This window comes from Triturus cristatus, chromosome 1_2 (assembly GCF_964204655.1).
Source record: "Triturus cristatus chromosome 1_2, aTriCri1.1, whole genome shotgun sequence".
NCBI classification, from domain to species: Eukaryota; Metazoa; Chordata; class Amphibia; order Caudata; family Salamandridae; genus Triturus; species Triturus cristatus.
Genome location: NC_140580.1, coordinates 851,219,467 through 851,507,824, shown reverse-complemented (window position 1 = coordinate 851,507,824; position 288,358 = coordinate 851,219,467). Strand labels below are relative to the sequence as shown.

Sequence of the window (288,358 nt, the reverse complement as noted above, 5' to 3'; positions counted from 1 at the left end):
GCTTTTATGTCTTTGTTTACTTAGGTTATCAGTCAGGGGTCATTAGGACTGCTGTAGAACACATTCTAAAGTGTTTTTCTTACATTAGCTGTTTAAAGTATTTACTGATAAGGGGAAAAACATGAGGCCAGAACAGAAAATGCTAGTGATTGCAGGTGATTTCACAATGTTGCCATTAAAGGATCTGATGTAAACCTAGAGTTCCTATTTCCCTTGAGCATGCTTTGAATAACTTTGAATAATGTGCAAGGCCAAAGTTAAATCCAAAAAGGACTATTGATGGACAGAATACAGAACAATGTCATACATTCACCCCAGTACAGAGATCTGGGCCTAAAGCCATTGTTTTTTTGCTCACCATGCCATTCCAGTTTGGACCCAGCCATATGCAAATCAGTCTTGACCCTGTGCCCAATGGGAACAGTCCAACCCAAACTGCCAGGCCAGGTCCTCCCTGGACTGGAAACATGCATCCTAGGACCGGTTTCAGGGTTTCACCTCTCTTCAGCCAGGATAGCTTGATTCCAGTGACATGGAGAGCACGGGACTCACGTCTGAGCATACCCGTCCCACTCGGGGTGACAAATGCAAAAAGAACTATTGATGGACAGAATGCAGAACAATGTCATACATTCACCCCAGTACAGAGATCTGGGCCTAAATCCATGCTTGGTTCCGGTCCAGGGAAGACATGGCTTGACAGTTCGGGCTGGACTGTTCCCATGAGGCACAGGGTCAGACTGATTTGCATATGGCCTGGTCTGAACTGGAGTGGTGGAGTGAGATAAAGAATGATGATGGATTAAACCCAGATCCGTTGACTGGGAGTGAGTGTTTGATTTGCTCAAACGCTCCGTCCATCATCCCCTTTGGTATCGCTTTGTTCCCCCTAAGTTGGCAGGGTAAGCTCAGACGTGGGTCCCTTGCTCACTTTGCCACTGGATTCATGATAGCCTGGCTGATGAGGGTTGTGAACCCGAAACCGGTCCCAGGATGCTTGTTTCCGGTCCAGGGAAGACATGGCTTGGCAGTTCGGGCTGGAGTGTTCCCATGAGGTACAGGGTCAGACTGATTTGCATATGGCCATGTCTGAACTGGGGTGGTGGAGTGAGCTAAAGAATGATGATGGATTAAACCCAGATCCATTGACTGGGGGTGAGTGTTTGATTTGCTCAAACGCTCCGTCCATCATCCCCTTTGGTATCGCTTTGTTCGCCCTAAGTTGGCAGAGTATGCCCAGACGTGGGTCCCTTGCTCACTTTGCCACTGGATTCAAGATAGCCTGGCTGATGAGGGTTATGAACCCGAAACCGGTCCCAGGATGCTTGTTTCCGGTCCAGGGAAGACATGGCTTGGCAGTTCTGGATGAACTGTTCCCATGAGGCACAGGGTCAGACTGATTTGCATATGGCCATGTCGGAACTGGGGTGGTGGAGTGAGCTAAAGAATGATGATGAATTAAACCCAGATCCGTTGACTGGGGTGAGTGTTTGATTTGCTCAAACGCTCCACCCGTCATCCCCTTTGGTATCGCTTTGTTCGCCCTAAGTTGGCAGGGTATGCCCAGATGTGGGTCCCTTGCTCACTTTGCCACTGGATTCAAGATAGCCTGGCTGATGAGGTTATGAGTCCGAAACCGGTCCCAGAATGCTTTATTCTGGTCCAGGGAAGACATGGCTTGGCAGTTCAGGCTGGACTGTTCCCATGAGGCACAGGGTCAGACTGATTTCCATATGACCATGTATGAACTGGGGTGGTAGAGTGAGCTAAAGAATGATGATGGATTAAACCCAGATCCGTTGACTGGGGGTGAGTGTTTGATTTGCTCAAACGCTCCGTGTTGGACTTGGCCCTTCTGGCAGGTTCACCCCCGAGACTTTTTGCTTTTCATTGATGACTTGGTTTAGTGATTTTTGGGTTTCTGCGCACTTTACCGCTGTGTCCCAGGGTAAAGTGCGTGCGTGTTGTGAGGTTGGCCTGCCCTCCCATAGGAATGCATGGGGGAATGTATGTGTCCTGGTAGTTCCTGATGCGTGGGGTGTGCAGGCCCGTGTTTGGTATGTGCAGACTCGTGTGAGTGAATGCTGCGCGATGATGTGTGCGGCGTGCATGTACCTAGTGTGGAAGTGCCACTTCTAGAAGTGGGCACTTCAGTGTGCAGTATGAAATGTGTGGCTTGTCTGGCGATTGGCTGGTGGAGGTCATGTGACGGACTAGGGAAATCCCCAGAGTCAGGAGGAGTCAAACAGTAGTGAATGGGGAGTTAGCATGCTGATGGCTGGGGAGGAGTATACCTGGGTCCTGAATAGGACAGGGCTTTCCCCACACAATGCTGGCGCCGGCCCCTGTGGTGCGTCTAATGACCCTAGCCCTGCCAGTGAATAGGGAGAGGGGCTGAGCAAAACAAAGTGCTCAGGAACCTGTTGGAACTGGTTCGCCCCTTCCCTGCACCTTAGACAAAGCCTTGTACTGTATAAAAAGGGGCTGTGTCCCCTTACAAGGTGTTCTCTTCCAGGATCCACTTGAGGGGGGGCCTGCTGCTGCTGGGCGCCAGGAGAGACCACCACTGGGGACTGCCTCCCTGCTGGAGGGCCCTGTGAGCTGGCTCTGGGCCCAGCCTTTGCCCCCCTGCTCTTTGAAGGAACTTTTGGTTGCTGGACGTTGCTTATAGCGCCTGGGAGCGCTTTCTGGACTTTATAGCGCTGGGCGCGCTGGTTGGGCTTTTATAGCGCTGTGAGCGCTTTATTTCAAGAAGCCGGTGCCCACCCGGCGTTTGCCCTGCCCTTGCCGTTGGCGGGTGCCACCCCGCTTATTTGTGGTATATCGCGGCGGGTGCCCACCCCGCCGTTTAGCTCCTATGACGAGGGAGCCTACCCCTCTTATTGCTGAAGTTTTATATCACCGCTGCAGCCCGGTCCGGGGAAGCCCGGAAGTCAGGCAGCCTTCGTTAGGACGGGGGCGGGACTTTGAAGCAGGAAGCAGACGGGAGCCTACCCCGCGCTCCTGGGATCCTGACCGCGAGAGAGAAGGGAGCCGCGTTGCGATCCAGGGAAGCGGACGGGAGCCTACCCCGTGCTTCCCCGAAGAGGAGAGAAGGACGAGAAGTGCCCGGGTGAAGTCCGCGAGGGACGAGCCCCGCAGACCGAGTCCGGACTTCGCCACCTCTCCCCCAGCCGGTGAGTGCCAAAAGGGAGTCCGGGTGGGGAGAGGCAGAAGCAGAGCGGCCCCGCTTTACAGAGGCTGCTCCAACGGGTCAGCAGTGTTAGTCAAGAGCGCGAGGTCGCTCTCACGAAGGGGGCAGTGTTCTTGAGCCCCCAAGAGGCTCCAACGGTTTTTGGGCGCATTACTGTCGAGCCTAGAGGGCTCCATCGTACGGGGGCATTCTGTACTAATTAGAGCGGCCCCGGGAGGCAGCGGGCCGCTCCAACGTCGAGCGCATTGCCGCTCCCAAGGGGGCACATTGCTTCAGAGCCCAGGGAGGCTCTAGGGGGCATTTCTGGTGGTCTTGAGCCCGCGTGGCTCCTACGTTGCTTTGGGGGCATTAGTCCTGCCCAGAGTCGGTGAGGCTCCAACGTGGGCCCCAGTAACATTGTCTTACAGCTGCCCAGCACTTAGTGGGCAGCTGCAACGTTTAGGTGGGGATAATTTACATTCTGGCTGGCGCAGCTGGCGCGGCTTGACTGAACGCAGGGCGTCCTAGCCCCTTCCAGGCCAGTTGGCCCAGGGACTGCCACAGGTGGTGGCTCATGTGGAGTTTTGCGCTGTTGTCCCTACCTGCACCTCTGAATGTGTGTTGATGCATCATGTGCCTTGTTCTTACACCGCTGAATGTTTTTATGCATCATGTGTTTTCCTTCCCTACACCTCTGAATGTGATGCATCATGTGTAACGTCCTATTACCCCTACAGGTATTGTGATACGTAGGTGGTTGTTTGCTTTCTCCTAGTACAGGTGGTGCTAGTGAGGTTCTAGTTCCCTGCGCAGTATTCTCCTAAAGTGGTTAGGGTTGCGTAGGTGATACTTTCTTGTTACCAGTAAGTACTGGTTGAGTGCTATACATATTATTTTTGTGCTACAGAGATCTTATATATTTTTGTGTTACGTTCCAAAAAGTGCTAATTCCTGACAGTGGTCCAGGTGGCCCTGTCTTGTACATATCCCTTGTAAATTCTGCCCGTGCCTGTTGGCACATTGTAAAGTGTGTGTTTTTATCTAATGTGTTGTGTATAATACAAAGGCTATTTTTATAGAATACCTTGTGTGGAGTTTCCTTTGTGGTGGGCCTTGGGTGTTGTTGCTGGGTGCGCGCGCAAACGCTTTACACATCGCCTCAGAGATAAGCCTGACTGCTCGTGCCAAGCTACCAAGGGGGTGAGCAGGGGTTATCTTTGGCGTGTAACTTCCTTGCCCTGACTAGAGTGGTGGTTTCTGCCTGACTTTGGCGCAAGCCTTAGCCAACCAGAAATCCCCATTTCTAACATTGGTGATCAGTGGTGGGATTTGGACTTGCGTTTGCGCTGTACTGCAGCAGCGACTGGCTACACCACAAAACTCTGCATTAGATAAATCACATTTTAGGGATTATTGTTTTGAAGTTCCTTTATTTCTTCTCCTGAAGGTATCATTGTGTAATTGTGTCCAGTACATTTGTCCCCCGCCCTGCGCCCAGAGTTGGTACCTGTGTCACGTGGTGGTCAGGTTGAGGGATCAGGGGTGGTAGAAACTGCCTTACCAGTCCGAGGGGAGGGTTGTGTGGGGATGGTGTGTGTGGCACTAGACAGTGAGTGTGAGTTCTCCAGGATAGAGAGCTCACTGAAACCTTTTGTGAATCATGTACTCCTGTGCTAGCTCAGACACTCAGGTTCCTTGTGTTAACCTCTTCTCAGGAACGTCCGCCAAAATGGAGCCTGCTTTTAATTTCTGTGGTCTGTTTAGATACAGTAGGTTGGAGTTGGTAAGGTTCTGTGAAGAGAGGGACATAGAGGTGGGTGAGTCAGATACCCAGTCCAAACTGAGGGACAACCTGATCACTTGGCAAAAGGTTGAGTGGGAGCGAGAGCGCAGCGAGGAAGACAGGGCCCGGGCCGCACGCCGAGAGGGTGGTGGGTCTGAGGGGAGCCCTGAGGAATCTGAGGAGGAGGAAGGTTACCTGACAGGGACGCCAGTAGAGAGTGAAGACCCCATAGATAGGGAGTCCCTTGCTGGGTCCAGTGTCAGGAGCAGCACCCCATCCCTTTCCCTGTCCCCAGAGGAGTGGGTAGATAGGAGGGAAGAGAGGGAGCATCAGCTGGCCATGGAGAAGCTCAGGTTAGAGCATGCCCGGGGGATGGCGCAGCTGACTATAGAAGAGAAAAAGCTGGAGACCGAGAGGGTCTTAGCGCAGGAGAGGATGGCGGAGGCTGAGAGGGCCTTCGCCAGGGAGAGATTAGCGCTGGAGAGTAGACTATCCCCTGCGCACAGTCTTAGTTTTCTGGGCTCCCCAGGGAGGGTTGAGTCCAGTGGTGGCAGCAATAGAGAGACCAGTGCAGAGAGTCCCATTCCCAGTTCCCCCAGTATGGTACCTAGTTCCCGAGAGGAGGAATGTAGGTTGAAATTCAGGGGCAGGAAGAAGCTGCCTCACCAGTCTTGGGAGAAGTTTGTGGAGGAATGCGATGATGCACTGTTTGATTGGGTAATGGTTAGCACGAAAGAGGATTATTACGAGCTGTATGATCTGGTTATAAAAGAGCAGCTATCCAGTAGTTTTTATCCCGAGTTGTGCCAACACCTGTTAGCATGGGGGTGCACTGATCCATGGAAACTTGCAAAGGAAGCAGACCGATGGGAAGGGGCCCCCAGTTATGATGAGGAATGGGATAGTTCTTCCCACACTAGTGACTCAAGTAGCTCCCAGTCCAGCGTGGTGGAAGAGGCTCCGTGTAGCCCAGCTAGGTCCCAGGATAGCGAGGAGGGTGTAGGGCCTTACGGCCTGGCTCAGTGGAGCGGGAGTAAGTGGGTGACCGAGGGTCCCCAGACGTACGAAACCCTGCCTCAGGACTTGGATGGTTTCATGAGGGAACACCAAGTTGGGGACCTAGGCTGTCCTGTTAGCCCATTTGAGGAGGATCACCTAGTGAGTAGAGGACCTGGGGCGCCTGTAAGCAGGGCTCCTGTGGTTCTAGAGTCTGGCAGTACCGCTCCGGTAGGGAGGGTACAGGAGTCCAGCGTGAGGAGTGGTTGGGGGATGAGTTTCCCAGTGGATACACCAGTGGACCAGGGACTAGCCAGTTGGGCTAGATCTTCTTGGGGGGACCCGGGTGGCGCCACTTCTGTTCTGGGGGATCTTCGCGCACTGTCAGGTGGACAGGGGACGGGAGATCTGCGCCAGACAGACAGTCACACGACACATGGGTCATGTGTCAGCCTCAGGGGGATGGTGTGTAAATCCCCAGAAGTTATGGAGCGCCAGGCAAGTATTCCACCGAAGGTTTTAGACCAGAGGTTGGAAGGCCAGGTTCAGGAGCAGCCTGACCTGAAGGGTAGGACTACTGTAACAAGTGTCCTGACCGGTTCTTCTTCCAGAGGTACCGCCCCAGTTGGTAGGGAGCAGGACTCTGGAAGGGGGTGCAGAGGGTGGGAGAGCCCACCTCTGACCCCGGTGCAACCTGAGGGGTTAAACCCTAGGTTGGGAGACCAGTTCTCAGGGAAGGGTCCTGAGCTGGTTGGTGAGTTATGTTACGGGGTCGCCTCTCAGAGGACGAGAGGGCGGAACCCTAGGAGAAGAGGTAGGGGGAGGAGAGCCTCACCCGTGACGTTTGGTCAGCTTGAGGGTACAGACCCTAGGCTGGAAGATCAGTGGCAGTTTAGAACTGCCCTGATGAGGGGTAGAGTGGAGAATGGCTGCTATGTGCCAGGGGTTACTACCCCCCACTCTGTGGTTAGGCAAGGACCAGTGGCGCCTAGGTGGTCTAGGGCCTGGTCCTGGCCACGGACAGCTGAGGAGTACCCGGGGGGTAGCCCAGTTGGTCCGCCGAGTTTTTTCAGAGGAAACCGTGTGAGTTCAGAGTGGCATAAAACCGGAGAGTGTCCCTGCCGTTGCGGGCCTGCGTCCGTGTTTTATCGCCCCAAGCAGGGAAGACCATCACTGTGGTGATTGGTCTACCCTGCGTTTTGGCTGGAAGGGGGTTGTGTTGGACTTGGCCCTTCTGGCAGGTTCACCCCGAGACTTTTTGCTTTTCATTGATGACTTGGTTTAGTGATTTTTGGGTTTCTGCGCACTTTACCGCTGTGTCCCAGGGTAAAGTGCGTGCGTGTTGTGAGGTTGGCCTGCCCTCCCATAGGAATGCATGGGGGAATGTATGTGTCCTGGTAGTTCCTGATGCGTGGGGTGTGCAGGCCCGTGTTTGGTATGTGCAGACTCGTGTGAGTGAATGCTGCGCGATGATGTGTGCGGCGTGCATGTACCTAGTGTGGAAGTGCCACTTCTAGAAGTGGGCACTTCAGTGTGCAGTATGAAATGTGTGGCTTGTCTGGCGATTGGCTGGTGGAGGTCATGTGACGGACTAGGGAAATCCCCAGAGTCAGGAGGAGTCACCCAGTGGTGAATGGGGAGTTAGCATGCTGATGGCTGGGGAGGAGTATACCTGGGTCCTGAATAGGACAGGGCTTTCCCCACACAATGCTGGCGCCGGCCCCTGTGGTGCGTCTAATGACCCTAGCCCTGCCAGTGAATAGGGAGAGGGGCTGAGCAAAACAAAGTGCTCAGGAACCTGTTGGAACTGGTTCGCCCCTTCCCTGCACCTTAGACAAAGCCTTGTACTGTATAAAAAGGGGCTGTGTCCCCTTACAAGGTGTTCTCTTCCAGGATCCACTTGAGGGGGGGCCTGCTGCTGCTGGGCGCCAGGAGAGACCGCCACTGGGGACTGCCTCCCTGCTGGAGGGCCCTGTGAGCTGGCTCTGGGCCCAGCCTTTGCCCCCCTGCTCTTTGAAGGAACTTTTGGTTGCTGGACGTTGCTTATAGCGCCTGGGAGCGCTTTCTGGACTTTATAGCGCTGGGCGCGCTGGTTGGGCTTTTATAGCGCTGTGAGCGCTTTATTTCAAGAAGCGGTGCCCACCCGGCATTTGCCCTGTCCTTGCCGTTGGCGGGTGCCACCCCGCTTATTTGTGGTATATCGCGGCGGGTGCCCACCCCGCCGTTTAGCTCCTATGACGAGGGAGCCTACCCCTCTTATTGCTGAAGTTTTATATCACCGCTGCAGCCCGGTCCGGGGAAGCCCGGAAGTCAGGCAGCCTTCGTTAGGACGGGGGCGGGACTTTGAAGCAGGAAGCAGACGGGAGCCTACCCCGCGCTCCTGGGATCCTGACCGCGAGAGAGAAGGGAGCCGCGTTGCGATCCAGGGAAGCGGACGGGAGCCTACCCCGTGCTTCCCCGAAGAGGAGAGAAGGACGAGAAGTGCCCGGGTGAAGTCCGCGAGGGACGAGCCCCACAGACCGAGTCCGGACTTCGCCACCTCTCCCCCAGCCGGTGAGTGCCAAAAGGGAGTCCGGGTGGGGAGAGGCAGAAGCAGAGCGGCCCCGCTTTACAGAGGCCGCTCCAACGGGTCAGCAGTGTTAGTCAAGAGCGCGAGGTCGCTCTCACGAAGGGGGCAGTGTTCTTGAGCCCCCAAGAGGCTCCAACGGTTTTTGGGCGCATTACTGTCGAGCCTAGAGGGCTCCATGGTACGGGGGCATTCTGTACTAATTAGAGCGGCCCCGGGAGGCAGCGGGCCGCTCCAACGTCGAGCGCATTGCCGGTCCCAAGGGGGCACATTGCTTCAGAGCCCAGGGAGGCTCTAGGGGGCATTTCTGGTGGTCTTGAGCCCGCGTGGCTCCTACGTTGCTTTGGGGGCATTAGTCCTGCCCAGAGTCGGTGAGGCTCCAACGTGGGCCCCAGTAACATTGTCTTACAGCTGCCCAGCACTTAGTGGGCAGCTGCAACGTTTAGGTGGGGATAATTTACATTCTGGCTGGCGCAGCTGGCGCGGCTTGACTGAACGCAGGGCGTCCTAGCCCCTTCCAGGCCAGTTGGCCCAGGGACTGCCACAGGTGGTGGCTCATGTGGAGTTTTGCGCTGTTGTCCCTACCTGCACCTCTGAATGTGTGTTGATGCATCATGTGCCTTGTTCTTACACCGCTGAATGTTTTTATGCATCATGTGTTTTCCTTCCCTACACCTCTGAATGTGATGCATCATGTGTAACGTCCTATTACCCCTACAGGTATTGTGATACGTAGGTGGTTGTTTGCTTTCTCCTAGTACAGGTGGTGCTAGTGAGGTTCTAGTTCCCTGCGCAGTATTCTCCTAAAGTGGTTAGGGTTGCGTAGGTGATACTTTCTTGTTACCAGTAAGTACTGGTTGTGTGCTATACATATTATTTTTGTGCTACAGTGATCTTATATATTTTTGTGTTACGTTCCAAAAAGTGCTAATTCCTGACAGTGGTCCAGGTGGCCCTGTCTTGTACATATCCCTTGTAAATTCTGCCCGTGCCTGTTGGCACATTGTAAAGTGTGTGTTTTTATCTAATGTGTTGTGTATAATACAAAGGCTATTTTTATAGAATACCTTGTGTGGAGTTTCCTTTGTGGTGGGCCTTGGGTGTTGTTGCTGGGTGCGCGCGCAAACGCTTTACACATCGCCTCAGAGATAAGCCTGACTGCTCGTGCCAAGCTACCAAGGGGGTGAGCAGGGGTTATCTTTGGCGTGTAACTTCCTTGCCCTGACTAGAGTGGTGGTTTCTGCCTGACTTTGGCGCAAGCCTTAGCCAACCAGAAATCGCCAGGTCTAACACTCCGTCCATCATCCCCCTTGGTATCGCTTGTTCGCCCTGAATTGGCAGATTATGCCCAGATGTGGGTCCCTTGCTCACTTTGCCACTGGATTCAAGATAGCCTGGCTGATGAGGGTTATGAACCCGAAACAGGTCCCAGGATGCTTGTTTCCTGTACAGGGAAGACATGGCTTGGCAGTTCGGGCTGGACTGTTCCCATGAGGCACAGGGTCAGACTGATTTGCATATGGCCATGTCTGAACTGGAGTGGTGGAGTGAGCTAAAGAATGATGATGGATTAAACCCAGATCCGTTGACTGAGGGTGAGTGTTTGATTTGGTCAAACGCTCCGTCCATCATCCCCTTTGGTATCGCTTAGGCCAATGTTAAAAGCAATATGCTCTACATATAGTTTAAAAATAATATACAAGAATATGCCAATAAAAGCACAGCAATTGAAAAACGAAAGTGACCAGCTTTACTGAAATATTTACAGGTGCATCATATATTATGGTTAATTTAACTAAAGTAAAGCCTCTGTGTTATCTTTAAAAAATCTGTGAATTCAACATTTAAATAAACACATTAAGTTGCAAGATCCTAAAGCAGAGATCGCATCCTTTCTCTTGGTTTTTTAAACCTGGTTCTTGTTATTTTGCTTTTCTCATTACATACAGGACTACACGTACCAGAATGCAATGCATTACCTATTAAAAGCTGACATTGAAAAATGCAAGGTCAACATATATGGTATAATTGATTTTTCTTGTACACATATGGAGCATGGCAGCCTTTTCTTCATTATTTCCACAAATTATGTTTGTGTTTTCATACTTATAGCTCCCACAGCAGGAATGCAAAGCAACTTTGGTTATTTTAGTTTGCAAAATAAAAAAAATCCTTGTGTATAACAAGGTAGTCAGTGACACAAAGGAAGTGTCTAAGGGGCTGAGAGAAAGGGAACCAAGCACATAATGTTATTGGGCAGGTGATCCTAGTGGCAGGTGGTCATAAGGAAATTATTGATGAAAAGGGGAGTCATTGTATTGTGAGAGGTCCAAATGATGTCAGTTTGTATTCCTAGGGAAAATTCCTGACATAATAATGGTAAGTTACCCCCAAAGGGTCCTTGAACGTGCATCAGGGGAAATTCCTGCTATGTGTGCTTAAAAATTATCTGCTTGGTGCAAAGACAAAGGGTTTGCTAAGGTGTCAGTCAGAGTGTCACACGTGAGGCCTGAAAATGGCACACAGTAGCTGCTGTATATAATGAAATGTCCCACATAAGCTGACTTAAACTTGGTAGCCCTGTTCGACATAGTTAAATGTAGGCATGGTGTCCCCTGCATATGCATTAAACTAAGGGGAAGTTCTGTAGGGACATGTGATTCATTTTAATCCAATGAGATGCATTGAAAAAGTGAGTGCATCTCTTACAGTGAATGGGAACCCCCTCAACAAGTATTTTTTTTTTTTACCAGGGCCATTAGGATTATGCAGCATGGAAGGACCAAATAATGAGGCAGGGTTGATTACATTATGTGGCAAGACAAAGGCAAAATATGTGACATTAGGTGTCAAATTTTGTGATAGTATTACTTCATAATGTTTCCATTTTTTAACAAGTTAAACTGCCTGGGCAACAGGTTGACATAATATGTACCAGTTTAACATGCAAATATAGTCAAAAGTAACAGAAATGTGGCGGGTCAACTTTTGCATAGGGCTTTCTACTGCACGGCAACACGTCACTTCAATCCTGGTAACTTTTGATCCTTTTGAATTAGAAAAACTTTTTGCTTTGCTCAAATCTGTAGCTTATGCAGCAAATGATGAGTTATGAAGCAAATGCATAATAATGTTGAAAACGACGTAGCCGCAGAATCGCATAACTCCAGTGTCTCTGCCTATTACCCAAAACAGCAATTACCCATATTACCCATGCTTGCGTGGCCATTACATACATCTGCATTATGTTCTCTAGGTGCTTTATTATATGTAATGTTTAAAATATCACTAGCCAGACTATCATTGGTGTCCCTAGAACTAAACTTCAGTGGGCACACATTAAGTCACAGAAAAACTGGTGCTACACCTGGGCACACAGAATAAGGCATTAAATGCAAAGGGGAACTGTCATTCTCATAGAATGGGAGCTTTGCAAATGTATTGTAGATTAACTTGCTCTGCCAAAATAGATATATGCTTTACTTAATCTTCACCGTTTGGTAACTAGATTTAATTTGCATCTGCACATCCCTCACAAACCTACTCCCCTATTTAGGCGTCAGTGAGGAGAACATTCACTCAGCCCCCAAAGTTATATCTTGTTAATAAAAATATTATTAATAGCATTAGAATGAAAAGTATGAACCCGGCTCTATTTTTAGTGTGAATGTATGTAGCACATGCTCAACCCACAAGGATAACTTTTTTCTCTTTGACACTAAACGCATCATGGAAACTCCTGCTGATGTCATGTGGATACAGGCAGCAAAGGTGAAGCATTTCTACAGGGTGGTTGCCGACTGGGAGGGATACGCACTGTTGCGGGGCCTCCTCACCATTCCCTGCAGGGTGGGGGCCCTAAAGTTTTGTTACGCCACTGGTGTAATTATGTTGTTATTGTAATTTGATATTGTGTTTTTGTGATGGTGTTATGCTGTAGAATCATCGTTGTACCCTTACTGCAGTCTATCTGCGTCAATATGCACAATCCTTCTCGCCCTACACAAATCCACTCTCGTGATAATATGGTGCAAGGTGTTTGCACTAAACACTGCACTGATTGCCTGCCATTATGGTCAAGTAATGGCTCCCACCAAAAGTGTTTTGTGATAAGGTGAGAGGAACAGGACTGGACTGAGAACCAAAACCGACCCTGGGAAAGTGCTCGGCAGCCCCCCCCCCCTCCCCCCAGGGGCGTTGGGGGTGCGGCCGAACTGTTTGCCAGGGCCGGTTTCGGATGATTTTGTTACAGGGCCGATATTGCAGCTCTCTGTCGGTGTCTGTCACAAAAGCGGCTCCCCAGGGGCCCAAAACCAGCCCCCACCCTGGGGTGCCACCGGGGAAACGCCCCGTGCCCGCTATGACCTGCTGAGGAAGCTAAGACAGCATTGGATAACAAGGGCAATCAAAAGTATGCTAGTCCCTGGTACCAAACACTGATATTGCTGGGTAAGTGGTGGTGGGGAGGCTTAGCTATCAATAATGCAGCAGGTGCAGTGGCACCCGGGCTTAGGGCTATCAGATCTTAAAACTCTTCTCTTCCAAAGTTACGTCTATGATTAATTCACCTCATTCCAGGTCATGACCCTGATTGCCACTTAATACTCAGAAAAACTCAATTCTGAAAATATGTATTCTGTACTTGTATTACCCTAATTGCGTCATCTTTTCGTATTTTATCATCTTGAATGTATTGTTGATATGTAACTTTCACCACAAGTACCTTTAAGTACTTTTACCTACTTCCGTGTTAGTCTCATTCCTTCTATAATTTACTTCACTCTATTGTAAAGCGCTCCGACACCTCTGGGTAAAGTTTGCGCTATATAAAAATGCATGGATACATAAATAAATGAGGTTCCCACTGCACTCCAACTGCGGCTTTGTTTGGTACAAAACCAGTTGCAGTGACGCCCATTTCCCAGCTAGCACTGGGACGGATGGCGACCTCCTTACTCCGACGGTCACTAACCAGGACTCCTATCCAGCCTCCTTGCCTGGGAAAAGCCTGGAGCTGTGTGTGGATTCTGGCTTTGGACAGCTAGGGCCCAGCTGAGTACTGTGATAGCTCTGGTTTCAAAAACACATGCTGCCTTGTCCAGGCTAAAACGTATTTTGCAGAGATTTAAAGATTTCTCATCACTCTCTGTCACAATTAAAAACAAATCATAGTCAAATGGACGTAACGAAGCGTGAGAAATATGCACATGCTTTCCACACCAGTGCTCCCTTTTAGATAACACTAGGGGGCATATCAACAAGGGCTTTATCTCTGCTTTTTTGGCTTTAAAAGCCAAAAAAGCAGAGATAAAACTAGCACCCTATCAACAACAGGGTGCTAACATGCAAATTTGCATGTTAGCATCCTTTTACTCTTCGCTTCCCCTTGCATCTCTAATGAGATGCAAATGGGGCGTTCCAGAGTAAAATAATAGGAGAAATGTCGCTAAGCGACATTTCTCCTATTATCAAGAATATCGCTAACCCTGTTAGAGACAAAAAAAGCAGCACTAACCGCGGTTAACGCTGCTTTTTTACGTCTGGTATTTTTCTGACTTAGCCATGATATCCTATGGTAGTAGGATATCATGGCTAAGTTTGTCTGTCCCTATCAACAAGCTAACGTGAGATTATCGCTGGGTTTCCAGCAATAATCTCACGTTAGCCACTTAGCGTGAGGATTTTTATCGCTATTGAGATAAGCGTTGCTAATAGCACGCTATCTCAGCGATAAAAATCAACGCTAGCCGGCGATAATTATCCTGGCGCTAAGTGCGCTTAGCGATAATTATCGCCGGTTGTTGTTGATATGCCCCTTAATGTCGCCAAGTAGGCCCAGAAATCGACGTTGCGACAAGTCACGTCTGACAGTAGATTTCTATTGCAACAGCAGAGAGGTGCCCTTGCTCGAGGTATCCTGTGCGCGTTCCAGCGGCCCTCTGGTCGCTCCCTTCCCCTGGGATAAACATCTGGAGAAGGGATGGAGGAGGTAGATCGTGTGAGAAAGCTCAGAGTGGAGAGCCACGCTCAAATCGATTGCTCACGCCTGGCAGCGCGCCCGGAGCTCTGCCCACTCGGGGCACCCACTGACAGCCGAGCCTACGCTGCATTGGCGTGATACAGATTTATATGGGCCTGGGGCCCAGACTGCCTGAACCCAGGCCTGTGCGGCTGGGACGTGTGGAACCGTGACCAGCGCAGGCCAGCGGTGGAATATAGAGAAATGTGTAATTCCAGACGGGCCTACCTCTGAGGTGCCAGGGCAACGTTGGCGTTATTATTTCAGTTTCTAAAAACACTCTTCACGTTTGCAAAAAAAATGGACCGGAGCACATGAAGATGAATAATTCGCCCAGGACCACACTGACTGTGAAGTGGTGAAGTCGGGATTAGAACTCGAGTCTCCTAGTTCCCCAGTCAACTATTATCAACAAGACCACATCTCCTGTCAGGATCCCCCCCTTTCCTAATAGGCCAGTCCGCCTTTGGAACAATCCCAAGCCAGGGAGCGGGCATCCATCAGCAGCAGCTGCACCATCGGGGGCTGAAGGAGGGGGGGGTGGGGCCGCTGCCCATCGCTCATCCCCCGCGGCCTTTAGAGACTGTCACGGCTCCACCTGTCTTGGCATCTTCCAATGCTGGGCCAGTGATGCCAAGTCGGGAGACCCAGAGGGAACGGTAGAGCAAGCCCAGCTCAGGAGGAAGCCACACTGACAGCTGAATGAACATAGGCTCTGTTAAAGGAGTTTGGAAGTCACCCCAAGCAGATGTAAAGGCCCTGGTACCTGCTTTGAATTATTTTTAATAAGCAGCATGGGGAGTATTATTGTGACCAATAAAAGAGATGTGAGAGCTTTGTGAGGCAGTGAAATGTAATATAAATCAGTTATGTTGGTGGTATTTATATAGCACAACCCTGCTAGCACCACGGCTTCTTGGCGCTCAATGTTGTCGATCTTATGTGTAAGTCTGCTGAGTGTATTATACACATATCTGCGTGCGTGTTTCTCTCTCTTTCGTCCAAGCACCATTTTCATTGAATACATAAAAATGTCCCATTCTCAGTGGATGTGTCTTCCTGTGGCCATGACTCTCTCCTATATTTTTTTCTGTTTCAGTTTCTGTGCTCATCTATGGCTGTCAGTGTAGGTGTTTCCCTATCTAAAATGCACAGGGGTGTAGCTTTAGGGGCGGAATTTGGGGTGTGACACCCCCAATTAAATGCATTCTTGCAGTTGGGTCTGGGGGCCTGAGTCTGGTCTGCTGTGTCTGTGTTGTTTTTTTTGTCGTTCTCATTTCACTAAGATGTTTTAACTTGTTCATTTTTTGGATCAGGAGCTTAAATGAATATAGCGACTGGTTTACCAAAAAAAGCAGTAAATCTACACCCATAGAACTACTCCTTGAATACATGCAAAATTCCTACATTTTGGAATTCACAAACAAAGGGAGTAGCAGACATACTATTGGTAATCGAACGCCCAAAAGGTGATGGGATGAATGCTTGCAAATAGTCTAACGACTGGGGCGATCGTTTGGGGCAGCTTTCCAACCCGATATTATTCACCCACTGGGCCATTCTATGCAGTGTTCCAGTAGCGGCTCCTGCAGGGAGTGCTGTGGGGCGGTGGGGTGGGGCGGGGAGGGGCCGGGTTGGGGGGTAGTAAGCTATGGCATAGAGCCTAACGGAGGTAAGTAAACAAATAAATAAATAAAACAAATTTAGTTGCGCGCGCTGCATCACATTGAACGATGCAGCGCGCGCAATGAAATACGTTTAATATATTTATTTGTTTGCTTACCTCCGTTCGGCTGTATGCCGTAGTTTACTACCCCCCACCCTGCTCCTCCCTCACCCCGCCCCACCACCCTGCAGCACTGCAGTGGTCCACCTAATGCAAATCAGTTCTGATCATCTTCCTCATGTAAACTGTTCATCCTGAACCTTAGTCCTCTCACCCCTCCACCCTCCAGTGCCTGCTTTTATGGATGGGCGATTTAAGATCCATGCCACCCCTAAGCTCACTGATGAAGCTACGCTCCTGAAAATGAATGTCTCTCCCGTCACTCCTTCTCGGAGTGCTGTTATGCGATGCCATACTATGTAATGCGTTTGTAGCACTATGTAATGCTACAAAGGAAGAAACAGCCCTTGGAGTGAATGGACTTCAGTTCATCTCCGATCCCACGTGTGAATCCATTCAGAAGAAGAAGTGCATTACACACAATGCAAACACTATACCATATCACACTAGGGCTTCATGCACTCCACTGGCTACCTATGCCATATGCTCTTCTGCATCCTTAACAGGTCTGCTCAAGGGAAAGGCAAGCCCCTTACCACCTACATTTCAATGATTCTACCAAGACAGAACACTCGGCTCAAGACTAGCACCTCCTCCGACCACGCACTCCTATAAAACGACCACTGACGGAATGTTGTTCTCAATATAGGTGGCAAAACTTTTGAACTATTTCAAAACAGATATAGGAACAACGCCTGTTCCAAAGAAAAGGCACAGAAACTGCTTGGCACTGTACTGAAATAGTGCAGTACTAAGAGTGTCTGAAAACAGTGCAGGCCGTGTATTGGACTCATACTTCTCTGCATTCATCTAGGCTCCCTGCAAAAAGAGCAAGGTGGGGGTTGCATCTAGGCAAAATGTAAATTACACCACTAAAATCTGTTTAGATCTGGTAATTTCATCTTATGCTTGTTACACAAAATTCCCCAAATCACACCATTACACCACTTTGTGTAATTATGCACCATTCATGGTAAAACTTACCACAAACATAACGTTCGCCGTAAAAATGTACAGTGAATACACAGGAACAAAATAATACGAGCGGCTGTTGTTCGTGGTTCTTTTATATTTTAGTGCAAGATGCATCTTCCCTTCAAAAATTGAGGCTAGCATGCATTTCATACTAAAATATACTGTAAAAATGACAGATAAGCCTTTTCTGATACTATGCGTAATTTTGTGCCATTTTTTCAAAAATTTCACATAATTACGCAAAAGCAAATAAAAAAATGTCGTACACCCCTAGTTGCTTCTCAGCTCCAACTGGACCCATAGAACATGCATATTATGGCAACCCACAACAGGTAAGCCACTGGACACAAATTCCAGAAGCACTATCCGCCATCCTAAAACAGTCCCAGTCATAACTAAGAGGACACGGAAAAGTACACTGAGATCTGCCTTGTGTCGATACAACTGGACACTGTAAACCACAACATAGTTTTACTATATACAATATTGGCTTATGCCTAGATTTACACTATTGTAGTCCATCTCTGCATAATCCACTCCTGTCCTCCATAGGCCTCATGACTGAACCTGCTAAAACATTATAAACTCTCTCATTCCAATAACAGTTGGCATCAGGGTTGGCTTTTAAGAAACCCATCCCTACAGGTCTCACTCCACTCCATCAACAGTGCCTCCAAGACTATAAAGAGCTGGTTGTGGTATGTATTCACATTTAATAGTGTATGCAAGATGCTTATTTACAAGATGTTTATTTCTTTTCCAGTCCGGTTGGAATTCAGAATGCTCTTACTTTAGAATGGTGGTTTGTGCTGTGTTGCTTGGAGTTGGGCAGTCGCCTACTGTCCTCCGCTCTGGCTGCACACACTATTGCCTTGGGTCCTTATTTAGCCATTAAACTTGCTGTTTACTCCTGGAAGTTGTCAACCCGGTGACTCGGTCATCCTTCATAATGGAACCTATTTACTCACCTCTACACTGGTTTGGTTGTTACTCTACAATTCCATTAGGGCCCTGCAGACCAAGTTGTAGTATCCAACTAATGTAAACCGCACGTGTTCGGTCTCTCACTATTCTTTCTGTGATCTCAGTGTTAAGCACAGCAAGTCAAAAACGGATAAGAGCAACTTTGTGGTCAGTCATGACACCACAACACTGTCAATGCAAGGCTAACTGCAAAACAGTACGCTTTGAACCAGGCACTACCCCATGGTGCGCCATGACGCTAGTCTGATAATGTGCTTTGGTGCCTTGTCAAGGGTATGAAGTACTATCCAAATGCAATTACAATTGGCAGATGCAACATTTATTGAATTGTATACTTATCCCCTAACCACAATAAGGTGCTCATGTTCTTAGGTTTGTTGCTAAATTGGCAAATGTGATCTGATAGCAGTTGCCTCTTTATGTATGCATGCTATCAGGGAGATATCTGTAATTAGTTCAGGAGGTCCACTTGCATCAGGTCCCAAAAACGTGAGGGGCCCACTACACCACAACTATGTATGCTCTTACTAACCTGCCTTTTACTACCCAAGTGGATAGGTAGGCAGTTCCAGTTTTGTTTCTTGCAATAGATCATGGCACTGATGCCACGTTGCTGCCCACTCTACTTATTAAATATCGTTAACTTAGATTCTGTGATGACTGTTCCGTGTAAATGTGTCTTGTTAGCTTATGCTCATCTGCTACCACCTTGCTGAACCTAACATTTGGGCCAAAAGTGGGGGCAGCACAGACCACAGACTAGCTTATTGGTGTAAAAAAGGCCACTTTATTGGAAACAGGTGCATCTTACATACCAATCCCTTGGCCTGTGCCGTACAAAACTAAGCCTCACTAAATATTGTCTTCCTACCTTACCCCCACCCCCTCCCCTAACATGTCCCCCCCCCTGCAACAATTATAAACACAACTTGCCATTCCTAACTTCTCTACACCTACCTAACTAGGTAAACTTCATATGTTCTTTCATAACTGTAACCATACATCATTATATCATGAATGACCTAGGAAAACGCCACTCGAAGGGCGTCCCTGACAGCCTTCGATCCCCCCCCCCCCTTAGGCATCCTGACGTTTCGGGTACCTGTGCACCCCTATTGCCCTGTCCAAAGCCTCCTTCAGCTGCACTATGTACAATTCCATGCTATATTGGGGCAAATGAACCCCATCCTCTCTAAAGAAATATACTGCAGCATAACGCAGCTCCGGGTGTTCCATCCTCCCGAACCCCTCCTTGTCGCAAAAAATCCTCATGTCCCTATTGATCTTCCTACGCGCCCTATCTATGGCCGCCGGCCGCTCAGCCTCCCTCCAAATTCTCCTAGGTGTAAATTCCAACCATACTATTTGGCAACCTGACCACTGCTGCCGAATCGCCAGCAAATCCTGCTTCATTTGTTTCAACAATGCCAAGCCCTTGCATTGCACCAGATCATTCTCTCCTAAATGAATGACTAAGATATCCGGACAAATACCCCCCCCCGACCACCTGATTCAATGCCGGAAATAGCTCATGCCACCTCATGCCCCCCTTTCCCTGCCAATGACAACGGAAAAGCCTAGGATCCAATTCTAAATTAAGATTCCTGTTCTTATCCCACTCGGAATGCTCCACTCGCTTCACAAAAGAATGTCCTAGGATGAGGATGGACAATCCTGCTGCGTCCGGCCCCGCCACTGCACCTGAAAAGACACACATGTAAGACAAGGGGACAGCAAATTATGCCTCCTCCTCCATCCCACAACCCCTCAACCTGATGTATATCTTGTAACAGTCCGATTTCCACCGCCCCAAGTGCATTAGTTCCTCCCTCCCCCACCCCCTCCGTGCTGCATCCCTCACCGCACCTATGCGAAAAGAGTGCGGCCCAAAAAGTCTGGGGTCTTCACCCATGACGTGCAGGGCGTGCCGAAGAACCCAAAGCAGCTGAGCCGCTGTCACCCTTCCTCCGTCGGCCCGGTGAAAAACCTCCCCCGCCACCGCCACCGCCCTCGCCCCATACGCCAACCTCTCCCCCCACACCGCGGGGCACACCTCTCGATCTACCACCGGTCCCATGACCACCCACTTCCCCACACCCCGTTGGTCGGTCTTCGAGCGCCGTAACAGAACCGCCACCTCCTGGGACTGCAATTCCACCTCCCCCCACCGTAGCCCCTGCTTACCCCTTGGCCCTACTAGTTCCGACACCCGAAAGCCCCCAAAATACATCCACGACATGAGTGTGGAAAACAAAGTGGCCTCCTCCCGGTTGCGGCAGGTATTCGCCATGAGCCGTATCAAGCCGCCAAGAATACCCACCGTGATGGGACGGCACTGAGGTGCCTTGGCGCCCCTCTCTCGCACCTATCCTTCTAATATGCGTTCACCCAATTCACCCGCTGACGGTGCATAGCCCCACCACATCTTGCCCATAAATGCTATGGCCGGCAATTTGCCTGCAATCGTCACTTTTGACATCCCCCTGTCCATCATTGCCAAAATAAACTGCACTACCTGTTCGCCCCTCACCCAGTGACTGTCATGTCTTGCTGCCCCACTGTCCAAAAATTCCCGCCATGCCTGCTCTTATGCCTTCCATGTGGATGCGGCCACTGACCGTCTTATCAGTTGAACGACCCTTTCTCTCCTACCGACCACAGCCCCGCTGGCACCGGTGTCTTTCATTTGTCCGCCTCCGTGGCTAGCCCATGGAACCTCTGCCACTGTGAATGAGACAAAGCATCCGCAATGTAATTGTCCACCCCCGGCACATGTCGGGCTTGAAACAAAATGTCATGTTCCAAACATTGCAGTACAAACACCCTCAACAACTTGGGCACCTGTGGATCCCTGGCCGACTGCCGATTAACGACATGTACCACAGACATGTTATCCACCTTGAAAATCACCTTTTTGTGCGCTAGCTCCCGTGCTCACACCGTCACTGCCACCACCAGGGGGAACAGTTCCAAGAATGCGATGCTCCTCCCCCCGTTCTGCCAATGTGGCGGCCAGATCTCCGCGCACCACCTCCCCTGCCAATACAGACCAAAACCGCCTACCCCCGCCCCTCGCCCATCTTCCCCTTCCCCCCCGACACTCTTGGGCAACCCCACCACCCCCTTCCCACTTGGCCCCTCCACCTCTCCGGGTGACCCGGACTGTACCCCCCTCCCCTGCCATCCCCCCTTGAAACCTCGAATGCCCCATGCCCCCTCCCCCTCCCCTTCCCCCTCCTCTGCACTCTCAATAATAAAGGGGACAAACCCACGCTGGTCCCTAGGGCGGGCGCGTCCCCCCGCTGCTCTGCCCCTGCCCTTGGGCTACTGCACCTCTCTTATTTCCCTGCTTCTGTTTGGGATTTCCACCCCCACTTGCCCGTGTCCCCCCCGTGTCCCCTGCACCTCCCCGGGCCATACCGACCCCCCGCCCACTCCTTGAATGCCAACATAGGCCTCTTAGCCGTGCCCCACTTCCCCGCTCGCGAGCGTTTGACCGGTGTGGTCACGTGTCCCACTCGACCGCGCCCCCCTGTCTCTGCTGGAACGCGCTTCTGCACCTGCAGGGGAACGCGGGCGAGCACCGCTGCTGCGACGCCACTCGCGACGCGCCTAGTGGGCCTCACCTTCACGTCAGGCCGCAATATGTCAATGCGGCTTGCATCTTCAAGCAAGCGGATGTCCTCCACGACTCGGGGATCATCTAAATGCGCCATCTCTGTCCCGCGAAGGGTCCCGCGCAGGTAAACGCCGCTGTTGCCCAAAAGCTCCCGCTGCCACGAAATCCGCGATGCCCAACAAACAATGGCACAACCGCCAACCACGCGAAGGCCCCAACCAAAACCAAAAATCCCAGAGACCTCCCTTAACCGGCTGTCGTGTCGCGACCACCAAAATGGTGGCTCGCGACACGAAATGGCCGGCTATAAAGCCCCCCAAGCCCAAAACCAGCCCAACCCCAGCCCAACCAGCCCAAGACAGCCCAAAAGAGCCCAACCAGCCCCCCGGGGTCCGGCTGCCCCCCCCCGGCCCAAAAACCCCCGGGGGAGGCAGGCCTCCCGCTGGTCGGCCGCCCCCCCCAAAGCCCTAGTCTATCTTGAAATAGTTCTCTGTCCCCACCTCACTTCCTTTACATCATATACTGCAGGAAATGGTGTCTTAACGTTCATACTGAAGAACTGTGAGGAACCTCGGGGGATATTTACTAGGGCATTGCGCCACAGGAACGTCACTTTTAATGATGTTCTGTGGCGCAATACCCTGCTCCATATTTACAAAGTGGCCTTAAGCCACTTTTTGTGGCTTAACGCCGCTTTGTAAATAAGGGACCTTTTCACGCAGGTATCTGTGTGAAAGAAGCGTGCATTGGGTGTTGCTGTGGGTGTTCCCTATTGCTTTCTTATGCTGCCCCAGATTTACAAGGATATGTAAACTGAGGCAGCACCAAAAACGAACGCCTTGCAGCAGCAAGCGTTAGAATGGCGAAACCAGGAGAAATACTTTTATTTCTCCTCGTTTTTGCTCTTTCTATGTGTGTTGCATTCTGCAGCACACATACAAAAGAGAAAAACGCCATGAATGATTGTTCATGTGCAGGAAGGTGTCCCATCTTGCACATAAACCATCATTAAATGATGGTGATTTGTTACTTCTATGTGTGCTACATTCTGCAGCACACATAGAAGTAGCAAATTGCCATTTTTGATAGTGTATGTGCAGGAAGCGACACTTTCCTGCACATACACAATCATTCCCTGCAACGCTGGCACCCTTGCACTATTGCACAAGGGTGCTTGCATTGGCACTAGACAGCTAATTTTAGCGCCAGCGCTAGGGAAAACATAGGGGTGTGCCGTATTGTTGCAAATACAGCGCATCCCTGCATTTTGGAAATGTTGGAGCGCAGCGCTGCCAAATTTGGCGCAGCTCCGCGCTGTGACATTTCCTTTTACATATGCCCCCTATGCTTCGGGGTCTTAGAGTCCAACTACCTACCACATGAAGAGGAACAACACCCCACTATTGCTTACAGAGAACTTTGTTCACTTGTCTTTGAACACAAAGGTAGCTGAATGTCCGCATCCACTGGAGGAGACGCGAGGTTTAGGTTGTCACCTTCACTCTGAGCCACTTTTTTGAGTCCGGAAGTGACTTAAGCCCATTAGAGATTTGTGCAATAGTTTACTGAATTTCTGAGATGGCCATAGGCAATTCCGTAAATGCGTATTTTACTTGAAGTAGATGCTTTAATTGTCTCTTCCCTTGTAGCCAGCCTGGCTCTCGCGTATGTCTGATGTACTTGGTGACTGCAGCACTACTCATAAAATTAGCCCTGCCTGAGTGTTTTTCATTATTCTGTGTCCATTCTTCTTCATTCTGAGTTTTCACAGACCGAGGTGAGTCCACCTCCCACACAGCTCTCATCAGAATCCTAACTCCTCCATTGATAAAACTAAAACCATCCTATACTGCCCAGTAGTCATACATCACCGGTTCTTACACAGACCACATCCTGTTCTGTCCCCAGACTTTCCTGGCGGACTGATTCACAAAATCACTGGGCACGCAGGAGGAAAGGGAAGTCTCACACGAGGAAGAATTGTGTCCTGCGTGTACTTTGAATGCGTGTATCCTCCTACGTATTAAATAGTTATCCATGTATACAGATAGGACCTCTTGTATAGTGTAACCCCTCACCATTGAGTTACTGTGGTACCCCATCTTTCATGTTCTTCCCTAATATTGGTCTTGTCTGTTGCCCCCCCCCCCCCCCCCCGCTTCTCTGCATTTGGTTGGTCCCAGTGGAATGTTATCATATTTCCTGGCTGTCAGGTATTTGACAGTTGGGCTTCTAATTAGGTTTCTTTACTCTTGTATGAGTAAACTTACCTCAGCTTCTTTACTTCACTGGGACGTCAATTTATTAAATGGTCTCCCATTAATGAACTTACCGGTAAGTAATTAAAACATGACCGGTTGCTCTAAACCAGCTGATTTTGGAGGACCGCCTGAAATTAGAGTATGCCTGAGCGATTCTTTGGTTGTTATATGCAAAGTCTACATTGGAGGATTTGGGTTTGCCCGAACGGTTTAATACTCCTACCACCTGTTTGGCAATAAGTAAGGAGAGCTTGAAGGAGGTATTTTTAGCTAAAGCTGCTCTTAAAAGAATGGACGCTAATAACCAGATATATGCGGTTACTTACTATAATGCTCTTCCCTGTTGCCCCGGTTTGCAATCTTATTTGATGTTAATTTCGAACTTGCAGAATCGTTTCATACGTACTAGGAGGCATATTATCAAGGACGGCGTTAAAAATTATCGCCGGTTTAGCGGCAGAACACAGCGACGATAATGGGCTTGATAATATGCCCTGGAGAATCCCAATAGAAGTCCAGGTTCTGGTGTGAACATGGGCTTATATTGGAATTCTCCAGGGCATATTATCAAGCCCATTATCCCCGCTTTAGAGGCAGTTTTCAGCCGCTAAACCGGCAATAATTTTAACCCCGTCCTTGATAATATGCCCCTAGATTCCATATGAATAATCTCCTGTTAATGCTGGGCTTCCCTGTAACTTGTTATTCACTTAGGGAGCTCGCTTTGTGTGCATGCGACAGTGTGCCAACTCATTCCACCCTGCACTGTAAGCACTTTTGTGCTCTTTATCATTCCCCGAGGAAGAAATGTATTGTTCCGCTTATGCGTAGGTAGAATTTTAGGCTGCATACACCAGCCCTGTATTTTATTCAAAAGCTGGACGGTGCACTGGTGCACTTTAGCTTTGGCAATGTCTGAAAGTTAGACTTCATCTGACATAATGAAAGGATGAATTGAATGGTTTTATTAGTATTAAATGTTTTAAAGAACCTTATGTTTTTGGATATATACTGGTTGCCTAGGCTTTTAAAGAATTGCTTCTCAAAAAGTTGTAATATCTATGAATTGTTTTTATTCATTATTGTTTTAAATGCCCATTTATGAATGCTTTTATATGTGTTCTTTTATGCTTCGGAAACAAAACAAATAAAGATATTTGACTGACGGTTTGACCTTATTGTCCACTTCCTTATTCCGTTTTTCAGAAACCAAGGAATACCCTACCTGATTAATAGTTGAACCGGCCTGAACGCAACTTCATACAATCAGACAGAAACTGAACTATTGCCTTTCTGTACTTTATTCATTATTATAAGTACTAATAGAAACAAAAAAGCTTACCTCTCAATTTTGTGCCACAGATAGTACCTTAATAGCATCATCTAGATTCTCCGCTCCATCACGCTTAATATGGTAATACCGATTAAAGGTGCAAGGAACTGCCGAAGGAGCAGCTGTACAAAATTCAATCAAAAAAAGTTCCCTGAGCTTACCAATATGAAGCCATACCAATCGTAGAACGACTAAATGAGTGTGAGAAGTTGGCCTGGCATATGCTGTCCACTAGTTATAGGGGACACCTTGCACCAGTCCAATTCGACTCTTAAGGTGATAGGTTAAAAGACAACCTTTAAAGAAAGCTATCCTAGTGGTAGCTGTGGAGAGCAGCCTTCAGGCTAAGTCTTGAAAGAGTGTTAAGCTTATTGTTTTACCAAGGATAACCTCTTTAATGACCAAATGAAAGAGTAGTCCACACAGGTATATATTCAAAATAGATGTATTTATTCTAAGAATAAATCCCACTAGTCTCTTGTGAGGCTGGAGGTAAAGATGCAATTCAAATAAAGCATTTATAACAACAATAAATAGCACTGGAATCACAGGGCCCGGGGGGGACCAAACCATATATTAAAAAAGTGGTATAAGAACCACGACAGTTCTGCAGACAGTGCCTAGGGCACTTAGGATCGCTGGCCCCTTACAAAACCACCCACGGTAGTGAGAAAGGGGACCCACGGGAAGCGTGTGCAGTGTTCAAACTACAGTCGGGATCCCTATTAAACCCTATGGGAAATGTCGCGGTTGGAAATTGCAAGAATCTGGACACTTCTAGCTGGAGTTCAAGTTCAGGAGTTTAGAGTTAAGCTCTTGGAGGGCCCACACCCACGATAGTACCGAGGTACCACTGTTACCTGCCCCAGGGAAGCCGGGTGCATAGGTCGTTTTCGGTGTCGGGTCGATGTCTCGTTTTCAATGGAAAAAGGTGAAGAACTGCTGCTGGCGTGAAGTGTCGTCGATGTCGTGCACATTGAAGATGTAGATCTTGAAGGTAAGGACCTGAAAGCAGAGGGGACAGAGTCTGGGTCACTAGCCAGTGACCAGGGTCCTTTAGAAAAAGAGCCCTTCAATGTTGGGTGTTTTCAGGTTGAAGATGGGTAGCTTGGATCAGCAGCCATGGGGTTCAGGAGGCTTCAAGGAAGGCCAGCTTCTGGAGGGCAACTGTCCCGCAAAGGATAAGGCCGCTGCGGTGTTAGTGTCCAGATTGGATCCACTAAGCCTTGGCAACCGCAACCCACGCAAGAATCAGAAAACAGCTACGGTGCAGACCCACGAGGTCTGAGCGAGGTCTCCAGAAAGGAGATTGTAGAGCAGGCCTGGAGCAACCAGGGGAGCCCTTTAAAGAAAAGATTGATCTCCGCTAGGGCCCACCAGTCAAGAGACAAGGGACCGCGTGAGGCAGAAATTTGGAGTGCATAAAGATGAGCCCACGGGTTGCCGGAGCGGGCTGGAGCATCGTCCTTTGGCACAAGTGATGCTGAGAGGTTGGCTCAATGATGGGCCAAAGCACAACTTCCCCACTGGTCGGGTTTGTGTGCTGTGCAAGAGGTGGCTGGTGTCCTGGGGTATTGGGTATCTCGGCATCCACGGGGTCCACGGTGCTGAGCTTTGCTGTGCACACTCACTGGCCTCTGGGATGCTTGGGAATCCACCTCTGGGTAGGCAGGAGTCTTCGTTGTCCGTAGGAGCAGCGGAGTTCCAACTGGGTTACTTGCAGTGTTTCAGGTGCCTGCCAAGCAGGGGAGTAACTCCTTTAACCCAAGGGAGATTTCTTCATTCAGCTGAGTGGTAGCTCATCGAAGGTTCAAGTCTTTGAAGCAAAGGTCTCGTCCAAGATTAATCTGAGGCTCTGGGGACCCTGCACCCACCTTTATCCAGGGATTAGGGGAGTGTCTAAATCAGAGCCACCAGGCGGGAAAGGGTGGCTACACCCTCTCCCCTTTGTGTGTTTTCCACCTGGGCAGGGGACAGGATGCCCCTGAACCGGTTTAAGGCGAGTACTTATAATGCAGGTAAGAGTATATGGTATGGCTGCACTACAAACAACCCAGCGATAGTTTTAACGAAGGTTGCAGAGGGGCCCTACTCAGGTAGGGGTCCCCCCTCACACATATCTCAGCACCCTGCCTTGTAGGATTAGCAAGACCTGCCTTAGGGGTGACCTATGAGGATATATGTGTTGTATTAAAGTGGGATACAGGATACCTATATCCCTGTAAGGGGGGCAAGCACCACCTTACCCAGACTACAGTAGTGGTCTGGTGGTGTCAGTTTGTATGGCTGTCCCAGGGGTGGCACAATAAGTGCTGCAGCCCCTGGTAGGCCTCTGAGGGACCCATGCCCTGGGTACCTAGGGTACCATCTACAAGGGCTCACAGGGGGTCCTCAGTATCCAATTGGTATGTACCTAAAGTACTCACATCAGTTTAGAGAGGAAGCAGATAGGCTGGGGTCCTGGATAGCAGGGCCACAGCCTGGCTAGAGTCCGAAAACAGTCAAAACATCAGCAAAAAGTTGGGGGCAACTATGCAGTCGATGCCACTCTCCTACAATGAGAGAACACACTCAGTGACTCAAAGTGGTGATGGAAGGTTGAAGACCCTGCCTAGCCTGGCCAAAATCCACAAAGAGAAAATCAGATTTGTGAGAAGAGGTTACGCGTGGCAAAATATAACAAAACTGCTTGCAACACATCTAAAGTATGAAGATCTTCAAGTGAATAAGGCTCTGGAATGAATTCTAATAGCACAATCTCTTTTTCAAAATGGAACTGAGATGCAACTTTGGTAGGAAAAGTAGCACCTAACCTCAATGCAATTGTATTTGAAAACTCCTAAGGAAGGGAGACTGACAGGATAAAGACCTCAGTTCACCTTTCCTTCTAGGAGAGATGATGGGCGCTAAGAGCAACACTCGTAGGGCCTGAGTTCCAGAGTGCCTATAAATTGAAAACACCTGTATGTCAGAAATTGCAAATAAATTGGTGCTATGTTTAGCACACCTGGTAATTAGGGGATGTGATCAACTTTGCGTCCTATGGTGGATTTCGGTCTGTCAAATCTGCCAGAATTTAAGTGGTGAAAGGCCCAGTAATTACCAGTTCATGCAGGCTTAAACTCAGTAAGCTCTATAATGTACATGTTATTCACCATCACCAAGTTAAAACTCTGAACAGTGTAGTATTTATCCTACTGATTAATTCAGAACGCAGGATATTGTATTTTATATCACTAGACACACAATTGATGGACGGAATGCAGAACAAATCAAAACATTCACCCCCAGTCAAGAGATCTGGCTTAAATCTATCTGTGCTACTGGAATCAAGCTATCCTGGCTGAAGAGGGGTGAAACACCGAAACCGGTCCTAGGATGCTTGTTTTCGGTCCAGGGAGGACCTGGCTTGACAGTTCCGGCTGGACTGTTCCCATGAGGCACGGAGTCAAGACTGATTTGCATATGGCCAGGTCTAAACTAGGGTGGCATGGTGAGCAAAAGAATGATGGATTTAACCCAGATCTCTTGACTGGGGTGAATGTTTTGATTTGTTCTGCATTCCGTCTATCAATTGTGTGTCTTTTGCTTTCTCGCCCTAAAGTGTGACAGGTATGCCCAGACATGGGTCCTGGGCTCACTGTGCCACTGGAATCAAGCTATCCTAGCTGAAGAGGGGTGAAACCCCGAAACCGGTCCTAGGATGCTTGTTTCCGGTCCAGGGAGGACTTGGCTTGACAGTTCGGGCTGGACTGTTCCCATGAGGCACAAGGTCAAGACTGATTTGCATACGGCCAGGTCTAAACTGGAGTGGCAGGGTGAGCAAAAGAATGATGGATTTAACCCAGATCTCTTGACTGGGGGTGAATGTTTTGATTTGTTCTGCATTCCGTCCATCAATTGTGTGTCTATTGTATTTTATAGAGCACATTAAATACAGACTACCCCTACGGGCCAGTCATAACCTGACTTTAAATTTCAGGATCATAAGATCCACAGAACCTAAAAGATCATATAGGGATGATTGAAGTGGATTCATCAAACATCTTCTACAGGCACAGACAAATGAGAAAGCCTTCAGGAGTCTAAGAGCAGAATTTTCACAATTCTCAAAATTCCTCCCAAATACCAGACACCCAACTCCCTTTCAAGAAATACAACCCAGGAGGAGGAGCCTAGCGCGCAACCAAGATGGCCGCATAGGCTTACGGCTCTCGAGGGCCTCCGCAACCTCCCACATCTATCCTGACTAAATCCTTCTAAATTTGACGGGCTTTTGCTGATGCATTCGCGCTGAGGTGCCACCCGTTTTCCAAATTCTGATCGGACGCCGGGAACCCGAATGGATGCCCTCCGAAGTTTGCGGCCTGCTATTGCCTAGGTCCCGGTCTCGAGTTGGTGAGGTGCCCGGGTACGAAGTGAACAACAGCGGCATGCTGGGCTTGACTTGCCCCGTGCCCCGCACTTTCACTTTCGTTTTCAAGTCTGTTTTTTGAGATCGGCTGAGGGAACCTGGTGTTTCAGAGGAGCGCGGACAGCGGAGTGTCTGGCCTGATCTTCGGACTATACACGGACTTCCTGTCTGCGATCGCAGTGTCTGCTTAAATTAGCCAACTGGTCCCTGTCCCTGGCGCTGGCGGGTGCCAACCTTGGTGGCCTCCGGACGATGGCGGCGAGACTCGAAGGGGACAAGTCGAAATCCAAGTCAACCCGGAGGGGATCCTATGCTCAGGCCAACAACATGGACCGCTATGCGCAGCTAAAGGGATCCCCCACTGGCCTGCATAAATCGCCTGAGTGGTCTAAAGAGCTTGCGGGCCCAGCGTCAGAATTTACCCTGCAGGACGTTATGGGCGCCATTGAGGAGATGAAGGCTGCAGTGGGTCAGCGACTTGATACCCTGGCACATAAGTTGGACGCGGTACTGATCGATGTGAATTTGGTCAGGGCAGACCTGTCCAAAACCAACGAGCGGGTCGACTCCTTGTCACAAGCGGCGTCGAGCCTAACTGTGGACGTGGCCGCCCTGCAGACGGAGGTCCGTAGGTTGCGGCTTGCCAGTGACCAGACTGATCGTCGACTTGAGGATTCGGAAAGCAGGGCTAGACGGAACAATGTCCGTATCATCGGAGTGCCGGAAAGATCGGAGGAATCTGCTGCTGATCTTTTTGTGGAGGATCTGGTGATCAATCGTCTCGCGCCCAAGGGATTGAGCAAGTTCTTTGCGGTGGAGCGGGCCCACAGGATTCCGGGTGGTGCGCCCAAAGTGGGTGCTCCCCCGCGGCCTATAATCGCCCGACTTTTTAACTTTCGGGATAGGGATGCTATCCTTCAGGCGTCGAGGGTGGCTGGGCCGCTGAAGTTTGAGAACTCCAATGTTAGCTTTTATCCGGACTTCACGCAAGCGGTCCAGAAACAGCGGCTGAGATTTTTGGGTGTCAAACGGCGCCTGAGGGACATGGAGCTGAAATACGCGATGTTATTCCCGGCGAGGTTGCGGGTTGAGTTCCAGGGTCGTTCCCACTTTTTTGACCGACCGGAGGCGGTTGGAGACTGGTTGGATGCCCTACCGCGGGGACAGGATCGAGACGGTCGGACGGAGGAGAGCGGACGGGATGTGGTGGAGCAGGACTAGAACTTGGTTCCTGGCGATGGACTAGACTGACTATTTTTTGCACCTTGGCTCAATTGCACTCTAATCCGGCACATCATGCCCTTCAAATGTCTGGGGGTTGTGGGGAGCTTATTGGGGTCCTTTCCTCCTTCTGGGGTTCTTTTGTGGTATATGTTAGGGCGACAGGCACACTGCAAGTTGGGGGGGCTGTTCGGGCTCAAGCAGGGGTGCAGGGAGGGGGGAGTTGTGGTTTTGGGTCTGTGGGGGAGGGGGGTTGATGGGGATGGTTGTTTTTTCGTTTTGCAGGGCAATGTGAAGTTTTTTGCTGATTTCTCCGGGTTGTGCTCTCCGGGATGTGGGTATCATGTGCGGGAGTGGGATGGGGGATAGGGGATTGCGAATCCTTTCGTGGAATGTGAATGGTCTGGGGGACAGGATCAAGCGCGGGGTAGTGTTACAGTTCTTGAAGCGGATCTCGCCCGACATCGTTTTCCTGCAGGAGACACATTTGGTTGGGAACTCCTTCCAGGCCCTAAATAGGAGGGGCTATCGCCTTGCCGCTCACTCTGGTTTCACTTCTGGCTCTAGGGGAGTGGGCATCTTGGTTAGGACCTCCCTCCCATTGGCAGTGGACGAGGTGCTTCACGATGATAGGGGGCGATATGTGGCGCTGGTGGGGAGATGGGAGGGCAGAACCATTTCACTGGTGGCTGTGTATGTGCCCCCGGGGTTGCAGACGACTACATTTGCTGACTTGGGGCGTTTGGTCCTGGGGCTCCCTGGGGGGGTTTTGGTGTTGGGTGGAGACTTTAATGCCGTGGTCTCTGGATTGGAGGACCGTCACCCCCCCAGGGATCTCCCTAGGGCTCAGGCCTGGTTGGGGTTTTTTTTCGACACTTTGGGACTGGTAGATTGCTGGAGAATGATGCACCCGGGACAAGCGCAATATACCTTTCACTCGGGGGCCCATGGGAGTCTCTCGAGACTCGACTATATGCTCCTGCCGGCGACCCAAGCGGGGATGATTGGGGAGGTGCGTCATGTAGCCCGAGGTATTTCTGACCATTCCCCTATATGGTTGCAATTGAGGGTTGACCCTGGGACAGAGGGAAGAGTGGCACCCATTAGCCCCTGGTATCTTCGTAACCCTAAGATCCGCGCGGAGTTGGTCAAGTCCACTGATCACTACTTCACTGATAATGTGGGGTCGGTGTCGTCGGCCGTCTCCCTATGGGAGGCTTATAAAGTGGTGGTCAGGGGGCAGGCCTTGTCCCTTATCTCTCATACTAAGAGGTGCGAGAGAGCTGAGGTGGTTCGCCTGGAGGCTGAAATAGCTGAAATGGAGGAGGACTTGGAGCGTGGAGTTACTGATGAGAAATTGCATGTTCTCAGCCTCAAACAGTTAGATTATAGAGCGCTAGTCACGGAAGCTGCTAAAGGGATGTATAGAGAGCAGCAAGGGCGACTGTATGATGTGGGGGATAAGGCCGGAAAGTTGATTGCTTGGTTGGATAAGAAGGAGAGAGCGAGCAGGGTGGTGCCCGTTGTGGAGAGAATGGATGGAGTGCGTGTGACTGACCCTGTGGAGATTGTTGACTGCTTCGCGGATCACTTCCGCGGGGTATACTCTCCGGTTTCCGTGCGTTCGGAGGAGGATTCTCATCTGTTGCTTAGAGACATCGCACTGCCAACCTTATCGGAGGCGGATGCAATATTGATGGAGGCGAAGTTGTCGTCAGATGAGATCGCTTTGGCCATTCGCTCGATCGCGTCTGGTAAGGCGGTGGGTCCTAATGGTCTTCCCATTGAACTATATAAGTTGCGTCCTGATAAGATAGCGCCGTATCTTCGAGACATGTTTTCGGCGGCGCGTGCGGCGGGCTTCTTTCCCCCTGACCAACGCCTCGCCACCATAGTGGTGATACACAAAGAAGGGAAGCCGCGAGACCGCTGCACCTCCTATAGGCCCATTTCGCTGTTGAACGCAGAACCCAAAATTCTGGCTAAGGTTTTGGCTAACCGACTGGTTCGGGTCGCGGGCGACTTGATACATCAGGATCAGTCCGGTTTTATACCCCATCGGAATACCGCCCTAAATTTGAGGCGGTTGCACGGTGTGCTGGCCAGAGCCGAGTTTATACGGGAGCCGGTCATCTTGGCATCTTTAGATGCTACTATGGCGTTCGACACTTTGGAGTGGCCATATATTTGGGCCGTTTTGGCGAAATTTGGGTTCAGCCCTGAGATTATTGGTTGGGTAAAATTGCTATACGCTGACCCATTGGCTCAGGTGGTGGTGAATGGTAGGGTGTCGGCTCCCTTCGCACTGGGGAGGGGTACGCGACAGCGATGTCCGCTATCACCCCTTCTCTTTGCGCTTTCTTTGGAGCCTCTCGCCGCCTGGTTGCGTTGGGAGCCGTCGTTGCGAGGCATTAGATGGACGCCGGAGTTCGAAGACCGTGTCTCCCTTTACGCGGACGACATCCTTCTGTATCTCACTTCCCCCCGACAGTCACTAATGGAATTGGTGGACGTGTTGAATTCCTTTGGCCGCAACTCCGGCCTGGTCATCAACTGGGCCAAATCGTGCGTCTACGTCCTCTCGGGGGACGTCCCCCTCCTGCCGCAAGACTGCCCTGTTCAGATTGCTACCCTGGGGTTCAAATATTTGGGAATCTTTATCTCACTGGATCCCGCGGTCCGCTATGAGCGAAACCTTCTCCCTCCCCTCCAGCGACTGAAGGCCGACGTTGCAAGATGACGACGACTTCCGCTTTCACCGCTTGGACGGGCGGCATTGTTTAAAATGATGTCGCTGCCTCGCTTTTTGTACGCTTTGCAAAATACTCTGGATGTCGTGCCGGCCCGCTATTTCCGGGAGGTTGAGGGTCTTCAGCGCCAACTGTTTTGGGACGGGCGGCCGCGGATTGCTCTCGCCAAGTTGACGCTCCCTTGGTACGATGGGGGGGTCGCACTCCCCGATATCAAACGATACTATTGGGCGTCTCAGTTGGCGGCGGTGAACCACGGGATATATGGTCCTGCCTTAAACCCGGCGTTCGAGATGGATAAATTCCTGCTCTCGGGTGGGGATTATAATAGGGCGCTGTACTCGGTGACCCCGGACACGCGGCTGACGGGACCCACGCGGGTGGCGGTGCGTGTGTGGCACGCGCCGAATGCTGCGATGGGGTGGAGGGATCGCTTGACTCGGGCGACGCCGCTGTATGCCTCTGGGCAGTTGGGCTGTTTGTGGAGATCGAAAGGCTTTGAGAAATGGGACATGATTGGTATATGTAAGGTGGGTGATCTTTGGGTGAAGGGAGCTTTCAAAACGTTTGAAATGCTTAAAATGGAATATAAATTGAACGATAGAGAGTACTTCCGGTATGCTCAAGTCCACCATGCGCTGTGTTCGGTTTTTCCGGACGCTGCTGCCATCCCCGAGTATTCCCCACTGGAGGATAGAGTGTTGGATGGCTACGTGCCCGACAGCACTATTTCTCTGATTTACAAGAAACTCATCAACGATCGTGCGGACTTGCTGCTCCGTCTGAGGGAGGCATAGACGGGCGATGGCTTAGAGCTGGATGATGAGGACTGGGTGTCGGCGGTGGCCTCCCCGAAGGAGGTGGCGATCCCGGCCCGCTTACGGTTTGTTCAGCTGAAGATCCTTCATAGAGTTTATGTCACGGGGCCCGGTTTGCTGCGTATGGGTTATTCGATGGATGGACGGTGTAAGCGTGGATGTGGCCTACCGGGCACCTTTCTTCATATCTTGTGGGAATGTTCGGAGGTTGTGCGATTTTGGAACGATGTCCACACCGTTATGGAGGAGGTCACACGCGTGGCCCTGTTGCCAGAGGCTAGGATGTGTTTGTTGAATGTTTGGGAACCGAATGATTGTACTGCGGCGCAGACGCAGTGGGTGACCTTGGGGTACATGGTGGCTAAGCGTAACATTGCGCAGTTATGGGGCTCCCCGAGGCCGCCCACGATTGAGGTATGGAAGGAGAATATAGACTGGTGTATGTTTAGGGAAAAGACGGTGTATGTGGCGAGAGGTAAGCCAGGGAAATGGAGTAGGGTATGGGGTCCGTGGAATTTATATCGAGGCCGTATCTGCGCCCCGCCTTTGCCATTAGAGGTCGATATTGCTTTGACCCCCTAGCCGCGCATTCTGCGGGAGGGTGTGAGGTGTGTTCCATGCTTTGTTTTCCCATTGCCCCCCTTCACTGCTTCTGGACCAGAATCGCTTTGGACACTTTATGTTATTCCTCGTCCTGGGAAGAGCACGCTGCTATCTCGGACTCGCATTGCCTTGAGTGTGTTTTATGTTTAATAAAAAATGAAACTGTTGTCTTAAACTGCTCCTGGCCTATGGCCATGGCCTGTTATAGGTGCTTACGGACTGCCGGGTGCTTTGCCGCTGGTTCATTTGAATGTATGGCGTTACACTGCGGGCCCTCGGGCTCTATAGCGGCCGGCCCTGGTGGTTGTAGGCCCTTGTATGTCTTTTACTGTGTGCTAACGGTTTCTAATAAAATAAAAAAAATTTAAAAAAAGAAAGACAACCCACACTTAAAACCGCCTTGCAGAAAAGAACAAACAAACCCTTCCCATTCAAATGAACGGCCCTCTTAGAAAGACACCACTTCCAAAAGGACACCCAGTGTCATGAATAGGACCATAAGGTGTTTGGATAAAATATCGAGGTAAAAATATTGTGTGGACACAATATTGTGTCAAGAATATCGAGGATAAAAATATTGTGAAGGTAAGTTTCGATGGGAAAGCAAAGTTTTACTATACTTAACTTCACATCTACGTACCTTGAATTCATACATACCTTCAAGGTACGTAGATGTGGAGTTAAGAAGACTAGTAAATCTATGCTTACCTACTTGCACTTATCTTGTCAATATTTTGGTCCTCGATATTTTTGACACAATATTCTATCCACAAGAAATTTTTGCAATCAATATTCTATCAGACATCCGGACCATAAGCCCGAATTTCTACAAGATGCCTAAACGGCAATGGCTAAATCTCTAGATAAGCCCTTCCGAAGACCAACCTGTCCAACCTCCAGGTCAGTATGTGGAAGTGAGTCAGAGCCTCTGAGGTTAGAACTGGAAAATATTAGATTTGAGGCCTGGAAGTAACCATTCTGGAGCTACCATCATCAAACTTAACAGACAAAACCAAGATGTGCAGGAACAAGCTGGCAAAATAATGATCACAGAAGCATCCTCCCTCTTTATCCAAGAAAATCTTTTGCAACTGGCAGGAAAAGGGAAAAGGCATAGAGAAGGCAGTGCCTTTGGCAATTGGCATCAAAGTGCATTGGTCCCCCGTGCTCCTTCCATCTCTGTTCTCGAACACCGAAGAGGAGCCCGAGACACCTTCATGACTTCAAAGAGATCTATTAGGGGAACACCCCACTAAGAATTAGGGCCAGGTATGGGTGCATAAGGGGCATCTCGCCACAATCTGCCTAAGCAGAACATTATTTTGGTTAACGCCACTGACTCCCAGAGCAATGTCTGCAATCCACCCCTTGGCTGTGCATTGTGACATTAGGAAGTTTCAAGTTCCCAAAATTAATTAAAACCATTGCAATACACCAACATCTATTAAAAAAATTAAAACAACTATAACATACCCCGCTTTCACACCTTAGAACATAACCAAATAAATGTTAGGTGCCATATAGTGGATGATAATGTTTATGATAGTTATTGCTCAGAATTAAATTGAAATTAAATGCCATAACATCAATCTCCTTGCAATTCAAGTGCCTATCTAAAAACTTAAAAACGGACTTCAAGAACTTAACGATCCCAGAGATTAGTCACATGTCAAGACAGTTAGGGCAAACTGAGATGACCTCGGTACAGCTTCTAGAGCCGACGGCTGGAACCCGGCCCCTCATTTTCAAAGTCGGCAGCTCTGGTCGTAATGTCGCACCCCCTCTTTTTTGGCCATTCCCCTTTTAGAGAACCCCAAACCCAGTTTTTTCATTCGACTTAAAGCCCTGTATAGGCCTTTGCAGCAACTATGGAACAGACGCGACCCCGTCCTGTCCAGGCCTTTGTGTACGTATGTCAAGTGGACGAACAAACGGGAGCCCCTCTTCAAATCTGACAGGTTCGCCATCGTTTTACAGGACTTCACTCCCAGGGACATTTTTGCGGCCCTGGGCCAAAAGTATTTTTGGCGGGCACTGTGCGGAACAGCTTTGAATTTATGATCCACTTTCAGCTCTTTCATGCCTCTTTGGCCAGGTCACCAACAATGCACAGGCACACTGGTCCAAATTCTAAATGTGTTTACATCTAATATTTAGGAATAGTGAGGTGTGTTTTCATTTTTATAACACAGCAACATCTCACTGAAATTACTGGGAATTATCTCTGTGACATATAAATATGTGAGGTCCTGCTATTATCTGAAACAAACTTTTTTATGGATGTTGCATGTAACATAAACGCAACATTTCTCTGAAAAATGTCTGCAATAGACTCTCATCACCCACATTAAAAATACATTTAAGGAAAACGCTATTTAAACAATCTGTTTGAGATTATTAAAGATCACCAGGGCAAACTCTCTGTAGAACATTGCTGGCTCTTTCAGGGGCCCCCCTGAAAGGTTGGGGCCTTTTGCCAGAGCCCACTTTGCCAATGCCTTAAAACGTCTCCCACTAGCAACGTGAAGGCGGGAGCATTCGGACTTTTTTCACTGACAGAGGCGCCGGACTAACTTCGCATCACCCTTGCAGGTTATTGCCTTTTGACCTCGTGCGCAGTTCGCCTGTGGCCTTGCAATGAATAGCGTCTCCATTCTGCTGCCGATTGCGTTTTAAGTCCCCTGGCCTGCAGAGGAGATATGGTGTGTAGCTGTTCTCTCTACTCCCCGCCCCACCCTCTCTTGCCCACACTCCAACATGTTTTGATTCTCTGGTGTTTTGCTGAGCGGTCACAAGATGCTGCGTTTGATTCAATCAATTGACCTTTATTTGCCAGGCCTGGGTCTCATGTTCCCGCGCAACTGGCTCGAGTTCGGTCCCTTTCCTCCTGAGACAAAACCGCCCTGTCAGTGCTGAAGGACAGCGCGGGAGCCGGTTCTGGGCGCTTCCCGTGGCTTCCAAAGTTGCTTCACCTCACATTACGAGTCAACTTCACACGTGGCAACATGTGCCGCGCGCGTAGGGCGGTTTCCCACCAGGCCAAGGGCCTAGGCCTCTGAAGTGGTTCCCCATGAGTGCCTTCAGAGGGTCTACAACAGAAGCTCTCAGAGAGTATAACCCAAAGACTGGCAAGAACATAGAACTGTAGTTGACCCCTTACAGCACTGGCGAACAGTTGCACAAGGCACTATTATGAGTGCAATATTCGAAACCTTGGTTTAACAAAGAACCACTCAACCCAAGAAATACCAGTAATTTGAAATGAAAGCCCTCCTGCTTCAGAGGTACTTTAGCTAAGGTCTCCCTTCCCAGTTTGCTATCTCTGGTCAGTCTCCACTCTGATCGGTGCCTTGAGATGTATCGCACTACCTCAACTCTACTGGAGGTACCAAAGGACTCAATCATGCATCTGACGCCAGTCCACATCCTAACACGCTCATTTTATGATAGTTGCATTATATCCCAGACTCACCGCTCTTGGCTTTTAAATTTAACTACATCTTTGGATAATGTAATTTGCGCCTTTGTAACAATTGGATTACGGAAACCTGTACCTTATGTAACAATCAAAGTCAATTGTAAAGCTTTCTAGCACCTTTGGGTAATGTCCGTGCTTTATAAAAATGCACAAATAAATAAATACTGGCCACAGACCGCAGACTGGTAGAGCGTTGCACAGAGGAGACTCATCAAAGACTTGCTGCATAATGGCCATTTGGTTGCTGGTGTAGTGTAAAGTTCCCTTACAACCCTCTGTCTTTCCTCGGTTCACAAAGAAGCAATCCGCGTTACAGAAACTTAAATTGGAGTTGAATGTCCACGTGTGGATGTGTTACCTTAGGTAGCTGAACTAGCACACATACCAGCAGCGGCTGCTCTGCTATGGCAGGGGAGCGTCGCCCCAAGTGCCGGCAGCCGAAAAAATGAAAAAGAAAATGATAATAAACTCTTGTTTATTATTGATTTTTTCTTTCTCTCGGAGCCGAGGCTTGGGAGCAGGGCCAGGGTGGTGACAGGCTGGAGGGGGAGGGTTGGGCACTGCCTTCACTGCACATGTGGGTTTGGCTGCGCATCTCAAGACGGCCAAGCCCACATGCGCAGTGAAGCTCTCGCCAACCCCAGCTGCATTGCTGGGGTTGCAGGCACAGGCTCCCAGTCTGTATGGGAGCGCGAATCATCGGCGCTCAGGCCAATCCTGATGCTGTTTTCAGCAGCATGAAAGCGGTGTCAGGATTGGCCACAGTGCACTCTGGAAGCCTGTGCCTGGAGAAGCGAGGAGCGCAATGTGGCGAGCAGATAAGTGTTTTTTTTTATTTGTCTCCCAACCCGTCCATGTTCCCCACCCCTCCCCCACCTTCACAGCACCTCTGCGATGGTCACTACCAAGCTGGGTCTACAAATGCACATACACGCACCTGGCTACAAGCCACAATTGGTCTGTCCCACAAATGGAAGTAGTTGCTGCTCAAAAGGTTACAGACTCCCAAGTTAAAAAAGACTCCTGTATCCACTATTGAAGGCAAGCACAAGGCTTTTAGACAGACAACCACAACAACGAAGGTCACTCAAAAAAAAGGACTGACCACAAAACAAAGTTGCAAAAAATACAAGCAAAAAGAACTAATGGGTCAAACAATAAATTATGAGCCAAAACAACAAACAAGAAGAGCAAACAAAATAAGTAGCCAAGCTAAAGAGCAAAGGAGACAATTGAAAAATGTAGGACTCCAAAAAATTCCAACAAAGCAACTAAATAAAATCAAAGTGTCCAGCACATAATGAGGCATGGTAAATAAAAGTTGTCTCATGGTCAAACAAAAACAATGGTTCAAAACAAAACATATGCAAACAATACATTCTAATTAAGTGACAAAAATCACTCAGAGACTAAACAACACATCAAATAGAACATACAAGATAAGAAAATTCCCAAGTTTTATGTAGCTTACATTTACTCTCCATTTTAGCTTTTTTTTTTAACTTAGCATCATTTCCTAATGGTGATTTGCAGGTTTGCCCTAGTCCGAGGATGTGCCATGCACGCATTTCTGATAGACATTGTTGCCCTGCAGACTGCACATTTAGTTCCATAGTCACACAACTGAGACAGCAATGCCTCGTTTTATTTTGTTTTATTTTTGCTCATAGGAGATGACTATTTCTATCCTATACTAATTACACTCGTTGTTCTGCACCTTTGGCACAGTGTGATAAGCTTGCCGTTTTATTATTCAAACACCGTCCATGCTGAAGTCAGTGAGAGGTTCACTTATCGCCGGAGGCATCATGGAATGCTGCTGTAAGGTGTGACTGAGATGCAGTTCAGCTGAGCCCGACCTTTAAACGAAGAAGGAAGATAGCTGTGTGTGAAAAGGTGTGAAGGCTTCCACAGTGAATACGTGGTGCATTCGTTTATGCACTAAGGCTGGCTTCCTGACATACAGTATCAAGATTTGGGGTTAGGTAATTTGTGATGGTGCACTGAAGCCTGCTAACCAGTGCCCGTGCTCACTCCCTAAAACATATATGTGTGAATTGGTACCTCAAATAGGCAAGGAATTTAACCCCCTTATAAGTCCCTAACATGGGCATGGGTGTTAAAGGGTTCGCAGGGGCCTGAAGCACTGTTTTTGCCACCTGGAGTGGCCACAAGTAAACTACTGACAGCAGGCCTGCCATTGCAGACTGGAGGAGCTTTGCCAACTGCTTGAACTCAACTTTGCCCTCACCATGTGGGGCAAAGTAAGTGCCATATTTTTAATACATGCCAGCCACCTCTAAGGAAGGCTTCCTAAGCCCAGGAGGCAGGGTGCATTATATTAAAGATGGGGATATGTAAGTGTAAGGTCAGTCAGTCAGTCAAAAAGCTTTATTATCGGTTAAAAACCATAAAAGCGAAGAATACATAATTACATAAGGCAACCAATTGATCACCAATGAGCACCAATACAAAGTGTACATGATTAAACAATACACCTAGAACAATAAATAGTATTTAAAATAATAAAAACAGATAAAAACAGGACACTCAAAGTGGTATTAAAATTCCCTAGTAAATGCAGAAGGGTGCTGACAGTTAAACAGTTAGTGCAGCTTTCGCCTTAAGTTTGGCTCCTCTAGAGCACCACATAGAGAACAAGAATCTGGAGGTCGCAAACACAGTCAACGGGGTAGAGTCATATTTCAGCAATCTAAACACAACCTTGTAATCCCTGAAGCCCCTGGACTTGCATAACTGTAAGATCCATTTGGCTCTAGCCGTGGAGTATGAGGGGCAGAAGAGCACAACGTGCAGATCTGTCTCTTCGGCGTATTCACACCCCGGACATAGGCTAGACGCATAATGAGCCATTGGCCACTTGTTTGTTACTGCCCTCACTGGGAGAGATCCATGTCTAAATTGGACATACAATTTCTTCGCCAGTGGGGGCTGAATGTCGTCCAAGAGTTTCTCAAATTGGTACCTATCCTTGACTTCGAGAAAGCTACTGGACAACCTACCCAACAATGGTCTTAGTGCCATCTGTTCCAATCGGAAATAGTTGCGTGCCTTGACCAGCGCCCTCTTGGGAGTCGTAACAGATGAGAGTGCCCTTCCCCAGGGCCAGGCATAGATCTTTAACATGCTTTAACCAAGGGATTTTTCCCACACCCCTTAGCGTCAATAGATGACTAAGTTCCTCTTGATAACTTAAGAGCTCAGATGTGGACCAGAGTCTCCTCCAGTCCAACAGAGGACAGTTAGGGATAACTTCATGTATGGGGACCAGACCTAAGTCAAGGCGTAGCGGGATCAGCGGTGTGCTCTGTGGCAGTCTCAGCAGACGCCTTATGAAACTATTCTCAGAGATAGAGAGCGAGGAGGCATTTGCGTGGCCCCATAGCTCTACACCGTAGAGCGCCCCACCTCTTGCTTGTGATTTATAGATTTCTACAGGAGGTCCCACAATTTTGGATGTGCACTCATTATGTACCTTTAGAATACCTCCCGCTGCTTGGGCCAGCTTCATATTTGCCTTGGCTATACGGGTCCCCCATTCCATCTTGTCATTCAGTGTTACCCCTAAATATTCAAAAGTAGAGACTCTTTCAAGGACCGTGCCATCCATGTGGGGAAGGGGACAGTTGGGCAATGTAGAGTTAAAAACCATAAATTTGGTTTTGGACAGGTTGATCTCCAGGTTTCTTAGTCTGCAAAAGGAGCAGAAAGCCTCCAATGTTCGCTGGATACCCGTTGAAGATTTTGATAACAAAAGGGTATAGTCAGCAAACATCAGGGCTGGTATCTTTCGGGCTGCCAAGCTGGGAGAATCTAAATCCCGCCCGTCCCAAAGATGTTTGATCAACCCATTAAGAAAAAGCGAGAAGAGCGTGGGGGCCAACACGCACCCCTGCCTCACTCCCTTTTCCACCGGAAAGGCGGCCGAAAGCTCCCCATTCCTCCTGTACTTCACTCTTGCAAAAGTGCCCTGATGTAGACGTTTAAATAATTGCCACAAATAGGCTGGAATACCCATCTCCAACAAAATGGCCCATAGCTTCTCCCTCTGGACCAGGTCAAATGCAGATCGAAGATCTACAAAGATCAAATACAAACTGCTAGCCCCCAAAGTCACCATCTTCCAGTATACCATCTGTAATCTAAACAGTTGGTCGATGGTGGAAACTTTGGCACGAAAACCTGCTTGTAGGGAGGTCAGGATGTGATGATCGTCCATCCAACACTGCAACCTTAATAGAAGAATGCGGGCCATTAATTTCTGGAAGACGTCAATAAGACTGATGGGGTGGTAGTTGACCGGGTCCAGGGGGGATGCCTTTTTATGGATGGGAATAATCTCCGCGCCCAGCCAAGTTAGAGGAATTTCCATACCCAGGAGTATGGCGTTAAAATATAGTCACATGTAAGGGACCCAAACCTTCTGCTCACTCAGAAACAGGTCTCCCGGTATGCGGTCCAGTCCGGGGGCTTTCCCTGTGGCCAGACTTTTAAGGGCTCCCTGAGTTTCCTGCAGGGTTACTGGATATTAGTCCGGGTCAGTAGTGACCTTTGTGTCTGGAGCAGGTGTGACTGAGTCTGTTGGGGTCACAGTATTAGTATGCGCGAAGAGGGGTTTAAAGTGCGCTATCCACACATCTTCACTCAAATTAGGTGTAATAGCACTCGACCCCTCGGACGAACCTGATCTAACCAGGTTCCAAAATGCCCTGTAATCACGTCCATCTAGGGCATCTTTTATGTTATCCCATCTACGGGCCTCCCATTCTGATTTGGACTCCGCTGTAATGCTTTTGTAAGCGAGTCTAGCCCCTCTTATACTCTCAACTGTGCCAGTTTTAACCTCTCTAACAAGGGCGCGTTTTGCCTCCCTACAGGATTTGTTAAACCACTGCTCCTGGATTGTTGGGCGGACCCTCCCATGAGCTGGGATATAGAAATAATCAGCTAGGGAGGTGAATAAATTATAGTGGATGAGCTCAAACGCCCGAAAGTAGGAGCAACCATAAGTAACCGGCAAAAAGGAAGCCTCTGCAAAGGACGAGGCAACTAGTTGGTAGAGTTCAGATACTTTATCCGATGCCAATGCAAACTTAGCCCATTAAATACGTCTGCCTCCTGCCACAGTGATTAAATTGGGGTTTGGGTAAGGATCGTACTCCCTCACTCTAATTTTACTGCCCAATGCTGAATGAAATTCTAGAGACAGGAGATTGTGGTCACTATCCACTCTCTCAATTACAGTGAAGGTCTTAATTTGGGACCACAATTCAAGATTGACCATAATGTAGTCAATGGTCGTAGTTTTCCCCGCTCTATTGTAAGTGGGCTTCCCTGGGGAGTCGGCAGGAAGTCTGCCATTGCAAGCTCTAAGGGAATGGGAGACTAAAAGCTTAGTTATCTGCAGCGCCAATGGTGTCAGCCGCTTATCTGGATACAATAAGCACTCCTGAATATGCCAGATAGAATCCTCCTCTGCAGTTACAGACGGGATCCCCACCAATGGTTCAAAATGACAATTAAAATCACCACCCAATATTCTATGTATAGGAGTGGGGTACAGTGCAAGGAGTTCGTCAATAGCCTCAATCAGGGGAGACCCCCTGGAGTGGGGAGTGGGGCGCAGGTAGATGTTGAATATCACTACTGACGTGCCATCCAGATATTTAAGGGCAATGCACAAAAGATCCGGGGAGTGTGTATCGATCACTGTCACTGAGCACCCCAGATGAGTAGCTACCCATGTGCACAAGCCCCCCGATGGTCTACCCCTCAATCCCTGTGCAGCTGGAATGTGGTAGCATGCATAGCCCACCCTGAGGAGGACGTCTGTCATCCAGGTCTCTTGGAACAGACACACGTCATATTGATCCACCAACTCCCCCAATCTGGGTTCGATAACTTAGAGCCTAACCCTGCTACATTCCAAGACCCTATAAATGAGCTACGTAGCTGGGGCCTTGTGGAATTGGCTATGGCGGGCAGTGGCAAACAAATACAAGGGATTCCTTCTTGAATGGTTGTCCCGCTTCCATCTCCTTGGCCGCGAGCTTTAAGATTTACAATTAGTAGAGGCGGCAGTGGATCCACTAGTACTGACCCCCCCTGTGGTCTGAGGGAGCTCCTCCCCTAGCCTCTCACCCGCCTTCACCTCCTGGCACTCGGCTGGAATACGATCTATATCATTGTGCCAAGGGGAGGAGTAGTCAATCCACATTATTCAAAACACTAAATCTATTTTCCACAGGTATATTATATTTAGACCTCTCACTGTCCTTATGATAGTAGGAGGCTCCAAAACCACCAGGGAACCTTTCCTGTGGGTAAAAATACCCTAAGTGAAGGGGGGTAATCGGACCTTGATGACAGGGTCCGCCCCATTCTAGTATATGATTAACCACGCCAGGATCTCTAAAATTAATGATCACACAATCCCCACCAATATCTTTAGTATTATTCCCTATCCAGCTAACTCTTCTGGCAAATAATATTTCCCCTTGACCTGAATTCGTTAGTGGCCTGCATTTGTTCAACCAGAATATGATTTTATTCTTTAGCTCGGTGAACGTTTCGCCCCGCTCTATTGCCAATGGCGGAACTCCAGATAGTACCACCACGTAGGATGAGGCCTCTGGAGGTAGCTGGATGGAGGGTAGTAATTGTTTGGGGGTATTGGCTGGCAGTTTAGGTGTAGACTTATGTGGTACCATTCCTCGAATTGGCAGCTGTTTATTCATCCCCGTTGAGGTTGATGTCGGGATACTGGTGCAAAGACCCGCTATACTTGAGTGTCCGCTAGAGAGAATGGCGGGGCAGAAATTGGTAGGTCCAGTAGGACAATTGGTCATAGACGATGGACCTGGCCCTTGTTCCCATTTATCTGGTCGAGGTCCTACACCTTGACTTTGGTCTTGGATTGTCTGTTTAGCATTGCCTACGTCCAGAGTCGGGAAAATATTCCTAGTCGGAGATGTTAGCTGGGGGCCTACGCCACTTTTTGAATTTTTCATGGACACAACTTTATCAATTCTACTCATCAGGGTTTTAAACTGAGATTTGATAAGTTGTTCCATATGAGCTTGCAAATCAATTATTAAGTGGGTAGCCCACAGAGGAGGAGCTAGAGTGGAAAAAGAGAGCCCTGCATCTGGCTGTGGAGTATCAGAGGCAGGTGTGGTGGGCCTAGCGGCTTTTTTTGTGGTTTAGGCTTCTTTTTACTAGGGCAGTTCTTAGATGGCTAGTTAACTACCTGACGAGCCAGAGGGGGAGGAAGATTACTACTAGAGCCTACCTCTGACTCTATCTGAGCACACAGAAGGTCCGCAAAGGAGGTTGCTAACAGCGAGTCAGGAGAGTTAGCTGTGGCTAAAGAAACATTCCCAGGTGGCGTATTAGGTAGTATAGTAGGTGTCAACGAGAGGCGCTTTTTGGTGTTTTCTATGGCCGAAGCTACCACCCCAATAGTCTTTTGAAGCATTTTGTCTATTGCAGTTAAGCTTGGGAGTGGTGTTGTTGAGACGGCTGTTTGGCGTGTAATTGGACGTGTGGATGGGGGAATGGTTTTGCCCATAATTCCGATCAAAAGGTTCACACCAAATGTAAAAAAAAAAGAAAAGTACTACAAAATGTAATTTAAAACTACTTAGAATACTAATGAGAAAAGCATGTAAACGTACTATGAGTCAACAAATAAGAGTTATCACAGAAATAGTAATTGACTGACTAGTCAAAACATTGCCAAAGTTCATATGTCCAAGCAGCAACAGTGTCCCGCCCCGCGAGTGTTCTCCGCGCTTCTTGTAGCGCGTGGGCTTTCACGCTCCTCTATTCTGGGAGAGCAAGGAATCCTGGGACTTGGAGTCCCCAACCAGCCAGCAGTGTTCTCCGCGCTTCTTGTAGCGCGTGGGCTTTCACGCTCTTCCCTCCTGGTAGAGCAAGGATTCCTGGGACTTGGAGTCTGCTAGGTCTGCTCTCCTCTCACCCAGATCGCCAGCCACGCGGTCACTTCCATCGGCCCGGGGGTGGGGAGGCGCGCAAGTCCACCACCGTCTAACCAGCCCGGGTGTGCCCTCTCCAGCCGGGCGGCATTGCAGTTGGAGATCGAGGCGTCCGAAGGGAGTGCCGTAGCTCGCCAGCAACTCGCCGCTTTACGTCCGCCACCCCTTGAGTGCTGTCGCCATTCTTAGTGTGTAAACTGATCGAGACCTCCGCACCCCCGGGTCACAACCTCATCACAGGCGTCTGCTCTGCCCCCTTCCTCCAGTGGAATCGACGTGCACGGCCACTTCCCTCAATGCTCAGCCGTCTGGGTCAGGCCTCTGCTGGACTCTGGGGTATTATTAAATGTGTCCTTGCTGTCGTCAATATATGCAATCCAAAAAAAGGCAAATAAAGGGGAAAAAGAAAACACAGCACGTCCCCGCACTTCCCTGTATCAGGAAAGGAAAAGACTTCAGTGCGTCCTCACGCCGGACTGCACCAGGCGCACCTGAAGCTGATCAAGGACTTCCTGCTGCCCGAGGAGCTGTGGCCGGTCTGGGTGGTGCCTGTGGGGCCGGGGGAGCTGCTACAAGTATAAAACAAATTTTGTTGCGCGCGCTGCATCTCATTTGGCGATGCTGCGCGCGCAACGAAATTCGTTTTTTTTCCCGTAACTTACCTGCAATCGGCTGTATGCCGCATTTTGCATCCCCCCACCCTGCCCCTCCTCTGCCCCACGTCACCGCCCCGGTAACACGCCCTATACGGGCCGTCGCTGCCCATGCCACTGATCTGCATAGAGCAATATTTAACATGCTTACATTAGCTGTGGCAATGCACTTCCACCCACTACGATCCTATGTCCTAGGGTGCCTGAGAAAGAGGTGACCCTCCTCCTGGGTTTAGGAGGAAGCGGTGCCTTGGCAGGGGTGCGTACATGGGTGCTAGAACATCCCTGGAAGAAATAGGGCCCCCCTCTCATGAGGTTAGGATTAGAGCTGTGCTTCAGTAGAGCTACAGACCCTTTAAACATGCCTATTTCAAAGTGGAATACTCTGCTAAAACAGTTTCCATTGATTTAAGGCTGAAAATGAATGATTATGAGGAAAATAAAGTGTCTCAAAAATGCTGCTAAAGTTCCATATTTGTGCCGAACAATGTGCAACTCCATGCCGCAATATCCTGGGGGGGGGTCTGTATAACATGGTGCCACCAACGTTCTAGGTTTGGTACCTATTTAATAGGTCTCCTGAGTTATTTAAATGTGTGTGCCCAAGACTCCTTTATTACCTCTATACGGAGACACACGTAAGGGTTTATCCTCCTTCAGCTTAATAGGAAGCCCCTGTTTATGTCTGTAGGTTAATCAAACTTGATTGTTAAAAGGATTGTCCCCTATTGTGTTTTCTTTTCTTTGAATCCATTAATTAAATATGGTGCAACCAATAATTATTCCAGTTAATTTCAGACAAGCAGTAAATACACACTTGACTAAACATGGGCTCACCAATGGCGGTAGAGAAGTTACATGTGGTTGGGGCACACAAAGTACAAAAAAGTAAATCCGCTTGCGGCAGTGTTTCCCCATATGGAACCCCAAGATACATTTGGAATTCTTACTATGTGTCTTCCACTTGGTATGGTTCTCCCTATTGAGGGGGCGTAATACATGGGGTACCGTATTAGCTTTAATCTACACCATCAACCATTTTACTTCTTCAATTTGCTGTTTTACCTGAAGTCCTTAAACAGATTCAGGCCGACCATGGAGGGGCCCCTGCTCTGGATTTGGGGAAGAAACTCACTGGCAACTTTGCCACGGTGTCCTCAATTATTTTCAGTAATATTAATGGGGAGGGAGCTTCTGAGGTGATTTGCCAGTGGCTTGCTTTGGTTCCACGAGCAGATCAGGAATGCAAGCTCCCTAAAATTATTTCTGAAACCTATACATCTATAGGTCCTGACAGTTTGGATACCAGACCTAATAGGCCACAACTTAAAGGCAAATCTGATGTTGAAATTACCAAACAGACACCTGAGTCTTCTAAAAAGCGCTGGGATAAAAACAAAGTTAAAGCTAAAACATAGAGTGGATGTGAGACCGGCCTCGTGGCGTGGGCCCTCCCGACCAGCAAGTTACACTACAACCACGCCGAACCTCGTGGGCACGGCCTCCCGGCTTCCGTGAACCAACATCCCGAGGGCCGACCAGATCCCCAACGCGCATGCCCGGCCGAGGGAGAACGAAACCCCCCCCCCAAAACCAGACCGAGAGGCGCCGACCCTGTCACACCTCTGGTCTCCCCCCCGAGGGAGGTTTCGATCGACCACTAGGCCCCCGGTGAGCGGGCGCCTCGCCTGCTGGGTGTCTGGAGTCCCGCCCAGACCCACCTGAACAGATCAAGGGGCCGAGCGACAGGAAACGCCGACACACCGCCCCCAGGCACCAGACCCCTCTCCGCGAGGACTCCGGACTTCAAAGAGGAGGGGGAGTATAACAAGGGGTGCTGAAGGGACGAGAGGCAGAGAAGATCTGGACTGACGAGAGCCTGTGGACTTGGTCGCGGCTCGATCGCTCCCCGAACAGAAGAACGCTACCCGAACGCTGAACCATCTGAGCCCTGCTGACGCTGTCGCGGCTCCCCAAACTCTGAACCATCTGAGCCCTGCTGACGCTGTCACGGCTCCCCGAACTCTGAACCATCTGAGCCCTGCTGACGCTGTCGCGGCTCCCCGAACTCTGAACCATCTAAGCCCTGCTGACGCTGTCGCGGCTCCCCGAACTCTGAACCATCTGAGCCCTGCTGACGCCATCGCGGCTCCCCGAACTACGAACCTCCGGTGCCTGCTGAGTGACTCGCGGCCCGCTCCTCCAAGAGAAACGGCAGAGATTGCCGAGAGAAGCAACATCCCCTCAGCTCGAGGATTGAGAGCTGTGCGCCGGATACCTCGCAGAGACACTGATTCAAAGACTGTCCCGCTACCCCTTTTCCCTCATCACGAGATCGCTGCCGCTTGCGGCCATAATTCTGCACCTGCCTTCCGGATCATAAAGATCCCTGACAACTACCGATAAAAGTCTATTGTCTTACAAACGAATTACTGTGTAGTGTCCCTCTATCCGCAGAAGAAAGAAGCGTAGTGTGTGCGATCCTAGGTGCGAGACCCTTCCAGGAAGGGCCTCCCTGCTCTTGCTCGGCCTAACTCTGGGAAAGGTGGGCCTCAGGGTGGTCAGGAACACATTCCGCAGCCTCCCCGGGGAACGCCTTCCAACATTTGGTGGCAGGCGACGGGATCCGAGCCAACACCTAGAGATCGTGCAGTAGACGACATACGCATTACCAAGAAGGATGGAAGGAGAAACTTCCCTAGGTGCCGCAGGCACCAACCCGAGCACGGCATTCCAAAAAGACCAGTTAGAATCTTATACACACCGAGAACTGAAACAATTTTGCAAAGACTTTGGAATCGCTACCACCGGACTAAGCACGAAAGAGGACTTCCAGGGGGCATTAAAAACCTGGGTCGAGGCAGAAACTCCCCGGACACAAACAGAAGGAGAACCTCCCAACGAACCACGAAGCAACCCGGGGAGGAACGGCGCCCCCGAGAGGGGCCTATCCCCAGAGGAACTAGCGGACCGAGAAAGAGATCGCAACCACGAACTAGAACTAGCAAAATTAAAAATCGAAGGAGAGCTAAAGCTGGCTGAGAAAAAACTGGCAGTGGAACAGTTACGCCTACAAGGAGAACTAGAGGAAAAGAAACGACAGAGAGAACACGACGAGAAAAAACTCCAACTAGAGCACGAACGTAGCCTAAAAGAAATCGAGCTCAAGGCTAAGAAGGCGGAGTCCCGACCCTCGGAAACCCAACCCATCTCCTCCACCGTGGAACCAAAGGTCCACATCCCCAAAGATGTGGTGAAAGAATACTATAAGAACGACGATATTCAGCAATGGTTCAAGGCCTACGAAGTTGCCATGACCTCCCACCGAGTCCCGCAGAAGGACTGGGGGGCTGGGCTGTGGGGCCGGTTCCTGAGCGAGGGGAGAGATACCCTGCTGGACCTGCCCTCCACCGTGATGAACTCCTACAGTCACATGAAAGAGGCTCTAGTAGCAAGATATGGGCTCACCCCTGAAATGTACCGGCAACGGTTTAGAGACTGCAAAAAGATACCCGGTACCACTTGGGTGGAGTACGTGAACTTCTACAGCCGGGCCTTGGACGGATGGATCAAGGGCAGCAAGGTCTCCACCTTCGAGGAGCTGTTCGACCTAATCGCATGGGAACACTTGTCCGCGAATTGCTTCGTAGAGCTGCGCCAGCACCTTCTGGACAGCAAACTCACAGACCCTCGAAAACTGGCCGTCGAGGCTGACCGATGGGTGAACACCCGGGCCTCCCGGGGCCCCGTGGGGGACTACGGTCACCACAGTCAGGGACCCCCCCGCCAGAGGGGCGGAGGGAATCAAGGCCGGCAAAGGGAGCTTCCGGGGGGATCCCCGCTCAGCCCTCCCAGAGGACAATCTCCGCCCTTTCCAGCTCCACCTCCGGCCAGCACCGGGCCACCAGGGAGGCCGGGGCCCCGAGTGAGGATCACCTGCTTCCACTGCCAACAGACCGGACACTATGCCAGCGACCCCCAGTGTCCCCTGTACCAGCGGTCCACCACGCCGACCCCGCCGACTCGACAGATGGCCTCCGTAGCCCTGGGGGAAGAGATAGAAAACTCCGAAGAATGGGAACCAGCCGCCATAGCCTTGGTCTCCCTAGGGGATCGAGAGATGGTCCCCGGAACGTCCCTGCCCGCCAACACGAAGAAGTACCGACAGCAGGTGACGGTCAACGGTCACCGCATCGAGGGCCTCCGGGACACGGGGGCGAGTGTCACGGCGGTACATTGTCACCTGATCTCCGAGGACCAGATCCTGCCTGACGCCTTTTGCCCCGTCATCTCCTCAGACAACTCCGAGAGCCTCTGTCGGATGGCCCTAGTCCCCTTCGAATGGGGGGGAGTCACGGGCAAGTTAAAGGTGGCGGTCCGAACCTCCCAGCCCGTGGACTGCCTCCTGGGCAATGACCTTGAGAACTCCCCGTGGGGACAAGTGGAACGAAGAGCCCACCTCGAGATGAGGGGCCTCCCCGAGTGGGTATGCGCCACCACGCGCTCAATGACTCTCCGGGCGCCTTCCTCCGAGGGGGGAGAAGCCCTGCCGCTAAACACCACCACCATCCCCGAGATCCAGAATACACCACCAGAGGCCAACGACCCCCTTCTGGACGAACCGACCGCTCCCGACGAAGGGTCAGTGCCTTCCGACCCCGAAACCCTGACCAAACTCGAGGACTTGCCAGAACTGGCCCAGTGGCCCTGCGAAGGGGGCCCCTCCCGTGAAGAATTCTGCCAAGAACAATCCACCTGCCCGTCCCTCATCGGACCCCGACAACAGGCCGAGGCCCAAGCAGCAGGCGACCAGACGGGCACCCACTGGGTATACTGGGAGGACGGCCTCCTGTACAGCGAACAGAAGTCGGCCGAGTTGGGATCGGCCCGGGTACTAGTGGTACCCCTACGCTTCCGAAGTCTCCTCCTGGGCCTGGCCCATGATGTACCCCTGGCCGGACACTTAGGCCAAGATAAGACCTACCAACGGCTCGTCACCCACTTCTATTGGCCCAAGATGCGAGCAAATGTGGAGGCCCACTGCAAATCCTGCCCCACGTGCCAGGCCAGCGGAAAGAGTGGGGGCAAGCGCAAGGCTCCGCTACAGCCCTTCCCCGTCGTCAGTACCCCTTTTGAGCGGGTAGGAATCAACATTGTGGGACCGCTGGACCCCAAGACCGCCCAGGGCCACCGGTTCATCCTCGTCCTAGTGGATCATGCCACCCGTTACCCCGAGGCCATCCCTCTCTGCACCGTGACGGCCCCCGTGGTGGGCCGGGCCTTGATGGGGATCTTCTCCCGCATGGGGTTCCCCCGCGAAGTCGTGAGTGACCGGGGTACAAACTTTATCTCCCGTTATATGAAATCCCTCTAGCAGCAGTGCGGAGTATCGTACAAATTCACCACCCCGTACCACCCCCAAGGAAACGGACTAGTCGAGCGCTTTAACAAAACGCTGAAAGGAATGATCATGGGCCTCGAGGAACCCCTACGCCGGAGGTGGGACGTCCTCCTCCCATGTCTCCTGTTCGCCTACCGGGAGGTTCCCCAAAATTCCCTGGGGTTCAGCCCATTCGAACTATTATATGGACATCCCGTCCGAGGACCCCTGAGCCTGGTCAAGGAGGGGTGGGAGACAACCCCCCGGGGGACCCCTCCGGACGTGTTCTGATACACCTTGGCGCTCCGCAACCAGACCCGAAAATTCTGAGAACTCGCAGAAGCAAACCTCGAGGCCAGTCAAGAAGAAATGAAGCGCTGGTATGACCAGAATGCTACGCTGGTCGAGTTTCAGCCGGGCCAACAAGTCTGGGTCATGGCCCCGGTGAGACCCTGCGCTCTCCAAGATAAATGGACTGGGCCCTTCAAGGTGGTCGAGCGGAAGAGCCAAGTCACCTATCTCATCGATGTACAGTCCCCGCGGAACCCCCTCCGGGTTCTCCACGTGAACCGCCTCAAGCCCCACTTTGTACGGACCGAATTAAGTCTACTCCTGGCCACCGACGATGGGGCCGAAGAAGACACCGAGCCCCTTCCAGACCCCCTCGGGGCGAAGGAAACCGATGGATCCGTGGAGGGGGTGAGACTGTCGACCGCCCTCACAGCCCAACAGACCGACGACTGCCGCCAGCTACTAGGGCAGTTCGCGTATCTCTTCTCCCTGACCCCCGGGGTCACCAGCTGGTGTGTCCACGACGTGGACACCGGAGACAGCCCGCCAGCGGACCTGCATCCAGACCGAGGTGGCAAAGATGTTAGACCTCGGGGTGATTGAACCCTCCGACAGCCCCTGGGCCAGCCCGGTAGTCCTGGTTCCGAAAGCGACTACCCCGGGTGTTGCCCCCGAGCGGAGGTTTTGCGTGGACTACCGAGGCCTCAATGCGGTCACCCGAGCAGACGCTGTTAGACGGACCGGGAGGGTCGGCCGAGGACAAGGGGAGAGGTCTCCGGGGAGAGCCGTCTCCAGCGATCGTACAGATAAATAACTTCCCCCCCCACAGACAGACACCACACAAGGAGAAGCTTCAGCGTTCTTTATAGGCAATTTCTTAAGGTACGATGAAATGGTACAAGGAGGTCTGGACTCAGGGGTCCCCTCGATTCAAGTCTCTCAAGATGGGGAAAAGGGGGTAGCGGGACAGTCTGGTTACCAGTCTGGTAGTTGAGGTGGTATGGTGGATAGCTCACAATCCTCGAGCTTGGTGTTCTAGCTGGGACGGGCCGCGGCAGCGCCAGCAGGTCCCGGTGAAGATGGTCGATACACGGTCCGCGGCAGCGCCAGCAGGTCCCGGTGAAGATGGTCGTTACACGGTCCGCGGCAGCGCCAGCAGGTCCCGGTGAAGATGGTCGTTACAACGGACCGCGGCAGCGCCAGCAGGTCCCGACGAGGATGGATGTTGCAGAAGGCCGCGGCAGCGCCAGCAGGCAGGACGATAGTTCACAAGGTAGGGCTACGGCAGCGCCAGTAGTCCGTCAAGGCTGAGTTCTCTCGGTGTCTCTCGACTCCAGGATACAACTGCCGTCCTGCTCCGGAGCTGCCCTAGTTATAGGTCTGGCGCCCTTTGATGTCCGGACCTTCGCACTTGGAGGTCGGAGGGTCCGGGATGAAGGTGTCCAGACACCCAGCAGGGGGTGGAGCCAGCACCTGAGGGAGCTGGAGGCGATCGGCACCTGGCGGGGGAGAGCCCTTGACGCTTCGTTCTCCCATTGACCTGCCAAGTGGTCCGCTCACCTCCTGGGTGGATGGTGGTGCCGGGATGTCGGGGCCGGCCAGGCCCAGGGTTAGGGTCGGGTGGAGGCCACGCGGCCTCGTGGCGCAGGGCCCAAGATGGCGGCTTGATCCGGCCGGGGGAGCCGGTGGTGGCTCGGTCCCGTGATACATGGAGGTCCGGGGGCAGGAGCTCCGTCGGGAGACGGGGTGTGGGTGATTCTTGTGGGTCACGCCTGGCGGGCCGGGGCTTGGGCCCTGTCATGCGGGGAGGGAGCAAGCCCTTCGTGTGGCCTGTCCAACATGCGCCCCCCCCAGCTGAAGGCGGGGAGAGTCACCCATCTTCCTGGGGACTCTCCTCGTCGAGGCGGAAAAAGCGTGACAGGCCATCTGCGTTGGCGTGGTCTTGGCCCGGTCGATGTTCCACGGTGAAGTCCATTCCCTGCAGGGAGATGGACCAGCGCAATAGTTTTGGGTTCTCCCCCCGCATCTGCATCAGCCACTGCAGGGGTCGATGGTCGGTTTGTACCCGGAAGTGGGTACCGAAGAGATAGGGCCGGAGCTTTTTGAGGGCCCACACCACTGCGAAGGCCTCCCTCTCGATTGTGCTCCAGCGCTGTTCTCGGGCCAGGAGACGTCTGCTGATGAAGGCCACCGGCTGGTCATGACCCTCGGGGTTTAGTTGGGAAAGAACCGCTCCGATGCCGTGGTCGGAGGCGTCTGTCTGTACAATGAATTCCCGACTGTAATCGGGGGCCTGGAGCACAGGGGCGGTGCACAGGGCGGCCTTCAGCTTTTCGAAGGCCGCTTGACAGTCGGGGGTCCAGTTAATCCGCTTCGGCTGGTTTTTGGACGTGAGACCCGTGAGGGGCCCCACAATGCTGCCGTAGTCCCTCACGAACCGCCGGTAGTAGCCGGTGAGCCCCAAGAAGGCTCGGACCTCGGTCTGGGTGACGGGGGGCTGCCAGGACTGGATGGCAGCAATTTTAAGTTGCAGCGGGGCCACCAGCCCGCTTCCCACCTGGTGCCCGAGGTAGGTCACGGACCCTTGACCAATTTGGCATTTGCCGGCCTTAATCGTGAGGCCGGCCCGCTGGAGGGCCTGCAGGACCTCTTGGAGGTGGAGGAGGGGGTCGGACCAGTGGCGGCTGTACACAGCGATATCGTCCAGGTAGGCGGCGCTGAACTCTTCGAGCCCCGCCAAGACCTGGTTCACTAGACGTTGAAAAGTAGCGGGGGCATTCTTCATGCCGAAGGGCATGACCTTGAAGTGGTAGTGGCCATCGGGGGTAGAGAAGGCGGACCGTTCCTGAGCCCGGGGTGTGAGACCGATCTGCCAGTAGCCCGCTGTTAGGTCGAAGATGCTGAGGTAGCGGGCGGCCCCCAGCCGGTCGATCAATTCATCCGCTTGGGGGATAGGATGAGCGTCGGTCCGGGTGACAGCGTTCAAGCCCCGGTAGTCGACGCAGAATCTCAGTTCAGGTGTGGTGCCGGGGGCAGCGGCTTTGGGGATCAGTACAACCGGGCTGGCCCAGGGGCTGTCCGAGGGCTCGATGACCCCGATCGTGAGCATTTTGGCCACTTCCTCTTGGATGCAGGCCCGTACCCGATCTGGTACGCGGTAGGCCCGGTGTCGGATAGGGGGACTGTCCCCGGTGTCCACGTCATGCAAGCACCAAGGGGTGATTCCGGGGGTGAGGGAGAACAGTGTAGCGAACCGCAGCAGGAGGTCCCGGCAGCCCTGGCGTTGCTCTGGGGTGAGGGCATCGGAGAGCCGGACCCCGTCCACGGAACCGTCGTTCTCCTGAGTCTTCAGGAGATCCGGGAGGGGTTCGGAGTCCTCCTCCGCCCCACTGTCCGTAGCCATCAGGAGGCTGAGTTCTGAGCGCACAAAGTGTGGTTTGAGTCTGTTGGTGTGGAGGACCCGAAGGGGGTTCCGGGGGGTCCCCATGTCGATGAGGTAAGTGACGGGGCTTTTGCGCTCGACCACTTTGAAGGGCCCCGTCCACTTATCTTGCAAGGCACATGGTTCGGTGGGGGACATCACCCACACTTGTTGACCAGGTTCGAACTCGACGGAGGAGGCATTGTGATCGTACCATCTTTTCATGTCCTCCTGACTGGCCTCGAGGTTCGCCTTGGCCATCTCCCTGAAGCGCCGGGTCTGATTGCGGAGGGCCAGGAGGTACTTGAAGACGTCTGGAGGGGTCTTTAGGGGGGCCATCTCCCAACCTTCTTTGACTAGGCTGAGGGGCCCTCGCACAGGGTGCCCGTACAGGAGTTCGAAAGGGCTAAAGCCGAGGGACTTCTGGGGAACTTCTCGGTAGGCGAAGAGGAGGCACGGGAGTAGGACATCCCACTGGCGACGGAGGGGCTCTTCCAATCCCCCAATCATCCCCTTGAGGGTGCGGTTGAATCGCTCCACTAGTCCGTTCCCTTGGGGGTGATAGGGGGTCGTGAATCGGTAGGTGACCCCGCACTGTTGCCAGAGGGACTTCATATATTTTGAGATAAAGTTCGTGCCTCGGTCGCTGACGACTTCTCGGGGGAAGCCCACCCGGGAGAAGATCCCCATTAGTGCCCGGCCAACCACCGGAGCTGTTACAGTTCGTAGGGGCACCGCCTCGGGGTAGCGGGTGGCGTGGTCCACCAGTACCAGGATGAACCTATGTCCTTGTGCCGTGCGGGGGTCCAGGGGCCCCACAATGTCTATTCCTACCCTCTCGAACGGGGTGGTGACCACTGGGAAGGGTTGCAGAGGGGCCTTCAGCTTACGGCCGCTCTTCCCGCTGGCCTGGCACGTGGGGCAGGACCGGCAGTGGTTAAGGACGTCGTTCCGCATCTTCGGCCAGAAAAAGTGAGTCACTAGGCGACTGTAAGTTTTGTCCTGGCCCAGGTGTCCAGCCAGGGGGACATCGTGGGCCAGAGTTAGTAGGAAGTCTCTGAAGCGGAGAGGTACCACCAGCACTCGACCGGCCCCAAGCTCTGCGATTCTCTGTTCGCGGTATAGCAGGTCGTTATCCCAATAGACCCAGTGAGTTCCGGTGGAGTCCCCTGCGCTCTGGGCGCTGGCTTGCTGGCGGAGTCCCTCGAGGGAGGGGCAGGTCTTTTGCTCCTGGCGGAACTGTTCTTGGGTGGGCCCTCCTTCTTGACGCCACTGAGCCAGGCCGGGAAGGTCCTGGGGTTGCGCGTCCCCTTCGGTCGTTGGTTCTGGGGGGTTGGCCTCGTCGTTGTCCTCCACTGGGGCGACCGGGGGCGGAGGCGCTGGCCATTCCGGTTCTTCTGATCGGGGGACGGCACGGGCGGCCATGGACCGGGTGGTTACGCAGGCCCAGTCCGGGAGGCCCAGCATCCCCAGGTGCTCTCTTCTTTCGACGGTGGCCCACGGGGAACTCTCAAGGTCATTCCCCAGGAGGCAGTCCACGGGGGCATCATCCCGGACCGTCACTTTCAACAGGCCGGAGACCCCTCCCCATTCGAAGGGGACGCAGGCCATTTGACACAGACTTTCGGAATTGTCGGCTGAGCGGACGGGGCAGAGAATGTTCGGCAGGATCTGCTCGGGCTTCACCAGGTGACAGCGGACGGCCGTCACACTGGCGCCTGTGTCACGTAAGGCCTCGGCCCGACGCCCATTAATGGTCACCCACTGGCCGTATTTCCGGGTGTTGGCGGGTAGGGGAGCCCGCGGGACCATGTCTTTTCCCCCTAGGCACGCTAGAACCATGGCGGCCGGTTCCCACTCTTGCTGGGCCGGCTCATATTCTTCCTGTTCCTCTGATAGTCGTTCTTCCCCCAGGGCGGTGGCAGCTACCTGGCGGGGCTTTGGTGTTTGGTTCTGCGGGCAGCTCGGGTCATTGGCGTAGTGGCCGACTCGCTGGCATCGGTGGCACGTGACGTTGGCTCGGAACCCCGGGCGCATCGGGGGGTTGCCCCGGCCGGCCGGGGGCGGGGTGCTGGCCACGGGGGTTGCCGGGATGGTGTCTCTCCCCCGCCCCTGGCCTCCTCCTCCTCCCCGGGGACGGTGCTGGCCTTGGTTGTTTCGGTTTTGCTCGTGTGGTCCTCTCCGGCCCACTCGGGTGCTTTCCCATCGGTCAGCTTCGGCGGCGAGTTGCCGGGGGTCAGTCAATTTACTGTCGAGGAGGTCCTGCCTGAGCTCGACGAAACAGTTGTTCGACAGGTGCTCCCATACCATAAGGTTAAAGAGTTGCTCGTAGGTCGTTACCTGGCTCCCCTTGATCCAACCCTCGAAGGCTCGGCTGAAATAGTTGACGTACTCCACCCAAGTTGTACCCGGGATCCGGGTGCAGTCTCTGAACCTCTGGCGGTACATCTCGGGTGTGAGGCCGTAGCGGGTGAGGAGGGCAGCCTTCATGTGGTCGTAGGACGACATCTGGTGATCTGGGAGCTGCAATAGGGCATCGCGGCCTTCGTTGACGAACCTCCCCCATAGTCCGGCTCCCCAATCACTCCGGTCGATCCGGTGGGAGGTCATGGCGATCTCGTAGGCTTTGAACCACTGTTGTATGTCGTCTTCTCGGACATACTCTCGGACAACATCCTTGGGGATGTGGACTTTTTTCTCGGTTGCTCCCGGGGTGTGCGGTCGCTCAGGCACCCCCGGTTCTTTATTCTGTTTCCGAAGTTCTATTTCCGCCAGTTTGCGCTCGTGTTCAAGTGTTATTCTTTTTTCCTCGAGCTCTCTTTGTCTCTGTTTTTCTTCTCGCTCTTCTCGGAGCCGCAGGTGTTCTAGATTTAGTTTCTGCTCGGCTAACTTTAGTTCACCGTCCATCTTGAGTCGTGCCATTTCTAACTCATGTAATCTGGTTCTTTCTCTTTCTTGGATCTCCTCCTGCGAGAGGCTCGTTCTCCGCTCCTCGGGAGCCGTGGCGTTCCCCTCTGGTGCGACACTGTTTTGGTCGGGGGATCCGGTGACCCCAGTTTCTGCCCACGACTCAAGGGCGTGCTTCAAATCGTCTTTGGTACTCAGGCCGGTGGTAGCAATGCCTAGTTCCATGCAGAATTGTTTAAGTTCGCGGTGGCTATATTCTTCCAACTTATCCATTTGGAACTTTTCAGTGGAACCGCTATCTTTGGCTGACATCGTGGTTTTGTCGTGGGGTGAGCTACTCTCTGTACGATTACGCGTTGATTCGGATCGCGCCGCTGGCCACCAATGTTAGACGGACCGGGAGGGTCGGCCGAGGACAAGGAGAGATGTCTCCGGGGAGAGCCGTCTCCAGCGATCGTACAGATAAATAACTTCCCCCCCCCACAGACAGACACCACACAAGGAGAAGCTTCAGCGTTCTTTATAGGCAATTTCTTAAGGTACGATGAAATGGTACAAGGAGGTCTGGACTCAGGGGTCCCCTCGATTCAAGTCTCTCAAGATGGGGAAAAGGGGGTAGCGGGACAGTCTGGTTACCAGTCTGGTAGTTGAGGTGGTATGGTGGATAGCTCACAATCCTCGAGCTTGGTGTTCTAGCTGGGACGGGCCGCGGCAGCGCCAGCAGGTCCCGGTGAAGATGGTCGATACACGGTCCGCGGCAGCGCCAGCAGGTCCCGGTGAAGATGGTCGTTACACGGTCCGCGGCAGCGCCAGCAGGTCCCGGTGAAGATGGTCGTTACAACGGACCGCGGCAGCGCCAGCAGGTCCCGACGAGGATGGATGTTGCAGAAGGCCGCGGCAGCGCCAGCAGGCAGGACGATAGTTCACAAGGTAGGGCTACGGCAGCGCCAGTAGTCCGTCAAGGCTGAGTTCTCTCGGTGTCTCTCGACTCCAGGATACAACTGCCGTCCTGCTCCGGAGCTGCCCTAGTTATAGGTCTGGCGCCCTTTGATGTCCGGACCTTCGCACTTGGAGGTCGGAGGGTCCGGGATGAAGGTGTCCAGACACCCAGCAGTGGGTGGAGCCAGCACCTGGGGGAGCTGGAGGCGATCGGCACCTGGCGGGGGAGAGCCCTTGACGCTTCGTTCTCCCATTGACCTGCCAAGTGGTCCGCTCACCTCCTGGGTGGATGGTGGTGCCGGGATGTCGGGGCCGGCCAGGCCCAGGGTTAGGGTCGGGTGGAGGCCACGCGGCCTCGTGGCGCAGGGACCAAGATGGCGGCTTGATCCGGCCGGGGGAGCCGGTGGTGGCTCGGTCCCGTGATACATGGAGGTCCGGGGGCAGGAGCTCCGTCGGGAGACGGGGTGCGGGTGATTCTTGTGGGTCACGCCTGGCGGGCCGGGGCTTGGGCCCTGTCATGCGGGGAGGGAGCAAGCCCTTCGTGTGGCCTGTCCAACAGACGCTCACCCTATCCCCAGTGCCGACGAACTCATTGACCGCCTTGGGGCCGCCCGCTACCTCAGCACCTTCGCCCTGACCAGTGGGTACTGGCAGATTGCCCTCACCGAGGGAGCCAAGGAGCGCTCCGCCTTCTCCACCCCGGATGGGCACTACCGCTTCAGGGTGATGCCGTTCGGAATGAAAAATGCCCCGGCCACCTTCCAGCGGCTGGTGAACAGGGTCCTGTCCGGACTAGAGGGGTTCAGCGCCGCATACCTCGACGACATAGCGGTCTTCAGCTCCCAATGGACCGAGCACCTCCAGCACCTCCGTCAAGTCCTGCTGGCTCTGCGCCGAGCCGGCCTCACCGTCAAAGCTAGCAAATGTCAAATTGGGCACGGCTCCGTAACCTATCTGGGGCACCAGGTGGGGAGTGGGCAGGTCGCCCCCCTCCAGCCGAAGATCGACGCCATCTTGTCCTGGGAACCCCCTGCAACCCAAACGGAAGTCCGGGCCTTCCTGGGCCTCCCCGGCTACTACCGGAGGTTTATTAAAAACTATGGCAGCATCGCAGGCCCTCTCACAGAACTAACCTCCAAAAAACACCCCAAGAAAATACACTGGACTCCCTCCTGCCAGAAGGCGTTCGATACCCTAAAGGCCGCAATGTGCGCTGCCCCAGTGCTCAAAGCACCCGACTACGCCCAGGAGTTTGTGGCCCAGACGGACGCCTCGGAACACGGCATCGGGGCAGTCCTCTCACAGTACGACGACAAAGGCATAGATCAGCCCATAGCCTTCATCAGCCGAAGGTTACTGCCCCGGGAACAGCGGTGAAGCACAATTGAACGTAGTCTGGGCCCTCAAAAAGCTACGGCCCTACCTGTTCAGAACACACTTCCGAGTACAAACCGATCATCGACCCCTGCGGTGGTTGATGCAGATGCGAGGGGAAAACCCCAAGCTGCTACGCTGGTCCATCTCTCTCCAGGGGATGGATTTCACTGTGGAACATCGCCCCGGGACTGACCACGCCAACGCGGACGGCCTGTCCCGATTCTTCCGCTTCAGCGAGGAGAACTCCCAAGTGGATGGGTAGTTCTCCCCGCCTTTCAGCTGGGGGGGGCACGTGTGAGACCGGCCTCGTGGCGTGGGCCCTCCCGACCAGCAAGTTACACTACAACCACGCCGAACCTCGTGGGCACGGCCTCCCGGCTTCCGTGGACCAACATCCCGAGGGCCGACCAGATCCCCAACGCGCATGCCCGGCCGAGGGAGAACGAAACCCCCCCCAAAACCAGACCGAGAGGCGCCGACCCTGTCACACCTCTGGTCTCCCCCCCCGAGGGAGGTTTCGATCGACCACTAGGCCCCCGGTGAGCGGGCGCCTCGCCTGCTGGGTGTCTGGAGTCCCGCCCAGACCCACCTGAACAGATCAAGGGGCCGAGCGACAGGAAACGCCGACACACCGCCCCCAGGCACCAGACCCCTCTCCGCGAGGACTCCGGACTTCAAAGAGGAGGGGGAGTATAACAAGGGGTGCTGAAGGGACGAGAGGCAGAGAAGATCTGGACTGACGAGAGCCTGCGGACTTGGTCGCGGCTCGATCGCTCCCCGAACAGAAGAACGCTACCCGAACGCTGAACCATCTGAGCCCTGCTGACGCTGTCGCGGCTCCCCGAACTCTGAACCATCTGAGCCCTGCTGACGCTGTCGCGGCTCCCCGAACTCTGAACCATCTGAGCCCTGCTGACGCTGTCGCGGCTCCCCGAACTCTGAACCATCTGAGCCCTGCTGACGCTGTCGCGGCTCCCCGAACTCTGAACCATCTAAGCCCTGCTGACGCTGTCGCGGCTCCCCGAACTCTGAACCATCTGAGCCCTGCTGACGCCGTCGCGGCTCCCCGAACTACGAACCTCCGGTGCCTGCTGAGTGACTCGCGGCCCGCTCCTCCAAGAGAAACGGCAGGGATTGCCGAGAGAAGCAACATCCCCTCAGCTCGAGGATTGAGAGCTGTGCGCCGGATACCTCGCAGAGACACTGATTCAAAGACTGTCCCGCTACCCCTTTTCCCTCATCACGAGATCGCTGCCGCTTGCGGCCATAATTCTGCACCTGCCTTCCGGATCATAAAGATCCCTGACAACTACCGATAAAAGTCTATTGTCTTACAAACGAATTACTGTGTAGTGTCCCTCTATCCGCAGAAGAAAGAAGCGTAGTATGTGCGATCCTAGGTGCGAGACCCTTCCAGGAAGGGCCTCCCTGCTCTTGCTCGGCCTAACTCTGGGAAAGGTGGGCCTCAGGGTGGTCAGGAACACATTCCGCAGCCTCCCCGGGAACGCCTTCCAACAGTGGATCTCCGCAGCCGGAGTCTTCCGACAAACATTACAATGTACATGACTCTGATAAGTGTAAACAGCCTGATAGGTATCAGTATTCTGATACACGTCCTTCTCATTCCTTTTCAGGACTCTATGACAAATGATCAGAGAAAGGGAAACGAGGCGACCGCAGACAGGAGGAGTGAAACCAAAAACAGACTCACGTGCTCTTCTGATGTCATCATAAACTGGAAGGGAAACTTCAACAACAAAAAGTACAATTTAAAAAGAAATAAATTGGATGTAATTTTTGCTAAATGTGCCACAAATACTGAGAACTCTTGTTCTGAACGAGACATGGGTGAGGACGCTGCTCAACAGAGCAGCAGAGATCACAATAGTTCACCAGACTCTTCGAGAGTATCTGGTTGTGAGACCGACTAATGACTAAGTACACGTAGAAACTCCAGATCAGCAGCTAAGCCCTTCTGAGAGACTCTATGAGTTAGACTTACAAAAAGAGGGAGACATACTACATACTATTTAAGTAATATTCTGACAGAATTGAACTAATGAATACAACATTCTCCTGGCTGAGGTAGATTGGCAGTCAGAGTTTGTCAGAAAAGTCCCACAAGGAGAGGATATAATCATGCCTTCCTTTTCTGTTACTGTTCCTGAGGAAGGTCAAGCAGCATATGCTGCGTTCTCTTGATCAAGCCCCAGCATTATATTGAAATCAGGCGGGTTGGGATAAAAACTCACTGTATCATTTATACCTATATGGTCCAGCCCTCATGTGCAAGCACAATGCCCTATTAAACATGAAGCTAAATGCCCTGTTAGGATGATTTTATAATGATATCAAGGTGTGATTGAGCCTTGTGTCTCCCCTATGAATGATCAATTATTTCCTGTGCTTAACCCTTTCGATGCGCATGACGGAGCGGTTCCGTCATGCGCATCGGTCGCGCTGTGCGGATGATGGAACCGCTCCGTCACGGCCCCGCCCGCGCAACGAACCTTCAGCACGGTGCGGTAATCCGCGCCGCGCTGAAGGGGTTAAACTAAATCATTCCCATTGCATAGTCTTAAATATAAATAATTAATCACTATTATGCACTTAATTTCCACCGCATTTTGGTGAGCTGATAAACTGTATTTATAATGCCTCAAAAGCGCTGCAGTGGCACACTTTTTTAAAGTAATTGTGTCTGGATTTGTTTCCACCTTTCAGATTGTGCTTTGAGTTATTCCCTCTTTTGTACATTCATTGTTTTCAAGCGTTTTTGGAGGCATTCCGGTTGTGCTATTTCTTCTGGTCACTATTTTGGTTCTAATTTTGTTGCTCCACAATGGATGTCCTACAACAACACATTATGGTAGTGGAACTTCCAAATGTAGGCCTGAATCATGAATGCATGATGCAGTATTTTGAAGAGTCCTTGTTGATGAAACTGAACGAGAACTGGTCTCTTTCATTTTGGCCCGTTTGGTGTCAGAGAGTGCAGCATGTGTTTCACTGCCTATGGTGCTCTTTCGAGAGTGCTCTCGACTTGTGCCTTGCTATGCAATTGTCTCAGTCTCAGGACATAAATCAGCTTGTGCGTCCCTTGCGGTTGCATCAGTTTTGTTGTCCTATGATTCTGCAGATGCTTGTTTTGTCCCGACATTCTACTTATTGATGGGGTGGACATGTTGGACATGCTGCATTTCAATTTGTATGCCTCCTAGACATTTAAATCGCCTTTTTTGGTTTTATGTAATTATTTTCTTCATTTTTTATTAGGTTGCGTGGTTTTTTAGGTCTCGCCTGGCTATTGCGTAAGCGATCGCGTAAGCGAGACTTATGTAGGGGCTTCAGAAAATGCTCCCAAAGGCTTCCCAGGTGGATCGGGTGGCGGTTACGCGCACAACCACGCGCATTCCATTTGCCACCAGCTACTTCCTGCGCGTGCGCCACCTCACGCATTCAGAGAGATTTAGTAAGGGGCACAAGACCTTAGGAATGCGGTTTATGGCCAGTGCATGTGAGGCATTCAAGCGCGAAGCTGGCATCTGGCACCGGACTTGAGAGCAGCAGACTGCTTTCGCCAGCGCGCGCTCGGCCTCACTTCCTGCATCCCCTCTTACAACAATTAACTTCCGTTATAACTCACACCCCATATGCTCGTTTCCTCCCACCCTTCCATTGATGTCCGCTTTTCTTGTTGTTTACAAACCACGCCACACACTGCTGCACGCCACACACTGCTGCACGCCGTACACTGCTTCACGAAACACTGCTGCACGCCACACACTGCTGCACGCCACACACTACTGCACGCCACACACTGCTGCACGCCGCACACTGCTGCACGCCACACACTGCTGCACACTGCTGCATTACTCACTGCTACATGCTGCACGACACTGCTGCACGCAGCACACTGCTGCACGCCACACACTGCTGCACGCCACTGCACGCCGCAGCACGCCACACACTGCTGCACGCCTCACACTGCTGCACGCCACACACTGCTGCACGCCACACACTGCTGCACGCACACACTGTTGCACGCCTCACACTGCTGCACGCAACACATTGCTGCACGCCGCACAATGCTACACGAAACACTGCTGCACGCCACACACTGCTGCATGCCTCACACTGCTACACGAAACACTGCTGCACGCCTCACACTGCTGCACGCCGCACACTGCTACACGAAACACTGCTGCACGCCGCACACTGCTGCACGCCACACACTGCTGCACGCCACACACTGCTGCACGCCGCACAATGCTACATGAAACACTGCTGCATGCCACACACTGCTGCACAGCACACACTGCTGCACGCCGCACACTGCTGCACGCCACACTGCTGCACACTGCTGCATTACTCACTGCTGCATGCTGCATGACACTGCTGCACGCAGCACACTGCTGCATGCCGCACACTGCTGCACACCGCACACTGCTACACGCCACACACTGCTGCACGCCACACACTGCTGCATGCCGCTGCACGCCACATACTGCTGCACACCACACACTGCTGCACGCCGCACACAGCTGCACGCCGCACACTGCTGCACGCCACACACTGCTGCATGCCGCTGCACGCCACACACTGCTGCACACCACACACTGCTGCATGCCGCACAATGCTACATGAAACACTGCTGCATGCCACACACTGCTGCACGGCACACACTGCTGCACGCCACACACTGCTGCACGCCACACACTGCTGCATTACTCACTGCTGCATGCTGCACAACACTGCTGCACACAGCACACTGCTGCACGCAGCACACTACTGCACGCCGCACACTGCTGCACACCGCACACTGCTGCATGCCATTGCACGCCACACAGTGCTGCATGCCTCACACTGCTACACGAAACACTGCTGCACGCCTCACACTGCTGCACGCCACACACTGCTGCACGCCACACACTGCTGCACACCACACACTGCTGCACGCCACACACTGCTGCACGCCACACACTGCTGCACGCCACACACTGCTGCACGCCGCACAATGCTACACGAAACACTGATGCACACCACACACTGCTGCATGCCTCACACTGCTACACAAAACACTGCTGCACGCCTCACACTGCTGCACGCCTCACACTGCTGCATGCCGCACGAAACACTGCTGCACGCCACACACTGCTGCACGCCACACACTGCTGCACGCCGCACACTGCTGCACGCCACACACTGCTGCATTACTCACTGCTGCATGCTGCACGACACTTCTGCACGCAGGACACTGCTGCACGCCTCACACTGCTGCACGCCACACACTGCTGTACGCAACACACTGCTGCACACCACACACTGCTGCACACCTCACACTGCTGCATGCCTCACACTGCTGCACGCCGCACACTGCTGCACGCCACACACTGCTGCACGCCACACACTGCTGCATGCTGCTGCATGCCACACACTGCTGCACGCCATACACTGCTGCACGCCGCACACTGCTGCATGCCGCACACTGCTGCATGCCGCACTGCTGCATGCCACACACTGCTGCATGCCACACACTGCTGCACGCCACACACTGCTGCACGCCGCACACTGCTGCACGCAACACTGCTGCACGCCACACACTGCTGCACGGCACACACTGCTGCACGCCGCACACTGCTGCACGCCACACACTGCTGCACACTGCTGCATGCTACACGAAACACTGCTGCACGCCTCACACTGCTGTATGCCTCACACTGCTGCACGCCGCACACTGCTACACGAAACACTGCTGCACGCCGCACACTGCTGCACGCCACACACTGCTGCACGCCACACACTGCTGCACGCCGCACAATGCTACATGAAACACTGCTGCATGCCACACACTGCTGCACAGCACACACTGCTGCACGCCGCACACTGCTGCACGCCACACTGCTGCACACTGCTGCATTACTCACTGCTGCATGCTGCATGACACTGCTGCACGCAGCACACTGCTGCATGCCGCACACTGCTGCACACCGCACACTGCTACACGCCACACACTGCTGCACGCCACACACTGCTGCATGCCGCTGCACGCCACATACTGCTGCACACCACACACTGCTGCACGCCGCACACAGCTGCACACCGCACACTGCTGCACGCCACACACTGCTGCATGCCGCTGCACGCCACACACTGCTGCACACCACACACTGCTGCATGCCGCACAATGCTACATGAAACACTGCTGCATGCCACACACTGCTGCACGGCACACACTGCTGCACGCCACACACTGCTGCACGCCACAACCTGCTGCATTAATCACTGCTGCATGCTGCACGACACTGCTGCACACAGCACACTGCTGCACGCAGCACACTACTGCACGCCGCACACTGCTGCACACCACACACTGCTGCATGCCATTGCACGCCACACAGTGCTGCATGCCTCACACTGCTACACGAAACACTGCTGCACGCCTCACACTGCTGCACGCCACACACTGCTGCACGCCACACACTGCTGCACACCACACACTGCTGCACGCCACACACTGCTGCACGCCACACACTGCTGCACGCCACACACTGCTGCACGCCGCACAATGCTACACGAAACACTGATGCACACCACACACTGCTGCATGCCTCACACTGCTACACAAAACACTGCTGCACGCCTCACACTGCTGCACGCCTCACACTGCTGCATGCCGCACGAAACACTGCTGCACGCCACACACTGCTGCACGCCACACACTGCTGCACGCCGCACAATGCTACATGAAACACTGCTGCATGCCACACACTGCTGCACGCCGCACACTGCTGCACGCCACACACTGCTGCATTACTCACTGCTGCATGCTGCACGACACTTCTGCACGCAGGACACTGCTGCACGCCTCACACTGCTGCACGCCACACACTGCTGTACGCAACACACTGCTGCACACCACACACTGCTGCACGCCTCACACTGCTGCATGCCTCACACTGCTGCACGCTGCACACTGCTGCACGCCACACACTGCTGCACGCCACACACTGCTGCATGCTGCTGCATGCCACACACTGCTGCACGCCATACACTGCTGCACGCCGCACACTGCTGCACGCCGCACACTGCTGCATGCCGCACTGCTGCATGCCACACACTGCTGCATGCCACACACTGCTGCACGCCACACACTGCTGCACGCCGCACACTGCTGCACGCAACACTGCTGCACGCCACACACTGCTGCACGGCACACACTGCTGCACGCCGCACACTGCTGTACGCCACACACTGCTGCACACTGCTGCATGCTGCACGACACTGCTGCACGTCGCACACTGCTGCACGCCGCACACTGCTGCACGCCGCTGCACGCCACACAGTGCTGCATGCCTCACACTGCTACACGAAACACTGCTGCACACCACACACTGCTGTATGCCTCACACTGCTGCACGCCGCACACTGCTACACGAAACACTGCTGCACGCCGCACACTGCTGCACGCCACACACTGCTGCACGCCACACACTGCTGCACGCCACACACTGCTGCACGCCGCACAATGCTACATGAAACACTGCTGCATGCAACACACTGCTGCACGGCACACACTGCTGCACGCCGCACACTGCTGCACGCCACACTGCTGCACACTGCTGCATTACTCACTGCTGCATGCTGCATGACACTGCTGCACGCAGCACACTGCTGCACACGCACACTGCTACACGCCACACACTGCTGCACGCCACACACTGCTGCATGCCGCTGCACGCCACATACTGCTGCACACCACACACTGCTGCACGCCGCACAATGCTACATGAAACACTGCTGCACGCCACACACTGCTGCATTACTCACTGCTGCATGCTGCACGACACTGCTGCACGCAGCACACTGCTGCATGCAGCACACTACTGCACGCCTCACACTGCTGCACGCCTCACACTGCTGCATGCCGCACGAAACACTGCTGCACGCCACACACTGCTGCACGCCACACACTGCTGCACGCCGCACAATGCTACACGAAACACTGCTGCATGCCACACACTGCTGCACGCCGCACACTGCTGCACGCCACACACTGCTGCACACTGCTGCATTACTCACTGCTGCATGCTGCACGACACTGCTGCACGCAGCACACTGCTGCACGCCTCACACTGCTGCACGCCACACACTGCTGTACACAACACACTGCTGCACACCACACACTGCTGCACGCCTCACACTGCTGCATGCCTCACACTGCTGCACACCACACACTGCTGCACGCCACACACTGCTGCACGCCACACACTGCTGCATGCTGCTGCATGCCACACACTGCTGCACGCCATACACTGCTGCACGCCGCACACTGCTGCACACCGCACACTGCTGCATGCCGCACTGCTGCACGCCACACACTGTTGCATGCCACACACTGCTGCACACCACACACTGCTGCACGCCGCACACTGCTGCACGCAACACTGCTGCACGCCGCACACTGCTGCACGGCACACACTGCTGCACGCTGCACACTGCTGCACACCACACACTGCTGCACACTGCTGCATGCTGCACGACACTGCTGCACACCGCACACTGCTGCACGCCGCACACTGCTGCACGCCGCTGCACGCCACACAGTGCTGCATGCCTCACACTGCTACACGAAACACTGCTGCACACCACACACTGCTGCATGCCGCACACTGCTGCACGCCACACACTGCTTGTCATGCTCCTCCCCCCGAACATCGTACGTACCATGTAGCCCTCTGAACTCACTGAGGGGTGGTGGGGGCATCCATCAGGAAACTAGAGCAAAAGCCCTTTGGGGGTGGCTGACCGAGTGGTGGGGACGACTCGAGAAAACAACAGAGATGGTAAGCCCGGACTGGGACGGGCGCCACTTAGCCGAACCCCAGTTCCCAGGTTTCCCTGCTTTCCGTTACTGACGCCGATCACGTGGACGTAACCCGGAAGCAGCTCCAGCTCAAAACGCCGCTCGGCGTTTCACTCGCTGCTGGTTATTCTTCGAAGCAGCCGTTGATTCCGGACCTCCAGTTCGCCCGTGTAGGGTAAGGGTGCACCTGCACCGTTGAGAACCTTGTGAGCAGACCTGCTCTCGTGATTATAGACGCGGATTACCGCGCTTGCTCTTGTCAATTCATACGCATCAAGCGCTGTCAGTATTCCTGTATTTGAGAAACCTGAACCTTATATTCCTGTTTTGAATTACCGATGCAAGTCTTGAGGGTGTTAGGTGATTAGGAGGCCAGGAACTGGCCAAGGCATCGTGGCACCATTGACACTTGCAACGTTCATGGAGTTAAAAGATGTATTTTAACTCTCCTTCCTTTATGTATGTTAACAGGGGGTTTAAGAGACGGCAGTCTGCTCTTCCCCTGTGACGTGAAGCACGACATTAATACTGGTGTGTATGGTTGTCGGGCAAGACTCAGAGTTGTTGTATGGTTGCTGTGTGAAGGGAGCAAGTATTCATAATGCCTCCTCTTTCTCTGTAGAAGCCATAGTAGCACCCTGAACAGAGTATTGCTTGTGTGAAGTCCAGGATGAGTACACCTGGAGAACACGAGTTTTATTGATTTACAGGTGCGTTAGGTACGATACCCCTACAGGCTTGAGTTACCTCCACAGTGTTCAAATGTGGGTAATGTGTTAGTGTCTTTTCTTTTCAGATCTCCCTCCCTGCTGTTCCCATCCTTTCCTTCCCCCGCTTGACCATCCCGCTCTCCTGTGCTTTAACAGCATTCAGGGTTGGGGCTGTCGAGAGGTGGACCCCTTTTGGCATCGATCCGCTCCCGAAGGAATCTTCGAGGCAACACTGCTGCACGCCTCACACTGCTACACGAAGCACTGCTGCACGCCTCACACTGCTGCACGCCTCACACTGCTGCACGCCACACACTGCTGCACACCACACACTGCTGCACGCCACACACTGCTGCACACTGCTGCATTACTCACTGCTACATGCTGCACGACACTGCTGCACGCAGCACACTGCTGCACGCCGCACACTGCTGCACGCCACTGCACACCGCAGCACGCCACACACTGCTGCACGCCTCACACTGCTGCACGCCACACACTGCTGCACGCCACACACTGCTGCACGCACACACTGTTGCACGCCTCACACTGCTGCACGCAACACATTGTTGCACGCCGCACAATGCTACACGAAACACTGCTGCACGCCACACACTGCTGCATGCCTCACACTGCTACACGAAACACTGCTGCACGCCTCACACTGCTGTATGCCTCACACTGCTGCACGCCGCACACTGCTACATGGCACACACTGCTGCATGCTGCGCACTGCTGCACGCCACACACTGCTGCACACTGCTGCACGCCGCACACTGCTGCACGCCGCACACTGCTACACAAAACATGGCTGCATGCCACACACTCTTGCACGCCACACACTGCTGCACGCCACACACTGCTGCACGTCGCACAATGCTACACGAAGCACTGCTGCACGGCACACACTGCTGCACGCCACACACTGCTGCACGCCACACAATGCTACACGAAACACTGCTGCACGCCACACACTGCTGCACGGCACACACTGCTGCACGGCACACACTGCTGCATGCTGCGCACTGTTACACGCCACACACTGCTGCACACTGCTGCGCGCCGCACACTGCTGCACGCCGCACACTGCTACACGAAACACTGCTGCACGCCACACACTGCTGCATGCCTCACACTGCTACACGAAACACTGCTGCACGCCTCACACTGCTGTATGCCTCACACTGCTGCACGCCGCACACTGCTACATGGCACACACTGCTGCATGCTGCGCACTGCTGCACGCCACACACTGCTGCACACTGCTGCACGCCGCACACTGCTGCACGCCGCACACTGCTACACAAAACATGGCTGCATGCCACACACTCTTGCACGCCACACACTGCTGCACGCCACACACTGCTGCACGTCGCACAATGCTACACGAAGCACTGCTGCACGGCACACACTGCTGCACGCCACACACTGCTGCACGCCACACAATGCTACACGAAACACTGCTGCACGCCACACACTGCTGCACGGCACACACTGCTGCACGGCACACACTGCTGCATGCTGCGCACTGTTACACGCCACACACTGCTGCACACTGCTGCGCGCCACACACTGCTGCACGCCGCACACTGCTACACGAAATATGGCTGCACGCCACACACTCTTGCACGCCACACACTGCTGCACGCCACACACTGCTGCACGTTGCACAATGCTACACGAAACACTGCTGCACGCCGCACACTGCTGCACGCCACACACTGCTGCACACTGCTGCATTATTCACTGCTGCACGCAGCACACGGCTGCATGCCGCACACTGCTGCACGCCGCACACTGCTGCACACCGCACACTGCTGCACGCCGCTGCACGCCACACACTGCTGCATGCCACACACTGTTGCACGCCTCACACTGCTGCACGACGCACACTGCTGCACGTGTCACACTGCTGCACGCCACACACTGCTGCACGCCGCACACTGCTACACGAAACACTGCTGCACGCCACACACTGCTGCACGCCACACACTGCTGCACGCCGCACACTGCTGCACGCCACACACTGCTGCACGCCACACACTGCTGCACGCCACACACTGCTGCATGCCACACACTACTGCATGCCACACACTGCTGCACGCCACACACTGCTGCATGCAGCACACTGCTGCACGCCGCACACTGCTACACGAAACACTGCTGCACGCCACACACTGCTGCACGCCACACACTGCCGCATGCCACACAATGCTACACGAAACACTGCTGCACGGCACACACTGCTGCACGGCACACACCGCTCTCCTGTGCTTTAACAGCATTCAGGGTTGGGGCTGTCGAGAGGTGGACCCCTTTTGGCATCGATCCGCTCCCGAAGGAATCTTCGAGGCAACACTGCTGCACGCCTCACACTGCTACACGAAGCACTGCTGCACGCCTCACACTGCTGCACGCCTCACACTGCTGCACGCCACACACTGCTGCACACCACACACTGCTGCACGCCACACACTGCTGCACACTGCTGCATTACTCACTGCTACATGCTGCACGACACTGCTGCACGCAGCACACTGCTGCACGCCGCACACTGCTGCACGCCACTGCACACCGCAGCACGCCACACACTGCTGCACGCCTCACACTGCTGCACGCCACACACTGCTGCACGCCACACACTGCTGCACGCACACACTGTTGCACGCCTCACACTGCTGCACGCAACACATTGTTGCACGCCGCACAATGCTACACGAAACACTGCTGCACGCCACACACTGCTGCATGCCTCACACTGCTACACGAAACACTGCTGCACGCCTCACACTGCTGTATGCCTCACACTGCTGCACGCCGCACACTGCTACATGGCACACACTGCTGCATGCTGCGCACTGCTGCACGCCACACACTGCTGCACACTGCTGCACGCCGCACACTGCTGCACGCCGCACACTGCTACACAAAACATGGCTGCATGCCACACACTCTTGCACGCCACACACTGCTGCACGCCACACACTGCTGCACGTCGCACAATGCTACACGAAGCACTGCTGCACGGCACACACTGCTGCACGCCACACACTGCTGCACGCCACACAATGCTACACGAAACACTGCTGCACGCCACACACTGCTGCACGGCACACACTGCTGCACGGCACACACTGCTGCATGCTGCGCACTGTTACACGCCACACACTGCTGCACACTGCTGCACGCCGCACACTGCTACACGAAACACTGCTGCACGCCACACACTGCTGCATGCCTCACACTGCTACACGAAACACTGCTGCACGCCTCACACTGCTGTATGCCTCACACTGCTGCACGCCGCACACTGCTACATGGCACACACTGCTGCATGCTGCGCACTGCTGCACGCCACACACTGCTGCACACTGCTGCACGCCGCACACTGCTGCACGCCGCACACTGCTACACAAAACATGGCTGCATGCCACACACTCTTGCACGCCACACACTGCTGCACGCCACACACTGCTGCACGTCGCACAATGCTACACGAAGCACTGCTGCACGGCACACACTGCTGCACGCCACACACTGCTGCACGCCACACAATGCTACACAAAACACTGCTGCACGCCACACACTGCTGCACGGCACACACTGCTGCACGGCACACACTGCTGCATGCTGCGCACTGTTACACGCCACACACTGCTGCACACTGCTGCGCGCCACACACTGCTGCACGCCGCACACTGCTACACGAAATATGGCTGCACGCCACACACTCTTGCACGCCACACACTGCTGCACGCCACACACTGCTGCACGTTGCACAATGCTACACGAAACACTGCTGCAAGCCGCACACTGCTGCACGCCACACACTGCTGCACACTGCTGCATTATTCACTGCTGCACACAGCACACGGCTGCATGCCGCACACTGCTGCACGCCGCACACTGCTGCACACCGCACACTGCTGCACGCCGCTGCACGCCACACACTGCTGCATGCCACACACTGTTGCACGCCTCACACTGCTGCACGACGCACACTGCTGCACGCGTCACACTGCTGCACGCCACACACTGCTGCACGCCGCACACTGCTACACGAAACACTGCTGCACGCCACACACTGCTGCACGCCACACACTGCTGCACGCCGCACACTGCTGCACGCCACACACTGCTGCACGCCACACACTGCTGCACGCCACACACTGCTGCATGCCACACACTACTGCATGCCACACACTGCTGCACGCCACACACTGCTGCATGCAGCACACTGCTGCACGCCGCACACTGCTACACGAAACACTGCTGCACGCCACACACTGCTGCACGCCACACACTGCCGCATGCCACACAATGCTACACGAAACACTGCTGCACGGCACACACTGCTGCACGGCACACACTGCTGCATGACACACACTGCTGCACACTGCGCACTGCTGCACGCCACACACTGCTGCACACTGCTGCATTACGCACTGCTGCATGCTGCACAATACTGCTGCACACAGCACACTGCTGCACGCCGCACACTGCTGCACGCCGCACACTGCTGCACGCGGCTGCACGCCACACATTGCTGCATGTCTCACACTGCTACACGAAACACTGCTGCACGCCACACACTGCTGCACGCCGCACACTGCTGCACGCTACACACTGCTGCACGCCGCACACTGCTGCACACCGCACACTGCTGCATGCCTCACACTGCTGCATGCCTCACATTGCTGCACGCCACACACTGCTGCATGCCTCACACTGCTGCATGCCACACACTGCTGCACGCCGCACACTGCTGCACACCGCACACTGCTGCACGCCGCACACTGCTGCACTCCACACACTGCTTTTATGCAAGTTTATGCTACTGACATTGTAAATGACAATGCCTTTTATTTGTTTTAAAACCAAAACATAAATAAAAGGCATTGTAATTTTAGAATGCCAATAGCTCAAACTCTTATAAATGCGAGACCTATTGCATTGCACATGCTTGTTTAATTTGCCATTTGTTATAGCTTTTATGCTTATGCTATTGAAGTGTTTATGTTGAATATAAGGTTTTTTACATATATAACGCAAGGCTTTTTACATATATTCATTGCTATTGCTTATTTTTATATATGTTGTCTCTTTCAGACCAAGGGAAGAGTATTATGTAGCTTACATTTAGTCTCCATTTTAGCTTTCATTTTAACTTTGCATTGTTTTCTAGTGGTGGTCTGCACATGTTTACTCTAATGAGAGAATGTGCCATGCACTCATTTCTGATAGACATTGTCACCCTGTATTCTGCAAATTTAGTTCCTGAGTCGCACAACTATGAACACATTGCCTTGTTTTATTTAACTTTATTTTTGCCCATAGGAGACGACCATTTCTCCCCAGACTAATTACAGACGTTGTTCTGCACCTCTGGCATAGTGTGATAAGCTTGCCGTTTTATTTTTTAAACAGCGTCTATGCTAAAGTCGATGAGAGGTTCACTTCCCGCTGCAGTCATCATGGAACGCTGCTGTGATTGAGATGCAGTTCAGCTGTCCCCGAACTTCATCCTGAGAAGGAAGATAGCCATGCGAGAAGAAGTGTGCAGGCTTGCACACTCAAGATGGGGTACATTTGTTAATGCACTACGGACAGTTTCCTGGCATATAGTGCCATGGTATGGGGTTAGGTCATCCCAATAGACCTGGCAGATGGGTACTCCCAACATGCTCTCTTTAGAATAGATAAATGAGTGATAGATAGTAGTAATCTTAGCAACATTATGAACAATTAACATGGTTGAATTGTTTGTGTTTTTCACCATTCAAATAATGCATACAACAATGATGTGTCTCATCGTTCTTATAATCGCAGTTCATGTTTTATTTACAAAGATAAATAGATCTAAAAATATTTGACAATGCATTATCGTATCATTTGTTTGTGGCACTTTGGGCATGCAAAAATGACAAATGAAAGAGTTAGATCTGTTTCCACAAATTCCTTGGGAATTTTAGAGTCATGTTCGACGTTGCCGACAACATCTATAACTCTGTAAGGTTAGGAGTTTAGATATGGTACTATGAGCTAGACAACCAAACAAACCAACATGTACTGATTATATAAGAAGACTCATTCTCTTTAGTATGACGATCTCTGGCTCTAAATGCACAATCCTACTAGATTCGTAGGCATCGTGGAACACAAGAAGAAAAACAAAGTCGATAAAAAAATATTTGTTCAATGGAAAAATTCAACACCAAAAGAACAAACTTAAGCAAAAGTAATATTGCATACAAATAATCAAAGAGGCCAAAGAAAGCAAAATGGTTAAACAAAAACTAAATAACTGAACTATGCAAACAAACAATAGTGTGGCCATTGGAAAATCGGCAACAAAAAAATAAGTGCAGGTGGGTGGACAAAAATAAACAACCAAAGATTAAAAGCAAAAAAAAGTCCACAAACAATTCTAGCTCATTGTTTCCTGAATTGACAGTAGCTGTTAATATAAGATAAAATGTACAAATCAATTCATCATATTCTCAAATAAAAAATATTGCACATTCCAAACAATATTTATGAGACATAAAAAAGATTTTGGGCCATATGTAGGTAGAACAGAATTAGCGATTCTGAAATTGCGATTTTTCTCGAATCGCAATTTCAGAATCACTAATTCCGATGTAGGTATTTTTTCGCAAATATTTTGCGATTACCAAAAATTTGCAGATTTATTTTGCGATTACCCAAATAGCGATTCCTTAATTGCGAGAACGCAAATAAGGAATCGCAAATCTGGGAATCTGCAATTCAGGTGCAGAATGATGACATCACAACCAGGAAGTGTGACTGCCCATGCTGCACCTGATTGCCAGCAGCTGTGTTTGAGCCAGTAGCTGTGTGAGAGCCTGTGTTTTGAGAGGAGAACAGTTGTGCTCAGCTACTGAAAGCAAGCCAAATGGAGTCACAGGGGCCAGAGAAGCAGCATGAAGAACCACCAAGGAAAAGAAAACATAAATTCAGCGACAGGGAGCTGGAGGTCCTCACCCAGGAGGTTGTCACCAGCCATGATCTCCTGTTTGGGAAAAGTTCCCTACGTGTGCCAGAGGCCAGAAAGCGCAAAATATGGAGTGACATCCAAGAAAAAGTGAACGCCATTGGTGTCACACACCGCACAGTCGAAGACCTCCGAAAAAGGTGGTATGACATGCGGCAAAGGTCAAAGGAGTGGGTGGCCACAAGACTTGCAGAGGCAAAAAAAACGGTGGGGGGCCGTCCTCTGCAACAGAACCAACGCCCCTGGAGGAGCTGGTGGAGGGCACGCTGCAGCCTGAGAGTGTGAGTGGAGTGGCTGACCTGGACAGCTCCAAACACACAGACAGCAGACAAGGTAAGATGCATGCCAAAACCCCCTGATACATCCCCAACCCACTCACACACCCCAAAAGGCAACCTGAGTGCAACTCCAGTACATGTCAAACAGCACACCCAGAAATGCATTATGGGAGATGTAGTCAAATGCACTGATAACTGTGCCAGTGAGATACAGCCAGGTGGAATAGGGAGGACTCCATCATGCAGATGGGGAAAAGACAGATAGTACCCATGTGAATTTATTGTGTAAAATATAATGCATTACAAATGCTACACAGGACACAGAACTAATGTGTGCCATTCAATCCACAGCACCACCACCAACACAGGAAATTGAGCCTGAATGTGAGGAAACAGCTGAGATGGAGGACAAGGCAGGGCAGGAGGAGCAGGGCGAAGCCAGAACTGCAGACGCTGCACCATGCAGGCGGCGCAACATTGTTACACCACTTCCACTGTTGGCGGCACAGGCACCAGACACAGCAGAAGAGCAACAGCCAGTGCACAGGCAGCGTGCAGGACAGCAGCAAACACAATCCCCTGAACACTCCAGAGTAGGGAGAGGGATGAGACGCAGGGCACGCCCGTCCACCAGCACTGCCCCTGCCGAAGAGGACACGGTGTTCTCGGGCCTTGAGGGCAGCATGCTCAAACAACAGCGCCTGCAAGTAAAGGGGATACGGTCAATCCAGCGGCAACTGGCTGCACACAACCACAATATGACCGAGTTGCGCGCAGGTGTAATGGCCATGACTGGTGCATTGGAGGGACTGTGCAGGGAGATCATGAGGGACAGGGCAGCCCGGCGCAGGGAGAGACATCGCCTACACACACAGCTGGACTTATACACCAGAGCAGTGAACCGCCAGTCAACCGCCACATCCCTGCTGGCCAGAAGATGTGTGAGCATGCAGCGTGAGATGGCCCACTGCTGCCAGGACGTGGGCAGTGTCCTGGTGCAGGTAACACATGCGGTGGACCAGATGCGCGCAGCTGCCACAGGTGGCATAGGCACACTTAGTGCAATGGTCACAGATGAACAGTCAAGCAGGAGCAGCATCACTCCCCCAATTCCACAGGACAGACGCCGGAGTGCACGCCAAGGGCAGAGTGGATGATGACTCCAGGGAGGGCACTGCGCAGACACAGCGAGGCTCAACAGGCCGTGCACGTAGGAGGTGAAGGGACACCAGGGACTAATGGCCATGTGTGACGCAACACAGTCCATACTGACTCAGTGGCTGATGGCAGTTATTGCACTGTGACACAAACATGTGCAAGCACCAACTATGAAGTCACTATGTAAGATAGATTTATTCCTGAACATAAGGAAAAACACCAATCAGTGGCATCGTGTCCTCATTACTCACTTAGAAGTAGTTTTGTGTGATCTCATCCCATCTCATGCGTCCGGCAGCAGCACCAGCCCCACCTGCCGGGCCGCGATATGGAGCTGGTCCCTCCTCATCTGATGACTCAGAGTCTGTCAGGTCCACTGGGGTTCCTTTTGGTAGCAATGTTGTGTAGTATTGCACAGGCAACCACAATTTTGCAACATGTCTCAGGGCTGTACTGTAGTGCCCTGGTTAAGATTGGAGAAGATGAGGGCTGGCTATCAAAAAAAGAAGCACTATACTTGATTAATGATAATCCGAGAACACCTCTTCTCTATGTCCTCCCAAAAGTTCACAAAGACATCGAAAACCCTCCCGGAAGACCAATAATTTCAGGAGTCAATTCCATACTCGAAAGACCAGCTAAGTATGTAGATACTTTTCTAAAACCCTTGGTGAGAGACACAGTGAGCTATATTAAGGACACGACGCAAGCCATCAATCTATTGGAAGGTCATCCCTTTGATGCACAAGAGGAACATCTGGTCACATTGGATATCGTCAGTCTATACACTAACATCCCACAGGAACAAGGACTAGAAGCTATTGAGTTCTTCCTAGACAAACGTGAACGCCCACACAATGTCCCCACCTCTTTCATCCGGCAGTTGGCGGAAATTTGTCTAAAATATAACTTTTTCAACTTCAATGGAATCCAATTCCTGCAAATCAAAGGAGCCGCAATGGGTTGTCCCTTCGCGCCTGAAATGGCCATAATGTTTATGGCTCTGTTCGAAGACAGATGGGTCTATAACAACAACCCATATGACGGCCACATTAAAATGTGGTACCGTTATATTGATGATGTCTTTATGCTGTGGCGAGGAGCACTGGATCAACTTTTGGAATTCGTCACCTGGATCAACAATAGAAACAAAGACATCCAGTTTACGGTTAACCACAATAAAGAGGAGATGAACTTCTTGGATTTATTGATACGACACGAGGCTGGTCAACTATACACAACCCTATACAAGAAGAAAACCGACAAAAACACTACATTGCACTTCTCCAGTTTTCATCAGAGAAATTTACGTGAAAATCTGCCTTTCAGCCAGTTTTTACGTATTAAACGTAACTGCATGAAGAAAGAAGACTACTTTGACAACGCTAACACACTGATGACACAACTGATTGAGAGACAGTACCCAAAGAAATTGTTGAAGAGGGCTATGAAGAGGGCGTGGTACATTCCCAGGGAAACCCTTCTGGTACCGAAAGAAAAAGATAACAACACACCCCTGGTCTGCGTCACGACTTTTTCAGGACGAACAAATGCAATGAAAAAAATAGTCCAAAAAAACTGGACAACTGTCAAATCGATAGAACCATTAAGAAACCCTCCAATCTTTGCACTGAAGAAGAACAGAAGCCTCAAGGACAAACTTGTACATGCCAACACGTCAAAAAAATGTGACACAAATCCAATTCGAACGTTGCTATCTCTACCACCGATCAAGGGTCACCGAAAGTGTGGTAATTGTACATCTTGCCAAAGTACCATAGAAGGCGACCTTTTTGTATATGGGAACAAATTCATAAAACACGAACCATTCACGAATTGCAACACCCACAACGTGATCTACTGCGCCTTGTGCCCCTGCCCACTGGCATACATTGGCAAAACAACCCAAGCCATAAAAACAAGAATGACTCAACACCGTTCCAGAATTAAGTGCAAGATCCTAACTGCACCAATGGTAACACATTGTATTGAATATCAACATAGCCCCAAAGATATCAAATGGACTGTTCTAAAGCGGGTATACGGAGCTAATGTTGATAGTCTCCTTTCCAAGTTTGAGGCAAAGACCATCATGTATTTGAACACAATCGAAAATGGCTTGAATGAAACCAGTGAACTACAACACTGGTCTTGAATTTGTCTCATCTGAATTTCTCTTTCTCCCCTCCCTAGTACACTTCTGTACAGGCATTTACACTGTGCCACCCTACATTGGGACGGCATACCATTGAAAAATCTGTTTGACACACACCTATACAGATTCATCCACACTAATCTGACCAATAGACGCCTTTCCCCGGCACTCTCCTCACAACTATAAAGCGATGATCCCGGATGTCGATATATATCTGAAAGCACTTGATTATTTGTATCACTGGCACTGCCAGCCCGTGCAAACATCTATTGGGTCCCTGACACTGCTAGCGCGTGCCTACATTAATTGTGCTCACAAAAAACATGGTCCTGACTATCCTCACACAGATCACGATCCAACAGGTGGGCACCCACCTTAGCAGCAGGATCGTTACGAACCAGGTCACATCTGATAGTGGGGAAAACTGGAATAATCAGACCCTCTCAACGGCGCTCCGAGACGGTTTCTTTAAAATCATTTTTGCAGGGCACATTACACAGTTTGCCATGCCCTTCATTTATATTCTCTTCGTGGCGCAACTACGTTGCTTCGACGCGTAGGCAGCTCCACTACGAGTACGCTACTATATGTAAACAGACACGCCCCTGTCAGAGTCCACCCGCGGTTGACCCGGAACTAATACTCTACTTCCGGAGCGTCGCGGCACACACCCCCTTAAATTCCATGCACCAGGAGACTCCTCTACACTCCGGAGGGATGACTGACTGCCCCCGAGCTGCATGCTGTACGACCACGCTGGCGAGAAAGTGAAACTCTGCTCCACAGCTCTTAAGCTCCCGATTCGCAGGAGCCAAGGAGAACTCCTGCCCCAGACACAAGCTGGTAAGACACCTGCCACCGGGACAACCTACTAGGCACCTGTCCCCCACGTTGCATGGGTGTCTCCCTTTCCCCCCCCCCCCCCCCCCTCCCTCCCCCTGCACCGGCTACCAGAGGTAGATCGACAAGACACCCCCAATATACAGGGAGTTTTTTCCTCGGCACAACAACAGCATATTCTGCACAACTATCTCCCCGCCCACCATTAAAACACAGTAGAACTGTAACAGCCACCAAATCGAGCGTCAAGTAGCAAGCGCACTCCGAGCACCGGGGTTAGAGCTCCGTGTCTGCGAGTAACTTCCTCTCAGATCATGAGGTGTGGATGATGCGGTTCAGACCACGCAAGAGCACACTTGTGTCAATTTAACACCACTTTTTATCACCGGACTCAGCCATTAACGCTATACATCACAGTATAGGCACGTGCCCTCACTCGCGAAGCATGGTCCGTTTGAAGAAACACTAGTCTCACATCACCGTAAGTTTGAAAACATCGGCCAGCCTACACGTTCATTTAATATCCTAAGACATACCCCCTTTTCCCCGCAGGTACTGGGGTGCCCGACCTCCATTGCTTGGAGGCCCCCCCTTCCCCCTTCCCTTCCCCTTTTTCGCTGCATCAAAACAGCGTCCATCCTTGGAGTCGCAAGAGACCCAACCACCGGACTCCTATAGGACTTCCCAACCGGTACGTACGGATAACCATGAGTTTTAACCCAGAATTACACGTGTAATCAGCGAATACAAAGCTTACCTTTGTCTCCACAATAATAAGACGGCCATCTCATTTTTCTCCGTTAGATACACCCAGTCCTTTGCACAAACATGTGTTTACCCTGATGAAGACCTTCCACAACCAGTGCCACATAGAAGGTCGAAACGCGTTGGTTTCTAGAGGAGGCAAGCCGTATTAAGAACTCCAAGGAACAAGATCGACGTCAAGTCCCTTAAAAAACATTTGCCCGACACCCAAGTGCAGTGTCATAAACCTGTTCCCTACTGTCTGGAGGCTTCCTCCTATTGGCACTCAAAAAATACTGTTAGTCTGTGAGGACTAAAAGAATAGGTCCCAGGTACTTTACATGAAATGTATAGGACTCCCTTTGCTTGTTGATTACTTCACATTCCGTTATTTATAAGGTATCATTTAGAACTGTCTTTGTCTTTCCATGTAAATATTGTCCCTGTACATGATTGTCCAATCGTCGATTTGGTCTTTATTGTTAAGCGTTTCTAAATGTTTTTTGTAATTTGATTTAAAGTTGTACAGCACTGAACAGATCTTGATGAAAAAGATAAAACTTAGTCCATGAAGAATACATGTACAAGGTGGAAAATAAAAATCCACGTTAAGAAATCGACCCCTTGATTTATGGTGACAGAGGTATCATGTTTTGTTACTAGTTTTTGGATTCCAACCTCTGTTTACCTTAAATGAATCAATCCCCTGTTGTTTATATAATCCTCCACTCTTATGGAGGCATCGGAAATGGCTCTTTAGGATTCCAAAGGTCCTCTCAATGGCACAGCGTGTAGCTCTGTGTGCGCTGTTGTACCTCCTCTCACCTGCAGTTGCTGAATTCAGGTACAGTGTGAGGATGTAGTGTCGTACAGCATACGCACTGTCACCTGCAGGGTATAAGCAGATTCATGTTCAATACTGTCCTGCCACTGCATAACTCTACTGGTTCTGTGTCTGTATGGCATGCATTTACTTAGCAGGTAGCCCTCTCCAAATTCGCCATTTGTGAGTCTGCGATGTAATGCACATTGGCGAAACATGAATGAGTCGTGTGTGCTTCCTGGGTATTTGGCCACAATATCAGTGATTATATGTTGGGCATTGCACACTACCTGGATGTTCAGGGAATTATATGACTTTCTGTTCCGAAAAACATACTCATTCTGTGATGGGGGTGAGATTGCGACATGGGTCCCATCTACGCAGCCAATGACATGGGGGAATTGGGCAATGTGGTAGAATTCCTGCTTGGTCTGATCTAGTGCCTGTGGTGTGCTTGGAAATTGTATGTGGTGATGCAGCCTCTGTACCATTGCATCCTGGAAAGCGTGGAAGAAGCGCGAAAGTGCACCTTGCGAGACACCTCCTGCTGTGGCAATGACCCCCTGAAAACTCCCTGATGCCAGGAGGTGCAGTGAGCACAGCACCTGAACATGGGTGGGAATGGTGTGTGCCCTGCGTGTGGGGTGTTCAAGTATGGGTGTCAGCTCCTCTATTAAATCCAGGATGCTGTCTGGGTGCAGCCTGTAGTTCACATGGATCTCCTCCTCGGTCAGTTGGAAGAGGGTGATGCGTGCTCTGTAGATCCTTTCCTGGCGTCTCCTTCTCTGCGTGGCATCCCTGATTCGCAGCCTCCTGGCTATCACGTACAGGCCAGCCATGGTGGGAAGTCCCAGTGGCATTGTGGGCCTGTTTAAATTTTTTACACTTGGTTACCACCGGCTCAGAGTTGGTGGTAATTGAGAACTGCAAAATAGCGATTTTTTATGATTCGCTATTTGCGATTTTGTCCTACATCTGATTTTGCGAATTCGCAATTTGCGAGGTCGGTAATAGCGATTTCCGCTAATGATGGGACGCAGACTGCGATTACGCAAAATAATTCGCAGAATCTGCGGTACGCTAAAATGCTAATCGCTAAATTAGCGATTCGCATGTTAGTGCAGCGGAAACCTTTCCTACATAGGTACAGTCAGTTTTGCGATCGCAAACCCCCAGATTCTTGCGAATCGCAGTGTTTGCGATCGCAAAAGTGATTCCTACATATGGCCCTTTATTTTGTAACATATGTCTGCAGTATTCTGGGTTTATATATAAGGTCCAAGGCATCTTTGACAGTTTTCTTATTTTTCTTTGTAAATATATGCAGCAGAAACCGCCTTCATACATCAATTAATAGTGGTTATTCGGGTTAGCCAACTTTCAAGGAAATCGTTCCATGCATTTACTCCAGTTTCTTTCCGGAGGATTAAATTAATAGGAGTTATGTGTGATCATTAGCCAGGGTTGTGTAAGTGAATGCAAATGAGTGGCGGGAGGAATAGAGAGGCTAAAGGAGATAAGAGTTTATTAGGTTGCAGGCATATGGTTCTAAAGAAGGAAAGGTTGTAATCAATTCAATTAGGTGTGTGCTGTTTGCAGAGATGCAATAAGAGAGATTAGGGCATATAGGCAAATGATCTAGAGTAGGTTATATTCAAAGAATGGAATCATGCAGAGGATGGAAGGTAAGGAAAGTTCATTTGAATGAAAATGCATTAAATAATCAAAAATCAAGGTAAAATTCTTATGGAGGTTTTAGATATTAAGTGAGAAGAGTTTTTTGAGATAGCGTGCAGTCTGGGGATGTAAAACAGTAGAAAGAAACATTATGTGTGTGTGAGATAGTTTTAGATGAAGCACTTTTCATCAGGATCATTGAAGCATCTGACTTGCAATAAAAGATGTTTGACTAATGAACTGACATTGGCTATAGGATGAGATGTAGTAACCATGTAACAGATTCTTCTCCCACATCACCATGCCTAACACCAGTCAAACCACTCTTCGCACCTCTATGCAGCACCCTCATTTCATCGCTTGTCTGATCCCAACTATAAAACCTAGGCTCCACCTCATAATAAGTCTGGGTCGTTGAACTCCGCTCCACTCGCGGAGGTTGAGGAGATTTCTGCACTCCGCGTTACGAAGAGCTCGTGGAGTTCCGAAAGGCGAGATTTTTCTTCGTTCGCGATCGTCAACATCAAGTTGGCGAGCGCAAGCATGGAAACTCGACCTCCCGGTGAGATTTCTCAGTGCAGACGGTCCGATTTCTCATTGCAAGTGGTCACATATGCTTGCGACCGCTCGTGTTGAGAAACTTTCCGTTTGCGTTGAGAAAGCTGTCTCTTGAGTAAAAATCTACTCAAGCAGCAGAAAGGAAGCAGCACCCGCTTGCATGGTGCCATTTGCGATGATTGCACAGCGCAAACAAGCACCTGGCACTGAAAATCACCACGAACAGCATTTACCCAATGCACTCCTCCGCTTGCGGAGCTCCGAGTAGTGCGGCAGAGTTTTCTTTGCACTTAGCAGAGTTCCGCGTAGCAGAAATCGGCAAACTCTGCCCAGGCTTACCTCATACCTCAGTTACATCCACCATCCCCTGCCACCACTCCTTATCATCATCACGTGTTGTATACTATCTAATGATGTTCTGCTAGTTATTCATGTTAAATACTTGTAAGCTGAGACCACCTGTGTGTGCAAATTTAGCTAAATAGTTGTGCTTTTGGCTCTATTAATTTACCTGAATCATGCTCTGTTGCCTGGCCAGACTCTAAAAAGGTTTTAACTCATAACATTCTGACAGTGTTTAAATCAGCCTTTTAGTGCACGTCAATACGACCACACTCCAAAAAATAAACTCACAAAAAAGTTCAAAAAATGACAATGAAAAACATGCCAGAGTAAAACATAAGGACCAAACAAAAAGAAAAGGGACTGGGAAGACAAACGAAATTTAAATAACAGAGCTACATGTCCTAAACACATAGGTAGGCTTTGTCACTAAGATTTTGGGCTAAATAAAGCTAAGAAGAAGTATGAAAATTGGTGCCCTTAGCAAACAGAAATGTTAGAACAATAAGGAGCATTTAAAAAAAGTGATAAGACACATGAACACGTAAAGGACAAAATAAGCATGCTAAAAGATAAAAACTAAAACGTGAAAAACAGAAAACATAAAAAGAGGGCAAGGATTCAAGTAATGGAAAAACTGGGTAAGAGAACTAGAGACAATGCAACGTTAGAAAGTGTGCTACAACTTCAAAGAAGTGAAACAATGATCACACATTTTGAAAAGAGAAGAGAAAAAGAGAAAGGAAACAAAATCTTGACAGGGCGAGAGTGAAAATGAAGACAGCACGCAAGGTGCTGGGCTCACCTGCTGCCAGCGATCAAACTGTGAGTCCCTGTGTTCCGGAGTCAGCTGCCCTGGCTGTTGCGCCACACCTCTTTGCATGGAAACACTCACACTCAACCCATGGAACACCTGCCTCGGGCACAATAACGCAAAGCAGCGACTTGCGTTATAAATTTTTATAGAGGTCTGCAAGCAGAATAGAGCACACTTCATGCTGTTTATGAAGTCCAACTGAAAGTGCTGAAAAGGCATAACCTGGGGTAATCCTTATACTGTGGAAATGTGCCTTTTTAAGGACTACACCATTGCAAGGGTCACCCTTCTCTGTCCACGGGTCCTTAGACTAACAAGGTAGAGATTGGCACTGAAGCTGGAATTCAAAATAACAAGTTTATTCACTCATGAGTGAGACCACGTCCATACAACACCCTCAAGTGTTCCAGGGGGTGGTGGCTTGAATACACAGACCATGGTGCTTATATACTGTTTTTTCTGCACTGGTAAGCATGTAGTTACAAATAGAAGGTACACGCATACACAGGAATAGTTACAGCCAGACATGGGCAGATGAGTAATCAGTCAGCAAAGTGGGAGGGGGGACAGAACTGCTTACATCAGTAGGATATGATAGGCAGTTACATTCTCAAACAGGTGCATTCTAGCAGCTGCAGGCCTTTCTGAGCTCATACATTGCTTGAGCTTAGAATAGAAGGAGTTAACTAAAGCTGATGACTCAATCAGAATAGAAAGGCAGGCAACAGTGAAGACGGCAGAATCACAAGGCTAACAAAATGGATGCTGCAAACAAGATGGCTTCAGCTCATGCTAACAGCAATTAATTTTGATTTCCACAGACGACCCTTTTAGCATTAGCTGAAGACATCTCTATGATTTGGAAGGAGCATAGAAGTTATCCTGCACATCTATTCTCATAAATTAATCAATTTCCTGATCCTTTGCTAGGTGGGCATTTACATTATTGGCATTTTGTTTAGTTGGTATACATGAGGTACAGGCAGAAATAACAGGGAACAGAGCATTGAGCCACATTGAATACATAGGCAACCAGTAAAAAGAGTAGCATAAATGATACATAGGGCTGAAAATACTTCTCAGCCCCATTCAGTAAACATAGTCCATAGCCATCCAGTCGAAGTCCATGTCCCTGAATTCTGATGGATTTCAGTGGCTATTTTATGCAGTTTAGAAATAACCAATAGCACATGTCTGATGCAATGTCTAAATAAAAACATTATCTTGATATACCTTCCGGTGTTCTTCTTTATGAGGGCTAGAGTACCAATGATATGTTCAGGGGGGGCGGAGTAGTGTGCACAGGATATTTTTCTTGCAGAAAAAACAGTATTCCAAATACGAAAATTCAAGCAAGTACAATAATTGTCACAAAAACAATCTTTTGTTTTGGGGGACCAGGAGGACCAAACGGGGCCATGGGAATTAGGACAAAGTGCCGGAAAGTGCTGCTCCTCCTCAAAAATGGGACGACCAAAGGGGTACATTGCTAACAACAACAAAAAATACTTGGGAAATTGAAGCCACTGTGCAACCAGCCAGAGGGGAGTCTTCTCCCTGTGTCCGTCTGAGCCTCACAGGCAGGCTCTTATCGTTCATCAAGTATTGACTCTCCCACGGTGGAGCTGCACAACTTGCAACCCAGAAAAACAATAACCGCCCAGGCTTAAGGAAAAAGTCTTTCTTTCAGGATAGGACAATCACCCTCAATGATCCTGTCCAGTTTCTCAGGCAGTGCACCAGTATTTTTCACTCTAATCTAACAGGCACCAGAGACACAGCACCTGTACCCTAAACTCTAGTCCTTCCCTAACTCCTGTTTTGCCCTGCTGGCGCACTGCTCTTTCGTCGGGCCACAGATTGTACCTACTGTGCCCAGGCACCTCCTTATCAACAAACAAAGGTGCAGACTTGCATTCACTTGGGGACCGGGTCTCAGAGGCCTGAGAACGGAGCAGTGGTCACCCCTCTCTGTCCACGGGTCCTTAGACTAACAAAGTAGAGATTGGCACTGAAGCTGGAATTCAAAATAACAAGTTTATTCACTCATGAGTGAGAACACGTCCATACAACACCCTCAAGTGTTCCAGGACGTAGTGGCTTGAATACACAGACCATTGTGCTTATATACTGTGTTTTCTGGACTGGTAAGCATGTAGTTACAAATATAAGGTACAAGCATACACAGGAATAGTTACAGCCAGACATGGGCAGATGAGTAATCACTTAGTCAGCAAAGTGGGAGGGGGAACAGAACTGCTTACATCAGTAGGATATTATAGACAGTTACATTCTCAAAGAGGTGCATTGTAGCAGCTACAGGTCTTTCTGAGCTCATACATTGCTTGAGCTTAGAACAGAAGGAGATAACTAAAGATGATGACTCAAGCAGAATAGAAAAGCAGGCAACAGTGAAGACGGCAGAATCACAAGGCTAACAAAATGGATGCTGCAAGCAAGATGGCTTCAGCTCATGCTAACAGCAATTATTTTCAAGTGACACCAGTAAAGGGAAAGCCCAAATACATCAACAGATACCACACTAATGAGCCTATGGGGCCTACTCACAAGTGCATTAAGGCACAGCCCAAGGTAATCCTCTGGAAACCACAGTAAGGTGCTTATGGGGCCCACCTAGAGGCAGTGAGGACAACCCTAGGAAATCCACAGATCGCATAATAAATGTATCAGTGGAGTCTAACCATAAGCAGTGAAGGCAAAACCCACATAAATCCACAAACACTGTAATATGTAGGTCTACTGGGTCTGCCCAGAAGCAGTGAAGTACAATTAACATAAATCCACAAATAGTACAATAAATGGGTCTGTAGAACTCATACAAAATCTTTGAAAGCACTGCCCAAGAAAATCCACAGATACCGCAGCTATGTGTCTACGGGATCTACCCAGAGGTGTATTTAGGCACAGACCAGGTAAATGCTCTGCACATCATGGCAATTTGTTTATGGAGTCTATCCAAAGACAATGAGATGTAAGTTGAGGAAATCTGCATACACACAGTAGCTATATCTCTGGGTTCCACTCAGAAGCAGTGAAGGCAGACCCCAAGAAAATTCATAGAGACCACAGTAAATGGGACTATGGGATCTACCAAGAAGCGGTGAGGCACAATTTAGAGGATATCCACAGATACCACAATAAATGGGCCTTTGAGGTCCACACAGACGGGTGGAATTTAAGGTATTGGAGTTAGAAGGTTTCAATTAGAAATCCTGCGGAAGAACTATAGTTAGCTTATAGAATATTAGAGGGAGCAATGGGGGAGGAAGGAAAGCTCAACCGAATGATGTAGGAGAGAGAATGGCAGGGGTTCTGTCCCTAGACACTATCTAGCCTTAGCAGATCTAAACAGGAAAGACGCCAAAGGAAGAGGCCACGAGTTTCTCCACCACTTAACTGGAACACCCAGGGTAAATGCCTTGGGAGCAGCGGATGAAAGAAGTCCGGTGACAGAAAAAGGAGGGGTGAACATCATAAGGTAGTAGGCCGGGGGGTAAAAGAGGCATGGGGCTGGGCAGGAGAGGATCAGAGGGCAGGCCAAGAGTCAGCTGGAGATTTGGGTTGAGATGTAGTTGGAAGGCTACCACATGGAAAGTAGCACCTACAAATTGCAGTGGAAAACCAAGCGCTATACTATAAATCAGATCTTCACAAATATAATCCTAGAATGCACCGACCGCTACTGTTTCACAAAATGTAAAACTAGAGTGGGTAAACAAATATGTAAGGAAAATAAACTGGGGTTGGCTCCATAAGTACCAGATGTAGTGACAATTGGACCTGTGGTGAGGGGCTGTCCTACAGAATGCTCCTCTCTGTGGGCATCCTAGCAATGACTCTATTAGCGCTTAGCTCAACGTATCAACACAACTCCACACAGTGTCTTGGTCCATCAAAAGCCTTTTCCTCTGCCATTACCCTCTTCCCAACTCACTGGATCCCTTACTGCACCTGCCTTGCTTGCGTATAAGGCTATGGAATGGTACAGATCCAGAGGCTTAAACAACATTGAAGCTGGCCACATTCACCAATCTTCCTAAATCATAAATTAGCATAGGTAAAAAAGCAGTACATTTTCTGATTCTTCCTCTAGTGACACATATAACTGCATAGTCTCTATTTCTATGGTTTTAATGTGTTCCACCAAATTTCCCTTCACAGATTTAGCCATCAATGCCTCTACCGCTGAGGGCACGTTTAAAGACCTACAGGTTCTGGTTCTAGTCTCCTCTCCATTCATGGCTTTGTGCCTAGGGATTATATCTGGTCTTTGCAATACTCCATCCCCACACCAGTTTTCAGTGCACCTTTCTGGTGGTCAGTGATGTTATTTGTGCCTTCATACGTGTCCTCAGTATTCGCGCGTGTATCCCATCTGAGCCACTCATCTTGTCCTCTCTTGTGACTAATTTACCTTGTCCTCTTTTGTGAATAGTTTACACCAATATGTGTTGATTTATTTATTTTCCTCTACACAAGGTGAAAACCAGAAGATCAGTAAACTAAATGATCTAGGACAAAGAGAACACAAATAAAAGAGAACAAGGAGACACATGGGATAGAAGCAGACCAGAAGATAAAATCTGTGCCACTTTCAAGACGATTGTTGGTAATGTAGCTAGCAAGGTTTGCGAAGAACACAAACGCTGCAACTACATGAAATCGCAAAGTTTTTCAACATTGGCAATACGAAGGCAGTGAAAGAAAAATATGGGCCAAAAATAAATTTTGAAGAGCAATTTTGCTGCTAATCATTTTACACTTCAAGAACATTTTCACACAAGGATTGTTTCCCACATCTCGTATTTTGAGCTCATGGGTAAATTCTGGTCATTACAAAAACATGAGTGTGCACAGGAATTGGAATTTCACGCTCAGTGGTAAGGAACATTCACCCACAGTAAAAACTGGAGAAATTTATCTGAGATAAATGTCTGGTTAAGAACTTTTACATGCATATTTTAGTGTGACACATGCCAAATTCCCATGTTATTTTTTATTCCGAGTTGGGGAATTCAGAATAGGTGGTATTTTGCCCAGTAGCGTAACATTAACCCCTGCAGCCCCCGCGGTGCTGGTGGGCCCGAGCTCCAAGAGGCCCCCTCCGGCACTGTGCACAGGCAGAAGTCCCCTGGCCTGAAAGCTCCTGACTGGGTTTGGAGCGTGGGGGCTCCCTCCATGTACCTTGTAGAGGGCCCCCCTCAAGTTTTGTTATGTCACTATATTTACCATAAGTGGTAAGGCCTTAGTCCTGGGACATGTGTATGTACAGAGTGCAAGAAATACACATTGTATTCTATCCATCTCTGAACTAGTGCCGAAAATCTAGTTTGAGCCTTGAGACCCTCATGGGTGAGTTGCTGCGCTTTACAAACCCTGATTGATTGGACAATAAAGTTTCCCATTGTTTAAAAAAAAAAAAAGTTTGCAAACTTTGTGAACTTCAGAAACATTACAAAATGTTAGGAACATTTTGCAGATGAATATTTCACAAACTACTAGATTTGAGACTAGAGGTCTGAAGCACATACAAGCATTGTTCCTTAAAACAGAATGGACATGGCCCATTATCATGGGCCAGCTCGGCAGCCATTTTGCACCGTACTCCATATTGTACTTCACTAAATGGAGCTACAGCTAAGGGAAGTAGCACTCCACGTGGTTTCAAACCAGACTGGTGTCCTACAGGGACTTCGTGAATCCACTACTACAGCGGGGATGGGGTTCTTTATGAGCCTCTTTTATCAGGCAAGTAAAAACTCATAATTAACACTAAAAGGAAGGAGAAGGATAGGTTGATAGAAATGGGAAAGAAGGATGAATGAGTGGATGCATTAGTGAATTAAAGGGTAGATGAATGTGTTTGTGAATGGATGGATAGAAGAGTGAATGAAATGTTAGGTTGATGAAAGGATGGATGGATAGGTGGGGGAAAAGATGAATGGGTGAAAAGGTGGTAGGTGAAAGGACGGATGTGGGACTGAAAAGATGGGTAGGTAAAAGGATGGATGGGTGGGTTAAAGGATGGATGGGTGAGTGAGTGGGTGAAAGGATGAGTGAGTGAAAGGATGTATGAATGAGTGGGTAAAAGGATTGGTGGATGAGTGATTGAAAGGATTAATGGATGAGTAGGTGAAATGATGGGTGGAAGAAAGGATGGGTGGATGAGTGGATAAGAAGATGGGTAGATGGTGGATGAAATGATGCAGATTAAATGGAAATCTCAGAGAATGGATGGGCGTATAAATGGGTGGGTGAAAGGTGACAGAGTAAAAGAAAATCTGAGAGGATGGAAGGATGGATGGCAGATTAGACTGAAATCTTAGAGAATGGTTGGTTGGTGGCTGAAAGGATGACAGAGTGAATGGATATCAGAGAGGAAGGATGGATTGATTGCATAGTAAATGGAAATATGAGAGTATAGATGGATGACAAAGTAAAAGGAAATCTCAGAGGATGAATGGATGGACAAAATTATTGATTGATGGATGACAGGCTTTATTGATGGATGGGTAAGTAAATAATAGATGTATGAGTGGATGGATACTTGCATAGATGATGAATGTGTGAATGGATGGATGAAATAGTGAAAAATTGAATGATGGATGAAAGAATGAATGGATGGCTGAATGTAAAGGTGAAATGCTGGGTATCTGCGGGTAGATGGAAGGGTGACAGGATGAAAGGATATATGTTTGGATGGAAGAGACAAGACAGCTCTTCCAAGGATGTTTGGCTCTACTTGCTTGGCGTGCTTGGGCCCATCAGAGCTTTGGTTCAAAGCGGGGTATTAACATTTTCTGGCTACTCCCTTGGTGTCCTAAATGAAGGGGCCAACTGGTCTGCAGCGCCTACCTCTTCCTACACCCCAGAGAGCTCCTTTCTGCTCCGTGCGAGTGACTTCAACTGTGCAGCGGTGCTGGGTTCTCCTAGCCGCAGCTTGAACAGAAGACCTCACTAGCCACCGTCCCGCGCATCCGTAGAACAACCACCGGCGCGAGATCCTTCTCCCACCTCACCGCCAAGACATGAAACACCCTCCCACTGAGCCTACGACAGTCCAAAGACCTACTGATCTTCAGGAGGATGCTCGAGACCTGGCTGTTCGATCCCCCCCCTCCCAGCACCTTGAGATCCTCCCGGGTATGTAGTGTGCTTTACAAATGATTGATTGATTGATTGATTGAATGTCAGAGCACCTCTTTTTATTTGTGTACATCACAGCACACAAAAGGGTTCCTACAACAAAAACACCAACGGGCTCCAATAGGGACACATCTGCAATTACAAAGACGTCAGTCTATTCAATAAGATTAAAAATACATGCAGCAGAAAACTGGACTTCACACTTTTTTTGGAACCTTAGAGTCCAGGAGCCGAAACACGATCTCTCGAAGTGAAGATTTCACACAATGGTACTCGCACTTTATAATACTTTGTGTCTCATCCCTGCCTGTGCGGGAGAAAGGAACAAACGCACGCTGTGGTGGCCGGAAGCTGTGTTTGATAACGAGGCAGGTCAGCAGACTCCCAAGATAACTTTGTTAGAGCAGTCTGGCTGCATCCGCCTGTCCTAGCCCAGGGCCGCAGCAATTACAAAGCCGGCTGGAGGGGAATTTAATATTTCCACATTTAAAAATATCACTCTGGTGGGGGAGCTGGAGGGGGAGCGACATCTGAAGAGAAAGATTACTCAGCCTCACACAGAGACCCCAGTGACAAGGAGCCGGGTCGGAAAGGGCCGGAGCTGCTGATCCTGGCTGGGCCCGGTTGGGACCGGGCACAGCGAGGACATGTGGACGTTGTCGCTGATGCTGGGGCATGTGGTGGGGGCTGTCATCTTTGAACCTCCCGTGTCAGAAGAGATACACATGATGGAAAGTAGCCTGTGGCCTTACCCAAAACAGTGTGTGGGAAGGGATCCTGTTTTTTTTCGTCAATTTTCTGTGCATGCAATGGGGCCTGGTGTTCCTTCCTGCCCACCACCCCTAACCAAATCCCACTAATTCTCTATACAAATAGATTGGATGAACCCTAAATTTACAAGGTCAGGAAACTTCTCCAAGTGTAACTCTGCCACCCTCTTATAAAGTTTGAAAACTATTTCTTCTTTAATAAGAAATTGATTTAGGTCTCTTGCAACATGCAATGATGTGAAGATGTAAGATTCTGGAAGCGCGAGCCTGACGCAAGCGAAGGGCTGGGTGGAGGATGCCGCTGCGCTCTAAGAATGTCACCTGGTGAAGGTAGCACCGCCTCCCGGCTGCTCTAGTTCTACTGTTAATCAATTACTCACTCTGTGTAATTACAGGCAAAGGCTCTTTGCAAGGGCCACAAGCCCCAGAGGCCACCCACAAAAAGTCACTTCTTTAGGGCTTTGCAATGTTTGAGTAGTTTGCTTTCAAATCATTTGCGACATTTCTGCAACATTACAAGAAATTACACCTAATTCGGCGAACAGCAAATCCAGCAATTTAGTGCACAATGCATCGTTGCATCAATTGTGCGCGCAAGGATGCATTTTGCTTTAACAAAAATGGCGCCAAAAACAACAAATGCCATGAACAACAGTTGCTCGTGTTCTGGTCGTTCGCAATGCTCCTGCACTTTCATTTTGCAGTGAATGCGGTGTAATTAAGCAAAGTGGCATAATGGCGTAATTTCAGGAACTTTATATGACAAACACATTAGGAAATTCCTGAAATTACGCAAATTAGGTCAGCGTAATTAAAGTAACTCAGAGCTCAACGGTCAACCATTACACTCAATAATGTACGGTTTTGCTCAATGCATATCTTTTAGTTTAAATAAAAAACTTCAATTTAACAGCAAAACAAAATACTACACAGTTCAAGAGGATTCTCAGTTACAGGATTGCAATCTTATTTACAATCTTCAGTGAGGCACTACAGCCCCCCCCTTACACTGTTCCCACTGCAAGATCTCTCTCATGTCTACAGCACTCATGTATAGCATGGTGCAGTTCACCCATTATAGCCCACTAGTTATATGCACAGCCAGTTCACACAGCTTTCACCACTTCAAGTTAACTTAAGTTTGTATTGCGGACTTCTCAGTGACTTCAGACTCTCTTTCCACTCACAGTAAAGCCCCTCTTTTACCTGCTCACTGGAGATGCAGTTCTGCTGGTGCGGGTGTTGTGCTCAGCATTCCCAATTCTGCGACAGCAGCTTGTAACTGCAGGTGCTGCAGTGGTGAACTCACTTTCAAACACAAGCCACTGGGTTGAAGCAGCAGGGCAGGCTCACATGGCAGCACTTGTCTTCTGCAATAGCGGCCTCACAAACAGGGTGCAGATGGGTGCTCGAACACAGTCCCGGTCTTCAGCGACTGTGTGTCTTTTGCAGTTGCATCCTCCAGGCCAATCAATGTTTATGCTTCGGTACAGGAATTTTCTGCTCCATCAGTAGCAGAGGCTACACCAATGTCTCAGGCACACGGCTGGATTCTGGACGACACAGTGAGCTTCATGCTTAAAAGTCTTGTTGCAGTTCACACAGAAGTGCTCGGAGAGACCGGGAGACTATTGCACAACGAGGATCACTGGTGGCTTCGCCGTGCTTTGGCAGTCATCTTCCTCAGGTTTGGTCACACACCAGCTCTTTGAGTACTCTGCGAGCACTTCCTTCCTTCATCAAGAAGAACATTGATAAGAACAAAGTAGGGTAGTTTGTATGCCACTTTAAAACTAATTTTCCAGATAAAGGCTATAGATCCACTATCTCAGATATTGGAATGGGTTGGATTGGTTCAGTTTTAAATCTCATTTTCAGGCTGCTTCTCAGACACAGTCTTTGCGCTAGGTGGAGGCTCTCAAAGCAGGTAGCAACGATTTTGTCTCCAAGTAGGAGTCTCCAAAACAAGGGAACAATGAAGAGGAAGCTCTCTGCATCTGGCTGCCATCAGCATTCCTGAATCAGTAATCAGTGACAGAAAAAAGGGAAGGCCCTGCATAGAAACTTCATCACTTGAGCAACAGAGACTGCAGTCCACCTCTCACCCTTACCATCTACAAAGTGTTCAGGAAGAATTAATCAGAAGCCCTCTGCTAAAAGGGACCTCGTTGAAATTCTAAGGGAAGCCATATCTCCATCCTCCCCACTTCATTGTCTGCTTCTCCTTCCATCAGTCACAGGAATGCAGACATTATACGTCCACTGTGTGGTGAAGCTGTGCCGACCTTCCATCTTGTGTAATGCTAAACCAGAGTCCACCCAAAATCTATCACACTGGTCCCAGTACTCAGACTCTCACCACACTCAGAGTCCTATTAACAAACATGTGCTACACGTCCACCGCTACCAATACAACTACCAAACTCATAAGCTGATGTTTGAAGAAAAATGGTTCAAATTCCAAAATATATTTAATCTGATATTTGAATGATAACTCATGCTGCATCGTGAAGATTTATTACTAATATTATTACCTTGCTGCCACAGGCATTGTAGCTGTGGCTGTTATGTGTTACCCATATTGAGGCATCCCAAATTGATAAAGCACCCTCTGCCAGGACAGCTGATGCACCACAGTCATCCCTGCTGGTAATCTTGAACAGGGTGACCACTGATGTTGCCTCTTCTGATGCGTTTACTATCACAACCCTGATCATGTTTGTTAGTAGCTCTGGATGGTTTTTATTGCACATAAGTAGCTCTTATTAAAGAAAAGGTTGGAGGCACCTGTTCTAGAAAATATCGATTATAAAAGATAAATAAAGTACGGATTTATAGACTAGATCTGTCCATGGAATGAACTCTTCAGAAGCTTCACGGAATTTCATAACCTGAAACCATGTTGTGGCATCTTCTGCTGAGATTTAACAGAGACGGGAAAACGGTGTAAGGACTGTGATGTACAGTAGAATGTATTTTTTCATCTTTAAATAGAAGGGCCAAAAGAGAGACTGGAGATAAACATACTGGTGACTGTGGCACTTCCTGAAAAATTGTCAAAGCAACATTCTCACAGGTACTTCACCAACAAGGAGAAACAATAAAACAAACAGATTAAAGGACAAATGTTCTGCGGGCAAAGGAGAAGCACTTATAGTTTTTTTAACTCTAAGAGCAACAACATCTTTTTCCCAAAAAATAGATAAAACGAAGGAAAACGGAGAAGTGTATGCAGTACGGTAAGTCTCTCACGTTTATAGGAAAGCATATTACGTATAGTATTTTGGCACAAAGACACTAACAAAGCTTTATCAAGGCACCTCACATCATTAGAAACAACAACTGCACAAGCACGCCAGGAGCAGGTCTAGGGTGTGGAACACAACACATGATTAGACTGAGAAAGGGCTGGACAGCCAGTGGCGGCTCCTAGCATCGCCCCACTGCTTTTGAGCAGTGCAAAGCACAAACATAAAATTATAACAACTTTGCATTATTATCATTTTATTCTTCATGCTGCTTTGCAGGCAGGCAGGTGGGCAGGGCTGCTCTGCTCCTGGAGCAGGGCAGGGGACGAGTGGTTTGCCCACTCCTAAGTGCGCAATGACTGCTTGGTCGGCCCCTCTCCGGCCGCCCAAACCAGTCATGAGCCCTTTCTCTGTTCTCCATGCATGCTGCATTACAGCCTGCATGGAGAACATGCCCACCCCTCCAGCCCCTGGCTGAGCGCCGTGTCACGGAGCTCAGACCAATCACAATGCTGCAATGCAGTGATGTGATTGGTCAGAGGAGCCTGGGTGCTTACCAATCACAACGCTGCATTGCAGCTTTGTGATTATTCAGTGGGGCCTGGCTGTGCTTCCTGTTCCAAGACGAGGAGAGCAGGAGCAGAGACGTGGGATCGGCGACAGGAAAAGTTAAAAAATATATATATATATTGCCACTCAAACGCCCCCGCGTGACTCTCCACCGCGCCACCCCCGCCCCGCCACCTGCGAGTCATGCCGCCCGCCACTGTGCACAGCCCAGTGGTATTCTGAAAAGGATGGCTCAGTTGTAAAAGGTTCAGTACAGGCGAGCACTGTGTGGCTGGGTGCATCACCATGCAGGCAAAGGACACGTTGCAACGGATTTGTCAAAGCTGTTGTGGTATAACTTGTTACATGCTGAAGGGACCTCACTTGAAAAAAAAGGAAAAAGGTAAAAGTATGTTGAACAAGGTCACACAAACATTTATGAAGATTGGGTTAACCAGTAAGACGCCTTATGGCAGTGCTCTTCAAACGTTTTAAAGCTGCGCCCCCCCCCCCCACTGAAAAAATAAAATTCATCGGGACAGAATTTTTCACAATTATTCTATTAAATTTTGAATGTTTAAATATATCTCGATTTATTTAAACACAAAACATATTTAAACATTTCTGGTAACTTCTGATACCGTTTTAAAAATGCAACTAAATAGATGATTGCCAAACATACTTTTCTGGTCAGGCAGGCCTTACTAACGTGTAAAGGTGTCCACAATGTGACTATTAGAAATGGAGGTGGGGTTTTGAAGACTATTTGGAGCCCTTTCCTATTTTAAACCTACTCCCAGCTAACATTTCAATGACAAAAGATGTTCGTGATGGCCCATTACAGAACGATTACAGCTGTTTATTTATTTCCTGCTTAAAACAAAGCATTGCCATCAGCATAATGCTTCTTTTGGTCAGAGCCTGGCGCCCCTTCTAGTTTGACGAACCCTGCCTTTTGGTCACTTTTCAATAACTATATATACACGTAAAGTAACAGAAAAAGTTTTTTTACGAGGAGAGCCAAAAAAGTGTCTGTCAGACTATAGTGCAATAAAAAAATTTCAAAGGTACTTTTATTTGAATTTTTTTTTTTTTTTTTAAACTTAAAGATCTTTAAGCAGTTTTGGGTGGACAGCCGTAAAAAAACCTAGGGGTCTGGAGAAGTTGATTTGAGAAGGGGATTCCTCACATATTTCGAATGGTGTATGAGTGCCGAGGATGTGAGTCCAGAATTTCTTACAAAATGCAAAATGTGAATGTTCCCTAATTTCTCTTAACCTCACCAGAATCTGAAGTGAGACAAATGAGAAAAGGTGATTGCACACTATGCTAGAGTGTGTGGCACATCTCTGACTGATGAAAGGAAAGCTTCTTTACTATCGGATTGCTTGGGTGCAGAAGGATGAGGGGCTGAGCTTGCAGCAGAGAAGTAAAAGGGTTGAATGAAGATGAACTTTGCATATAAAAAAGTTTGTTTGCATTATCTTCGGAAAATAAGTACAATTCTTGTACACACCACTGTGGGAAGAGAATTGTGAGAATGCTGCATATTTAGAGTAGTATGGGATGGACCTGCATTAGCTGGTATCCTCATGCAAGTTTGGCACAAGTGTAGAAGAAAGTATAAGGCTTCAATTTATATTTGGTTACAACATTAAAAAAACATGAGATGAGCTGTGGCAGCAGGATAATCCGTCTCTCAGTGAGATCCTATTAATTTCCCAAAAAACTAGAAAACTGTGTTGCATGTGTGGCTGAGATTAAGAAGGATTGTGGTGACATCAAATATACAGTTAGTCAAAGCTACGCAAAATGGATCAATGATATCAAAATTTTATGGGAGATGTTATAGATGTAGAACACAAAGCCAAGAACAGGGATTGTCCAGTGTGGAAGATCACGTGCAAAAAATGTAGGTGTTAATGATATTATAGGAAGAATTGTAGAACTGCAAAACCAAAGAGATCTAGACAATTCCGGATTCCTAAGGAGTAGCATACATTTTTAGGAGGAAGTCTTTCAGGATATTCAGCTCTTAGAAGGAACGCGTGCACATGATTAAATAAAAAAAGAGAGCTCACAATTCAAGGTAGGCAAATAAGGAAATATACAAACCACTGTCACGGATGCAATATTTAAAGAGTAAAAAAGACTGACTCAGTCAGGGACAATGGAGGTAGTAGAGGCAATGGAGTGGATAGTTCATGTGGTCATGGCATGGAAAGCAAGTGTGGACATAAGAATGTGCATTCACGTAGTAAACTAAAGGAATGTGTGAAAGTGAACAGTCCACCGTTACTAAACATAACAGAAAAGATGTATATAGTCGTGGGTGTAAAGTTATTTTCCACCCTTGACTTAGCATCCACCTATATTCAGGTGACAATGTATGAAGAGTCCAGAAATCTGACAGCATTTGTAATAGGGGGTATTTAAGAAGAACATAACAACAGAGTGCAGCAAGTATTGAACAGATTGCTTGTGAATGTATTTTCTCTGATAGTAGAGAAATGCAAACTAAATAGAAGTGAGATAGACTACTAGTATATTGTCTGTCGCCCAGGCAAAGTTTACATTAGGCTTGCGTAATTCGCATCATTTTGGGAATTTGTGTTACACTTGTTATGTGAAATGTAGAAAATTATGCAGTTACGCCATGTCATTTAATTTTCAAAATTCTTCGCAAAATTACAGCGTAGGAGCATGGAAATAAGATCAACAGCTAGAACACAAGTGGCTGTTGTTCATGGTTTTGTGATTTGTGTGCCATTTGTTCAGCGTAAAATTCATCCTTGCATCAAATATTGACGCTAGGACACATTTTGTTCTAAAATTTATGATACACTTACATTTTGCATAATTACGTGAAAGGAAATTTAGCTAATTTCTCCCACCAGCAGTGTCTCCCAGATAAAGGAATACAACTAAAAAAAAGGAACTGGTGAAAGTCGCTCAAAATATGCCCACACTAGAGAATATAAAACAGTTACTCAAATAACTAAGCATGGCTAAATTTTGTAAGAAACATATACCAAACTTTGCTAACAGAATGAAAAGGATGAGAAAGTCCCATAAGAAATTAGCTGAGGTTAAATGGGATATAGGGTGCAGTAAAGAGCTTAAAAACAAAGGATTCACAGGTGCTCCAATTTTACAAAGCATTGACCCTAAAAACAATAATCAGCCACAAAAACAGACACCAGCATGAAGGGGTTAGGTGCCACATTATAACAGGGAGAAGAAAAAGCAGAAAGAATCGTAACATTTATTTCAGGGCATTTAAAGGGGGTGGAATAGAGGTACTCTGTCATAGAAAAAGAAGCATTAGCAGCCTATTGCACTCCTCCCTCCAGATGTGCTGTGCTCGTGCCCTCTGCTTATGATGCTCTGACATACAGATGCTGCGGAACGCTCCAGACTCTCTGCATTTGGGCAGGCACCTCACCTCTTCCATGCTGCCTCTTCTCTCGATTCTCATCCAAGGATCTGGCTCAGGCTTGTGTAGAATCTGTGCTCTGTGTACTGTGGGTAAGGTCACCCCCCCCCCTGTTGCCCCCCTTACTGCTGGTTCACAAGCAGTTTTCCTTTAACATTATGTTTGGTTGCTTGACTGATGTGGTTGGACAATCTCTTCTCAATGATGAATGACGTGCGACTAACACACTGTCCAGATATACCATCCTGAGGCAACTCTGTTTACTTCACATTGTGGAGTCAATTATCAGGCTATGCTCAAGTTTAAAATTAGTTTACTCTTTATCTATTTATTTTCGCAAACTTTCTAATATTTAGCATTAAGAACGTTATTCCTCTTCCCTTCCTTCCACCTTGCTTTTTTGATACTCTCTCAGTACTCCTTATCAGCCCATCCCTCCCCTCAGCCTCTGCTACTCCCACACCTTTGCCTTAACCCTCTCTCACCCACTCTTTTATTCCTTCTCCTCCCTAATATCCTCATTCCCCCAGTGTTACCTATTTTCCTTTCCTCCCTCTTTACCTCCCTCCCTCCCTCTTCCATCTTGTATACCCCCTTGCTACTCTGTCCCTGCCCTCTATTTCTCACTTATTCGCCACTTGTCTTTTTCCCCTTCTCCCGTCCCAGTTTTGTATGTTCGTTGCCAACCCACTGCTAGCATTTTACTGTTATTCAAATGTTTAACACGACACAAGGTTCGCTGTCATTATTTTGTTAAATTGAATCTGCATACGTGGATCTATGTAATGCAGCCAGTGCTATACGCAGAGACCCTCCATCCCATAACAAGGAGCAAAGTTCAGTGTCAAGTCTCTTGAAGATGGTACCTGGGATCGCATACAGGGCATTTAGCAGGTTGAACAGTAACTTGGGTAGTGTTTACATTTGAAAAATGGGAGCTCTCCCCCAGCAGAGATATTGGCAGGGCATGATATATTTTGGCATCAGTCCCAAAAAAAGGTGAGGACAACTTTGAGGTTACATTTAAGGAAACACTCTCTATCCCAAATCTTAACCCCTTCAGTGCCACGCCCTTTCCCCCTCCTGTGCCGGGCGTTGCACTAGTGGGTGGGGTTCATGACGAGATAGTCTCGTCATGGGCACAGCGCAACCGTGCTCCATGACGAGACTATCTCGTCATGGGCACTGAAGAGGTTAAAGCCTTCTCTGGTGACTCTAGTGCCCACTGGCTTCAGCACCTTGGTGTACCATTAATTTATTTGTAGGATTCTGAAATTGACCCATTTGATCATATAGCCAAAGTAATCTCCAAATTCCAGTAGCAGACCTAACAATTCTGGGATTATGGCTAATGGATCTTTTTCATAAAGAAAGATGTTATCCATATGGAGTGAGATGTAGTCCTCTTGCTATTCCCCAGCTGAAATCCATGGATCCTGGCCATGGATCACACTCAACAGGTCAGGGGCTCTATAGACCCGGCAAAGAGCAAAGGAGACAGGATCCATCCCTGTTTCATCCCCCTACAAACTGATGTGTACAAGAAAGAGCCTAATTTAGCTGCACCACAGACGTGGGTGTGGTTTATAGTAAAGTAATCTAGGATCTATATTTTGGGCCTGAGGCAAGAAATTCCTGTACCACACAGAGGTATCCCAAATCAGGGTAGTATACGCTTTCTCTGCTTTTACGGAGAGGCTTGCACATGGCTTCTCTCTTTGTCTCACCACATCCAGCCACTTGTACACCCTATGTAGGTTTAATCTGGTAGTCCTTTGAGGCATGAAATCTGACTGATCTTTGTAGGTTTGTGTTGTGATGACTCCCAGTAGCTCGTTCATCATAACTTATGCCAAACCTTCATCTTCTAGTTGAACTAAATGGCCTGGTATGATGATGAGCGACCTGCCTTGGGTGTGCTTTTCATACGAATAACTGCAATGATGACCCACCATAGGTCTGCAGTCTGCTCCCCAGCCTGGCTCGCTGACAACAATATGAAGCAAATTTTAGCTCAACTGAGAGGCCATTGTTTTGAAGGACTTTGTTGGGATATTGGACCGCAGAATAGAGTGACCAGACGTCCCGGATTTGCCTGAACAGTCCCGGTTTTTCGATGACTGTCCCAGTGTCCCGAAACTTACTGCAAAAATGATTAAATGTCCCGGTTTTGAGAGACAGTTGGGTGAGCACTCACATTTATCACTGTGCGGTGAAAGCTCACCTTCACACCGACCCTCTCATGACACCAGAGCTTTGTTTGAAGGAGTCTCCTGCTGGGACTTAGTTCAGGCAGCACAGCAGGATTTAATGGGAGGGGGGGCATTGTGACTCAAGCCCTGCAGAGCACAATACCCCAAACCAGAATCACAAAGCTCCCCTTGCAACCCACTCCAGGTTGGCAGAGGAATTCTTTAATTTTCATGCTACAGAGATGTGTGTGCATACACCTCTGTAGCATGAAAATGAAAGTCTTGCTCTGCCAAGCTGTGGTATCTTCCATATGGTTATTCTGAATACACACACTCATATACATATACGTGAATACACACACACACACACACATATATATATATATGGCCGACTGAGCAAGCAATAAAGAAATTTGCACTGAATCGTGGTCCGTGCCTGCTTTGGTATCCCGAGGACTTGGGAGGAGAGTAAGCAGCAGAATCGCATATATATATATATATATATATATATATATATATATATATATATATATATATAATAAAAGTTCGCCCTGAGGCAAGAATCACGCCAACAACAGGATGATTTTCCTCATATATTTTACGGAAAACCAGCAGCCACAGTCCAATGTATATTTTTCACAATACTAACGCGTTTCAGAGCTTCACTCGCTCCTTCATCAGAGGAAGGGCAGGCAGAAACCAAACGGCTGCTTATTCAGGACCTTAAACACATGCGCCAATTATCCCCGAGAATTATCAGGTGAGTATTCAAATCGGCATGCTGGTACCTGTAGTACAATTTGAGGTGCCAGTGTTCCCCAAGTGGGTTTGGTTATTCTGCTGCCATTTTGAAAGTCAATAAAACACCCCAGTGGGCCATCAGACCGGGGTGCTGGTTTTTCAATTCCTGCTCTGTTGTGCCCATGAGGACTTGAACTCCTGTGCAGTCCTGGGCCCCACAGGAGTTCGAGTCCTCATGGGCACAACAGGGCAGGAATTAAAAAAAATATATATACATATATATATATATATATCCAACACAAAAGATTGCCCATTGAGGAGACGCCACACAACAGGAGATTGTCACCTTTTAATTGAGGAAAACACAGTTCGGCAAAAGTGCAGTATCCCCCTCAGTAAGTACAAAGCCCTACGTGTTTCGAACACTCCTGTGCTCTTGATCACGGGCGAAGTGGAGACAAACGTAACGGCAGTTCAAAGGAGCCATTTGTAAATGTTCTAAGTCCCGCCCCTGTGGGCGTATGCCATCAGGCATGCTGGTACTTGTGGTTCCCTTGTACAAAAGTGATTTCCCAAGTGGGTGCCGTGTTGTCCCAAAATAACTTCTAAGTATTACCCCAGTGGGTCGGGCAGGAGTCGCACACTTCGCCAAGCTGTTCTTTAAAAAACACTCAACATGGCACTCCTGTTCCTCGGTGTTTGAACCTTCAAAAACACCAGATCCGCACCACTCACAGCAGGGCATCTCCGCGACCTCTATATATATATATATATATGCATATACACAGTTGCCCACATTGCTCAAATCCCGCCCTAACAGGGCAAGGCCAACTCTGACTTTGATTTGTTTTAGCCTTTTTACATCTCTGTTCCCATCTCGTACCTCCAGGTGCTGCTATTTCATCGATGACGTCTTTGCCAGTTACATCCCCAGTAACAGAGAGTGTTGAATGGCTGAGCAGGGCTGGGTTCGGAGACTACAGGAGCCCACAATGGGCAGCAGTCTCAAGGGAGATGCTCCTCCTCAAGGTCATAGCCAACCAGTCAGCAGACTATGATCTGCCCTCTCAAAGGGCCTCATGTAGGTAGCATACCAGTTACCACTTCTAAAATACCGAACGATACCGAATCGGTATTTTAGAAGTGGTAACTCGTATGTAGGTAATGAGTCGGTATTTTTTACCGATTCGTTACAATTCGGTAATTACCGAATCGGTATTTACCGATTCGGTAATGAGGCATACCTTCCCATTGAGGGGAAGGTATGCCTCATTACCGAATCGGTAAATACCGATTCGGTAATGGTGGAGAAAATGCAAGGGTGGCAGGGTGTCACATTGACACCCTGTTGCACCCCTGATTCGGCCATGTGTGCACATGTGGCACACATACATGCCCTAAGGGCATGTATGTATGCCACATTGCACACTGCTACGCGCTTCCAAATGCATACACACATACATTAATTATTTACCACCAACTAAAAGTTGGTGGTAAATACCGACTCATAAACACACACACACACTCCCCCTACATATCATTTCTGAAATCGGAATTTACCGATTCGGTAAAACTACCGAATCGGTAAAATTACCACATCGGTAACGTTACCGATTCGGTAATTTTACCGATTCGGTAGTTTTACCGATTCGGTAAATTCCGATTTCAGAAATTGACCCCCTACATACCAATAGCCAATATACCGGTCGGTAACGGTATAATTACCGAAAATCGGCCGTTACCGACCGGTATATAGCTACCTACATGAGGCCCAAAGTGAGGTTTTTACCACCAGAGGTGTCCCGTCGGGCGTAGGATCATTCATTTTCTTAAATTATCCTAATGGGCCTCTCAGCTTGCAGTGGTGAATGACTGGAAGCATGCCCTGGTTGCAGAAACCTCTCTAGTCGGCTGGCTTTGGGCAATGACACTACACACACTATCTGTAGGCAGAGGAGGGAATACGCAGACTGTCAGCTGGAACACAGGCAGTAACCTGGGCCTGACACAGAGCCATAACACTCCAGGGATGGATACGGAAAATCACTAAGGAAACTCCACTGCGGGTAGGTACCTTCTTAAGAAAAGGGACACATTGTAGGGGTTTAAAAGGTGGGGACCTAACACAGGGCAGTGGAGCACGAAGACATGAGCACATGCAAGCAGAATATGGCTTAGGCCCCACTCCGGAATATAAATACATAGAACTGAAGTATGTCCTGACATCGTGCCCATAATATGGGCTAAATTGTTGGAATATAGTCTCCGGGAACGTGGGGTTCTAGGGGAACGTTTGTCTAAGGGACAAATTCTGCTATTTACAAGGCTCATGAGAAAGAGATATGGGCCCCCTCGTGGGCACTGCCTGGGATGCGGCCCTCTTGCCCATGGATTTGAACAGTTCCACTCATATTTTGCATCAGCCAACAGGAAAGCATACTGAGAACAGGGCAGTTGGTTAGCCCCAGTGCTTAATTTGAGCCGGTGCTTTCCCGTGCTCAGCACCAGCACTTAAATGGTTTCCGGTGCTCGGCACCGTCACCTAATTGTCAACACAATATTTAGAACAGACCACCACATGGTGGCGCTGCTTATCTAATTTAGTGATGAGTAGAACAACTGTTGTTTAGGAATACAATATACATTTAAAATTGCTAACACCTACCTCCCCAGCCACTCCTTTAGCTTTGGGGACCTGGAATAATCTGAGCTGTCGCATTTACACGTGTGAGTGATGGTTAGTAGTTGTTTTGGCAGCGATGACAAGGGCGATGGGTGGTGCAAGCTGCAGTGGCCTCCTGGTCAGAGCCTTGGCACTTAATATTTTACAAATTAAGCACTGGTCAGCTCTCTTCATCCATGACTTTGTTGGAAGCTTCATTCACATTTCTAAATGCCAGTCATCATGACTGACTGCAGTTTTAATCTTTACTTCTCTGAATTCACTCACTTTTGCTTAAGGTGCTGCTGAGGGGGTGCTGAGCAACTCCCTCGAGGGTGATGGATTATTGGGCCCTTACCCCCGAGCAGCAGCTGAATGAAGAAAAAGAACTTGAGAGAGGCAGCCATACAGACAAGATTGGCACTCGTGCAACTCAAGATCCTACAAGAAAGGGGTTGGGAAGAAGTTCCACCTGGTTTTGACGCAAGGAAGAAAAGTAGACTTTATCCATATGATTTGGCGTGTAGACCATGGCTATACATATCTGCTGGAGAACTACAGCCATCGAACTTACAGCAAGAGTGAGAAAATGGTCCCCTGACACCACTATGCATAATTGTAGGTAGCAAACGATGTGGGATTGGCTAGAGCTAGACTCGCTTGTTGCTTCTTTGGGCCTTATGGTAGAGAAGAGGGGTGTAGTTAGAGGGGGGAGAAGTCCTGTGTGCCTGACCAGAGCTGAGTGGTGCATGGTTATAGACAAAAGCATAGAGGCGAAAAAGGTCACTTATGTTAGCAGGGGGTGGCCACCAATATTCTAAACATTTGGCGGCCAAGGCAGAGCTACTATGGGATCGAAGATGCGGAAGATGGAGAGGTTGCCCAGCAACCCCCGTGGATGGTAGAGGAAAGGTTCACCGAGGTGTGGCAGAGGGAGGGGATTAAAGTAAAAAATGTCTGCTAGAGACTATTCCCTTGTCAGTGGTATATGTCTTTGCACCTATACAGCTTCAGAGATCCTAGATGTAAAATTACAGAACTACTTTGTGATGCTGTCATTCTGTATAATGGGTTACCTTTGCATAGTTTGGGGAAAAACAAATAAATAAATAAATTAAAATTACTTCCCAAAAAATCACTGGAGGTAAGAGAAGAAATGGAAATAAAGCTAGGAAGAGAAAAGAGAGCAACAAAGCAGCATGATGTTACCTTGGTTGCTTACATAGCGCTTCGACGCTTCCTCGGCCGTGGGCTTCTTCAATTTACAAAAAAGGAAAGGACAACAAAGAGAGGGAGGAAGTAAAACAAATGGAAAAAATGTTGCTGCTTGATTACACGGTGCCTAGGCTGTCTCTAGGCCACATTAAAGGGTGGAGAGAGAACAGACGAAAGATGGAGGGGGCATGAAAGGCGAGTGGGCACTTCAGAGGGAAGAGGGCTGCATGGCAGCTCGAAGAAGAAATAATGATGCTTGACCATCTTGTTCGTTGGTCAAGGTGTCAAAGGTCACTTCACACTGCTGTTCTCTGAATAATTAGTAGACATTTCAAACCAAAAGTAAAGAAAAGTATGAGGACAGCCACGGGTTCTATGTTTAGGGCCATATTTACAAGGAAATCATTCAGCGCAGTGCCGCAAGCCATTTGGCAGCTTCGTGCTGCGTTACTTCCAAAGTAAAGGGATGTGTCATATTTACAATAATATGACTTATCCCTGAGCTCCCCCCTAGCGCTGGTGCACAATTGGATGCCATGTGCCAACGCAGGCATCCTTGCACCATGGTGCAAGGGTGCCTGCGTTGCAGGGAAGATTATTTTCGTGCAGGAAGGGACACCTTCCTGCACAAAAACAATCACAAGAGGTGTTTTCCTCTTTCTATGTGTGCTGCAGAATGCAGGGCGCATAGAACGAGGAAACAGCGAGGAGAAATAAAAGTATTTTTCCTCGTTGTGCCTCATTATGCCTCCCCGGGGAGGCGTAGGATTCTTATGCTTTCCCAGGTTGTGAGAAGTTGGCCTGGTATATGATGCTCACTAGTTAAAGTGATCACCTTGTACCATGCCAAGCAACCCTTATGGTGTGGTTGTAAGTCAACCTTTTCGGACTAGCTGCCCTAGTGGTAGCGTAGGCTAAGCAGTCTTTGAGGCTAAACTCGTGAAGCGTGTTAAGCCAGCTGTTTTACCAAATGCAACTCCCCTTTATACCAATGAAAGGACACCACACAGATATATATTCAAAATATATATGTATTTATTTCTCAAAGTAACCCCTAGTCTCTTTATGAGCACAGGAGCACAAATCGTCAAACAAGATTATCACAGAATACACAGAAGTTGCACGTTATATGGATAGGCCCTGGTGGCCACTCAAACCATATACTAAAATAGTGGTATAAGTACCACGAACAGAAAAGGGAAAAGGCCTAGGGCCTCTAGAATCGCTGGGCCTACAAGGAGCTAACGTCAGTTAGTGACCAGGAGGTCCACAGGTGGCGTGTGCAGAGCAAATAGTCACACGCGTGCTCCCATAGGTTTCAATGGGTGCGTAAAAAGTACAAAGTTACTGCAAAGGAGATCTTCCGGGTTGACTAGGAACTTAAGATTTGGAACACAGGCACTAGAGATGTATTACTACACATGGGCACCGGAGTACCAGCTTTACCTCACCCACAGGAAGCGGGTGCATAGGCCTCAAAGTGCGTCGGGTTTCTTCTATCTGTTCCGTGGAGCTTGAAGACAAAGATGCTGCAGGCGGTCGGTCCGGGAGAGATGCAGTGGATCCAAGAGTGGATCGGAGATGTTGAAGACCTGTAAGCAGAGGGGACAGTGTTCACAGTCACTAGCCAGTGACCAGCGTGGCACCAGGTGGGTACCAGGCGATGTCGGGTGCAAACAGGTGATGAGGGGTAGCTTGTCTCCGCAGCCACGTGGTCCCTGAAGGTCGACGACGTCCAGGAGTCGGCTCACGAGCTGTCCCACGCAGGCTCTCGCTGTCGGCGGTGTCGGCGACTTGATCGAAGCAAACAAGCCTTGGCAAAAGCAATTGCAGGAGGATTCGGAAATCAGCTGTTGGTTCTGACCAGCAAGGTCAGAGGGATTGCTCCTTTGGAGGGGAGCAAGGGCCAGTCTGGAGCAACCAGACCAGCGATGTTTGTCGTAGATTTCGTCGCCAAGATGGCCACTAGCCAGCGGGCCAGCAACCGGTTAGGCGCGTCGAGTGGCAAAATGCAGAAGGGCCCCACGCAGATCGTGGAGATGCTGGAGGGCTCACCTTTGGTGCAGATGCTGCTCGAGGGTTGGGCTTCTCAGATCCCAAAGCACAACTTGGAGGGAGCCTCGGTTGTTGCACTTGTCAGCTTGTCGTAGTCGTTCCAAGATGGCTGGCTCCACGTGTCTCGGTGCCTCCACGGGTCTCCTCTTTTCAGGGACTGTGGATCGGGCGGTGAGAAGTCTGGAGGTCCAGGTCTTGTCAGTCTCTGGGCTCGGGCTCCGGCGGGAGGCGGCGGCAAAGCAGATGGTGATTCGCTGGATGGTGCTTGCGTTAGCAAGGTGGTCACTCCCTGACCACAGGGGAGATTTTCTTCAGTCTTCTGTGCAGCAGAATGTCGAAGTTCCCGTCTTCTTCTTAGTTTCAAGTTGATTCCAGGATGTCTGAAGTCTTAGGACACAGCTCCTACCTTTAAGCGGATTCTAGGGGCCGGACTACCTGCTAGGTCCCTCCCTATGGGTGGGACCAGGAAGGGGGGTGGTTACACCCCCAATCCTTTGTCCAGCTCGCCCCAGGCCCGGGACTGGTGTGCCCCAGGACCGGTTTGAACTGGCATATGCACCGAGGCTCCTTGTGAGCCACAGGCATGTCTGGTTTCTTTCAAGCCCTACCTGACCAATACACAAAATCCTGTCTGGGGTGGTGCACGCACCTCCCCTGGCAGGAAACCCTTTGTCCACACCTCCCAAGCTGGAAGGACTCCCAGCAGCAGGAGGGCAGACTTGTGTCTGTAGTGACAGCATCCATTTTGTGGAGCTGAGGCTATGTCTGATTTTACCCGGGTTTCAGGCACTGTACATGTCGTGTCCCTCTAGAAGGGTGGAATGCTAACCCCGTCGCCAGAATTGGCGAGGGGTTAGTATTCCAATTCGTATGACACCTTACTCGACATGTTTTGATAAAGCCAAACCAAAGTTAGCATTTAACCGCGAGGTTCATAATGCACTTAAGAGTATATGGTATGACGATATCTGGAAACAGTAGAAGGAAGTTGTTCCGACCACTGCAGACAGGCTCAGCTCATGCCAGAGCACCATCTCACAGGGAACCAAGCACTCTGCCTTCAGGATTGTTAAGGCCTGCCATAGGAGTGACTTATAGGTTACCAGGTGTCCCATTTAAGGTTAGGTATAGGTATACTACACCTAAGTAAGAGGTGATTACACCAACTTACCCCAGCTGAGTGATCAGCCAGTTGTGTCAGATTGTTAGGCCAAGCCTGGGGTGGCATAATACATGCTGCAGCCCTTGGCAGGCCTTGGGTACACCAATGCCCTGGGTACCTAGTGTACACTGGTACAGGGGCTGACAGGGTGATCCACTTCCAATTGGTTATGCACCTAGGGTGCATAGTTGTAATTTAGTAGAGAGAACAGCAGGCTGGGGGTCTGATTGGCAGGCCCACAGCCTCAATATGTCAAAAACCAGTGAAGCAAAAAGCAAAAATTTGGGGTGACCATAGGATAGCAGACCCTACTCTCCTACACAACCCCCCCCCAAACGCTGGGACATTAAACTAGCCTTGACCAGTCTCGTCTTCATGTCCTAAGTGGAAGTACCTGGAGAGACCATCTGCATTCCCATGGTCAGTACCTGGCCGGTGCTCCACTGTAAAGTCCATCCCCTGTAGGGAAATGGACCACCTAAGCAGTTTGGGGTTTTCACCCTTCATCTGATTTAGCCACAAGAGGGGCTTATGGTCGGTCTGAATCTTGAAGTGAGTGCCAAACAAGTATGGCCTCAGCTTCTTCAGGGCCCACACCACAGCAAAGGCCTCCCTCTCAATAGCTGACCAATTCTTCTCTCTGGGGGTCAACCTTCTGCTAATAAAAGCAATGGGTTGGTCTTGACCATCTACATTAAGTTGTGACAGCACAGCTCCCACACCCAACTCAGAAGCATCTGTTTGGACAATAAACTCTTTGGAGTAGTCAGGACTTTTCAGGATAGGTGCAGAGCACATGGCCTCCTTCAGGTCATCAAATGCCTTTTGACAGCTTACTGTCCACTGAACCTTTTTGGGCATCTTCTTGGATGTCAGATCATTAAGAGGAGTCACAATGGACCCATAGTTCTTAACAAACTTCCTGTAATACCCAGTCAAGCCCAAGAAAGCTCGAACTTGAGTCTGGGTGGTTGGAGGGGACCAATCCTTGATGGACTGTATCTTACTTTCCAGTGGTTGAACTTGGCCCCCACCTACAAGGTGGCCCAAATACACAACCTTACTCTGCCCTATCTGGCACTTAGTAGCCTTGATAGTGAGGCCTGCCTTTTGCAGAGCCTCAAGAGCCTTCTTCAGGTGGATCAGGTGATCCTCCCAGGTGGAACTAAAGACAGCAATGTCATCAAGATATGCTGCGCAAAAGTCATCCAACCCAGTAAGGACTTGGTTCACCAGCCTTTGGAAGGTGGCAGGTGCATTCTTCAGACCAAAGGGCATCACCACAAACTGATAATGCCCACCTGGGGTTGAGAATGCTGTTTTGGCCTTAGACTCCTCAGCTAATCTGATTTGCCAATAGCCAGCTGTCAAGTCAAATGTGCTCAAAAACTTTGCAGAAGCTAGTTTGTCTATGAGCTCATCTGCCCTTGGAATAGGGTGTGCATCTGTCCTGGTGACAGCATTGAGTCCTCTGTAATCCACACAGAACCTCATCTCTCTCTTGCCATCTTTGGTGTGAGGTTTGGGGACCAGAACCACTGGGCTAGCCCAGGGGCTCTCTGAGGGTTCAATGACACCTAATTCCAGCATTTTATGTACCTCAGCCTTTATACAGTCCCTGACGTGGTCAGGTTGTCTATAAAGTTTGTTCTTTACAGGCAGACTGTCACCAGTGTCCACAACATGGGTACACCAGTCAGTTTGACTAGGTATCAAGGAAAACATATGTGAAAATGATTGTAGAACCTGTCTACATTCAGTCTGCTGATGGGCAGTGAGGTTGCCTCCAAGGGTCACTCCTTCAACTGAGCCATCTTCAGGGTTCTGAGACAACAGGTCTGGGAGAGGGTCACTCTCTTCCTCCTGTCCCTCATCTGTAGCCATGAGCAAGCCCATGTCTGCCCTATCAACATATGCTTTAAGCCTGTTAACATGGAGTACCCTGTGGGGACTCCTGGGAGTTCCTAGGTCCACCAAGTAGGTGACCTCTCCCTTCTTTTCCAGGATTGTATGGGGTCCAGACCATTTGTCTTGGAGTGCTGCTGGGGCCACTGGCTCCAACACCCATACCTTCTGTCCTGGCTGATACTCAACCAAGACAGCCTTTTGGTCATGCCAAGCTTTCTGTAAGGCCTGGCTTGCCTCAAGGTTTTTAGATGCCTTCTCCATATACTCAGCCATCCTGGAGCGGAGACCAAGTACATAGTCCACTATGTCTAGCTTAGGCTTTTTGAGAGGTAACTCCCATCCTTCCTTCACCAAACACAGTGGGCCTCTCACAGGGTGCCCAAACAACAATTCAAAGGGGCTGTAGCCAACTCCTTTTTGTGGGACCTCTCTGTAAGCAAACAGAAGGCAGGGTAGAAGGATGTCCCATCTTCGCCTGAGCTTTTCAGGTAATCCTTTGATCATACCCTTTAGGGTCTTGTTGAACCTCTCAACAAGCCCATTGCATTGTGGGTGATAAGGGGTGGTGAACTTGTAGTTGACACCACATTCCTTCCACATAGCTGTCAAGTATCCTGACATAAAGTTGGTACCTCTGTCAGATACTACCTCCTTAGGAAACCCCACTCTGGAGAATACTCCCAGCAGGGCCCTGGCCACAACAGGAGCTGTAGTGGTCCTAAGGGGAATTGCCTCTGGATACCTGGTGGCATGATCCACTACCACCAGTATAAATCTGTGCCCAGATGCAGTGGGAGGATCCATGGGACCCACTATGTCTATTCCCACTCTTTCAAAGGGGACCCCCACCACAGGTAGTGGTATTAGGGGGGCCTTTGTTGTGCCACCTGATTTGCCACTGGCTTGGCAGGTAACACAGGAGCGACAAAACTCCTTTGTATCTTCATTCATGTGAGGCCAGTGAAAGTGAGGGACAGGTCTTATTCTGGCCTAGGTGTCCTGCTAAAGGAATGTCATGGGCCAAGGTAAGAAGGAAGCCCCTAAATTGCAGAGGTATGACCAACCTCCTGGTAGCACCAGGCTTGGGGTCTCTAGTCTCTGAATAAAGGAGCCCTTCATCCCAATACATTTTATGGGTACCTTGAGCATTCCCAGCAGCCTCAGCAGCAGCCAGCTGTCTGAGGGGTTCAAGAGAGGGACAGGATAACTGAGCCTGCCTCAAGTCAGCCCTTGAAGGTCCCCCTGTCCCCAGAAACTCAACCTGATTAGGTTCAAGCTCTTCAGGGACAGTTCCTTCAGGGTCCTCTAGATCAGCTTCCTGGGAAGGCTGATCATCACTCTGAGGCAGGGGGGAAGGCACAGCCTTGACCCTCCTGTTCTTCTTCTTGGTAGGTACTTGGTCCATTGTTCCAGGATCCAAGACCTGAGGTACAGTGAGGCACTTTTTGGCCTGTGACCTGGTCACAGCAAGGACATGTGATGATATACCTAACATCTCTGCATGAGTCCTGTACTCCACTTCTGACCATAGAGAACTCTCTAGGTCATTGCCCAACAAACATTCTACTGGGAGGTCTGCACTAACCACAACCCTTTTGAGGCCAGTTACCCCTCCCCATGAGAAGTTAACAACTGCCACACTATGTGAAGTAGTGGCATTGCTGGCATTGGTCACCAGGTAGTTCTCACCTGGTATGTACTGTCCAGGGTCCACAAAGCCTGGTGTCACCATAGTGACACTGGCACATGTGTCCCTGTAGGCTTGAGCCACTTTGTCATTAATTAAAGGAGTCTGTCTGTACTTGCCCAGGTTACTGGGGCTCACAGTCAGGGACAAATCAATGTCCCCATCACAGATCAAGACTGCCTGTGTAAGGGTTCTGTCTAAGTCAGAATCTCCTTCAGTTCCCATAGTGATTCCCACTACACCCTTTGTCTGGGGACCAACACTGCTAACAGTAGTACTGGGAGCAGGTGCCTTAGGGGCAACAGTGTTGGGGGCTCCACCCTTTTTTCAATCACTAGTCCAGTGAGTTGTATTTTTACAATGATTGCACCAGGGTTTCTTCTGACCTTCTTTCTTCTTCTTGGACTGTTGGGACCCACCCTCCTTAGCAGTAGTTTGGGGCCCTGTTGAAGACTTCTGGTCTTTAGGTTTCTGATCTCCACCCTTTTGGTCTGTTTTCTTCTGATCACCCCCTTGGCCCTGGTTCTGGTTCTTTTGCTTAACCCTGGTTCTGACCCATTTGTCTGCCTTCTTTCCCAATTCTTGGGGAGAGGTCAGATCAGAGTCAACCAAGTGTTGATGCAGTTGCTGGTTTTGACAGTTATTTAAAATCTGTTCTCTCATCATCAAATTATACAATCCTGTAAAATCAGATACCTTACTTCCCAGCAACCAACCCTCCAAAGCCTTAGTGGCACATTCAACATATTCAGACCAGTCCTGAGTCTGTGTCTTTTGGGTGTCTCTGAACATTAACCTGTACTGTTCAGTGGTTAAGCCTAACCCATCTACCAGAACACTCTTCAGGACTCTGTAGTTTCTGACATCCTCTTCTCTAACAGTGAGGAGTCTGTCTCTGCCTCTTCCTTCAAAGGAGAGCCAGAGGATTGCTGCCCACTGGTCTTCAGGAACCTGCTGTACTTTGCAGGCTCTCTCAAGAGCAGTTATCCATTTGTGGATGTCATCCCCACTTTTGTAGGGGGGCACAACCTTAGACAGGTTCCTATTATCAAAGACCCTATCTTTGTCCTTAGGGACAATGCTGCCACCAGTGGGTATAGACCCACTCTCTCTAGGTTGCCTAGCCTTGTTCAGTTTTTCTTCCATCAGGGCTACTTCTAGCTCCTGCTTCCTGATCCTCAGCTGGGCTTCCTGCATTCTGGCCTCATGTTCCCTCCTCTGAGGGGTGGTCATCCTTTTCCTGGAGTGACCTTGAGAGCCTCTAGAGCCATGAGAAGCATTGGAGTCACCTGAGCGATTCCTTTGCCTCCCAAGCCCTGTGTTAAGTCCACTGGGGAGATCCAATGGGGTGAACCCATTGTCAGTCCCCAATAGCCTTAGTTTAGCTGGGCCAAGTATAATACTTGGCACTGGGCTAGTTCTCCCTTCATCATCACTACTTTCTGTATCCTCACCACTTTCCTCCCCTGTAGTATGGTTCTCATCTAAGGGATGGCTATTGGAACTAGGTACCTCTGTAGTATCTTCAGAAGGGGGGCCTCCTGTTCCTGACCCTAAGGGGGCTAACTGGGAAGCTTTCTTGAGTGCTCTCTGATTCTCATCATTCTGTAAGAGCTCTCTGAGCTCAGCAGAGTTTGGGTTCTTGGGCTGTTTAAGGCCTCTAAGAGTTGCCAAATGCCTGAGCTCATTCTGATTAAGGGTAGCAAAGCTGGATGTTGCCCTCTGGGGGTCACTCTCAACAGAGATGGGTACAGTGGACCCCTCTGCCCCGGCCATTGCTCTTAAGTGTGGGTGGATGTGTTGCAATCTACCTACACTTGTGTTTACCTACTAAACCTATCTAGTAGTTGTAGTCAGGGTGTGCTACTCCCTTTGCTCTACAACAACTAAGTTCAGTAGAACTTATGTATATCTAATCTTGTTTTATATGTACCTACAGGTACCTATGTGATCTTTCAATTGGTAACCAAGAGATTACAATGGTAAAACACATCAAGCTCAAATCCAACCGCTGCTCACCAATGTGAGAAGTTGGCCTGGTATATGATGCTCACTAGTTAAAGTGATCACCTTGTACCATGCCAAGCAACCCTTATGGTGTGGTTGTAAGTCAACCTTTTCGGACTAGCTGCCCTAGTGGTAGCGTAGGCTAAGCAGTCTTTGAGGCTAAACTCGTGAAGCGTGTTAAGCCAGCTGTTTTACCAAATGCAACCCCCCTTTATACCAATGAAAGGACACCACACAGATATATATTCAAAATATATATGTATTTATTTCTCAAAGTAACCCCTAGTCTCTTTATGAGCACAGGAGCACAAATCGTCAAACAAGATTATCACAGAATACACAGAAGTTGCACGTTATATGGATAGGCCCTGGTGGCCACTCAAACCATATACTAAAATAGTGGTATAAGTACCACGAACAGAAAAGGGAAAAGGCCTAGGGCCTCTAGAATCGCTGGGCCTACAAGGAGCTAACGTCAGTTAGTGACCAGGAGGTCCACGGGTGGCGTGTGCAGAGCAAATAGTCACACGCGTGCTCCCATAGGTTTCAATGGGTGCGTAAAAAGTACAAAGTTACTGCAAAGGAGATCTTCCGGGTTGACTAGGAACTTAAGATTTGGAACACAGGCACTAGAGATGTATTACTACACATGGGCACCGGAGTACCAGCTTTACCTCACCCACAGGAAGCGGGTGCATAGGCCTCAAAGTGCGTCGGGTTTCTTCTATCTGTTCCGGGGAGCTTGAAGACAAAGATGCTGCAGGCGGTCGGTCCGGGAGAGATGCAGTGGATCCAAGAGTGGATCGGAGATGTTGAAGACCTGTAAGCAGAGGGGACAGTGTTCACAGTCACTAGCCAGTGACCAGCGTGGCACCAGGTGGGTACCAGGCGATGTCGGGTGCAAACAGGTGATGAGGGGTAGCTTGTCTCCGCAGCCACGTGGTCCCTGAAGGTCGACGACGTCCAGGAGTCGGCTCACGAGCTGTCCCACGCAGGCTCTCGCTGTCGGCGGTGTCGGCGACTTGATCGAAGCAAACAAGCCTTGGCAAAAGCAATTGCAGGAGGATTCGGAAATCAGCTGTTGGTTCTGACCAGCAAGGTCAGAGGGATTGCTCCTTTGGAGGGGAGCAAGGGCCAGTCTGGAGCAACCAGACCAGCGGTGTTTGTCGTAGATTTCGTCGCCAAGATGGCCACTAGCCAGCGGGCCAGCAACCGGTTAGGCGCGTCGAGTGGCAAAATGCAGAAGGGCCCCACGCAGATCGTGGAGATGCTGGAGGGCTCACCTTTGGTGCAGATGCTGCTCGAGGGTTGGGCTTCTCAGATCCCAAAGCACAACTTGGAGGGAGCCTCGGTTGTTGCACTTGTCAGCTTGTCGTAGTCGTTCCAAGATGGCTGGCTCCACGTGTCTCGGTGCCTCCACGGGTCTCCTCTTTTCAGGGACTGTGGATCGGGCGGTGAGAGGTCTGGAGGTCCAGGTCTTGTCAGTCTCTGGGCTCGGGCTCCGGCGGGAGGCGGCGGCAAAGCAGACGGTGATTCGCTGGATGGTGCTTGCGTTAGCAAGGTGGTCACTCCCTGACCACAGGGGAGATTTTCTTCAGTCTTCTGTGCAGCAGAATGTCGAAGTTCCCGTCTTCTTCTTAGTTTCAAGTTGATTCCAGGATGTCTGAAGTCTTAGGACACAGCTCCTACCTTTAAGCGGATTCTAGGGGCCGGACTACCTGCTAGGTCCCTCCCTATGGGTGGGACCAGGAAGGGGGGTGGTTACACCCCCAATCCTTTGTCCAGCTCGCCCCAGGCCCGGGACTGGTGTGCCCCAGGACCGGTTTGAACTGGCATATGCACCGAGGCTCCTTGTGAGCCACAGGCATGTCTGGTTTCTTTCAAGCCCTACCTGACCAATACACAAAATCCTGTCTGGGGTGGTGCACGCACCTCCCCTGGCAGGAAACCCTTTGTCCACACCTCCCAAGCTGGAAGGACTCCCAGCAGCAGGAGGGCAGACTTGTGTCTGTGGTGGCAGCATCCATTTTGTGGAGCTGAGGCTATGTCTGATTTTACCCGGGTTTCAGGCACTGTACATGTCGTGTCCCTCTAGAAGGGTGGAATGCTAACCCCGTCGCCAGAATTGGCGAGGGGTTAGTATTCCAATTCGTATGACACCTTACTCGACATGTTTTGATAAAGCCAAACCAAAGTTAGCATTTAACCGCGAGGTTCATAATGCACTTAAGAGTATATGGTATGACGATATCTGGAAACAGTAGAAGGAAGTTGTTCCGACCACTGCAGACAGGCTCAGCTCATGCCAGAGCACCATCTCACAGGGAACCAAGCACTCTGCCTTCAGGATTGTTAAGGCCTGCCATAGGAGTGACTTATAGGTTACCAGGTGTCCCATTTAAGGTTAGGTATAGGTATACTACACCTAAGTAAGAGGTGATTACACCAACTTACCCCAGCTGAGTGATCAGCCAGTTGTGTCAGATTGTTAGGCCAAGCCTGGGGTGGCATAATACATGCTGCAGCCCTTGGCAGGCCTTGGGTACACCAATGCCCTGGGTACCTAGTGTACACTGGTACAGGGGCTGACAGGGTGATCCACTTCCAATTGGTTATGCACCTAGGGTGCATAGTTGTAATTTAGTAGAGAGAACAGCAGGCTGGGGGTCTGATTGGCAGGCCCACAGCCTCAATATGTCAAAAACCAGTGAAGCAAAAAGCAAAAATTTGGGGTGACCATAGGATAGCAGACCCTACTCTCCTACACAGGTTTATGAAAGATTGTAAATCTGAGTGTTGCTTGGGAACACCCACAGCAACACCAGGGGGCGGCTCCTCCACCTGGGCGGAGGAGCGTCGCTCCACTGCTTTCTCGCAGTGCGAGAAGCAGAAACATAAAATGGTATTTTAAATACCATTATATGTTTCTACTTCTCGCACTGCGAGAAAGCAGAAGGGTAGGACTGGTTGCAGGCGGGCAGGCGTTCCTGCTCCAGGCAGAGGAGGAGTGGCTTGCCCACTGTTGTGGGCACTGACTGTTTGGTAGGCCCCAGGGCCGACCAAACCAATCATGACAAACCATGCATTTTCTCTATATAGGCTGCTGCAGCCTACATAAAGAAAATGGCCTCCACATAGACGCCTGTGGAGCCGACGTCTTAGCTAATCGCAACGCTGCCATTGCAGCATTGTGATTGGCTTAGGGGTGGAGAGGAAGGTTGCCTGCTTCCTGTAAGGTGTTAGGCGCAGAAAGGAGACGCGACGCGGGACTGGAGGCGAAGGTAAGTTTAAATTTAAATTTGTTTTTTATTAACGGCCCCATTCCACGCGACCCCCCCCCCCGCGTCCCCCCCACCTCCGCCCCCTTCCCCCACCCGCGAGTCATGCCGGCCGCGACTAAGCAACATCAATGGAACGCCCTTTCAGGCAAAGTGCTGTGTGAAAAGGAGCCATATTTAAAAGGACACAAAAAGCAACGCAGGGTGGCTTTATGTGTCCTTGTAAATATGGAGCACCACAGTGCGCCGCCGTGCGTCCCAAAAAGTGACACATTGGCGGCGCAAGGAGCTTGTAAATATACCCCACAGTTTCTAAAGAAAGGCAGAAGTGTCCTCTCCCAGGTTAAAAGATACCCGCATGGGTCATGATGCGCTATATCAAACTTCATACATACATTCATTCATACATAGATACATACATACATACATACATACATACATAAATAATAAGCTCTGTGGGCTACTGGGCTTTGATAGAATGGCATTCAGTGCTTAATTTGAGCTGTGGTTGTGGGTGGGGAGGGGCACTTATTTTTGGGGCCTGGCACCGTTTTCCCGAGCGCTAGAGAGGGAAAAACACAAAGAACAGAAAAAGGGGACCTGCAAGAGCTAGAAAAAGTGGCAGGGAATGCATAAAAGACTATTGGCCTTGGATTTGGCGCACCTATGTTTAATTGCACGGGCCACCAGCTTCTGAAAAGACCTTTGGGCACTGACACTCTTTCTTTCACAAATTAAGCACTGAAAATATCGGTAGAGGGGGAGAGGAGACCAAGAGCAGGTGAGTGTGGAGCAGGATGAGTGGCAGTCCTGCGCCGGCAGCCTCAATAGCAGGCCAGCTCCTTACAGTCTGTATCCTCCACTCACACCATGATCAGTTCTGCTGCTGAGCTGTGAGCTCCTTCAGACCCTGCTGCACTCGGCAGAACCTCCTGCCCAGAACACCTCATGTTAGCAAGGTTCTGCAGCCGTCCCTTCCCGGGCATTCTCTGTGAGGTGTAAAACGCCCTCTTTACTTTCTTTTCTTCACTGTCAAGGTGAACTGTACAATGAAGCACTAAACACAATCCTAAAGTTCTGAAGGCTGTTTTAATGCAACAGGTTAAACCAACACCCTAAGGCATATGACTTACAGTCCGATATTCACCTTAATAATACAATATATGGGATGTACCAATCTCGCTCTTAATCCTCCAGAAGAAGCCCTGACCAGCCAAACACACGCCATCACATTCCACACATTCCTAAAGACCTCTGTAATAGTTTATTGTTACACCATCTCTGTTCAATCATCCCAGTCAATGATCACAACTAGGCCTGAGCGTGAAATTCCGCTCCGCTGACAGAGTTTGTAGTGTTTTTCCCACTACGTGCTCCGCGAAGCGTGCCGAGTTCCCAGATTTTTCAGCTTGCGCTAGCTAACGTTAAGTTCCCAAGCGCACGTGAGAAAAATCTTTCTCCAGACCACCTCCCAGTGAGATTTCTCAATATGGGTAGATGAGGATGGCTGCTACCGCTCGCGTTGAGAAAACGTCAGTTCACGTTGAGGAAGCTGCTGCTCGAGTAGAACATCTTATCGAGGGACGGAAATAAGTTGTGCCCTCTTGCACTGTACCGCTCGTGCTGATTTTCCAGTGCAGGACAAACACCCGGCGCTACAAATCAACACGATCGGCACGACCTAACGCAGTCCGCTGCTTGCTGATCTCCGCATGCACAGCAGATTTGTTGGGTCACTTCGCAGAATTCCATGCAGCAGAACTCTGTGAACTCCACTCAAGCCTAATCACAACACCACCCCAGCGAGGTAGAATTGACTCCCTGTCACCACCTCAACCATCATTTAGTCCTCCTGCCCGTCTTTCCTGCTGCCATCCAGAAAAACCTGAACAGGTCTTTTCCTGATCCCCCCCACTTCTCTCTATCACCAACATGTTCATCAAACTAACCCCATAGTTGTACCCCAAATGCCTGTGCAGTTGACAACCTTCATTCCATGAGTTAATGCTCATTGCCAAGTAATGAAAGGTGTGCACCATGCTGCCAAAAAAAGTATGATCATCCTGAACAAGTTCAACCTGTTTAACCACAGCAATATTTCTCGCCATGCAATTCTCCCTCATCTTTCTCTTCACTTTGAGGAACTGCTTCTCAATTGCATGGAGTTTCCTGGTTCCCACCATACCCTGCTTTCTACCAACTTCATCCACATCATGTATGTCTCAGACAACAGTTCTTTCAACCTCCCAAGGTCCCTTTTCATACCGTCAGTAAGCTCAGACCTGACAGCTGGAACAGATCGTTCTCCCCTAAATGGAGCAGCGGTAGATTGGGGCAACCTAGCCCAACAAAGTATTCTGCTAAAGATGGCATCAAATGGTCCCACCTTATGCCACTTCCGCCCCACCATGATACCAGCTCGCTGGCACTATCCAGACCAAGCTGCCTTCCGAGCGGTAGTGACTCAGCTTGCAGAGGTCCATCCTAGCAAGGAGGGCCCCAGGATCACAACCGAGAGGGCCACACTCTGGACCTGCAACACAACCTGTACGAACAAACAAATATTAATACAAGCCAAAAACAACAAGCAAGCGCATAAACCTCTCTAACCTTGTGTGGCCTAACATAAGGCGCATAACACCAATATCTTCATCTCTCCTTCAAACACATGCGCACTTTGTTGAAACCGGGTCTAGCTGCCTACACCCAGTTTTAAGATGTAGTACTGTACCCCTCAGCAGGCCTAATCTGCCCAACACTATGTGCAACACCCTCAAGAGAGGAGTTGGCCTTACGGCTAGGTCGGTTGACCTCAAATCTGGGGAACCAGGTTCGAGCCTCGGCAAGGACACGCAACATCATTTGATTCTGGGCAAATCACGTAATCTCCCCGTGTCTAACAAAAATGAATGTGTCCTCATGTAACGCAACTGGTGCTCGTGTAAAGCGTTCTGATACTCGATACCTTCGGGTCAAATTCACGCTATATAAAACTCAGAAAAAAAAAAATAATAATAATATACCTGGAACTGTGTCAGCCCAGAGCCACCTTTGTGCTGAAAAACATGTCCCCCAAAAAAGTCCCCTAAAACTCAAATATATGTTTCATGCCCTAACAGAACATCCTCCTTACATATAATACTATCTTCTGCACCTTTCCCAATTGACTTGTCTTCATCCTTTGTAACCAAATTCTAATCCTATTCTCAGCAACCCCATTATCAGCCTTCTTCAAACCTACAATCCCCTTTCTCCCCAGCAACTCAAAAATCCTAAAAGCCCAAAAAAACACAACAGCATCATGCAAAGAGAAAACAAAGCAGTTTCCCAACCTGAAAACCAAATATTGTGTAATACCAGCACCACCTTCACCGGCATCAAACCTGTAACTTGTCTCCTATAGCCTAACCCCCTTTTTCAGGCACTGCCTCTGTAATCATGTGCCCAAGCTTGCGCACTGGTGGTTTATACCCCCAGAAACTTCCATCAGAAGCCGATCCCAGATAAATTTCCCATAATAGTAATCACCAACAAGTTTCTTCCTAATCAAGTTCCTCCTCTGAGCACCCCTCCTAGTTGCCCTGCTTTCAAGAACCTACCTCTATGTGTACCTATAGGCCTTCCTATATTATATATTGTCAAAACAAAAAACACTTTTCCTATGGAAAATTTGGAGCTAACCATAACTACCTACTTGCTATTGCCAGTAGTTGATGCACACACACATACACAATATATATATATATATATATATATATTATCTACTGGCGGTCGCCAGTAGATAGTTATAGTTAGGATCGTGTTTCCATAGGAAATCCGCAACATTCTATTTGGAATAACTTTGGCGCCGATTGACGAATCCTCGCGAAATTTTCAAAATAGGTGGGGCGCTCCGCTCCGCTCCTTCCCTGAAAGTCTCGGGGGGATTCGTCAAGCGGGGGCTGAGAAAAAGGGGGGGTCCCAAAACGCGTTTTCCCCATGCATTTTTCCATAGGACCTTTAGTCCAAGCTACAGCCCGAACGGCTGAACAGAATTACTTGAAATTTGGCAGAGAGGTAGTCCTCAGGTCAGGGATGTGCCTTTTGCAGGTCTGGTGTAAATCTGTTCAGTAGTTCCTGAGAAAATAGCATTTAAAAGCATATATCTGTAAGCGCGCACCGTGCGCGTACGGTAAACTTACCGTACGCGCACGCTGCCGTGCGCGAGCGCGATTTTGATTGGTTGTTAGATCTTAGTAAACATTCGAATCGGTCGAAACCAGGAAGTGTCGGCCGCCATTTTGTCTCTCGCAGTCTGAGGGGGTGAAAAACAAAGGTGGAGAACGTAAAAAGGGGGCAGGGTGGACAGTTCCTGACCCCCTAGCCTTTGTCAGGGGGTCCCAGAAGGACCCCCAAGGGCCAAAATTTATTTTAATTTTTTTACGAAAAATCGCGGAGTACGCGTAGCGTGCGCGTACGGTAGAAACAGAAAAATTCCACTAACTGCGTAACGTGCGCGTACGGTGCGCGCACAGTGAAAAACCTTTAAAAAAAAAATTAAATAAATACATAACTTACCATTTAAAAAACCGTACAAATTCACTGAAAAAACCATAGGTTTCACACACGTTATAGTTAGGAATTAGCATTTAAAAAACCTTGCAAATTCACTTAAAAAACCATAGGTTTCACACATGTTATAGTTAGCTGCACATTTCACTCGTGAAAAACCATTGAAATTCCCCCGTTATAGTTAGTGCAGGCAACTATAACTCACGCGACCGCAATCCTCTGCTGATGACGTCAGATATTACATCACTGATGACATATGTGTCTTTCTGAAAAAAAATATTTGTAATATATGTATAGCTAAAAATGAATGGAAGAAGACATGGGTAAATAAGTGTCTAAATACAGTGATGAAATATCTGACGTCATCAGCAGAGGATTGCGGTCGCGTGAGTTATAGTTGCTGCACTAACTATAACGGGGGAATTTCAATGGTTTTTCACGAGTGAAATGTGCAGCTAACTATAACATGTGTGAAACCTATGGTTTTTTAAGTGAATATATATATATATATATATACACATATGCACACACACACATATATATATGGACACATATATATATATATACACACACACACACACACACACACACACATATATATGTATATATATATATGTATATATATATATATATATATATATATATATATATATATCAGATCCGACCACCAATTCCAGCACCTTCAGTTCCTTAGCTCCCACAATTCCTAATCTTCTTTGCACTATCAGGGCTAGCCTATAGAATCTCTCACGCAGTAAATAAGACAATCTATATGCAATATTATTGCCCATTCCTGGTGTGTGCTTGGCCTAAAAACAGTATTAAATTCTAAACAGCCTAAGAGAAACACTCTATATTCTCATCTATAGCGAGGTATCGCAGCCAGGGCTTCAGACGCCATCTATAATCGCAAAACAAGCCAAAGCCTCTACAACTTGCTGCATCAAAATACACTGGTACCTCTCACAAGCACTTCTCTTATATAGACCATATTGTCACTCCATTGAAATCTTTCAAAAAGGAAATCCAAACTCTTAAATCCTCTCTTAGGCCCACATTTATATGATCTCGGTGATGCAGCAGCAAAGTCCCTGGCAATGAAAAACCCAGCTGCCAACAAAATGTTCTCCCAAGCATCAGACACCAAAATGCAAAATAAATGTGGCCTAAAAGCGCTTGCACCTTCTTTGCATCCAATATCTTTGATGCCACTGCCCCTTCCAACATCTCTAACAGCATTTTAACCCTGTCTTGGGAAAATGTGCCGCCAATCTAACTGTACACAATTCAATACGCCAAAGAGTCAGAACTATTGGACCCTGTGTCTTCCTCTCTAAAGTGTTGACATCATCCGATAATAGATGTTTTACCACCCTGTCCTCTGCAGAATTTATTTTTTATTCTTGATTTTTATTATGTATTTATTATGCACAGCTTCATACCAGAAAAGTCTAGTTTTTAGATTCACACCAGCTATCGTTCTACACCCCTCTAAATTCTGTCCAAGGTCCCCACACCTTTTCCCACTTTTTAGGACACCCTCGCCCTTGGTACACCACTTGTTCTGCATTTTGACACCAGTCCATGTCTGACTGCCCTCCTAATTCTTCAACCCCTGGCTGTGAACAGGCAATCACTGCTGCAGCCGCCTCATGTGCGGACTCCTGTTGTCTTCTTGGTCTGGCCCATGCCTCCTTTAGTACCCCAGGCACTATTGTCAGCTTTCAAACCAGTCTCTCAATATTTCAGCCAATTTGCGCAAACTGCTTGGACCGGGAACGGTGTAGACCCAGTGAAGACTTTGGTGCTCCTCAATGGACCTGCTCTATTTTTGTTCAACCTTATACATTAGCATGACACGGTAAAGAGTCTCAATAAGAATGACAGACAAGGGCTAAAGTTTAAATGTTTACTCAAAGAATATAAATACAGAAATACATTACTGGACAATCAATCAATTCACCATATAGGCATATAGATTATAACGTTCAAGAAGAACCCAGTAAAGTTCTATGGGAAATCCAGCATAGATTCACCTTCTAAGAAAGGGAAAAGGTGAGACCACTTAAAGAGAAAAATAGGTCTCTTTATAGGACCTTGGATAAAGGATTTCCTACATTCAATACACAAGTACATGGTTCACAGGGCATGCACTAATGAGGAACAACCAATTAGAAAGAATTTACTGCAGAATACATTAGAAGATTCTCTCATAATTTTGCTACATTAGATTCAGATATTCCCAGAGTCTATTTCAGATTATGTAACTTGATACATAATACATAATTCAGTCTAGGACAGCTCAGTCTGTCCTTGATTAGGTACATCACGTTCAGTGTCACTGGGAAAGTCTCAGTCTTTCAGTGCAAAACTCACAATTCTCTATTACACCAAGGGTTAACAACAGTGTCAGAGATCACTGGGTAAATTACGGCGTGACATCCAAAATGGAAGAAAGCATGAAATTTACTTAGGTTAGCATAAACTTGATTTCTCACACATTAAACACTACAATTCAAGAAAGCAGATCCCACAACATCAAGTCATCCTTGCCCTCCTGCAAAACCCACAATGCCTCCACTACCTTGGTAGTAATCTGCTTTTGTCTTTAATCTACCTTTGTTTCTGTATTCATTAATTTATTAGAATTAATAATGTATAATTGCACTCTATAACCTACCACAGAAAGAAACCCTCCAACCCTTCTCTTACCTACCTCGCCTAACCTGAATCCATTGCAGTCATCTGGGCCCAATAAAATGAGATACTGCTCAGTGCATTAAGTTGCCAAAAGGCGCACAGCTGTGCTTTGCACCAGTGCCCACATCCATGACATGCCACAGGAGAGAGCATAGTTAGATAAATGAGTGGCAAATAGACGCGTGCAAGGGTGGGTGAATGGGTGAGATGATGAGTAAGTCTTTTGATGGCGAACAGCAGGGTTCTAGAGGTGGTCCTGTTGGTAGGAAGTGATTGCTGTCCCCTCTCACTGCTGCCCATCACTCATACATGCACTCATCAAGCTCATTGAGGACTTCTGTCTGGGTATGAGAGGCTGCTTGAGGGATGGACCACCTTTTCAGAAGTGGGTGGATGCAAAGAAAGAGTGGTTGGATGTAAAGAAGGATGAATGAATGAATAGAATGAAAGGTGGAAGAATTTAAAGAATGAAGGATTGCTGTATAGAAGCAAGAGAGGAAAAATGAATGGATGTATGGGCAGAAAAAAGAAGAAGAAGACTGATAGAAAGAAGGAACGATGGATGGTTGAATGAAGGGAAGGAATAAAGGATGGATAGATGGAAAAATGACTGAAAAAGATGGTAAAAGGAGGATGGAAAGAGACAGAAAAAGACAGAAATTGAGATTGAGAGACAGAGAGAAGGACTGGAGGAAAATGACAAAGAGGCAGATTTGTTAAGAGTAAAAAAAAGTGACGCAAATCAGCACAAACTCTTCTTTTTCGATTTACTTTCCAGCACTGAACTTGTTTAGCGCTGGAAATAGCATTAAAGTATAGCAAAATAGTGCATTGCGCTGCTTTGCATTACTTAGCACCAAGGTACGTACCATGGGGGTGCATGGGGGTGCATGGGCGTTCCCATACAACCACCCAAGGTTTCGGACACTAAATCCAATTCACTAGGAAAAGCAGACAGCGTTTAGCATCAGAAAATAGCGCATATTTGAGCCAGATGCTATGAAGGAGAAATGCTTTTTTTCTCCTTTATTTTCCGACTTCGCCTGTGTGCTGCACTGTACAGCACACATACAAAGTGGGAAAAGGCTTCAAGTTAGTCTAAGCATAGTTTTTTGTACTGGAAGGTTATCCTTCAAGTACAAAACCTATGCTTGACTCACTGAGACACCCTTGCACTATGGCGCAAAGGTACCTCCGTGGCGCACAGCAGCTGATTTCAGCAGCGGCACTATGGAGCGGGGAGGAGAGTACCATATTTTTCTGAAAATATTGCGCTTTCCTGCTCTCTTCTTCTAAACCAGCCCTAAAAGAGGGATGGGGCAGGAAGAATATTTCAGACAGCCCTCAGTGGGAGCGCTCCCTTAAAGCCTGTTGGGCTTACTAACCTCACTCGTTTATGGCCATTTTGGGTTAAGTGGCGGGGTACTTTATTTTTCTGGCTTCTCCCTTGCTCTTCAAACATACTTAAAAACATGAACTGCATACCACTTTTCAAAAACAAATCAAAACTCATCTTTTCTCCAGTAATCTCCATCACAGTTTACAGATTTGCCAACCTAAAAACATATTTCACATGTGAAGAACTTCTGCTCCCGGCCACCTACCAACCTTCTCCCTCTAACCTCCAAAGATGCGCTGGAAACCCACTCTGGGCAGTGGTTTCTGGTTCCTCTTCCCAGCCATATGTGATATGGGCTTCTCACTGGATGACCCTGTGAAGGGAGCCGATATCGTGTGGCACACAGGTACACCGTATTAGTTGGCAGGTCTGTGTTTAATAGTTACCTGCTACATCCTGGACACTCTATTCATTAGTAGAAGCGCCCTAAAACGGTAAAGTAATCCTATATTAACTCACGATTTTTCAGAGAAAGTACAGGAGCTCTGGACAGCACAGCTCAGAAATGGTTGTATATCGAAATCACATGGGCGTTAATCACGCCTGCCTTAATAACAGGTTCCGAACAACGAATGCAACTTTACAACGCATTCCGTTACAACACAAGTCATTACAACGACTTGCCTTAGGGAAAGCACTGGAGTTTTAATAGCGCTTAATTTGTAAAATATTAAGTGCCAGGGCTCTTACAAGGAGGCCACTGCAGCTTGCCCCACCCATCGCCCTTGTCATCGCTGCCAAAACAACTACTAACCATCTCTCTCTGATGTAAATGAGACATTTCAGTTTATTCCAGGTCCCCAAAGCTAAAAGCATGGCTGGGGAGGCAGGTATTAGCATTTTTAATGGATATTGTATTCCTAAACGACCCTTGTGCTGCTCATCTCTAAATTAGATGAGCAGCGCCACCATGTGGTGGACTGTTCTAAGTTTGGTGTTGACAATCAGGTGCCGGTGCCGAGCACCGGAAACCAATTAAGTGCCAGTGCTGAGCACCGGAAAGCACCGGCTCACATTAAGCACTGGTAATAGTATAATTTTCTAGTCCAACTCCAGTCTGTGGAACAGTAGGGAAAGTTCAACAACGCTTTCCTTAATACAAGTCGTTCTAATGACTTGCGTGAAGAAGGAAAGCATTGTAAAGTTCGAACTGCGCTGTTAAGGCATAGCCTGGTTCGAGCTGCGGTATGAAGGCTGTTTCCCCTCAGAAACACATAAGGAAACCACTGATCGCTGGTTCCAAGCTCGGCTGTATGCAACTAGAGCCTTAACTCAGAATAATTCTGAGAGCCATGTAGGCGCTTGAGACAGTGTGGTTCCACAAAAGCAAGCTCACCGCTGATTCCACATGTGATCGAACACCTTCAGGATATGGCGCAAGATTACATTACCGGACCATGGCTACTTGCCTTTTCTCATTATCCTGATGCAGAAAAGCACATTGGCGTTTGTTCTTTGATTTAGTGGGCTCATTTTTGAGCTTATTAAAATGAGGGGTGCCTTTGTGACTTGTTTCAGTTCAACGGCAGGAGGTGGCTAAAAACAACGCAGTCTGTCTCTATGTTCTACAAGTCTTCTCATTAATTCAGTGTCCAAATTGTGGAGGTGGGTGGGCAGAGAAGGGGGCAGTCAGGGGATTAGGCTAATATTTTTTTACCGTGAACCGTAATCTCTCAAATGGTGGAATTCTGGTTGGTTGAGTAACCTGCTTTGCATATAGCGCTTCGTATAATAGTTTTGCACTTTCTAGGTGCTGCAAACCACAAGTGATAGTATTGCCCAAATTAGGGTGCTCGATTTACAGATCTAAGAATGGTGAAAGGCTGGTCTGCCCCTACTGGGAATCATGGCCCTTAGATCTCTCCATACATGAGCAGCAGGCCTTGACCAATGGAGACTTCTTATTGGACCATCCCGTTCAGGCGTCAGAGGTCAAGTGGTGTAAATAATGAGTTGTATTGTTCCGTCTCGTCTTTGATGTGCCCTGCAAAGTGGCGCGTGTTACTTCTGAGAATTAAGCCACAATTCGGGGACAGCTTCTAAGAAAATGCGGACTATTATTTGACCGCTGATGTTTGGGACCATTAAAATGTGACCATTATAAATCGTCGCATTTGTTCTAGGGAACGATTTTTGCAGTTGTAAATGTGTGCTGCGAGGAAATACCTCTTCAGAGGACACCCTGCTTGCTTTTGTTTAATTACGCTCTAGCCTCTTGACATTCATTTTACCAGGTAGCTCAGTCTCAGGCGACTAAACGGGGTCCAATCTGTCTAGGGCGACGCAAATGTATCACTATAGACCCCAGCAGACTGCGGCAATCCTTCATAATGTCTGGCCTGTTTTGGTAGCTAAGAAGGCTGCGTGACAGACTACAGGGAGAAGTTTGGCACATTATGATAAGTTAGTGCCCTGAGCTTTTCATTGTAGGTGGCAGTAGTGGCTCCTGGAGGGAGTGCTGCGGGCGGTGGGGCAGTGTGGGGGAAGGGCAGGGTGCTTGGTAGTAAACTTCGGATTTAGGTCGATCAGAGATCACTAACTAAATAAATGAAACAAATTACATTGCGCGCGCTGCAACGCCAAACCGGCGATGCAGTGCGCAATGTAATTCATTTTATTTATTTAGTTACTGAACTCCATTCGGCCTTAATCTGGAGTTTACTACCCCCACCCTGCCCCTCCCCCACCCCGCCCCACCGCCCGCAGCACTCTCTCCAGGAGCCACTACTGGTAGGTGGACATACGGATGACATTCAAGCAGTGCTTAATTTGAGCAGGTGGTTTCTGGTGCTCGGATCCGTCACTTAATTATCAGCACCAGATGTAATGACATTCCACCACCTGGTGGCACTGTCTGCGCAACAACCGCATTTATCAAGTCAAATGGCATTGAAAATTAAAAATACCAGCCTCTCATGCCATTATTATTGCTTTGTGAGCCGGAAATAGTCTGAATTGCTCACTTGTAGGAGTGCGATGGTTAGCTGTTATATTGGTCATGTCCTTGGCAACACAGGCAGGGTCAATGCGTGATGCAGGCTGCAGCGGCCTTCCAACAAGGGCCCTGGCACTTAATTTTTACAAATAAAGCACTGCTTTCAAGGCAATAGTCCTGGTCTATTTAATGTGAGGCTCAGTTTTACGCTATATTAGCACACTATCATCTATGAGGGTATCCTGGAGCCGAGCAGGTGTGTGCCTAGCCATGCCTAGGGTAGGTTGGTTAATCGAAAAGCCAGGTCTTCATCTTCCTGCAGAATTCAAGAAGTGTGACAAGGAAGCTCTGATGTGGTTTTAGTAAAAAAAAAAATTGTGCCTTAAAATCTGCAATGCTGCGTTGCACGATTGGAGAAAACTTGTACAACACCATATCTACAGACAGCTGTACACCAAGGGCATTGTCGGAAGCCCATGTCCAAAAAAAAAGCCATTTAACTAGATGCCAAGCATTTTGCCAGGGTGCAAAGTGCAAAGGTGAGACTGTGATGCCTTGCATGACGATTGTACTCAAGATATACCCTCCAGTAAATATTTCTATGTCATGTAGCAGCCAGGGGAAAGGCATATAAAATGTGGAATTAATATCATTGGGCATTTCCCGAAGGGTGCAGTCATTGAAGGACAGTTTTTAGAGGTGTGTGTCCACCGGCACCTTTGTCACTCTCTCCAGCTCTCCTGGGCACAGCTGGACAAAAGCAGAGGGAGAGGAGAAGAGAGTAAGAGGTGGGGGAGAGAGAGAGTGAGAGAGAGAGAGAGAGAGAGAGAGAGAGAGAGAGAGAGAGAGAGAGAGAGAGAGAGAGAGAGAGAGAGAGAGAGAGAGAGAGAGAGAGAGAGAGAGAGAGGATTAAGAGAGAGAATGACAAGATTAAGAGAGGAGGAGGGGGAAGAATGGAAAGAGAGAGAGGGGAGGAAGGGAATAGGAATTGAAGGCTGTGAAACTGGAATAAGAACAGTGGAGTTCTCACTCTGTGCTCACTAGTTTAGCGCTATGCAGGGCCGGTTTGAACATTTTTGCAAAGGCTGCTTTTGGTTCCCAGTCCGGGTCCTGCTTTTCATACATCATCAGTATTTTGGCTCTAACCAATGCAAAGCCATTTTTGCGCTGCACGCAACTTTTTGGTCTAGTTGAGTTGAGTGCTGTCTTTTGCACCATTTTAAGTGGCATACCACTGCTTAGGAGTGCGAATCTAGGCCAGACTTCTGCATAAGTGCCCTATCTGAGGAACTTACATAAAAAAGGGTATCAGATGTATCCTCAGCAGATGGTGGGCTTGGTAAGGGGTTGAACCATAACAAACATACCCATTTGTTGGAGGAGGTGTTGGCAAATGCTCCAAGGTAAGTTCATAGTCAGTAATATAATACTGGACAGTACTTGCAGATGAGAAACCTACAGAACTTGACCGCACTATAGGCAATATCCTGACAGACCAGTAAGGTTGGGGAAAGACAATCAGAGGTAATTCCATTTCTGATCTTCTAAAAGATCTGTGTGACCTTTAGGAGAGCTTTATGATCTAGGCACTGGTCTTTTTTGATTAGTGCAATCTGGCAGATAGCTCTGCTGTCTCAAACCTCAGAATACACAGGGCCTCATTTATGAGGCTCCAGCAGCACTTTTGCACCTCTGGAGCGTCACTTTTTTTACGCTCCGGTGGTCAATGTGCTGCTGCATATTCACACTCAAAACCCCTTTACTTGGCTCTTCATGGCCTCGTAAATATGTGCCCCTTTCACGCAGAATACTGTGTGAATGGGGCGTTCCATACTTGTTGCTGTGGGTGTTCCAATGCAACACCCATGGAATCCTAAGCATTCCCAGATTTACGAGGAATCATAAACCTGGGAATGCGTCAGAATCCAACGCCTCCTCTGAGTGGCGCAACGAGAGTGGAATATGGGAGAGTCAATCTATGTGGCCTTCCCCGATCGACAATGGCCCCTCTTAGAGCCCAAATCAACGCAGCTGCTAGACTCATCACAGGCTCCAAAAGAAACAGTTACATCTCCCCTGACCAGCGAGTCCTCAACTGGCTACCTTTCGAGGCGAGAATTAATCTGAAAATCGCTTGTATGGCGCACAAGGTATTACATCACAAAACTCTGAGTTATCTAGCTCAGAAAATGGTGCTCTCGTGTAGTAATAGATCCAACAGGAGCTCCAATAATCTTCTACTGAAACCACAACGATTTGTCAAGAAGAAAACATACAACTGCACCTTCTCAGGAATGGCTCCCAGGATTTGGAATGCTCTACCCCCAGAAAAAGGACAGAATCCTTCCCCGCATTCTTCAAAAAAGAGGTGAAAGCTATTCTCATAGCTAAATTTACCTGAACTTTCCATCTACACCTGTAATATATTTAATTATATAGTATTAGTGACTATTTTGTATTTGACTCCCCTATATCTCTCTATGCTTGTTATCTAGTACCTACATCTGCACTGTAAAGCGCTCTGATACCCGTAAGGGTCTTGTTCGCGCTATACAAAACCTTCAAAATAAATAAATAAATAAAACAACGAGGAGAAATACTTTCATGTCTTCTCGTTTTTTCCCCTTTCTATACCTGCTGCAGAATGCAGCAGGTATAGAAAGAGGAACATGCCATCAATTATTGTTTTTGTGCAGGAAGGTATCCCTTACTGCACAAAAACAATCATCCATGCATTGCAGGCACCCTTGCAACATGATGCAAGGGTGTCGGCGTTGGCGCACGTCTGCTGTTTGTGCACCGACGCAGGAGTGAAGGACAAGAATGTGCAGTATTTTATAGATACAGCACATTCCTGCCCTTTTCTATTGACATACTGCAGTGCAGCAGGAAGGCCTGCTGTGCTGCCATGCGTCAAAAGTTTGTAAATGAGGCCCACAATTTGTACAAGAGCTCCTGCTACCTACGACTTGAGCCTGTAAATTTGGCGCAACCAACAGGACCAACATGATGGTCGAGGCTCGGCCCTACAAGAGTTGAGCAAAATAATGAATGACTCTGCTGTCTGAGACATAGACCTTCATGACCATGTAAACTGAGGTATAGCTCTGCTGTTTGAACCCAGTCCTGAAAGAGGAGCGAGACTTGAGGTAGAAAGACATTTTTTACTTTATAAACATGGAGTCTCTCATAGGAACCGTGCCTGTTGGCATGCATCCTCTGCTGTCTCACCCCGCAGCCTGCTCCACTTTCTGATACCATTTCCTGTAAGATCTGTGAAACCTTATCGGTGACTCTGTGCTCCAAGGCTAGTGAACCCTAAGGGACACTCTTCTGTCTGTGAACTGAGCATGGGTAACCTGGTAGGTAGTTCTACTTTCTGAGGCCTTAACCTTTAAGCCTTATATAGTCTAAGAGACACATCTATTGTTGGTGGTCTGAACTTATATTATCTGTATAACATGATGTAAGTCTACTTCTATAGGTAACCGTGCAACCTGACGTATAAATAGGGAGACTTATTTACAAGCCCCTTGCTCCAGCGATGCCTCACTCTTTTTTTATGCAACGATGGCACAACTAGTGCACCACACTGCTCCATATCTACAAATGGACACATAGAATCTAATGCGTCAGTTTGTAGAGCCCTGCCTCACATTATACCTACACCAGGTATAATGTATGCAGGGTAGGTATTCCAACACAAAAAAGCCACGTAAAAGTGGCACAATCAAACTTACAACATTTCACTGCATCACTCCACAACTTGACTGCGTCAAAATCCTCACGTCTGCTCAGACCAGGTGTAAGGATTGAAGCAATGATTTTGCAATGGTACTTGCCTATGTGTTCTGACGCATTGCTGGAGTTGCGTCCGTTTTACAACTAACTCCAACAATATGTCACTTTTGCGCCAACAGCTGGGTCAGACTTTCTGACGCATCTGTGAAATCCTTGCGCCATGGAGTCCTGTATTGTAAATACAGTGCATTCATGGTGTCACAAGGTCATTTGGCGTAGGCACAAGAAATCTAACGCATTGATGCAGATGTGTCGGTTTCTTGTAAATGAGGCCCAGGATGTCTAAAACTTGCACCTGTAAGACCTGCGGTACCTGAGAGATTGCTCTGCTACCTGATGCCGCAGCCTGTATGATCTGCAAACCCAGTGGCACTGCTCTCCTCTACCTATGACAAACTTGTAAGGCCTATTTTATGTATCAACTTGGAGACATGGACCAGTAAAATCATTGAAAGCACCACTGAAGTGATTTGCTCTTTGAGGTCCAGTCTTTCAGGTCAACTTCTCCCTTCCATCTCCTTTAGAGTCTGAGTGGCAGATTTACTAATGTTCTGTGCAATGCAGCAACCAAATGTGCTGTGTGGAGTTGCACAAGAGGGAGAACACAGTGCAGATCCATACCAACGACGATTGGCCTGCTGCTGCTGTCATCTTTAGCGCTGGTGCTTTAAAAGGCTGCCTTGCATGGCACACAGCCTCAAAGAGGTCTGCGTTAGTTGCCTAGAATACAATTTGTACTAGAGGCATATCCTTCAAACATCCAAGAATTCCATGCACTGGATGTGCGCTGTAAACCCCCGCACACATGCACTGAGTGGATTTCTTTGAGAAATTAAAATATTTCTCCTCATTAGCGCCTGCTTCCAGGATTGGGTATTTTTTTTACACAAAGCACGAACTGGCTATCTTAGTAGATTGAGCTTTGCTCAAAACCTGTGGGTGTGTGCGCTGATCTAGCAATGGGCTTTGTGTCAAAACTAATGGGTGTTTGCACTTACCAACCCAAGGGCTTTGCATCGAAAACCTGTTAGTTGTTTGCCCTGATCCACCTAAGGGCTTTAAGTCAAAAGTCTTGCTGTTTGTGCTGATCCGCCCAAGTAACACTCGAGTAACGCCCCATTGATGCAAAACAGCGCAAAGTGCTTTTTGAACTGAAAAAGAATGTATGACGTTACAACACATACATTTACAATGCATGCCTTTACAAAGCAGTTTTTACATCGCAACATCCTTTACAACGCATACATTTACATCACATACCACTTCAACGAATTTTTTTAAACTACACTTACAACGCATTCCATTACATCGCATTATAACTTTACAACGCATACCATTACAACGCATACCATTGCATTGTATTGTTGGATAGTGTAGGGGTAAAAATTACTATTCTAACTCCAGGGGGTGCAACAGTAGGGTAAGTGTTGGATAGTGTAAGGGTACTATGCGTTGTAATGGTATGTGTTGTAATGACATGCGATGTAATGCCTGTGTTGTAGTGACATGCGATGTAGTGTCATGCGTTGTAGTGACATGCAATGTAATGGATGCGTTGTAGTGACATGCGTTGTAAAGGATGTTGCGATGTAATGACTGCGTTGTAAATGTAGCGCGATGTAATGGTTGCGTTGTAAAGGTTGTTCCCCCTGAGAAAATGGTACTTTTGAAGCACAAAATGGCTTTTACGCTGGAAAGTAAATACCATGTGCCACTATGCATCAGTTTGTGCTGGTGCAGGGTCTCAGTAAATCTGGCCCAAGCATATATTGATGACTTTAATTGGCTACACTTTTTGGCAGACATTTGTCAGAGGTAGCTTGCTGCTGTTCCATGGGGACTTGTGCGACTGTTTCCACACGGCCCTATAGTTGTACCAGAGGTCAAGTACTGTGTTCTTGAAAGACCAAACTCCAGTGCCCCCGAGACAGGAAGACCCTTAGGTCTGGCTGCATCCCCTCGGTAATAATCTCCCTCCAGGACATGTTTGTTTCCTCTTTGCGTGCTCAGGGGCAGTGGAAGCCCCAGCAAGTCAATAAAATGGAGGCGAGTTCAGCCGGAGTCCCGGGGCCCAAGACCTTCCTTCCCCACTCCCACCCTGCAGCGAGGCATGTGACTCGCCACTGGGGCTGCGGACAGACCCGGGATTGTACCGGGTCACGGTTGAGCTTTGCGATATTAAGTAGACACATGACACAGCGAAGTCAGCAGCAGAAATCAAAGCCCTCTCCCAAAGGCCGCATTGTCTCCCCAGCACGCATCATGTTGCGCAGCAGTAAATTCGATTATTCTGGCCAACGGCGAGGAAGCAAAAAAACACAGTAAGAAGGCTTAGACCAAGTCAAATGAGCAAGGCGAGACCCGTGGCTGTTGCGTAAAGTGTTGAACTACGTGCGCGCGCCTACTCCGGTCCCAGGTGCACTGAGAGGGCTGCCTAGCACTTCCTACCGCGCATGCGCATTTGATGACAGAAAAGGTGGTCAACTATTTGTGTATAGGGGTTAGGATGCTCGCTAAATAGGTAAATGAGTGAATAACGTCCATTTTGTTTTGTGCTCGCCGTACTGTATAATGAGTAGTGCTGTGGACGGTGTCACCACAGTCCACCTCGTAGGAAACCAGAAGTATAAGTGAGAAAGAACAAGAGCCTAGATGTATGAAGCATCTTTGTGGTTGCCACAAGTTTGCAACCGCAAAAATGCTTTTTAGGACGTACAAAGCCCAAATTGCGATCCGATAACAAGATACCAAATCACAATTTGAATTTTGAGATTCGGTATTTGGAAGGGGCGTATTGAGGGTATGTATCCATATCTACTACCGAATTGAAACGGTATGTATGAATGTTTTCCGACCGTAATGCAGGCGCAAAACATTTGCAATTTACGAAATGGTGAAAAGGTGGTAACCCATATGCAAAAGGTAAGGGGTCCCCAAAGGATACTCCCCTTTGAGAATGGGTGGCAAAATAATTGTTAAGAGTAGGCAGTGACCCCACGGACCACTGCCTACTCTTAAAAAATGAAACCTCAAAGTTTCATTTTTCTCTTTTTAAACGCATCAAGTTTTCCTTTAAGGAAAATGGGCTACGTTTAAAAAAGAAAGATTGCTCAATTTAAAAGCAATCACAGACATGGTGGTCTGCTCACCCCCGCAGACGGCCACCCCTGTGATGGCAGGGAATCGTAGTGGGTCACAAATTACAACCTACCTTATTAATATTCATGAGGTAGGTCTATTTGCGACCCACTACCAATCGCCAATGAAACTCAAGAGTTTCATACATTAGTAATAGTGATTTCCTAATTGCGACTCGCAAAAAATTGCAATTAGAAAATCGCTATTCCGATCTTTGTACCTCTAGCCCAAGGTGTAACAATCGCAGTGTGTGACAAAAGGCCTATTAGAGGCATAGCAAAGGATGACCTTCAGACTGAAGAAAACATTTTTGTAATTGCATAGATCATTAAGGTTACTTATACATACATAAATTGGAATAAACAAGAAAAGACCCTAGCCCGCGGGATGTGGTGGGTGGTAGAATGTTTTAGGGCAGGAGTGTGGGATCCAAAGTTTTTGTGGAGGAGAAATCTCACAGTGCCCACTAGTGTCAGCTTCTCACTCTGTAAAACATAAAAGTTTATCACAAAGCCCGGCAATGTCAGATATTGCACTAACAACCAGGGTCGGTTTTTCACACTGCCCAACAGTGCCGGATTCTCACACTGTAAACCAGTGGCAGCTACTTACAGTGCTCACCAGTGCCAGCTTTTTACACTGCCTGTCAGTTACAATTCCACACTCTTCACACTTCTCACCAGTGCTGACTCTTAACAGTGCCCAATAGTGCAAGCTTATCACACTTCCAATCAGCTGTAGTGGCTGACGATTCAGACCAGTGCCAGGTCTTTACACGACTCAATATAGTGATGTTCTTACACTGCCCACCAGTATCACCTCTTCACACTGTGCACAACTGGCAACTTCTCACACTTCTTACCAGTGCCGGCTTCTCACACTGCCCATTAGTTTAAGCACCTCGCCTTACCAATCAATATTATCTTCTCACAATGCTCACTGGGGCCAGATTCTTGCAAATGCCCACAATTCCAGTTTACCACACTGCCAGCTTCTAATATTCTCCACCAGTGAAAGCATCTCACATCTTCCACAAATTCCAATTTTCATACAGCTGTCCACTGGCAGCTGCCCACACGCCCTACGACCTGCAACCTCTCACACGTGTATTGACTTGCTGGGTAAGGAGAGATAGGAGTTCAGACGCTTTACCCATATATTCCCTAGCGTCTCTTCTGATAACAGCCACATGTGTGCACATTGGTGCAAGTCGCCACCTGACAAGCAATGGGCTGAGACCTTTGATTCATGCTCAAGGACTTAAGCCCTAACCACTTAGCCACCCAAGTCTAGTATTTCAGGCCCTGAGCTAGAAGGCCGGCATCCCTGGGGCGACTCTCAACCCCAAGGACACATACATGCAATTATACTTTTAGAACCATGATGTGATTGGTTAGAGTTCAGTGACCAGCTCTGGAGGTGAGCGTTCATTCCTTTGGATAAGGTCACTGCCTGAAGTCATCCATAACAGTAGACAAGGGGTAACGTGGGGCATCTCTTTTATAATCTAACCTACAGATGTTTCCACCAATGATTCCTCAGTGCAGCTCCTCCTGGTAAAGTTATGCAGGTGGACTTACATAATGCAACACATTATAATGAATCGCCTCCACGCACCTCCTGTAAGGTGAGTGAGGACAGCAATGACTAGTTGAAAACAGTGGCAGCTGCCGCCCACCTAAAGTGATAGGGCAGCCACGAGTGGAGAGGGCAGTGGGTTGGGGAGGGAAGGGGGCTGAAAAAAGAAATATATTTAAAAAAATAAAAACTTACCTGCTGCTCTGCTCCACTCCCACTGCCGCCTCGCTGCCTCTCTCGTCGCCGTCGGGCAAGAAGGGGATGGGCCCTTAGGACACAGGCTCCACACCCAATCCAGACTTACTCTCACATGAGAGCAGCACCAGGATTGGTCTGAGCAGCCTCTTTTGCCGCTCAGATGGTGCATTGGAGCTGGTGCTGTTTCTCCGACCCTGCTGTGTAACAGAGCAGGGTTGGAGAAACATAAGTATGCATGTGCTAGGTAAGCGCCGCGATACTGAGGCTGCTCATGTTAGAATTTATATGCTGTTACTAGCGCAAGTATAGCGCTTTTTTAAATGCGAAAATAATTAATTAATTTGCACCTTTTAAATTTTTTTTTCGAAGGGTCCCGTTTTTCTGGTGGGGTTTGAGTTAGGATACACCCACACTCTAATTGGAGATTGCACCGCTGTTGAGCGGGTCTTTAGCTGCTTTCTTGGGCTCTTGGGGCGGGAGCCATCTTGGGGGAGGAAGCGCCGCTTTGGGACGCCATTGTGGTTGACAGCCTAGTTGCTGCCTGGCCACCTTGCACGCTCGAGGCTACTTAAGCTGGAAAGCACAGGGCCTTTTCTTGCTAGGTAAGCGCCGCGATACTGAGGCTGCTCATGTTAGAATTTATATGCTGTTACTAGCGCAAGTATAGCGCTTTTTTAAATGCGAAAATAATTAATTAATTTGCACCTTTTAAAATTTTTTTTCGAAGGGTCCCGTTTTTCTGGTGGGGTTTGAGTTAGGATACACCCACACTCTAATTGGAGATTGCACCGCTGTTGAGCGGGTCTTTAGCTGCTTTCTTGGGCTCTTGGGGCGGGAGCCATCTTGGGGGAGGAAGCGCCGCTTTGGGACGCCATTGTGGTTGACAGCCTAGTTGCTGCCTGGCCACCTGGCACGCTCGAGGCTACTTAACCCTGCCACCATGCAGGCGTGCAGCGTATGCGCGCAGCGGGGGCGCGCCGGAGGCTCGCCAGAGGCAAGCCCATCTGTGCCCATCAGGGACCAGACGGGACCCGGGGCCACGACCCCTGGTTCTCGCTTGGTATACACTAGAGGTGAGTTGGAGTCTCTGAACACCTGCAATTTTGTTATTAGCCCAGATTGTGTTGATATTCTTGTGCGTGAGAGAATCTTGTCCGCCCCCACTCCCCAGCCGGGTCGTAAGGTCATGAGTCAGGCCCGCGGCCTACGCTTTGGCCTCCTTAACACACGCTCCCTGCAACGACATAATTTAGAGGTGTTTACTCTTCTTGAGGAAGGAGAACTAGATCTCCTGGGACCCACCGAGACATGGTTAGAGGATTCCTCTATGCCGGATCTCGTCGCCTCCCTACCATCCGACTTTTCGGCTTTTTTCTACAATAGATCTGGAGCCAAGAGGGGGGGAGGTGTTGCCCTCCTATACAACTCCTATTGGCTGAAAGGGTCTTGACGGAAAATTTGGCAGGCGCGGAAGTGATGGGCGTTAAGTTGCAATCAGGGACGGATTGTCTGCTGATTCTGTTAGTCTATCGCCCTCCGTGGACCTCGACTGATTTCCCTGACTTGTTCATAAGACTGGCCCAGGATATTCGCTCAAGATATGACAAGGTAATGATAATGGGGGATTTTAACTACCATTGGGAGAAGGTCCCAAAAGATGGTCAGGCGTTACAGATCGACGAGGCGTTAACCTCACTAGATCTGGTTCAACAAGTACGAGGTCCAACACATGCTAAGGGACACACCCTAGACTTGGTGTGGACGACAGCTCCTGTCCAGGACATGGCTGCGGCTCTGCCATGCGCATGGTCTGACCATTACTTGGTGAGAGGCAAGGTTTTGGCGGACAGACTGAAAACAACAACCAAAGGAGGATGGAAGGCAGTTAGGAAGTGGAATAAGCTTGATGGGGATAAAATGATAACTTTACTTCGCACCAACCCCCCTGCCAACAATTGCCCCCTCAACCCAGAGGCCCTCTGTGGGGCACTCTTGGACAAACTTCAGAATGTCATAGACAAAGTTGCACCAATCTGTAGGGTGAACCGTACGGATAGGAAACGAGGGGCCCCGTGGTATAATGACCTACTCAGAGCTCAGAAACGTGGGCTACGCAAACTGGAAAGAACCTGGCGGAAAAACTACAGCCCGGACTCTCGTAGTAACTATCTACGGGCTCTCGCTGATTACAAGCAAGCGATTATAGCCAGGAAGTCCGAGTTCTACGAGGAGAGGATTTCTACGGCCACGAACCCTCAGAAAGAAGTCTTCCGAGTCCTCATGGAGCTCAGGAAGAACAAGGAACAGCCCCCGGACTTTAGTCAGGAGGACTGTCAGAAGTTCCAGGATTTCTTCACCAACAAAGTTATTGATTTGGTCACTGAAATTACGGCAACCCCGCAAATTGACTGTCCACCGGTGGATATCCCAGCCATACCGCCAATTACAATCCCGCTCTTTAATCTACCCTTGATTACAAAGGAGAGCTTAGTTTCCCTCACGGGACGGGTCAAGTCCGGCTCTAGGGCGGATCCATGCCCACCTGAAGTCTTCAAACTCGCACTCCCGGGCATTGAGGACGACGCGCTGAGTCTCTTGAACCTCTCTCTACAAACTGGTCAAGTGCCATCTGCCTTCAAGGAAGCCCGTCTGATTCCCTTGCTAAAAAAACCGGGGGCAGACGCAAAATGCCTGAAGAACTTCAGACCTATTTCCCAGTTACCATTCCTGGCGAAGGTCCTGGAGCAGCATGTCCTTATCACCCTTTCAGAACATCTGGAAAGCAACACGCTGCTAGAGCCGAATCAAGCAGGCTTCCGTGCGAATCACAGCACGGAGCTGGTTATGTTGTCAATCGTAGACGAACTTAGGAACAGAGCGGACAAGAAAATCCCGGGGGCCCTGGTGCTGTTGGACCTCTCCGCGGCATTTGATACCGTGTGTCATGAACAACTACTGTCGCGGATGAGGGACTTCGGCATTCAGGGCATAGCACTGGCATGGTTCACATCCTTCCTTCAAGGGAGGGTGCAGAAAGTGCAATTAGGTGACATGCTCTCTACCGCAACCTCGATCACTTGCGGAGTCCCACAAGGGTCCGCTCTGTCACCCCTATTGTTCAACGTATACCTACAGCCTTTGATTCGAATGCTTAATCAAATGGACTGTCAGGTATATAACTACGCAGACGACACCCAGATTATCATCCAGCTGGAGGATAGCCAGAATGCTTTTACCAGATTGCAAAATATCCTGAGAAGTACAGCTAACTGGATGTCCGGCAACTCCCTAAAAATCAATCCGGACAAAACCGAGGTGTTGCCGATTACCATCGCTGGCAACCCTTGGTGTGACCGTTTCTGGCCTGGGGAGTTGGGCACGCCTCCAGAACCGGCTGAGGTGGTTAAGAGCCTGGGCATCCAGGTGGACAGCAAGCTGTCCATGAAAAAGCAAGTCACAGCTGTGGTGGGCTGTTGCGTCGGCCTCCTTCGCCAACTCAGGAAAGTTTCCCCGCTGCTCTCTTTTTCCACCCTAAGGAGCGCGGTCTCTGCAATGATTTTGGCTAGGCTGGACTATGGCAATTCATTGTATATAGGCCTCCCACAGGGCCTTTTAAACAGAATGCAGACGGTCATGAACGATGCTGCCAGGCTCATTTTTAAGAATCCGAGGAGTACCCAGGCATCCCCCCTCCTGCGGGAACTCCATTGGTTGCCAGTCAGGCAGAGGCTAATGTTCAAGGGGCTCTGCATTGTACACAAAGCGCTTCATGGCAGAGCACCCACCTATCTGAAATCTCGCCTGTCCCTTTACAAACCAGGGAGGGTGCTTAGATCTGCTGATTCCATATATCTGGTTCAGCCACGCTGTAGACTGACCACTGTGGGTGGGCGTGCTTTCTCACATACTTTGCCAGCTATGTGGAATAAACTACCGCTGAAACTCCGCAATGAAAAGAAACTAATGCCCTTCCGCAAGCAATTAAAAACTGTGCTTTTCCAGCAAGCGTGGGGTGGCCGCTAAATTTTTAATTTGATGCATCTTTTTATTGTGTAGCTGATCCTAACAAAGCGCTTAGAGACCCCTGGGTTATAGTGCGCTATACAAGTCACAAGAAATAAATAAATAAATAAATAAATGTGTGTTTGGCCGGCCGTCACACATGCGCACATATGAGTGCACAGTACTCCTCCCTGCCTCGTCCCGGCCCTGCCCTGTACATATTGTATTGCGGGGCTCAGCATAAACAAAAAGATAATAACATTGTCTTATTATAATTTTATTTATTGTCTGCTGGCATGGGCTGTGGCGTGACACTCCTCTGCCATCACGGAGGAGCCGCTCCTGGTTGAAAAGAGGATTCTAGAACGTTTTCCTGACAAGCAGCAGCTTCAGTGGAGTCTAGAGGCAAAGGAAGGGTTCCAGAGAAAAGGTTCAAGGACTTTAAATTAGCCACCTATGCTGTTTAAGTATGAATTTGCTCCGTGAAAGGTGTGCCCCATCCCTAAATAAAGTCCAGGTAGTAACACATGAACACCTGATTATAGCAATAAAATTATCTCCGAGTCTCACCTTAGACACACTATACATCATACCTATGACTGAAGGCTACCTTAGTGCTTACCAGGGACAGAGAAGGTCTTAAAGTTTGCCAGGGCATTGACTGCAAGCCTGTAAGGGTCTTCAATGTTATTACTGAGCTTCTTGGGAATCTGTGGGTGTCTTGAATTTAATGAGGCACTGTGCAAGTCTTGCAGGTTCCCAGCACACTGACCGTGAGCTGTGAGGGGCTTACACATCACAGCTGGGGAGCTGTCTGGAAATCTGTGGGTGTCTTAAAGGTTACTCGGCCACTAACGGAGAGCTTTTGGGTATGCATAAAGAACAGTGGTCCCAAGATCATAGATATCACAATTAATGTAAAACTACATCAAATGATCAACTTATTCAATTGTATATTGAAAACATTGTGATGGCGCAATGGGTGGGTGGTGAGAAACGTGCTCTGTGCTCTCATACAAGTGATACACACGTGTGATGATACATGATCAAGAGTGCGTATCAAGTAAGAACAACATGCCCCATTTTATTCTTATGTACAATCAAATTGGGTCCGTAGAGCTAGTCGACGGCGTTTCGATCCTTTAGACAGATAGAAGGATCATCATCAGGACTCTGGGGATGCATGAGCCTGAGAAAAATAGAGCATGGGCACTAATCAAACGTTGCTGAAGTTACCAATGAGCTCAATTCAGCTACACTGTGTAATGATTTAAAGATTCCCAATGTCGTCAAAAATTGCCAGTGTTATTTGGATGGGGTACAGAGAGATCTGGTCATGTGGGCGGGGCAGAGTGGGACGCTTATAGAATGTAAATGGGCCCCCTAAGGAGTGCCACAAGATCTTCCTGAACAGCAGACAATACTGCCTGAAAGGAGAAATGAGTGAAATCAAGAGAAGCAGACATCTTTTGGAGCAACCAAGCTGACTTCACTCATCTCGCCTATCAAGCAGTATTTTAAGCAATACACGCAAACCAGTTGCATCCTCCTGCCAAAGCAGCAGCTTCACATGACCTGTTAGGCCAATTCCTCATTGCACGGACATCTGCAGGCACAAGGGGTAAGGAATCGGATCCTCTTCTAAACACACCTAACACACTGTGAAAGACTAATTACAATAAATGCAACAGAAAAGCTTGTGTGTATTTATCTCAAGCACTGCGAATACCTCCATGAACTATTCAATCATTGGTAGCTTGGTTATACAACAACAAGAAAAGAATCTATCATTTACAAATATTTCTATGAATTGCGGCAAAAGAAGAATTCTGTCCTGAACTACTAGACCACCAACTCCCACGCAGGATAACAAATACCCCGGGCACCCAGGCATCTGTTCAACTCTCCCCCAGCTCTAAAGGCCTTCTAGATTGTCTAGTCTACTGGACACTTTCCTCATTCCTAAACTCCTGATATCCGACTATTACTAGGATGACCACTACACTCCAGGTCCTTTTGAACACACTTTACAGTCCTGAATTTTTGTATGATTGCCTAATGCTTTCTGGATGTTGTAGTCTTGTTTTGCTCCCTTTGAACTAATTTGTAAACACACCTGAAAATGATTTGTAGGTGAAAAGATAAGGACTGGAGATTATGTCTGTAATGACCTGGAGTGAGGTGGTCACTGTACCGAAGACACCAGCCTGTCAACAGTCTTGGCATAACAACAAAAGCGCTCAAGAGGGCTGGTGCTACTTTCGAGATGGAATGACCTGAGATGCTGAATTAGAGACGGCAGGTCCCTAGACTCTATTGCCATTGATCAGGTTCCAATGCCCTCTTCTTAAACCTCGGTGTGAACAACTCCTTTGGTCCTAGTTTCCCCGCATCCACTACATTAATCCTATGTAACCTACTGCTCACTCCTTCTTCATATCCCAACCACCTATAGTTACCCCCAGGGATCTGTGGAGGCAGGTCCATTATTGGAAACTAAGATCGTCCTTTAAAAAATATTCAAGCCAGCTCCAGACCAGAGTAGGCCAGGAATAGAATGGAGTCATGGTGGCTTTAATATTGGGTTACAGAAGCCAATCTTGATTTGAAAGCTGCCCCTAGCATACAGCGCACTGGGAAATTGCTAGCACTGCAAAATGACCACTCTAGCCCTGTACAGGTTATCCATCCCCCTCTGTGCACATATCTATGGTGTAGGATACCCTGTGGCATTCTGCAGTTCCTCCACTCCACTGATGTATTTGTCTTCCAAAAGAAGAAAGACTTACTATTCATTAACTGGGGGCTCCTGGAAATTGATCTGTTACTTTAACAATCCCTGGTTTATCCCTGCCCATCATGGCGTCCACTGCCATGAAACAACACATATCCTAGTGTCTGTGGATAGACACCTCAATTTATGCACAGCCAGATCTTCCTCCACATACCAAATCTAAGTAGAAACATTAGTAATGTTTCCCAGGATTTCCTATTAAGGGTTGGTGTGTAAAATTTCAGTAGAATTTTAACAAAATACACAGCTTGACTCCTGACATCCAGCCAAGTGCACGGGCAAACATGTACTTCTTAATGCACACATCCAATCACGCTAGAATTATAGGACACCTCTTCTCTGGAGTAACACCAATTGAATAGTGCCCTTGGGTTGGCAAGCTGTGACCAATCAGAGTATACGATTTCCTTCCTATTGTTCAAGTCTACTTTGTTACGTCCATATTGAGGACGCGTGCAGTCTGGTACCTGATGCAAGCAGTGCTATACGTTGTTTCTGTCAGGTGAAGCCTCATTGGCTATTTCGACTTTCTCGCAGCTTTCCTACAATTTTGTGCTGAAGGTGCGGGGTGCTCAGTGATTAATTTATGCCGGTGATCGCAAGTGAGGGGCATGGCAGCTCATTTTTTGGGAAGCAGGACTTTTATTTAATCTCAAGTCTTGAACCAAACCAAAAAAGGGAAAGGCGGAAAAGGAAGGAGAAAGGCACAGAGAAACTGAGACTAAGAGGGAAAGCAGGGATGAAAACAACACGATAGACAAGATAAAGAGACAGGAAGTCCAGGGTGATGGGAGAAAGAGGCATGAGGTAGAATCAAGACTAGGCGGCTTTGGTATTCAGCAACAAGGTCTGCGGACTTAAAAAAAAAAAAAACGAAGAGACCCTTCACTTCTTTTTTTTTTAAATGCTTTTTTTTTTTTTTTTACAACTTAAGCGCTATGTCAGAGAGAGTAACCTTTCCCTTCCTGATTCTACCTAATAGAGGGTTTCTGCTGTGAATCTGCTAGCCAACAGGCTCAGTGCAGATCCCACTTTTAGATGTCACTCAGTCGGTTCATCACCGCCAGGATTCTGGAGGATTTCCTGTGATCATCCCAGATGAACTCTGGAAACAATATGTACTGTTGGCTAAAATTTCCATCCGTTTTCCTGCACTTTTAGCTGTCAAAACGTTTGGACGAGGAGTTGTACATTTCTTAAACTAAGACACGGCTGACAAGTGGGCCATTAAATCCTGATGCACGTAAACTTATGTCTGTAATGCACAAATTCTGCTTCAAATTCCACACTTTCCAGAGAAAAACTCATAATAGGTGGTATTTTTTGTACCCGGTAAATACCGCATCCTGCAAAGAGGGTATTTACCTCACCGTTCCCCATTCTCCGTCCCACTTGGAATTAATGGTAGTTTAGTTTCCTTAGAAGTGAAATACAAAAAAATATTTTTCATGAGGTAAAAGTTTCCACCGATACGCAGATTCCCCCAAATCTTATGGAATTTTTCGAAGAGCAAAAAATGGTCCTATTCGCCCAAGTAGGGCAGCTGGTGTGAGCTCTCTGCTCGGAAGAGCCTCGTACAGAGACTTCCTGATCAGCTCAGCTCCGCTTTAGACATCTTCCCTAATTGAATTATCCTGAATTTGAAGGCAGAGAGCTGCTGATGACATTATCTGGGTATTGGACACAGGGAAGGTGCATAAATATGATATTCTACCGATTAGGAGCGATTATTTGGGCTGATCTGCCTTGTTAACAGATTATACCAGATGTACTTACAAGTGATGCTCTCTGAGTAGGCAAATAACTGCATTTTCCATAATGGCTTCTTTCCAGCTTGCTCTGTGTGTACTAGACAGTGGACTGAATATTATTTTAAAGTCAGAATTCTCATATAAATGCTGCCTTTATCAGGGAAGAAAATAAACTTTACTGAAAGTAGAAGTTGAGAAATGTTACGTGGTAAAGGCAGGCGTGATAAAGTCATGCATGGTTCAGAGGCATTTGTTGTTAGGGCTGCGTTGTAGGGGCACACGTGGTTTAGCCATGCGCGCTGCTGTCATACAACCTTGGGGGACAGGTTCTAGACAGTGGATAAGGGTTAGAGGCTCCCGAAACCTTGGGGCGACTGTAGGTCACATGAGATCAAGGATTCAGGGTCCCTATGAAATCTCTCTTGGTGGTGAAGGATGTTGGTAGTCTGCACAGGATGTACATAGCACATTAGGAATCTGGCTCTGGGTGCATGGAGGAGTCACAAAGAGGTCTCATACTCTTTCTAGCCTACAAGCTCTTTGTTCGGGGGCACCAGGACTGGTCAGTTTCAGCAGGGTGAGGGGGGACTCCTGGTGTGGCTAGGGGAATCTCTTCTGGCACCGGGTGTAAAGGTGATTAAACCCTCAAACAGAGCTTGGCAGATAGTAAAGATGCAGCAAAAGGGTCTCTGGTCTCGACATTAACAAGTCACAAAAATGTAGTTGTTAGGGCAGAGACGGATGTTCTTCACTCCTGGGGTAACTCATCTGCACTTAGGACATTGTCACTGTCACCCTGCATTGTCACTTTCTGAGCAGACTGTGGTAGGCTTTAAGGCAGGTCTGGACTGGCCGTAGTGGGCTCCGGACGTTTCACCGGTGGGCCGCCAGGGTGGGGGCCGATTTTGGGTCCCTGGGGGGGGCCGCTTTTGTTACCGGGGCCAGCAATATCGGCCCCCTGTAACAAAATTGGCTGAAACCGGCCCTAGCCCGGACCCCACCCCCTCACCCCACCAAGGGCCGGCCGAGCAGTTAGCCAGGGCCGGTTTTGGTTCCCAGTCCGGCCCTGCTTTTAGGCACACTTTGTCGGTTTTCTGTGCCAAAATGTTGACGGCCTTACTCCGGAATAATACATTTCACAGCTCAATTAAAAATCTACTGTTCACATTTCTCTGCAGATCAGAGGAATATTTGTCCCTGTGAAAGCTGTGTTTCTTCTCCAGTTCATAAATAATAGTTCACTCTGTCATATGCTTTTAAATTGCAGAACTATCCTACAAATAAATCTCTTTCTGTTGCTGACCATATTAATTCTTTTGGACTCGTGATCTTTTCAACCTGAATCCCCTTTTGAATCAATTTAATTTCCCATGTAAAAGAGACTATTAGATTAAAATCAAGGTGCATTACCAAAATGTCATGAAAAAATATTGCGGTACAAAAAAATTATCTCAAAAACATCATAGGACAGAATACAGAAAGTAAGAATATCTTTTTTAGATGTATTATCATAAATTGTTTATATAATATTGTTTGCTTTAATAAAACTGAATTAAATATTGTTTTAAAATGGGGACGTTGCCACGCGTTGTAGCTGACAGGATACGCTCCTAGGAAGCTCCCTACTGACCCAGCTAATCCTGCAGAATCCTGCCTTAATCCTTGTAATTGTACCTACAAGCCCATAGTGTACACTTTCGCTACAGCACTGCACCCCGATATCCTGCAGGCTGGACCGCGGGGACTCTCCTGGAAGAGGATATGTGGAGTGGCTTGTGGATGGCCGGGAGGCCTCTGCAGGAAGGAGCTGAGAACTGTGGGGACTGCGGCTGTCGGAGTGGCGGTGCCCTGTTGCTGCAGAGATCCTGCCCTGCTGAGCGAGGGTGACTGCTTGCCATGGGCTTGGGGGCCGGTCTCTTGCCCAGTGTGACTGTATTGGGGGATGGGTGCATGGGTGGAGCCCACACTGGAGGTGCATTCCTTGCTCCCTCACACAGCCCCGCTGTCAGCTTTGCCGGTTGGGCTGTGAGACTTCTTAGGGCCCGGAGGCCCATGTATGCTGGATCGGATGGAGAGAGGAGGGCATCACTCTTGCCCTGATCATGCCGGTGGGGCAGCCTTGTGACATCGGCAGCTTATTGTAGGAGGTAGGATCTGGCTGCATGGTTACCCCCACTTTTTTCCTGGTGTTTTGCTGGTTTTTGACCAGTCTGACTGGGATCCTGCTATCCAGGACCCCAGTCTATCTGCTTTCTCCCTTAAATTGCTGCGTATGCACTCTAGGTACACTCCAGATTGGAATCTGGGGTACCCTTATCAGTCCCTAGCATGTGGTACACCATGTACCCAGGGCATAGGTACCCCAGAGGCCTCCCTTGGGCTGAAGCATGTATTATGCCACCCATGAGAGGCCATTCAAATTGACACGACAAGCCTGATACAGCAGTCTGTGTAAGCTGGTGCTTGCACCACTTACTTAAGATATAGGTTCACTATATCTATCTAAATCACTAAACTTAAATACCTATCAGTCAGCCGTATGGCAGTCCTTATCAATCCTGAAAGCATGGTGCTGGCTTTTACGTGAGAGTGTGCCCTGCATGAGCAGAGCCCCTCTGCAGCCTTCAGAGACCATTCTCCGGGGTTGTCTGTGATGCAACCAGACATATATGTTTAAGTACATTATAACCTCGCGGTAAAGGCTAACTTTAAAACGGCTGCTTAGAAACATGTTGTGTTTGGTGTCAAACACCTTGGAATCATACCTCCACACCAGTAACTGGTGTGGGAGGTATGATTCCACCCTTCCAAAGGGACATATGTGGGTCACCGGTCTACCCGGTACCAGCTTTCTTGACCTGGACAGCACAAAATGGGCGATGCCAGCCACAGACACGATTCTGCTCTCCTGCTGCTGAGCCAAGCTCGAGCAGAGGAAGGCATGACAATAGGCATCCTGTCACAAGGAGGTGTGACCACCTCCCAGACAGAGTTTAGTGTATTGGGGCTGGGTGGGTGCACTCTGAGAGTGCCAGAAAGTCTGCACTGGGTTCACATTTGGTGTCCCTGTGCATTGTCCAGCTCAAACCAGTTCTGGGAGAAATTGGCTCCTGCTCTGGCGCAAAACTGGACAAAGGACATGGGTGTAGCCACCCCTCTGTCCTGCCCCTCCCCTAGGAGGGTCCATAGAATCTTCCCACACCTTCCCATGGGTATAAAGTGGGTTACCTGGCTACAGGACTTTAGATGTTACCTGGACAAGATTCTGCTAAGAAGAAACCAAGTACTTCAACTGCCTGCACGATGCTGGACGACTGAAGAATCTCCCTTGGAGTAAAGGAGTTACTCCCCTGCAAAAGCAGGCACCTAAACGCGACTGACTGGTTTGCTTCTCCCAAGCTCCTGAGGACTCCAAAGATTTCAGCAACACAGCAGGTGGGTTCCCGAAGCTCCAAGAGGTTGATCTGCCCTCTCAGCGATTCTGAGACCAGTATCCCTCGTGGGGACCGTGTAACCCTAACCCCTGTGCACCGTGTACATTTGCAGTTGCATATGCTTGTTGACAATTCCCGAGCTTGTGTGTTGGACTCCGTGTAGTCTTGACCCCGAGCAGGGTTTGTGATAGAGTGGCTGCTGGCACAGTGAGTTCTACATGGGGAGGAAAAAACAAGTGGGGGCCCTTCAGGAGAACACCATGGAGCAATATACTACCCTAGTGCCCGCCTCGCGGTGCAGAACATGTCAAACCTTGGGCAGGGGAGAACAAGATCCTGAACTTTCTGCGGAGGAGGCCACAAGGGCTGAGATACTGGTAACCCTCCAGGGCTCTAGGGTGGAACTAGAAAACAAAATTGAATCTGTGGGCTCAATGTAAACTTACTATGTACAGACCTCCACAAGGTCTCAGACAAGGTTTGGGTGGCCAAGGGATCTATTGTGGAACTTCGAGGCGAGGTAGCTGCTTTGCGGAAATAGGTTGCCACAGTCACGTCCACATCTGGGACCTTGGAGGAACGAGTAAAAGATGGGGAAGGGAAGTCTCATTGCCTGTTGGAGTTCATGGAGTGAGCTCAGGGATCTGCCACTGAGCAATTTTTTGAAACATGGATTTGAGGTGCCCTGAAGCATGGCAGCTTATCTCCTATGTTCACCATCGAGGATGCACATCGGGTGCTGGTGGATCCGCCTCGCCCCAGGGCGCCACTGGGGGCTATCTTAGCCCACATATTGAATTACAAAGACAGGGACTGCATCCTCTGAGTGGCTAGAGATGCAGACATGGCCAGGTATGAAAACCATAGGATCTCCATCTATCTCGATTACACCAACAAGGAGCAGGGGGCTCGAAAAACATTTCTGGAGGTGAAAGCCAAGCTTCGTTCAATGGGCGTTTGCTATATGTTGTTGCACCCTGCCAGACAAAGGATGTTATCGGTGTGGATCAAATTTTTTTGATAACCCCGAGGAAAGGTGGCGATGGCTGGAGGTCTGTGTCAGGGTGCCTAATGAGATAATGGGATCCTCGAGGACCGGCAACTGGGGACCAACAGGCACAGAGGGTCCTGACTGGAGGGTTAGGGAGGAGCCCTAGTCGGATGGCGGACAGATCCCGGAGAGGGGTGCTCCAGCTAGGGTTGTGACCCAAGACGTGGGCACCATGGCATTGGCCTAATTGGATAGGCAGTTGGAGCCGGGGGAAGCAAGTTGTCGCTGGATGCACCGCAGATGCAGGACCCTAATGTGATCTGATGTAGGAATTGAAATTTTGCAACAGTATTGTGCTGCTGTCGAACTACCCTTCCTTCCTTATACAGGGAGGATTCGCTTTTTCCTTTCCAGATGTCTCTTGGTGGAGGGGATGTGCATATTGGGGATTATTGATCTGGATATGTAGAAATTGGTTGCAGTACATCATGCTTGATTTGACATTGAAACAGGTATTGTATTTTGTACAGGGGAGGGTTGCTTGGGATGCCTCTCCACATTCGCGGTAGGCAATGGTTGAAAAGGAAAGAGTTAGGCTGTGGGTCCTGACAGCAGGTGGTGCTTTGGATATGCAGTATGGTACATTGTTAATAATATGCTCTCCATCTGGGGTGGGAGGAGCTACATTGGGTTTCTTGTTCTTTGAGCCCCCTGTTTGGTGTTTTTTGCTATTTTTCACAGTGCTAAGATGTAGACAGTACACGTATCCCCCTGTTTGGTGGTGTATTCCCCTGTTTAATGGAATTTGCTATGGATCATCTGAAGGGCAAGAACACGGGAGGGGCCACGGAGGGAGCATGCGACTCATATGGTTGATAACTCAAGATTATCAAGTGTAATGTCTGGGGGATTAGAGATTACACCAAACGCAACAGAGTACACTTGTTCCTTAGGCGTCATAAAGTCCATATTGCTTGTCTCCAGGGAACACACCTTATGGGGGAGGAAACTCAGAAGCTGTGTAAGAAATGGAGGAGTCAGCTGTTTTCAGTCTCCTAATCCTCCTACACCAGGGGGGTGGCCATATGGGTAGCTCTGGGGATCCCCTTCAGGCACACTTTTAGTGAAGTGGATGTGGAGGGGTGCTATGTCCTGTTGCAGGGCATGTTGCATGGTAGATAGCTCACAATATTAAACTCATATGCCCCAAATATTGATGACCGCCATTTCTATGATGGGCTCCAGGACATGTTGGGAGGGAGCGTTGGCCCTCCTATACTTTGGGTGGGTGATTTTAATTGCATCTTGGATGAGGCAGCAGACGGGTATCCACCCAAGGGAGGCACTAAACCATTAATGGTGGGTACGCTGAGGACGGTGATGCATAATCTGGGCCTGCTGGATGGGTGGCGATTGCTACCCTCAGGGGGTCGTGAATACACTTGCCATTCCCAGACTCATAATACTTAGAGTCTACTGGATCGCTTTTTGGTGGGGGGACTCAATCATTCCCGGCTCACTGTGGTGTCGCATTTGGGCCTCTTCAGATTGGAGTGTGAGCCAGCAAATCTAACCCTTCATAAATCCAAAATGTTCCGTAATGTTGTTTAAATTCGAGAAGGAATAATAAACCTAACCCCCTCCAAGGTCCAACAATTCCCTTGCTTTTATTTACATTGGAGTAGGAATAGTAAATGTAATCCCTCCAGAGTTGAGCACTTTCCCTGCTTTTGCTTATTTTGGAATAGAAATATTAAATCTAACAACTCCAAAGTTCAACACTTTCCCTTCTTTGCTTAAGTAGAAAAATTAACATTCAATCCTCCAGAGTCCAACACTTTCCTTACTGTTAAGATTGGAGTGGGAATAGTGAATCTAACCCCTTCAAAATCCAACACTTTACCTGCTTCTGCTTAAGTTGCAGTGGGAATAGTAAAAGAAACACCTCTAACGTCCAACACATTCCCTACAGTTACTCATATCGGAGTGGGAATAGTAAATCCAACTTCTCCAAAGTCCAACACTTTCCCTGCTTTCGGTTAGGTCGGAATGGTAACAGTAAATGAAACCCCTGCAAAGTCTAATCTCTATTGTTGTTCAGATCAGAGTGGAAACAGTCAATCTAGCCCCCCCCAAAGTCCAACATATGTTTGACTTTGTCTTACGTTCCTCATCTACTAAAAGAGCCCAACCCCATAAAAACGACTTCATGAACAAATACATTTTTTACTCAGAACCCCTCATGAATTACTTTTGTTTTGCTTAGTCCCGCCTCAAACTCCCTAACTGTCACCCTTCGCAGCACCCCTCTCCAAACTGTTCCTAACATAAAACACATTCAGCAGTTATAAAATATGTTAAATTACATTTAATCCACCTTTTTCCTTTCTTCCCAACACTACCTGCCCTCACCCTTAGCACCAAACTACTAATTCCAGAAGTAACAAAAAATGTAAATTGCTTTTACCCTTTTCAATCTGTACATGAGCTTGAACGTTGACAGTTTTTATTGTCTTAGCTTCATATTTCCTAACCTTCAATAATTTTAAGCAAATTTAGGGCCTCATTACGGTGTCGGTCGAAAAGCATTCTGACCGACTCCTTGTCGGGATCGTTCCGACTGACTCGGGTTCGAGGAGTCCGACCGACCGATTACGATGGTTTTTTTTTTTAGAGTTTTACTAGACCAGAGACATCCGGTATCAGTGTTATGTTATGTTATGTTATGTTAATAGCATTTATTACGCGCACAGCTGCCCCAGCTAAAGTGCTTTACATGAGCACCAGTTTCGTTACAGATGAATGTGCTTCATAACAAAAACGCTGTGTATGTAACACATGCATGATTTCAGAGAGTTACCCCTTGTGTTACTGGCAGCACTACAAAAAAATAGGATGATATCCACTTGGAAACCCTATTAATTCTAGGTGCACTAATTTCTTGGTGTGGGATTACCGGAGGGTATGATATTTTCCCATATACAGTGGGAATTATTCCAGAAAGCACTGTTTCCCCGAAATTTTCCACATGCAGCTTCCACATTCCAGGCCGCTTTTGCAGAAATATTACACAAGGTTTTAGATGGTGACGTAAGTCCTTGGACAACCCAGATGGTGCAGAATTACTACACATCTCAGAATCGGGACTGAGCTGGTAACTCCAGTAACTAGCCGAACATGGACTTCACAGATACCTGAAATGAGATCTTTAGGGCCCTCAGAGAGTGTGGCCGGAAGAGGACACATCTGCCTCCCACAGGTATTTCACAAGTACATTCTGAGCTTATGATAATTACTTTGTTTTTTAATTTTTTTGTGTTGCTTTTGTACTGTTTTGTACATTTTAAGTTTCTTGCTTTCCCAGTTTTATGCATTTCGTTCCGCTTAGTTCCACCAAGGAGTGAAAGCCAGGTCCATGTCCCCCACCAGGATAGGCTTGTTCAGCAGAAGGAAGATTTATCCTGACTTGTGGTCGTCTGGGAAGGTTGATGGTGAGGATGGTTGTTGGTGGTGGCTGTCAAAGTGCCTTGCGGTTCTGTAGTCTATAAAAAAAAGAGAAAGATAACACAGGAAGCAGAAAACAATCATTGGTAAAGTATAACTGTTGTAGTTAATCTTTCGGGATGTCGGTGACCAAACGGATAATGCAATATAGAAAGTGTTCGGTGTCCTTCCGGTGGCATGTAACGGCCAGTGGTTGGCTGGTGTGCTCAAGATCAATGCGAGGGAGTGAGTTTAGTTAACTGGATGGCAGTGACTCAGGATGTTACCTAACCTCAGTCAGGAGTGAAGACCCCGAGGGGCTCACACAACCGGTGGTGTTCTGGCATGTTAAAACTGGCATGATGAAGGACAGTTTCCTGGACTTGGGCATGGGGTGTTGAGGAATATGGTTTGTTGTCCTCGACACTGAGGCATTCAGCGGTAAATAATTATCTTGCCTTTCATCGGGACACAGTAGCCCCTCTAAGACTCTGTCTGCTCAAAGCTCGCGGCGTGGCATCGATTCTTCGGGCTGATTTATCGTATTAACTTCGCATTCATCTCTGAGATAACACGAACAGCGGTGGCGTTTCATTGGGAGGCTGTTTACGTGAAAAACGGAGCACGCGCTCTCGTCATCCTGACCTTTCTGTGGAACAGTGGTGCGTAACTGGACTCGATTAAATCTATGCGCGACAGGCCCCTCCCTGAACGGGGTTCCCCCTCATGGCACTCACATCTTCAGTGAAACACCGGAGGTGCTTGAGGCGCCGTGTATAGAGGATGGGATTGGCCCAGCCTCCCCCTCACCGAGTTTTGTAATGGTTTGACCCACTCTTCTTATTTCGTCACGGCCTTGGAAAAGGCACTGGGGCGTTTCGCAATAACGCCCACACTCTGCTTCATACCCCGCCAGTATAGATTCATACAAAATTCATAGTGTGAGTAGGGGGGCGGACGGGCCTCGTGCCGAGAAGTACCTAAGAGGTACTTTTGAACCCCACTCAACCCCCAAAGCCCCTTCCTCCACCAAAAAAACAACGCTTGTGGAGGCTGTTGCCAATGTCCTACGGTATTGTCACACCCCTTAAGGGACATCAGCTGCTCAAAGCCTCGGAAAAGGAGCTGGAAAACCACTATTTACAGTGGTTTTCAGCATGTTTTCCCTGCCACCGTTTGTTATCGGCTCCTAGCCAGGTGACTGTGTGATGGGAGCAGATCTCCTGTGTCACACGGTGGCACCGTGTGAGTTGGCAGGTAGGTAGACTGGAAGGAGCAACTCATGCGGCAGTACCATCAGGTGTAGGGCAAAGTACCGCCTACCCTATAAGTCACAGGGCAGTGAGTTCTCTGACCATTAGAGAATATTTGCCTAAACGGGAAAATCTATCTTATGGATAACTAAGAAAATGAAGTCCTGCCTTTTATTTAAACATGGATTCAGTAGGCTAGTCTTTGGCGGGCGGTAGACCCTGCTGGTCGTGACAAGGATATAAAGATAATATTGCTCCCCTTATAGTAATATGTGAAACATGATCCATCACAGATGCTTTTTATTCGTCCATCCGCAGATACATTAAGCCAGTGTTGGTTGATAAGCGGGTTGTACTTAGCAGTGGTGCAGACTGTGCGGTGGCACCATGGCCCAGAGTGGGTCTGGCCTGTACGAACTACAGTTATTTTAGGGCCGCTTGCCTTGGTCTACGGTCTCTGTTTGATCTTCTGGAGGCTGGATAGAGGAGGATGGAGCAGAAGTTAAGGCGGGAATGGAGAAGAGATAAAAAGAGAAAAGAAAGGCAAGAAAAGGAGAGTGCAAAAGATAAAAAGAAGAGAAAAAACTGACAGAATGGAGAGAAAGAAGATTAAACAGGGTATGGGCAAAGAAACGAGCAAAAAGGCTGGTAGGAACAGAAGGAGGGGGGCAATAAGAATGAGTGATAGACAGAAGAAGGGAACACGGAGAGATAAAAAGGATAGGAAGGAGAAAGTGAGACAGAGAAGGAGATGTGAGGAGAGAAAAGAGGGAAGAAGAAAGGGAGGAGAGAAGGAAGAACTTAGAGACACATGAGCAGGTCTGTAGCAATCATTAGTGCAGCAGGTACAGTGACACCAAGCTATAAAGTAGTGTAAGGGCCCCTGTACCCAAAGTATATCTGTATTTTAACACTTCCTGGGGGGGGGGGGGGGGGGAGGGAATACTGGGCCTATTTTCGTTGCTTGCATTTGGGCACATGACAGCTAGGCTATGCGACTGTCCAACCGTGCAAGCTGCTCTGATATTTTTGTATTCTGCTCAACAGTCAGTATTTCTTTTGCTTATTTCCCAGTGAGGCAAGATGGCGGCCGTGCAGTCAGCTGTGTAAAGCTCTCCGCCCGCTCAAACCCCCTGACTCCCCTATGTTCTATGCTCCGAATGACTGAAGGATGGTTGGCCCGTTAGATGTTGCAGATTGCTTCGACATGATTATGATTTGGACCGTATATAGTCTAATGCTCCAACGCTACTTACCCATGTGTCGCCGGTTTACTTATTTTATTTTATTTATTTACTTATAAAATTTTATATAGCGCGAACAGGATCCCGAAGGATATCAGAGCGCTTTACAATAGGTTAGAAGAGAGGACAAAAATTAAATGTTCACAGCAATTGTAAAAATACAATAAACAGTAAACAGTGGTCCACGTATACAGTATAATATTATGCAGAAGAGACGATCCGTGACTGTTAGTTGTGGCATGGAGATAGACACCAAGAACAACCGCCTTATGAGAGCCTCCACCCCTTATGGTAAGAATTTGCTCATTAGGAATCTTTTGGCTTCCAGTTTGAAAGCCGTCGTCGAGGAGTGTCTGCATACATCCGGAGGAAGAGAGTTCCATATTTTAGGGGCAGCACCAGAGAAGGCTCGGTGACAAGTTCTCTTTTTGCTAAGGATGATCGGTTTCAGGAGGAGAGTAGAGGTGCTTCTTGATGCCCTCTCCCCACAAGATAGTTCAAGTTTTTGCGCCAGATACGTGGGAATATTGTAGTGAAGGGCTTTGTGCGCCAGGATTGCAATCTTTAGCTAGATTCATGCCTCAAAGGGTAGCCAGTTGAGAGATTTAAGGACTGGGGATATGTGCTCATTACGTTTGGAGCCTGTAGTCAGTCTTGCTGCAGAGTTCAAAGAGGCCCTAAGTGGAGAGAGTTGCGCTGCCATAGTCTAACCTTGGTAAGACAAGCACTTGTACCACCTGCTTGAAATCATTTTGTGGCAGGAAGGGTTTGATATTTCTGAGTGTCCTCATCAAGTGGTTCGCTCCCTTACAAACATTGCTGATATGAGTCTTCATACTCAGGTGCTTGTCCACGGTGACTCCGAGCAATTTGGCTGAGTCTATGATGATGATCGGAGTGCAGTTCAGAGCAGTGAGGTGAGACATCCAGAGATCGATCTTGGGGGTGTGGTTCGGCGGGGAGATGAGCAGGAACTCCGTTTTGGAGGCGTTGAGCAGGAGATGGTTCTCCGTTAACCAGTTTTGAGTAGACGTGAGGATAGAGTTTAGTGAGATGTTTTCCGGGGATGACATTTTCAAATAGAGTTGTGTGTCGTCGGCATACATGTGGAAGAGACTGTTCATGGAGTTAAGTGAGTTAGCAAGAGGTTCCAAGAAAAGGTTGAAGAGGATAGGAGAAAGGGCGGATCCTTGGGAGACCCCCATGAGTACTGGAGATGGCTGAGAGAGAGTGGTTTCCCTTGACTCTTTGAGATCTGTGATGAAGGAAGGATAAGAACCAGTGGAGCACCCGATCAGAGAAACCCATTCTGTTTTGTAGGATAGATAGGAGAATGTCATGATTAATCGTATCGAATGCAGAGGAAAGGTCAAGGAGGATCAAAAGGCAAAATTCGCTTTTGTCAAGCATTTTCAGGATGTCATCAATAATGAATATGAGGGCCGATTCGGTGCTGTGACCCCTCCGATAACCGGATTAATGATGGTCTAGGAGTTGGTAATTCTCAATGTGAGCACAGAGCTGGGATTGAACACATTTTTCAAGGAGTTTCGCTAGGGTGGGGATGTTGGAGATAGGATGGAAGTTATTGAGATCCGATTTTTGGGCGTTGATATTTTTTAGAATAGGTGAGACCTGGGCTGCTTTTAGGCAGTCGGGGATCAAGCCTTGAGATAAGGAGGCGTTTACAATCCTGGTCCAGGTGGGGATGAGAGCGGTCTTGATCTCTTTGAAGATGGCCGGAGGCAACAGGTCACCGAAGTGGTTGGACGAGTTGATAGTCTGGAGAATTTTTTCGAAGTCTTTTTCACTAAACGGGGAAAAGGTGCCCCATGACGCATTGTTCTTAGGGTCGAAGACAGTCGGGATACACTTTTCAGGGAAGTCGGAGGGCGAGGCAGCTCCAGAGGGGGGCATTAGGACCTTCTTAGAGGCAAGGTCAATGGAGATGAGTTGTGATTTCTCCGTGAAGAAAGCGTCAAATTCCTCGCAAGAGGGTGGGTTGCCACTCGAATCAGAGATGCTTGGACCAGTAACAGATTGCTGTTTGACCAATTCGAAGAGTTTCTTAGGGCGATTTGCAGCTTGGTCTAGTTGTAGTCTGAAATAGTTAACCTTAGCTTTCTTGATCTGTTTATTGCAGAGGCTTCTGATATCTCTCAGAAGTTTTAGTTGATCCGAGGAGGGATTGGATCGCCAGGAACGTTCAGCTGCTCTTAGGTTGCGACGTTCCGAGTTTACGTTTTCATTGTACCACGGTTTGGACATTTTTGATGAAGTATTTTTAAGGTCGAGTGGAGCAAAGTCATCCATGATTTTGGCAATGCTCGAGTTGTAGTGGTCCGTGAGAGTTTGAACCTCGACCAAGTCAGCTTGTTAGGAAAGGACAGATTTACATTGGGCAGCTAGTTGGTTGTGGTTTATTGATCTGAGATCTCGTTTCCATGTCTCTGATTTAAGCGGTTGGGCCTTCCTCAATATCACCTCCATGTTAATATAAAAGAGGATGCTGTGATGGGCCGACCAGTCACAAAGGGTTATGGATTCCAAAGAGATGGTCTGTTCCTTGGAGATGATGAGGTCTAGGATTTCCCCTTTCGTGTGGGTTGGCTGGTCACAGTGCTGAGACAAATCATGATCATTTAGAAATGATTTGAGGCAGGATACCGCGGGGTCATTGTGGTTGGACCAATGCAGGTTGAAGTCCCCTAGGAAGATTTGTGATACTGCAGAGTCGACATTGCTTGAGATGATTTCCATTAATTGCTCAATGAAAGGGAGATTGTCTCCCGGTGGTTGGTAAAAGGTGTGAAGTTTACAGATCGGTAGGTTCTTACTTGATATGCTGAGACAAAGGTATTCACATGAGGAGGGGGGAGAGGACTCCAACTGAGAGATCGAGAGAGTATTCCTATAAATGCAGGCTAGACCACCACCCAATTTCAAGTTTCTATCAAGCCTGACTATGTCATGAGTGGGAGGTACTAAGAGGTCTAAAATAGGAGTAGAAGCGGGATTTAGCCAAGTTTCAGTGAGGATGATAATATCTAAATCATTGTGTTGGATGAGGTCACAGATATCGGAGGCGTGTTTACTGGCTGATCTGCAGTTTAATAGTACACACTTGAGATGAAGTGGATTCGAGGGGGAAGAAGTCTGGGTGATGATCACCCTAGTGAGGTTGTCAGAAATGCTGCATCTCAGATTGCGGGGAGGAACTCTGTTCGGGTTGGGAAGGATGGAGTGTATTTGCCTCGGAAGGGTCAGGTGAGCATTGGTCCAGGAGAGCAGGAAGTGAGATGGTCTTGAGAATCAGTGGACACCGGGCAGGGCCTACTGCTTCTGGGGCAGGGTGGCGAGTTTGGAGATTGAGTAGATTTCGAGATGGAGGGGGCTCACTGTCCTTTGTGATCGCTAACCCCTGTGGAGACTCTGGGCCAATTATTACCACTGAACATGGTGAAAAGATCATTCGATAGGGATTTCACGTCATGTAACTCAGCCAAGAAATGGAACAGTTGTAGAGATATATCATCAAGGCGTGCCGCCAAAACTGGGTAATGGTCGGGGGATGAAGGGGATGCAGGAGAGGCTAAGGGCGTCAGGGGGACACGGTGAAGACCTGTGGGGTCCACTATGGTGGTGGGAGGTTCCCTGATAGGTGAGTGGTCGGAAAGTACTAGAGGACCATTCGATGGCGAGGTAGGAGCCTTTGCACATGGGGGGGGGGTCATTGATCAGAGGGTTGGGTTGACAAGAGACCGAAGGGGAAAGTTGCCCAGAATCAGGCCTGGCTGGGGGCAAAGTTATAAGGGAGGGGGAAGGGGTATCATCAGTTAATCGCTGAGATAATAGGGCTTGAGGAATCCACCCATCACGAGGGTCACCCTGAGTCGGGCTGACAAACGGCGAGGCGAATGAGACAAAATGACCGTCAGCTAGCTCAGGTGGTGATCTAGGAGGTTGACGCAGACCAATCGAGGGTGAGGAGGTTCTGAGGTTGCATGATGGGGAGGGGTTAAGGGAGGAAGAGGAACTCGCAACTGTTAATGTGGGAGTACAAGATAAACCCAACGAAGAGGTGGTGGCTGTGTAGGGGTTAGTGGAGTTGCTGTATACCAAGTTCTTAAGGGTGGGGAAGATCATGGCCAACTTAGCAAGGTTGTCATTGGAGGCTTGTATTAAAATGATCCCATTATTGTAGAGGGTGATAGTGGTGGTGGCTTTGAGGAAGGACGAGGAAGACGTTGTAAGCTTGAGACCATGGGGAGTTTTTTCAGATCCTGATATTCGCAGCTTAGAGTAGAGCACGGTGCGCCAGCAAGCCCGTTTCCTGGTGTAGAATATAAGGTCGTTCACCTTTGTACCCTTGTTAGTGCAGAAATAGGGGTTGGAGATTAGTGTTTGTGGGCTAGCTTTGAGGATTCGATGTTTGTGTTTTTTTGCTGCGTTTTTGGAGAGATTGGCTGGGTAGTTGTTGATGGAGGTGTTGCTACTGTTGGGATTGGGACTTATCTCCATTTTAAGCAGGGCACCTTGTGATGAGGGAGCTCAAAGAAGAGAATAAGGAAGAGGGAGAACGCAGCGACAATCCTCGACCTCTCAGTGGAAAAGATGAGGGGGCATAAAGATCACACGTTTGTGGGTCCAGAGATCATGCTGTGCGGATCAAGTGGCAAAAACCTCCAAATTAAACCAGAGTAATGGCGTGCACCTTGGGAATAGCATGAATAGCCTCAGAGCCAGATTGTGACCACTCAGGAGGGATCAATTTTTAAAACCCTCAGAAGAGTTAGTGAAATGGTGGAGTGCTCATCTTGAGATGCAGGCGTGGCCTCAAGACCAGAGGATATAGCTGAGAGAAAGCATGCTGAAAGCCCACCGAAGGAGGAGATGGGCATAAGAAGAATCAATTGAAATAATGTGACGATGCCACGAACAGCAACCACAATGTTAAACTTGGTGCCTCTTCTGCAGTTCTCCCTTTACCTTGGATACACTGTGACCCCGGATTTCTACGCGAGATACTGTTATACCTCCAAAGACTGGGAGAGGAGCTAAGACTTGCGGTGCGACAAATCTCTCTGCCACAACGAAGATCGAAAGTGTATCTTAGAGCACCGGTGCAAATGCTACGAGACTTGAGCTTTTTCCACTCTTTTATGACTTAACTTGTATGTATTTTTTAAATGTTAACACATTTGGCTTATTGTACATAAATCTCTATGGAAGTAAAGGTTATATTTGTAATGCTTTGTCTACAATATTTAGTTGATTGATACAGAGAAATGTGACCAAACTCAGAACCACTTTCTAAGTGCTCAAAACTTGGAGGCAACTTACATTTTCTTTTAAAAAATCGGAAGGGTATTTAATTTTTTGAATTAGATGGCCTCCTACCCCCCCTCCCCCATTATTTAGTGTTGTGTTTTCAGATGGAAGAATGTTGAAGGTCAACATTAGCACCTCACTCCAGGTCATTAACCACAAACCACACTATCTCCAGTCTTGAACTTTAAATGCGCAGATCCTTGTTTTCAGGCACAGTGGTTAAATTAGTTCAAAGAGAGCAAAGCAAGGCTACAAATTCCCCAGTGCCTTAGGTTATCACACAAAAGTCCAGGCCTAGAATCTCTGTCCCTAATGATGTGAAGAGTGGTGGCCACCCTATTCCTGGTGTATGTGGAACCTGTAATTTGCAGCTAGCAAACACCTCTGTTGAAATTCAAACTAACACAAATAGGTTACATTTCTGAAATGTCACCTACAGCAGTGCAATAATAAAATAACTGGATGAGAATAAGGATCAAATCACACATGACTGTGTAGCAGTGCCCGAGACTGTAAAGTAATCGCAAAGAAAACTTCACCAACTGGTTGACTGAGTAGAAAAACACCTTTCCTTAAACATGATCAGTCCACAAGGAAACAATTTACAACAGACAAGAAATTTTCAATCTAGAAAATTCTATGTGCCAACACAGGGACTATGTGCCCAATGCACCAAAGCATTTTGTGGTTGGAAACCTGGCAATTTTCAAAATCACAGAGTTGTGAGACCCCCAAATTGATATATTAGTATTAACTAAACACCGTTTGGGATTCTGAATCTCAAAATGTGTTTACCGACTCATTTCTATTCACAATTTGGAAGTAGCATCAACCCTTTCGCTGCCAGGACTTTCCCCCGTGCCACGCCCTTTTTTTAGCTATATGGGGTAGTACGTGGTTAGGTCCCCATACCTTGTTGGCCACAAAAGGTATCCACGCCAAATTTGCGTCCTTTTCTTCCAACATCCTGAGGATTCTAAAGGTACCCAGGGTTTGTGGATTCTCCAGTAGGGGACAGAGAAATTGGACAAAATTCAGCAAAATTTGGGGGTTTTGGGAAAAAGTGCTGCAGAAGACAGCGTCCGGCTTTTCCTTGCAAATGGTATCAATGAAGGCTTTGTGATTCTTAAATCACCATCTTCCCAGCTTTCAGGAACGGGCAGACTTTTGTCAGAAAACAAAAATGTTCTGCACAGTTTTGGCATTTAACTGGGAGATAGCCTATTTCCCTATTTTTTGTGCTTTCAGCCTCCTTCCAGTTAGTGGTAGAAATGGGTGTGAAATCCCAGAAAGCTATATATTTCTGAAAAGGGGACAACATTTTGAATTCAGCAAGGGGTCATTTGTGTAGATCCTTCAAGGTGTTCCTATAAAAAGTAACATTTGAAATAAACAAATATTGAAAGTGAGTGCCTACATTTTCACCTGTAACTCCTTCTAATTATGCTAGATTTTTTAAAGCAATATACCATTACTTTCTGCAAGACCCTTATGGTTGTGGGGATATATCTGGCTTGTAGCTTCACCAAGAACTCGAGGTACCCAGAGCCAATAACTGAGCTGCACCTTGCAATGGTTTTTCAGTGTGTACCGGGTATACAGCAATTCACTGGGTAAAATATAAAGTGTGAAAAATAGTTATCAAGGAAACACAATAGGGAGTTTAGAAGCAGTGGTTATTTGCACATCTCTGAATTTGTGGGTAGCCATACTAGCATGTGAATTAGGGGGCATTTTTCAAAATGTCTTCTTTTTTACACACGGTCTTACATTTGGAAAGCAGAAATGCATAGGAAGACAACTGGCAATAACGCTTGTTCTACTATTCCGTGTTTCACTATGTCTACCAATAAAAATGGTACCTCACGTGGGTAGGCCTAGTGCCCACGACAAAAAATAGGTCAAAACGCAACATGGACACATCACATTTCCCACTGAAAATGGACCCTTTTATTTGCAATGTGGCTAGCTGTTGATTTTGGGCCGGCACCTAGAGAAACCTAGCAAACCTATACATTCTTTTAAACTAGACACCCAGTGGAATCCAGGATATGGTGACTTGTGTGGATCTTACCAGGTTATGTTACCCAGAATCCCTTGCATACCTCAAAATATATTTTTTTTAAAACACATTTTCCTCACCTATCTGCATTCCCCTAAGTCTCCCAATAATAATGGTACCTCATTGTGTGGGTAGGCCTAGTGCCTGCAACAGGAAACGGCCCAAAACACAACATGGATACATAATTATTTCCAGTGAAAACTGATCCTTTTTTCGCAATGTGCCTAGCTGTGGATTTTGAACCTTTGCTCAGCCGGTACGTAGGGAAACCTAGCAAACATGTACATGTTTGAAAACTAGACAACCAGGGGAATTCAGGACGGGATGACTTGTGTGGCTCTCACCAGGTTCTGTTACCCAGAGTCCCATGCAAACCTCAAACTTTGTAAAACAATAAATAACACATTGATTTTTTGAGCAAAATTTGAGTTTTGCAAGGGATTGTGGGAAAGAAAAACTTGGGGGATGCATGCAAATCACACCTCCCAGGACTTCCCTGGGTGCTTAGTTTTCAGAACTGTCTGTGTTTGGTAGGGTTCCTTAGAGGGCTGCCGAATCCGGGTCCAAAAACGCAGATGACCCCCTTGCAAAACCAGGTCACTTTGTGATTGATCATTTTTGATGCCTTTACAATTTGTTTTGTGCCTTTCACTGTCACGGGCCCTTGGCCTACCCACACAAGTGAGGTAACATTTTTATCAGGAGACCTGGGGAATGCTGGGTGGTAGGAAGTTTGTGTGGCCTCGGTGATCCCACAAACATGATTTTTTTAACTAAATTTGAGGTTTGCAGGGGATCCCGGCAAAAAAACGTTTGAGGGATCCATGCAAGCCACACCTCCTTGGGCTCCCCAGAATGTCTGGGTTTGGTAGGTTTCCCTAGATGGCCCCCGAGCCGGGACAAAAACCACAGGTCACTCCCTTGCAAAAACAGGTTGTTTTGTGATGGATAGGAGGCACCTGTGTTTTTGGTCCCGGTCTTGGCCGCTATCTAGGGAAACCTACCAAACCCAGTCATTTCTGAAAACTAGATACCTGGGGAAGCCAGGGATGTGTGGCTTGCATGGTTCCCCCAATGTTTTCTTACCCAGAATCACTGGCAAACCTCAACTTTAGCTAAAAAGTTTAGTTTTCCTCACATTTCTCTGAGGGAAGGTAGTGAGATCGCTGCGCTGGCACAAATTTCCCACCACCTAGCATTCCCCTCAGTCTCCCAATAAAAATGATACCTCATTTGTGTGGGTGCACAAAGCAGAGTCAGCCTAAAAATTATTACAAAAAACTGCCCTTTTAGACCCACTTTGGTTCCCCCTCAGTTGTTTTTTTTATACGTTTTTTGGTTCTCTGCTTTAGGCACCCACACAAGCGAGGTATCAATTTGTATCAGAAGGCCAAGGGGAATGCGGGGCAGTTGGAAATTGGTGCTGGCGCGGTGATCCCACAGCTTTACCACTCAGAAATGTGAGGAAAATGTGATTTTTTAGCTAAATTTGAGGTTTGCAGGTGATTCTGGGTAATAAAACACTGGCAGATCCACACAAGCCACACCGCCAACCAAGCGCCATTTACGCACACCGCCAGCCTAGCGCCATCCAAGCACATCATCAGCACACCACCAGTTAAGCGACAGTCCACGAACACAACCAACCAAGCAACATCCTCACACACCAACCAGTCAAACACCATCCAGGCACACCGCCAGCCAAGCACCATCTATGCACACTGCCAGCCAAGTGTCATCCACACACACCATCAGCACACCACCAACCAAGTGACAGTCCACGCACACCACCAGCCTAGCACGTCCACGTACACTGCCAGCCAAGCGCCATCCTCGCACACCGCCAGCCAAGCACCATCCATGAACACCACCAGCCAAGTGCCATCCATATACACTGCCAGCCAAGCACCATCCACGCACACCACCAGCCAAGCGACAGTCCACGCACATTGTCAGCCAAGTACCATCCACGCAGACTGCTAGCCAAGCGACAGTCCACGCACACTGCCAGCCAAGCGCTATTCCACAAATACACTGCCAGCTAAGTGCAAGTCAACACTTACTGCCAGCAAAATGCAGGTTAGATGTAAGTTAGCATCTTATCATCCTTTCAATTGAGGAGAGCAACACACTTTTGAGCTCATCACCCTCTGTAGAAGATTAGGTTGTCTTTTTTTGTAATAGGTCCTGAAAAAATGCCAGCAGATTGCGTCTCGACTAGTAAGGGCATGAAACATGTTGACCATTAATATAGACCCAAGCACAGCACCATATCTATAGGTGACCAACACTTCTCTCACATCAGAGCCAAGGACCATTATATCCCAGCGTCTCTGTGACATGTTTACTCTCAACATTGACCATAGATCATATCAAATACATTGACACATAAGGTCCGTTGTTGATTTTAACCCACTTTTTCTTGAGCCACATATTCCAATCTTCTCACTCACTGACTGGATACTCACTTGTTTGTCCAGTCATCTCACCTGGCAATTTACAATAAAGATATCTGGTAAAGTGCCCCCTTGAGAGGCCCTTCGGGCGTTGCTGTGCCAGCCAGACGTGGAGCAAAGCCCAAAAATGAAGCATGCCACTCTTGGGTGGGCGCGGGCAATTGGTCCTAAGAGCACACGCTCCCAGTAACCTGTCATATGCTCTAAAGAGAGTTTTTCTAGAGTTAGGTATGGAACAGTATACTTTGTTAAATAGGTCACAAATAGGAACCTGCTTATTTAACATTTATTTGGCATCTCACTTGAGATTTTGCAGTGCGACCCTTTGGTACAGATCGTACCACAAAATTACATACCGGTCTCAAAACGTCTCTGCACAATTTGTGACCACTTTTGCGACCAGTCTTTTAGTACAGCTAACCCACACTGTGACATGAATGGCACTATGAAAACACTGCCCCACACCTCAAACCACGTTGCAGTGTACACACAAAATAAAGATCTAGAAGCCTTTCACAGACATAGACTTATATGCATGCATGTGCTGGAAGGAGACCGACACAGGATAAACCAGGCGGCAGTCCCACCACCATGAAAAGCAATGCAACCCACTAAGGATCTGAAAAGTAAAGAGGGCGCACCAGCACAATAAAACCAACACAGAGCTGCAGACCCATGTAAAACAAGCATCAGCAGTGCAACAGGTCTCGCATTTGTCAGAGTTAGAGCTAGAGCTATTGACGCTGTAAATGACAATGTCTTTTATCTATTTGTTTGGGTTTGGAGTGAAGTGGATGTATGAACAGAAACACAGCTGCAGCACTGTCTAGAGGACTTAGAATGATGAATTACCACTGGGACCAGAGAAGCAGCTGCAGCGCTGTCTAGAGGACTTAGAATGAGGAATTAAAGATGAGACCAGAGAAGCAGGTAGCAGCACTGTGTAGAGGACTTAGAATGAAGAATTACCAACAGGACCAGAGAAGCAGCTAGCTGCTCTGCCTAGAGGAATAAGAATGAGGAAACACCACTGGGACCATAGAAGCGGCTGCAGCACTGTCTAGAGAACTACGAATGAGGAATTACAACTGGGAACAGAGTCACAGCTGTTGTGCTTAATTTGTAAAAAAATAAGTGTGGCAGGGCCTATGTCAGGGGGCCACTTCAGCTTGCCCCACCCATTGCCCCTGCCAGCGCTACCAATGACATTACAAACACACCTACTAACCATCACACTCCTACAAGTATGAGAATTCAGAATATTCTAAGCCACCAAAGCTATTAGAATGGCTTGGGTGGCTGGTACTAGTCATTTTCAATTTATATTTATAAACAATTTCAGTTATGCTACTCTAGATCAAATAAACAGCGCCACCATGTGGCAGACTGCTATTGGTGCCGGTGCTGACAATTAAATGCCGGTGCCGAGCACCATAATACACCGGCTCTAATTAGGCACTGCACAGCTCACGCACTGTCTTGAGGACTTAGAATGGAGGAATTACTGACAGGACCTAAGAAGCAGCTGCAGCACTGCGTAGAGGACTTAGAATGAGGAATTACTGATGAGACCAGAGAAGCATCTAGCAGCACTGTCTAGGGGACTTAGAATGAGGAATTACCACTGGGAGCAGAGAGACAGGTGCAGCATTGTATAGAAGAATTTGAATGAGGAATTACCACTAGGACCAGAGAAGCAGCTGCAGCACTGTGTAGAGGACTAAGAATGAGGAATTACCACTGGGACAGAGACGCATATGCAGCCTTGCCTAGAGGACTAAGAATGAGGAATTACCACTGGGACCAGAGAAGCAGCTGCAGCACTGTCTAGAGGAATACAAATGAGGAATTACCTCTGGGACCAGAGAAGCAGCTGCGGCACTGTATAAAAATCTTGGAATGAGGAATTACCACTGGGACCAGAGAAGCAGCTGCAGCACTGTCTAGAGGACTAAGAATGAGGAATTACCACTGGGACATGAGAAGCAGTTAGCAGCACTGGCTCGAGGACTAAGAACGAGGAATTACCACTGGGAACAGAGATGCAGATGCAGCACTGCCTAGAGGACTAAGAATGAAAAAGTACCACTGGGACCAGAGAAGCAGCTACAGCATGGTCTAGAGGACTCAGAATGAGGAATTAACACTGGGACCAGAGAAGCAGCTAGCAGCACTGACTAGAGGACTAAGAAAGGGAAATTACCACTGGGGACAGAGACACAGCTGCTACATTTGTGACCAGACAAAGAACAAGATTTACAGCCCTGTTCACAGAAACGGAGCTCCGAGCGAGTGAAATATAATGCTAAAAACAAAATATGGGTTGAAAGGGAGCTAGCGAGTAAATTCAAATTTCTAACATTCTAACTTTGTTACTGCTCAACTCGGTCTTCAGTGACCCAGACTCTGTATATCATAAGTGAAAGCTAAGGTGTGAATGGCATAACACATAGGAGAAACATTGAGTTGGAGGGGAAAGCAGTAACACTGGTCAGCTGCTCGCACTTGCCTGCCTTGTGTTCTGGAAATATTGCAATCGGAAAAAATAGTGCACGAAACAAACTGAAATGGACAGAAGCAAAAATTAGCCCTGTAACAGGGCTAGTCACTATGTGAGGGAACGACAGACCAAAAGGAAGGGCAAATGGGCACGATTTACCATTCAAAAGTAACGAATTTAGAAAGGCGCCTGGACCAACCAATGACAAGCAAAGGGCCGGCTTAAAACCCAGGTACTGAATACACCATGCCTCGCAGAGCAGAGAATATGCGCTGCTAGGCTCGACCTAAAAAGTACTAGTCTCAGTGTGTCCAGCTGATAAGTCAGTTCAGAGATAACCTAGGAAGAATTGAGGGCCTCTGGGTTTACCATGAGTGATCTGGTCAAGTCAGTTGAGTCAGATGCCCCAGGCTGCAGAGAGTGTTTGGTTTACAGTGATGTCTGTGACTGTATCCAGCAATACAGTATCTGTACAGTTTATTTGAAAGAGGTCAGAATATCAACAGCAATGATCAGGAGATTGTAGAAGAGAGGGAGCCGTGAAGCAGAATAGACTGGCCTTCGATTGTGTCAAAATCCTGACTGTTTGACCAGGCCTCCTCCTATTTTGTTGGGTTGGTTTTGGGTGAAGTTACCATATCCCAATGGAATGGCCTTATGGCAGGTTGGCGGGGCTTCATCACATAGTAAGTCTTCTGTGATGAACAAGAGGGCATGAACGGGCAAGGTAAGAATGCATGACAGGTGTTGGAGTAGAGAGGCTCAGGGGTAGAAAGGGAGTTCAGTAAAGGGGGCATAGGAGGATGTGTGAGGGGAAGTTAGGAGTTCACGGGTTAACTGGTTAGAAAAGAAGGGAGAAAATAAAAAGGTGGCTTATGGGTTATTATGCAGTGTGGAGTAGGTTGGGAAGCAAAAGAGATAAGGAGTAGCAGGGTGAGGGAAATGTAAACATTGTAGAGGGATGATAAAGAGAGTAGTAGAGATTGGGAACGGTAAGTGTGAAAAGCGTAGTTAGAGTGGATAGGAATGATGTGGGGCTAGGAGGAGGATATGCTATGGATAAACTAAGAGGGTAGTAGGCCGACAGAGAAATTAGCAGGGAGAGGCTAGCAGGTGCTGATGGATGCTAATAGTCTCATAGGGCAAACAATACTTGGCCAAATTTGTTGCTGGTATAGCGCATACTCGACCCAAAGGTATCAGAGCGCTTTACATTAGCACCAGTTGTGTTACAGACAGACACATTCATTTTAGGCATGGGAAGATTAAGGGATTTGCCCAGAATCACAGGATGCTTGAGCCTCCCGCCAGACTCGAACCTGGTTCCCCAGTTTCAAGGTCGACCGTTAAACCGCAGGCAAAAAAGGCAGCTCTGTGGCAACTCTAACCAAAACTCCAACCTTAAATTAAAATAAAACAAATCAAATCATATTTAAGGAAATGAGGAAACATATTTAATTCATAATACCAACCATAAGCATTACAATAAAATAGTTTACATTAAATCAGAATAAAGTAAATGAATACTAACTATAGCCTTAAATTGAGATAAATGAAATTAATTTAGCTAAAATAAAAATAAGTAATCTTACTCTAGCCCTATTGCTAATTTTATGCATAATTCTAAATTAAATTAATTGAATGCTAACCTTAATCCTAAATTAAGCAATGGCAATTTAATCAAATAAAAATAAATTAGAGATATTATTTAAATCTTGCTGCTAAAAAAAACCGCATGGATTGAAATTAAAGGTCGGAATTCAAATGCTTCGTTTGAGGAGACTTCTTGTCTCAGTGATGGTTTTCGAAGTAATGGCATAGTTGAAGGAAGGTAGCAAAATAATGGACAATGAAATGGTATTGGAGTATTGGTTGAAGACCACAAAATATGCAAATGCATGCAACAGATTCACATACTCACTTAGAGGCCATCATCTGAAAAGCTTTATTGAGAAAGGAAACACAAGCGTCTTGCTCAGTGAAAGCGATGGTGCTAAATCTTGATTCCGTTGCTTAGGGTGCATTCTGAACTTCTCTCGCACATTTTCTCAGTGCTGCAAGTGCTGCATATGCCTTTGCTATTTTCTTATTAGGACCTCGACCACGGAACTTTTCCCCATCCACTTCCACCTCCATCACAAAGCGCTTGCTGTAACTGCCACCGGTCTCTGAGACCAGATGGTAACGTAGACCTCGCCTCATTTCGTGGAGTTCCGTCACTGGGTGTTTACCACGTTCAGCAAGGACATGCCCATTGTTGCTACTCGAGGGCTGTTCCAAAATCATTGCCTCTTCCTGGTCTGGAGCATCCTCCTTCCCAAGTGCTTTTTGCTGTGGCAAGGTCTGCAGGACCTTGGCTGCTAAATTTGACTTGGCGACCTTTTTAGTAGGGCCAATAGCCTCAAATGTCTGCCCGTTGAACTGCACTGCCATGGTATAAGTGGGAGCATGGTTAGGACCAGTCTTGGAAGTGTCTCTGATCAGGAGTCCAGGATAATGTATGTTAAGCCGTGCGAGCGCATTCATTTCTTTGGGAGGGTCTGTTTTGAACATATGCTTTTTCTTTTTCTTGGAAGACGTTTGCTCTTCTTTGCCTTGAATGGAGCGTTTTACTGAACCAGAAGACAAGGGAGTGTTTGAAGGAATCTTGACTTGATAAAAAAAGGCAGGAAAATCAGTAAAGATTTTGAGTATTAAATTCTCGGACAAGCGCAGAGGATCCATTCCCAAAAATTTGTGAATTTGCCCAAAGGCCACCAGTCGCAGAGCATGCTGTGCACATTTAGTTATGTCTTCCAGTTGCAACCTTTTCAGGTGGCCAGTGGCATCAGTTAATTCTTCCTGGCACGGATCATGGAGCCCTGGACCATCTGGCATTAGGATCCCTGAAGCAATACATTCAAGAACTCTTCGCAGAGCAGCACCTGGTTCCATTCGTTTCTTTGCCGATGCAATGGCCTTCTCGCAGAGTACGTCCAAGGGCCAGCCCTTGAGTGGGGCATAAACTGGGTAGATGGAGCACACGTGCCTGAGGACACAGCTGACTGTGTCAAATGCTTGCAACTTTGCAGTTCTATCTATGATCCACGTGGCACATCGGATTGACTTGAAGGCAGAAAGGCATTGCCGCCTGTCGAGAATATCGCATGATGAAATGTGACTCTCTTTGACAATCTCATCTTCTCCCAACAACTGATGTGAAGTCATTCTAATAGTCACCTTCAGAGGAGGGACTTTTATGTTATTTATGACAATTGATCCTTCAGAGGGGCTGGGCAGAACCTCATACACCTCTTCCTTAATAGTAGAAAGCTGCAGAGTCAGCGTTTCAGACACAGTCCTCAGGAGGCTGAATGTGGGCTGATCTCTGCATAGGAGAACCATCTCTATGTTTGCATCACTTTTCAGAAGATGTCCTGTTGCAATGAAGCCCACATAGATAACTCCAAAGATGGCTCTGGTCTTCTTACTAAAAAGGGTCAGGATTCCACCTTGCTTCACCTCTCCATCCCTGCAGAAGGACCTCCACGCTTTACTAGGGGCAGCTCCTTCCTCTTCTCTCATGGACTCTGCTTTCGTCGCTGGGCTGGCTGCTTTCTCCTGCTCTTCGATCATGTCAGAGACAACACGGAGGGCCTGCTGTGTATGCGAGACCATATTCTGGATTGCTTCCAGATCTCTCCATCTTGGACAGAGACCCATAAGGCGCACCAAAACATGGCAGCTCTCCTTGATGAATTGGCGCATGGTCTCCACTTACTTGGAAAAGGTGTCCTTTCCCCCCTCTTGGGAAACTGCTGTGACAGATGTTTTATTTCTTCTGACTCAAACACACATTTGGGGGGTTTAGAACTCAAAGCAGCAGTGTCCCAAACAGCAAATCACAATTGTACACTTAATGTTAGTGCCTCTGGGTACCCTCTGTGATGTCAATTATCCTGGTGGTGATGGGGAGGGAGGGCTGAGCTTAGTGTTAAGATGGCCTCAGGTTTCACCTTTTTGCAAGAAACCAGCTCATCAACATTTTATAGAACTATTAAACACCTTTAAATTTGGGTCATTGTGCTGGAAGGCCTAATAATTAATAATCTGGTAAGGGAATCTATGTTATCAAGTCATCTACCCACAACCCATCCATATCCCAGTAAATAAAGTTTTAAAAACTATTTTGTATGAGGGTCATACCTCCAGCTCTATGGTGAGTTCAGAGGAAGAAGTGTAACCAGTGCAGGGAATAAAGTGATGTTACCACTTTAAATATCACTGTGCTTGAGTTATTCATTTCTGCTGATAACTGTTCTCATTTGGCTAATTCCCTTTCCATGAATGTCTACTTTCTAAAGTTATTCATGAGCCTTCACATCACAAGCTTTAAGTACTCCTCTAATGAATAAAGGCACTTTTTCCTGTTGGAAAGAATTGTAAATACCTCTATCATATTACAAAATAGTGGGAGTGAACATGGGTAGGTTCTGAGCGTCTCTTCAGGTGGCTTATGTTCTAAAGTATTCAAAGAGTTAGTTGTCTATATCTGCACTGCTTCTCACTTGCCTTTATCCTGCTACATATCTGGTCTCCCAAAGTGGGCAGTGTACTCAAGGTAAGGCCTTAATGACACAGCAAAGACCTGCCTGACATCCTTTATCCAGTCCAATATCAACCAATAGCACTGAGACTGTAGGTTAATGTATTCCCTCTGCCCCATCATACCTTTGGGTCTACAGGTTTGAGCATACTTCACGGTCTTCACTGGATCCCCCACCCCTTTCATGTTTGGACGGTGCTGTGGATCTAAAGTGAGAGGGATTCATAACTTAAGATCCAAGCCACGTGTGTCACCTGGTGAACCGACAAGGCAGCGGTCAGCCTACATTAATAGGCATGGAATTGGATAGATAGGAAATTGCTCAGTGCCCAGACCCGCCATCAGAGTTGCTGGCTATTTGTGGCGCACCAGCATACCTGCCTGCCCGCTGACTGCTGTCCTCTGGAAGCCAAAGCTCCAGGGTCAACAGAGTGTTTGGAGATAAGGTTGCTAAAATGGAACACCACTTTGGGGGCCAAGATGGGCCAAATACCAACCTGTATAACTCTAAGGCTACCTGTGTGCCTGTATCAAACTGCTCCTTGAAATATCCGTAACCAAATATGATCACCGCATGCCTTCATTGCCTGGCCAGTTCCAGCATCGTCACCACAGCCCAACGGGCACTCGCTTTGGTACAACATACTATTGTACCTCAGGTTATGCCAGCTTGTCACCTCTCTTTCATTACTGTCAAAAGGTACTGGTTTCTGCAACCACCGGATAACATCTGAATCCTCATGCAGGTCCATCACCTCCAGGTTCGTCCCATGGTTACTTCAACCTTTACCTTGAACAGCAAAATACCAGGTTAGCTGATGTCACACTCATCAGGCATTGTGCAGTCATCAAACTGTCACAATGAGTCATACCACTGACGAGACAGACTGGGGGAAGACAAAAAACACAAATACCAGGCAAACATCACAGGGAAGCAGGAAAGCATGGTGCTCTTTTTCAAGTTCCTCTGTCTTCTTTTTGGTCTGTGGCCTGTAGGAACAGGAGCCAGATGAAAGGTTTTCTTCAGTTGCAAACCCAGTGATGCATACTGACTACTGCTCAGCGGTTTGGGATCTGGTCCCATCAGACAAACTGGTGTCCAGCAACTGATCAGAGAGGAAATGGGAAAACAGGCAGCTTATCTTGGTACTGATAGCTGTGTGGCACTATAGAAGGCACATCATACTTCATGGTTCACTTGAAGGCAATAATATGCTTTGGGAACCCAGTTACCACTTTGGATCTGTTGTTTGTTCCCACATTACTTCAGTAAGTTGCACTTTGACACTGTAGGCTTTAGAGCCATCGAGAATCACATGCAAACAATTATCCTACAATGTCAGAGTCTCATTTTCATTTGGATGCATTCTACAGATTCTGAGGATGACCCAGTAACATAACAAGGTTGTCAGGCAACAAAAAGGTCTCAATCTAATGTGGAGCCCAGTGGGCACAAAGGCGCACCTCCTTATCGTGAACCCATCTGGGAGCCACAGAGGAACAGCACTTTCACAGCCCCCTCATACTCTTGCAGAACCCCTATCCAGCCCTCTTTAAATGCCCCACCACGGGTGCTTTGACGACTTGCTGGAGACCATATGCATTCCTTCACCCTTCTCTACAGGTTCTACTGATACGTCTTTGAACAGCTTCCATCAGGTGTGGGTTGGGGTCCTGCACACTCTCCCGTTACCTTCTGCCCCATGCACCTCCACTTAGCAAATTTATAAAGGGAAAAGACAGCAAGCGAATGTGCTGGTTTTGTTTTAGGCATCAACTAAGCAAGTGAGAGCAATGATACAAGCAATAATAGAGGAGAAGCAAGAATAGAGGCTAATAGTGATGGTAGCTATGTGAAGAAAAAATTAAAATACTCAAGAAGAGAAAAATGGATTAGCGAATGAGATGGGGGCCAGGAAGATGTTGAAGAGTGGGTGGTGAGACACAGCAAAAAGACTGGTAGAAACATGGTTGGATCCTATTCGAGGGCCACAAAGCAGACAGGGGCTATTGGTTTCCAACCCTGGTGGTTAAGGTAATCTGCTCCTGGGGTCCGTCCTACTACAGCTCTGCAAATTGGGCCAATTACACCCTTACTGCACTTGAGTCGTAGGGTAATGAAGGCGAGCAATCAAAGGCTTCTCACAGACATAGCGTGGGCGACAAGAGCTCAGCACTCAACAGTTAAAACAACAGACACGCTAAGGGCCTGATTTAGATCTGGGCGGTACTGCCACCTTCCCGTCGCAGCGAAGGTCCCAAATACTCTGCCGAGCTGTCGGCGGTCCACCCACCATATTTAGATGTTGTGGCTATAGACAGAAAACGAAAATTAACAAAGAGAGGGATTGTAGAGGATTCCTAGTAGAACCTACCTCCTATATCAGACTTTAAATAAACAATGTGGTTCTACTTAATGTGATGTAAAAAATATTTTTCTATGTTTTGTTGTTTTTCAATCGTGAATAAACAAGGCAGTGCCTTATTTGAATAAAGGCACTAAGTGTTTTTAAAATACCCCTCACACACTATGAATTCCCATAGCGTCATGCTTCATCATGGGGGTCTTCCCGTCCCTCTACGGGGCGGGCGTGCTTCTACCAATATATATATATGGGAGCACTGTTGTTAGATGATGGAAGAAGACTATGTGTAAGGTGATGGTGAGTGTGATAGGGTAAGTGAGTGAATACAAAATACTAAAAATCCCCTGGCTAGTGGAAAAAACAGACTTTATTCTATTCCCTAGCTGAGAATGTTAAAAATTGGGGTTGCGTAGGGGGTGTATGTCAATTAGATACTCCCTACTGGGTCAACATGTTTCGTAAGCAGTCCCCACTGCTTTACTCATCAGGACCTAAAAAATATATATGTCCCTACTACACTCAAAATTATGATAGGATTGTATGCCTATTCAAAATCTTCCAAAAATTGGAGAATAATTAAAGGTACATTGACCTTTGTTGATTGAAAATAGCATTTCCATTGATATTTCCTTCGGGATGATTATCCAAATCCATGAGCTGGTATCAGAGAAAGGGGGCTTTCTACCAATTAATTTTGGTGATTCAAGTCTCACCTCAGCTTTCTGCCGATCCGCTTGGAGCGGATCGGCAGAAAGCTGAGGTGAGACTTGAATCACCAAAATTAATTGGTAGAAAGCCCCCTTTCTCTGATACCAGCTCATGGATTTGGATAATCATCCCGAAGGAAATATCAATGGAAATGCTATTTTCAATCAACAAAGGTCAATGTACCTTTAATTATTCTCCAATTTTTGGAAGATTTTGAATAGGCATACAATCCTATCATAATTTTGAGTGTAGTAGGGACATATATATTTTTTAGGTCCTGATGAGTAAAGCAGTGGGGACTGCTTACGAAACATGTTGACCCAGTAGGGAGCATCTAATTGACATACACCCCCTACGCAACCCCAATTTTTAACATTCTCAGCTAGGGAATAGAATAAAGTCTGTTTTTTCCACTAGCCAGGGGATTTTTAGTATTTTGTATTCACTCACTTACCCTATCACACTCACCATCACCTTACACATAGTCTTCTTGCATCATCTAACAACAGTGCTCCCATATATATATATTGGTCGAAGCACGCCCCGCCCCGTAGAGGGACGGGAAGACCCCCATGATGAAGCATGACACTATGGGAATTCATAGTGTGTGAGGGGTATTTTAAAAACACTTAGTGCCTTTATTCAAATAAGGCACTGCCTTGTTTATTCACGATTGAAAAACAACAAAACATAGAAAAATATTTTTTACATCACATTAAGTAGAACCACATTGTTTATTTATAGATAGAAAACCACTGCGGCCTTCTCTGCTAGCTAACAGTACTCAACCACCATCAGGCCAGCGGGATTGCTCCAAGCCAATTTCGATGTTTCCGTTGTGCTGCTGGTGTCCTGGTGGTGGAGTCCTGACGAAGTAAGGTTTATGGTGATGTGGAGACAAGTAAGTACAACTTAATAATGTGTCAATACACATATGTGTCATGTTTGCATGTAAACCATATGTAGGCAATGTGATATGCCCCTTGGTTTTACTGTTTGCATTCCACTCACACAACATATGCACACTATTGAATGCACACCCACAGGCACCACTAGCACAACACCCCAAGCACCACAACAACAAATATTTTTTTAAGTGTCACTACAGGTGTGTTTAATTTACCTTGATTTGTAGGAAACTGAAAGCTACTGCATTACACGTAAGGGAAATATTGTATGTAAGAGCAATGCAGACGTAAACGAGGTTACAGCAATTTTCAATACACTATACAAAGGACAATTGTAAAACTAGCTTACCGTAGATCCAAGCAACAACGGAGTCATTTGGCGTCATGGTGGAGTCAGTGAAGCAAAGGAGGGACCTAGACAATGACGGTAAAAGATGAAAATGGAAGCAGGAAAAAAGGTAAGGTTTTATCTAATTTCCTTCTATTTTGCCAACTAAAAGTAGGAGGGATTTCCGCCACAGTTGCCACGGCGGAAAGGCACATCGTAATCTGGATGGCAGGAATTTGTGTGGTCTTCCCTCCAGTGACAGCCACAATCTAAATACGGCAGTCAGACCTCCAAGTTGGTGGGAAGAAAGACCGCCGAAAAAGCGACGGCCAGACCAGTTCAGCCAAGTTCTAAATCAGGCCGTCATTGTGTTGTCCATCTTAGTGCTTACCTTAGTTAGAAAAAAGTCATTTATTACCAGAGCAGAACTTAATACGATGCAGTTCAGTGGGGCTCAGCTGCAAGGTTGCAAATCCAACTATGTTGAGTAGTTAAGTGACTCACCCACTTAAATGCAATCTCCCTGTGCAAGGAGTGGTTATCATGTCTATAAATCTACTACTCATATATAGACATAGACATAGTTGCAGTTCACTAGGTCTCTACTCACTCTGGGCAGTTCCCATGGCAGATCATGGTCTGTGTGTATAATTTAGTCATTCATGCCCTGTTACCTGCTCATACTGTGACAGTTGATCATAATTAGGGGCACTCCTACCTACCGCGGCGATTTTACCTTGGACTGGGAGTGCAGTTGGGGTGCAGCACAGTAGACCTGCTCTTCGGGTGTACGCCTTGGCAGATGCAGGCTCCAAGATGAAATCTAACAGGTGTTCATTGCGGGCAGTTGCAACCTCTGGGTCACACTCCCATGGCTGGTGCTTTTTTGGGCAATTGCCCCTCCAGATCAAGATTGGCTTCTGCATTAGTAGTGATGGCCGCTCCTCCTCAGAATTCTATGGGGCGGCGGGTCGGGGTGGGGTGAACAGAAGCACCACCAAGGCTTTAGCCTCACAGGGGTGGCAGACATCATGGGATGACTTCTTGCCTTGACTGTAATGGGAGACCAGGGGAACTCCTCACAACATGGGTTGGCTCCGGGTTTCTTCCCACGACCAGTCGGTAACTTCTGGGCATTGCTCGCTCTGGGAACACAGCTAGATGCCCCTCCTGTGCAGTTTCTCATTGCATAGGGTGAGTTACTCAGTTTCCCTTGCTGAGCAGGCAGGCAGGCTTCTAGAAACAATGCAGACTTTCAGCTTCTACAGCTAGCTGTGTGGATTTCAGGTGAGGTTCCCTTCCTCATAGGAGACCGGCTGTGATGGCGACACCAGCCCTGGCTACACAGCAGCTTTTTGAGTACACTGCGGAGAACTCCCTTCCTTAATTAAAAAAACATAACAGCAACTGGAATAAAATAGGATGGTTTGGATCCCACTTTTATACACATTTTCCAGTCAGGGATGCGGATCCACTGTCTACAATTTCACAACTTGTTTGGGTGGTTCTCTTTCAAATGCCATTTCCTGGCTGCTCCTCAGATGGGGCCTTTGTGCAAAGGGATTTCTATTGCAGGTAGCAAAAGGGTTGGCTTCAACAAGAAGTATCCAAAACAAGGGTTCAGTGACATGTGAGGTATCTGCACCTGTCTCTCACGAGCCTTCATAAAGCAGTAATCAGTGACAGACCCTCATAGTGAGCAACAGAAACTGCAGTCCCATTTCTCACCCCTCCATCTACCAAATGGCAGTATTCAGGAAGTATTAATCAGCAGCCCTTTGGTAACAAGGCCCTCATTGAGTTTCTAAAGGAAGCCCTGTCTCCATCCTCTTTAACTTCACGGTCTGCGTCTCTCACTCCAGCTTCAAATGTAGGCAGCACCCTTCAAATGACGGGGAAAATCTTTCCTCATCCTTCATCTTGTGACTTTACACAGGAGCATCCAAAATCGATCCCACTAATCCCAGTACTTAGACCCATACCAAACAGAGGGGCCGATTCACAGAATTAACTTAAGACAAAATCCTAAACTTACTACTTTTGGTATTCACAGAATGCACTTACTACATTTGGTATTCACAGAATGCACTTACTACTTTTGGTATTCACAGAATGGATTTACGACTACTAACTTTACGTCCGCACTCGGGCCGGAAATTCCGGCCCGGAGGCGGAGCTTCCGGCCCGGAGGTGGAGCTTCCGACTCAGAGGTGGAGATTTCAGCCATGGCTAAATATCCACCACTGGCCGGAATCCCCACCTCCGGGCCGGAAGCTCTGCCTCCGGCCCGGAAGCTCCGCCTCCGGGCCGGAAGCTCCGCCTCCGGGCCGGAAGCTCCGCCTCCGGGCCGGAAGCTCCGCCTCCGGGCCAGAAGCTCCGCCTCCGGGCCAGAAGCTCCGCCTCCGGGCCGGAATTTCCGGCCCGAGGGCGGACGTAAAGTTAGTAGTCGTAAATCCATTCTGTGAATACCAAAAGTAGTAAGTGCATTCTGTGAATACCAAAAGTAGTAAGTGCATTCTGTGAATACCAAAAGTAGTAAGTTTAGGATTTTGTCTTAAGTTAATTCTGTGAATCGGGCCCAGTGAGTTCTACTACCATACATGTTCAACAACCTTACTGCCAGTGCTTAATTTGAGCCGGGGCTTTCCGGTGCTAAGCACCGGCACTTAATTGGCTTCCGGTGCTGGGCACCGGAACCTAATAGTCAACACCATACTTAAAACAGTCCACCACATGGTGGCGCTGCTCATCTGATTTAGAGATGAGCAGAACAACGGTAGTTTAGGAATACAATATACATTAAAATTGCTAATACCTGCCTCCCCAGCCATTCCTTTAGCTTTGGGGACCTGGAATAATCTAAACTGTCGCATTTACATGCGAGATAGATGGTTAGTAGTTGTTTTGGCAGTGATGACAAGGGCGATGGGTGGTGCAAGCTGCAGTGGACTCCTGGTCAGAGCTCTAACACTTAATATTTTACAAATTAAGCACTGCTTACTGCACATGCATGCACTCGACGCACTCATGGGTTGGTAGTTAAGATGGAGGCACCAACAGTTGAGACACCCTTAATCAGAATAGCCTGTTCTTTAACCCTTACAACATCACTGACACGGATCTCGCACTTCACCACTCAAAGCTTTATATCATGTTACCACTGGCATTTTGTTTGATACAGTCTTTTCCTATTCTTCATAACATCAACCCTGCAAGTAGCATATTGCCCAGCACACAACTTCCCTCCTGAGGACCACACGCAAGGTAGACAGAGATGAAGACGAGTGTTACCCACACATCAACAAAAATAGAGGCTCTTTGGTAACTGAATGAGGGTCGATCTGGAAGTCATGGACCATAAAGCTTTGACCACATCAACTTTAGCATCAACAGCCCATTGAATACACTCATTGAAAATAAGTCACCCTCTTCGCTAAGCTGTAGGTCTCAGGTTAATAAACTGGTTGATAAACTGCCCTTTGCCTGTGCTGAATGTCATATAACATTAGAAATGTCTTCACCTCATGTGATGTGGTTTGTACCCAGTTGCCACAATTATAACAGAAGGACAACCTTCTCACACAGAGATATCCTGCACAAATGAGATAACATTCTTTGTATTGGTTGCACTGATAAACTTCCACTCAGACCATTCAGTGGGCGGAAATTGCGTAATCGCATTACACAGATCTTCGCGAAAACGTTAAAAATCTACGCGGAAATATTGCGAAGACGCAGACGTTTTTGTCCCGCCTGTTCGCGATGCTTTTTGCGTGATCGCGTTGGAAATGTGTCTCCAACTTGCCCATGCGGTCGCTAATGGGCGCGGCCATCTTATTTTCACTTGTCCCGCCCGCTCGCGATGCTATTTCCTGTTCCGGGTCGCGCAATGCATGCTCGCGCCCATTCGCAATAGGTATTTCCTGTTCGGGAATGTGTATTTTGTGTGCTCGGGGGGAAAATATCTCGCAAACTTGCCCATGCGGTCGCAATGGGCGCGGCCATCTTGTTTTTCACTCTATGCTATGGTTCTGGGGCCTGCTTTTCAATCCTCCCTCTATCTTTTCAATCCTTTGTTTCTGAAAACTTTTTTTAAATCTTTTTTATTTATTATCTCTCTCTCTATTTTCCTGTTTCTATATTTTTTGTTTTTGTCTACTTTTTGTGTATCTTTTAACAACTTTTTCACTCTTTTTCTATTACCTGCTTTTTTCATTTCTTTTACTTACTTTTTTAATTTTTACCTTTTCTTTTCCGCCCCCCCCCCGGCCTACCCCAGGACCATGGCAAAGGGCCTCAGGGCGCATCGCAGCCAGAGCCGCGACCGCCTTCCTAGCGGAAGGCGGCGCCCGCAAGGGGTGCAGGCACAGGCCTTATTTGGGGAGGTGGAGTTGGCCGCACTGGTTTTTTTTGTGCAGCGCCACCTCCCCTTAAACCTGGCAGCAGGCGGCAGGCCTGGTCCGGGCACAGGCTCCGGGAATGTTGGCAGCATTGGGGAAAGGTGCGCCGGGCAGTGTTTCGCTGCTCTGGTGTCTGGCGCAGCCAGAACCAGTTGACGCATCGGTGGTCCGATATCCTGGACCGGGAGCAGGACCTGCTGGACCTGCTAGGAGTGGAGGTCCCAGGTCTTGGTGAGTAGCTATTTAATTATTACTACTTTGTGTCTGTTCTTCTGCTCTGTGTCATATATTGCGAATATATTTTTTTTCCGACCAGCTAGAATGCTGCTGCTTACATTACAGGTAATTTACGTTTAAAAGTCTTCTGTGATTGTTATAACACAGGTGCTCTGCGCTACTAATCTTATTTGCAATTTTGCGTTTGCGCTCGTTTTGCGTGATTATGTAAGAGTTTATCTTAGAAAACTTAAATTAGGTGATGCTAGAGTGACTCTATTCCTTCCTTTGTCCTGTCACTAAGAGATAGGGGTGGAATGATACTTAGGTTTAGTTACTTATAAGTTTGTAATTTTTTAGTGGTCTGCGATGCGTGACACCCCCTCTGTTACGTCACGTGCGGCTGAGTGCTGCTAGTGCTTACCCCAGTCCTTAGTAGAACCTTTTGTAGTTTGTTCAGTGAGTGATAATAGGCTTAGCACTAGCAGAACATCAGCATCAACCAACCAACAATTTGGTGTATGCAAAAACGCAGGCATATGTCCTCCATTTATGCATTTTTGAGGACTAAAAGAAGTGGAAATGCTTACTTAATGTACAATTGGCATGCCTGGAATAGGTGGGCTAGGTCAGGTGGTACGTACTACTTAGGCTTAGTTAGTATTCTGGAATCAGAATGAAACACTGGATTAGTGTAGATAAATAATAACTAGTCGGTCCGCGAATCATCAGATACTACTTGTCGACCAGATTAGATAGGTCAATTTTATTGCAATTGTTGTTTACATAAATGTTTTTTTGACAGTCTTATAAAAATATTTTATTTGTTTCACACCAATCATCAATGTTTGTCTCTTTCTTTCTTATATCTTTCATGATCAGCACCCAGGGGCAAGAAGACAGGGGGAGAGTCGGCGGGAGCAGTTCCAGTCGGACAGGAGGACCAGAACGAGGGCTCTTCTGCTGGCCCCAGTAAGTCTTCCTGTTTTTAATATTAATAATTCTTATTCACTAACTTTTACTGCACCGTATTTATTTTTCCGAACTATTGTTTCCGTTTCCTAATGCTATTTTTTACCAACAATTATCCTTCGATGTAGACTATCTGTTTCTAAATTCTTGTTATCCCTGCCTCTAACTGCCTCTGCTATGACTCTCTGTACTACTACTATTAGTCTGTCTGTAGCTAAGCATGCCCAATTGGCCACTCTTTATTTAAAAGGTTTTAAATAAAACTCAGATTCACCAGTAGCTCTAGCCATTGAGTCCAGTCCTTTGGGTTGTCCTCTTGTACTCTTTCTATTCTTCTTAATCTTTGAGGCTTTATCAATCTAGATGTGTTTCGACAATTCCCACCAACAAAATGCCCAACCAGATTTTACTATTTTGATAGGATAGGACATACTACTACTGTTGTAGGGATTTTCCACATACAGAACTTTGTACAAGAAAATAGGATGTTGGTGATGGGAGGTTGGACCTTCCTCACACCTCAATCAGAACAGAACCCACCACAATCCCCTGCCCGACTAGTTATAATAGTGTTTCATTACTATTAGCTCTCAGAACGGCCCCCCCAAGATACCCAAGGAGTAGACAACCCAGAACATAACACTCCCGACCTCTCAGTCGTGGAAGCAATGCACATGCACAGTTTGCACACCCTTCCTTTCGCTCGCTCACTCGTGTAAGTCCATCCACACCAAATACCACCAAGTCTATGTAAGTTCAAAAGTTTTATTTGCAACTGACAAGCTCTGTAGGTTGTTCTATAATGCAGCACCAACAGCAAAATGCATAAGATTAAAACTATAAACATTGTTACACTTAGTTACATTTACAACAACTACAAGTCCATAGAATGAAGAAAAAAAATGCGAAATCATGATAACTGAACAGTGGTGGAAGCACCACCATCCCCTTTGTAGGAATATAGTTTATATAAAATTATAAATGAAGATCTGTGAGCGAATTCTGTGGACCCCTCACCTTAGAAGAACCTAGTACTGGTTACATCATAAGCTCTGCAAAGCTCTGGTTCGTAGAAGGGAATCTTCCGTCTTTTAGAAGAAAAATGGTGCGCGTTAGTATATTGCAAGCATTTCTCAGTCGTGCCAAAAAGTGTAGCCTTTTGGATAAGCAATATGGACTAACACCAGAACTCCATAACAAAGTGGCTTGTTTTGTATGACCTTGTACGCAGTGCTTAGACAGTAGCAGTATGAGCTCATGTGGGCTCAAAGGCGTCACTCTTTATACAACAAGCTGCAAGGTAACGACGCGTGTGCAAAAATAAAAGACACAAAGCTAAAATGGTAGCAAGGCTCGGGCTAACTAAGCAAAGACTAGAATGACCCTAGGGACCATATAACTACTAGTGTCTACTCTACTACTACCTGATTTGTACTAGTGATGTATGTTGTATATGTATGTATTACTATTAACTAATTGTTAATTCTTGCTAGTGAAAAATAGGGGGAGGTGTATATGACACCTGAAAAATGTGTAATGTTTTTTCAAGGCGCACTACCAACCACCAGTGCCGGGGCCAGTGGCGAAGGCGACGCGGCTGCTGATGGAGGAGAGGATGCAGCAGTTGCAGGAGGAGCTGCAGGGGGTGAGCCAGCAGCATTGGCGGGCCGTGGTAAGTTAGATTACTAGTCCTTACTTATTGACATTACACTCACTGCAAGGGTGTACTTTATAATACTGGACAGTTGAGACTTACTAAAGTAAGAAGTTGTTGTGAACGGTTGAATACACCCTTTACTTAGCATTAGTAAAAGCATTAGTGGCGGGAGTGTTGAGTAACCAATGGCCTCTTCTATCGGATTTCAACTCAGCTGTGAAAGTTTTATGGAGAAGACTAAAAGTCAGATAAGATGACCTTGATGGATGGGTTGAACGAGAAGGGAAAGAAGAGTAGAAGGAAGAAGGACGGGCGAGATTTAATATTTATGGCTGGCAGAGAAGGATTCGTGGGATGCATGCAGCATGCATAGGTGGCTGATAGGAACCAGATGCATGGTTGGTTGAATGCCTGAAACTCCCACAAATGAAAGTCCAAGAAAGTGGGAGGATAGATATATACCACAAATGCTATGTACTGTGCTTGCTAGTGCTACTGTGACACTATGTGTAGAAATAATTTGTCTTACTGCTTTGCTAAGAATATATTTTACAATAGTCTTGTTTTTTCTTCTTCATATATAGCTACTCCTTCCAAGGGAAAACCGGACCGGAAGGAGTTGGCAGCCAAGGCCCGGCGCCGGAAGCTGTAGGCCATACAGACTGAATATCGTCGGCTGGTGGTTCTGGAAGAGGAGGAGGAGGAGGCGGCAGCAGCTGCAGCCTCCTACAATGCCCCGGGCCCCGGGCCCCAGCCACCACCCTCCAGTGGTACGGCGCCACCATCTGGCAGCCGCCCGCCGCCGCCCCTCCATCAGTGCTGCCCCCCCCCTGTGGATGCAACTGCCGTGCATTGAAGCGCCGTGTTGCCCGCCTGGAGGAGCAAGTTCGTGTCCTCCTGAGTCAAGCCCGCCAAACTTAGACCCTGTTTATTGCCCCTTTTTTAATTATTCTTTGGGTGGGTGAGAATAGGGTGTTGGGTTTTCTCTTTTCATTGGACAATTGGACATTTTCTTTATGGACATTGGTTGGGTTTAGAGAGAGGGGTGGGTCAGGTGTTGTGGGATTTATTTACATAGTTTATTTTTGTTAGGGTATTAAATAATATATTTCTACTTTACATACAATGTTGTTAATGTTTTCTGGGTGGGGTTACTGTTTTACATCACACTGTATCCTTGCTGGTGCAGGGCTGCCCACAGCCAGTGTTTGATTTTAATAATTGGATGACTTTGTAAGACAGAAACAGATAGATGCGGCACCCCTCACTGAGTGACTTGTCCTACTAGTACTGTCAGTCTCTTCTATTCTAGGCACTCTGCAACTAGACTCAAAGGGGCGTGTGAAATTGAATTAATGAAAACATGTCCATTATTAATTATGCCTCCCCCAAACTTCTCTTACCTTTGCTTGATGTTTAACTTGGGCACAGCGATGGCTGCATGGTGATGATGGTTTTCTTTCCTAACATGCCATGGTTGTGGTGGTGGTAGTAGTAGTAGTAGACACTGGCAGCAGCATTTGCAAAAAAAGAAAATGAGACAGTCAGTAGCCTGAGAGAGAGAGGGAGTAGTAGAATGAAGTACAGTACAGAACTTACTGCTATACAATAATATGCAAAAATACAACAAAACATAATGGTGGTGGGGATAGCCTAGTAGTACACAGAGTTATAAACTCTAGTTGTGTCGAGTCACTTGACTAGGCCTACAGTATACTGGACACAAGCGTAACTGTTAGTGCTGTGTAGGAGGATGACAACAAATGAAATCCATTAATCCAATCAATGCCGGCAATTAATGCTGCTGTATTAGGTTCCTTTGGTAAAAAAATTACCTCACAAATATACTGCTCATGGGTGGGCAAGCAAAAGGAGATCCCCGCCCTGCCTTGAAATTGAAGTACTGTTGCTTTTGCCACATCTGCCCCAGCAAGTGTGTGATAAATTATTGGTGTACATTTAATGTAGTCATACCTCAATAAGTCACACAGCCCGGGGGAAGAGGGTTAGTGTTTGTTGAATGGTTGGGAAGGGGGGTTTGGGGAAAGGTTTGAGAAAGAAAAACAGTACACATGGACAAACATCAAACAACAGAATCTTTGTAGACTACCATATCCATATCAATATGTTAAGGGAGAAAAAGGAAATGCATGCATGATGATGATAAGTAGACCCGGATTACATACAGTTTGTGTTCAGTGTTACCGGGCTTACTTTTACAGATAGCGAAGACATTTTTTAAATATCTGTAGGGATGAATTATAGACAGAGAGCAAACCTAATGATAATAATAACAACAAGAACACACTGTTGTAATGATTGTAGACAAAAAAATGAATCAAATTATTTAAAAGATGATGAAAGTTGATACTGTTACTGTGTTATCCTGGTCAGACTGGGAGTTGAATCTCGGCATTCCTCCTGGTCCTCCCTTCCATGGATGCTCCGTCCATCAATCTTGGGTGACGTCACTGCCTGCCTGGCAGATGTAGATTCATTGGTAAGGTAAGTGTGCATTGTTTTCCCAAGTATAGCACAGGGTAAGGCCCCGCCTGTAATTGTAGATGCAAAAACAAAAGGGATATTGAGAAACCAAGTTGAAAAAAATGCACAAGTTATGGTGTAGTGCAACAAGAACACTTTCCGAGGCGGCATGGATGCATCATCTCTACTCTAGTCTGTTTCCAGCATTAACCTACAACACCAACAGGACAGAGCAGGCCCACGGTGACAGCGCCCTTTGCACATCCTCCATTTAGTGTACATTTTTTGAAAGAGTTGAACAAAGCACATATCCAGCAACATAGCATTTTACAATTTAAGTGACTAAATCAATGCACCGCAGTCATATCACCGCTACACTTGACTCCACCGCTACACAGACATTTTGGTCTGCTGTGGTTGTTGTTTACTGGTTTACCTTTATGCCACTCATGAAACGCCCTGACTTATTCCATCAATCATCTCCAATCCGTGTACTGAGTGACTGTGAAGATACTAAGTCACTGTGGTCATCATGATGGTGTTGTTCAACTCAGTCTACAGTGTACCAAGTGAGTCCCCTTCCTATATTCAAAATGCAATGTATCGGCCTGCAGTAGAAGTACAAATTTGTTATTAAAAATACAAGAAGGGAAAAGGGACTTGAGTTACTTTTAGTGTGTAGATTATTACATAAAGTACACAATGAAGTAACTTCATGCACAACCAACAACAACAAAATCACTCAGTCAGCTTCCAATGCATGGCATCATTCATTACCTGTTCCTTCTCATCTTCAGTTAATGGTCAGTCTCTCTCGGATCAGAAAGGAGGATAGCTATAGTAGTCATCATCAATCATGTTCCACTTCTTTTGGAGGGACTAGGAAATATTTTCTTTTTTCTTCTATTTTGCATCATCCAATCATCATCTGTCTTCTTAAGGGCAATGGATTTAGGGAGATTCAGGAGGATGGAGGAGCAGTATTTGGAGGAGTGTACTGTGATATGCAGACATCCGAAACTTTGATATGGCAATAAAACAATTAGAAGACGGTGGTGATGGATTTGTTGTGATTCGAAGTTTCTAACCAGAAAGACAGACACACAAATAAAAGAAAATAAGGGAGGAAGACAGTAAGAACTGGAAGTGCAAGCCTAATTGTCAGGGAAGTATAGCTCGTCCTCAAACTCTGGGGGTTCAACCAGAAGTAGGTAATCATCATCTAACACATCACTTCCGTCACCTGAGCCGCCATCCTCATCTTCCTCCCTTGATTCATGTATTGTGTAATTCGGTGGTATAAAGTGCTGATTCATTTTGATCATTGTTAACCTCTCCACGTTTTTGGGCAAGAGACTGGTCCTTCTCACTGTTACAATGGAACCAGCAGCACTGAAAACACGTTCCGGAGAGACACTTGCGACAGGGTAAGCCAGATAGTTTATCGCCAGCCTGCTGAGCAGTGGCCATTGGCCCCTTTTCCCACACCAACACCGCAATGGGTTTTGATCAATGTACACCTCTGTTGGGTCGTCCAGATAGGCCTGAACCATCCGCTCAATGTTCAGGGGTGCTAAACTTTTTTCGGGCTCTTTTCTCGTTGCATCAGCACTGGACTTACCAATGCCTTGCTGTAAATACCAATCCGGTAACAATTTTACTGGGCCTGAAGATCCAGTTCTTGCTGTTGTTGATAGTGTTGGTGAGTGTTCTGAGCCAAACGCACTGCCCTCAGGCTCCGAAGTTGAACTTGACGCCGGATGCCCTGCTGCAGTACTTGTTGTGGGTTTTTCCAGCGGGCTTTTAATTAGCACCCATTCATTTTCCAACTTACTCGCTGACTCAGCTATCCAAGTTTTGTACCGGGCAACATCCATTTTTGACAAAGGAATTAATGTCTTCAGTGCCCATTTTGTCCGTGGATCCAGAATTGTGGCACAAATGTAATGTTTTTGTGACAAAATCTTATTTTGCACCCTTGTATTGTCAGCTAAGTGTCATAGCCCCATCCCTGCGAGCGCACGTCTCTAGAGACGGAACACGTTGCCGGCCGGCCGCCGAGCCAACGTGAACTACGCTACCCAGAAATCCTCACGCATCACGCCGACGTCACGAGAGGACGGCTTAAAACAGGAAGCTGATTCCCGTGTCGCTGTCGGAAATTCAAAGCTTTGGGCGTCTCTTCTGCTGCCACAGTTCCTGTTGTTGAAGCCTTGGTCCGGTAAGGGTGCATTGCACCACTTTATTACTTTGTCCCAGAGCCATCCTCCGTTGGTGAGCGGCTGCTCGTGCGGAGGCTGGCGTTTCTTGACTGGCAGCACTAAAGCGCTCAGGATTTACTCGGCCTGCATTGTCGGCCGGCTGGGGGAGTCTTGATCGGCCATCATTGTCGGCCGGCGGGGGGATTCGCCTCTACGCGTCCTAAGGGTGTGGAACTCTCTCACCGGGTACTACTGGTTATCATGATCCCACAGATGTCAGTGTAAGAAGCATTACACTGGAACCTCATACAGCCAAAGGTCATATGGATCACAGACAGTTACGCTACTAAGCCAAAAAACAATTAAGGGGATGTTCAGATGTGACTGGATGAATGTGGCTTGCTGTGTTATGTGATGGTAACATATCCACAGTCTTGTTTAACGGTATTATCTCTGGCTCTATCTTTAACAGGGGTTGGTAAGAGTGGTAGAGGTCTACGCTCTATCCCTGTGAGGAACGGTGGAGTCTAGAGGAGGGTAGGCGCATGGCAAGAGTTCTGTGTTTGAATATTGAAGGGCAAAACTGAATCAGAGAGAGTGGGATCGTGCAGGCATAGTGATTGTTCTTTCTCTCGTTCCTGTAGAGATACCAGAACAAGCTCGCCCTCACAGAAGGCGCCCCCTCTACTTTTGTTTCCATCACAATCCCTACCTGGATGATTCTTTTACTTTGCAGGTACAGAAGGTTAAGTTACCTGGCCTGGCTTAGATACCCGGCTTTCGCATAATGTGTTCTATGTGAAGGAAATGTTTACCAGTGTATGCTCTATTTTTTCTCATTTCAGATCTCCCTCCCCGCTGTTCCCTTCCTTTCCTTCCCCCACTTGATCCTTCCGATGACCTGTGCCATTACGGCTTGTAGGCTTGGTTAGATCAAGAGGTGGACCACTCATTCATCAAACCGATCCGGAGGACTGGTCAGTGTTACAGAATTTCCGACCCACGAAATTCGGTCCTCCCGGTCGAGTTGTGTTGAGCATGGCCACTCTTGAAGATGTAATAGCGGTCTTGGCTACCATACAGGGAGAACTGGCTGCCTCTAGACAGGAGGCCGCCGATTTAAGAGCAAGGCTGGACAGCATACAGAGGAACCCGTTTAATGCGGGCCCTGTGGCAGGCCCTACCGCATCGGTGGTGGTGGAGATGCCTGTATCCATACCTTTAGCCTCACCGGAAAGGTACCATGGGGGTTCTGACACGGTACAGGTGTTCTTAACACAGGTGATGCTTCACTTCTCTTGCAAACAAAAATCATTCCCTACAAATCAGGCGAAGGTCGCCTTTCTCATATCCTACCTAGCAGGGTACGCAGCTCAATGGGCAGCGCCGTTAGTGCATCGAGATGACCCTCTCTTATACGACTGGGAAGCGTTCAGAGTAGAATTCCAGAGGTTATTCGATAGACGAGCAGACTCCTATACGGCAGATAGAGAATTGCTGGAACTAAGGCAGTGCAATAAAGAATTAGTGGCCTATTTAAATGCCTTTCGGAGATTGGTGACCGAGACCAAGTGGCCCGAGAGCAAGCAGGCTGCCCTTTCTCATCAGGGGCTAAGAGAAGACCTTAAGGATATTATAGCGCAGATAAACCCTCAGCCTACCTCTTGTGAGGATTTGATTAACTTGGTGCTACGTTTAGACCATAGGCTATGCGAAAGAAAGGGGGTGCGGAAAGATAAAGAGAGATACCTGCAGACTTATGAAAGACAGAAGGCCACCCCTATGAGCGTTACATCAGCCGCCGAACCCATGGATGTAGGGGCAGTGAGAGCAGCATTGACCTCCACAGAAAAAGAAGCCCGCCGCAAGCAGGGTCTCTGTCTATATTGCGGCAAACGGGGACACTTTGTTAGGGAGTGTCCGGTGAAGCCCAAGAGCAGCCGCTATCGAAACCCCAGAGTAGCCACAGTTACTATGGAGGCGGCATCGTAAAACTAGCTGACTCGAAGAAAGGCGAAGGGGTTTCTTGGAGTCGGGCTTACATCCCTTCCGTGGCTGGAGGAGACACGATTTCTTGGGCCATTTAGTGATTCAGGTGTGGTTGATGATAGCACCCAATAGGGTCCAGATGTCTGCTATGGTGGACTCCGGGGCCACGGGCATGTTCATGGACATGGGGGAAGCGCAACGAAGGGGTATACGTCTGGTACCCAAAGCTATTCCCGAAGAAGTATACACAGTTGACAGCAGACAATTGTGTACAGGTCCGATTGGGTTCAACACTGAAAGCATAGAGGTAGTCTATGGGGAATCCCATCGAGAGCAAGTCACTTTTAGTATCATCCATGCTCCCCAGTACGGGATTATATTTGGGTTGCCCTGGTTGCAACGACACAATCCTGAGATCGTTTGGGAAGCAAGAACAGTGCACATGACCTCCTTGTACTGCCTTAAGCACTGCCACAATATCCCGCCCTTGCCTTGGCTCGGGGCTCGATAATTGCCACTGCTGCAGAAAAGAACGTCCAGCTTCCAGTGGTCTATCATGAGTACGAACAGGAATTCAGCGAAACCCAAGCAGAGGAGATTCCACCCCACCGACAATACGATTGTCAGATAGACCTTGTTCCAGGGGCAGTGGTTCCGAGCGGTCGGATTTACGCCCTGACGGAACCAGAAACTCAGTATCTCAGGGAGTATCTGGATAAACTCCTGGAATTGGGCTTCATCCGCCCATCCAAATCTCCTGCCGCTTCCCCTCTATTCTTTATTCCTAAGGCCAACGGTGAGTTGCGTGCTTGTGTGGACTATAGGGCATTGAACGCTATCACTGTGAAAAATCGGTACCCTTTGCCTCTGATCAGTGTGTTATTAGAACAAGTCAAAAAGGCAACTATCTTTACCAAGCTTGACCTCAAGGGAGCATACCATCTGGTTCGCTTGAGACACGGCGACGAGTGGAAGACCGAGTTCAAGACCCGCTATGGGTTATTTGAGTATTTAGTGATGCCGTTCGGGCTGTGCAATGCCCCCGCGGCCTTCCAATATTTCCTAAATGACATCCTACGGCACATCTTGGACCACTATGTAGTGGTTTATATTGATGACATTCTGGTATATTCCGAGGACGAGGAATCACACGTCCAACATGTGAAAACGGTGCTCGGAATATTACGAGACCACAACCTCTTCTGCAAGTTGAGCAAGTGCGACTTTCACGTCCACACAGTGGAGTTCTTAGGGGTTATCCTAAGCCCAGCGGGCCAGGAAATGGCGGAACGAAAGGTCACAGCAGTGAAGAATTGGCCACCTCCCCAAAACATCCGGGATGTACAGTGTTTCATCGGCTTTGCCAACTTCTATCGGAGGTTTATCGATCGTTTCTCCACCCTGGTCGCCCCACTAACCCAGTTATTGAGGAAATCGCAGAAGTTTACTTGGGACGAGACCGCCCACAACACCTTTGTGGCCTTGAAAACGGCTTTCATTACCGCTCCCATTCTCTCACACCCGGACCCCGAGAAACCCTACATCGTGGAGGCCGATGCCTCTGACGTGGCCGTGGGAGCCATTTTATCACAGAGACATACCACCACCGGTGGCATAAATGTCCCGGAAGCTTAATGCGGCTGTAAGGAACTATCCTATAGCCGAGAAGGAGCTCCTGGCCATTAAGGTGGCTTTTGTGGAGTGGAGACATTTCCTTATGGGAGCCAGACATGTGGTAACGGTGTATACCGACCATCGGAACTTACAGTTCATGATTGCGGCCAGACACCTCACTCCCCGACAGCTTCGTTGGATGTGGTTTTTCTCTGGCTTCCATTTTGTCATCACTTACCGTCCCGGTGCAGAGAACCGGAAAGCGGACGCTCTCACGCGCCGGTCCTCTGCCAAGGACCCGGAGGGGGCTCCAGTGAACAGTATAATTGATAAGGGACAGGTGATCGGTGCCATACAACCTGACGCCTTCCTCAGAGACGTTCAGAGAGGGATGGCATCCTTCGTCTGGAAGACCTGGCTTAGAAGTCACCCAGAATGGCGGCTACATGGGGGGTTCCCCATGCGTAACAATCGACTGTTGATCCCCACGGTACGGTTGAGGAAACAAGTGTTCGTTTGGTGTCACATATCCCCTAGCGCTGGCCATCTTGGGGTGGAGAAAACGGCGGAACACATGGCCCGTCAGTTCTGGTGGCCGTCACTGAGGGCAGACGTTAAAGAGTGGGTGTCCTCCTGTGCCCGGTGTGCTGCAATGAAATCGGATCATAGACGTCCTCAAGGTTTGCTCCAACCCCTTCCAACCCCTACCAAACCGTGGGACAACATTTCCTTGGATTTTATTGTCAGTTTGTCTACGGATCAGGGGTGCACAACCATTCTGGTGGTTATCGACTACTTGAAAAAGATGGGGCACTTCATTGCCTGCAAACAGGTGCCTTCCGCTGGCCAATTGGCGGGGTTACGGATGGTGAATGTGGTGCGATTGCACGGACTGCCGAGTGTGATCGTTTCCAACAGGGGCTCGCAATTTACGGCCCAGTTTTGGCGGAAATGGTGTCCTCCCTGCATATTAGCACTGCTCTATCCACTAGCTTCCACCCCCAAACCGACGGTCAAACAGAGCGCCTCAACCAAACGCTCAAACAGTATCTCCGCTGTTATGTAGACGTTAGTCTGAACAACTGGGTGGATTATCTGTGGCTTGCTGAGATCGCCTATAATAACGCCACTCACAGTTCCACTAACTCATCCCCTTTCTATTGCAACTATGGTCACCATCCTCGGTTTCTCCCTGTCATTCATCCAACGACGGATCACAACCTCCCGAAAGTGTCCAAGAGGGTGGCCCATATACGGGAGACGTTAACCAAGGCGCAGGAGCACCTCCGGCGGTTAAGTTGCGGTATAAGGCAGCTGCAGACAAACACCGACGACAGGGGCCTTTGTACTGTAAGGGGATGCGGTTTGGTTATCCACCAGGAATATACGCTTTAGGAAACACAGTGTGTTCAACCCACGATTCATTGGGCCTTACCAGATTGTGAAGCGCATAAGTCCGGTGACTGTGAAATTGAAACTCCCGTCTCACCTACGCATCCATCCGGTATTTCATGTGTCCTTATTGAAACCATCCTCGACCCGGGTTCTGAAGCCGCCTCCACCGGTATTGGTGGATAGCGACATAGAATACGAGGTGCAAGGGGTGTTGGACTCCAAGATACGATGCCGGAAATTGTGGTACCTGGTGGCATGGAAGGGGTACGGCCCTGAAGAAAATTCATGGGAGCCCGCGTTGGGCGTTCATGCACCCCGATTGGTGGCTGCCTTTCACCGTGCCAATCCTTTGAAACCTGGTCCTTTGGTGCGCTCTTGATTGGGGAGGGATGTACTGTCATAGCCCCATCCCTGCGAGCGCACGTCTCCAGAGACGGAACACGTCGCCGGCCGTCCGCCGAGCCGACGTGAACTACGCTACCCAGAAATCCTCGCGCATCACGCCAGCGTCGCGAGAGGACGGCTTAAAACAGGAAGCTGATTCCCGTCGCTGTCGGAAATTCAAAGCTTTGGGCGTCTCTTCTGCTGCCGCAGTTCCTGTTGTTGAAGCCTTGGTCCGGTAAGGGTGCATTGCACCACTTTATTACTTTGTCCCAGAGCCATCCTCCGTTGGTGAGCGGCTGCTCGTGTGGAGGCTGGCGTTTCTTGACTGGCAGCGATTTACTCGGCCTGCATTGTCGGCCGGCGGGGGGAGTCTTGATCGGCCATCATTGTCGGCCGGCGGGGGGATTCGCCTCTACGCGTTCTAAGGGTGTGGAACTCTCTCACCGGGTACTACTGGTTATCATGGTCCCACAGATGTCCGTGTAAGAAGCATTACACTGGAACCTCATACAGCCAAAGGTCGTATGGATCACAGACAGTAACGCTACTAAGCCAAACAACAAATAAGGGGATGTTCAGATGTGACTGGATGAATGTGGCTTGCTGTGTTATGTGATGGTAACATATCCACAGTCTTGTTTAACGGTATTATCTCTGGCTCTATCTTTAACAGGGGTTGGTAAGAGTGGTAGAGATCTACACTCTATCCCTGTGAGGAACGGTGGAGTCTAGAGGAGGGTAGGTGCATGGCAAGAATTCTGTGTTTGAATATTGAAGGGCAAAACTGAATCAGAGAGAGTGGGATCGTTCAGGCATAGTGATTGTTCTTTCTCTCGTTCCTGTAGAGATACCAGAATAAGCTCGCCCTCACAGAAGGCGCCCCCTCTACTTTTGTTTCCATCACAATCCCTACCTGGATGATTCTTTTACTTTGCAGGTACAGAAGGTTAAGTTACCTGGCCTGGCTTAGATACCCGGCTTTCGCATAATGTGTTCTATGTGAAGGAAATGTTTACCAGTGTATGTTCTATTTTTTCTCATTTCAGATCTCCCTCCCCGCTGTTCCCTTCCTTTCCTTCCCCCACTTGATCCTTCCGATGACCTGTGCCATTACGGCTTGTAGGCTTGGTTAGATCAAGAGGTGAACCACTCATTCATCAAACCGATCCTGAGGACTGGTCAGCATTACACTAAGCGACGGGCTAAGCTCTCTACCAACTCATATGCTTCTTTTATTTCCTCTACATCTTTGTATGCTTCAGACACCTCCTTCAGCTTATGCTCAGGCATTTGCAACAATGGGATAGCTTGGCCCATAGTACAGTCCTTCTTGCTGACTTCACGTGTGAAGACCTCGAAAGGAAGAAGCATCTCAGTCAGGCATTTAACTAGGCACCATTGGTTCATCTGAAGGGTCATGCCTTTCACAGTAGCATGCCCTCTTCGCACGACATATTAATTGATTGGCCTGTACTGCTCAAACAGACAGTCAAGCATGTAATAAGTTGAGTTCCAACGTGTTGCCACCTCCTGGATGAGTGCTTTGACTGGCCTTCTATAGTCACGTTGAATGATCCTCAGCTGCTTTCGAGATTTAAAAGAATGGCTGAAATGAGTGCATATTCTTCGGAAGGTGGTCAGTAAGTTGCTGACTATGGCTTCTTTTTTCAGAAAGTCTTGAACAATAATGTTAATGCAGTGCGCCAAACACGGAACCCTGAAATATGAACCAAGCTCCATGGCCTTAAGTGCATTACTGCCATTATCTGTGGAAACAAAACTAATCTTAAGCCCACTTGGGCGCAGCCATTCAAAAACCTTGCTGTTAAACTCTTCCAATATGTTTACAGCAGTATGAGATTTCTCCATGGCGAACATGGCTACAGTTGCATGTTTCCGAGTAGCTTTAAAAATCTCAGCTGTGTCAACAGCATCTACTTCAGATAGCTTATCTATAACCCCCACAAATGAGACCCAGTGTGCAGTGATGCACATGTAATCCGTGGCTTGGCAACTGGTCCACATGTCTGTTGCCAGGTGGATATTGTGAACAGCACTCTGCTGCAAAGCTTGTCCAACCAATTCCAGCACATCATGATGTAGTGCTGGAACAGCAACTCTTGCGAAATAGGACCGGCTGGGAACCTTCCATTTAGGGCAGATGGTTGACGCAAATTCAAGGAAACCCACCCCTTCCACACATGAAAAAGGGAGAAGGCCCAGCGCTAACATTTTAGCTAGCTTCGCATTGTACAACCGTGCCGTTGGGTGGTTGCGTTGGTAGTACCCCTCCAACCATAAGCATGCTGTCAATGGTAGGCTGGATTATTTTCCTTTAATGGTGCAGTTGTTTTCTTTAACCCAGTTAGGCTCAACAACGCACTTTGTTTCATTGCAGTACTACTCGGTCACCTTGGTGTCTCAGCCTGACTCTGACTCTTACTGCGGTGCCACTGAGATGTTGCTGAGGAGGATGTGGGCAGTAACACTACAATACTGGGGACAGGGCTAGAAATGTCTCACTCTTGTTCACCTTCCACCGCGATAATATCGTCCCCTGATTCTTCATGCCCAACAACAATGGGTTGAGTTTTACTTTGTTCTAAGCGAAGTAGGTGAGCCTCCCACACGATAGTGTGGTGTATTTTGAGATGACTTGTTTGGCCTCTGGTACCATAGTTTGTACCAAGCTTACCCCGCCTAACAGCATGTCGACAAATTGAGCATATAGCAATGTTCTCCTCCTTACTGCTAACCGAAAAGAAGTCCCAAACTGGGGAGGAGAACTTTCTGGTGCTGCTGGATGTGCCACTTTCAATACCAAATGAACTGGAGGGTGGGTTTGGAATGTGACTCTGTACAGCTACACTGTGACTTCTACCACTACCTACTGAGGTGGTGGTTGAGCTGGATATAGGTCCCTGCCTTTCCTTTGCAAATGAAAATATGGAAGCTGGAGGTCGTGGTGGTGTTACCTGTGTTGGTGGTGTCCGTGCTACATACCTTGCAGCCATTTTGGATAGGGTAATAATGTTGGTCTCCATATCCTTTGGGCCGGGAATGATGTCCGTGATGACTGGCTCGCCATCATCATCATCCCCCTCTTGTACATCTACCTCCATAACTCTAAGGCTTTCTGGAACCTTCCTTTTTACTAGCCTTGTCTTGTGGCGTGCATCACTCTCAGACTGAGCTGGTGGCTTCCAAGTGGCATCAAGATCATCAGAAGCGGGGCTTGAAGAAGAAGATGATGGACTAACCCTCCTTTTACTTGCTGGGGGTCTGGAAGACAATGGATCTTCTGAAACAGTGGCTTGCTCCTCTTTGTCTGCAGGAAGCTCGATTTCCTGAAATGCCCCTACTTCAGGAGGAACAACTACTATTGTGGGCTGCTGTTGTGGCTGTTCTTATGGCGGCGGCTCTTCTTGCGGCTGCGGCTGTTCTTGCGGCTGCTGCTGTTCTTGCGGCTGCTGCTGTTCTTGCGGCTGCGCCTGCTGCTGCAGACTTATCTGCTGAGTTTCCGCCTGCATTGATTGTGTACTACTTTGCGATAATTACATTTCAACATCGCTGCTCGTTAGTAGACTGGCTACCTCTGCGACACTCATGGGCTTGGGCCTAGGTTGGTGGTGTTGGCCCGCTGGTGCGGATGTGCTGCTCGCAGCTTGGTTCCCGCCGGACAACGATGCTGCAGGCGTGTGTTTTTTGGTCCCAAAAAACACATTTGCCGGCACACCAGTCGTGGTTAGTGCCTCTTGCTTTTTCTGTTCCTTCTTCTCACTGGCAACTTTCTTGGTACTGGAGGACCTGGTACCTTTCTTTGGGCCCATTTTCTTCAGAGGTCAGACAGGACGCAGGTGCACAAGTTGCAGAGATGTCTGTGGTCACAGTTGGACGTGATGTGGTGCGCAGCAGGACTTCTGTCTGGCAGTACAACGGATGATGTTGATAGTTACCTCCTCCTCTGTCTTTTTGTGCACCTAAAAGCAATTAAGCCAGGAGAAGAACATCAGTGAAATGTTGCATTTGTTGTTGTGGTTCAATTACTACTAGTACAAACAAACAAATAGAAGATATAGTGTAGCCATTTGTGAGACAAGGGCTATGGTAAACTACTTACTGTGCACAGTGTACACACTACACTCTCAGGAAGGAGAGGAAAGAATAAGAACAACAACCAAAATACAAATGTAATGGAAGGGAGCTGCTGCTGGCATAGGGGATGGATGGAAGCAGTAAGCCAATAGGAAAACCATGCAGGCCCATATTAACTCCCACCAGAAAAGGCCACCAGCCACATGGACACTCACAAGCAACAAGTAAGGAGGCCTGGGAAACAATGAACTGCCAAAAGGCCTATAAAAGAAGCCAGGCAAAAGATGCATGCTAAACCACACTGCTGTGCCTTTTTAATGCAATAAAATGCAAAAAACAAAACTCCACAGGGCAAAACAAGGTCTGCAGGGTGCACACTGTTGGACAGGCCACACGAAGGGCTTGCTCCCTCCCCGCATGACAGGGCCTAAGCCCCGGCCCGCCAGGCGTGACCCACACGAATCACCCGCACTCCGTCTCCCGACGGAACTCCTGCCCCCGGACCTCCATGTATCACGGGACCGAGCCACCACCGGCTCCCCCGGCCGAATCAAGCCGCCATCTTGGGCCCTGCACCACGAGGCCGCGTGGCCTCCACCCGACCCTAACCCTGGGCCTGGCCGGCCCCGGCATCCCGGCACCACCATCCACCCAGGAGGTGAGCGGACCACTTGGCAGGTCAATGGGAGAACGAAGCGTCAAGGGCTCTCCCCCGCCAGGTGCCGATCGCCTCCAGCTCCCCCAGGCGCTGGCTCCACCCCCTGCTGGGTGTCTGGACACCTTCATCCCGGACCCTCCGACCTCCAAGTGCGAGGGTCCGGACATCAAAGGGCGCCAGACCTATAACTAGGGCAGCTCCGGAGCAGGACGGCAGTTGTATCCTGGAGTCGAGAGACACCGAGAGAACTCAGCCTTGACGGACTACTGGCGCTGCCATAGCCCTATCTTGTGAACTATCGTCCTGCCTGCTGGCGCTGCCGCGGCCTTCTGCAACATCCATCCTCGTTGGGACCTGCTGGCGCTGCCGCGGCCCGTTGTAACGACCATCCTCACCGGGACCTGCTGGCGCTGCCGCGGCCCGTTGTAACGACCATCCTCACCGGGACCTGCTGGCGCTGCCGCGGACCGTGCATCGACCATCTCTCCGGGACCTGCTGGCGCTGCCGCGGACCGTGTATCAACCATCTTCACCGGGACCTGCTGGCGCTGCCGCGGCCCGTCCCAGCTAGAACACCGAGCTCGAGGATTGTGAGCTATCCACCATACCACCTCAACTACCAGACTGGTAACCAGACTGTCCCGCTACCCCCTTTCCCCATCTTGAGAGACTTGAATCGAGGGGACCCCTGAGTCCAGACCTCCTTGTACCTTCCATCGTACCGTAAGAAATTGCCTATAAAGAACGCTAAATCTTCTCCTTGTGTGGTGTCTGTATGTGGGGGGGAAGTTATTTATCTGTACGATCGCTGGAGACGGCTCTCCCCGGAGACCTCTCCCCTTGTCCTCGGCCGACCCTCCCGGTCCGTCTAACACACACCAACACACCAGGCACACACAACAAAGGCATTCCTTTAACACAGACCCAAAAACAGAAATACCCCCCAAAAACACATTTTCCAACTCAATCCAATGCCATCCACGCCCTAAATGATGTTTAAATTCAACAGAACACACAGATAAACACTTGTTTAATGCACCTGTGGCTACCTGTTGTGAGCCTACTGGATGGAAGCAGGCCCATGGGCAAACAAGGCCACACAAGCTTGCAGGCCTAGGCTTCAAAATGGCCACCAGCCACATGGCCAGGCCCGCCCAACTACAAGAAACAGAAGACAGACAATGCAGGCCTGTTGCAAAAAACACACTGCCTGCCTTCAAAATGGCCACCAGCCTCATGGCCAGGCCCACAACAAGAAGCCTAGGCCAAAAAGGAATACCATGCAGGCCTATATATGGCAAAAGCAGCACACTAATAACTCCCACCAGAAAAGGCCACCAGCCACATGGACACTCACAAATCACAAGCAACAAGCAGGAGGCCTGGGAAACAATGAACTGACAAAAGGCCTATAAAAGAAGCCAGGCAAAAGATGCATGCTAAACCACACTGCTGTGCCTTTTTAATGCAATAAAATGCAAAAACGAAAATCCACAGGGCAAAACAAGGTCTGCAGGGTGCACACCAACACACCAGGCACACAACAAAGGCATTTCTTTAACACACACCCAAAAACAGAAATACCCCCAAAAAACACATTTTCCAACTCAATCCAATGCCATCCATGCCCTAAATGATGTTTGAAAAACATTCAACACACACCAAAGGAACAGTTGCTTCATCATGCACCCACCCATGACTAGCTCTGGGCCTACTGGCTACTCCCAACAATTTTTTAAAAAGAATGAGAAGTACCAGAATTGTAGTTGCAGCAACTGCAATGCCCCCAATCAAACAGATACAACACCCACTTACTTGTAAAATATCAAATTCAAAAGTCCTCAAATCCAATGATAATGATGCAGCAGACACAAAGAATGATCCTTCCAGCTGAAATCCAAACACAGAATGAACAGGAGATGGACAAAGCACTGGGAGGAGCCTGATGGACAGGAACAGGAAGTTGCAGACTCTGTGGCACTTCCTCCCTCTCCCCCCAAAAAGTTTTTTTTTTTTAAAAAGGACTCCTTGCACAAAAAAGGACAGCCAAATGTCAAACGGAGGAGTTTTTTCCATCCAAATCATCATTTAGAGAAGGTTTTATGCAGCTAGAGTTAATATTCTTCTCCAAATTGAAAATTTGGCATGTTCGCGATCGCGACCTTCACCACACTTCCGCCGGATGTCGATGGCGCGTCCAAAATGATGTGTTCGCGATCTCATGCTTTTTGTCGCGGTGGAGATTGACATGTTTGCGACCTCACGCTCTCTCTCGTGGTGGAAAATGACGTGTTCGCGATCTCAGACTCTCAGACTCTCTCAGACTCAGTCTGATGGCGAGGAGAATGACGTGATCGCGATCACAAATTCTCACGGGATCCCGGTAAGGTGATCGCGTGCGCGAGAGCGCATTTTCAAAGCGCGAACATGAAAAAAATCTTCGAAACGCGTCAAATAGCGGATATGTTGGCATTTTCGCGGTCTCCGCGGAACGCGAAAATGTCAAAATATCGCAAATTCCGAGAGCGGAACGGAATTTGACGCCCACCCTTAATAATCAGTAATAGCAACCAAATATCTAAACTCTGGACGAAACTTACTAAATGGACCTAAGAAATAAATACTTTAAGTATGTCAATGTTTCACCGGAACATCTATTGACAGCATTAACAATAGTGGAGGGTTTCGCTAGAGTTGAGGAAGAAATGGCGCTCAGGCGTGTGCGTCGTGGGTGTCACTAGAAACTGAGTAAGTACGGTGCTAACAGGTCAGGGGTAACAAACCCAAAGAAACAACCCCTGCAAGTGTGTGGGTCGAGACCCGCACCATCAAATAGAAGTGAGGTCCTGTGCACACGTGTTAGGATAATGGTTTAAGTGTACCCGATAAGAAATGGGACAAATATCAAATATTCCTTGATTTTGAAATTATGAAGGTCGACATCAGGTGTATCATAAGCAGGGATTTCTTTATATGTGTTAATTAAGACCAATACAGAGTGAAAACAAACCAGCCGACACGTGTTTCGTCACAACGTGGTAAACTTGTGACTCTTCAGGGCTGTATGTTATAGTGCTCCACACATCATTATGCCCCTCACGTTTTGGTGGCCATCTTTTGGATGTTTCAGACATTCTAGTCTCCGCTACAATTTACTGTGCAACGAGTTTACCGATCATATCTTTGAGCAACGTTAATTGCTGCACTTTCAAATATGGGCTGTTACTCTCCCACGATTGTGTAACAAAGGTATTTACTTGTTTTAACATCATTTATTCAATTTAATACATTTATAAAAAAAGAATAGAGAGTACAGAACTTTAAAATAAGATTTGACTTGCTTCTTTTGATCCACTTTCTGTATTATTATTTTTTTATTTAAAAAAAAAATATGGCAACTAATCAAAAATTACATCTGAGTAATTGTGTACCTCAACCTGGCAAAACAAAAGAAAAATGAAAGATCTGGTTTCACAGTTTTGAAAATCATCTTATAGCCATTGAGGCTGAAGACTATTCTCCTAGGCACAAATTGGCGATTCTTTTCAGTCATCTAGGCAGTGCCGGTCAGCAAATTTTTGACAACCTTCCACATTCTCCGCCTCCATCTGAGAATGGTGATGGATGGAATGTATATACTGACGCATTTTCAAGACTGAATAAGAAGTTTCTTGAACAACCAAATGTCATGTTGGAGAGATTCAATTTATGGAAAAGAAGCAAGATCCAAAGGAGACAGTAGAAGAATACATTTCTGCATTAAGAAATTTAGCATCTGACTGTAATTGTGGTCCCTCTTTAGATACATACATTAGGGATCAGTTTGTCTATAGCTGCCTTCATAAAAAGATTCAAGAGAGAATTTTGAGTTGCAGGGATCCATCATTGTCAGAAGTCATTGATATGGCAAAAAGTATTGAAAGGGCTATCATATCTTTGAAATGCATTTCTAATGATAATATTTCTTCCATAAATGTTGTACAAAATGTTCCCTCTATTAGTACTGTGGTACAGAATGGTTCTTCTAGTAATGCTGTCGCACAAAATGTTCCTTCTGTTAATGCTATTACTCTTAAAAACAAATTATTAAAGTCTTTTCCAAGAAAATTCAACACCATATGCTACAGGTGTGGTTGAAGATCTCATCTAGGGAACAGTCCAATTTGTCCTGCAACAGGTAAAAAGTGTGGGAACTGTCACAAAATTGGTAATTTTCGCTCAGTTTGCAGGAGCAAACAAGTAGTTCAAGTTAGTTCTGTTGTTCCCCAGCACAATGACGAATTCAATACAAATGTCAATAACTTACCTTTAGAAAGTCTTAACATTAACACTGTAGATGTACCTTTACATTCTGTTACTCAAAAAATTATCCTATCTGTTGATTCTAATTCCAAGTTCACTACTGGTGAACGCGTGAAGAATAATACGTGTGAGGTAACAGTTGGTAAACTTAGCATTGAAATGATGGCAGACTCAGGTGCTCCAGTAACCATAATTTTTGATGTTTTATTTAACACTCATTGGGCATCACACATTTCATTAGAATCCACTGACATAATTCCTAAAGCATATGGAGATACCATCACTGATATGTTAGGCTTCTCCTATGAAAATGTAACCTGTTTAGGAAGAAAATGTTTTACAAAAATGTATGTTGCCTTAAAAGGAAAAAACATAGTTGGCTGGCAAGACTGAATGGGTCTCAAATTAGTTCCAGGTTCTGACAATCCAGTTCAAATCAATAATGATGTTTCCATTGAAATAGTATCAGAGAGTTGTGATTCTGATGTTCAAAAAATAACATCACAATTTCCTGAAGTTTTTAGTTCATCTATAGGTAGAATCTCCAAAATTGAACACCTCATTAAGTTAAAACCTACCGCTATTCCTATAGCACACAAACTCAGGTCAATTCCTTTAAGCGTAAGAGATGACCTTGAAAAATTACTTGACTATGGTTTCTAAAGAGATTATCGCTCCTACAGATTCTTCTCAATGGGTCAGTTCAATTGTCATAGTGAGAAAAAAAGGACTCTAGTATTCGTTTATGTGCTTTCTTAATAAAAACATTTTTGTTGACTGCCACCCTCTGCCGAAGATCCAAGACCTACTAACTGGCATCCATGGGTCCAAGTTTTTCACCTTGCTTGATCTTCACTCAGCTTACCACCAAATTCCGCTGTCATCCTCTTGCACTGATTTAACTACCTTCATAACTCCCTTGGGAACTTTTAAATACTTAAGATTACCTTTTGTGTTGGCCTCAGCGGCCAGTGTTTTTTTAAAAATTATGGAGCATATTTTGAAAGGAATTGAATCTGTGCAAGCTTATCAAGATGATATATTATTTTTTTCTAAAGATAAGGAAGAACACATTAACACTTTAAAAAAGTCCTCAATAAATTTAAAGAAGTTGGAATCACTTTGGGCAAAGACAAATGTAGATTTTTTGCCAACTCAGTAGAACACGTGGGTCATTCTATTTCTTCTTTTGGAAATAACCCTAAACTTTCTCTTACTCAGGCCATTTCCAAAGCCACCATTCCCAAGGATAAAGATGAATTGAAACCATTCTTGGGCCTAGCAGAGTACTACTCAAGATTCATTGCAGGTTATTCACAAATTGTACAACCTTTACGGGCTCTGTTGAAAAAGAACTCAAGATTTTTGTGGTCTCAGGAAGTCAATCATGCTTTTGATTCTATAAAAGTATTGATTACAGAGGCACCTGCTTGGTCTTCTTTTTCACCGGGTCAAAGATGCTCAATTTCAGTAGATGAAAGTCAACGCGGTCTTGGGGCAGTTCTTTGTCAATGGATTCATGGGAAGAAACACACAATTGGGTTTGCCTCAAGAACACTTTCTCTCTCAGTGTCCAAATACAGTACTATTGAGAGAGAAGCACTTTTTGCACTTGGGAAGTTGAAAAATTCAAGACTTTCATTTGGGGCTCTAAGTTTGATTTTTATTCTGATCACAAACCCCTATTACACTTTTTGAATGGGAATGGCACTGGGAAAGCTTCAGCTAGATTAGTTCGCATTCTTTCAAGGTTCCATGAGTACACATTTTCCATGAAGTACATTCCTGAAGGACGCAACATCAGGGCTGATTGTCTTTCAAGACTACCTTTGGAAGACAGTTGTTTTGGTGATGTTGAATGTGTAGTTGCTTCAGTTGAAAACACAATCAATTCTTCAGTTAATTTTTCCCACAATGATTGGATTCAGGCCTCTAAACAAAATTCCACTCTTCAAGCTGCCAAAATTATGGTTGTATCAGGTTGGCCAAAGGAACATTCTTTACCTGCCCCTCTCAAATCGTTTGCACAGGCTTTTGATGAACTCTCCATTGTGGATGATATCCTTATTCGTGGTGACCAATTTTTATCACCTGTTTCCTTTCATTTAATTTTTTTTTAGAATGCCCATGAAGGTCATCTAGGCATAGGATCCACTTTGAGGATCCTAAAAGAGCATTTTTGGTGGCCAGGTTTAGCTAAAGATGTTTCACAATGGATAGACAAATGTCAAACTTGTCTTCTTTCTGACAAACACTGGAAAACTTCCTTTACATTGTGGTCCTGAAGATGCTTGGTGTAAGCTTGCTCTTGACTTTGCAGGCCCTTTTGATTTGCTTCCTACTGACAAACGTTATATCATTGTATTAATTGATTATTATTCAAAATGGGTTGAATTTGAATTCTGTAACACTCCTAATACCTCATCAGTTATTAAGTTTTTGAGCAGAATTTTTAAGTCTAAGGGTTCTCCAAAAGAGATTGTCACTGACAATGGTGCATATTTTACGACCTTGTCAATGCAAGAATTCTTGAATTCACATGGTATGAAACATCTAAAGGTTGCTTTGTATTCTCCTTCCTCAAATGGCCTTGCTGAAAGGATGAATAGGTTTATAAAATAAGGTATTCAATCCACTTTGGCTTGCTATCTTCCAGTAAATGATTTCCTCAGAAATAAAATGTTGGCATATATCATTACCCCCATTCAACTCCTGGAATATCTCCTTTTAGACTTCTTAAGAAAAGGGATCCAAATGGTATTTTGTGTCCCAATTGGATAAAAATGTTGAAGAAAATGAAAAGTTTTGCATTGCATGTCAAGATAAACTTGACATGCAAAAAAAAGTTCTCATTCAACAACAAATTCAAAAGAAAAATTTTGATCAGGCTTCTCGCCATGACCTGCATGAATTTGAAATTGGTGATTGTGTTATGGTGAAAAATCCCCACAGGGTTAAAAAAGGTGCTTTAAAATTTTCATTGCCAGTTCAAGTTCTCAAAACTGCCAAAGTATCTCTGTTTTTAAACAAAAAAGGGTGGTGGAACAAAAGAGCTGTGGTTAGGTTGTCTGCTGTACAGGCTTCGAAAATGTTGGTGTCTAAAAACAGTGTTATTGAGGATAGCTTGAATATAACTCATTTTCCTTTAGGTACTTCATCTTCATCCAGTACTCCTCAACTCGTTCATAATTCAATTACAGCTTTGTCTCAAACGAATTCATTTTATCCTGATGTTCCTAAGTGTCAAAGTGTTACACCTTCTCAACAAAGTAACTTTGATGGATTTACTTTTTCTAATGATGTTACTTGCAGAACATCTTGCAATTGTTCCATCCCTACAAGATTTAGAGATTATTATATGTATTAATTTCTTTCTTTTCTTATGGGATGGAGATGATGTAATGATACACTTGCACTGATGTTTCCTAGTTATCGTTGTTGCTATGCTTCTTTATGACATGTACATGTTCTTTATTCTCTTGCATGCGCACCCCAAACATGTTTATGTTTGAAGGTATATCTCTCGTGCTTTCCTTCATCAATGAAGTACGTTATTGAGGAACTGACACTCACGGCTTGTACTTCGTGGAGCAAGGACGCACTCTAGTGATCTGCTGTTTCATACAAATAAATACATTTGCCAAGATACTTTACCTGTCAGGTTTGTCCCTGCAACAGGATACTTCACTACTTTACACTGGCTCAAAACACATACTTTACCATATTTGCTCACTTCCACTGTGATAATGCACTTTTAATTTCTCTAAATACTCTTTTTATAGCATGATTCCATTCACAAGGCACACTTTTCTTCAACAATGCCTTCAAGCCTTCAGTTTTAGCCAGAAAGATTTGTATAAACTTTGTATAATACTCACACAGGTCAAGAAATTATAACAAATTGTTCTTTATTGGCTGGGGATGGAGCTCTCAATATTGCATCTAACAAATCTTTTTTAGGGTAGATGCCACTATCCACAATCAAATGACACAAATACCCACTCTCTCTCTTCTTAAATGTGCACTTCTCCTTTTGTAATGTTAAAGGATGTAGCCCAAGGCTTTATATGTGGCCATTTTGGGCTGCCACCCACCATTTTGTGGCAGGTGACACGGTGGCAGCCTTGTGAGCTGGTTAGCAGTTTTATTTTCTGCAGGTGACAGTGTTCTGGTATTGAGCTGCTGCAGATGAAAAGATGCCGCTGGCGCTCTGCTTATTGCGTGAAGCGGGTGCCTGGATCTACTGGTAGGAGGAGACACGGCCTCTTCTCCGGTTCATCTGGCAAGGAGCTTGTCAAGCGGGGTGGCTGCCACGGTGTTAGCCGCGTGCTCCCGGGGCAGAAGCAGTGGGCATTGAGGAGCCCAGGTAGGGAACCGGGGCCGCTTGCTGGTGCGGAGTGCGGGCCGAAGGCAAGATCAGGACAAGCAGGGGAGGGGCTGCGGGGTATAAGGTGTTGTTTTGAAGGTGTGGGAACAAGTCAAGATGCTCCCCCACTTGGGCTCATGGCCCACGGGGGAGCTGTTAATAATCAGGAACTTCTGAGCGGATGGGGGAGGGGCTGAGGCTTGGGAGAGGAGGCCTGGGGGGGGTTGTGCACACCTTGGGTAGCAGGCACGGCGGGCGAGTCATGGCCGCAGTGGGCACCAGGCCCAAAAACAAACCGGGCAGGCAGGAGGGGCTGAGTGAGGGTGCAGGGACTTCCTGATGTAGGCCCTAGGTGTGGCCAGGCCAGTAAGGGATAGGCAGGGACAAAGGGCCATTTGCAGGAGGAAGAGTTGGTAGGCACTGCAGCTCAGGAAAGGGAGGAGCAGGCTTTTTGCTGTTATGCCCCCGCCTATGACATCCCGAGAGGCAGGATGGGTTGGGAGCATGTGAAGGGCATCCCTGGGGATGTGGGGCTAGCTGGAGAGGGCGTCTCAAGGCTTATAGGTGCAATAGCTAGATGGAGTGGCTTATGGCAGGGGAGACACTGTGGGATTTGGAAGGCAGAGGTATATCAAGGGGTCCAGGATAGGATAGGACCTTGGCCCGAGGCATGCCCCCAGAGGCTAAACAAGGCCCGGCGTCTGCGTTAGTGACCGTGCTATTGTAATGAAGTGAAGATGAAGGCCAGGATGAGGTGAAAAGTAAGAGGGGGCACACCGTACTGACAGGCAGTGGGGGAAGCTGTGGGAGGTTAGAAGCAGACCCCAATGGGTGTTACTCCTACAGAGGTCGGGGTGGATATACAGCCTCAGAGAAGTCAGCTTGCATGAGTGAAGGGGACGGCAGGGGATAGCAAGCAGGCATCTGCAACCAGCTTCCAGCAGGGTGGTGGGCATCGTGGGTGGGGGGTTCCAGGCTTGAGGGAGTGCCAGCAGGAATATGACAGGTAGTGAGGAGCTAGGTCAGAAGGGTTGGAGTATAGAGGTTCAAGGGCCATGCATACCGGACCTATCCTCTTTTTTGCAGGTGGTAGGACTCCGAAGAGCACAATGCTGCTTTTCAACCCTGAGGTGAAGTGAAGGCATAGCGCAGAGCGGTCAGCAGGACTGCGTAATGGGTGCCCAGTGTTGGCTGACACAAGAAGCAACTTTGAGAGGAAGCACATACAGGTTACGACAGCCTGCAGTGATAGAGCACTTGGGAGGGTTTGTTAGAGCCCCCCAGGGGAAGGTAGACGTTTACCCCAAGGTGGGGGCAATGTGCCATATCAGGTGGTGGTTCCACCATGTACGGAGTGGGCGTTAGGCGATGAATTGGTGGACTGCATGAAGTTGTATATGACGATGGTAGTCTATGGAAGTGGAACAGAGGTGGTTGCAGCAAGGGGCAGGATTGTCTACTTAGGTACTGGCACAATCCACTGACACCAGGTTGGCAGACAAGCGGCTTCCGCTGGCAAGGTGACAGGTTATGGAGCGAGCACCGACCTTAATGCCAGGTAAGGACATAGGAACCAAGGGGACGGCCCCAGTGATGGTGTCAATTGGGATGGAATGCTCGGGGCGTGGGCCGGTATGTGAACGACACTGAGGTAGGGATGGAGGAGCGAAGGTCAGACACAAAGGAAGGAGATGGTACACAAAAGAAGGTGTCTACACTAGGGGAAGGTGGGACTTCCACACGAGCGGGTACGTCAGTAGGACAACAGCGGGGGAGGAGAAGGTCAAGGCCACGGGAACTGATGCTGTGGAAAAGACTGGAGGAAAGAGAGAGAAAGATTAAGTGTAGGCAGCTGAGGGCAAGGAAAGCGAGGAACTGAAAATAAAGAAACTCCCCTACATGGGGAGACTAAACAGTTGGGTGTACACCTTATGCTGTCCACAAAAGAAAAGATTTGGAAGGTAGAATATGCTAAAATGTTTAAGCTGCTATATAGAGAACTGAGGGCTGAGGAGGGGTCCAAGGAGGAATATGAACTGTCCAAATGAGCCAGGATGCCCATGACCATAGAAAACTGGACAGCAGCATTAAAAATGTTCACCGGCGCATACTGTGAAACATATCATGAGCAGAGTGTGGCCCTGTTTAAATACATGGATATCATGCACAAGGCACAGCTTACGTATGGAGGATATGTATGGGTGCAGTATGACAGTGAACTCAGGGCACGTATGGCCCTGAATTCTGAGGGCATACCATTCTGAACTCTGGTATGTTGCCAGAGTTCAGCATGATTCTGAACTCTGGCAACATACGGTGGGTCCGGCAACATTTGGAAAAACGATTTTTACAGCCAGTGGTTTGCCCATAGTTTAATTGCCCTTTAAAGCTCGCTCCACCCGGGGAAGGGTGTGTTCTACAGTAAAAGGTCAGGGAGGCACACTAGGTGCGTGCTGGTATTTTAAAAGGGGCTGTGCTCCAGGAAATACTGCAAGTTTAGACATGAATGTTCGAAGTGTGCAGGGAGGCACACCTTCCTACAGTGTTTTAGCGCTGCATGGAGCCAGCAGGGGGGCCATGCGGGGGGATACACGGGACAGTGGCACCAGAGTCAAGGGGGTTCAGACACATCTCAACCCATGTAAGGGAGCTATAGAGGATGAAGCGGGACAAAGGGGCCTGGTGAGAAAAGCTCTTATGCTGGTTAAGCTAGACAGACTTGATTTCTGGCTGCGGCCTTATGTTAATACGGCGGATACTTGGATACTTGAGGGAGAGGTTTAATTGGGGTTACCGACTGGGGTACTAGGGGTCTAGAGTTTAGCGATGGATGGGAAATCTCAAAGCGGTCAGAGAACATCCACAAGTGGAGATAGACAAATTGCAGAAAGAAGTGTGGGGAGGCAGAATGGTGGGTTCCTTTGACGACTGGCCATTGGAGAACCTGGTTAGGTCCTCAATGGCATGGTTCCTAAAAAAGAGCAGGGCAAGTTTCGACTGATACAACATTTGTCGTGGCCAGAAGGGCAATCATAAATGACTTTATAGCTGAAGATCTGGCATCAGCCTTATTCTTTAGTGGACGTGGCAAAGTCACTGGTTGAGGTGGTTGTGTAGGAGCGGAGATGGCGAAGTGTGACATAAAATCAGCCTTTCAGTTGTTGCCAGTGCACCCAGAGGACTTTCAATTGCTGGTAATTCAGTTAAAAGGGCAGTAGTTGGTTGACAAAGCACTGCCACTAGTAAGTTCTATTTTGTGCGCTCTGTTCGAGTGTTTTAGTCCATTCTTGCAATGGATGTTTACTTAGTGCATGGGGCACGAGTGGGTTACCCACTATTTGGAAGACTTCTTCTTTGTTGTTACCCACTATTTGGAAGACTTCTTCTTTGTTAGTCGTGCAGGCTCTACAGACTGCCAGCAATTGCTGCTAAGTTTTCAAGAGCTCATGGAGGACGCAGGGGTTCCTTTGGTGCCTGAAAAGACTGGGGGCCCACAGACAATGCTCTCCCTCTTGGGGATAGAGCTGGACTCTAGGTTCATGGAGGCACGTTTGCCACAAGACAAAAAGCAAAAGATGCAGCTATTGTTGAATAAGGGCTTTCACTAGCAACTATTGCAGGAAGGTTAGCAGGCATTGCTTTCATGAAGAAGTTGCTCTGGGTTTATGCATCATCAGTGAGGGAACTAGGGAAGGGGATGTTTGAAGGCGATCCGCCCGCCATCTGTACCTGATTTACCCCCTGCCATATTAGTATGGTGGGGGGGTACCATGGCAGACAGAAAGACCGTCCGCCGCTTTTCCACCGGCAGGCAATCATTACGATTGCCTGACATGCGGATCTGGGGCATAATATGGTGGCGGTGCCGAGCAGGCACCGCCATCCATATTATGATGTGCAAATTCAAAGGCCTTTCCATGGTGGTGATGCTGTCATGGAAAGGCTGTCGGAAATTGCTTTGGGGGCCGTTACAGGCCCTCAGTGGGGTGGGGGTCTGCATTCGAGGGGTACCTATGCTACCCCCCTACATGGCAATGCAAACCATGCACTTTTAACATTGCGTAAGGAGCTGCACCCAGCAGAACCGTCCGCAATGTTAAAGGCCAGAATGCGCCCGCCAGTGTGGCAAGCGCATCCTAATTGGCCTCATGGGGCCGTCGCACCTCTGGCGGTCGGTCCCATTTTCCATTACAGTGGAGGGCGGGCGGTAATGGGGCCCCTTGTTCGCTACCTTGATGACCTGGATGTTTTTTGGCCCCTTCCATGTGTCGGAATCATCGGGGGGAATGGGTAGTAGGGGTCTTCTATAGTAAGAAGTGGTCTTCTAAGAGTCTGAGGTAGGAATATGGCTGCAACGTTCTAAAACAGATCAGAGGTCAACAGGAACTACTGTAGTATTGTTCGTTTACCTGGTAGAGGGTTTGTGTCTGGTAGCATGGGGTAGGAAACTATGGGCATGTGGAGCATAACACTATGGGGAGGTTTTCAGGCATGGGGATGGCGAGCGTGTGACCAATTTCCAACTGCTGGCAATACTGCAGAAAGCACTTGCTGGACTTGGGTTGGTAGCAATAGAGTATGGCACACATTCCTTTCACATCCGGTTGGCGACAGAGGCGGGCAAGAGGGGTTGGTCAAGAGAGCAAATTATGGGGCTGAGTAGATGGTCTTCCGATTGTTTTAAGACGTATGTCAGATCAGGTGGGTGGGTTGTTGAGAAAGCAGTTCACTGTGTCTTTTCCTTACTGCTGTTTTATTTTTCAGGATTGGTTCTGGGCCTGGAGGCTGCCAGCTTATTTGTGTGAATTGTGGGGCATTCATTTGTGGGATGGGCTGACCGGGTAGCCATGGTTAGTACGATTGGGCGGAGTGTGAGCTTCAGATTTCCCATCACCCTGGCATATAATGTTAAAATACATTATATGCCAAGCAAGGTGCATGAGAGGGGCGTAAGAGGCAGCGGAAAGGGAGAGTAATGCTGATTGGTATGTGTACTAAGTAAGAGAAACACAACATTTTGTAAAATAGTCAACATTTTTTAGGACTGTCAAAACAGAGATGATGTGTGTTATTGTCAGTGTGTGCATGCAAAAATCCCAGGTGAAATCCAACAGACACCTCCGCATACCTGACTAAGAACACCTTTACCCAACTATTCATCAGAAAATACATTTATTAGGGGGTGTAACACCCCAAACACTCCCCCCTTATGTTACGCCCCTGCCAAAAAGAGTCACCAGGGCTGAAATCTGGGTTTTAATGTACGTGCACTTCTGATGTCATATTATGGGAAGGCTGGTATGAGTTGGGAAGAGCTGTTGCCCAGTCTGAACTGGTTTCTACAAAGGAAGAATTGTCCTGATGTTCTGTTGGTGCATTTTAGAGAAAATTACTTGGTTGTGGAGAAGGGCTTGGCTTTGCTGCCGGTGATGAAGAAGGATTTGACGGAGATCAAAGTGCAGTGGTCAGGGTTTTTCGTGGCGTGGACAGAATTTATACCCAGAGAATTGGAGAGGTACTAGCAAGCCAGCAGCAATTTATTAGGCTTGGAGGAAGATAAATAAGGAAATGTGAGGATTTTGCAAAGAGGAAGGACTAGGCTGAGTTAGCATTCCGACTTGAGATATGATACAATGGAATTATTTTGGGGGTGGAGTCCACCTTTCCCGTTACGGGGTGGAGTTGTATTTGTTGGAGGTAAAAGATTTGTGTGCACGGTCCTTGAGGGTGCAGCGGTGAGTCACAAAGGTTTTTGGGTGGGGGTAGGGGGCAGAAAAAGTCAGGATAGTGCCTTTTTCAAAATGGTGGTTAGCCAACTAGTTTGCATGGGTTTAGCTAATGTTATTGTTGTTGCCATCGGCAAACCAGGCTGAAAGGGAGGGTGTGAACACTCTCATACCGGAATGTGGATGAAAGTTAAAGGTTATAGGAAGTTACGTTTAGTAGATGTTAATAGATTCACTGTTAAATGGTAAGGTAAGGTAAAAATGCTACAATTGCAGGAGTACAGTATGTTAGGCGGTAACTACTGGCTGAGTTACCTTATGTGGGAGGAGCAGTACTTTTAGGGGTGGGGTAGGAAATTAAGTGACAAACTTTGTATATTGAGGTTTTAGTTTTGTAAGAGGGCTGCACAGGAATTTTTGTGATGCACACCTGTTTCTACCTAGCGGCCTTTTTCACACATCAAAAGTGTCAGTGGTCTGTGCAGCCGACTCAAGGGAGGTCTGTCCCCAGGGATTATTGAGGAGAAATGGTGAGGTCCAGAGAACTGTGCACCTTTGGACTACGTCTGTTAAAGGATGTAGCCCAAATCCGTAGATACACCCATTTTGGACTGGTTCCCACTATTTTGTGGTAGGTGACACAGTGGCAGCCCTGTAAGCCTGTTAGCAGCATTATTTTCCTCACTCGCTCATCCCTCAAAAGAAAGTTTTTTGGGGTAAAATAAGGAGTGAAGTTTCCCGTGAAGGGTTGGCTGGTTTGTTTGGGACAGGTGCACAGGGGTTGAAGAGTTATTGTAGGGTTGTCTCTTTGAGACAGGTGTGGTAGATTGTTGTATGGCCGACAAGTTTGCATTGGTTTAGCTAATGTAACTGTTGTTACCATCGGCGAACAAGGCTGAAAGGGAGGATGTGAACAAGCTCACACCGGAACGAGGCAGGATGTTAAAGAATATGTTATAGGAAGTTAAGTCCAGTAGATGTTCGGAGATTCACTGTTAAATGGTATGGGAATTTAAAAAGGTTACAATTGCAGTAGTGCAGCATATCAGGAGGTAGATACTTGCTGGGTAAAATTATGTAGGGGCGGTACTTTTAGGGTAGGGGTTAGAAAATTAGGTGACAAAATTTGTATAGTGAAGTTTTAGTTTTATAAGAGGGATGCTCAGGAACCTTTGTGATGCACACCTGTTTCAACAAAGCGGCCTTTTCCACACATCAAAAGTGTCAGTGGTCTGTGCTGCGCCTTTCTCACCCAAATGTACATCTTCATAAAACAAGCGTGTTCATCGCTGATGTACTGTTCCCGAATTGTCCTTCTTTTTCCTTTGCGTTCACATCTCAGAACATACAACACGCTCTTCATCCGATGTAACAAGGGTCTTCAGTTCAATCAATCAATCAATCAGGTGTTTGTAAAGTGCGCTACTCACCCAGGAGGGTCTCAAGGCGCTAGCAGGGGGGTAGGGGGGGGGGGCGCTCCGGATCAGTCGAAGAGCCAGGTCTTGAGGTCCTTCCTGAAAGTGTGCAGGGTCGGGGAGCATCTGATGTTCACCGGGAGCTCGTTCAAGGTCTTAGCTGCGATGTAGGAGAAGGCTCTCCCGTCCGTTCTGTGTCTGCGGATGCCGGGGACCTCCACCAGGGCGAGGTCGGCAGAGCGGAGGTTCCTCTTGGGCACGTAGAAAGCTACTCTCTCGTTGAGGTATTTGGGTCCTATGTTGTTGAGGGATTTGTAGGCATGGGTGAGGAGTTTGAAGGTGACCCTCTTCTTGACGGGGAGCCAATGGAGGCTTCGTAGGTGTTGGGTCATGTGTTCGTGACACGGTGTACAGAGGACAAGTCTGGCTGCGGCGTTCTGGATGGTTTGGAATTTGTGTAGAAGAGCTCTGTTGATTCTGGCGTAGAGGGCGTTGCCGTAGTCCAGTCTGCTGGTTATGAGCACGTGGGTGACGGTCCTTCTGCGGTCAGGGGGTCCATTTGAAGATCTTGCGGAGGATGCGCAGGCAGTTGAAGCTCGTGGCGGCCACGGCGTTGATCTGGCGGTTCATGGAGAGGGAGGAGTCCAGGATGATGCCAAGGTTTCGTGCGTGGTCCGTGGGGGTGGGTGAGTTCCCGAGGCCAGAGGGCCTCCAGGTGTTGTCCCAGGCGGAGGTACAGGGTCTGAGGGTGAGGACCTCAGTCTTCTCTGAGTTGAGCTTCAAACAGCTGTCTTTCATCCAGGCTGCCACGTTCTTCATTCCTTCCTGGAAGCAGAGGTTGGTGTCTTCGGGTTTCTTCGTGAGTAAGAGGATGAGCTGGGTGTCGTCGGCGTAGGATAGGATACGATACTGAGCCCATACTGTCTGACGATGCTGTCATTCATGCATGCGCATTGTAGACTACACAGGCAGAGTCCTCCATTGAAAAATGGCTATCTCATTTAAGGTAATGAGCCATGAATAACACTGGCCTCATAGTGTGCAGACATCTTCAGGTTGAGACACACCTGGCATGAAAACGAGGCTTGGCGGTTGTTTCCCCCCGGCTCCTTATGGCACACACAACACGAGGCTTAGTAGGAATAGAACACCAGCCATGGCAACATCCATTCACAATTGCACATACCCTCAAATCTGACTCTAATGCCCACTGAATTTGGCGCTCCCCTGATTGTCAGAATTCTATTACAAAACCGGTAGCTTCATTTTGTGCATCCCCTTTCTCGCTTGAATTGAATAGCATCCAAGTGTCAATAATAAGCATTCCACAAAACTGTAAGGAAAAACTACAATGACCATGGTTCTTTGCTAAAAAAAAATGACGAGTCCCTTGATAGGCTAACAACCAATATTATGTCAGACAATAGTATGCGCATCCAAACAAGTGTAGCTCCTACTCTTTATTACTGCTCGATCGTCATGGTAAGTAAGTTTTTTTGGGGGTGGGGGATTTACACATTAATTGTGTCCTTTGTTGTTATTACTATTACAATTGGTATAGAATTGTCAGCAAAAGTGGTTCAGCACTCAACTTACAAGTCAATGTAGCAGAATTTTTTTAGTCCATAGTACACATATAGAAATTGCTAAACAGTGTTATCTCAATGAACAAATGTAGTAATTGTTTCTTCTTCCAAACATTCTTTATTCATCAGTTTTTCTTTAAAATCACAGCATGCGATTAGTAGCCAATGTGTTTCGTCCACCTGGGACTCCTTTAGGGCTCAACATGCGAGTGGTCTGCTCGCATTTTCTTCATGTTTTTGAAAAGAATTATGCTGTATATAAAACGTGGAGTACAATTGCTCCAAAAGGTAACAGCGTGACGTCCGGTTAAAAGAAAAACAAAAAACCAGACTTCACGCTGTTACCTATTTGCATGCTGTGATTTTAAAGAAAAAATGACGAATAAAGAATGTTTGAAAGAAGAAACAATTCCTACATTTGTTCATTGGGATAACGCTGTTTAGCTATTTCTATATGTTTACTATGGACTAAAGAAATTCTGCTACATTGACTTGTAAGCTGAGTGCTGAACCAATTTTGGTGATGTTTGGGGGAGTCTTTTCCGATATAGAGGTGTAGGAGGGTCACATCTCTGGTTCGTTGCACCGCTATAAAATCCTTCTTCACTGTAACCACTCCATGCAGACAAGTGCAGGACTTGTGTGCCTTGACCCTTCTTTTTGCGTGACCACATGGTATATATTTGTGGTAATACAGTGTTGGTGCCACACAGCCCTCTTTTAGTGGCACTGATTTACTTTCTTCGCCAGTAGCGTCTGCTACCGGACCTGGGTGGTGGGGCAGGAGGGGGTGGTGGGGCAGGAGGGGGTGGGGCCCAGGGAGAAGGAAGGACGAAAAAAGTAAAAAAATAAAACCCCTTACCTGTGACGGATGGACGCCGCCTCTCCTCCGTCCTCTTCTTCTTGTCTCTGGTCCAGCAGCAGGAAGCAGGAGGAAGCACCCAGGCTCCCCAGAGCCAATCACAACGCTGCAATGCAACCCTGTGATTGGTCTGAACACATTGGATTAGCGCTCAGACGAAGACATGGAGCCTTTGAATGTTCCTCGCCAGGCTGTGTAAGGCAGCCTGGTGGGGAAGATGCAAAGTGCGCAGAACTGTTTGGCCGGGCCAAGAGTGCCGGCCAAGCAGTCCTGTGCACTTAAGGAGTGCAAACCACTCCTCTCCCTTCTCTGGCCAGCCCCACCCAGCCCAGAGAGTCACTGAAAACTAAAATGATAATAAGGATACTGTATTATCATTTTAGTTTTCCTTTTGAGTAGTGGGGAGACGCTTCTCCACCTTAGCGGAAGAGCCGCCATTGTTCTTAGCGGTCAGCGACCGTTTTTTTCCTTTCACCACTCCCACTCCCTTATTGAGGCAATCCACTCTGTTTCAGTGTCATTTTCTTCTTTCTTGACAGCACCTGTGAAACTCCGCCCCACCTCCTGCCTGCCTGCCTTACTGCGCCCCTTTCTCAGCAGTAGTTTCTCTGTGTGTGAGCATAACTTTACAGCGCCGGCACTCCCTTCCCTAACCCAGCCTCCAAGGAGGTTCAGGGGGCAGCGCTTTCCTAAAATACACAGTTTACCTGTTATAAGCCTACACGCATTGCTGCCAGCCTCATGAGAGAGCTATTAGTTGTAATAATCATTGAATAGATTTTTGCTCTAGGAACCACAACATCTTTTGCTACTGTATATTACGCCACAGAGCTAGTCACGTTCGCTGAGGTACTCCCCCTTAATTACACCTTTTTGGTGGGCAGCAGAAATATCCCTACTATCATTAGGAGAGAAGTGTCAAGGGCTTGAGTTAATTTTGCCATTATACATATATATTTACTCCATGCTAAGAACAATGTCGCAAATGTGTCCAACAACGCTGGCCGTTGACCTTACACCCAAGGGTATAGAAGGTTATAGCTTAGCTAGAAATAAGGCAGTCATAGATCAGGATATACAAAATTATATCCAAAAGTAAATTTCTTCCTGCCTGGGTACTTTAACCCAACACAATCACAAACATTTTTCTCCCTACTCCCAGCTCTGTACCTGCCATCATGGTCCTCCCTCCTAACCAATGCTCTGATCCCCTGAGACAAGGAAAGGAACTATCCAAGGCAGCCAGATTGGAAAACCTAAAATCAGCAGTATCCAGTAGGAGCTCCAGACCTTGATGAGGAAATATACTCAGATGAGGCTCAGTCTGCATCGGACCCCCAGGAACACCAGAACTCAGAAGCTGGTCCAGCCAATGCAAGCGCCCCCTCTAACTTGTTCAAGAATACTTTTGTGCCTGAGGACATAATTCCCCCAGGTGTTTTGGACTGGGTGCTCTCAGCTGCTAAGACGGCAGCCTATGTGTAAGCTCGGGTAAGAAAGCCCTTCCAGAAGAAAGTAAGAAACCGCCTGAAAGCCAAATGCCCATACTTCTCCTTGTAAGGCCAAGTTGCAGACAGCCTTGGGATTGACCCCAAGCTTTCCACTTTTTTGTGTTAATTTGTTAAGGACACCAAGAGGGCATTATCAGGTTCTGACTGGCCTGCCAAGATAAACTTCTAGACCTTACTGGCCCATGCTCAAAAATTCTGGAATTAACTGTTGCCACACAAGATCACTGGGCCCAAAATAATTTAGATGTCTGGCAAGGTGGACACAAAGTGACACCTGTTTTTTCATTCAACACAAACTGCGCCTCTCAACCGAGATGGCTGTCGGAGAGACATCTTCTTTCCTTCAGAAGCCAGGAGTACCAGACTGCAAGGATTCCACAGGGTATACCGAGTAGGTCCACCTCCTTTCACCTACACAGATGAGCATTCACTTTTCTTCCCTATTTGAACTGGAAGGAGGGATCCAATTATTCAGTCACAATTAGTCTCTTATCAGTTAAGATGCGTGGGTCCTCCATACCGTAAGCGGTTTCCATCTACACTTCTAAAACACACTTCACCAGATTTGCCATCCTACTCCACTTCATTTCTCTGCAGAGAAACAATTTTTCAAATAGCAAAAGATGGCTCTTCTTCAGAAACCAGAGATCCAGGAAATCACCTTTCACCCATGAGGCTTTACAAGCAATGTTTTTCTGGTGGACAAAAAAGGAGGATATCTGTTGGTCATAAAGCACACAGAATTCAACCCCTGGATTCTCTACAGACATTTCAAAATAGAGGATATTCACCTCTTGCCGAACATGCTCCGAGAAGGCATTTTCATGGTACATTTGGAACTGAAGGACACCTGTCTGGCAGTTCTAATGTTTTCACCCCAGCTGTGTTTCCTTCAGTTCAGGTGCAAAAGTTCTACTCTCTAATTTGTAATGCTTCCATTTTGGCTACCATCAGCCCTGTGCAGTTTTACCAAACTGATGAAGCAAGTGGTTCAATTATTCAGACAGAAAGAAAGTCCACTAATAGTCTGAGGGGCCACAGCCACTTAAGTGTATTCTCTAGGTACAAGCCTGCAGGACATCGTAGATGGCTGACTGGTTTTCGGAGTCAGTTTTTAAACAGTTCTATTATAAACCTGTAGGTAATACATTTACTGTTGTGATGGAAGAGCTTTAATCTTGCTTAATATGAAGCCTCCAGTCTCTTCATAGAATTGAAAAAAGGATAGTATTAGTGAACAATTATTTAAAAAAGAATTTTAGGGACACAGAGGTGAGAATTATCCCACCCGGTTGGATAGAGTTGTGATTATCAGTTTTATAATTATAACGTTTTTTATTGTTTATACTGTTGGTCAATGATTTTTTGAACCCACCCTTCACCTTTACTCTTTATGCATTTCTTTACTTCTAATTTTCAGCATAAGTTCAGAAGACTGACTTGGACATAATTCAAACACCAGTTTGGGCAGCCTGCTCTGGTGTCTGCTCCTCTGGTATTATGGTAAAGTTAAAATTAATTGTCACCTCGGTTCTACGCCACTTGATTATTGTTGGCTCTAACCCCTTTCTTACACATAGGGTCCAATATTCTTCTAGATACAATTACCAGATACACTCTAACCTGCTACATAATGACCCACTTTAACATTATGAGGTGGAATGTGCTAGGCATCCATACTCCAGCTCGCCCTTATGCGGTATACTCGTATCTTAAACGTCATGCCGCCCATATAGCGCTGCTGCAAGAACCCCATTTAATGATGTCTGAGGAAACTAGATTACAATGTTGAAGGAGAAGTCTGTCTACCTGGAAAACTTCTACGCCCCCTACCATTAATCAGGCTGCCTTCCTGCGGACGATCTCACAAATACTATCTAAATGGTGTGAATTTACATGGATACTGGGGGGTGATTTTAATAGTGTACTAGACACTACCTTGGATCACTCCTTCCCTCCCCTGTCACGCACCACTGCTACAACCAATGCATCGGCACCGCAGCAATTGTTGTGCCATTGGCATCTTGCATATGTCTGGAGGATGCGTAACCCCTCCTCTCGAGTCTTTTATTCCCACCCACACAAGCTACATATCAGGATAGACCGTCTTCTTTGCACTCTTAATTTATTACCCTCCATTACACATAAACACTATTTAGGATGCACGAACTCTGATAATAAGCCTCAGTATTTACATCTCATATAAGGAATGACCCGCCCCCCATCCCCAATCCCCACCTGGCGCCTGCAGACCACTATATTAGCGGACCCCCCCTTTCCGAACATCTCTTGGTAATGCCATAGAGAAATATTTGTATCTGAACGCAGGCACTGCCTCCTCCAATTCGCTGGAATGGGACACAATGAAGGTGATGCTTCGGGGCTGCTGCTTAGGGCTGGTATGTGGCATGCGGAAACAGTTGGAAAGCGAACTGTCTCAGACAGAACGCAACCTCCAAACACTCGAGACCGAAACCATAGATACGCCATCACGTACACATTGTATTGTATTGTAATTGCATTTATATAGTGCTTAATACCCCTGACAAAGCCTCGAATAGCTTTTTTGGCGAGTAGAACGCTACTCTGGAACCCATAAAGGATTAGTGGTGAATTAGTATAGTGAAATAAGAACATAATGGTGGATATGTTGGTCAGTTATTTGGATTGAGAAGGATATTGGAGGGAAAGAAGAGGGAAAAGGTTTGCATTTATATAGCACTTGCTACCCCTGATGAGGTGTTGAAGCCCCATCTTGCTCTATCTAGGTGACAGACAAACACAAGAAAAGCAAGGAAAGCTATTGAATAAGAAGCAAGCACATGAGAGTGACCATAAAGCCAACAACCCGAGTTCTTGGTAAGCCCATAGTAAGTCTTTGGCAATGAGACAGCTTGAGCTGTCTGGTAGGCAAGACCTAAGAGTGAAGGACACCAGTCAGCCAATCAAAAAAATGGCAAAAGGCTATGTTCAAGGGGACGTACAAACCCAAGAAGAGCAAGGCAAGTCACTGAATAAGAAGCAGGCAAATGAGAGTGACAATAAAGCCTACCAAAATGTTCTTGGTAAGCCCATAATAGATCTTTCCCAAGCCCACAACTTGCCAGTGCTTAATTGGTAAAAAGTACCAGGCCCTTCTCGAGTGGCCCCTTCAGTTTGCACAACTCATTGCCCCTGCAGCACTTCCAATGTTAGTACCAATATCACTAACAACTATCTCACGTCTACAAGTGTGACAATTCTGAGTACCCCAGGCCACCCAAAGCTATAAGAATGGCATTGTTAGCAGATCTTATTCATTTTTAATGTCTATTGTATTATTAAACAGTCTGTGTCTGCTCATCTCAACATTTGATAGACAGCGCCACCCTGTGGTAGACTGTTGTTAGAGCTGGTATTGAGAGCTATGGGTAGTCTGACTACGGGTTTGGCGGTCTTCCTGCGGGGTGTGCAACACCGGAACCCACTGGCTCAAGATAAGCACTGCAGCTTGCACTATCTGAAAGGCGAGACGTAAAAAGCTCATCGAGTCTGGAGTACCAAGCCTTTCTGTAAGACTTATTATCATACAAGTTGACAAGAAACATCTTTCACAATTTGTTTTGTTGAAAAAACAATTTTTCCACACTCTTCAAAAGTACAATTTATAGTATGGATCACCACAACTCAGACCCTATGTAAGCAAAGTGTTACCATTAGTGTAGACATTGCTTCATGTGAGGACTGTGGGCCCTTTAGCCAATGAGGTGTAAAGCTCTTGTGGAGGTTTACATTTGACACTAGTTATTCCATAATCCACATGCTCGCTGGTGAACAGATTCAAGCTCTCCACAACCTTCTTGCAGCCACCAAACCCATCTTCTTTTGCAATACATATAATTATATTTCTGTATCGTAAACTCAACAGAAGTGGTCTTTTAACTGTAGATAAATACGAGCTGTTAAATGTTATTAATACCTCATTCAGAACATCATTTTACCATAATAGGCGGAGTAGACATGAAGGACTCAAAGCTGTGCTTTGCACACAAGTCGCACACTAACCTTAATAGGAAGACATTCTGGGCTCAATTTCTAGCTCTTGTAACATTTCCCAGCAGTGGCAGAGTAAGGGCTCTATGGGCCCTAATGCAAGGAACGAATTAGCCCATCACCTACTTATATAGTAAAAAGCCTCTAATTGTGGTGAAGTGGGAAAGAGCATAGGAGACGTTACATTTTGGGAGGGGCACAAACTGTCTTGTGGAAACCCAAACCCAGTGCTTACTAGGGCCCACCAGCACTCATTTTTGGGGATCTGGCCTTGTTTTTCCTGAACAGACCTTGATCCAAAGCAAGAGAAACAAAAACACAACTAGGTAAAAAAAGGTGACAGAAAAACAGTGACAAAGATAGAAAAAAAAGTTGAAAAAATAACCAGCAAGAGTAAGACAAAGAGGTAGGCACTATTGAGATGTGGATTAAAGAGGCATCAGGGAATCAAGGCTAGGCACACATGGCATAGTAGGCGCACATCGTGACATTCACTCTTCCCATTTGCCCAAGGACTATCAGAAACAGAGCGTGTTGTTCATGGCGTAGCCTTTTTATTCACGAAACAGGTAACTCACCAGTGACCAACACGAGAGTAACAGTATCCCTTTTGGATATACAATTATCAAAGCATCACTCTTTAGTGGTATTAACTTGACGAAGGCTGCCGGGCAATTAGGCACAACATTACACTTGAACTTGAACTTGAGCTTGGCCGTACACTTTAGTGGACTTGGCCTGTCAAAGGCGGTAAAGAAGATATGCACCAGATTACATTTGAACTCTTGAACTTGGCCATACACTTGAATTTGGCCATCTCGGCCCACCAAGCCCCCACTCTGCTGTGCACATTGTGCCAGGAGGCCCCAACGCGCTACAGCGAACATTTGCACTACTTGTAAACCAGGGCCCCTCATGGCACACTGGCATGCCCACCGGGGTACCTGCACTCAGGCAGCCTCCCCAGGGTTCACCTCAGTCCATAGGTTGTGGGTTAGGGCAGAAGAGTCAGGGACCACCAGCAGGCCAATCCCCCCTTCCGCCTACCCTCTGCACATGTGGCTCCTACCCCTTTCTGGGGGCCATCCAGTTGTTTAACCGCCACAGGGCGAGAAGCTCCCTGGCACGCTCGCCCTCCCCCCGCGCTAACTGTGCTCCCAAATGGCCCCTAGCATTGTTTATATGAGCCACTGCCCGTCAACCAAAATTATGACCTCCATCCTGATTCCACCTCTCTCTTTTGTTATCTGGGCCGTCCTGTGATGCATTACCTGCCCCCTTTCAGTGACTATCAAATTGTGAAGAGACTAGTTTACACTATCTCCTGTTTGCCCTGAATTAATCCATGACCCCCTGCCCGGAACCTGTCACCAGCTGTATTTCCTCCACCGTTATCCTAAAGGGAACTACTATCCCAGGCCCTCCATCAAATTTCCGCCCGTACGGGTGCCTAGATGCTAGCGCCACCCAATTAGACTCCCTTGGACTCCCGGGACAGCGGAGGAAGTGTTGGACCCGCTGCCTTCCTCTTACTGGTCGCCCGTATCACTTTCTTCCCTAGCTTGTCCTTGGCCTTAAGCAGAACCCCTTTAACTTATACTGCCTGCGTTATCCTACCGACCACATATAGAAACTTCCCTTCAGACCAATGGTCATTGAGCGGTGGCGTAATAGCGCTCCCTCTTACAGTCAAGTGATAATTTACCAGGCCCAAGAATGCGTTAGATAAATATCTTGGCAACTAACCTCAGTAGTAGGCATATTGTCCAGAAGCCTCTCTTAATGCCCACCTAGTTGGGAAGGCCCCACACTATCTCCTGTTTTTACTTTAGGATATCCACCTCCCTCCCCAAGGAAACTAGTCCCTTAGGGCCTACAATAGCAAATCTGCCCACCGGGATGCCTGCAACCTTAGTGCAACCCTAAGTGTACTCTCCCGAGCCTCTCCGGTATGCCTCTGTCGATATGCCCATGAAGACCAGGACCCCAGGGGTCCGAACTCTGTCACCAGTCAGGTGACGTCCGGGACTACCGGCAGGTCAGTCCCGTTTGTCGCCAGCCAGACAAAGAAGAACTACTGCGCCATACCGTTACCTGTTGACATCATTCATAGTTACTTACCAACCAGGCACCTCCTTGAGCCTAAAACCACTCAGCTATGCTACCTATTTTGTGTCCATCAACAGACCTTCTTGAGCCGGACTTGCGCTGGGCTGGACTCCTGCACTGCCACCCTCTGAGCTATTGCTCCACCCACTGACAAGGCTGCTCCCTTTGTGAGAGGTGTTGCTTTGCCCCTTACTGGTTAGGACCTGTGGTTATAGGCCGCCACGGGGGTATAAAAGGCTGCTTTTGCTTCGCCCCTTACTGTTACGACCTGTGGTTGCAGGCTGCCACAGGGGTATAAATGGCTGAGTTACCATGATAATGTAGCACCTGCCGGGTAACTACCCTGTGCCAGAGGTGAAGTTTGTACCTTGTACCCCATAACCATCTTTACCAGGGAGCCTCCGGTTACCGTATCCTCTGCTATGTGCTTCTTTATATTAATTCCTCCCACCCCCGCATGTCCTACACTATGTGAAGACGGCGTTGCCCTTGGTCGAGGGAAGCAGCGGCTGGATGATTTAATTTATTGCCAACGGCCCCCTCTTTGTGGATTGTAATGTACACCCTAAGTCCCTTACGATAGACTGCTGTAGTTGAAAGGAAAGGAGAAGATCTGCACCAAAATATTTGGCAATTTAACCAGATCCAATGAAAGTGTGAGCTTTAAAAATGGAATTCCTTCCCGCGGCTCACTCCCTGTGGATTATAATGTAATAAGCCAGCAGATGGAAAGTGCAACACAGGGCCAAGTACGCGAACCCCCTAATGCCGCACCCTAAAAAACAGGGATCCCTCCATTCCATTAACCATTGGTTACCTCGAATCATAGGTAACCGTAATTAGGCTAGGCATGAGTTCTATTTTTATATCCCGGGAATAAAGATACGTGACAAATGCATATGTTCAGAGTTTAACCCAACTGTACCCCTTAGCGATTTTTGCTGCTTAGATTTTCGTTGCTTAACCTAGATCGCCCTACTAACCTCAGACGGTTACCATTCTGAAGACAAATGACATATAATAGAGCTTTGGAAAACAGTAGCGAAGGGTGTAGACTGTCCCTGATCTGAAGGCAAATTACCTATAATAACGCTATGGGGAGCAGCCACGAAGGGTGTAATCCCCGCATTATTCCCCCATAGTAGCCTAAAAATTCGCACTGTATTACCTTGCATGCAAGTCGAAAGCTACGCTTTCCCGACTCACCAAATTTTCGAGATCCGCAAAATTGGTGCAACCCCCATGTATCCCCAGCTGCCTATTTTCTCATCATTGCCCTGAAACCCTGAGATACACCACAGACCTCCCATCCAGGTACTAACCGGGAACAACCCTGCTTATCTTACACAGATGTCCGTCCATAGTCCGTAAAGCAGCAAACCGCTCTGCTGCGTTGGGGAGGGGGCGAAAGTGCGCCCTGATGATCTGCGGTCAACACGGACGGCCCACGGGAGAAACGGTGCGCCATGGTCCCGAAGGTATGGGAGCGCTTTACCTATTGCCGCTTTTACATTAGCACACAAGGCAGGGAGAATAACATACTTGCCCATAGAAAATGTTGGACGCGACCACCTGGCTCGAAACCCTGGCTACCTACTCCACCACGTGGCCGACGGACTGCATCGTCTCCCCAAAGCATGGGAAAACGTACATAAAACCGGGGGGTAAACCATCCGTGCCGCCCCTATGAACTACCCAACAATAATTCCCTGTGCACCTGGCCTTTAAACCCACTCTGCTCACTTTGTCACTTTAAACCACAGGTTGCAAAAACCTGCGTATAGGGGATGTCAGTGCTTGTTTAAAAAGGTGTTGTGAGAACCACATCGCACTTGTGCAATGGAAGAACTGCATTTAAAGACTGTGGTCGTCCTGTAAATATTCCTCTTTACACACCAACTGAGAAAACACACACCCTCTGGCCCCTCAGCATCCATGGACAGTCCATGGACAACACGCAGAAAATGGACAAGGTGACTAAGCTGAGAAACAGGACAACACTGCCATTAACAATTCCTCTGCAACATGACGAACAGCTTTCCTGTTTCTCTATCAATGCAACTGTCTCCAACCAAAACAAGCCGTGATAATTTGAATTCTCCGAGACAACCCACGAAGGAAGGCAGCGCCTCGTCTTGCAAAGAGATCTGGTAAACCGCCATGCAGCCCCTCCCTCCAGCCGCTCAGAAATCAAATACCAGCACTCGTAGCTATATCAATACCCACCATGACAATTTGAACATGGGTCCTTTCACATCACCGCTGGACGGTGTACCAGGCCAATCCACCAACACGTGCTCAAAAGAGCGTGCACCTCCACTACAGGAATAATCACCGTGCCATTACAACAGGATATTTCAATCCAGGTATGAAGCAGCAAGCAGTCGATCATGGCTGGATTTGTGCATAGTATGCACCAGGAAGGTTATGGTTCATTATTCATTCAAAGGCCAGCGGAGCACTCTTAGCATTTGCCCATTTTTGACTGCGTTAGCTCTGGCCCCAGGAACTATACTTTCTAACAAACGACACTCAATGCAGAGTATTTAATAAATGTTCTATGTGAAACCCTCTCTCATTACAAAGAAATGCGCATTTTAGAATTTTTTAAGCTTCTTTATTCCGTGTTTACTTGATTTTCCACACTACATACTTTGCTGGTTCAACTGCTTATATATTTTTTTTTTTTTTTTGGGCCAAACCCAGGGACACTCAATGTAGTGGTGCTTGAGATGCTGCAGCACCTCCAAAATAGGCTTGCATAAGTTCAGAAAGAGAACGAGCAAGAAAGAGGCCTGTACGTGTTCTTATGATGTTGCATTTACATTATGGTCAACGGCAGAAGTCAGGCAATGTCTTCCGAAAATTGTTGCTTATTATTTAGACATGAATATTGGTGTTTACGTTTCCTTACTTTGACTTAGAGGTGGGCAAGCCATTACATTAACAGGGAGAGCCAAGCAAGAGCTGAGACAAGGATCTGGTTTGGCTCCAGGAGCGGCCTGTGCAGGTACACAACACAATGTGAAGCCATACCTGCCAACATTCCAGAAGAGTAAAGTGGGAGACTTTCAGGAAAATCATGATAATGGGGCCCCGAATCGGGCCACTGCCCCGAAGTGTGCTGCTACAGGATCGGACATTCAAAACTAAATGCCCTTTTTTTTTTTTTAAATTAGCTTTCGGAAGCATGTAGCGCAATGGCAGCACTGACTATTGTAGGAACAATCCGCACGCCACACAACACCCAGCCCAGCCGGCTGCAACTCCGAGGAACCTGGCTTCTGGATGCTTAAATCGGGAGGCGGGAGACCAGCCCCGAAATCGGCAGTCTCCCGCCCGAATCGGGAGCCCGTCTGTGTGAAGCGTATGCCTATTTCTGTATTCCCCTCCCTGCATTACCTCAAAATTCCTGTGTGAGCTGGGTGACAAAGACGCGACTGGCCCACGACGCTGGCACTCTGTAACCAACCCAACCATACCTCGATGCGCGCCCGACTGAACCACCGAGAAAAGCAGACACCACCGCGCGCCGACAACAATCAGACATGTCCGCAAGATCAATCAAACAAACAATGGTTTTGTACACAATTACTCAATTGAGCTAACAAAGTAGGAAAAGCAGACACCACTGCGCGCCAACAACAATCAGGCATGTCCTCAAGATCAATCAAACAAACCACGGTTTTGTACATAATTACGCATTTGAGCTAACCTTGTATCATCGCTACGCTTCTAGAACCCCGTGCCACAATCCTTAACGATGCTCCTGCGGCTTCCCTGGGGGTAACCATGCGGCCCTCCAAGGGACATACACACGAACACAAAGGCGCGTCCCCCGCATATGGCAGCGAGACGCACTCTAAAAGGAAATTTATGAATATACGATCGCCATGTATCTTAAAACTAAATAACCCCTTTTAGACAAGCTACGCCTAGGCCCCCTCAAACCTCCTGTGCCACACTCAGCACACCGGCGAATGGAACTCTCTCATCGTTGACGATGTGCCCCTGCAGCTTGCCGGAGGTTCAAAGGGACAAAGAGGCTGAAGATGGCGGGGTGCGGATTCAAATAGCCTTTCAGCGCGCCCTGATGACGTCACTTCGTTCACCCCCCTTTTCTGCCCTGGGGGAAGGTCCAGTCCCGTGGCGCTACTAAGGGCGCCCCGCCTCTAGGCGCAGGGGGCGCCGGTCATTTGGGATGTTGTGAGTCAATAGCGCGGGCTGCGGGCTTCGGAGTTATATTTTGTATGTTAACTTCACTGCTTGGCAATCCCATGCTTTCGCAAAGGCTAGGGATACACATGCAACCCTGCTGGAATGCCGCTGCCCGCGTCCCAAGCAGTGGGACATCAGCAGGGCAGCATTCTAGTGGCCGCCCGTCGGAGCCTTCCCCCCCCCTTGCTGCCTCGCGCGCGAGGCCTACGCCCACTTGGAAAAAAACACCTATCGCGTGGAGCTGGAGGCGGGGCGGGGGGCGCGGCTTACTCCCTACTTAGTGGGCTCTCTCGCCCAGTTCCTCCTCTGTCTCCTGCGCGCCGCACCAGCCTGGACAGATCTGACAGGAACAGCCAGCGCGCCCTATAATCTCCCGATGCTGATGACAGGCGAGGGGCTACCCCCGGCACCCTTCCTCATCTACGCTGCTGGGGTGATATCTCGCAGGAGCCCCAATTACGCCTCACAATTCAATTTCTTCGTGTTATCGGAAGGGCGGTCTCCTCACTCGCTGGTTTGCAAACTCACTTCGCATACACACTGCTGTGCTGCTAGCATCTTTACTTCAACGTCGGGAGACAGATTCAGCTCGATCCTGCACTGCCAAAGAATGGAGCCACTTTTAGCAGGCCCTACCTATATTCCTCGTAATGCCAGGTTTCGACTCGTACAGTTTTATATCATACACAGGGCATACCTTACTGTCCATAGGACAGATGCTGCTTACCCCCGCTGTGATCAGCTTGATGCTGACCTCTCCGTATGCTGTGGTCATGCCCCTCACTGCAACGTGACTGGCACGGAGTGACGCATCATTTATTCGCATGCTCGGGGCAGCCACTTACACACACCTGGGAGACTTGCTCGGTAGGCATTTATCCCAGAGATAAGAAATACAGGGTGACCACACACTTACTAGACCTAGAATTATTAGTAGCAAAAGTCTTATCATCCGACGTCGGAAGTCCAGCAAGTCACCATCACTAGAGGCCTGGTCACTATCCATCATCATCTGGAATAGGGCAGAGAGAGTCTCCCTACAAAGGGAGAACACCATGGGTCTCTGCAAATATCCCATTTCCTCTAACTGGGATGCCATTCTGCTGGACTTGCAAAAGTTCTTCTTTTTTTGCACCCTTCCTACTTTGAAGTTCTTGTGGAATGATTTAGTAAGATGTATATGGTTGGTGGGACCGTCTTACAGATAAAGTTGCAGGAAACATACTTTAATGATGTCCCACTTTTATTGATGCCCCATTAAACATTGACAAAAAGGTTTGCACTGTGAAGATTTAATGGTGGAAAGATGTTAATGGTGCGTATCCTGCTGGTCTTTTCATCTCAGCTTAGTTCAGATGAGATGTGATGATGTCACAAAGGTGTCTCTGTGACTTGCGTACCAGCTATCAAGCTAGTCTGTACCCACCAGAGATGGCCTTTTATAGAGCAGACCTTATAACAGGACCATGTTGTGGAACAGAGGGACTCTGAACCCCACTGCTAGTGCTCGAAGGAGGGTCTTTGCACCACAACACATTAGCTAGGCAAGAGGAAACAACTTCTCTGTGATGTAGCTCGGAAAAATGAGACCTGTTGCAGAGCCTTGGGAAGTACTTGCCTGCTGTGCTAAAAGAAACAATGGATCTTTACAAATCTGATAGCCGCAAAATCATGGCTGTTCTTGCTGCGATGTACCCATGCGGGGAGCAATTACAAGTTATCCAGGAGATGCTCCTGTTTACAGAAAAAGCTCTACGAGGTGTGTCTGACATAATAGAGGAGCAGGTGATAGCGGAGTTGAAAGCTAAGGAAGAAGTAGGCAAAGGTGGTGGTCAAGAGATACTGGACGATGCAATACATGATGATGGTGCAGTGAGAGAGGATGGCACAGTGGTTTGGGGTGGTGGTGATGGTAGGGATGTCGTAGATGTAGAAAATGACACAGAAAGTGATGAAGAGGGTGAGGATGACACAGATGCTGGAGGGGATGCCGCAGTAGATGATGATGCACAAGTGGAGGTGGAAACAGAAAAAGGAAAATTAGAAAAGGCTGTAGAAGAGAATAATCCTGAGGCACAGGCAGTTAATGTTGGAGATAATGCAGAAACAAGGAATGACGCCCAGGGAGATGACAGCACAGAAGGTGATGCAGTGGTTAACAATAATGCTACTATTGAGAATGATGTTGCTGGAGAGCATGGTGCAGGCGAGCATGATGTAGAAGCAGAAGAGGAAGCAGAGAGACAGAAAGATGCTCAAAGACTAGTCGGTGAAGGACAGAGGTTACCTAATGAGACCAGAAGCTCCAGTGGGGAAGGACAGCCACCAGAGAATTTGAACGCAGAACCTAAAGGTAATGCAGAGGGCCCTCAACATAGGACCAAAGTCCTATTGGGAGTTGTGCGTGTGGGTCTTGTTGCAAAGGGACTTTTGTTGAAAGGTGACATGAATGTTAAAATGGTTCTCCTATGCAGAGATATGCCCACCATTGCACTCCTGAGGAAGGTAGCTTGCTGTCTTACTAAACATTTTCATATTTTGAGTGAGAATAGGTATAAAATTACAGAGAGTATCCCAGAAGCTGCTATCGTGATCAAAAACACAAGGGATCCACCTGTAACAGTGACTATCAGAATGGCATCACCACTGGCTGAAAAATATGGTGGGCTATGCACAGGTGGAATCTTACAATCATCCAATGATGTTCTGGACATGCAGAAATGTTGTGCTGCCTTCAAGTCTACTCGACGCACTAAGTGGTTCCAGGAAAGAGCGGCGGAACTGAAATCATGGGCCAAAGTCAATCAAGTTTTTCGGTACCTCTGTTCTCGTATCCCTGCTTGGTCTCCACTAGGAGGCTGGCCCTTTGAGGTCCTCTCTGAAAGGGTGATTGCAACAGCTAGCAGACCAATGGGAATTGGTGAAGCTCTGAGAAGAGTCCTTGAGTGCCTAGCATCAGGGATCCTAATGCCTGATGGTCTTGGGTTTTGTGATCCCTGCGAGAAGCAGGCAATGGATGCTACTGGCCATCTTGATAAAATCCAAAGAGAGTGCATAACCCGCACTGCCCAGCATGCTCTGCGCCTACTGGCCTTTAGACACATTCACCTTATTTTAGGAAACAAGCATTTAAACTTTGGGAAACTTCATAGCAACATTCGCAATGCTTTCTCGTACACCAAACGGATTCCCTCAAGTGACTCATCTACTTTTCGCTTAACGAAGCGCCCACTAGAGGATGAAGGAGTAATGCAAGCAGATTGGAAAAAAAAAAAGATAACACAACAGCCCACTCATCTCTGCAGAATGAATGCGGTCATGAGACTGAACCATCTGATACCAGGACTTCGCTATAAGGAGGTTTCCAAGACTGGCCTTGAGCATGCTCCCATTTTTACAATGGCCATGGAGGTCAATGGAAAGACATTTGAGGCCACTGGAGGTTCTAAAAAAGCTGCCAAACACAATGTAGCAGCAAAGGTTCTTGAAGCTATGAGTCTCGCCATTCGCAATGCGAATGCTTCCACATCTGCTAACTCATCATCAGCGGGTACTGCCAAGGAGAATGCAGAACGACAAGTCTTGACGAAGTGGGACAAGAACCCAGTGACAGAACTCAATGAGATGCGGCGTGGTCTGCAGTTCCAGGTGGTCTCGCAGACGAGAGGCTATTGCAGCAGGCATTTTATCATAGAGGTAGAAGTGGACGGGCAGAAGTTCCAAGGAGCCAGCAACTACAAAAAGATCGCAAAGGCCTATGCTGCCCTTGCCGCACTTGAGGCATTGAAGAAGCGTGCCACTCAGGCTCCTGTTCAGACAAATCCCACAGCAGAAGCTCCTGCACAGGGGACGCTGCAACAGACACATTTTACAATGGGTCATCTCAGTGGTGGGACCGGCCAAGGTGGAAGAAACTTTATTAATGGTGTGAACTGGCTACGCAGTCTCTTATACCGCTGATACAAGCAGGTGATATATGGCAGAACACAAATAAACATATTGTTTGAGTTTTATTTTGGTGTGGTGGTGTCAGCTTGTGACTCCAAAATGGCTTTACCTTTTCTATGTAGCATAATGTTTAAGGAATCCGGACAACATATAGCTCAGTTCAATCATTTCTTAATTGCATGATCTTGCAGCGTATAAGTGTTGCAAATTGAAGTCACTTGTTCTTTTACCGATATGAAATAATAACATATGTTGGTACAGTCTATTATTTTACGAAACTGGATAAAAGTTAATATGTACGACAGTCGGTGCCTATTTTATAATTTACTGCAATGTGCAAGAAGCTTTCTAATCTTACAATATTCCTTTATGCCACTATTTTGTGCACTTATGTAAAGGGGTACCAACATCAAGAGAATGTGTAGGGGTGGCCAGGAAATGTTGTTCACTTAAGGTGAGAAATCCTGGAGGAAACTTCCATATTTCCTTAGGAAAGTTGGAATTACCATAGGAACATACATTTCAAGTTGTTCGCCTATGGATGATAAACTTTCCATCCTCCTCAAGATTTTCTCTACATTGAAGGAACAATTAGGTGTCCCTTCCTGAACTGTATACAAGAGCACGACTTCTCAGAGTGTGTTTGATAAGGAATTGAAGGTGGACATGGGTCTGCCTAGCTAGAGGTAGCAGTTGCTACCTCAGGTGCCCTGTGGAAACCTGAGGACTGTTGTGCAGCTCCTGTGACTTGGCCAATCAGACATTTGATCTCTTGAAAGTAAAATGTATTTTGCTATTTTGGGCATCAAGTTTCTTGCAAGTTACAAACAGACATCTTTTGAAAATTGTGTGTGCCACAATCCCACGCCAAATTCCTCACCTTCCTTTCTGCATAGATTAAAATTTCCAACTCCAACTTCCAGTTGATCTATTTGTCAATAACCATGCTCAACTTCTCGAAATTAATCATTATCAGTGACATTAAAATTTAGTTGAATGGAACTTACAGGATAACACAGAAGACAGACGCAATCGATATAATAATAAGAGTGGTAACCCTGAAGGAGGAGAAATGTTCTAAAAAAATGCATAGATCTATATTTTAAAATGGCCGAAAAAGTTACATCAATGAATAAAAATATGATTTTACAAAAAGTAAAAAATTATTAAATCATGTAAATGAATATAGGAAACGAAAAGAACACGTTTTATAATTAAAAAAAAAAAAATCAGTTTGATCATTTATAATTGATGAGTGAGTGCAAAAACTGTATTTTGAAAATATATTTGAAACCTTAGCGAAGAAAAGATGTGAGCATTTCTGCGGGAAGAAAAAGATCTCTGCTCGTCATGGCACAGTAATTGGATGATCAGGAACCACTTATAACCAAACACCAGCAAAACAGCATTGGTGGCCTATTGTAGTACTCTTCGTTTCCAACAGGCCACTCACTGGCTGCCTGAGCTAGGCTCAATCCTTAAGGAGTCTTAGACTCAATGTGGAAGACAAGCTCGATTTGCTCCTTCATGGGCTGTTATAGGATTTTCAGCCCAAATTCAAGTAATCTCTCTTGTTTTCTATCTGACTTTCCCAACAGTCTCTATTGAAGCGTTCTACTGTATGGGGAATTTTCAAAGTTTTCCAAACTAAGTTACAAGAACCCTGCTTCTTCTCTGACTTGCGTATCATAGAACGCCGGCTATACATGTACTTCAACGACTTCCAGAGATCTGCTGAATCTCCTTCTAGACCCTGTGTAGAGCTCTGTGCATAGAACAGAACCAAGATGTGTGCCACATAAGCTGAACTGCTAGTATAATAGCTGGACCTTTCATTCCAACACAGGCTGGAGCCACTCCCCCCCCAAAAGTCACTTTGGAAGGATATGTTTTCCAATTATAAAGCAGCATGCTATGGAACTCACTACCAGCATGCGATTGAATATTTGAGGTCCACCTCTCTTTTCTTTCTGCAAGGTTATTGTAGCAATGTTATTCCAGCCGAGTGTCAAAGGCACATGTAGCCTCTCCTTCCCCATACCCACGTCACCAGCTCCCCACTAGTAAAGAGCGGTCTTCTGGGGTTCCTCTCTCACCATACCTGTGTCTACTGCCCCTCTGAGCTAATTGCACTTTTTCTGCTCTCTAAGTCTGTCACAAGCGCACCACGAAACCTCAGAGAATAAGAGCGAGTAATGGCCACTAGACTAATAGGGGGAAATACTCTTAGGATCCAACAAGAATGTAGAACGTACACACAAATTCATGGGTTGAGGCTGAGCTTCAAGACACTAAATCCCCACTAAGAACACCCTCTGCTCTAGGTCAAACCAACAACAGATTTAATGCCAATAGGTTGATGAAAACAGTGGAAATTGCACTATATCAAAACAGCATAACTGAGGGCAATTAGCTTTGAGACAATCAATGGAGCTTCTCCTTACTGCATCAACATTGCTTAGCATTACACCTGTTCCACACACCTCTGTGTCCCACAACTTACTTTTCACCCAAATTATATAATGTTTTGCTTCTGAGGCGGAAGCCGGAGGAATTACGCGCCACTATTTTAAACTGTTATTTTGTTTGTAACACATTTTAAAAACCTTGATTCCTGCCTTGAGCTCTGCTGGGCTGCTTGCCTTATTGTATTCCACATTCAGCGGAGTCTAGCGCTGCTTCGTGGAGTTTGTTGTGGTCGGCCGCCATCGCCAGTCGCGAGGCCACGCCCACCTCACAGGCCACGCCCACCCCTCCCGCCTATAGGAACGCGCTGAATCACGAGTGCGCTCTCTGTAACCACACCTCTGAGGCGGAAGCCGGAGGAATTACGCGCCACTATTTTAAACTGTTATTTTGTTTGTAACACATTTTAAAAACCTTGATTCCTGCCTTGAGCTCTGCTGGGCTGCTTGCCTTATTGTATTCCACATTCAGCGGAGTCTAGCGCTGCTTCGTGGAGTTTGTTGTGGTCGGCCGCCATCGCCAGTCGCGAGGCCACGCCCACCTCACACGCCACGCCCACCCCTCCTCTCCCTAAATGTGCTTCCCACGCAAGCGCAGCGGACGAGCGCAGCGGGAGCGCCGTTTGCGCGCCGAAGGCGCGCCTAAGGCAAGCCCGTCTGCGCCCGTCATCGCCAGACCATCGCCTCTCGCCAGTCCCCCTGCTCAACTCGTACCACATTTACTACAGTACGATAGAAAGTCCCTCCTCGCTCTCAAACCAGACTCTAGATGTGATAAATTTGAAGGCTGCCTTGGGCAAACAGGTCTGTACTGCAAGCCGTGCTGTTTTTTGACATCTTCACCCGGGCTAGCCAGCCACAATACCACTGCTTATAAGCATTACACCCTTACCATCTTCCAACTTAATGTTAGATCCCTTGTGAAACATCACGCCGATGTGTTCACCCTTATAACAGAGGAACATCCAGACATTATGTTTATATGCGAAACCTGGCTCCACGATGACCAAAACAGCATTTTAAATCTCTCGCTGCCCGAGGGTTTCTCCATCAAAACCATCAATAGAGACTCCAGGGGTGGGGGGATAGCTGTTATTTACAAATCATCATACAACTGTACTTTTGAGAAGGAAGCCATTGGGGCTGTGAAAGCGCAAGATTCAAAATCTCCACTAGTCCCCAGTTCACCCTTTCCGGACTCTATATCTACCGGCCCCCTGGCCCCGCTGCCAGGTTCATTGAGGAATTCCTAGATGTCGCTCACACTCTAGTGATATCCTCTCCTAATTTTACCATCCTGGGAGACCTTAACTTACATTTCGACTCCTTGACCGATCCTACTATTAAGAACCTTCAGGCAGACCTCACAGCCCTTCAGCTAAACTCGCTCATCCAAACTCCCACTCACTCTGCCGGGCATTTACTGGATCCAGTTTTCTCCAACCTCTCAGATGCCTCGGCTGCCCCCCCCAAACCCATGGGGTGGACTGACCACTCTCTTATCCAATTTTCTCTGAAAATCAGAGCCTCGATTGTGAAAAACACCAACAATTCCCGATATAAGAGGCCATGGCACAAACTGGCTCCTAGCGACCTTACTAGTAAACTAGGTAACTTCCACCTCAACCTCACAGACGGAGATATTAACTCCACCTACGCGGCCTTTCAAAATTGGATCAACTTAGGACTAGACTCCCTAATACCAGCAAAACGGACTAAAACCCGTAACACTCCATCTAACCCGTGGTACAATGAAAATCTTCTAACCATGCGGAAAGACTGCAAAAGAGCTGAACGCCAGTGGAGGAAAGAATATAAGGACACCGACAAAGCTGCTTACCTGCGAAAATTGAAATCGTACCATAAGGCGGTTCGCACCACCCGTGCTTCCTACTACGCGGAAGCAATCAGCTCCAGCAGGAATCCCTCAAAAACTATTTTTGAAATTGTTCATAAACTTAAAGATAGTTTTAATCCTGTCCCTGGTATTACCTCTGCACAACAATGCGAGGAACTTGCCACCTTCTTTACGGAAAAGGTAAAGAAAATCTACACTTCCTTTCCTCAGAATCTCCCGGATACCTCCAAACCACGTGAGCCTCTGCCAGACAATCCCAGTTTGTCTCTCATCCCCAGCTTAACACACGACGAACTTGCCAAACTGTGCACTAAAGTCAAATCTGGCTCGCCCACAGACGCCATGAGACCTGCCAAATTCTTAGAATCTCTCGAGTTCTTCCTTCCTCCTCTTACTACCCTACTTAACCTATCATTCTCCTCAGCGGTGGTTCCCACATGCTGGAAGCAGGCCTGGGTCTCTCCAATCATAAAAAAACCACCCTAGACCCATCAAAACCAGAAAACTTCAGACCAATTTCACTGCTTCCATGGGCCTCAAAATTGGCAGAAGCCCATGTGAACAAGGTGCTAGCCAACTACATGACACAACACCAAATTTTAGATCCATCACAGAACGGCTTCAGGCCAGGATTCAGTACCGAATCCGCCCTGCTGACCACCATCGAACACCTACGGAACATCCTGGACGCCGGTCAAAGTGCTGCGCTGGTTTTACTCGACCTTAGCGCAGCCTTTGATACGGTCTCCCACTCTATCTTACTGAAACGCCTCGAAGCCATAGGTATCAAAGACCTTGCTCTAGAGTGGTTTCGATCATTCCTGACAAACAGATCTTTCCGGGTCTCTGCCCCCCCGTTCATATCCCAGCCTTACCCCACAGAGCAAGGCGTTCCTCAGGGATCGGCGCTCAGCTCGTCCCTATTCAATCTTTATGTCCAGCCTCTCGCTGATATAGCAAAAGAATGGGACCTGACGCTAGTGTTGTACGCCGACGACACCCAGCTCGTCATTTCTCTGACTGAAGGCCCCTCGATCTCAGCGGCGAGATTCAAGAACGGGTTAGAGGCAGTTGCACGCTGGATGTCACACAACTGCCTCCAGTTGAACGCTGGCAAAACAGAGGTGTTGCTTCTGGGTAAAAATCCTGACTATTGGACTGATCAATGGTGGCCGTCCGCACTGGGCCCTATCCCCCCCCCAAAACTGTGGTAAAAAGCCTTGGTGTCTGGGTGGACGCATCTCTTAATTTCCAGACCCACACCAAGAAACTGGCTGCCACCTGTGTGGGCCTGTTGAGGAGCCTTCATCCGATCCTTGGCTTTTTTGACCACCATACGCGCCAAATGATAGTCCAATCTACCATCCTGGCTCGACTGGACTACGCCAATATCCTTTTCTTGGCCTTAATAAAGCTGAGATGGCGCGGCTACAACGTATACAAAACTCTGCTGCCAGGGCAGTTGTAGGCCTCCCTCGTAGGTGCTCTGCAAGAAACACCGTCCAGAAACTACACTGGCTGCACATGGAAGCCCGAGTTCAGTTTAAAGCCCTCACTACTGTTTTTAAAATTCTCAAAACTGATTGTCCTGGCCTCCTGCGTCCACTCCTAGAGCCCTATACCCCTCAACGGGCCCTACGCTCCTCGGGTCAAAACTTGGTGGTTATTCCACGTATAAGGCTAAGCAGAATGGGCGGTCGCTCTTTCAGAGTCTTGGGGGCAAGACTCTGGAACTCCCTGCCACCTCACATTAGCTCCATGACTAACCTGCTGGCCTTCCGCAAAGCGATCAAAACATTTCTATTCTCCCCATCCTAATCTCCTATAGCCCGTCCTTTCCTTCTCCCCTCTCAGGTTATCGTTATAGTTCAGCGCCGGGACGCCTCGTTGCTGGGGCAGCTGTTCGCGCTCAATAAAACGTTATAACATAACAAACCCTCTCAACCGAATCTCACACCAGGCTGGTGTGAGGTTCAAAGTGTCCTCCTCCAGTGCGGGCAGTTCACCCCCCTCGGAGCATACTACAGACAGGGGCGTAGCTTCAGGGGGGGGGCTTGAGGTGTTACAACCCCTAATAAATGTATTTTCTGATTAATAGTTGGGTACAGGTGCTTTCAGTTGGGTATTGTGAGACGTCACTCACATTTTACCAGGGAGGTTTACACACACACAGGCAAAAACGCACACCCACTCCTTCCCACTTAGTTTTGAAAGTCCTCAAAATATTGGTTATTTTACAAAATATTGTATTTTTTCTCCTCCTGCTTCTACCAGTCCGCATTCCTTTCCCTTTTTTTGCCCCTTAGGCTCCTATCATCTTCCATGCTTGTGTATAATATCTGCCAGCCTGATTGTCTGAAAATCTGAAGCTCACACCCCGCTCCCGACTTACTGACCAAGCTACGCCCCTGACTACAGGGAAGAGAATCCAAACTCACTTTGTCAATCGGACACGAAAACTGACTATTATTCTTAGTACTTGAATAAAATGCCTATTGGTTAGGGTGACCAGATCTTCTGACCCAAAAAACGGGACATTTCTTAAAAATAGAGAGAGGACTACCATTTTACATCAACGAAGTGGCAAAGAGTAATCAAATATGCCGAAATCTGCAGGGACAGCTGCTGAAAACCGGGACTGTCATGGCAAATCCAGAACTCCTCGTCACCCTACTATTGGTGTGCTAAGTAGGTGGAGTCAGGCGTGCAACGCCCATAGGGCTCAAAGGGCTTCAGCCCCCACCCCCATTGTGTGTGTCAGCCCGGTCTAAGACAGCTTCCCTGGCACACACACAGACCGTTTTTGAGAACTTTACAGGTCTTTAAAAGACCATTTACTTGTTAACGAGGCTTTGTTGTTTTTTCACCCCCTCTTAGAGCTCCTGCATCTCCACTCTGCCTATTGCTGGAAGAATTAGCCCCTCCCCTGACATTTTTATTAGCCCCCTTACCACCCGAAATTTGGCTCTAGTTGCGCCTCTGGGTGGAGAATCTACCAGATATCACGGTTTCAGTTCATTAAGGAAATATCCTGGAACATTGGTTTTCCCGACCGATGGCGCTTGTCAGCAAATCACGTAGATGCCTTACAGAAATGTGTGTGCACCATCTTCATAAAATTTATCTGGCAGTATGGGAGGATAAGGCGATCTACTAATCTTATGTCTCTCCCTAGGGATAGGGGTGGTCTGGCCTTACCAAATCTGAGGCTGTATCATTGGTCGTGTTTACTGATGCATATGTCCATTCTGTTTCAGTCAGAGCCACAATCTAGTCGAGGAAATCATGAAACTCAGGAGCCCCCCTCAATTTTTGAGTTATTAGTAGGGAGAAAAGCCCTAGGCCTTTTAATGTGTGAAGTAGATCGCAGATACTATAGAAAAGTTCGTTTTAAGGTATTGGGTGGTGCATGGGGTGTTTGGAGGGCAATATCAAAGTTTTGTGGAATCCCCAAGGTAAACAAATACCTTCATCTAAACAATTCTAGCTTATTTCCACAAAAGGCAGTCAATAGGAATCTGCAGGTATGGGAAGAACTAGGAATTAAGACATTAGGGGATGTAATGAGGGGAGACGAGATTTTGGGGTTCGATGAGCTGCAGAATAGAGTTGGTATTCCTTCAAAACACTGGCTGTCGTATGTCAAATTAGTGTGTAGGCTGAAGGCATTAAGACCGAGGATTTCACCATTAGCGGAATTCCCTATTGTAGATTTATTGGTGAAAGGGTGTAATAAGATAAAGGAAATGTATAGTCTACTCAATGGAGAAATTCAAGATGATATAGAAAAAACCGAATCTGTTTTGGTTATAAAACTGGGAAATCCCGACGTTGATCTGGATCTGGCCCTCCTATTGAGCAAGAAAATATTCCGTTCCACCAGTCTGAGGGCACAGCACTACAAAACCTTGTTCAATCTATATCACACGCCAGCTAAGTTATATGCCTGGGGGGTAAGGGCGGATGATAGCTGCCCCAGATGTAAGGAGGGTCAGGCAGATCTGCTTCATATGTTTTTTTACTGTGGGTCTCTGGCCGGTATTCAGAGGGAGATAGAAAAATTCTGGGAGGAGCTGACAGGCCAAAAAATCGATATATCCCCTACCCTTATGGTATTAGGTAGCGATGATAGGTTGAAACTGGGGAAAGCGGAGGAAGCTCTGGTTTTCATCTTTGTCGCAGTACTTCGGATTTTATTTTCTGCTGGGTGGAAGGATATTGCAGCTCCCTCATACCAAATGTGGCTCTCTAGATTACTCGGTTTGCATAATATTGAGATCTCTCTGTATGCTCAGAAGGGTAAGAAATCAACAGATTTTGGGGAAAGTATCTGGGCTCCTATCTCAAATTGGAGGGGGGCCGGAACTTGAGAGGAGGAGGGAAATACGAAGAGTAACGATTGTTAAAAAGTTGTATATAAGGAAAATGTGGCTCCTCATCCTGATTATGGTTGGTCTGTAAGGGTAAAGGATGTTTCATTATGGTATTATTATTTTTCTTTTTTTTTTTTCTTTTTTTTTTTGATTTTTTTAATTCTAGCACTGACGCATTGATGTAATTTTATGTTATTTGTACAAACTGCAAATAAAAAAATAAAAAAAGAAATTTGTGTGCACTAATACACAAAAGAGAAATATGTGTGCCAGAGGAGAGCCTGTCACTGTATGGTTATTATTGATAACTGCAGTCCAGCAGGGGGCTGCCATGCAGACCTCTTTCACAAAAAACGTACAGGATAGGTAGATATGCAAGCCTCACTCATGCAAAACTGGGACAGTGTAGGCAAAAGCCGGACAAACCTACCTCAGAAATGGGTACACACTGGTAATCAGGAATGGGCTCAGTGTGCACAGCTTCCCAATGGCAACTTTCATGCATGGCACCTTTAGCTTGTCCAATCTTTTTGTCCAACAGCACTTTGCTGGATTTTAAGTCACATATGAGGTGCATGTTTTAAAAGGATTGATCAATTTTGAAAAACTTTTTGGGCTATCTATTAGGAAATGTTAATGTTACTTCTTAGGTTTTAATATTTTAACTTTTTCTTATCCTGGTGCATACGGGCTGCAATATTTTTACTTTTGCTTTTTAGGGATGTTCTGTCTCTCCCTGTTGACTGTTTTGTTCTCCTCTGTATTATGTATAGTATGCATGTTAAAATATTTTAAGGAGGCCGCTTCGAACTAAGGAAAACTATTTATTGAAGGAAATACATTTTTTTGTATAATTATGTGGACCTCTGTAGGAGTTCCGTATCAAAATAAACAATAAACTTGAAACTTGATCTGTATGTCATGTCATTAACACAAGTTTTCAGTCAAAACATTGGAGCTTATTTACAAACCCTTTGCGCTACCGGTGCGTCACTTTTAACATGGGAAATGTGGCGTACAGGCGGCACAAGGGGCTTGTAATTAAGCCCATTGTATTTTTTATATAGATTGACCATTGCAACGCATTTCAGATTAGTATATTAAATTATACCATTCCATTGAGTAACAATAGTTACAAGTGATTCTAATCATGAACTTATCAATATTCGTGACTCTACTGCCACTGCCCCAACGTGATCCTATTAGTGAACGAGAAGAAAAGTCAGTTGTCGTTTGCCCTTATATGTGGCCTGGGGTGTTACTATAGATCAGAGGTCTTCCAACTGGAGGGCGGCCCCCCATGGGGGTGCCTTCATTGATCCCACGGGTGTGCCAGGCTGTAAGCAATAGAAGCATCTTGCTGATAAAAGTGCTTTATTTCAAGTGGAATCAAAAAGCATCAGTAAGCCACTCTGTAATGGGCCACGGACTCCAAATATTCCTTAAACCATCCCTTCCCACCATTACTGATGATGAACTGGGGATACTTTTGCACTTTAGTAAGGCCTGGTTGACCAGAATAATATGTTTGGCAATCAAGTATTTGATTGCATTTTTAAAAAGAGTAACAGAACTTGAATGCAACATTTATATATGAGTAGACGTATTTAAACATTGCAAATTTATTAGAATAATTGTTATAAATTCTAGGGGGGGCCTGATGATTTTTTATTTTTTTACGGGGGCCCGGATTAAAAAAGTTTGAAGACCATTGCTATAGATGGACTAACTTTATAGTCTTTTGTTTTTGTGCAGCGCACAACCTGAATTGATGCATTTCAAGGTGCCCTCATGTGATTATGAAGGAAAATGAGCACTGTGAAAAAAGTAATTGGCCAGGATCAAACAATGTGGTCAAGTGGAAGGAAGCTGGGATTGAGTCAAGCAATTGGCCACTCCATAGTTATCTCTTTCTCTCTCCCCCATTTTAGATCAAAGCTTAATGCTTTGTGTTTAATTCTTTGATGCTCTAAACCAGCACACTGTGTGAAATTTAGCTGGGACATGTGTGTTTCGTAAGGATTGGTGGTGGTAGTTTTGGGCAGGGTGATGTTTTAATGAAAAAGATAAAATGAAAACCAGAGCAGCCACTCTTGGTCAGTTCGTTCAGACCATTTGCTCCACATAGTTAAATGCTTTTAGTCACGGTCATCTATTCTTGAGTGAATTCATTAACCCATTCCTCACCCATCCCACTTTTAATGTATTCATTGACCCATGCAGCCATGTCTCCAATCTCCATCCATCCATTCAATGACTAGACAAGGTTGTATAATAAATAAAATGTGTTGTGAAACGCACCATATTGCCAGTTATTTAAAAAAATGTCTGTCCATTCAGTGGTAAGGCTCGCTTACTCCTTACGTGCAGTATGAGGGCTGGTGTGACAACATTTGCCAGGGCTGCATTTGATTCCCAGTCCAACCCAGACTGGGTAGAGTGAACAATTATCTTTACTTCCATTAGGGCACATAGTATCCTTGCTACAAAAGTGGCCTTGGGGGTGGGGAGTGGGCAGGTTGGGGGAAGTCAACCAGGAGACTTAAACTCATTAAGCATCAAGACTGTGGTCCCCCACCCTCAAGTCATAGGAACATCCCGCATACAAAGGTATATTGTCACCTTCTGGATTTTTCTGCTCCCCTGATGCAAGATTGGATAAACTCCATTCATGCTCTCAATTGCAGTCCAACCCTAGATGACTCCGTCAAACCACACTGGACCCCAAACTGGCCATGAAAAATCATATAAAGAATAGTGCAAAGAGCGCCTCCTACAACCTGAAATTGTTAAACAAAATCAAACCCTACTTACCGCCAAATGATCTCAAATCTGCCACGCAAGAACTGGTGTGGTCTAGCTTGGTATAAACCAAAACAATGAGTCACTGTTCCTAAGAGAAGAAAGGGGATGTCTGTCAATAAAATGGAAAGGGAAGTCCAAGTGACTTTTACTTGGTGCCCTCACACATCCCAAGGAATGACATGCTTCATCATAGGGCGGTGCTCCTCTTCGGGGCAAAGCATGTTCGATGAACCTTGGTAAGCCCAAGTATATGGCATTTATCCATAATCGACACGAGAGCGGATGGCCAGTTGAATGTCAAGTCAGTTTCACTCCAGGTGGAGAAGAGGAAAGAATTTTATGCAAAGTCCTTCTGAAAAGAAATCGGGTAGATGTAACTTTATTGGTTTGAGGAGCAAAAGAAAGCTCAGAGTCAACCAGGACTCCATGACTTTGAGCAATTGAAACTGGAGTAGGGAGAGGGCCAAGGCACAAAGACCATCAAGCAGTGATCCAGATACAGGGGGTCGGTCAGTAATCACTACCTCGGTTTTGCACGAGTTGAGTTACAAGATATTGGCATCCATCCAGCCGGAGATGACAACTAGGATGGAGTTATTGCTGTCAGGGGTGACACATAAGCATTAAATAGGGTGGGGCTAAGAGATAAACCCCGTGCCAAGAGATGAGCCCAGTGAAGAAAGTCAAATCTGATGAAAAGGATAGTTGGGTGCGACCTGCCCTTGTCCAGACAGGAACCAAGTGAATAAATACCAAACCAAAGCAGTCGAGTTGACTCCATCCCGCCCATTTTGTGCAGGAACATGGCATGGTTCAATTTTGTCAAAAGCCATAAATAGATCTAAGAGGGTCAAAGAGGTACTCCACCACCATCCAGTGTCAATCTGATGTCATCTAAGGTTGTGATAAGGGTTGTCACTGTCACTTGAGCTTGACAGAACTCATATTGGGTTTGGCCCCCAGGCCATGGAAGCTTCAAGACAGTGTGAAAGTTCGGTGCCTACTGCCTTTACCGAGGTGTTGGCTGGTAAGGGGAGGAAAAACATTGGGTGGACATCATTTAAAATGGAAAGATCAGCAAAGGTTATTTTTAGTGGAGGCCTCAGACCGTTGGAAGCTAGACAGTACTCACAGAGCTATTGGGATTATGGTATAGAACTGCTGTCAAAAATGTAGATATCTCTGGGGAACTCATCTAACGGCGCTGAGAGTTCAGGTGACTTCCACAATTGAAATAGCCCGGAAAAAGTGAAGTCAGGTAAACAGGGTATGCAGATCATTTGGGGGAGTCCAACTGTGGTAGTGGCTCTAAGAAAAGTACTTCTGATGGCTTCTAATTTAGTATCAAAAAAAAGAGTAGAGTTTATTGCTGAGTGCTTGTGATGGAGAAACAGTTAGTTTAAGGGGGGATAGCTAAGTGAATCTCTGAACTATGCACTAAATGCAAAACATCTGTTTTTATATGCAGAAAGCTCAGCGTGATATTTGTCTTTATTTAGTAGAACTTAGTTCTTGCAGCAGAGACATCCTGGTTTCTTGCAGGCAGATATCTGGGTTCATTACCAGCCCTTCTGTAAATCTGATCAGATCAGAAACTAAACTTGCATGGAGTGCTGCAGGAAGCCAAAGGTAATCTAGGTTTTACTCAGAACTTTTGATTTCTTAAATCAGCTGAAAACTCTGTGTGACATTCTGGAGAAGGAATGAGGAATTACCAGGAGAATCAGTTGCGATATTCCAGGTTCCCCTAACATTTCCACATTTCTAAGAAGACCACCAAGGCCTCACTTGTAATCCTCCAATTCCCCACTTCGCCGCACCTTTGGAGTTTGCAGTACCCCCAGTATCATTACTCCAAGAATGGACAAATACTGGGACAAATAAAGGGGCACTGGGAATAAAGCCCTTAATTGTACCCAGCTCTGGTGATAATGTTAAACTTGAAGATGAGAGGACACTGGTAAAAATCACTGAAGGCAGGCAGGTGCACACTTGAAATATTTATTACCAACTAGATCAGTCCAGCAGTTAGGCTTCAAGGTATATGAGTTAGTGTCCACCAGGTGCTAGGAAGTGCTAAATTTGAGCCGGTGGTTTCCGGTGCTTAATTATCTGCCCCTGCAACTATGACAGTTTGCCACATGGTGGCGCAGTCTGTCTAATTTAGAGATGAGGACAACAACAGTTGTTTGTTCATTCAATATACATTAAAAATTACTAATACCTGTTGCCCAAGCCATTGTTATAGCTTCGGAGGCCCGGGAAAGTCTGAATTGTCACACTTGTCGGAGTGTGATGGTTAGTAATTGTGTTTGTGGTATCATTGGTAGCACAGGCAGAGGCAATTGATAGTGCAAGCTGCAGTGGCCTCCTGACAAGGGCCCTGGCACTTATGTTTTTTACAAATTAGGCACTGGAGCTCCCAAATCTATTCCTGGGTAGCTTCTGCTTACAAAGGACAGACACAACCACAAAACATTCCACACAGAACCATGACAGTACATGGCACCTGGACAAGAAATGAGCCAAGTGACAGATACAAGTTACAAAACATCTCTCCTATCACAATGAAAAGAAAGAACAATGCACCTTACCCACCAAAGAAATAAAAGACAACACAAATTACCATTCAACTTAAATAGTCCAGTCACTCAACTGCCACAACTAAAACCTTCTCACGCAACAACACTCTGACTCCATGTTGGACAGCCCCACGCTGGATAACACTTTTTAAAGGGTGGAAAACAGCTTGCCTGCCTAGCCTCAGGTGGAGATCTATCCCCTAATCAGCCTCCCTTCAATCCACACAACCACACTTCCTTCTGTCCTCAACCAGCCAATCACCATCCTGCAAAAACAGTCACAGTAGGCACCACTGTACAGCCCTCTGGCCCACACACGACAACCCAAGTAGTGCAGCAGAAAATGGATACAACAAGTGATCTCACCACTGATTAGCCAAACAGAAAGGAAAAAAATAACCAGCACATCCTACATAACCCAGTCAATAAGAGTCACTTCTGCTAAACCTCCACCTGGTAACCAGAAATGTAAGGTATGAATCTAGGCTTACATCTTGCACATCCAACACAAAGGGGCATATTTAAAAGCCCTAACGCCACTAGAGCGTCACTTTTTCTGACACTACAGTGGCATTGCTTTATACCCGTATTTACAAGGTGGCATTAAGCTACTTAACGTGGCTTAATTCCACCTTGTAAATATTCCCCTTTCTGCATCAGTTCGCTGCGGCAAAGGGGTGGGCAACAAGTGTTACAGTGGGTGTTCCAGTGCAATACCCATTGCTTTTTGACGCTGCCCCATATTTACAAGGATGGGGCAGCACCCACAACTAAGGCCATGTAAAACCTGGTCTTAGGATGGCGATACGAGGAGAAAATTTTAATTTCTCCTCGTATTTTGCTCTTTCTACCAGTGGTGCATTCTACAGCACACATAGAAACAGCAAATCGCCTTTAAAGATTGTTTATGTGCAGGAGGGTGCCCCTTCCTGCCCAAAAACAGTGGCCCAAGCAGCGTAGGCGCATTTGCAACATGGCCCAAGGCTGCCTTCGCTGACGCTAGGCAGTGTTTTTAGCCTCAGCGCTAGTCGAAATGCAGGGGTGCACCATATTTTTGTAAATACAGCGCATCCCTGCGCTGTCAAATTTGGCTTAACACCACGCCCAGAATCTTTTTTGTAAATATGCTGCGAAGCCTTAAACTCAATCTCTCTGAAGAATACTAGGGGGAAAAAAAAAACATTGGCAACCAAAACATCTATCGACATGCACACCTTTCTGACCATTTGTCAAGACATATGTACACAATAAGAGAAGCAAGTATACACAAACAACTCACAATCTGCCACAAACACGCGCAATGCAGAGATCAATCATCAGTATGAAGAATAGATATGAACAGGAAACAATGCAAAACCATTTCTGCACGGGACACAGCCACTCCACCCAGTGTCTTATTTAACCCAGATATCTCCCCAGCGTTGAATACCTCTCCATGCTGCACCATAACCTGCCTGCCCATTCCCCAGCACTGACCCTTCTTCTGCCAAGACGATGACTCATGGCCCTGATAGGATCATTCCTTATTTAGGTCGAGCCTAGGCAGCGCTGCTCTGCGAGTCATGCTGTATTCAGGTATGGACTTGAGGCTCCGCCCACTCTCCGCCCATACTTGTCTTCTTTTTCTTCGCAATTCCTCTAGCACATCCTTGTAGCCTGTCCTGCCTTTCACTTCCTCCTTAGGCTCTGGCAAATACCAGGGGATGGACAGCCTGAATGTTTTGAGGTGGGTTGCTTTAAGCAGGAGGGTGCCGTCGATGGCTGCACAAATTGTGAATTGGTTTGTTCGAGTACCTGGATCGGGTCCCTGGGTCCGGTCAAATTGAGACAGACAGTGACAAGTCAAAAAAAATGTCTGAAAACGTGGTAACTTTTTTTTAATCAAACAAGGAACAAGAAATCAAATGGGTTTTTTGTACAATTGTTTATTCAGCAAAAGGAAAGGAGTTGGCTAGGGCGGTCGACCTCGAATCTGGGGAACCGGGTTCGAGTCTCGGCAATGACGCTGAACATCCTGTGATTCTGGGCAAATCACTTAATCTCCCCGTGCCTAACAAAAATGATGAATGTGTCCTCATGTAACGCAATTGGTGCTATGTAAAGCGCTCTGATACCCGAGATCGGATCAAGTTCGCGCTATATGAAACTCCGTTAAAAAGAAAAAAGAAGGAAGATCACTTTAGCCAACGGTTCCATGAAATTCAAAAATGTTTATTCCTGCTCCATGTGACAAATCCTGTAAGCCTTCCCTTTATCATAAGCTGTCAACCCCCAGGTGAACTGCAATCACAGTATGACATGAAAATCTAAAATAAAATTATACAAACATGTCTTCGACTTCCTTATTGCAGGTAAGTTAAGACAGCACTAATCACTTGTGATATAAAAAAGAGACTTCTTCTCTACTGTAATACATTATTACAGTTGAGTTCTGAAATCACAGTGCTGTTGCTGGGGCCAGTAGACTGTCTAAATGGCTGGTTATTAAACGGAATCATAATGGCTGTTTACACAAGCTTTTGGGATGGCCGCCATTTTGGTTTTTGTATATTGAAAACATATTTGTAAGATTGAGAAATACATTGTAGAGCGAGCACAGTAGCAGATGCTTACTTCTCACCAATAGTAAGGCTTGCATTGCTGCTGCCCAGTCAGAGACCGTGGAGGGTGCTAGTGAAGCTCTGAAGCTTGGTATATTACTGCCTTAGTATAAGTGATTCGCACTATTTAATGGAGAGGTCTGAGAAGAAGAATAGGAGCCAAACAGGATAAGGAGCAGAGGTTCTTAGGGATAAAGGGGCTGAGCAGCACAAGGTTCAAGAGTGATTAACAGTGATAGGGGAGCAACACAAGCTGCAGGGGAGCAACCGATAAGAGTTCAAAGAAGCAGTAGAAGTAGCGCAGGGTAAAGCCTCTGTGTCTTTAATGAAATCTAGACTCACCGTTTCACCGAATCATCGTTTCACCATAATGCATGTTCAAAGACCCTTAAAGTTGCACATTCTACATGCTCCACTGGTTTCATGTAGAATCTCGAAAGCCCGCTCTCATTTGACCAATCTGTGGCCATTGGAATCTCCTCCAATCTACCTTCTGAAAAGAGTACCTTTGATGCCACAGCCTCTCTCACAGAATGAGCCTCATATCTTGACAGATCTACACCTGTCTTCTGCATCACCACCTTTACCCATCTCACAATAGAAGGTGATGCCACTGGCTTGTAAGGTTATATAAAACAAATGTGAAGCTATTCAGCCCTGTCCCCTCTAAACGCTAAAGTCTGTCACTCATATATGTGCATACATTGCAACACACAAAATGTTGAATACTTTTAAAACCTAGGATAGAATATTGATTTGGATATTGTTTTCATCCTCTGCCAGATCTCATAGTGTGCCTTTGTCAGTCTCTTTAGCCCTATGCCTTTCATAACCCTACAAATTAACCTATCGCAGCCAACTGATTTATTCTCAGCCGACATGTGACCTGCCACTACAGTCAACTGCCCTCATCGCACCCACGGATAACATCCACCTGACTATGGACAGAGGAGGCACTGAGGCCCTCATCCTCCTGGACCACCCTGAAGCATTTGACACAGTCTCCCACCCCATCCTCATCTGTTGTCTACACTGCATCAGAATCCAAGGGCACGCACTCCATTGGATCTGCTCCTCCTGACTGGAAGGACCCAGTCAGTCAGCCTGGCATCATGCACATCGGACGCCCTCAACATTATCTGTGGAGTTCCCTAAGGATCCTCACTGAGCCCGACCCTTTTATACGCATACATGACCGCACTAGCCAGCATAATTCGCTCTCACGATATCAATGTTCTGCAACAACACGCAAGTCATTCTCTCCCAAATGGACAAGACGGCCAATACCCGGATCAAGCTCAATGCCTGCATGGCTGAAATCACACACTGGATAAAAAAAACTGTTCAACACCAACAAGAATGAAAACGTGATGGTCAGGAAGAGCACTCCACTTGGTGGCCAAAAGAGCTAGGACCAACACCCATCCTCGCCACCCATGCCAAGAACCTTGGGTTCATCATCAACAGTAAACTCAAGATGACCACCCAACTCAATGCCGATAATGCCTCATGCTTCAATACCCTGAAGATTCTATGAAGATTTTCAAATGGCTCCCAATCAGCACCCAAAAACCCATCATGTACTTCCTGATCACAAGGAAGGTGGACTGCAAGAACTCTATGCTGGAATCAACAACAACAAAAACCCACCAGAGGGCTGCAGACCCATCAGAACTCGGAGGCCATAATCACTCTCAGACTCCCATGCTGCACTCACACCATAACTGAAGGAGCTCCACTGTCTCCCCATTCACAAACAAGCACAAGTCAAAATCCTCATCCACACTTTGAAGGCACTACATAGCACAGGCCCAGCATACTTTAACAATAACATCTGCTTTCACAAACCTTCCAGACACCTCTGTTCATCCGGACTCCTACCTGCACAAATCCCACTCATACAGAAAACCAGATCCGGCAGTCGAGCCATCTCCTACATAACATCTAAAGCATGGAATGACCTGTCGCTAAACATAAGAACCTCCTCCTCACTTTTTAAGTGTCACAACATGCTGAAGACCTCCATTTCATGTCGGCCCATGAGGCCCTAGATGTGTCTAGGCTCACACCTGCTCAGCACCAGGATACCCTCCTGGTGATAGTGCACTCTACAAATTTGCATAACATGATATAACAGAACTGTCAGAACCCCTTACAGAGGCCCAGGGGGCAAGATGGGGTTACTGCACCCAACCATGAGGGTTGAGGTCTTGTACTCCTGATGCCCCAAGGCTTGTCCTACTATGGACGCTGAGCAATCGGGCCAGGTGCCCCTTCTGCACTCGACTCTCAGGATAGCGTGGTCCGAGCAGGCAAAGCTTCTCTCAGGGATAGGTGGATATAGATTAGTGAACAAGGGCTTACAACTCAATATGTGCGCAGTAACAGCAATAAATCACTGTCCAGCCAAATACTCATTATTATGAAAAAAAGAGAAGTCTTTTAATTCTACCGCTAACCACACAAAGGAAAAATACGACGTTCACAAACATTTCCACTGCCCTCCTTTGAGGATGGGGTTCTAGTGTTTCTTTGGCTGTTCCCTGTCCCACTCACTCCTCGTGTTCACGATCGTGGTTATTCCTCATTCACTATTGGTAACATCCAGGGCATGCCCCACTGGTAGTCTAAATCAGAGTCCTACTGGACTCTTGAGCCTCAAGGTTAATAGTGTTCCAGCATAAGGGCGCTCAAATTAGCAGCAAGTTCCCCTGAGGCAGTCAGGCCGAAACTAGTCTTACCCGCATCACCAGGTGTGAATTGTCCAGAGTTCCAGAGTGCATCTTGCCCATGGGTGCTCACAGTGGCTGCAGCCAAGTTTGGGTAAGTCTGCCACATGCGGCTCAGGTGGCTGCACTCAGCTGGTGCAGACTGTCTCACTCGCAGTCACGCTCTTGAAGCAACCAACAGCGTTCTGTAACTCCTCCTGCGGGGTAAGTATTTCTTTGACTCTTGATGAGGCGTGACTATTATGATCCTGTCTTGAGTAACTTGCCTAGATGAAGGTGAACTGGTGCTCCCACGGTGTCCTTACTTCTCCGGTTGGGGGGAAAGAACAAGTCGCAGTCTTTTGTGCTCCAGGTGACCCACTCCAACATATGGGGCCACCACAATATACTGTCCAGGGGCACCGGCCCAGTCAATACAGTGAATTTAGCCATGGTAGCCCCTCCTGGCACCCGCGGTCACTGCACGGGTACCACACAAGGCCTCAGCCCTTACAGCACAGCATGTTTACCTCTGCTGCCCCTCTTGGTACAAGCGGTCGCTGCACCACTACCAGACAAAGTTTTTACCATTCCTGCACAGCAGTATTTCACACGTCTATCTTTATGGCAGCCCTCTCCTTTTATATGGGGTCCACCTACAAAATTCTGCACACTGACAATGACCCAAACGGTGTAACAGCCGTTTTTACACACTTCCCCCGGGAGTCTACTCCACAGGGCTCCCCACTGGACCACGCTCTCTCCAATGCTCCCCTCTTCCTCGCAGGACACACTGGTCTTGACAAGCATGCATGCACTGGTGCTCCTGGCTCCAGGCAGGTGTGCTTGGATTCCATGGGTAATGTCCTCACCCAGCAGGGAAACTAGCAGGTTTTCACAGGCAGACGTTTTGCAGAGCTTCCCCTCCTCTCACAGCCTATCTGGCTGCTTGGCAGTTGAAAATGTTTGGGGCCTAAAGCTCCACTTCTTATAGTTCAATTCCAGACATCAAATGCAATTTAGGGTCTGAGTTGTTGAAGTTTTATGTTGGGGTTCTGCTTAATTTGAAGTACATACTCCTCTGCTCCCCTTTCCTCTTGAAAAGCACTCTGTCACAGCAGGAATGTCTCCAAAGCTGACAGTCACACAACACAGGCCATGGTAGGGACTATAGTTCACACCTGGATGTCAGCCACAGTGATATGTGTATCAAACGGTAAGTCCAGGGCCCCCAGCCCTACTCCTTATGAGTCTCTTTTCAGACCCATCTTCTAGCTGAGAACTGCCCAGGTTCCTTCCTTGTGACCTCTCACGAAATCAAAGAGCACTCTTTAAAGTGTACATGGGAGGCTTTTGTCCTCCCCTCCCCCATGTGCATCTCACACAGCTTACAGGATGCAGCTACTCACAAATCTGTCTGAGGGGGATCTCCCTACCTCCTCTCCATATTTCACCATGCAGGCCCTCCATATATTGTACCATCCACAAGCACACATAAACCCAATGCATGTACACAGCATACACACACTGCACAGTATTTATCCTCCATGTGCTGTACCATTCAGGTGTACACATACATCTAGCTCTTGCATTCAACATGCGCACACTGCCCAGCAATGTATCCTTTATGTATTGCACCACTCATAGGCACGCATACATCCAGCATGTGCATCTAATATGCACACACTACCCTTCATGCATTGTACCACTCACAGGCACACTTACACCCAGCACATACATGTATCCTGCACGCAATGCACAGCACTACATCCTTCAAGTACTGTACCACTCATAAGCACATGTACATCCAGCACATGCATATAATATGCATGTACTGCTCAGTACTGCAGTATCCTTGTATTGTACTCTTTCCCAGACACATTTACACCCAGTGCAGATACACCACTTCTGCGCTGCACAGCACTTCACATCAATCTGATGTAAGCCAAGGGTGAGTTAAGCATACAGCAGCAAAATTTTAAAAAGTGAGTGAGCATGTAGGCCTCACTCCAGTGACACAGGTTAAAAAGGATCTGTTCACTCCTACCGATCCCTACACGGTATGCTACCACCCCGGCGCTTGTGCTGCTTTACTGCTGGTGGTCAAGTGTGCTACAGGCTGTAACATCCTTTAGATCCAATTTCACTATCGAATTGTTCTTCTGGAGAATATCACTTAACAGATGTATCCTCTCCATTTTGAAGTATCTGTATACCAGACAAAAAACCATCTCTCTTAGATTTATGACTGGATGCAAAGCCTTGTCTTTTGCATCTTCTGAGAAGACATAACTCACTCCTTTTCGGTATATGCAAATTTCCTTATAGCACACCTGCTCAATATCTCTTTTTATCTCTTCATCTACTATCCTCACTTTCTTCCCTGCTCAAACTAAACCACATACTTAGCGAAACTGCATTGGTATCTCTCTGAATTCTATGGTGTAACTGTTCTATACGATATACATATGTTGTTCATAGGTTATTATTGGATGATGCATTATCGTTAGGCATGTTTACACTTTTATTGTGGGAGCGAGGGTTAGAATGTGTGGGGAGGATAAAGGGATTAGGCAAATGTTCGGCAGGATCAGTTGCTGGGAAAAACTCTGACTGTCGCTGGGCTTTTTATTTTTTTTATTTTTATTAAAGCTTTTAATATTTTACTTCATTAATACAGAAAACGAACACAGGGAGAGAGATGGTGCACCCAGCAGGGATTGAATCATATTCAACAATTCATCTAAAATACATAATCGAACTAAAGATTCAATAAACATAAACAAAAAATTACATAGAACACATGAGCTGAATTCATATCATAGTAAATGTAAAGGCAACAAGAGCCCACATAACTAACACATAGCTCAACAATTTGGGGCTGCATAACAACATGTAAATGCATCACTGCGATCTCAAAGAAAAACAAATATATAACTCTTCAAAGGATTAATTCAGCCCATTCATGTAATGTAGCCAATAACCTGTTGATTTTATCAAAAGTGCTATATTCGTTCATGTACAAAACCCATAAAGTGCATAAATCGTGCATACATTTAGTCTCTATTGCAAATCATCTTATGGAGGAACCTGAGGCCAGCCGGCAGGCATGAACTCAGTCTGACCGGAGCCCCCAGATTTTCTTCCCCTTCTGCCTGGCCTTCCTTCCTTTGCGCTCAGAAAGTGCAGATTCCAAGTTAAAGATAGACAAAAACTGCCCTTGCCATTGCTGAAATGAGAGGGACTGTGGGTCCAGCCAAGTAGAAGCGATACACATGCAACATACTGCCAAGGCTTGGCAACATAAATTAAAGAGTGGCCGACAAATCAGCCAGAGCATTGATTACAGACTCCCATCCTGTTGAGTTGTCTGAAGGGCCATGGAGGAAGTTGAGATCATTGGTCCATTTGCAGTTTTGTCTAATTAAGAGGCATTTGGCAAAGTCATTGTTGATTACCTTTCTAAATGACCAGAAGTTAAACTGATGAAGGAGGTTACTTTAGATAGCATGGTGGTGTTCATGGACGAGGTGTTTTATAGGGAGGGAATTCCACAGGAAGTTGTTTCTGATGATGGACCGCAGTTTATCAGTAAATATACTCAGAATTATTTGGAAAAATGTGGCATTAGTCACAAAAAGATTTTAGTGTTTGATCCAGGATTCGAATGGTCAAGTGAAAGGATTGATCAAAGTGGTAAAAGATGCCATTCACTTGGCTGTTAAAGGGGGATGGGATTGGAGGAAAGCAGTGCGGTCGATGTTATTAGCATATAGGACTACTCCCAATTCTGTAACATTAGTGAGTCCTTTTGAACAGTTATAAGAACACAAACTGAGTACCAATATTTTTCTGTGGGGGGTTGAAGAGTGAGAAAGGATTTCCAAGAAATCAGGAAAGTAGTTGAAATTACAAGTAAGTAGTAATCTTTTGTAAAGTGCAGGGAATTCCGAAGCATCTTGGCGCTGAAAGTAGCATGTACTTCTGCTGAGAGAAGCCCGGGGTATAGTTCCTGCTTACTTGGACGGAATAACCAGCATAAGATGAAAGGTAATCTGAATAAAAAGAAGGGTGCCCTTAGTAAGTAGTGTGATAGGGTTGGTGACCTTGTAAGTCTCAACAGAAACAAAGCCATGGGCAAGGGACTAGAGTGTTGGTCGGATCCTGTCCAGGTTACTGAATTATTTAAGAGAGTTGTGCGTGTTTATGGAGCAACTGTCTGGAACTTCAATCGTGTCTCTCTGTTCATAGGAGTGGCATCTGATTTGGGAAAGTGTGGTGAGGACAGAAGCAGTGTGTTCTTGGATGTGTCTGAGAATGGGTGCAGCGGAGAAGTGAATGGAAATTTGGGATCTATTACAGATGGACCTAACGAGTATTGTGCCAAGTTCATTCAGTGGTGGTAGTAGGTTGTCCCTGGGACAGAAAAAGAGTGACAGAACTCGCAGATTGCTGGCTAGATTTCAAGACTATGTTCTGGAGTGAATTCTTCAGTTTTGTTTGTAGTCATGAGAACCATTAAAGCATTGTGGATATATTACCATTGCTCCCGTGAGATTATTGAAGAAGTTACACTTACCTCACACTTACCCTTTACTGACTCCATCACCCAAAGGTCCTTTGTGATTTTCTCCCAGTTCCTTCCATCTTTTCTTAGGAAGAACCTGTAGAAATCACCATACTAAAATCTGATCCTGTGGTTGACTGACCTCTTCCTCAAAGCCTTCTGCCACCCCTTCCTCGCCTCGGAGGTTTAAAACCCTCAGAAATACCCCTCTTCCCGATTTTGGCACTGGGACGTGGTGATGGCCCTTTTTGTTTAGGTCTTGCCTGACCCAGCGCATGCGCTGGTCTGGCGAGACTTATTGAGAGGGCTCCAAAAAGTGCTACCAGGCCAGCCTAGAGCTACAGTGCAAGTGCGCGGGCGCACGCGCCGCGCTTGCCACGATTACTTTCACTTTCGCGGCCACACGGCCGCTTTGATGTTTGATCGCGATCGTGATCACTTTCACGGCCCGCTTGGCATAGCCAATAGGTCTCGCTTTTGGGACCTTATAAGTATTTAGTTATGCAACTGTTGCATGGCTAAACACTTATAAGGTCCAAAGGCGAGATCTATTGGCTATGCCAATGCTTGTTTTAAGATGCACACACCCAAAACAATTCATGTTGAAGGTACTAATCTGCAGAGAAGCAGCAGAACAAAGAGGAGGAATGCTGGACATAGCCTGTTTCTATTGGACGGTTTGGACATTCTAGTTCTGTTCAGAGGGTTGAGTTGTCACTAATGTTCTTGTAAGTGCTGCAAAGGAGCAGCATTATAGAGGTAATGCATAATACTAGCTTCCATGCCTTGCGGTGAAATTGTTGTGGAAGTGTAGGGTCGAGGGCAAAGTGTAGGGTACAGTGGAGGCAATGTAGGGTCGAAAGGGACTATCCGGGGATCCAGGGTGAGTAACGCAGGTTCTGGGGGCTGTAGGGAATAACAGAGCCTGTGGGAGAGGAGCAAAGGAGGATCCAATGTTATAGCAGTTGAGAGTACTAAAGGGAAAAGGGGGCGGGCAGGGTCCAAAGAGTAAGGGTCCGAGCAGGAGCAAAACGCAAAAAGATGCTATGACGAGGTGTGTGAGGAGGATACACCCTGGGGTGACATATGCATGCCCAAGAGAGGTGTCTGTAGCTATGACGAGGTGTGTGAGGACGAGGCACCCTGGGGTGACATATGCATGCCCAAGAGAGGTGTCTGTAGCTATGACGAGGTGTGTGAGGAGGAGACACCCTGGGGTGACATATGCATGCCCGAGAGAGGTGTCTGTAGCTATGACGAGGTGTGTGAGGACGAGGCACCCTGGGGTGACATATGCATGCCCGAGAGAGGTGTCTGTAGCTATGACGAGGTGTGTGAGGAGGAGACACCCTGGGGTGACATATGCATGCCCGAGAGAGGTGTCTGTAGCTATGACGAGGTGTGAGGAGGAGACACCCTGGGGTGACATATGCATGCCCGAGAGAGGTGTCTGTAGCTATGACGAGGTGTGTGAGGAGGAGACACCCTGGGGTGACATATGCATGCCCAAGAGAGGTGTCTGTAGCTATGACGAGATGTGTGGGGAGGAGGCACCCTGGGCTGACATATGCATGCCCAAGAGAGGTGTCTGGAGCATGTGCCACACGTTTATTGTTACTGCACATGCCTGTTCATCACTAATGTTATTCACTCGTGCTCAATGGTTCTCACTGTGTCTCGCGCACACCCCGAGCTGCCAGAGATTCAAGTGGTGCTACCCACATCCCTCTCCTCGACAGATGCTGCGTCACTCCTGCGCTGACAGGACTGACCAGCTTCCTGGTTGTGGACTTTTTGAGTAATAAATTCAACCTTAAGAAGCCGAGCAACTTGCCATCACCTGCATGTCACAGGTGTTTGTGAGGGGAACAGAGACATAAGGAGGCGTGATTTATGAAGGGCTCAAAAAGGGAGTGAAGGGAAATGTATGCAGCAGAAAAAAATAAACATCTGTATGATGGTTTTCACGTCTAGCCACAATCCATTTCAGGTCAGCTAAATAGTACCACCTAGTGGTCGAGATGCCGAATCCTAACTAGAGGGTTACCATGGAACATGGGCGCAAGTTAGGGGCGATAGGATTTGGGTGCGCCAATACGTCTGCCTCAAACATGCAAACAGAAGGCTGGTGCGGCACAGACATCATCGGGAAAGGTTGTGCCTCGTTACTTCACCGAGCCAGCTACAGACTAATCGCTCAAGGTGCCCATTGGTAGGGTTCATCTAGTCTTGGTTTTAACTTATTCTGGTGAATGCATATTGATTTTCCAGTTACAAATCCAGGCTCTTATAAATATCAGGAAGTAAAAATAAAACTGAATGAATTACTTATGATGGACAAGAGATAATCTGGGAGTCCTGGCCACGAGCCTAGGTCTGCTGGTGATCCCCGGTCAGGTGAACCTCTGCCCGCTGCCCTCCCACTGCAGGGGTCTGACGGTCACTCTATACATAGGGCTGCAAGTGTACACGAAAACTGTCACTGGGCATGGGGGGGGGGGGGGGGGGGTGGATTTGGGGGGTGCCGATGGAGGTGTGCTTGGCGGAATTGAAGTTCTTCCATATGAAGCATTAGCAGCTTTTCCTGTCCAGCTTTTATTATTTTTGGGTTCCGGAGTAGCGTGCTACTCGACGAAAGAGCGCTTCCACGCCTTGTTAGGGGTAGTAAGCTCTATATCAATGCAATTAAAAATGTTAATTTATTTATTTGCGTTCTGATACTCGTAGCACAACCAATCCTTGATTTTCCTCTCCATTCTGGTACGCATACGCCTGGCTCTGAATTCGGGAAACCAAAACCCAAGGTTCTTCAATACAAAGAAAACACAGAGTTGGGTAGTTACGCAGACCTGGCACAGGGTTAACTTGTTATCTTGGTGACAGTCAGTAATAATGGAAGGAAGATTCTTTATTTTTTTTATTTTTTATTTTTTATTATTTTTATATACAGTATACAATCACAAGTACTGTTGAAGGGTTAGACTCGAGTGGCAAAGATCGTTCGTACATTGATGCATATGTAGCTACCAGCTGCGGTGCGTCCATTGGGGCGTAGGGGCGTAGCCCCACCAGCCCAGCCAGCCAGCACAATGATGAGCACAGAGCCACAGAATCAGACAAGTCAACTACTCAACTCAGTCCGAAAGACTCGAGAGTTCGCAAATCGCACGCTGCGCGCGCGCTCGCAGTCAGCATTGCAAGTGAAGCAGTCGGCAATCATTATTATGCGTTCACCGCAGATTCAATCGCGGCGCTGAAGGGGGTGGGTGGGGGCGGGGCTGAGTGATGGCAGAGAGGTAGCTGCTGCAATACTAGTGCGGGTAAGTGCGCATGCTCGATTTTGGGATATGACCATCCCGAACATGCGCACTACCCAAGTTATGATCGCATTGGCCAATAGATAGCCTCAAGCGAGTCAAGCCAGGAAAGCGAGTGGGGGGGGGGGGGAGTCGGAGCCGAGGGTTGCTTCATGCAGCAGCCCCCAGTCTCCTAATGGGCGAGCAGTCATCAGTGCTCTAACCAATCCAATCCTGGCGCTGCTAATGCAGCGTCTGGATTGGCAGAGACACCGCGCAGCCTGAGACTGAGGGCAGGCATTTGCCGCATTGGGTGCCACGCGTGTGTGGGGTGGCCCTGCCGCTGTGCTGCACTGTGATTGGCCAGGAACGTGAAACAGGAGTAAACCCGTATACCCAGTTGAGACCGGGTGAATTATAGTATCAAAACAACAATGTCTCAACCAGTAATTATAGGAACAATTTTAAACAAAGATGCATAAGTCATAAAGGAGGGAAACCAAGAGACCAAAGTATGAAAAAGTTTTTTAGTTATTATTATTATGCAAAAGAATTGTAACAGCACTATAATACAATTAAATCAAATTCTGGTAGCCAAACATACACCAATTGTGTACTGACCGTGCTTGGTGTGAGTTATAAGTGCAGTGACACAAGTGATATATACAGTGTGGGCGGCGCAAGGTGAAAGGACAACATTAATATAAACAAATTACAAAAACACAATAAATAATTTGCAATAAGGTATAAATCCTTAGGAGGCCGTGGGTTACACTGGGCTGTCGACGGCGTTTCGACCTTATGTACTTAAGGTCATCATCAGGACAATGGCTACAATTTGAAGAGTGCTGCAGAGACGTAAAGAGAATAAAAAGTATGTGGATCATCTTTTAAATTAAGAAAAGTTAGGAACGGAAAATTGGTAAATGGTGCGGGCAGTAAAAATAGAGTAGGGTGTGGGGTGAGGGTAATTGAGCGAAAGAACGAATAGATTAGAAGTGGAGGGGGAAGGGGGGAAGGGAAGGAGGGGCAGGGAGAAAAGGGGATGAATTGGGAGGGAAACAAAGGAAGAGGACAAGGGGGAAGGGTGTATTATCACAGAGGGAGGAAAAGTACGACTAAAGGTACATCACAGTACGGTGAGCAGATGTATAAATTCACCTGAGTGCTGATCTAATGAAAACGCACAAAGCGCTACTGCCCGGGCGATCGTCAGGGACTTCTACGTCAGACGGTATAACGAAATGCTTTGGAATACCAGTAATACGTTCAGGAACTGAGAGGAAATAGGAACTAGTTAGGATTCAAGGTAACCACGGGTCAGAAGGGGAGATAGTTTAAACTAAAATGAGCAAACGTACCAAGTTAGCCGATATGCTGGGTCCGTTACAGTTGTACAGTCAAGGATCCTGTTCAAGTGGACAACCTACATTTTATGAGAGTTGTGCCCAATTCTACAAACCAAAAGATAGCGGACATTAATCGCGGGCCATAGCTTCAATTATTAATTAGCGTTAGAGTAAAAAAGTAATAATAAATTAACAAGGGGCCCTTACCGACTATTATGAGTCAAAGTCCAACCGGTATGTTCAACAATGAAGTTATCCCAACGGGAGTGCCAAAGTAGCACGACGACCGCTAAGTGGAGCCAATAAACTCAATCCAGGTGGACCAGACGGTCTGGTCCACCTGGATTGAGTTTATTGGCTCCACTTAGCGGTCGTCGTGCTACTTTGGCACTCCCGTTGGGATAACTTCATTGTTGAACATACCGGTTGGACTTTGACTCATAATAGTCGGTAAGGGCCCCTTGTTAATTTATTATTACTTTTTTACTCTAACGCTAATTAATAATTGAAGCTATGGCCCGCGATTAATGTCCGCTATCTTTTGGTTTGTAGAATTGGGCACAACTCTCATAAAATGTAGGTTGTCCACTTGAACAGGATCCTTGACTGTACAACTGTAACGGACCCAGCATATCGGCTAACTTGGTACGTTTGCTCATTTTAGTTTAAACTATCTCCCCTTCTGACCCGTGGTTACCTTGAATCCTAACTAGTTCCTATTTCCTCTCAGTTCCTGAACGTATTACTGGTATTCCAAAGCATTTCGTTATACCGTCTGACGTAGAAGTCCCTGACGATCGCCCGGGCAGTAGCGCTTTGTGCGTTTTCATTAGATCAGCACTCAGGTGAATTTATACATCTGCTCACCGTACTGTGATGTACCTTTAGTCGTACTTTTCCTCCCTCTGTGATAATACACCCTTCCCCCTTGTCCTCTTCCTTTGTTTCCCTCCCAATTCATCCCCTTTTCTCCCTGCCCCTCCTTCCCTTCCCCTCTTCCCCCTCCACTTCTAATCTATTCGTTCTTTCGCTCAATTACCCTCACCCCACACCCTACTCTATTTTCACTGCCCGCACCATTTACCAATTTTCCGTTCCTAACTTTTCTTAATTTAAAAGATGATCCACATACTTTTTATTCTCTTTACCTCTCTGCAGCACTCTTCAAATTGTAGCCATTGTCCTGATGATGACCTTAAGTACATAAGGTCGAAACGCCGTCGACAGCCCAGTGTAACCCACGGCCTCCTAAGGATTTATACCTTATTGCAAATTATTTATTGTGTTTTTGTAATTTGTTTATATTAATGTTGTCCTTTCACCTTGCGCCGCCCACACTGTATATATCACTTGTGTCACTGCACTTATCACTCACACCAAGCACGGTCAGTACACAATTGGTGTATGTTTGGCTACCAGAATTTGATTTAATTGTATTATAGTGCTGTTACAATTCTTTTGCATAATAATAATAACTAAAAAACTTTTTCATACTTTGGTCTCTTGGTTTCCCTCCTTTATGACTTATGCATCTTTGTTTAAAATTGTTCCTATAATTACTGGTTGAGACATTGTTGTTTTGATACTGCACTGTGATTGGCCGGCATCATTCGTGATCGTGACGTGACCTCGCTTGCGCAGGCTCCGGCATCACCGCGTCGTTACTCAGTGCCACGAGTCGACACGACTGTGACCACGACTCCGAGACCTCGTGCGGTGCAGCCACAGGCCTACTACTTAGTTTCACTTTCTGGCGATTGATTCGATGATTCGAAGTGTGAACTAACTTAAGTAAGTCTGCAGCAAAATTGTTGGAATAGAATAGTAATGGTTTTCGTTTGGGAGCACTGAGCTTGTTTTAAAATAAATCGACTTTGATATAAATAAATTAAGATGCGCACAGGGACGTTCATCGCGCACAAATCAAGAATATTGATTGCTATATGTTGAATGGCAACTGTTGTGTACTTGTATTGACATCATGGGGACACCGTAGTGTCACATGCCTTTGCGTGTCCCTGCGAGGACACCGTATCGTTGTACTACACCAGCTGTGACATCACCAGCTGTCAGTTGGTGACAGTTGACAGCTGGTGATCCTGAGCAGCGGCTGCATTCTTGCGCTCCACGTTTGGAGCTGTGTTGGCGAATAAAGAACTTACTACTTACCATACTGTTCCACTTTGTTCTTTACAAAGTGGCGACGAGCGCCAACACCGGAACCCACAACCGGTATTTTAACAAGAAAAAAACCGGCGTTTAAGGAAACTTGCAGTCCTAGGACAAATACCTTCACGAAAAAAGGTGTTGTCAAACTGTAAAGAAAGCTGCTGCGGAAGACAATACGAATACACAAGGAAAATTCAAGGTGCGTGAAGCAACCAATACAAAAGAAAATAAAGCAACGAAATACAAACAAGGAAACTGCCGTAGAAACTGTGAAGGAAACTTCTGAACATGTAAAGAAGACACCGTGAGTAACGTTGTGTGTCAGTGGATGTCAGCATATGTGAAGTTATACGCTGTGTCTATCTCTGACTGTGAGGCTTTTGTGAGGTGAAGCGCTTCGTACTCTCCAACTGTAAAAGAATGACAGTTTAACGGAGTAAACTGCCAGCTGATTCAGCGTCACGCATGCAAATTAGATGTGACGTAAGCTGACGCGTTGAGGAATTTTCCAGGAACCTCGGTGTGACGCTTGACGTAGTCAACGTGCGGCCATTTTGAATTTTGGGAAACATCAACAAAACGATTGAAATTGAATCTCCTGGGCAACGCGCGTCACGCGCTAAAAAAAAAACACCGGCAACTCAGTACTGTGCTTCCAATCAGCTGCCGGAAGCAAACTAAAGCTAAATTTCACACGCTGGATAACACAATTGAATAAAAAACGCACCAGTAAACTAAGAAACTAAAGGTGAACTGATATTGCACATGCAGCACAGTGTTTAAAGTATAAAAATAGAAATAATAAATTAAAAGCAGAATGTCATCTGGTTACTTGTGGAATCTTTCCCCACCACAATCATTCCTACCTGGCAAGGGAGAACCGTTACTAAAATGGGAAGAATGGAGGGAGTATTTTAATAACTACATCTCGCAGTTCGATGACGATGATGAATTTACACCTAAAAAGAAATACAAACTCCTACTACATTGTCTCGGAGCAGGTGGAATTAAAGTGTACAACAGCATCAACAAGAAAGCAAGAGGTGAGGGAGAAGACGATGTTTACGCAAATGCCATAGATGACCTGAATGCGTATTACAAACCTAATGTGTGTGTTGGTGTGGATAGATATAAATTCTTCCACAGGAAGCAAGGGAAGGAAGAGTCGGTCGATGACTATGTTTCTGCACTGAAGGAGTTGGCATTGAACTGTCGCTTTGGGAATCTACACGACGAGTTCATAAGAGACCAAATTGTTATGCAGGGGTCAAATGCTGACATTCAGGACAGCCTCTGGGCTAAAGGGGAGTATCCACTCCAGAACATTATTGACGTTGCCAGAAAATCTGAATTAACAGGACGCTGTGCAAAGGCAGTGATAGCAGAAAGCAATGAAAAAAAAGAAAGCGGAACTGTCAGCAAGGTGACACATGTTAAACAAAACACAAAGAACACATGGAACAAGTCAGCTAAAAACATAAACAACAAATCTGCGGATAACGGAGCAAGGCGTTGCTACAGATGTGGAGACAATACACATTGGGCTGACGACAAAAAGTGCCCTGCACGCGGAGTAAAATGCACATACTGTGGGGTCATTGGGCATTTCCAGAAGGCATGTAGGAGGCGTAAGGCACGCTCTGTGAAAAACATCTATGAAGCAGATGAATTAGAGAATGAAGATTCTGAGGAAGACGACGTCAATATGTGTGTCCTCAGTATCGAGGAGGAGCTGATAAACGAAGTCAGTACAGATGGAATAACTAAAAAGAAGAAACCTACATGCAACATGGGCATTGGTGGCGTAGATATTAACATAGTCGCCGATTCAGGCTCACCATACACAATAGTGAACAAAAAAGTATGGGAAGAGAAGTTCACACCACATATTGGCAATCACCTTGAGAAAGCTGACATCCTAATCAAGTCATTCACGGGAGAAGCAATCGACGTGTGTGGCTACAGAAAACTAAATTTCGCATACAAAGGGAGAGAGTCAGAAGGAAAACTCTATGTATCCGCTGTTGGGCCATCGGTCTTGGGCTGGATGGACCAGGGGAATTTGAGCATCATCTTGGACCCCAGCAGTTCTGACCCTGTTCTAGTAGTGCAAAATGCGTATGACTATAACAAATCCATTCTAAACAAGTACCCTAATGTCTTTAAGGAAACAATTGGTGCACTTAAGGGATACCAACATAAGATAGTTGTTAAACCAAATGCAACACCAGTTGTACACAAGACTCGCAATCTACCATTTGCAATAAAGGACGAAGTAAAAAGACAAATTGAGAAGCTCCTAAAGGAAGGAATAATCGAACAAGTGGAGGCCAGTGAATGGGTCGCACCTCTGGTCGTAGCCAAACGACCCAACGGAAAATTGAGACTCTGTGTGGACTTACGGGACCTTAACAAGAGTATAATAATTGAGCAGTTCCCGTTACCTAAAATTAGCGAAATGCTTGAAACAACCAAAGGGGTCAGATGGTTTTCAACTATTGACCTAAAGTCTGCGTACCACCAGGTGCCACTGCACCGTGAGAGCAAAAGGCTTACGACGTTCATCACACCCTTTGGGTGTTACCAATTTACGAGAGTACCTTTTGGATTGACATCCCCTGCAGCGATGTTTCAGAGACTAATGAACAACATCTTCAAGGGAGTCAAGGGTATTCTGATGTTTCAAGATGATATCCTTATCATGGGAAAGTCTAAGGAAGAGCACGACGACAAGGTTGATCAAGTGCTAAGAATCCTGGAAACTAAGGGGCTCACGGCTGAGTACAGTAAATGCAAGTTTGCATGTGAGTCTGTGAACTATCTTGGGCACGAAATAAATGGAAAAGGAATCTACCCGAAAAAGGACTTAATGGATGCTATTAAAAACTCTCCTGTGCCCAAAAACAAGGAAGAGCTGAGGTCTTTCCTAGGCCTTGTAGAATTCTATGCGAAGTTTATAAAGAACTTCTCGGAAAAGACGTACGATCTACGACAACTATTAAAGATGAGAAGTGAATTCATTTGGACTGACATATGCCAAGCTGCATTCAACACCATAAAAGATGACCTGTGCAATGCAATACCCCTACAGGGTTTTGACCCTTCACTCCGCAACACCATCACAACGGACGCAAGCTCAAAGGGTCTTGGAGCCGTATTGACTCAAAAAGATGACAAAGGATTACAGTACACCATAGCGTTTGCATCACGGTCATTGACACCGACGGAGGAAAAATTCTCGGTCATTGAACGCGAAGCATTGGCATGTGTGTGGGCCTTGGAGCACTTTCGAAATTATGTGTGGGGAAACAAAGTCACACTATGCACGGACCATAAGCCGCTCACCAAGGTGTTCACCACAAAGGGTCTATATTCGGCTTCACCTAGGCTTGCGCGTTTATCTGTACGCCTATTTGACTTCAATTATAATATTGAATACGTACCTGGGGTGAAGAACGTTGTAGCTGACTATTTAAGCAGATTACCGATAAAAGAAGAAAACCAGGAAAATGAAACTGACGAGGGAGAATACTGTATTGCCAGCCTAGATGACAATCTACAGGGAATCTCAAAGGAAGAATGGCTCACTGAGCAAGAAAAGGACAAGGACATCTGCCTCGTGATCAGGATGTTAGAAGGAGAATGGACACACAAAAATAAACTCACTGAAACAATGAGACATTACTATGAAGTGAAGGAGGAACTGTCACACGAGAATAGCTTACTGTTGAGAGGTTGTAGGGTGGTACCCCCAGTCACGTTAAGAAAAAGAATCCTTGATATTTGTCACGAGGGACATTTAGGCATAGTTAAATGTAAAAGGAGAGTCAAGGAAAGCTACTGGTGGCCCGGGGTAAGCAGGGACGTTGAAAGAGCAGTCAGAAACTGCAACATGTGTCAGCAATCCGACAAGACCCAAGTCACTCTTAGACCACCATTACACCCCATTAGTTGCCCGACTATGCCATGGGAAAGAGTGGGGATAGATATCATGGGCCCCATAGAGGGAAAAGAGGAGCAATGGTATATAATAGTACTTATTGACCATTTTACCAAATGGCCTGAACTTACGTTCACGGTCAAACCTGATTCCAGGGCGGTGGTAGAGTTTCTAGATTCTGTTTTCACGCGAGAAGGGCTCCCTAAACAGATAACCAGTGACAATGGGCCGCAGTTCCTCTCAGACCTGTTTAAGGCCTATACATCTAGAAACCAAATTACACACAAAACCACATCAGTGTACCACCCGGCCGGAAACGGTGCGGTGGAACGCTTCAATAGAGTACTCAAAGGCATTATCCAGTTGTCCAACGACAACAGACTGTGCTGGAAAAATGAGATCCTAAAAACAGTATGGGCCTACAGAATCACACCGTGTGACTCAACTGGTCACAGCCCATTCGTACTCATGCGGGGCAGAACGCCTCTCTCTAAGGATAATGTGGGTTGGGCTTTAGCTTCAAAGAGTGTACACTGGTCCAGTGACCAAGTAAGAAGGAAGGTTGGGCATGGTCAGAACAAAACCAAAAATAGATACGACCACAAACATGGTTGCAAGGATGTGCAACTCTCTATAGGGGAAACCGTTAAGGTAAAGAGAAGTGGCCACGTAGCGAAGGGTCAGAACAAGTTCTCGCCACCCCTTACTGTTAAAGAGGTGTATTGCAACTCCGCTCTTTTAAGTGATGGTAAGGTGCATCACTTCTCAGCCTTATCCGTGTGCAAGCCTACCACGGTAGTCACCAACGAAGTGCACTGTAAGTTTAATGATAACAAGCACCACATTTCTCTGTCTGACTCATCCGACAGTGAAGCCACACAGTACCCTCACACTACACATACTGAAGCTCCCAACCCCGTGAAACTCACCCCTAGCACAGATTCTGGTAGGGTTGTCAGAGTTTTGCCACCCACTCCTAGGTATGACGAGTCACTACCATCTAGTACCAGCAGGTGTGGCAGAAGGATAGTACCTCCTGCGAAACTTAACGATTACATTTGTGACTAGGCAATTTGTTAAGCCTTGTTAGCCATTGTCTCTCTGTTCATAAAGGGGGAAGATGTGTTGTGTACTTGTATTGACATCATGGGGACACCGTAGTGTCACATGCCTTTGCGTGTCCCTGCGAGGACACCGTATCGTTGTACTACACCAGCTGTGACATCACCAGCTGTCAGTTGGTGACAGTTGACAGCTGGTGATCCTGAGCAGCGGCTGCATTCTTGCGCTCCACGTTTGGAGCTGTGTTGGCGAATAAAGAACTTACTACTTACCATACTGTTCCACTTTGTTCTTTACAGCAACATTTTGTAAAATACGATTTATATGCTTTGTTTGCTGGAGTGTTGTTGAGCTCCGTTTCTCATGTGGGCGGCAGAGTTCTCTGGTTTCAGGCTCCAAGTATCCACAGGCTTACAATTCCTCTTTTTTGCAATTTGAAAAATGCCATTAGTAAGAGTTCCCATATATTAATGCTTTTTTGCTTAGAGACAAATTTGGGCTTATTTATTTTGTCAAAGACAAGTTAATGATGTTGCATGAAGCTCAGCCGGTTTCTCTTTTCCCTTTCACAGCCTCCGGCTCGGCCTGCTACAATGCTGCCGTCTGGGGAATTAATATCGAAAGGAAGAAACAAAATTGAATTTTAGTCGCTGTGTAAGATATGTCTGCACACTTTTAATTAACCGCTTGTGTCAGCATTTGAAAGACAGTGAGTGCAGTTGGTTCCATACACATTTCAATCAAACTTAGCTAATATTCTTTTTGGTAACCAGCGAGCATTTAAAGATCCCTCCATTTACTACATTGCCCTTGTAACACATTCTTATTGAGACGCTTACTTGTGTAAATTTCTCCACGTAGCTGAAGCGTCTGATTTACTTTACAAATCGCTACTCGCTAGCGTTGTGGTCCTGGTTGCAAGCGTCAAAGGTGACCGATTTTCTGTTGTATTTTATCTGTTCTCGCGTTTCTGTTTTGGCGCCTCTCTCTTTTCTTTGGGTTAATTCCCAGAAGCCCAAAGTAATCATTACTTCCCGAAGATTTGCCCTGGGACATCCTAGCTATTGTAGTCCAGTGAGAATAGTCTGTACATGAAATTCACCTGGGCTGGGACGATGGGTCAGTGAATGGCCCCTCGGTTAGCCACAAATTCGGCTAAGTGAAGGCTGCAAGTGTCAATCGCAGCAAGGCGGGCTCAGCTTTACATGCTCCTGAGGTCGGTGAATTACAGTTCCTACCATAACAGTTACTCATTGGGTGGCACCTCAAACATAAACATTGGTTGTCTTTTCCGCCTCCGTGAGTATTATTTGTTTCACCAGTACTAACGGAGGCCTACCTTCCGGTTCCATGAAACTGGCAAATTAGGAAGTTTATTACCAGGACTCTTCTTGGTAAGATTGGTGTATGATGAATGATGGTCTAGAAATCCGCGGCTGCGCATTTTTGATTAAAGTTTGTCTTTTCTCTTTTTTTAGTATGTGGGTGTGCTATATATAGCTCATGAAGAAATCTCGGCAGAGTTCCCACACCTGCCCACACTTTAGAAGATGCCCAAATCTCCCCAAGCCTTTTACTCACTCCCAGTTAGTGGAATACTATGAGTCTGCCAGCTCAGGAATGACTCACTTCTGCAAACTTCCACCAAACAAAATCCCCTCATCACACCGGGCAAATGATTCAGTACTAATATTAAATAATATACACATTTACATTTGACGAAAGAAAAATGGATAAATTAGCAAACGTCTGGGAGTACCTGCCACAGAACTCTGAATTATCACAGCAAAAATTGGAGCGTTATGTTTTTTCCCCACAGTCTTTGTTTCATTACCCTACTGTTTCAAAAATAAATTGTTATCTTTTCATTTTCAGCACCTGACAACCTGAAACATTACTGCATTTTGGGGCAATTTTCCAGCAAACAACAAGAGGACCCCAACCTCCTTTGCTGCTCTCTCACCCTACCCCGGCTACAACCCAGCAAACACCAGTGTTAAAGGTAAGGAAACTGATGCTATATATTTTTTTACATGGGAGTTAGGGGTATGTATGTGGTCACTCTCAAGGCCCTCAAGCAGTGTCTTTCAGTGCCTCCAGCAACCACTATGGCACAGAGAGGCAGGAGGCAGTACGGCTCTATTTTTAGCAGTCATTTGAGATGTATTAGGATAATGCTCAAGATATATGTATAATGTATTTATACTGAATTTTGATATTATTGCACTGCACCTTATACGTTGTACTTTGATTATTGACAGGTTTCTTTAATATATATATATATATATATATTGGTAAGGCCAGCAACACACCATCATGAATACAGTACAAGAGCTGATTACAAAGTCATTCCAGTCACGGTCACTTGAACAAAAACTACAGATAAAACAATTAGGACCTCATCAGCCTGAAATAAACCTACAGCAAACTAACCAGGACAGAGGAAAAATGTCAAAACGTACATTCTCAAATGCCTGGTACACAAAAGCTGATTGGCTTACAGGGTGCCCTATAAGAAATTCTCTGTTCTGCTTCCCCTGCTTGCTGTTTGGCGGTGACTTTTCTTGGACACGGCAAGGAATGGTCGACCTGAAGCACATCGCTGAAAAAATAAAGAAGCATGCGCTCACAAGAAATCATCAGGAAAACCTGACAAGACTGGGAATGTTGGGGGAAGACGCACCAATTGAGCAGCAGATAAATGATGCGTATCGCAAATCCATTCAAAAACACAATGAAGCTGTTGATAAGAACAGACAAAATCTATCCAAGATCATTGATTGCATTCGTTTCTGTGGTGCTTTCGAACTGGCATTGCGAGGCCATGACGAATCAGAAACTTCCTCAAAACCTGAGATCTTCCGAGGCCTAGTGGATTTAATGTCAACCATAGACCAGGATTTGGAAAGACATTTAGCACATGCTACAGTCTTTAAGGGCACCTCTAATACAATACAAAATGAACTCCTTGACTGTATGCTCGAAATTATAAGAAGCCATATTGTGCAAGAGTTGCGAAACACAGACTTTGTGGCTATTCAGGCTGATGACACCACTGATGTGTCCACTCAAACACAGTCCGTGTTAGTGTTTCGGTACCTTGACAGTGACAGAAACGTTGTGGAAAGATTTTATGGCTTCCCGCATTTAAGTGACTCTAGTGCAGCAACCATCACTGAAGCAATACTGTGTCAACTGGACTTAATTTTCCCGGACCTGCCTCAAAAACAAAAACTTATCGCACAAAGCTATAATGGTGCGTCCGTAATGAGTGGAAGCCTTAGTGGAGTACAAAAACGAATTTGAGATGTGTACCCTAATGCTCATTTTGTGCACTGTTACGCCCACCAACTCAATCTTATTATGCAACAGGCGGTATCAAAGATCAGAGAGACACGAGTTTTCTTTCAGGATATCGGAGGCATAGCAGCATTCTTCACACGTTCCCCCAAAAGAACAGAAGCCCTTTATGAGATTGTGGACAAAAGCGTACCAAGGGGATCCTCCACTCGTTGGAACTTTCACATTCGTACAGTCAACTTAATCTTTGAACAGAGGGAGGGCCTTGAGAAATGTTTTGTCGCCATAGCATCCAGAGCAGACTTTGATCACACAAGTCAGAGTGAAGCCCATGGCTTTATTAGAACACTACAAGACAAAGAGTTTCAGTTCTTACTGTTTTTATTTCATGACATAATGATTCCTGTTGATGTGTTATACGATCAGTTACAAAGAAAAGACCTAGATACTGTCTCTGTGAAAGCCAATACATCTGCATTTGTACAACAGATTATGAAAGTGAGAGATGGGGTTGAAGATTTAGAGAGCAAACTGCTGGAGCATTCTATTTTTGCAAACCGCAGACAAAACATCACCTCTCTGGTTCGAATTGGAAAGGAGATATGTGACATTGTAATTGTGCAGGCGAAAGAACGTTTTTCATTCACAAAACATTTGGTGAGTGCGACTTTATTGCAAAGTAAAGAGTTTGCACAATATGATGAATCCTTCCCTGTGCGTGCTCTGAATCAGGCTGTGGAAGCATATCCTATGCTCAAAAAAGAGCAGCTGAGAACTGAGTTAACTGTACTCTACGGAATGCCTGTGTACCGGAAGGCCACAAGCGCCTTGACTTTGCTGAGTTTAATTCATAAACTGCATATGGAAAACTCACTTACAGAGACAGTGACTTTACTAAAAATTGTGATTACGACTCCAATGACAACAGTAAAAGCTGAACGATGTTTTTCAGCCTTAAAGCGCATAAAGACATTCCTCAGGAACACCATGCTAGAGGAAAGACTAAATGCTTTGGCGATGCTATCTGTAGAGAGCAAGCTAGTCCAAAAGATACCGGACTTCAACATGAAAGTAATTGACAAGTTTGCTACACTGAAAGACAGACGTGCGGATTTCATTTACAAAAAGTGAATGCTGCTACTTGTTTGTTGAATACAAAAAATTCTGATTGAGGTAAGAAATGCATTGTTATCTCTGTTTTTAAAAGTTTTGTAGTGTTTGTTCTATTTGGAGACTACACAGATTTGCTCACCTTTGTTCACTGGCCGGACCTGTCTCCCGCAGGGTGAACGATTTGTTGCTTGTGTTGCCTATCAAACCTTTCCCCTTGGCAAATTGCGAAAACTTTTATACCATTTATATTTGGGGTACTTCCGTGGACCTATGTGAAGTGTGTGTACAAAGCTCAGCTCAACCAGAATCACGGTAACAGCGCATTGGGCTGCCTCTTTTATATTCAGTATATTGTAAGACTGTTTTTCTTCCCCCACCTTTCCTTGTTTTGTTTCCCTGTTTTCCCCTTGCTTGCCATTCGTTACTCTAGAGTCTAATATTCAGAATGTTGTAAGACTGTTTTTCTTCCCCCGCCTTTCCTTGTTTTGTTTCCCTGTTTTCCCCTTGCGTGCCATTCGTTACTCTAGAGTCTAATAGAGTCGGAAGGCCGTAGGGGAAGACTGTGGACTTTTCTTCAAGTTCCTGATGCTCCTGAGGAACGAGCCTGGCAACCATTACACTGCTGTGCAACTTCTTCTACTCTTAGAGCTGAGATTTCCATGAGTCTTATAGTCTGAATTCAGCACCTGAGCATAATAGGACAGAATGTATGAAGCTCTGTGGTAATACTGAATAAGCAGATACCTATGTTATGCCATCTATTAATGTAATAACTGCACTTTCACAATTGCTTTATTAACCTTCCTGCTTTCTCAAATTTGCTTGAAAATGCTTGAAAATGCACGATTTTCTTTTGGGGTTCGGGCTCGCTTGCTACGGTGCTGTATGCTAATTCGTTTGCGCCCCACCACTTTAAAATCTCGCCCCTGGTAGCTACCCCTTACTTCTTATCTTTTGACAGTGAAAGAGGTGTAAGGAGGAAAGGACAGGAAAAATTAGAGGTGAAGCAAAAGGGGGATAGGACAGGCATATAGAGAGGTACAGTCGCTTGGCATTACATTGGTGACAGCTATACAAACTGCATTACAACTTTCAGATATTCAGGGTCTATGAGTCCGCCTGCGAGCCCACCCAGGCTCTGTTGTGGTCTGCACATTTGGTTCGAGGATCGGTCAGCTAAGTGTGGAGGCCAGTTGTTTATGGGGGTTTATAAGGGTCCAGGTACATGTCCAGAGCTTCCCACAACCCCCTCGAGGACGGTTCCCAGGGTGAGTGCTATAGCACGATGATGTCTGCTCCTTTGAGGTGTGTGACCCAGTTGATCCATCCTTTGTAGTTAGTTTTGCTTGTATCTTTCCAGTTGGTTAGTACCACTTTAACCGCTGCTGTCAGTAAAAGGTCTATTAGATCCTTATCCCGCTCAGAGCTCAAATTTGTGCGTATAACCGCCGTTGTGAGGGAGGAGAATTCCATTGCTAGTTTGCATCTAAACACATTATTGATGAAGTCAAATACCTTTCACCAGAATACCTTGAGTGTTGGGCATTGGAAGATAAGGTGTGCTAGATCCCCCTTCATTTTGTTCCAGTTCCAGCAGGGGGGGTCCTCCCTGAATCCTAGTGTGTGTAGTCGGGCTGGGGTCCAGAAAGCTTTGTGGAGCAGCCAGAGTTTAGTTTGCGCTAGAACTGGGGCGATCTTATTAAGCGAGGCCGAGGCCCACAGAGTTGCCCATTCCTGTTCATTGAGCTGGTGTTGGACTGTTTGTCCTAGTATGCTATTGTTTTTTCATTAAGTTTGTTGGTTTTGGGGCGTAGTAGCTTGTATAATTGCGAGACTTCGTGTCCTATTTTGTTAATGTTTGTGACAGATCGGAAGATTGAGGGTTGGGTGCCAGTTAGTTTACTCTTTGATAAGACTGTATATATATATATATATATATATATATATATATATATATATATATATATATATATATATATATATCCAAGAAAGAAGTGACTCAAACAGATAGATTCACCAAAGAACAAAAATATATTTCCACTACAACGTTTCAGCTTCCGCCTTCCTCAGGTAGTACAAGATGGTTTGCTCTGTGGCTGCACAGATGACAGCTGAATTTTCAAAAAGCATCATGAGTGAAGATTCCATTTGGAATGTGGAATCAATGCAGTCCAGAGAGCTCTTGAGATATGCAGTAATCAGGTTGTGTTGTCAGTAATGTTCAGTCCATCTGGATGCAGTGATTTTAAACGGTACATCCAGAAGTTTTCCCTGGAGTCCAGTAGTTCTTCCTTTGAAACATGTTCCACGGGGAAAATCTTCAAATCTGATAGTGAATGATCCACAAGGTTAAAATGATTGGCTACAGGCTGGTCAATTTTCTTATTAATTATTGCAGATTTGTGGTTCCTGAATCGTGTACGGAGGTCATTCACTGTTTGGCCTACATATTGCTTTTTACAGCTTTGTCGTTGGCACTGAATCACATAAATAATGCATGTTGAGCGACATGTAAGATGCTGCCTTATAGCATAGGTCCTTCTCGTAACAGAACTAGTTGCAGATGATGTTTGTAAAAGATATTCACACGTGATGCACCTTTTAGAGTCACAGCAATGAACCCCTGCATTTGTTACAGCTTGCTTGAGTTCAGCTCTCACAATAAGAGATCGTAAATTTGGAGCTCTGCGGTAAGCAATGACTGGTGGTTTTGGAAAAACCTTTTGCAATTTTTCACAAGTGGACAGTAAGGGAAATGTTTTTTGCATTATATTTCTGTAGTTAGGAGCTGATGGATGATAGTCCACTACAAATGGAGTTCTGTCACTTTTGTTTCTGCCGTTGGTATTCGAAATAAGTGCTTCTCTGGGTATCTGCAAAGACTTGTCAATTTGTTGCTGTATGATATGCAGAGGATAGCCTCGCCTTTTAAATAATGTAGCAAGCTCCTGTAGATGGTCTTTACAGGTTTCCTCATTGCTGCAGATGCGTCTTATTCTGAGTGCTTGGCTGTAGATGATGCTCAGTTTAGTGTGGTGTGGGTGACATGAAGTCCAGTTTAGATACAAATGAGCATCTGTAGGCTTGTGGTACAGATCAGTTGTAATTTTGTGTTCATGAATGGTGAGTAGCACATCCAGAAAAGGGAGATGAGGATTCTGTTGATTCTAAACAGAATCCTCATCTCCCTTTTCTGGATGTGCTACTCACCATTCATGAACACAAAATTACAACTGATCTGTACCACAAGCCTACAGATGCTCATTTGTATCTAAACTGGACTTCATGTCACCCACACCACACTAAACTGAGCATCATCTACAGCCAAGCACTCAGAATAAGACGCATCTGCAGCAATGAGGAAACCTGTAAAGACCATCTACAGGAGCTTGCTACATTATTTAAAAGGCGAGGCTATCCTCTGCATATCATACAGCAACAAATTGACAAGTCTTTGCAGATACCCAGAGAAGCACTTATTTCGAATACCAACGGCAGAAACAAAAGTGACAGAACTCCATTTGTAGTGGACTATCATCCATCAGCTCCTAACTACAGAAATATAATGCAAAAAACATTTCCCTTACTGTCCACTTGTGAAAAATTGCAAAAGGTTTTTCCAAAACCACCAGTCATTGCTTACCGCAGAGCTCCAAATTTACGATCTCTTATTGTGAGAGCTGAACTCAAGCAAGCTGTAACAAATGCAGGGGTTCATTGCTGTGACTCTAAAAGGTGCATCACGTGTGAATATCTTTTACAAACATCATCTGCAACTAGTTCTGTTACGAGAAGGACCTATGCTATAAGGCAGCATCTTACATGTCGCTCAACATGCATTATTTATGTGATTCAGTGCCAACGACAAAGCTGTAAAAAGCAATATGTAGGCCAAACAGTGAATGACCTCCGTACACGATTCAGGAACCACAAATCTGCAATAATTAATAAGAAAATTGACCAGCCTGTAGCCAATCATTTTAACCTTGTGGATCATTCACTATCAGATTTGAAGATTTTCCCCGTGGAACATGTTTCAAAGGAAGAACTACTGGACTCCAGGGAAAACTTCTGGATGTACCGTTTAAAATCACTGCATCCAGATGGACTGAACATTACTGACAACACAACCTGATTACTGCATATCTCAAGAGCTCTCTGGACTGCATTGATTCCACATTCCAAATGGAATCTTCACTCATGATGCTTTTTGAAAATTCAGCTGTCATCTGTGCAGCCACAGAGCAAACCATCTTGTACTACCTGAGGAAGGCGGAAGCTGAAACGTTGTAGTGGAAATATATTTTTGTTCTTTGGTGAATCTATCTGTTTGAGTCACTTCTTTCTTGGATATTTTATTTCTTTGTGACTCATTGTATCCTTTGGGATCCAGATTTTTGCCCTGGCTGGCTGTTGTTTTCTTGTGATCCTTCATCTTCAAGTATATATATATATATATATATATATATATATAGTCTATAAATATTTATTGTCAAAATCTCTTGTACATTTAGACTTAATTATTATTTCTATCAGTGTCTGTAATCATCACACGATTGCATTAACATTCATACCCATCTGTGTCATTAATGTACATTTTCATGATGATTGCATCCTTTCGTTGATTTGCCCCAGTGCATTTGGGACGTTGTTCTTCATTAGGGGATCAATGCTCACTGAATGGCTGTAAATAGCAAAACAGAAAAATCCACATCAAATTCACAATCAAGGAACAAAGAAAATATACAAGCACTAAATACAATCAGTACAATAAATTATAACCCAATTTAAATTGTAAAAATGACCCATAAACCTAGTGCCACTTCACATACTAGTGTAAAATTCATACCTCGTACTCTTTTTTGCAGTGTACGATCAGCAATGCTAACTAGTTATAAAAGGTCTAGAAAATGTACCTGCCTCTTTGTTTGTATTACAAGACAAGCTTTGCGATACAGCAAGCGTAAATTAATGGACTAGGGTGTTGAATTGGAATCAGCAATCGACTCCAAGGAAGCAGTGTACCAGCGGCAACATCTTGTAAATTTAGAATCTGTAAAAAGAGCTTTATCTATGCAGTGGGGTTCTATCCTGTAAAGTCAACTGTTCTAGGTATTGTAATCTCCAGTAATTATTAGGCAAATTCAGGGGTCGACGCTCAAATATTTTGCGTTGGCTTAGAGTCACAAAAGTGACGCTTACTAGAACAAAATGTTTTTGGGGAGTGTACTTTCCAGCACAAAACTTGCTTTGCGCTGGAAAGTACCATAAAAGTAGCGCAAATCAGCATGAAGCACTACTTTTGCATTACTTAGTGCCAACGGGACGTTACATGGATGGTACATAGGTGTTCCCATGCAGCCACCCAAGCCTTTTGACGCAAAACCCTATCTACAAAGATTTGTAGATAGGGTTTAGCACTAAAAGCTAATGCCACTTCAAAGTAGGCGCTAACGGGAGACATTGTTTTATTTCTCCTTTTTATTCTGATTTGCACTGTGCAGCACACGAACAAAGTGGGAAAGCGTCTAAATTTGTCTGGGCATAGTATTTGGTACAGGAAGGGTACCCTTCCTGCCCAAAACCTATTTTAGACTGACGCACACACTCCAGCACTAAGGTGTATGTTTGGCGCTAGGGAGAGGGGAGGAGTGAACCATATCTCTATAGATATGGCAATCTCCTGCTCCCTCCCGGTCACACAATGCAGTGCAGCCTCTTTGCGTACTACACTGCGTTGCATGTATTTTAAAAAATAAATCTGTCCCTCAGAGTTGTAGTTGGTGGCACAGTAGAAACATTGGCCCAGTTGATCCAAGCCCCATCGTGTTACCAATTAGTAAAATGTCCTTTTTTCTTTAAACAATGTAAACACACTGCTATAACATTGTTATATTCCCAAGTTAGGCCCATGTAGCGAAGCAGCTTATTTCTTACATTTTCCTATTTTTCAGCAGTGACCTTTTTCACATATTTGCATGCATGACAATGTTGGATTAGTTTCCCCGAAACTAAACTTGTTTACACATCTACTTTCGCAGAACATTATCACAATGCCCTGAACTTGATGTACAAGGTCTCATTGCGCACTATGTACAAATGTCATCTCTATCTTCATCCACAGGGCGACAGGTCTATCTACATATCCATGACATCACAAATCTATACGCATATTACAAGGCTGCTTTCTGTCATAAAAGATGGGCATCCCGATAGAGTAGTAGAGGAGGAACTTCAGCTGACACTGAGGGTCCTTGCATGCTGAGACTACACCATGCAGCGGTCTGACATCCCATCAGGTAATGGGGTTGGATCGTTTCAAGAGAACAAAGAGGGTCCCTGACTTAACTAGATAAGTTTGGAGAAGAGGGCAGGGATATTAAACATAGCAAACAAAAACAAAAACCTCTCCAAAAAACTTCATATGTCCTACGCAATATGCCTATAATGTACAAAGAGCCATGAATCTGACCAGTAATTTTTGTAATTTATTCATCTAGGGTACAAAAATATATTTTCAGTCCTGGTAGTTCGGGCTGGACTGTTCCCATGTGAAACAGAGTCAACACTGATTTGCAAATGGCTGGGTCCAAACTGGGGTGGCGTGGTGAGCAAAATAAAATGGATTAAACCCAGATCCTTGTGACCGGGGCCAATGTTTGTATGTTCAGCATTACGTCCATCATTTGTTTCTTTTGCATTTGTCACCCTAAGTGGGAAGGGTATGCTCAGACGTGGGTCCTGTGCTCACTGCGCCACTAGATTCAAACTGGCCTGGCTGATGCAGGGTGATGCCCTGAAACCGGTCCCAGTATGCTTGTTTCCAGTCCAGGGAGGACCTGGCTTGGCAGTTCGGGCTGGACTGTTCCCATGTGGAATAGGGTCAAGGCTAATTTGCATGTGGTTGGGCCCAAACTGGGGTGGCGCGGTGAGCAAAAGAACAAGAACGATGGACTAAACCCAGATCTTTGTGACTGGGGGTGAATGTTTGCATTGTTTCAGCATTCTGTCCATCATGTTTTCCTTTTGCTTTTGTTTTATATGACTACATATATACACTGGTTTAGCGCCATGGTAGAACTATATCTACTATTTACACTTTTGGGGCTTTTAATCACCTTTCTCTGCTTCTGTCTATTAATCATTGCAGCACATGCATTTATTACAAGAATAACCGTGGTTCAATAAAACCTATTGAAAACGTCCCACTAAGTATTCTCTTTGTACCTCTCTGAGAATAAGTGAGCACGAGTGACTGAACAAAAGATTTTGTACTGTTTCCACGTCCCTGAGGGGTTAGGGCTGTCATGTTCAGTGGTTGCCAGAAACTATTCACTCCCTGGTAAGGTGGGCTTACGGTGGCACTGTGAACTAGCTGGTCTATAGGCCAACACATTCTGAGGGGTGTCCAGAATCAGTTGAGGCACCAAGCCCCTAGTTTATGTTGTCCAAACAAACGTACAGATCCTATGGATAAGTAGGAGCTACATTACATGGCTCCCCCAATGTTGGTTGGGGTCTTATTTACCGTGCTTTCTCACAGACCCCTACTCACATATGACCAGAGATGTTGGAACTGGGAAGAGAAATAAATCCACTTTAGCTGAGTATGTAAACCCTATGTATTGGCTGTAGGTTATTCATGTTTGGAGGGTTGAAAGTCTCCCGCATTGTGAAAATCATATCTCCATAAAATTCATTTAAATAAAATATCTTTTCTCTCCACACAATGTCCGTAAATGAACAAGTAGGTGAGGACATCAAAGAGCAGGTAGTTGCTCTAAACATTGCTGAAAATTGCAGACAGGCAGCTACTATGAAATTTCTACAACATGGCCTCCCGGCAATGGGTGGAGATGTTACCTTTGTGGTTGAGCCACATGAAGCATTCAAAACAGAAGTATTCTACTTTTGGGTTACATAAATTCCTACCTGCAGATGCACGTACAGAGTTGTTTCACACTTACATTGAAGATGAACCACCTGAAGAATATTTTCCATACATGGACATAGAATACCTGTTAATTTACAAAGAGCATATTAATTGGTTTTAAGGGGCCCTACCCCATTCCACAGAACACATGACACTCGGTCAGCTCAGTAAAGAAGGAGCAACCTGGCCAGTCTTAGCTTCTTATAGACCATATCCAGACATTGCTACTCTACCAGCAGCAGGAATGCGTACACTGTATAGAGACTTAGTAAAAATGTACAGGAATCTTACACAATACATAATGAGAACCCTGATAGTTCCACCTGCTCAGGCTGCACAACCCCAATTGGCTACTTCAGGTATTAGCTATGTTATGGGAAGGATTACCACCAGTCGGGAGCAAATTTCGTTCTGGATAGCGCAGAAAACAGCTCAGCTCGAAGCAGTTTTTCCCCATATGGGCCCACAGGAAAAACATAGAATATTACAATGTGCTTGCCGATGGGGACGGCTCCCCCGATAGAAGACTGTGCCACTTGGGGTACAATGTTTGCTGAAGTTTATACCAGAAATCATGGTCCCCCTTCAATAGCAGGTATACCAGATGTACTGAAACACATACAGAATGAGTACAGGGTAGAGCCTTCCATGGACCTGGGGATGAAACTAATGGGCAACTTTGCCTAAGTATCTGCAATTACGTTAAGTAACATAATAGGGTTATACGCCAATGCCGGAGGGAGTTCTCTCCTGCACAGCAGGAGCGAGAATTACCTAAGATTATCGAGGGCACACATGCTTCACTAGCTAGAAATAATTTGGGAGCCAGACCCGGGAAACCAATAGTTAAGAGCAGCTCTGAAAAGGATAACTCTAAGCAAGCACCTGATTCTTCCAAGAAGAAATGGGACAATAAACAAAAAAATAAACAAAACAAAACACAGTCATGGGGTGGGTCTCCTCAACAGGAACACACCGAGTGAAAATACAATTTAAGAAACCGTGACAATATTAGGAAGCATGACAGGTATCAGGATACTGATGCACATTCCTCTTGTTCCTTTCAGGAGTCATCCGAAAAACGTTCGGAGAGAAACGGACTGCCAGAGCACAGATCAGAAGAGCGAGTCAATCCGAGAGGCGAGACACTTCGCACTCGGACTACATCATTAACCAGGAAGAAAAAACAAAATACTCCTAAACCTCAATTTAAGAAAAAGAAGGTAGCCGGGATCAAAATTAGAAATGCCAAGGCTACTGAAGACTCTGCTTCTGAACAGGGAATGGGCAGTGAAGATACTGGACAGTGCGGCAGAAGTCACAATAGCTTGCCAGAACCTGATGGATTATTTGGTGGCAGTAGTGCTGAGTGAGCATATCACAGCGGAAACACCGGATACAAGGGTAAGTGACCCACATTGTTTATAAGAAATAATGCTCCAAATGGAGGGGGACATACCCAGACAAGTGAAGGGTTTCTGTTGGGAGAACCTGACATATGGTTACGACATTCTTTTGGCTGAAAGAGATTGGCCACCTGAGTTTGTAATGGAGTGTCCCATGGGAGAAGACATAATTTTACCTGCCTCTCTGACCTCATACCAGAATCAGTTAAAAAATTCATACACGCAGGAGTGGAGTTGCTCCTGAACTTCACCACAATCATGTTAGGTGGGACGATGCATCATCTCATCACTAAATCCCATTAAAATCCATTCCTCAACCACAGAAAACAATACCCAATAAAACGTGAAGCAAAGAAACAAGCCAGGGAGATC

General features: G+C 47.4%; 2 pseudogenes; one reads left to right on the top strand and one right to left on the bottom strand.

The window, feature by feature from the left end:
- Nucleotides 1-175,438: 175,438 nt before the first annotated feature.
- Nucleotides 175,439-177,172, bottom strand: LOC146868150 (interleukin enhancer-binding factor 3 pseudogene; annotated as a pseudogene).
- A 58,978-nt stretch (nucleotides 177,173-236,150) lies between these two features.
- LOC146868149 (interleukin enhancer-binding factor 3 pseudogene) lies at nucleotides 236,151-238,472 on the top strand (annotated as a pseudogene).
- The last annotated feature ends 49,886 nt before the right edge of the window (nucleotides 238,473-288,358 follow it).